The sequence below is a fragment of the Rattus rattus genome, chromosome 1 (assembly GCF_011064425.1).
Source record: "Rattus rattus isolate New Zealand chromosome 1, Rrattus_CSIRO_v1, whole genome shotgun sequence".
Taxonomy (NCBI): domain Eukaryota; kingdom Metazoa; phylum Chordata; class Mammalia; order Rodentia; family Muridae; genus Rattus; species Rattus rattus.
Genome location: NC_046154.1, coordinates 53,230,932 through 53,519,289, shown reverse-complemented (window position 1 = coordinate 53,519,289; position 288,358 = coordinate 53,230,932). Strand labels below are relative to the sequence as shown.

At 44.1% G+C, this 288,358-nt stretch overlaps 2 protein-coding genes, 1 non-coding gene and 2 pseudogenes across 3 annotated transcripts; 3 read left to right on the top strand and 2 right to left on the bottom strand.

Moving 5' to 3' along the window:
* The first annotated feature begins 47,299 nt into the window (after window positions 1-47,299).
* On the top strand, window positions 47,300-127,542 carry Raver2 (ribonucleoprotein, PTB binding 2). Its single transcript, XM_032901774.1, has 12 exons — window positions 47,300-47,592; window positions 78,506-78,572; window positions 83,984-84,453; window positions 88,688-88,879; window positions 103,806-103,932; window positions 109,203-109,285; window positions 111,463-111,567; window positions 111,712-111,823; window positions 113,892-114,152; window positions 115,460-115,564; window positions 117,029-117,165; window positions 127,034-127,542. The coding sequence occupies exons 1-12, from the start codon at window positions 47,377-47,379 to the stop codon at window positions 127,178-127,180; spliced, it is 2,022 nt and encodes a 673-aa protein (XP_032757665.1). The 5' UTR covers window positions 47,300-47,376; the 3' UTR covers window positions 127,181-127,542.
* Window positions 67,762-68,355, bottom strand: LOC116899732 (annotated as a pseudogene).
* A 1,571-nt stretch (window positions 127,543-129,113) lies between the features above and the next one.
* Jak1 (Janus kinase 1) lies at window positions 129,114-235,903 on the bottom strand. Its single transcript, XM_032901765.1, has 25 exons — window positions 235,668-235,903; window positions 171,533-171,614; window positions 170,122-170,320; window positions 167,730-167,853; window positions 162,895-163,048; window positions 160,414-160,577; window positions 157,982-158,321; window positions 156,066-156,254; window positions 152,928-153,085; window positions 150,726-150,849; window positions 148,278-148,464; window positions 143,351-143,457; window positions 141,238-141,381; window positions 140,398-140,485; window positions 139,490-139,617; window positions 138,474-138,609; window positions 136,775-136,926; window positions 135,629-135,779; window positions 135,425-135,519; window positions 134,368-134,560; window positions 133,575-133,699; window positions 133,029-133,201; window positions 131,677-131,794; window positions 131,184-131,294; window positions 129,114-130,342 (listed from the first exon to the last, which is right to left on the bottom strand). The coding sequence occupies exons 2-25, from the start codon at window positions 171,536-171,538 to the stop codon at window positions 130,247-130,249; spliced, it is 3,462 nt and encodes a 1,153-aa protein (XP_032757656.1). The 5' UTR covers window positions 171,539-171,614; window positions 235,668-235,903; the 3' UTR covers window positions 129,114-130,246.
* On the top strand, window positions 165,276-165,382 carry LOC116890376. The gene has a single exon (XR_004386589.1). It is a non-coding gene; the product is annotated as a U6 spliceosomal RNA (small nuclear RNA).
* Window positions 235,904-240,611: 4,708 nt separating the features above from the next.
* On the top strand, window positions 240,612-240,765 carry LOC116890622 (annotated as a pseudogene).
* Window positions 240,766-288,358: the final 47,593 nt, after the last annotated feature.

Sequence of the window (288,358 nt, the reverse complement as noted above, 5' to 3'; positions counted from 1 at the left end):
TCACTGGTGTCCAACTTCCCTTCCCCAGGCCCGCCATCTGCCAGTCTACCCACTGTCGTAACGGACTTAGCTAATTTGGATATTTTATGTAAACAGATATGTGACCATTCATGTTTGGCTTCTGTCCTTCAGCGCAGTTTATGAGATCCGTCCATGCCAAAGGCTGAGTCCCTGCTTCATATTCTGTTTATCCAGACACCAGCTTATGAGCCTTGGGCGTCTCAACCTCACTAAGCAGGGTGAGATGAGCATTCGTGCACAAGTGTTTGCACACTGGTTTCTACCCTTCCCTAGTTCCTCAGCCATCTAGTTATCCTCCGCATAGCATTTGGAGGGACCAACAGACCACTTTCCAGGGTGGCCAGATCACTCCACTTTCCCAGCAGCTCTGTTGAAGATTTCCATTTCCACACTTGTTAGCCAAGACTTGCTTTTTTTTTTTCTTTCTTTCTTTTATTTAAGTTACAGAGCGATATGGTGGTGCCATCCCTTAATCCTAGCACTCATCTGAGGCCAGTTAGAGCTATGTAATGAGTTCTTGTCCAGCCAGAGCTGCATAGTGACACCCTGTCTCAACAACAACAACAACAACAACAACGACAACAAACTCAACCAAAAAAAACTCAAGCAAATCAATTACTACTTACCTATGGGGTATAGTTTTGGTTTTTGAGTTATTGATTCATCTGTGGGCTGAACCCAGGGCCTCATACATGCTAAACATATATTTTTCTACTCATCTGTATCTCACCTCACAGCAATCTCCTCAAAGATGTGAAAACAGAACCTTACTAGGCTAACTCCATTTAATGTTTTGTCATTTTTTTTTCTTGAAATAGAGTCTCTCTCCAATCCTCTCACACCATTCTGTCCATCGGCCCCTTCATTCATGCTACATTCTCATTGTTTAAATGAGTCTGACTCTGATAGACCTCAGGACCTTTACACATCCTATTCACGCGGCCTGGAACACTTCCTCCCCAAGTCCTACCCTCTCCTGGATATAATTCCTTGCTTCGGACTTCAGCGTTGCCCTACTTCTGTTTCTGCCCACACTGCATTTAGCATCCACTGTTTTCCCTCTGTGAGGGGAAGAAAATGCTAAGATGCAAAACTGAATATGGCTGCCAGAGAGAGGGTGACCTCATTCTTACACAGGAAAGATTCTCCGATGCACTGACTCCTCCCACCTACAGAAGTAAAACAGAAGTCCACAGTGTCATTGTCCCCACGCTGTGAAAGATCAAGGAAGTGCTGTTCTGGGAAACTGATCTGTATGACAAGCTGGCAGTCCCCAGGAGACTGAGGATGCAAGAAGCTAGAAGACTTTTGGAGTCTTGAGACAGAAAGGGGATACCAGGCTCAAAGACCCAGGAATACGGAAAGGTGATGGGAAACACTGACAAGTTCTGGTAGCGGTGACTGCAGGAATGCTGTATGTACCCATGTCTGGCTAACACTTAAACACCCTATCTGCCCAAAGCTTCCCTGATGCTTCATAAACAAGACCCTCGAGCGAGCAGAGGGACAGCTGTAAGGCAAGAGCAGACCATGGGCTGAGGAGAGCCAAGCTAGACTAAACATGGCAAAATGTGAGAGTGCAAATTTTGGAAATGTTACTTACTTCCTCCTGGGCCCCGCATGAGAGACCTAAGCCACCAAGGACACTTTGTCCTCAGCTACACCTGGGCACAGGGCAGCCCCTGCGCTCTTGTGTCCTCTCCCACTAGCAAGCTGATGTTTGCTGCTGCCCACCGTGTCTGTCTGCTCACCACGTGTACACACTTACCTGGGTAGGCATGGAGTAAGAACTGACTGAATTGTTTCCTGCCAGCATTTACAGTTAGGTTTCAAAATACAAATGCCCACATGAGATCGTCTCTGCTTATCCAGCCTGCTACACACAAACACTGGGTAAAAGCCATAGCAGAAATTTCAAAATGCCTAAAGCAGCAAGGAGACGTTTTTCTTATTAAAAGGTTGGAAGAAGGTAGAGTTGCATACGTATCAGGATGTCCCAGGAGCACATCACCGTGAACTACAAGAACATCAGAAGGAAATAAATCCCTGTGTTTACAACCTTGGGCTAAAGAAGAATTTCTTTAAAAGGCATAACTTAGACTAGTGTAACAAAACTTCTGCACTGCAAAAATACTTCCCTAAAGTGGGTGGTGGGAGGGGCTGGGTCTGGGTCGGTGTTTACTTACCAAAAAAAAAAAAAAAGATTGACAAGGAGACCCATAAGGAGTTTAGCCAATGTCCGTAGCCTACGACTCAAAGGAGAAATGATCCAATAGGCTAAAAGGTCTCTGCCGAGAGAGACAGACACAAACCGCTGCTAATCACACAGGATGATGTCAACCTTTTAAATCACTGACGTGTACATGAAAATGAGGCAAGGTTGTTCTCTCACACCAGGGGTGGGGCTCATGCCTGAACCCTTGCATTCACAAGACTGATGCAAAGTTGGGAGTTCAAGATCAGCCTGAGGTACGGAGTGTCATGGTGCCTCAAAAAAATTTTTTTTCCTCCAGGAGAGTGAGCACGATTTCAAAGTGTAGCATCAGTGGGAGTCTGGTAACTCATGTGGTTACCTTGGCAACTCAGTGGCGACTTAAATGTATACATTGACTTGGAAATTCCACTTCTCCTCACCTCCAGCAGCACATACGCACAAGGAAGCTTGACCGGTACTTTAGTGCAGCACACTGCAGTTACAGTGGCTGCAAACGTGGATTCACGCAGCAGTGAAAAAGCCAGTGTAGACTGCTGTTCGTAAGCATGGCTACGCCTGCAGGAAATATAATTGAGAAAAAGAAGCAGATTCCAGATGCACTGTTGATAAAAACACGGTAACCCAAATGGCAGTCCTTACCCATAGACCATCGACAAACCAGTAATAGCCAAAGACAACGGAGTCTGCACTGAGCATGTGTGGATTGCTTACGATTATTGCAAAAGCATTTCCATCACCGTGGGCATTACTTATAAAGTAATCAAGAGGTGATTTAATATGGGCGACAAAGCTGGAGTGCGCCTCCATGGTAAAATGCTTACACAGCATGTTCCCGGCTGTGCGGTTCAGCTCCCACCTGTAGAGCCACAACAACAATGATAAACGAGAAAATATCCAGGAGATATTGTATACGTAAATATCATGTTGTCTTATGCAAATGACTTGAGAATCCTTGGGTTTTAGTCCTAGATGCCATCCTCCATAGAAATAGAGAAATTGCTTCCATGTTTGTTTTTAACTTTAAAACGTATATATGTATATGGGTATTTTACTTGGGTATGTTACTTCTTGCACATGGGTATGCTCCCCGTATGCATGAGGCACCCACAGAGCCAGAAGAGAGCATCAGAGTCCTGGACTGCTTTTATACGTAGGCCACTTTAAGCTGCCATGTGAGCCTTAGAATTGAACCCAGGTCCCCTGCAGGAGTAGCCAGTGCTTTTAACCACTGAGCCATTTCTCCAGCCCCGACTCCAGTGTCTTCTAATAGAGCCCATGTGTGTGCGTGCATAGGAAGAAGAATGTAAGGCTCTACCAGCTGGCTCACTGCTGGGTCCGGGGGACAAAGAAGAAGAACGGTCTTGAAAAGATATTAGGACATATTTCAAGTCTTTGCAAGACAAAACATAATCAAATTGTTCTTAAATTATGCAGGCCATGGTGGAACAGGCCTTTAATCCTAGCACTCAGGAGACAGAGACCAAGAGAGCTCTGTGAGTTCGAGGCCAGCCTGGTCTACCTGGGGAGCTCTAGGCCAACCAGGGCTAGATTCAGAGACTGTGTCTCCAAAACCAAAGTGAAATTAGAACTTAAGTTAAATTCATTAGACTAATAAAGCTGAAGACATTTTAAGGCATATTCACATCTTTTGAGAATTCTAGTGAACAGCATTTGCTGCGATGTTGATTTCAGTTATTAGAGTAAAAGTTAGACCCCAGAGTATTTTAGGTGAAGGTAGTTATCCTTTATAAAGAAAGCGTATAATTCTCTGTTTGCATGCAGATTATTTTGACAAGTGTGAAAATGAAAGTCTGGGAAATAGTACGTTCATGTTTATATCTCGACTTCCCCTTTTCCTCCAATGGATGCTTGGTTTTTCTTTAAAACCACTTCCTCTAAATGGGTCATCATTTGTATCACATTAAATAATTTATCATTTTAGTTTTGTCTGCATTCATCCATAGCAAAGAAAGCAGGGAATGAGTTAAAAAAAAAATCCTGCCCAGGCAGTAGTGGTGTGCATTCCTTTAATCCCAGCACTAGAACTGAAGAGGCAGGGGATCTCTGAGTTCAAGACTAGCTGGTCCACAGAGTGAGCTCTAAAATAGCCAAGCTGTACAGAGAAACCCTGTCTCATAAAAGAAAAAGAGGAATGAAGACCACTATTCTATTTAGGCACATACACATATATACATTTAATCCTGTGCTACTTATGAATAGTCATAAGATATAATATTTCCCACAAATGCTAATGTTCAGATTCCCAGCCCTATGATCTTAGCATGTATATATGTTTATGAAACTGAATCACGTGTTTCTTCTCTGGCTTGCTGTACATATCTCATCTAGCAATACGCTGCCCTCCAAAACATCCTCACAGATCTACTAGCCTAATGACTAAGTTTCTTTTTGTATACATTTGTGTACTTTTATATATGCAGTTTTTGTTTCCAGCTTGACATCTTTAACCCAGACATTTAAAAAGAGAACATTTTATATGGAAGGGAGAAAAGACATGCTCAGCATTACACCACACTGTGTACTTCATGGTTTCACTCACATGTGATCTGGACCAATGGATCTCATAGAGGCTGGACTAGAATGGTGCTTCCCAGAGGCAGGGGAGAGTAGTGCAGAGGGAGGCATGGAGACAAGTTGATTGATGGGTACTAATTTATAATCAGCTAGAAATAAAAAGTTCTGGGGCCAGCAAGATGCCTCAACAGATAAAGGTGCTTGCCATATATGGTACATGTACCTATATAGAGCACATGCTTGCACACTGCATGTACACACACACACACACACAGAACAGAGAGAGAGAGAGAGAGAGAGAGAGAGAGAGATAGCTCAGAGGTTAAGAGCACTGACTGCTCTTCCAGAGGTAAGTTCAATTCCCAGCAACCACATGGTGGCTCTCAACAATTGACTGTGTGTAAAGACAGCAGCAGTGTATTCATATGCATAAAAAGAAATATTTGTTTTAAAAACAGAATGAAGCCAGGCATGGTGGCATACATCTTTAATCCCAGCACTAAGGAGGCAGAGACAGGTGGATGAGTTTAAGGCTAGTCTGGTCTGCAGAACAAGTTTCAGGACAGCCAGGGCTACACAGGGAAAATCTGTCTTGAAAAAAAATAGCTAGAAAAATGTTCTAACCAGAAAGAAATGATAAACATTTGAAGAGACAGAAGATAGGTTTAACCTGATTTCAGCATTACACAGTGCATGCTTGTAAGAAACATCATACATATTTATATAATTAGTACAGTTAAATAACACATTAGTGCTCTTACCCACTAAGGGCATTGAAGCAATTTTATTGGTCATTATGTTCGCATTTATGTATCAGTTTAAAAATAAATTGAAATTGAAAATATTAAATATCCCACAATAAGAAGGAATGAGCTTCATATGCACAGGACAATATTATTAAACCTCCAGAGGCTAAGTAACAGAAGCCAGGACCAAAAGTGTGTTTGTGTGTGGGGGGGGTAGTTAAAACGGTTAGAACATATAAGATAAATCTGAAGATTTCTTTGCATCACTTTTCTCTTTCTAAGCCATATTCAGGTGTACATCTAGGGCAGCCTGGCTCCCTCCTGTGGAGATGTAGGTGACTGGATGCACAAATAGGAATTACAGAATGAGCATGGAAAACAGGTTAATTTGGGGAGAAAATCTGTTTTTAAAGCATTTAATCATGACACAACACTAAGCATATAGCTATTCCTCTAGTATCTGTGTAGGAGGGGATGACTGGTGAGGGGCATTGGTGATGTGGGTCGTAGGAGTGAAGCCTTTTGTTAAAATCGTCTCCTTATGGAGCCCGTAGTTGATCCCAGTGATAAAAGTGTTTGCCTAGCATGCAAAAGACTCTAAGTTTACTCCGCAGTACAACAAAAACAAAATGTCTGACTGGGATCTGTCCACTTCCGTGTCACTCACTCAAAACCCTAGGCTATCCCAGAAAATAAAATGAGCACAAAATAAAAATTAAAAAAAAAAAATAGGTAAACTAAGCCTGCTAACACATACCCCTTTTTTAAAGATTTATTTATTTTAGTTATATGAGTACACTATAGCTGTTTTTAGACACACCAGAAGAGGGCATCAGATCCCATTACAGATGGTCGTGAGCCACTATGTGGTGACTAGGATTTGAACTCAGGACTTCTGGAAGAACAGTCTGTGCGCTTAACCACTGAGCCATCTCTCCAGCCCCCCTAACACATACCTTTAATCACAGCACTTGGGAGGCATAAGCAGGTGGATCTCTGAGAACTCAAGGCCAGCCTATCCTACAAAGACAGTCCTGGGCCAGCTAAGTCTGCATTGTAAGACCCTGTATTTAAAAATAATAATAATAATAATAATAATACTAATAATAATAATAATAATAATATAAAGTACTTAATACCATTTCTTTTTTTTTTTTAATCTTTTTTTTTATTTATTTATTTTTTTATTAACTGAGTATTTCTTATGTACATTTTAGGGTGTTTATTCCTTTTCCTGGTTCCGGCAAACATCCTCCCTTCCTCCTTCCCTTATGGGTGTTCCCCTCCCCCCCCTCCCCCCATTGCCGCCTTCCCCCCCACAGTCTAGTTCACTGGGGGTTCAGTCTTAGCAGGACCCAGGGCTTCCCCTTCCACTGGTGCTCTTACTAGGATATTCATTGTTACACCTATGAGGTCAGAGTCCAGGGTCAGTCCATGTGTAGTCTTTAGGTAGGTTTGGTCCCTGGAAGCCTGGTTGGATTGGCATTGTTGTACATATGGGGTCTCAAGCCCTTCAAGCCTTTCTTCCAGTTCTTTTCTCTGATTCCTTCAACGTGGGGTCCCATTCTCAGTTCAGTGGTTTGCTGGCATTAGCCTCTGTATTTGCTGTATTCTGGCTGTGTCTATAAGGTTAGATCTACATCCGGATCCTGTCGGTCTGAACTTCTTTGCTTCATCCATCTTGTCCTAATTGGGTGGCTGTATATGTATGGGCCCACATCTGTGTTCAAAATAATAATAATAATAATAATAATAATAATAATAATAATAATATAAAGTACTTAATACCATTTCATGACACATGTTTTAAAAATCAATTTCACCCCCAAATTAGTTTGGCAGTTCTTAATTAAGCATCTCATCTATAATTCTCATCTCCGCATCTAGTTCTTTTCAATCACTCAGGTCTCCACAGGAGGGTAACCAGATACCCATACACCTGAACATGGTTCTAGGAAAAGAAAAAATATGCAAAACGTGCTCAGCGTGGGCTCTTGGCTGGAGTTTTGTTTGCGGGAGAAGGAGCTGGAATGCCACAAGCTGACCCCACCCACGGGACAGAGCTGCCTAACGTGAGTCACTTGCTTGCTAACCGATGGGCATATGTTGAGCCATCGGGAGTCAGTTTACAGAGACGGGAAGCAGAGCAGATGAACAGGAAAAGGACACCAGCCCAGCCCTTTAATTATGGAAGAGATGGAAAGGGCAGAGAAACAGAGCACATGGCCACGCAGACGGGGAAGAGCATGGTACTGCCATGCAGGCAGAATGCACGGTCTCCACGGCGACTTAGGAAAAGCAGTGGCTTTTTCAGATTAGATCTTTTCTTCTGATCCTATAAGAACTGGGGGGCAGATGTGAGATGTTTGGCAAAGACAGAAGCCAGGCAGGAGGTGGGGGGAGGGACAGGGTAGCAACCCTCATCCCAGGCTGATGACTGGAATTCCAAACAAGGGATAAGAACTTTCAGCCAAGGGAAGTGTAAGCTTGAAATTGTAAACACTTGGCAGTGTGATGAGGACTTCATGAATTCATGCATTAACATTGCCTGGCATAAAACAACCTGCAGTGAGCCACCCTCGAAAGTAGCAGCAGTAGAGGATGAGACAGGAAAGGGACCAAGCTGAGCGGCAGAGCAAGGGCTTTGCAGATCTTTCTTAGTGCTTTCTCAGGGAGCTTTGCAGAGGCTATCCTTCTTCTGCAGGCAAAGCGAGAAAAACAATGTCTTTACAATGTATCGTTGTAGGTAACATTGTTACTATGTATAAATAGGAATTGTAGATGTAACATTTCTTCTTTTGAGTGAGAGATGGATGGTAGGACAGGCTGGGGACTCAGCTGTGCCATCCGTTCTGTGCCAGCAGCTGGAGCAGTCAGGTGTCCCACAGAAGGGCACCTGTATTCCAGCCATTCACAACTTACAGTTACTCTAACCTCCATCCTCTCCAATCCTTCCCATTCTGTAGCCTCATCTGCTTGTGGATGGCTCTGATGTCAGAACAGTGTTCAAACCTCTGTGGGTACTTGAATTTTTTTTTTTTTAAAAAAAACATTGCTATTATGGGTCAATAGCCATACGCCACACAATGATGGCCACACAGATGACTGTGATCCCATTGAATTATATATCCTAGTGATGCCATAGTCTTCTTAGTTTATGTGATTATCCACGCAATGTCAAAAACCATCAAAGGACATCTTCCTCAGAATGTAGTCTCATTGCTAAGCAACTCATGACTATCACATACAATTTTCAACATAAACTTTCTGAGTATGCAGTTAGCCAGCAGTGCTAAAAAGATCTGCGATGCTGTGTGACTACCATTTGTGTCTAAAACTTTCTCTTCATCCAAGTTTGCAGATAATTTTCACCTCCCTGACTTGCAAAATAAATCCCATAATTAAGTGTTAGAGCTAGAGCCAATTTGGAGAGTTCATCCAAATTTGTATAAATAAAGAAACTGAATGACATTCGGGAAGGTTTTGCTCAAGGCCACCTAGCTAGATGGCATAGCTAGGACTCAAAGCCAGGATCCATGATTCTTAATGGAGAATTCAGGCAGCAAGAGAGCTGGTTCTACTGTGCTTCTTCCTCGTGCTGCCTCTACTCTTTCCAGATACCTCGATTAGTAAAATATACAGACCATAAGGTCAATGTCTACCATATAGCCTAATGGCATGGTCAGACACCAGTGTTGCATGATGAGTGGGTTGATACCTAAGCCTCGTATAAACAAGGACAGCCAAGATTCACTTACTACTGTCATATAGTCACAAGTTAAAAAATTAGAACAGTAAGTGAAATGTTACAGTGTTTACTACAGGGAAGGGAGCATGTTTGGAGTCTGCAGTAGTTAATTTTATGTGTCAGCTTACCTGGGCTTTAAGGGTGCCCAGATATTGGCTAAATGTTATATACTGGGTGTGTCTAAGGACATTTTTAATTGAAAACCTGGATAGATCACTCTTGAAGACAGAGTGAATTCTTCTTCATGATGGTATTTAAATAAGATTGTTTTGTTTTGTTTCTGGCTTTGGACTTGAACCAGAACATAGGCTCTTCCAGGGTCTTGAGCTTCTTGGCTTGCCTGGCACTCAGGTCTTCAGGCTTGTACTAGGACTGAACCATTTGTTCCCCTTAGTTCTAGCGTGCTGACTGACTTGTAGATTTAATGAGATGGTCCAATCCTTCTAATAACTCTCTATGAACATGTGTATGTGGAAATCATTGAAAAAGACTAAATTCTTGGCTTCGATCATGGTACTTGGCATATAACAGATAACACATAGAGGTTTATTATACAAACAATTGAACACATCATTAATTACCTGCATTAGATGCAGACTGAAACATTGACACCATTGGAGAAAAGCCTTCAGGAAAAGTACGTGATGAATGAGGGGAAGTTGGGCAATGGGCCATGAAATCATTTATCTGCTTACCCACTCAACAATTTGTCAACTCAATGGTATGTTAATTGTGTACTTGCCTACCAAGCTCTTAACACATGAACAGGAATATAAGGTACAATATTGTTGTAACTGTTCCCAGAAAGATGGTACCCCATGCAGGCAGGGTAGAACTGTACAGTGGGAGCATGGATTCCCCAAAGAAAAGGAGAGAAGGCAGGGGAGAAGCAAGCCACATCTTAGCACACACAGGGGGAAGATGATGTGGTTAGGCAGATGCTGAGTACTGTCCCAGCATTCTACATTCCCCTTGAATATCTTGGGAATGTGGCTGGAGACCTTTTCATTGCTCGATGGATTCAATGGAGCACACAGAAATTTCATATCAAGGAAAAGAACTTGAACTTGGGAGGATTTGGTTTCTGATTACCCATGGTTTTTGTTTATATTGCTACGAAAACACTCATGGCATGGGTTTATCTTAATTTTGTTCTTCAGTGAGGGAGGAGGCAGGGAACTAGTAGAACCTGAGGCAGGGACTAAAGCAGGAGACCACATGGGAGAGTATTGCTGTCTTTGTGGTTTACCCAATGGAGGACCATCTTCCCAAGGTTGCCACTCCTGGGCTTTCAATAATTAATCAAAAATTTGGCTCAACATATGGATAAAAAAATTTGTCCTGATAAAAAAATCAACACACATGTCGCCAGTTCCAAGAAATCCAAAACCTCTCTGGCTCCTAAGGGTGCCAGACACACACATATCCATGGAACCGAAAACAACTGTATATATATATATATATATATATATATGTGTGTATGTGTGTGTGTGTGTGTGTGTGTGTGTGTGTGTGTGTGTGTGTGTGTGTGTCTCACCATACATACTTTGTGTATCACAAAGAGATACACATTGTGTATCTTCCTCAATTCCTCTCTACCCTATATTTTGAGACATGGCCTCTCAATGAACCTGGAGCTCACCATCTTGCCTGGCTGTGGTTTTGTTTGTGGATCTTATTGCAAATGACATATGAGTGCCATTAAGGTGACTTTCTACTGTGTATTATTTCTTTGTTCAGGGACTCAAGGGCAGCCATAACATCCAAGGTACTGTCAGGCTTGTTTTACCTCAGATGTCACCTAGTGTTAGAGGAAAGTGTAGAGTCACTTCCCCCAAGGCCGTGGTACAAAGTATGTATGGTGTATAAATAGGGTCACTTAGAAAAGTTCCGGCTGTTTCTACAGTGCTGAAATCAGGTCAGTGGCTAGGGTTTTCAACAACTCCACGATGAGACCGCGGAGACAGGGAACATATGTTTTAAAGTCGCGAAGCCACTTGTCTTGACAGCACCCTCCACTGCTATATCGGTGTGAAGTCTTCTCGAGAAGTTATCTGACCTACAAAATCTAATTAGGGATTTTAAAGCCTCTTGGGAAATTGTGTCATGGACTGCCTTCAGGTTAGAACGTCAAGCTTTTAACTGATCGATTAGACTACTGATTTAAAACACCTCTCCTGTGCCCCTGTCTTGAGATCCCAGTAAGGCTTCCATAACAAGAAAACAGAGACCTTGCACATCTATCCACCATGTGTTTAAAATGCACAGTTTTAACACTCCAGGACATGGACTTGTAATTTTTGCTCAAACTGAGCTGGGTAAGGTATGAGCTAATCCTCATGCCCTATTCCTCTCTAGAGCCATTCGAATATTTCCAGAGCCTTGGTTGTATGCCAGATGCTATGCTGACCACGGGGAAGGGGACAGGTTCTGCCCACACACAGCTTCTTTAATGGGTGGCCTTCAAATCAGTATATAAAGAGCAAGTGACAGTCACACAGAAAGACAATAGAAAAGGGAGAAAGGTGTTCAGGTAAGGAGAGAACGTATGAACAGGTCCAGATGAAGCAGTCGCCTCAGTTACGGCTTAAACAGGTGCCTGCTCCTCCTGCTTCTATTCTCTAGGGTGGATAATGTTCTGATATCTGGGGTCAAAACAAGTCTCTTGAAGTTGCAAACCATGCTGCACCTGTGAGTAGGCCTTTGCAAGATAGCCCAGCAGATCTGGGAGGATCTCCCTCACCACTTCATTTATCAAGTCTCTGCAATCTGGACTACCATTCTCCTGCTCTACCCATGGTGGCAGGACAAGGAGGGGGGTCAGTCCTATAATAAAAAGTCTGTCAAATTGTTAAAAAAAAAATAACCTGTGGTGGTTTGAATAAGTTTGGCCTCTATAGACTCATGTGTTTGAATGCTTGGCCCCTAGGGAGTGGTGTCATTAGGAGATGTGGCCTTGTGGGAGGAAGCCTGTCCCTGTTGGGGTGGGCTTAGAGGTCTCCTAGTGCTCAAGCTTTGCCTAGTGAAGAAGAGAGCCTCTTCCTGGCTGCCTTCAGATCAAGATGCAGAACTGTCAACTCCTCCAGCATGACGTCTGCTGGTATGCTGCCCTGTTTCCCACCGTGCTGATAACGGACTGAGCTTCTGAAACTGTAAGCCATCCCAATTAAATATTCTTTATAAGAGTTGCCTTGGTCATGGTGTCTCTTCACAGCAATGAAACCCTAACTAAGACAGAACCAGACCCGAATCTGCTTGTCCCACCTTGCTTTTCTTTGTCCACTGTATCCACACCAAAGCCCCCTGCCCATGCTTTGCCTTGACTCCCTACCAGCCCTCTCTCTGGGGCTGACCTGGCAGAGACATGGCTTTCTTTTCAAGCCTGCATTTCCTCAACAGTTAGCCTCAACATAAAAGAAGAGATTTGAGACATGTGTCTCTTCTTTGTTAGTCAACTTTCTTTTCCAAACAGAAATCTCTAGCCAGTCTATGTTAAAATACATGATGGTTCAAAGTTTTCAGTATCTTTAACAAATTAGAGGAATCACAAAATACTGTGGTTTTCAGGATCTTACTTGTAAATTTCTCTCCCCTCATTCTCTCCTTCTCCCCTCCTCCTCCTCCCCTCCTCCTCCTCCTCCTCCTCCTCCTCCTCCTCCTTCAAAATGAGATACATCTTAAAGCAGACCTAGTTCAACCTATTATCATAGATAAATTAAAATAGAAAAAAATGTTATCAGGATAAGTGCTGATGTTTGCAGATATACCATTATTTATTTTTCATATAGACTCTTCAAAAGGCTCTGATAGTAATTGCGCACTCCACAGAGAGTGTGTTGCTTGGTCATTGGTTTAAAAAAGAAATCTGTGTCTCAAGTGCTGTGTTATGTGCTAGAACATAATGCTGAACAAAACATGGGGCTCAAGCTGGTGAGGCTTCTGCCAAAGAAGAAAGGGACCTAGGAAGTCTATAGGATGAAGGTATGGTGGGTACTGCTGGGAAACTGTAGAACAGGGTAGTCGGAGTAGCCTCATTGAGTAGAGAGCTTTGAACAATGCCATTTGGGAACCTTAGGGGGAGGCCTTCTAGGCTGAAGGTGCAGCTAACAGCAGGCCATAATATGGATTCTGAGTTGCTGCTGAAGAAAAGAGCAGTGACTCAATGACATTATATGGCTTCTTTATCATCCATTGTCATATTTATCAAAGGAATAGAAGGCATTGTTTTTTTATCCAGGACACTGTATGAGCATGGAATCTGCCCAAACAGCACTCCTATAATGAGCATCTCAATTATACCTACTAGTCAACACTATTAAGAAAACTGTTAACCTTATTACCCCATGCAGCTAGTGTTCTCACTCATCATTACTGTTTATGGATTATATAAGGAAAGTAAAGCACTATATGTGGCTGGTAGCTCGGCATAAGAAACACCTACAGAGCTTTGAAAATGTCATCCATGGCCTAGAGAGATAGCTTAGTAGTTCAGAGTACTTGCTGTTCTTCCAGAGGACCTGGGTTCTCAGCACCTACATAATGGCTCACAATCATCTATAATTCTAGTTCTGGGGGATCCCCACTCTCTTCTGGCCCCTCAAGCACATAGCACAGTGCTTGAGACACAGATTATTCAACCAGTGACCAAGTGTCACACTTTCTATTAAATGAGAATTAATATCAGAGCTTTTTGAAGAGTCTATATGAAAAATATTTTTTTTCTTTTTTTCAGAGCTGGGGACCGAACCCAGGGCCTTTCGGTTGCTAGGCAAGCGCTCTACCACTGAGCTAAATCCCCAACCCCATGAAAAATATTTTAATGGTGTATTTCTAAACACTTCTCATCAGTATTTATTCTGATAATATTTCTCTGTTTCAATTAATCTATAATAACAGGTGAGCTAAGTCTACTTTAAGATGTGTCTCATTTTTAAAAGGAAGAGGAGGAGGAGGAAGAAGAGGAAGAGGAAGAGGAGGAGGAGGAAGAGGAAGAAGAAGAAGAAGAAGAAGAAGAAGAAGAAGAAGAAGAAGAAATTTTACAATTAAAATCAACAAACTAAACCACAGCATTTTGCATCTTCCCTTAATTTGTTAAAGCATTGCACACATGTGGTACACAGACACACATACAGATATTCATATGCATAAAATAAAAATAAAATCTTTTTTAAAAACCTACAGTCCCAGGGCTTCTGTGGGCCGGGTGGAATGCGGGGTAGCATGTGTTGGAGCCAGTGTTCACAGGCACTCTGCTCTACAGTCTCCTCCTCTAGCCAATTCGGACAATTAACAATGGCGAGCAATCTGAGGAGTGCGGTTTCATATAGCGTATCCCCTTTTCATTGCCCCGCGCAGAAGAGATGGGGAGTTTATCTCCATTGAATTGCTCAGCCCTGAGGCAGTGGGAAAATTTCATTCCGTCTGTGAATGAGCTGACCTCCGGCACAAAGTGGTCTGCTAGATAAATGGGGTGGTTATCCTGAGCCAGATCACCCCTATGGGGAATTTGAACTAGAGAGCCAGACAGACCAAGAGACAGACATTGTCTCATCTACACACAGGCCCCGAGACTCTTCCATGCTGCTTCCGCGCTGGTCATGTGGAGGTGCTATCCATTTAAGATAACTGCAGAGATCAGGCGAGAAAACGCATGCAAAGCTCTTGCCGTACAGAAGGTGCTAACTGTGGAAGTGGTCTGTATGCCGTCTCTATGGTCTTCCACACAGCACTGAAAACCGTGGTTGTGTGGTAAGAATATGAGAAGCCAGTTTCTGAACCACAGACACCCTACCCCAAACCCAGCCAGCCTCTGCATTACCACAAAAATGAGCTGATATGAAACCCTGATTCATTGTCATGGTGACTCTGTGTCGGTCCTTAGTTTTAGAAACTACTACAAGTAAGTGGCAGAGAGCAGACCGTTAGAACACTGTCATACATCTGGTGGCTGGAAACCCTGAGAATGCCACCCTCCCAGAGCTCTGGGCAGGCTCTCTCTGAAGGCTCCAGGACAACCCCTTATTACCTTTCCCAGACTCTGGAGGCAGAGCTGCTCTGTCTGTCTCCACCTTAATATGGCCTCCCCTCCAATCTCACTGTCCCCTGCTCTATAGTACGAGTGATTGGATGTAAGTTTCACTCTAAATCCAGAATGATCCCATCTCTAGAGTCTTGACTAATTACGCATGCAAAGACACTATTTCCAGATTAGGTCAAATTTCAAAGTTTGAGGTAGACACAAATGTGGGACTGGGGAAGGACACAGTATTCAACCGACTACTCTACATAACTATAATTCAGATTGCTAAATATCCCCAAGTATATTCTGTGGCCGTCCCTTAGTAATACCATCTTTGATCTAATTAGATCAAGGCAATGAATTACATGATCATGTGACTTAAATCCTAGCCAAAATACTACATCAGGAGCACGGTGTGACTCCTTAAATAACAGGCACATACTCTCCCTCCTTTCCTCTCATGGTCTCTGGAATTTATGTGTGATGGCTTGACCTAAGCAGCCATTCTGGACCACAGTGGAAAGGCACACACTAAAGTCAGCAAGAGCCTGAGCTATTGGCAACTTTCCAGAGCTGCCCTCTCCTGGCTGATGCCTGTGTAACAGAAGTGAACTTCTACCATTATATGTCATTGTCATTTGGGGTTCTTTCTAACACAGGGAGCAGGGCCTAATCGTAACAAGTATTTTATCTGTCTTCTGTCTCATGGTGGGTCTGAAATATAAAACCTCAGAATTAAATATATACATATATTGAGCATTTTAATAAAAATCGTGGTGGTTCCAAAAACCAAGCCTTCCATATCAAGATTTATTGCTACTATAACTACATCAATTTAGTAAATAACTCCCTGAGAGCTTATATTACACTTAACTATTGTATGTACTTGTAACTTCTTTAGGAGACAAACCAAATAAGGTAAATTTCTAGCAGTTTCCTCAGACTCTGAATGGCTAGGCCATGACGTTACTCATCCAGGATATATTATTCATAGTGTATTCTCTAGGGTGTCACTACAAGAATGGTGCCCCTCCAAGCCCATGGCCCTGCTGCCAGACCACATATATTAAAGTGAAAAGAAAAGAAGATTCACTCATTTAAGGAGTAGTCTTGAAAAGTCGACAGTGGCTAGGTTTTAAACTGTACATCAGAGCTACCTTCCTGGAGATAATCACTCAGGGGCCACTGTTGATAACAGAACTACGCAAGGACCTTAAGCAAGGGACGCTGAAATAAAGCAATGGGTTGCCTGGGCCGGACGCAGCAGCCAGCGAGCCCCACTCCACTCTCATAAACCAGTGAAGGTTGACTTCTCACGCAGGCTCTGTGAGCACATGGGCTGCCTGGGATTCCATCCCGTGACATCCTTACCCACATGAAGGGAACAGCCACTTTCCAGAACTTTGCTGTCAGCCAGAGCGCAGAGACGTGATGTGGTTTTTTGCTGGCTGTTGCAAGACTTGCTTTCTGAAGGCTCCAGGTAGTTTTTTTAGTTCAGTGACTCAAACAAAGCCAACTCCATGGGGGCAGAGCAGAGCCATCCTCTAAGGATGCAGAGCAGAGATCGCTGGACACAGATTTGGTAACTAGGAATTTTCTGGACATTGAGAAGACTAGAGGAGACAGGTCCATGCTGAGTTTCCTGTACCTGCCAGTCTTTTACACTGTTAGGGTATCTTCTTTATGCAGAGTAGTGTGTGTTGGAGGGGGAGGCAGTCCATTATGAGGTTTCCATACCAGTACACTCTGGTCATATTGTCAACTCCCTTCACCCTCTTCTGGCCCCTCCCACTCATCCTCCAATAGATCTCCCTTTACTTTTCTTTCCTTTGTGTGTGTCTGTACATATGCTTGTGTGGGCACACGCATGTGAAGGTCAGAGGTCAATGTTAAGGGACCTTCCTCAATCACTCTCCACCTTATTTTTGAGACGGTCTCTCAGTGAACCTGGAGCTCAATGTTTGGACTGGACAGGTTGGCTAGCAAGCCCCTTGGGTCCTCGGGTTCAGCCTCCTCTGTAATGGGACATACATATGCCCTGCTTATATCTGAACTGAAGAGTTCATGCTTACACAGCAAGCACTCTACCAGCTAAGCCACCTCCCCAATCTCTTGTGTATTTTTTAAACATTGTGTATCTTGCACAAGAGACAAAACATACACTATTTGTGAGTTTGCCTCATTTTCTTTAATATAATGATGTCAAATTCTACCCATTTTTTGGGGTGCAGATACTCACCTTATTCTTCTTTGTGGGTGTGTAATAAATACCCCCATTGTTTCTACAGAATGCATTGTATTTATCCCACTGACAGGCTCTTAGGTTGATTCCATAGCCGGCTTAGTGCTTCAGTAAACATGGATACGCAGGTATCCTGCTGTGTGTTGCTACAGATTTCAGAAGCCGTATATACCCAGGAGCGGTATAGCCCAACCATATAGAAGTCCTACCTTTAGGGTTTTTAAAACACCTCCACGCCAACGTTCACTGTGGTTATAACAGCTCACACTGCCACCAGCAGAAGTATAAGAATCCCTTCCCGTTACCATTCTCCAGCCTCACCAACATTGAGTTATTGGTTTTGTTGCTGTTGGCCATTCTGCCTGCATTGAGCAGAATGGCCTCAGAGCAGGCCCACAGAACTGACTGATTAAGGCTGCTGCTGCCTCCGCAATGACGAGGACTCTGTAGCTGACAGCTGATTCTTGGACCGCACTGCCTCAGCCTTTCTCTTTGAGAAGGGCTTACTTTCTTAGGCATTCAGGACCCACTGGGTTCTCAAGCAAATACCCCCAGAGTTAAGTCCAGGAGCCAGAACCTTGGCTACCAGTGCTACCGGAAAAGAAAATCAATACCCGCCAGAAGGAAGTGGCAGACACAGGCTTCCGGTCTCACAAGTCTCACAAGGCTGCGCATGGCAAGTGAGTAATGGAGAAGCCTGCGATGGGGATCACCTTGGTTGCTCAGTCAGACATGACCTGTGGGTGAGACTGGAACTGAAAAAGACACTTTTACTACCAGATATACCCTCTTCCGTCCACCGTTTCACCTGCTCTCTCACCTGGCACAGAGTGAACTCTCGCCATGTCTAGCTGCTCCCCAATTATAAAGATGGCTGGCAGGAAGAGGCGGAAATGGTGACCTGATTTAAATTATGATGGGCTCCTGTGTTTCTGGATCAGACTTAGTGAGCCACCTGTCTAAATTTGGAAGCAAGTTTGCAGTGGAGGTGTGGAAACACATCTTTTTTACACATACCCCAGGAAGTGGGTTTTTATAAAATCATCCAAATATAAAATAATTTAAAACGTGTAGGAATCAGAAGGTTTGCATATGCAGAAGGGAGACAGGTTGCCCCTGCAGTAGGCCCTCAAGTGGATATGGAGGACACGCAGCACCTAACAACTGGTTCCTTGTGCCCAAGTGCATCCTGGCTTTTGTTATGATGAGCAAGGACGTCTGCCACATTTACCTTAATGAGCTAGGTAAATATCACCAGAGGAAAACTTATAAACCTCTTATTGCCCACCAAGAACACAGAAGTGTTCACTTGAGGGCACAAAGGTGTTTGTAAAATTTCAAAGCCCAGTGATCATGTCTGTTCTGTTGAATGAAAAATCCACAGCTAGGTCTCCATAGGATCCACACTGCCTGTGTTCTGACCCCTCCCTTCTTCTCCTCCTCCCTCCGCACCCCGTTACCCACCCCCACACCAGAACTAGATGCCAGCCAGCATCTCTGCTGTGAATTTTAACATCAGTTGTGTAGGTGTGTTTTCCTTCTGAGATGTAAAAAAAAAAAAAAAAAAAAACTGAAAACCCTCTTCCAATTAATCTCCTTCTCTCCTTTAAGAAAAACTATATTAGCAGTTCTGCATGATTAATTCTTTCATTAAAACAAAACCACACAGAGCAGCCTTCCTCCTCCCCTCGTGACCCATGGCACCTCCTTGAGTCGGCCTTCCCCTCCTAGCCACTGCTCCAAGTGTGTTGCTGTTACCACTGTTCTGGCCTCCTCATCGCTCTTCAGCAGCCGCCCGGCAGTCCTTCCAGATCTTTCCTGATGCTGAAGCCCTCCTTGGCAAGGCCATCACCTTTCCCAAAAGTCAAGGGACACTCTGTCCTTATTTTTATGGCCTCCACCAGATTGTGGAAACATTCCCCTTGGCTCTGAGACATGCATTCACACCAAGCAATTTTCTTCTTCCTCGTTGGTAACCGGTCCAGACCGGTTAAAGATGCAATAAAACGCTAAGTGGAATTTCGCCTGGTATCTCGAAATGAAGATGGAACCCAAAGCTAGAAGTAAGGTATAAGTACCCCCATATTCAGGAAAACTGTGACTTGCTAGAAAAGGACTAGCCTTCTGTACCCCCTTGGTCATATGGGGTATCATGGAGTTATCATGATAGGCAGCTGCTGGCCAAGCAGAAAGGGCGATGGCTTTTCTCCTTATAGATGAGGTCAGAGTTGTGTCCCATTCCCCAGGAGATAACAATAAGCCAGTAATCGGGGACATGAAGGGCTAACACTGATGCTTTCCACAAAGCTCTGGCCACTGACCCAATTGGATGCTCGAGCAATGGGTTTGGCCAGAGACAAACACATGACTTAAGAATGCCTGGCATGTTGTTCTAGGAGCTGAAAAGTCTGTGATGCTAAAAACAGAAGCTGTATGAAGGGGAGAAATAGTGGAACAGCCTAGACCCCAAATTCTAGAATATTCCCTTGAAGCATCTGCAGTCTTTCTGTTGAACTGTTAAAAAAAAGTCAAGTTTTCCCCACTTGATGTGTGGATTGTATACTCTCACCTTTTACAGTAAATTGAATATGGAATCAGCTCTAGGTCTGTGGAGTGTGGACACAAAGAGAGACTCCACTTCAGGTCAAGCGATTGGAGTAGGGCAAGATTCCTTATTTCCCATGTACAGTAGACATCACAGAAGCTAGGCAAGAGACTGATTCTCAGTCAACTCAGTGTTCCGAAAGACCATGCTCACTAACAACACGGGCAAGGAACACAAGCGAGGGAAGACTACTGACATTTAGGAACTGCCGTGGTAAGACCTCATCCAACCCGACTAATATAGGAAGGCAGCATGCTCTTACAAGGATGCTATCCAAGAAGTAGGTATGTCAGGGCTAGTCGTCCCAGCTGAGGAAAAAAAGTGGGGGTTGAGGGTAACTCTGAGAGCTAAATAATAATCTTCTGAGTCACTGTTGCAATTCGTACAGGTGTCCCCAGAGAGCTACCCAAGCCTCCTCTGAAAGGTAAACCATTTTGTTATCTGTCATTCAGGGAGTTTCTGAAAGCCAATTCCTAAATACATGCTGTTTTACTTAGGGTTTCTATTCACTGTGATGAAACACTTTGACCAAAAAAACCAAGCTGGAGAGGGAAGGGTTTATTTGGCTTACACTTCCTCAGCACAATGTTTATCATTAAAGGAAGTCAGGGCAGGAACCCAAACAGGGCAGGAACCCAAACAGGGCAGGAACCCAAACAGGGCAGGAACCCGGAGGCAGGAGCTGCTGCAGAGACCTTGGAGAGCTGCTGCTTACCGGCTTGCTTCTCCTGGAGTGCTCAGACTGCTTTCTTATAGAACCCAGGACCACCAATTCAGGAATGGCTCCATCCACAGTGGGTGGGGCCCTCACCCATCAGTCACTAAGAAAATGAATTACAGCTGGGTATTATGGAGGCATTTTCTCAATTGAGGTTTCCTTCTTTCAGATAACTCTGGTTTGTGTGTCCAGGTGACATCAGAGTAGCCAACACGCATGCTTTGCCTGCGCTGTGTTACTTTTACATTCATATCGTTTCCTGAGTGAACTGGGAACCACACAGGAAATAGATAAAAATATGGAGAGAAAGGAAAAAAAGGTTGACAAATAACCATCTCCCCTCTACTCGATGCTCTAGGGCCTACCAGGCTCAAGGTTCCAGACTTTGGAAGAAGTACCAGACTCCACGTGACATGGAAATGCTAATTTACATTGGTCTGAATGTTTTCTATGTGTGAAAATAGAAGATCCGAATGCCCGTGTTGGGTCAGGAGGTGGGATTTGAATGAGGTGGTGAGACAGTGAAACTGTCTTGTAAGGTTCAACCCTTGTAATAAGCAACTCTGACATCTAAGGAGAAAAGGAAAAGAAAACCAGGGAGGGAGGGAGGGAGGGAGAGAGGGACAGAGGGAGAGAGAGGGAGAGAGGAGAGAGAGAGGGAGAAAGAGAGGGAGAGAATGAGAGACTGGGCTCTGGGCCTTCTCCGAGGCTCCCAGTGCACAGGCTGCAGGCAGCCTCCTGCTTCCGTTTTCTTACACGCTGGCTGCAGGTTTCAGTGTGGTGTTCCTTTCCAAACCTGTTTGTCAGGCATGGCCATTGTCCCCTGCTCTGAGGAGTGGAAGTAACAACTGGGCCCTGATATTTGAGTAGCTCCTGGGACTCCATCATGGGCTGACCTATTCTCTCCTGTCTTTGTGTTCTTCTAAACCTGTCCCTCTTTGGGGCTTGCCTGTTTCTTTCATTATCCAAGGAGGAAACTTTAGCCGTCCGACTCCAAACATTTTAACACCAAGTTCTATCGACCTTGCTTTTTAATTATTGTGTTTGTTTTTCATTTGTTTGTTGTTTTGTATCTATTTGGAATTGCTTATTTGATTGGTTTTGTTTTGTTTTTTGGGACAGGGTCTCCCTATTTAGCTTTGGCTGTCCTGAAACTTACTAGACAGAGATTGCCAGCTTCTGCCTCCAGAGTGCTGGGTACTCTGACGTACCACCATGCCTGGTCCTCTGATTGTATTTTAAAACTACATTTGCTTACTTTGTGTGTGTCTGCATGTGTGGAAATCAAAGGATAATTTGCACAAAACAGTTTTCTCTTTCCACCATACAGAGTCTAAGAATGTATTGATATATTTATCCCTATATTTATCAGGTTTGACAACAAGGACCTCACTTGCCTGAGCCCCCTCAGTGGCCCCTGACTGCTTTCTAGGTACATCTCACATCAGTTCTTCCTTATCCTCAGTGCGTTAGCTCATTGACCAAGGCATCCTTCCCTTCCATTAGAAGAACTACAAGATATAATCTTTTGATTATTTTTGTTGTTGAGATTATTTATTGGCTCTTTTTGTTGAGATCCTTATAAAATAAAAGTTATAAACCAAACTTTCTGCGTGTCAGAGCTTAACACTAAACTCTGGGAATAGGATCCAATGACAAAACTAAATCCTAGGCTAGGGACGTAGGGATGTAGCTTAGTGGTAGGCTCAGGGCTCAATATCCATCATCACTGAAAGAAAGAAAGAAAGAAATCTGAAAGGGAAGAAAAGAAAAAAAAACTTACAGAACAAGGATCTTCCTCGTGGAATTTACATTCAATGATCAGAAAACAGATATCAAGCCAAGAACAGGTTCCATACCAGGAGTTAGAAGAGTCTAAAGCAAGAAGTATTTTGTAAAGACCCATAGAACTTTCTTTTTGCACACTCAAGGTCTTGTCTGTGTTGCATTAGTAGAAATACAGTGTATTCATTCAGTGGGATTAGGGGAATGTGCTTTGGTCAGTTTAAAAAAAAAAAAAAGACAGATGGCTGAAGTAATAACTCAGCGGTGGATGCCTGCTTAGAAGGCTTGAGGCTCTGAGCTTGATCCCTAACACAGAGAATTACAAAGATAAATAGACGGTCATCTGTTTATGCTTCTGCAACACACAGCTGAAATGAGCTAAGGATTTGGGAGGTAAAGGAAGGTCTGTCTAGGCATCTCCATACTACAGGCCTCCTTCCCTCCCTCCACGTTAATGGTGCCCTGAGGAGAAGGGCATGTGCAAATCAAATGAGCTGTGGTAAGGAGTGGAATAACCTCCAGAGCTTTCTTGGGGAATGAAGATCATGTATCTCTCCGTACATCTCCCACAGAAATGTAACTAGTTGTAACTAGTTGTAACTAGTTGTGCCAATAGAGTGACTTTGTTGTTGTTTTGTGGAGCTGGAAATCAAACCGAGGGCCTCAGTGGTGCTAAGCAAGTGTTCTGCCTGGGTTACATCCCCTGCCAAGGTATTTTTTAATCTACTTTTCCCCCCAGCAGATAACTTCTTGGATTATATCACATGAAATCTGGTGGCTTTTTTGAATTAGCTTAAGTAGCAATATAGTATCTTGATGCTGACTTGATGCTCTTCTGCCCTTAGCAGACAATGAAGGATCAAGTTTGGCCATGGTGGATAAGGGAGAAAGGAGGCTGCATTCATTATACAGATGCTGGATTTGCTATTACGATCAGCAATGTCCTCTTCTGGACTCCTGCTTACTTCTATGCCCAATGATTGCAGGTAGGTGGCTAGGTACTGTGCCTCCTGGAGTCCTTCAGAGACCTGCATGGCAGAGATGGCATCATCTGGAATGTTCGTCAGAGAAAGAGAGTGGAAATGGAGTCCTTTGCTGCCTCAACCAAAAAGTGACATATCACGTCTGCTCCATTTGCTAGCTAGCCACACGGCCTACATTACTTAGGGAATGGATGTGGGTGGGAAGCGAGGAGGCACTTTGTTCAGGAAGCCTGCCCCGCCAACACCCCTCGCTCCCCAGCGTAGGTGAGTGTCACTGAGACATGCTTCCTTGGCATGGCCACCTCTTTCGAATCATATTGCACACAGCATTATACTCAACCAATCATTGTGTAACCTCCCTGGGTTTCCTCAGTGCCTAGACTTCCTGTTGCCCTCTACTTCACCTGGATAACTTCTATTTCCCTTATAGAGCTCAAACTACTTTCAGTACTCACAAGGAAGCACTGCTATTGGAAGGGTCTGAAACTCGCTGAAGGGAGAGCCCAGACTCAGATAGTATGCAAAGACAACATGAAGAAACAACCAGCGTGCGGGTGTCACCCATTCTTCCAAATGGTGACCCCAGGCAAAGGCATGCAGGTCTTCTTATAGGAAACTGGAGGAACTCTCTAGAAGGATTAGGTGAACTGACATTTCATTGGTGGGTCCTAGGGGGTCACAGGTGGTCAGTGGTCCACATTCCTATGTCATGACCATTTAACCATAGATAAGATGAGCTAGAGCTGCCCAGCACAGATGGCCCATTCAGAGATAAGGTATCCTCCCATTTTATCCCCAGGTTGTTCTTTGGGAGGAGGTTTTATGACCTTGTTTCTGGATCTTTATTGTCTGTTCCTGGATCTTAATGTCTTATGGCCTCGTTCCTAGGACTTATGATTCGTTCCTGGAGCTGGTACCTTATGGCCTTCTTTTTGAAATCAGACCTGGTCCTTAAATGGAGACAAATGGGGTTTAGGTCATCTTGTCACTATGAGCTCTGATTACACTGGTTTTCTTTATTCAACATTCTTCTGTATGGAGCACTAGAGCTCTATAGGAACTGTGAAGACTGACAGATGTTAAGAAGGATAATTTCAGCAATCTGAATGAGACCCCCACCTCCAGGCCCGTATATTAAAATATCTATTCAGTCGGTGGAACTGTTTGGGAAGGATTAGGAAGTATGTATGGCCTTGTTGGAAAATATGTGTCACTGGAGATGGGCTTTGACATCAAAAGCCCATGCTATTTCCAGTTAGATCTCTTTCAGCCTCTGCCTGAAACTAAACTGAAGAGTTTGGAATTAATTTAATTAGAGAAGTTTCCAAGACAGACTAATATCACTTGGTTATTACTAATCACTCTTATGCAGATCTACAATGAGAAAGAACAAGTGGAACAAAAACAAAGACAAAATGTTTGGTTTGGGGAGAAAAAGAACACCAGGAAATATAATATTGGAGCCTTGGTTTGAGTTGAAAAGGATCAGGAAAAATGGACTAAATGGAGTGGTACCCTTAGTGCAGTACAGCCAATACTGTAACTCGTAAAGGGAAGAAGTTGGTGGATTTCGTAGTCCTAAAAGCATCAACAAGTCAAAGCTTATGCAAATGTAATTCAAGGAGGGGACCTGGTTCCCTCCCAAGCAGGCAGCAGAATTTAGCCCTGGGGTTCTAGCTTTAGAGTATCAGGAGTAAAGGGGGTGTGGAATCTTCCTTTGCAGTTGAGGAAAGCTGCTTTGGCCAGGCATGTATCAGGGGAGTTCCAGCAGGGAGGCTCAGAAAGACCACCGCATAAAGCTGTGAAAGTAAAGCTGGGTAATATTGGAGACCCCAAGATGTTGAGATGCCTGGGCAATCGGATACCAACCGAGGACAGCTGCAGACAGCTGAGGTGCAGAGCCGTCTAAGCCTTTGACACTTGGACATAGAGCTACAAGATTTGGAGTCTGATCTGATGGGTTTTATTGTTCCTTTTGCTCAGTATTTCCTCACTGTGTCTCTATTCCTCTCTTTTGAAATATATATTCTATATGCTGGAAGTATATAATTCGCCTTTTGAGTTTACAGAGGGTTACAATTAAGAGATTGCTTTAAGCCTTAAAAGAGATTTTGGACTTTTAAACTGTGTGGAAACTGTTCCTATGAGGGCTTTTGAAGTTGTGCTATAAATGCATTTCACATTATGATGTGACCACAAGTTTATATGGGCTGGGGAGTGGATTTGTGGTGGTTTAAATGAGAGTGGCTTGCCATAGGCTCATGTATTGAATGTTTGGTTCCCAGTTGGTAGAACTGTTAGGGAAGGAGTCAGAGGTGTGACCTTGTTGAAGAAGGTTTGTCACTGGGGGTGAACTTTGAGGTTTCAATAGCCCATGCTATTCCCAGTTAATCTCTCTCTCTCCTCTCTCTCTCCCTCTCCTCTCCCTCCCCTCTCTCCCTCTTCCTCCCCTCTCCCTCTCTCCCCTCTGTCTCCTCTCTCTCTCCCTCTCTCTCTCTCCCTCTCCCTCTCCCTCTCCCTCTCCTCTCTCTGTCTCCCTCTCCTTTTTCTGTCTCATGCTTGTGGATCAGAGATGAATTCTCAGCTATGCTACATGCTGTGATGGTCATGAATTCTAACCTCCTAGAACTGAGAACCCCCAGATTTAAGCTTCGTTTTGTAAGTTGTCTCAGTCACGGTGCTTTGCCACAGCAGTAGAAAGTAATTAAGACAGCATTGCAGGAAGACCCCAACATGTCTTGTTATTTACAAGAAAACTAAAGGTTTTAGAACACACATGTTAACAGGCAGAATCCAGTCCAGAGAAAACAGAAACTCAAAGTTGGGACGGAGAGATGACCCAGAGGTTTCGAGTGCTTCAAAGTTTTGCAGAGCTCTGGAGTTCAGTTCCCGTTATTCACATGGAAGCCAACAGCCCCTGTAACTCCAGTTCATCGTCACTTGATATCCTCGTCCAGCCTCAGCAGCTCCTGAATATGCGTGATGAACATAAACTCACGTAGGTGCACACACATACACAAAACAAACTCGGTTTTTACAGGAACTGACCGAAGTAATCAGAAGATATTGTCAAAGGAGCTGCGAGTCTGTGGTGACTTCCAAGTGATAGATGATACAAAATTGCTAAGTGCGGCTTTGAGACTGATAAGTGCTGAATAAATCAGTTCTGTTCCAACAAAAATAGAAAATGGTCGTTTGCATGAAATTTTATAAGAAATAAATAGTTGGAACGTATATCTTCACTGGCTGTAGAAAATATACATACTTGGCATTTTTAACTTCTATATCATACTTACTGTAAAATTCACTTGAGCTAATACAACAGAAAGATTGCTATATTTAAAGAAGGAATTCCTGACTACCCATTGTTAAAGTCTAGGCTGAGTTTATCAACTTGTCATCCGGTCTGTCCTGTTTGTGCACATCCTGCCTGAAGGCAGAAGGACCCGGTAGAGCTCTGTCAAGCAGCTAGTGCTTTAAGGTGCTCATAAAGGAGTGATTATAACAGGCTTCTATTGGGTTAGCCTCTTAGACTCAATCCAACAGCAACTTGGTTGGGTTTTGTGAATGAATATGGAGAAAATAGTTATACTGTAACGTGTGTGTGTCTGTCTGAGAGACACAGCTTCCAATGGCACCTGCGAGAGTTTCAACAGGATGCATGGAAGTTACATTACCCTAACTCACTGAAGCCTTCTTTGTCACACTCAGCCTTGAAGTCTTTCTCTGCATTAGAAATATGTTCAGCAGCCTGAAAGTGTATCAAAGAAAGACTTGTGCTCATGTGAAAACTATTCTAGGGTCATCTGACTTCAAAGCTTGGGTTTCTGTTACCAGGTGAATAAAATCAAACCGCTGCCCGTGAAACGGTCAGCTGAGCACAAAAGCAGAAGTAATGAAATATCAAAACCAAAGAAGAAGTGGGAAAAGCTGGCGAGAACACGCGCATGGAAGGATGAAGAAATGCCAAATTAGCTAAAAAAAACAGAGGCAGTTTGGAGGAGAGTGCCTTCTGAGGGAGCAGCTCAGATGGTAATGAGTCTGCAAGACTTAATGGGAGAATCCTAGGATGATGGATCCAGCAATATATTTGGGAAGGGACGGGAGAAATTATGTCGAAAGCTTATCTCCAAGGTGGGTCAGAGAGGACATAAATGTAGAATCTGTGAAAGATATTTGTTGGCTAATTTTAAAGACTTTAATTTTAAACATTATATGTCTCTGTGTAGGTATGGCCACTTCTATGCAGGTATCCATGGAAACCAGAAGGAAGTATCTGAACCTATAGCTAACTCTGAAGACAGTTGTCAGCTGCTCAACATGGGTACTGGGAACCAAACTTGGGTCAAAGCAAGTGCTCTTACCACTAAGCCATCTTTCCAGCCCCATGTGTTAGTAAAACAGGATTTTCCTTTGAGTCAAACTGTTGTCATCTTTAGGAGTTTGCCTGGATCAGCTTGCCAAAGATCATCACAGCTGGGATTTGTTGACTGTTGGCCTTCCCTCTCGAAAGGAGGGGACCAGAAAGGTCATCGGACCTTCATCTGAGTATCCAGCCACCCTTCTCAACCAGCTGTATGAAATTCTTCCCTAATTGCATAGAGCCTAGACTTCTCTGGGAAGGGCTAAAAAGATATAAGTGGGAAAAGATAAAAGAAGAAAACATCTACACAGCCATGGAGGGCTCATCCATCACATATTCCAGGTGCAGTCCTTCTAGTGTGGCTGCTTTAAAGTCACCCACAACCCATCACCCATTGTCCTGTAAATAAGCTTGATAAACTCATTGGTTTCCCAGAGTGAAGTTTGGTGGAGACCACCTTGGTTTGCCACTGGGACTGTAGGAGGAAACAGATGTCATTTGCATCTCCCTAAGAGAAGGAATTATCTATGTCTGCCTCTCTCTCTCTCTCTCTCTCTCTCTCTCTCTCTCTCTCTCTCTCTCTCTCTCTCTGTGAGTGTGTGTGTGTGTGTGTGTGTGTGTGTGTGTGTGTGTGAGAGAGAGAGAGAGAGAGAGAGAGAGAGAGAGAGAGAGACATGTGGAAGTCCTACTATCCAGAGAGTCCTCAGAATGGAACTCAAGTCATTAGACTTGGTATCAAGCACCTTTCCCCATGAACCATCTAACAGGATCTCAGATCGACTTTTAAAATGTGAAATCTGACCACTGTAGGTGTAACTTTGCTAGAAACTTTGCTTGTTTAGTACACGTGAGGCCCTGGGTCCAATCCTCAGTACTTTGTAAACTGGATTGGGATATCGTGGTCTACACCTTCAATCCCAGCACTCAGGATTAGAAGGTAGGAGGATCAGAATTTCAAGTTCATCTTCAGCTGCACAGGGAGTTCCAGGTCAGCCTGAGCCACACAAGAGACCTTGTCTTTAAAAAGAAAACAAAAGAGGATGTGACTGTTAAAGAGACAAAGGCCAAGGAATTTTCTTCAGGAGAACTAGAAAGATACCTCAGAACATCCCAGGGACTGGCTAGACTTCACCCATGGCAGGTTCAAATGTGGGAACCTTCTGTGAAGAGGAAGACAACACTAAGCACTTAGCTTCCCCACATCTGCCTAGGAAGAAGTTGCTTTACCAGGGTTTTCTTTGCCATTCTCAACTCCCAGACATGGAGAAGCCAGTGTGGGCTGTGACCTGGGGGTGTGAGGGGGCTGCTGCCACTGAATGTGACGACAGTTCTTGGGATTATGTAAAACCAGGGACATAGAGGCTTTGTCAGGTTTCAAAAGGGAGGTCCAGAAATGTACCACAGGATGTGGGTCCCTCCAGGCTGTCTCTGAGGGTGACGTATGAAGCTGTGAGGGCATAGCCTTAACTTCAACATAGAGCCAAGGAAATCGGAGATGGAAGATCTTAAGGAGAAAGCTGCAAAGGGACAAGAAAAGCCAGGCCAACAGAAAGATCCAGTGGGGTGCAATCGGCAAGGCTACCCAAGCACCCTAGCAGTAACATTACACCATATGGCTTCAGCGTTGGACATAGAGCTGCAGAAGGTAATGTTTGCTTTGATGGATTTGGGGCTTGCTTTTGTTTAAACCTTCCTTTCTACCATCCTGCCCCGACTGATTCCTCTCTTTTCAAATAAGAGTATTTATTCTACTGCTTTTGGGTGGCATTTAGCTTTTTACTTTACAGGAGCTCACAGCTAATAGTTTGTTTCAGAGGAGACTTTGAGCCAGGACTTTTAAGCAATGTTGGAACTATTAAGGCTTTGGGGACTCAGACTAAACACATCTTCCATCGTAAAAAGGGCATGAGCCTTTTGAGGGCCAACATCAAATGTTATGATTTGGATGTGAGGTGTTCCCAAAGGCTTATGAGGGATTGGCTACAGATGCTGGGGCTACTGTGGGTGATCTGAAAACTTTAGGAGGTGAGGCCTAACTGGAGGACATTGGGGACATGTCCTTGGTGGCAAATATCTTGTCCAGGGTCCTCTCAGTCACCTCTGCTTTCTATGAACCATGAGTTAGGTAGCCTCTGCCACATGCTCTTGCTGTCATGATGTTCTGCCTTACGGTGGGCTGAGAATCACTGGAGATAAGAAGACCTGTGGACTGAAACTGTGAGTCAGGTGACTAACTCTCCCCTTTAGGTTGATTCTTTTAGGTATTTACTCATGGCAATAAGAAAGTCTAACACCGGATGCTTACTTAGTAGGTTTCTTTAATTGCCTATTAGTTTGGATAATTTATGCATTGATGATAGGTGTCAATTGCTAGCTTGCCTTCTATGCTACAGTTGCCCAAAGACTATAATTCACTACCAATTAATGCTGAGACTGCCACTGGGACTCAGCTAACAGATCTAAAATGGATAATCCTCGGCTGCCATACTTCAGCACAGACTCATATAGTCAGGAAATGTGCCAGAGTCTCAGTGCTAACTAAAGGGATAAAGCTGATGGGCGTTGTCTGAGGTGGTAGAACAGGTAAAGAATGAATGAGTGTGGATCAACAACTGCCAAAATGTCAGTGTCAAAATTTGAAAGATGGTTTCCCTCAGGTCAGTCCTTCAGGAAGAAAGAGACCAATTAAAGACTGAGGGCCAAGAACTTCATGGAAAGGAATACCCACAAAAACAAGGGAGAGATAGAAGGAGACACACAGTACAGTCCTGACCCTAGGGAAGGAGAGGAGAAAAGAGGAGGCACCTCGTAGATAGACTTCTAAACAACAGCACAGCAAGGCCAAATGACTTCTGCAGTGGAGGAACTGCCAGGCACTAGGAGGATGAACTGGCTCTAGGATCCTCACTGCTCAAGTCATTGGCTAGGCACAACATGGCTGTGCATGACTTTGATAGCGGGTCAGAGTAAGAAATGGCCAGGCATGCTCAGCCAGCAGGATCTTTGAATGGGAGAGCTCAGAGACACATCCAAAGACCTCTGAGATCTTCTATTGTGTTCCACAGATGCATTTCCCTGGTAGCAACTGTTAGGGAGCAACTCCTCCATGGCTCCTGTGAGCCTCTTTTCCTGAAAGGACACTTTAAAGAGGTCCATAGGACAAAGAGTATCCCTGGATGCTATTGCTGACCTCAGAACCATAGCTGGAAATTATTGTCTCCTCTGCCCCATGAAGATTCCTCTCACTCTCCACTATCACCTCAACTGACCCCAGTAGCCTTCACACTAGTATGATCCCACACTGCATTTCTGAGAGAATCTGATTCCTTAGCAACCATACCTCCCCAAGGCAAGATATCTTCTCATGGACATAACTAGATCGCCATGCACCGAGGTTCCCAGGTTCTCATCATGCATACATAGAACCCTGCTTTTTCCTTCCATTCTGGATATATTGCTGTGGTGTAAATAACAACTCTACCACATATTGAAGAATACAAAATACCAAAACACTCAGGTCCCAGCCATAACTCATAATTAGGTACAACGTCTGTCACCAGACCCAACCATGCTACTTTGGGACTAAGGACCGCAGTCTCCCTGAGCTCAGAGTTTGGGTACAAGAAGCAAAAAACGACCCCTAGAGGGTTCTTGGGAGTTATCATAAGTGAAGTATAGCTGCACTGCCCTTGGCTTCTGTCATCGTGTCTCTTTTCACTTGGAGAAACAGAGCCACATAGAGGTCTCTGATCTCATGTATTTGCGATACCCCTAAATGGTGTCACCCTGTCCTTTGGAGGATTGCTTTTGAGCTGGCATTTCAGTTCAACAATACATCACAATACTTTATTATGCTGGCTTCTACGGGATGGCGAGGAATCAGGGAGAGCTCCAGTCAAGAGCCTTTCACTTTAAATGGGAACTGGCCCCAAGGCCATACCCATGAGCCGAACATTCTATGAACCCTGGAGGAAGGACATGTAGTAAAAAACTTCCTCCTAGAATAAATGTATAAGCCTGTAAGATGAGCCACCAACCTTTCCAGGACAGAATTTATAACAACAGATCACTTTGTGTGCTTTTGAAGAATGTCTTCTTTCAGGTCTCCACATCAGTTTCTAATACTGATAGATTGGCAGAGATGAACCTGAGGTAGGTGCTCATATATACAGAACCCACAAGAAGATGCCATCTCTGTCATCACGGTCATTTGATGACAGAAGGTTAGGTTTCATGACTGTGATTATTTGAAGTTTCTGTGCCTTCCCAAAGTAGAAGGATGGTGGGTATTGGTGTGTAAGACAAACCACCACCACCACCACCACCACCATCATCACCACCACCACCACCACCACCACCACCACCACCACCACCACCATCACCACCATCACCACCACCACCACCACCATCACACCAACACCACCACCACCACCACCACCACCACCACCACCACCACCACCACCACCACCACCCCCACCACCATCACCACCACCACCACCCCCACCACCACCCCCACCACCACCACCACCACCACCCACCACCACCACCACCACCCACCACCATCACCACCACCACCACCACCACCACCATCACCATCACCACCACCAGCACCACCATCACCACCACCACAACAACCACCCACCCAACCAACCAACCAAACAATTCTCACACTTCATATTTATTTCTATGTATGTCTAGCCATGCTTTTATTGCTAATCTCTTTAGGAGGGTTGTCAGGGTTGTAGCGTTGGGGCTGCAGCCTGGCCCCTCAGAGCTCTTGTCCTGTAGTTCCTACTCAGTGCTGACTGTCTACAGGATAAAGTTGCATCTATAGCAATGCTGAGTGTGGTTGGTCAGTGGGGTGTTCCCAAAACAGATGTCCGCTATATCACCTTCTCCTCTACTAGCAGGAACTAGATGAGACAAATTGTCTTTACTTCTGAAGGTATTCTTGCCTGGCCCTAGTCACTGAAATTATAGAAACCTGACTGAGGTGGCAGGTCCTGCATTCCATGCAGGTTTTACCTTCAACTCTCTGGAGCTCATGTGGCTTCCTGCGACATCTGGTATTAAGAAACCCTCTCGAGACCTCCTAAATCAATGCCCTATCACTGTGTGTTGGGTCAGTGGAATGATAGGGATCTTCAAGATATATCATGACTAAGGGTAAAGCATTGCCATGAGGCTGGCAAGACGTCTCAGCAGGTATGGACACGTGGTGCCAAGATTGACAACCTGAGTTCAGTCCCCAGAACCCACGTGGTGGAAGAAGAGAACCAACTCCTGAAAGTTGTCCTCTGACTTCCACACATGCACACTAAATAATAAATAAATAAATAAATAAATAAATAAATAAATAAATATTGAAGAAACCCAACGCTTTTAAAGAATAGTGAAGCCCAGAGTTCAAAACTGTAAGTTTTGTTCTCCATTCTGTGTGATTACAAATTCCTCTCCTCCAAATGAAAAGATAAGGTAATTCCCAAACCAATTACTATATAATGTTACAGGGTGAAGGTATATATTTTCCCATCACTATCATTTCTGGCACAGTTATGACTGGAGCTGCTACTTGGTTGAGTTCATAGAAACCTATGGTCAGTCTCTGGAGTCCATTTGACAAATTGGTGACTTCAACAGAGACAGGACAGGAACTGCCATCCAAACAACCTTAAGATCTCTAATGGTGGTTGTTTTAGTTAGGGTTTCTCAGACAAACCAACCACTGGGGAGGGGTGGAAGGGAGAGGTGGAACAAACACACACACACACACACACACACACAGAGAGAGAGAGAGAGAGAGAGAGAGAGAGAGAGAGAGAGAGAGAGAGAGAGAGAGAGAGGGAGAGGGAGAGGGAGAGAGAAATTTGGCTTTAACTCATAAGACTATGGAAATTTGGTAAGTGTAAAATCTGATGAGAGAGGAAGGCTAGAGACTAGTTCAGGTAAAGATAGTCTGCTGGTAAGCCAGGAGGAACAGACATTTGCAGATGTTGTTAGGAATCTGTGGGCAACATCCTTCCGGCTGGGGAAATGGGCTTCCTGCTCTGTTTAAGCTTCCAGACGATGCCATGAGGCTGCCACACTATGCAGGGCAGTCTGCCTTACTAAAAGGTCCCTGCTTAGATATAAATCATATTAAAGGGCCTTCATAGAAACACCAGAATAATATTTGACTGAGTGTCTGGGCACTGCAGCCCAACAAAGCTAATCATGAACTCATCACAGAAACCACCACAGTGTCTGACATCATTTCTGGGACTGGATACTATTTTTTCAGTCACTGTCTTGGTTCAAGAAGTCACAGTTGCAGATGCTATCTCTTGTCCTTCACAAATGGATTCTTCCTACAGTACTAACTGAGGGTCTACATAGAGAGTCAATCTTTTTCTCCCAAAGGGTGTAATGGCCACCAGCTGGACTCCTGGACAGCAAAGCCTCTGTAAATTGGGCTTTAGCCAAACTGTGCATCTTTTAGGTCCAAATCCCAACCCTAACTGAAGACCAGGAGGACATCTTAGGTCTTCAGGTACCAATATCAGCTCAGACAGTTGTCCAGTGCTCTCCCTCACCATGAGTGGTTCTTCCTGAACACCCTTCTGGTACAAGGACGAGGCTTTTGACCATTAATACTTTCCATGAAGTTTCAGGAGTCTTCATTTTGTGGACATGGTCACTGCTTAGTCACTGCCTCCTGGGTCAGTGTCCTCACACGCAGAAACTGGACAATGAGTCCTTGACTTTTATTGAGGAGCCACCTTTCTCCTCCTGCTTCTCCTGCTTATGTCTGGTTACAGGTGTTAAACGATGAGCTCATTCAGTGCCTGCCCTTCTATTTCCCCCCGGGAACGCTGGATTCTATTTTTTTTTTTTTTTTTTTTTTTGGTGTTGGGGACCTTACTCAGGGCCTTGTGCTTGCTAGGTAAGCGCTCTACCACTGAGCTAAATCCCCAACCCCAAAACCGGATTCTATTTTTTTTTTTTTTTTTTTTTTTATTAACTTGAGTATTTCTTATATACATTTCGAGTGCCATTCCCTTTCCTGGTTTCCGGGCAAACATCCCCCCCCCCCCCTTCCTTATGGGTGTTCCCTCCCACCCCTCCCCCATTGCTGCCCTCTCCCCAACAGTCTAGTTCACTAGGGGTTCAGTCTTAGCAGGACCCAGGGCTTCCCCTTCCACTGGTGCTCTTACTAGGATATTCATTGCTACCTATGAGGTCAGAGTCCAGGGTCAGTCCATGTATAGTCTTTGGGTAGTGGCTTAGTCCCTGGAAACTCTGGTTGGTTGGCATTGCTGTACATATGGGGTCTCGAGCTCCTTCAAGCTCTTCCAGTTCTTTCTCTGATTCCTTCGACAGGGGTCCTGTTCTCAGTTCAGTGGTTTCCTGCTGGCATACGCCTCTGTATTTGCTGTATTCTGGCTGTGTCTCTCATGAGCGATCTGCATTCACATTTTGATCATCCGTCTTGAGTTTCATTTGTTCTAGGCATCTAGGGTAATTCAAGCATTTGGGCTAATAGCCACTTATCAATGAGTACATACCATGTATGTCTTTCTGTGATTGGGTTAGCTCACTCAGGATGATAGTTTCCAGTTCCAACCATTTGCCTCCGAATTTCACAAAGTCATTGTTTTTTGATAGCTGAGTAATATTCCATTGTGTAGATGTACCACATTTTCTGTATCCATTCCTCTGTTGAAGGGCATCTGGGTTCTTTCCAGCTTCTGGCTATTATAAATAAGGCTGCGATGAACATAGTGAGCACGTGTCTTTTTTATATGTTGGGGCATCTTTTGGGTATATGCCCAGGAGAGGTATAGCTGGATCCTCAGGCAGTTCAATGTCCAATTTTCTGAGGAACCTCCAGACTGATTTCCAGAATGGTTGCAGCAGTCTGCAACCCCACCAACAATGGAGGAGTGTTCCCCTTTCTCCACATCCTCGCCAGCATTTGCTGTCACCTGAGTTTTTGATCTTAGCCATTCTCACTGGTGTGAGGTGAAATAAACCGGATTCTATTAACCAACCTACATCTCTTGGTAGTTACAGAAATGTGCCCTGCTTCTGAGTGCTAATCATCGATGCCAGGCTTCTATCATTTGAGGGTTTCGCCATCCCTCTGGCTCTGTGACAATGTCATTCCTGGACCACAAGGAGAGCCACCATTGTGATGTTAGCGCTCCTCTCACCAGCTCTTATTAAATGGCCTTGGAGAATGGCCTATCCCCTGCAAGGACACAAGCTTCCGGAGACTTTCTGACATTGCTTGTGGACTCCATTAGAGCTTTCTTCTTTGCTACCTACCATAACAGCTCCAGGATTTTCCTCCGCCCATCATAGGCCACCGTTCCCCTGGGCACACAGGAGACATAATACAGTTGATATCACCCTGTCCCCAGGGAAAATGCGGTGGTGTCCTTACCACCAGTGGTAAGTCCTGTAATCCCCAAAGATGCTCCAGAACAACTAGGCTGTCTGCCTCTCACGATTTGCTTTTGCTGCCTCGTCATCCCTATTCCTCATCTCTCTGTAGGAATTTGCACCGCAGAACTTTGACGTAAAACTCGGACTGTGACTCAGAGGCAGAGCACATGTCTAACATGGGTTTGGTCCCCAGCACTGAAATAAGGTGGGGGTGGGAGGGTAGAGAGATGATTTAGCAGTTAAGAACACTCGCTGCGGGGTTGGGGATTTAGCTCAGTGGTAGAGCGCTTGCCTAGGAAGCGCAAGGCCCTGGGTTCGGTCCCCAGCTCCGAAAAAAAGAACCAAAAAAATAAAAAAGAACACTTGCTGCTCTTACGGAGGACCTGGTACCCAACATCCACATGGCAGCTCACACGTGACTCAAATTCAGTCTCAAGGAATCCAATGTCCCTTTATGACCCCCATGAAGATCAGTCACAGCATGCATGTATGTGGTATACTTACTCATAATACATACATAAATCTTTAAAAAGTAAACGTAGGGGCTGGGGAGATGTTTCGATAGGCTAAGCGTTGGTCATGTAGGCACAGGGCCATGTAGGGCATGGAGCACTGATCACCAGCACCCCGTGAAAAGCTGGCTATGGTAGCATGTGCCCCTGATTCCAGCTCTGGAGAGGTGGACACATGAGGATTCCTAGATCTCCCTGGCCAGTCAGTCTTGTCAGATCAGTGAGCTCCAGAAACAGTGAGACCCTGTCTCACAACACAAGCTAGAAAGCATGTGAAGAAACTACCCAACATCAACATCTGGGCTCCAACATGCATGTGCTCACATACATGTACACAGTTGAGCATGCATGCATACACAAGACACACACACACACACACACACACACACACACACACACACACACACACACACACCATTTAAAAGCCAACATAGGTATTCTTTTTTTTTTCCCCAGAGCTGAGGACCGAACCCAGGGCCTTGCTCTTGCTAGGCAAGCTCTCTACCACTGAGCTAAATCCCCAACCCTGGTATTCTTTAAAAAAAAAAAAATTTCAAACTTTATTATTTATGTGTATATGTCCATGTGAATGTAGGCCATGTGTGTGGGTTCCCACAGAGGCTAGAAGAGGCATATAGCAGTTCACAGGAACTGGAGTTACAGGTGATTGTGAACTGCATGATGTGGGCGCTAAGAACCAAACTTGGGTCATCTGGAAGAGCAGCAAGAGCATTTAACCACTCAGTCATCTCCTCAACCCCAAAGCTGCATTTATCTTTTTTATTTTTATGTTTATAGGTACACGGTTGTGTGCACTTATGTGCCCTATGTGTGTGCAGGAGCCTACTGAGGCCAGAAGAGGGCATCAGATGTCCTAGAACTAGAGCTACACGTAGTTGTGAGCCACTATGTAGGTGTTAGGATCCAAACCCCAATCCCCTGCAATAGCGATCACACTTTCCAAATACCTTCCAGGTTGTTACAAGTTCCCGGCAGTTAACTGATTCGCAACAGTGTGTCAGCCTCATGCCACAGTTCCCCACTGTGGAATCTAATGAGAAGTTTTCACATCTAGTTTTACTATCTATTTTTATTTTTCCCAATTTGTTGTTTTGTTTGTTTTGGGTTTTTGTTTTGCTTTTGATTTTTTTGTTTTTTTGTTTTTTGTTTTTTTTTTTTTGCTGTACTTTTGTTGTTGTTTTCCCCTAACTGTGTCAGTTTGTAGCCTTTGAGGAGTAGACATCCAAACCCAAATCAGATGTGTAAAAGATGTTATGAAGAAAGCATGGGTGAAGGCAAAGACGAAGACAGCAGGCAGAGGAGGAAGGCACACCACAAACCAGGTCAGAAGCTTTAAGGGGGGAGGGGAGGGGAGGGGAGAGGGAGAGGAGAGGACAGGAAAGGAGAGGGGAGGGGAGGGAAGGGGGGAAGAGGAAGGACAGGGGAGGAGGAGAGGGGAGGAGGGGAGGGGGGAGGAGAGGGGATTCAAGAGTAGGGGAAAGGAAGAGTAGAGTAGAGGAGAGGGAAGGAGGGGAGAGGAGAGGACAGGAAAGGAGAGGGGAGGGGAGGAAAGGGGGAAGAGTAAAGGACTGGAGGAGAGGGGAATAGGAGAGGAGAGGGGGAGAGGAGAGGGGGAGAGGAGAGGAGAGGAGAGGAGGACAGGAGAGGAGGGGGGAGAAGAGAGGGGGAGACAAGAGGGGAGGGAAGAGAATGGGAGGGGAGGGGAGGGGAGGAAGAGCCAAGGCTGCATGGCACTCTGAGAAAGCCGTGGCTGGGCAATTGGCAAAGATTGCCCGTTAGAGGAACATTGCTTCTGGCAGAAATACCCTGTGCACTGTATTCAGACGTTGCTGGGAACAGAGTGGGTGGGGTGGGGAGGGAACAGTCTGAGTATGAATGTGCAGATCTGGAGGACTGCTGCTGGTCAGAGGTTGCTAGCCAACAACACTTCATAGAGCATGCTCTCTTGGACAGAGATCTGAGTAACACTTCCACAAGCGAATGGAAGTACGGAAGCAGAAAGAAAAGAAGCCAAGGTTGCAAGGCCAGATGCGCAATGGAATGGGAGGCTGCCAAGAAGCACGGTGGGTAATAAGCAAGGACACTCAATTGGATAGGATGCATAGATTTCAGTGTTCCGATGCACAGCAGAGTGACCATGTAACAATAATGTACTGCATACCTCCAAAGAGTGTTCTCACCACAAAGAAGCAGTGTGATTTGATTCTTATATAATATTTACAGGTATCGAGTCATTACACTGTACCTCATAAATATAGTTATTGCATGTCAGTAAATATATAATATATTACATATTATATATATGTATAAGGGCTTGCATACATTTCATTTCTAGTTTCGTGTGCATGGGTTTAGTTAACTGGTTTAATGTTACAGTTGGCGTTAGTGAGTCTGAAGGCAGAGATATGACAATTTAAAAGAATGGTCAGAGACAGGCATGGTGGCACATACCATGGGACAAGGTAGTCCCAGCCTTCGGGAGGCTGGGTAAAGAACTGAAAATTCAAGGCCAGCCCATTCTCACACTTTGGGGTGTGTCTCAAGGAATATCATCTCCAAAATATAGAGATAATTTGCTTCGTTGGCTTCTCTAAAGCCACATTTTCATAGTTCATGTCAGGTCTTTTTTCCTTTTCCGAGTATTTATGTTTACTTCTCTATTTTCATAGCTGATATGTCATGGGATGCAGGAGAGCAGCAAGTGCTAATTTTGCAGCGAGGTTTCCCAGGGAGACAATTCACCTCAGAGTGAGGATGAAGGCACACACGACTCTGAAGCCAGTTTGGTGATTGGAGCAGTTTAACTGGTGTTATTTACAGAAGCATGGGTGAAGGGCTACCTACAGGAAGTCAGGCAAACTTCAAGTGCTACACCTCTTTAGAGGCCTCCCTCCCCTAGCAACTGTTAATCAATTATATCTCTTGAGGGAGAAGTGGGGTCTCATAAGCCTGTCCAGCTTTGAGGGGGTTCTGATAGACCATGGTAGCTGCTCTGATTGTGAGCCACAAAGGGACGCATACCAGGAGGACAGAGGTCCACTATGTGAAAGCTGGTTCAGTTGGTGATCCAAGATGGCTACCAATTCTGTAAAGACTCCCGGAAAGGCAAGCAGAACACTGGCTCAAAGCATTGTGAAGTCCAGTTACTTTTGCCTAGTATCTTTCCGTTTCACCTGCTCTGTCTCAGAAGATGGTCTCACAAGGCTCAAACTTGTTCTGTCTCAGAAGACGGTCTCACAGGGTACAAACAGAGCCTGAGCGAAGAGCACAACACTTCCGGGTCTCTATCCTTTCTGGACCTTGGGTTCAACGAAGTTCTGTTTCCTCTTGAACTTCTTTTTCAATGCATGGTGCACGCAGCCTTAGTGATCTTTGGCTATAATTGTTTTAGCTCACACCTTCTAAACTGTCTTCTGCAAGTGCGTGTCCTGTGACCAGTGTTAGCTGAAACTCAGATGCCTAAGTTGAGCTTGGAGTCTTTGCTACCTGAACTGGTTCTTCTTTTCCTTGTAGCACCCTTCCCATCTCAAGTCAGAACAGTAATGACATTCTCTGCCGACAACTGAGTGTGTTGCCATGAGTTTAAAACATAGAGACATTCCTTAGCATTATTAAGATTTATGCGGCCCTTGAGCCCAGCCCTCTGCTAAGTGTATGTGTGCTGATTCCCTCGGCGAATCTTCCCAAAGTCCTTTAGTAACGGACTTCTGTGTATTTAGAGCCAAGTGGCTGAGTTTTAGCACATTTAAATATCCTCTCATGGTCCATGATTGTGTAATGGGTAAAGACGCTTGGTGCCAAGCTTGGCCACCTGAGTTCAGTTCCTGAGTCCTACATAGTAGAAGGAGAGAACTGGCTGCCATAGATTGTCCTCTGACCTCTACATGTATTCTGTGGCACTGAAACACACACACACACACACACACACACACACACACACACACACACACAATGAAATAAATAAATATAGTTTTAAAAAAAAACCTCTCAGCAGCCCAAATGCTGGAATGACAGATGTATTACCACATCTGGCCTTTTCTCATGCTTTAAGTAGCTCTTCCAGTAACACAAAACTGCGCTGAAGTCACTGGACTTGGATCTTGCCTCTCTTGTGTCTGTAGGACTTAACTCTATTGTGCCCATCCCAGGAAACCTTTTCTGTGGCTACAGCTTCTCAATTATATATCTGAGTCCTAAAAGTGGATGACTTTACACTGGAGCCTGGTGGCTCCCAAGCTGTGTCCTTGAAAATGTATCCATCCTTCCCTGTCTGGCATTCCTCATTGGCAAAAAGGTACATTTTAGCTCTCTGACAGGTCAGTTACAGGGTTCAAACACTATACTGTTAAAGAGAGAGAGAATAAAGGCTTGGATAACCTATATAAAGTGTCTAGACCCATGGTTCTCTGGCGTTATTCTCCCCAGTAGGAACTTCAGTGAAATCTTTTCACTCGGTCTCACAAGAATCCTAGCACATCATACACTAATTCCCACCGTTGCATTCTGAATTGATTTTCAACAAGCTAAACTTATTGGGCCATTTCTCTGCCGGAAAGTCCCCATATTCCTGTTTTCTTTGAACTCCTTGAGCTGTTCACTTAAAACAGAATCAGTTTTACAGTTGGAACCTTAAATGCCTCAGCTTGGTGCTACTGATGATACCTTTAGTGCTCTGTATGTCCTGTCCCGGGACTAACCTCAACTCACACACAAAACCCCTTGGGTGAGAAGACCTGACTCCTTAGGATGATCTCCCCAAGTCAAAACCAAGCCATAGCCTGAGCCACTGAGCACTTTATTAAAAGCATTAACCAAGCAAAGCTGGGAATTCCCGAGATGTAATTACTTACTCTAGGGAGAAATCCGCTTTGGAATAAAAATCAAATCCAGTGCCCTGTCCAGTGCTATGTCTGGTACATTGTAGACAGCCAATATGTAGTGTGGAATCGTCAAATGTAATGCTATTATAATTAAAACACTTAACTTTCCCCCTTTTCTCTCTCCCCCTCACCCCCCCTCTTTTTATCTTTCCCACCATCACCCAGCAGCATTGTGTTCCCACAATGGCCTCAAACTCACAGTGCAGTCAAGGATAATCTTCAACTTTTATTCTCCTCCTGAGTGGTGTGGTTATGGCTGTGCATCTTGACACCTGGTTTATACAGTACTGGTGATTGTACCCAAGGCTTTCTGCAGCTAGATAAGCCCTCTACCAACTAAGCTACTTCCCCAGTGCTACTTAACTTATTTTAATCTATATTATCATATATAGGATTATAATGTTTGGACACAAGAGATTGTTTTTTATTAGAAGTAGTAAGGTTTATTACACCTCTTTGAGAATTTCTCCAGTTGCAAAGCTTTAAAAACAAACAATTCAACCACTCATTAAAAAAAAAAAAAAAAAAGGCTGAATGAATAGCCTCTATTTTAAGCCCAAGGTAATTATGTAGATTGTGATAATGACCCCTGGATATTGGTAATCCGTTGCAGCTTGATAATTACACTCCATGAAGAGTTCAGATTAGCATGCTCCTTATTTTTCTGTAGAAGCTACAATTTAGAGACAGCTTTAAACCCTGTGGTGAAAGGGCCTCTTCGGAATCTTAAAGGCTGGAGTTCCCAAGTCTCTGTAGCTTCTGTCCCCGTTCTCTCTCTGTCTCTCTGTCTCTATTTCTCTCTCTCTCTCTCTCTCTCTCTCTCTCTCTCTCTCTCTCTGTCAATTCTGTTTTGAAATGTATAATCAGCGGACGGTTACTTTTTCCAAATTCTCTGAAAACAATTGAACAAAAGTAACAGGAAAGGATTGTTGATCTGAAACCCGAATAATATGAAACCTGAATAACTGTTGTCGTCACAGCAGGGAGGGAGGGAGGGAGGGAGGGAGAGAGAGAGAAAGTGTGTGTGTGTGTGTGTGTGTGTGTGTGTGTGTGTGTGTGTGTGTGTGTGTGAGAGAGAGAGAGAGAGAGAGAGAGAGAGAGAGAGAGAGAGAGAGAGAGAGAGATGATTTATTCACCAGACTTGGCTTCAAACAACAGGTTCATTTAGAATAATTTGCTGTGGATTTTGAAGTCAATAGGGAACCAGCCGCCGGGAAAAGCAAATGTAGCATTGTTGGTGTCACTGAGATGGCTGCTTCCCAGGGCTGCCCTGGAGTCCTGTTTGCACACTCGTTAATGGCACTTAATTATAATCATTATATGATTCTCTCCCAGTGAGGCCTGACCCTTATCAGTCAGGACACTTATTGCGTTATTCCTGTACCCGGTGTCTTTATATATCTATTGTGTAGAACTTAGCAGACCTTTAATAGACGTTTGTCAAGGAGACAGTACTCGTTTGGGTAAATATATGTTCCGAACCTTAATGAGTGAGTCTGGGCATAGCACTTGAGGCTATTCTTGGTTCTTGCCCACTTTGAAGACTAACCCTTTCAAAGTCCTTCAGCTCTCTAAAACCATGCATCATTTAGGTTTAAGATGCAAGTAATTCTAAATCAAAAGAATAAAGTTTAAAATAAAAATGAGGTGGTTTTCACATCAGAATATTGTGGCTGTGAATCGGAAAAGAAGCGCTTTCTTGCAGTGATCCTGGTGGGAGAAACTCAGGAAGATACATCAGCGAGCGTTACACTTCCAAATCTTTAAGGTGACGTTTACTGCTAGGGCAAAAGTCACACCTATCCTTTGTTCTCTGGAAAAGCAAAGGTCTCCAAATATAGACACAAAGATGTTAAACCCAGAGCAGATTGCAGAGCTTAAAAAGTCTGCTATATCAAAATTAGTGAAGCATATATAGTAACTCTTATTATAGCACAATATACAGCCCCAAATGATAATTTCAAAATACTGGCAAAGAAAAGCTTTCTTATGATAGACTGTGGTTGTGTTAATTGTTAGCTTGGAGGGATCTAGAATAACCTAAAAGGCAAGCCTCCAAGCATACCTACAAGGGACTATCTAAATTAGGTCAGCCTATAGGCATCTGTCTTAGTTAGGGTTTAATTGCTTAGAAGAGACACCGTGACCACAGCAACTCTTATAAAGGAAAACATTTAAGTGGGATGGCTTACAGTTCAGAGGTTTAATGGCAGGAAGAAAGGCAGCATGTAGGCAGACACGGGGGCTGGAGCGATAGCAGAGAGTTCTACATCACAATCAACAGGCAGTAGGGAGAGTCACTAGGCCTGGTTTGAACATCTGACACTTCAAAGCCGACTCATAGAAACACACTTTCTCTAACAAGGCCACACCGTGTCCTTTTTTTTCTTAGATTTATTTTATTTATATGAGTGTCCTGTCATCTTCAGACACATCAGAAGAGAGCATTGGATCCCATTACAGATGGTTGTGAGCCGCCATTGTCTGCTGAGAATTGAACTCAGGACCTCTGGAAGAGCAGTCAGTGTTCTTTAACTGCTGAGCCATCTCTCTAGCCCTTGGCCACATCTCTTAATAGTGCCACTCCCTATGAGCCTATGGAGGTCATTTTCATTCAAAACAACACAGCATATCTGTGGGGCTTATCCTGATTCTACTAATGAAGGTGGGAAGACCCATGTGTTAGTTTGCTTTCTGTTGCTGTGATAGATGTCTTGAGCAGAGCACCACAGAGAGGAAAGAGCTTGTCTTATCTTATTGTTTACAGTCTATGGTTGTGGTGGTTTGTATATGCTTGGTCTAGGGAGTGGCACTATTAGAAGGTGTGGCCTTTTTGGAGTAGGTGTGGCCTTGTGTGAGGAAATGTGTCACTGTGGGGATGGGCTTTGAGACCCTCCACCTTGCCACATGGAAGCCAGTCTTCTAGTGGCCTTCAGATCAAGAAGATGTAGAACTCTCAGTTTCTCCTGTACCATGCCTATCTGCATGCTGCCATGCTCCTGCCTTAATGATGATGGACTGAACCTCTGAATCTGTAAGCCAGCCCCAATTAAGTGTTGTCCTTTCAGAGTTGCCTTGGTCATGGTGTCTCTTCACAGCAGTTAAACCCTAACTAAGACAGTGGCGATAGGAAGTCAGGGCAGGAACCTGAAGACAGGAACTAAAGCAGCACCACAAAGAACTACTGTTTATTGGCTTGCTCCCCATGGCTTGCTCCGCCCACCTGCCCAGGAGTGGCATTGCCGACAGAATGTTGGGTCTTTCACATCAATCATTCATCCAAAAAACAGTGTTCCACAGACTTGCTTACGGGTGGATCTTATGGTGGCAATTTCTAAATCAAGGTTCACTGTTTCCAGTGACTCTAGCTTATGTCAAGTCAACAGAAAGACTAACCAGGCACCCTGCCCCTGCGGTGTTCCCACTCCCTGGCTGGGATCCTGAAGTGAAGAGAGAGAGCTCAGAGCATGCACTCACTGTTCTCTGCCCCTGCTTGTGGATATCTAATGAGCATCTGCTTCCAGCTTCTGTCACATTGACCTCTCTGCTAGGCTGACCCTGTCCTTGAATGGTAGAATGAAATAAGCGTCTTCTCCCTTAACTTTCTTTGCTTGGAAGGTTTCTCCTTTTTTTTTTTTTTTTTGTTATCATAGTAACAGGAAAAGAAATAAACTGACATGTTTATAAGGTGCACTTCATGCTATTAACCAGTTCAAAAAGGTACAGAGGCAATACTGGGTGCATTTACAGCATTTGCCAACTGCCACCTCTCTCTAGTCCCAGAACATTTGAGCCAGTGGGGCCATTGTGCTTCATGGCCTGCTCTTCTCAGCCCCTGCCTGGCTCTTGGTTTTGCTCTGTGGATTTACCTGATGAGAAGAATCATACAGTGTGTGGCCGTCGTCTCTGTCTCCTTTCATCTAACGATCTGGAGGTTTCCCTACCCTTTGGCAACCGTTGCCTTCCTTTTGTAGCTGAACAATATTCCACTGTGTGGACAGACTGTAATGGCGTATTGGATCTTCCCTCTGTGTCTATGGGAATAGGGCTGTAATACTGGGGTACTGCCCTGACTCATTTTAATGACGTGAGTATTCCAGAACACTTTGAGGACTATTAACCATAATTTGGGGGTGGGGTGATTACAGATGACTTATTTTATAATATTTTGAACATTGGGCCTAATCATGCCAGATTCCATTTCTTCCTGTGTAGTGTGAAGAAAATAAGCTTTGCCTAATTGGAATTTTTTTTTTTCTTTTTTTTTTTTCTTTTTTTTTTTTTTTTCAGAGCTGGGGACCGAACCCAGGGCCTTGCGCTTGCTAGGCAAGCGCTCTCAACCACTGAGCTAAATCCCCAACCCCCTAATTGGAATTTTTGAAGGGAAACATTGTAACATACTTAGAAATATGTGGGTTGTACGTGCTCGGTACTGAATTCATGATTTTATTTATTTATTTATTTGTTTATTTAATGTGTGTGTGTGTGTCTGTGTGTCTCTGTGTGTGTGTGTGTCTGTGTGTCTGTGTCTGTGTTTCCTTGGAAGTCAGAAAAGTACATTGGATCCCCTGGTGGTAGAGTTACAGGTGGTTGTGAGCCATGTGACTTGGGTACTGGCTTAGTACTGTGGCCCTCTGCAAGAGCAAGAAGTGTCCTAAATGGATGCACTGTCTCTCCAACCCCTTCCTGATTTTAAAACTCCTTTATTTATATACTTCTGCTATGTTTAAAGTATTTTCTTCTAACAGATCACTGGCTGATGTTATACAGGCTTTTATTTTAGTGCACTTTCATGAGGCAGACTTGAGGTACGTATTTTGTGTTTGCTAATGGTCATTACAGCTGGTGCTAGTCAACGGACGTTATATTTTGTAGATCTCACGTTGACTAGGTATATCTTTACACAGTATGTCTCTTTCCAAGTTTCAATTCAAATAATCAAGGAACTTTTTCTCCTGCCTCCTGCCTTCTGTTTTAGCTCCGATTTGTGTTGCAAATACACCTAGCCAGGTTGTCCATCTTAGGCAGCATAGGGACTGATGAAAGACACTGATTTCTTATTCACAACCCGGAAAATTTGTTATGCTCAGGTCTTACTAAATATACCAAACCTTCCTCCAGAATCTTTTCTTGTTAGATAAACCTCATATGTTATGTTTCATCGAAAACTTAAACTTTGCCAAATATGCACTTCTTGATGTATCAGAATTGAGGCCAGGGGTTCTCCAGGTGGCGCAGTGGCGCCTGGTGCCCCCGGGTTTGAGAGGCCAGGAGGAGCGCGGCGAGCTAGGGGAAGTGTTGGTACGGGTTCAAGTCCCACCACCTCACCGAGTCCTAGATTCCGCAGGTGTCCTGCGGGGAGGGGGCGGAGCATCGGGGGCGTGGCTGTGCAGGGCGTGTCTCCGAGCTCCGCCCCTCCCGCGTCGGTGGCTGCGGCGCCTCCCCCGCCCGCGCGCCCTTGCTCCGCGTCCGGCCCGCCTCGCCCCCGCGCGGCCTCTCCGCTTTCTCTCCCGCTTCGCTCCGGCCTCTCGGAGTCTGCAGCGGGGCGCCGGGAAGATGGCGGCGCGGGGAGGCGGCGCGGGGGGCCCGGGCTCGGGATCCGGACCCTCTGCTGGGACGGCGGGGGAGGCTGTGGAGCCCGCGCTGCGCCCGGGGGAGGTGGCTGCGCTGCACCCCCAGGAGGTGGCTGCACGGCTGCAGCGGATGCGACGGGAGCTGAGCAATCGGAGGAAAATCCTGGTGAAAAACCTGCCCCAGGACAGCAGCTCCCAGGTATGGGCACCGGGCCGGGGTGACCGGGCCGGGATTGGGGACACCGCAACCCGGAGGAATCCGGGCTGGTCCCGGCGCCTAGGAGAGGAGGAAGATATGCACGCTGAGCCCTTAGCCTCGACGAAGCAAAGTCTCACTGGTCTGCAGCCAGTGAGAGCAGCATGTTGGGAAACTGAGGCTGGGCAAGGCGGAGCGGCTCGTGCAAGGTCTGGGGGTTCTGGGGCGGCTGCTGCCACGTCTGGTCTGTACTTTGTGCTCCCTCCAGTCCAAGGCGGTGTTGCAGGTGAAGGCGCAAGGAGGGCAGCTGAGGAGCTCAGATTTAGGGGACTAGCTTCCGGAGCCCCTCGAGAAGGGAAGGGGTCCCGCGTAGGGTGTTGGGGACTTGGAGTGCCACGGGGGCGGGGTCACGCGAAAGCAGGGAGAGTTCTGCAGCAGAAGCACTTGACCAAGTTTGTATGAAACAACTTTGCTCCGCTTGTTAAGGCCGCAGAGAGCAGAGGCTGATACTGCGCCGGCAGAGTCTTGCAGCCTTCTGCCAAACCAAGTATGGCAGGATTTGTTTCTCAGTGCTTGAGCGGAGTTTAAAAGTTAAGCAGCTCGCCGTCTTTAATCCAGATTAACGATTGCTCTTGGATTAGAAAGCCTGAGTCGATTTAACTTTTTTTCCCCTGATTGCGAAAGTTAAAAACTTATTGTAGGAGCGCTAGAGAATTCGGAGGATTTTCCTGAGATTCATATTCATTCATTCTCATTCATAGTCCTCCTTCCCATTTTTTTCTCTCTGCCTTTCCCTCATTTCCGCCCCTTTCTTTCGAGACAACATGTCAAGTATTGCCAGGCAGGCTTTGAATTCCTGATCCTCCTTTCTCCACCTACCATGTACTGGGATTTACCACAGGCTGGACAAAACAGTCCACCGTGGTGTGTGTGTGTGTGTGTGTGTGTGTGTGTGTGTGTGTGTGTGTGTGTGTTAGATTTCATGAATACCTGCAACACTATACCAATTGAACTATTGCACCCCCCATGTTGTCTTTCTCCATTTTCTTGTACATAAGTATGCACATGCACTTGTTTTTTAACAAAAAAATGAAACAGTGTATCATTTTTTAGGTTTCCTACATGTGCAGATGCTTGTACATTTCACATATTGGTATTTGAATATGTAAACTAAATGCAATGATCTCTGCCCTGATAGGCAGGACCCTATTTGGTGAATTTGTAAAATTCCTTTTGTGGTTCATACAGAGTTGCAAGAGGACTGGCTAGTAACAGTTACATGTTCTGTGACTCATAGAATATGACAATGCCTACCTCATTACGGTTTGTAGACTTTGTGTAGATACAATAAACATGAGCCTACAATCTCAAGGGATTTAGGTGGTGTTATCTCATCATTGAACTTAAGATGTGCCACAGTGCCTACTTCCCCTTGTCAGGTGGTGTTTCTGTGTTGCCACCCGAAGGTCCTCTACGTAGGAAAAATAGCCTTCCTGCTCATGAATGGTAAAGGTCTCCATGGAGCTCAGGGAGAGGGGGGCTTGGGAGAAGCAGATGGCATTGCTACAAAACAAATTAAAGAAGTATGGACTCTGTGATAGACAATCTAGAAGAAGATGGAGAAGTGTCTGGATTTCCTCTGCAGAATGTCAGCTATTTCTGTTGTAACATTTCCCTGCATGAAGTCTAAAAACACTTAATGCAAATTCAAGGCAGTTCTGTATGTTCTTGCTTTGCTGTTATCTTTTGCATTTCTGTTCCCAAAAGAGGCGGAAAAGAAACCCAAGGGTCTTAGGAACTATTTCAGTCCTACCTCATCTATATGCTGACAGAAGGCTTTCAGACACTTACATCTGTGATTGTTTGGGGGTAGGGACATATTTTTTTCTCTGTTTTAAACTTACAATTAGGGCTGGGGATTTAGCTCAGCGGTAGAGTGCTTATCTAGGAAGCGCAAGGCCCTGGGTTCGGTCCCCAGCTCCGGGGGAAAAAAAATAAATAAATAAACTTACAATTACTCTAAAACTCAGGATTTTTCTGTAAAAGCAGCTAGTTTGTTTGCATAAACTAGCAAATAAAATTGGTTTAAGCTGTCTCAGTGAAGTCATTTAAATTTTGCACCAAGCTCAATTCTTATGCCCTACCCACCCCCTTTAAAAAAGAACTGGAGAGATTCACCCAAAAGTCAAAACAGAGCTGCCAGTCAGTGGTTAAGCAAAGGTCTCCTGGCTGGTCCTGCTGTTGATCTTTTTCTCTAGTAATGGGTAGAATAAAATATTAGGATAGTTCTGATACACAGTTTTGAAACTGTAACAGATTAGTCTTAGATTCCACGTGAAGTATGTTGGAATATGTTCTTTGTTCCTCCTACAAGCCCCCTCTTCCTCAGTACTTGAATTAGATTTGCCAGTTTTCTGTTGGTGTTCATAACTAAAAATGGCAGTGTTATGTAAGTAAGTAAATTAGCCTTAAATATGTTAACTTCCAAAAGATAACAAAAAGAAAGTCTAATAGATTATTTTTATGTGAAAATGGATGTTTTTACTTGTCTAGTAAAATTCATTTTCTATGTCGTATTTTTATGAACATAGTCAGTATGACCTCTTTTTTTCTTTTGGGTTGTATCTTTAACTTCCCTTCACAATGTCTGATTTTTCCTTACTGACTGTATTTTATTTTCAACCTACTAATCAAAGTTTAACTTTATTTTATATCTTTTTGTCAGGAAGGATTATATTATATTGCCTGAACTGAAACTGCATACTTAACTGTTATAAAAATACTGTGTTTAATAATTAATCAGATATTTGAAATACTCTGTTTCTAGACGAGTTTGTATATTCACTTATTTATTTTAAAAGATCACATTAAGGGCTGTCCTAGTTAGCTTTCTGTTACTGTGATAAAAACCACAACCAAAACAAACAAACAAGCAAACAAACCAGGGTTTATTTTGGTTTACAAGTTATTATCCATCATCAAGGGCAGCCAGGGCAGGAACGTAAGGCAGGAACCTGGAGGCAGGAACTGAAGCAGAGGCCACAGGAACATGGCTTACTGGCTTGCTCCCTATGGCTTACTCAGCCTGCTTTCTTCTATAACTCAGGACCACCTGTCCTGTGGCACCACCCACAGTGATCCTGGCTTTCCTGTATGGATCATTAATCAAGACTTGCCCCCAGGCCAATGGAGGCGGTTCATCAATTGATGTTCCCTCCTCCTAGATGAGCCTAGCTTGTGTCAAGTTGACAAAAAGCTAATCAGCGTCAGGACTAGTTCTCAAATTGTCAAGTGTAAAGAAGCCACTGTTTGGTATTTGGTTAATAGTAACCTGATAATTTGTTCTTTTTTTTCTTTTTTTCTTTTTTTCGGAGCTGAGGACCAAACCCAGGGCCTTGTGCTTGGTAGGCAAGCGCTCTACCACTGAGCTAAATCCCCAACCCCGATAATTTGTTCTTAACATTTCAAAAACATGGTTATTTTATTTTAAAAAGGTGTGTGCATATGTATGTATGTTCATGTATGTGTGTGTGCACGTGTACTCACAGATGAATATGAGCATGTTTACTTATGTATGTGGAGGCCGGAGGCCAGTTTCAGATATCTTCAGGAACGCATGTGATATGAGTGCTCTCTCTCTCCCCTCTCCCCTCTCCTCCCCTCTTCTCCCTCTCCCCTCTCCCCTCTCCCCTCTCCCTTCTCTCCTCTCTCTCACTGTTTTTTGTGAGACAGGTTCTCTATGTAGCTCTGACTGTCCTGGAACTTGCTATGTAGGTAGAACTGGCCTTGATCAGAGATCTGTCTGCCTCTGCCTCTTGAGTACTGGGATTAAAAGCTTGCACCAACACATTCAGCTTTAATTTTCAACCTTGTTTTTTTTTTTTAATTTAATTATTTTTGTATTTTATGTGTATGGGAGTTTGCCTGCATCTATGTATGTATATCATGTGTATGCCTAATGCCCACAAAGATCTGAGGAGGGCATCAGGTTGCCCTGAAACTGGATGTAGTTATAAATGATGATTAGCCTCTGTGTGGGTGCTGGAAACTGAACCCCAGTCCTCTACAAGAGCAACAAGTGCTCTTACTCACTTAGCTATCTTTCCAGCCCCTCTTCCACATCCATCTCTTCTGAGGTAGAGTCTCTCACTGGTCAGGAGCTCACCCATTTGTTTGGGCTGCCTGGCTAGCAAACCTCGGGGTCCCCCTGTCTCCACCTCCCCAACACTGGGGTTGCAAGAATGTGTGTGACATTTTGGGACTGACGCAGCAAGCACTTTTCTGACTGGGCTAGTTCCCCCAGCCTCTGGGGAATTTCTTCTTAAACATAGCTCTTTAAAATAGAATTTTAATTTCTTTCACATATTCGTGTAACATTTACAATGACAGCCTACAGATCCACAGTTTCTGTGACTTAAATATTTATAGAAAGTATTTTTAAAGTGAAACCTTTAAAGTACATGCATGGAATACCTTATAAAAATATAATCTATAAAGTCTTGCTGGACCTGATGGCACAAGCCTGTGATGCCAGCTCCTTGGGAGGCTGAGGCAGGGGCACTGTAAGTATAAGACCTTCCTAGGTTACAGAACAAGTTCCAGCCTGGGCAACTTAGTGAGATCCTGTCTCCCAATTAAAAAATAAACACAGGTAGAGCTGGGATTATACCTCAGTGGGAGTGTGCTTGCCTAACAAATGTCTGGGTTTGATCCCCAGTACTGAGGAAAATAAGAAATAAATAGTATACACAAGCACACACACATATGTGCATATTAAAGTCTTTATGTTAATATTACTGTACAGCCTGTCAGACCCTCTCTGGTCTACCTCTGTAACTTTCTGCAATCCTCTTGGCTCTTTTGTTTACCTGGTCCCAGCTTTGGATCAGATCTCTTTACCTTTCGAAGAGATTGTTATAACTTTTCAGTTCGTCACTTCCTGTGGTCCTTCCCATGTCTTACGTCTTAGCCTGTCCTTTGTACAGTCACTGTGCCACTTGCGATAATTCCCAACTCTCTTTCTTGTTTAAAAAGATAAAAAGTAAAAAATCCTGGGCTGGGGAGATGGTTTGTTGGATAACGTGCCTGTTGTGTAAGCGTGAGGACTGCAGTTCGAATCCTTAGAACCCAAAGCCATACATAGCTTAGCACTCGGGACAGAAACACGGGGTCCCCAAGGCAAGCTGGCTAACTAGATTGAGCTCCTGGTCCAGCCAAAGACCCTGCCTTAGTAAATAGAGTGACAAACACTTACGGAAGACATTCAGTGTCAGCTCTAAGCCTCCACAAGCATGCCCAAGCACACATTTCACATGTACCTGCATACACATATGCACACGAAAGAGAAATAAAAGATGATCCTACAGAAAATCATTGGCATCATCTTCCCAGGACCCGTGCCTAAACCATTCCTGTTTTTATTTTTATTTTTTACTTTTTTTATTTTATGTATCTGAGTACACTGTGGCTGTGTTCAGACACACCAGAAGAGGGCATCAGATCCCATTACAGATGGTTGTGCGCCACCATGTGGTTGCTGGGAATTGAACTCAGGACCTCTGGAAGAGCAGTCGGGTGCTCTTAACCGCTGAGCCATCTCTCCAGCCCTAAACCATTCCTTATAGCAACAAATGGTGGCTCTCATTTAGACAGTTGTGAGAGGGGAGCTGGGTAAAGTTTTGTGTTCTGTCTGAAACTTTCCTATTTTATGTTCTACCAGGACCACTGAATTTAAAAGTGATTTAGAGTAACTTCTTCACAAAATGTTCTCTTTTTTCCCTGAAATTTGACACTTACAGAGAGTGCACATTTTTTACCTTATGGCTTTCCACCATTCCTGTTCTTTTGTTTTATTACTTTTAGTTTAGTGTATGTTTGCTTGCATGTATCTATGAGCACTGTCTGCATGCCTGGTGCCCTTGGAGGCCAGAAAGAGGTGTTGGAATGCCCGGAACTGAAGTTACAGGCAGTTAGTTGTAAGCTGCCGAGAGGGTGCCAAAAATCAAACCCAAGTTCTCTGGGAGAGCAACAAGTGTTTTTTGCTGAGCCGTCCCTCCAGCCTCATAGGCGTGACCTCTGAATAATTTGACATGATAGGATGGAAATCTAAGATTTATGACTCGCCCCCTACCCAGACAACATTTGTAGATCCATCCATTCCCATTACTCTTGCCTGGATTGTAGACAACCATTCATAACTCCAATCCCTTATGCCCTCTTTTGGCCTTGTCAGGCGTGTACATGTGTGTGTGCACACACACACACAAACACACACACACACACACACACACGAAAAAACTTAAGTATTTAAAAGAATATTGCACTTCTCTAAGTTACATAAAGATTGTTTGTTATCTGAAAATTCTGCTACATTTCCTTTTCTAATGTGACTGTGCAGAGTTAACATGTCAGCTCCGGCTGCTTGGTGCTCATTACTCCATTCCGTGTGACAAGGCCACTGACATCTGTCATAGAGACACTCTTCTGGATTTCTGGGACACCTCAGGCTCCTCACGTTCTGAGTGTTGGCAGAAATTCTCGAAAAGTGTTTCAGAAACTCTATTCTGTGCTGTTGAAGCTGAATTCTAGAAGAGTATTTTGGGGCCTGTATCACAGTGCTCTGTTAAGAGCATGTACCAAAAGCCTCACATAATCAAGAGAGCATGCTCCAGGTGACCTAGAGAGCATGGCCCAGGTGATCTAGAGAGGATGGCCCAGTAATCTAGAGAGCATGCTCCAGGTGATCTAGAGAGCATGCTCCAGGTGATCTAGAGAGCATAGCCCAGGTGAGCTAGAGAGCACTGCCCAGGTGATCTAGAGAACATGCTCCAGGTGATCTAGAGAGCATGGCCCAGGTGATCTAGAGAGCATGGCCCAGGTGAGCTAGAGAGCATGCTCCAGGTGATCTAGAGAGCATGGCCCAGGTGATCTAGAGAGCATGCTCCAGGTGACCTAGAGAGCATGGCCCAGGTGATCTAGAGAGGATGGCCCAGTAATCTAGAGAGCATGCTCCAGGTGATCTAGAGAGCATGCTCCAGGTGAGCTAGAAAGCATGGCCCAGGTGATCTAGAGAGCATGCTCCAGGTGAGCTAGAAAGCATGGCCCAGGTGATCTAGAGAGCATGCTCCAGGTGATCTAGAGAGCATGCTCCTGTTACCAAATAGGTTAATTCTTATACATGGCTCTTCACAGTTGTGTCCCATTTTTTTTCCGTAGAAGGAATATGTTGGGAGATATTTCGTTTTGCAGGTCTGAGTTTTAACATCTGTTTTAATTTGCTTGCTCTTGGTGGGCAGGATTACACCAGTTGCACAATACCATCTAAGCAGCTTGTGCAGCAGCCGGCCTTCAGCCGCCAATCACAGATGTGCCTGTGTCTGAGGGCAGACCTCTAGAAGGGTAATGAATTACATGGAGTGGTCTCTAAAACGAGACTTAGAAAATAGGGGAAGCTAAATAAATTCAACCCTGCTTGGGGTGATGGTGTACAAAGGGGGCCCTGCTGCTAACCCACTAGGACCCCCTTCTTCTCTGTAGCCATGTTTAGCTCTCTTTAGCCTGGTGGAAAGAGGCCAGCCAGAGAGTGCTAAACTCTTAAAATAAAGAAAGGAAGGAAGAAAATACAGTGCATACGTTTGGTTGCTTTTGTTGCCTACGCACAGTGGCCTTACTTGGAAGGGGTAGTGTGTACCAGGAGGGGAGGTAGGAGGTAAGTGGGGAGATCAGCCTTCTAGAACACTTAGTGCTCTCCTCCTCTAGGTGTTGATTAATGGTTACCTGCAGGGTTGCCCCGAGGGGCTGGGCACTTGTTCTTCAGATCTGTTCTCCACCTTTCTTACCACTCTCAGGGGCTAGCCTGTGCTCAGGACTGTTGATTGAATTTACAGGCTTCCCTGGAGTCATCAGGAGATATGCTCACCTGGCTGTATGGGGGGGCAGGGGGCTGACTGTATTAGCCGTTTCCTACCCAGTGGCTCTCCAGTATACTAACACACCTGGGACACCAGACCATTCCCTCTGTCACCTTAGGCTCAGGGGTGGGGAGCCATGGCTAGCCACAGGATCTCTTTAATCCTCTGTAGGTTGTTTCTTTAAAAAAGTAATCTCTGCCGTTCTTTCCTTTCTGTTTTTATCAGTATATATTCATTGAGCCAAATAATTGCCCGTTATCCTTCCCCGATGGCCCCGCCCACTGGCTCCTTCCTCTTCCCAATGGGCCCCCATCTTCCGTGTCTTATACAGTCACTCGCTTTTCCATGCCCTGTTTTGTTTTGGTTTTTGGCTGAGAAGTGGATGCTATTGCCCATAATGAGATGAGACCCCCCTCTTTCTTGCCTTTCTAAGCGGCATCCAGATGTCCCTCTCACTATGGTGTGGATGGGCTTCCTCTCTGTTTGCCTTAGGGAAGTGACAAAAGCCCAAGGACTTGATCCTTCCCCTCTGCTCAAGTAACTGGTTAAAACCAGGCAGTTACTGGATCTCAGCCCACCTCTGTCCAGTAGTGCCATCCCCAGAGTGACTGTTCAGCAAGGTGACAACAGAAGCCAAGCAGCCGAGGTGGCTCAGTGGGCAAAGCTGTTTGCTCCTAAGCCTCACATCCACATGGTGGAAGGAACGAACTGATTCCTGTAAGTTGTGCATGTATGCACACGTGTATATGAACACACACACACAACACAAATGTAATAAAAATTTCAAAAATAAAGAAGCCATGGGAATTGTTTATTAAGGAAATAATCTTTTTTCTTCCCCCTAACCCCCCGGGCACAAGTTGCAGAAATGTCTGTGAAGGACAGAGCAGATGTCAGGAAGACTGGCAGGACACTGAGAGGCTGGGTCCTTTAAGGACCCTGCAGTGGATCTCCATCCATGTATCATCTGAGTCTGGTTCCCATTGCTGTTTCACTCCTTGGTTCTTAAAAAGGTGTGTGTGTGTGTGTGTGTGTGTGTGTGTGTGTGTGTGTGTGTGTGTGTGTGTGTGTGTGTGTGTGCACGTGTACACAGACACACATGGACATGAATATGTGTTTGTGTGGGCATAGGAGGACAACTTCAAAAGTATCTACCTTCTCTAACTGCCTCTTGAGACAGAGTTTCTCATTGGCTTACCAACTGGGCCGGTGAGCCCCAGGGAATCCACCTGTATCCACTTCCCTAGTGCTGGGATTACAAACACAGGCCGCCACACCTGGCTTCTTTATGTGCATTCGAGGGATTAAGTTTAGGTCTTTGTGCTTGCAAGCCAAGTGTTTTATTGACTGAGCCCCTGCCCTGCACCTCCTCATCGAATTGGTTCTCACCAAGTAGTAACCTAACCAAGAAGTTTAATAAAATATAAAGTCTCAGAATTTGCATCCTTCGCTGTTGTAGAAGACATTGGGGATTCTAGCACACCTTTTAAAAGTTTATTTTTCATTATGTGTAGGGGTGTGTGTTTGCATGTACCTATGTTTGTGTGACTGCAGGTGCTGGAGGCCAAAGGCATCAGATTCCCTGGAGCTAGAGTTACATACAAAACGTTGTAAGTTGCTTCATTTGGGTCCTGAGAACTGAACTCTGGTCCTCTGGAAGAGCAGAAAGTGTTTTTCATTGCTGCGTCATCCCATTAGCGATAACAAAAAAGATTAATTATTATTGTATATGTGCATGTGGAGGTCAGAGGACGGCTTTTGTGGAGTCAGCTCTCTCCTTCTGCCTGTACCAGCATTGGGCAGTTAAGGACCTTGCCCCACTAAGCCATCTTGTCCTGATTCTAGTACATTTTCAACACCTTTTGTTTCACAGGAGCCACGAAGAGGAGTCCTACTCGACCCCAGACAGTTTCCTTTGTTATAAATGTCTTAGCGATGTTAAAGTGTATAAAATTTGTTTCCTTTGAATAGTGACCATCGATCCCTTTTTGACTAATAACTTAACCATCCTTCCGATCACTGGTCATTAGGACAGGATTCCCTGTTTCCCGACCATCTTAGTTATTTTCCCTGAATGCACATACAGCATCATCTCTTTGCCATGATGTCTTTTAAAATATGACTCCCCAGCCTGAATCTAGTAGAAGGGTTGAGAAGTCCCGTGGAGATCTCTTTCCTCTGGGTATCTATGATAACAATAGGTTGGATTCTTTTGTGTGTGCTTACTGTCACCTGGATCATAGACGATGTACATAGTCTATAATGTCATTTCAAGGCTATACAGTCAACATCTTACTCCCATTTTATTGATAGGAAAACAAACATAAAAGTAACCTTGAGTTGCCAGAGACCACTGAGCTAGTTGGGGGCAGGGTGGAGAGCTAACGTCTCGTTTGATTCCAAAGCTCATGTTCTTATTTCACCCAGTGCCACACCCCTACCCTCTCCCACACACTCTATTGTCCATGTCTCAAAGGACGGGGATCAAACATATCATGTTTACCTCTCTGTCAGCACTGTTCATCCCAGAAGCCAACGAGAGATGGCAGAGAGAGCAGAGAGGGAGAGCCTACTTGCTTTGCTCTGAAGTGCTGCATGCTGTTATGGTTCTTGACAAGCTCACACAGGGCTGGATGAAGACATGCTGCAGGGGGTGACTGGATTAGCTCCCAGCAGTGAAATTATCCTGTTCACTTAAAGTTATTCAATTACGAGTCTGTCGAAAGCTGTGTCTCCTCTCCAGAAAGTGCAATTATTCATAGCCACGGAAACCCACATATAATTTCAAGGGGTTACAGGTTTCTTGTGGCTTATTCCTGATCCCACTATCGGACTGTAGATCAGGTTGAAACAGGCTGTTGGTGGGTCAGTGCTATTCTGCTGATGGCTTGTGGCACCACTCGAGTCTAGACTGAGCTCTGGCTTGGTCGTAGGACACCTCCCATGGGCTCATGTGTTTGGACACTTGGTCCTCTGAGCTCATGGAATCTTTTAGGAGAAGGAGTCTCTCTAGAGAAGTGGACCACTAGGAGTGGACTTTACAGTTTATAGTTATAGATATTAGACTCCTTCTTGCTTAGTATCTGTCACTGCTTTTCCTTCATCAGGATGATCTGTACCCCCACATCATGAGCCACGGTAAGCACTATTTCCCTTAAGTTGTGGCTTGTTCACAGCAATGGGGAAAGTGACCATGTGGTGACCTAAAGCCACTGGGCTTCCTTTCTCCTCTTTTACTTTTGTTGTTGATGTTGTTTTCAAGGTAAGATTTCTCTATGTAGCCCTGGCTGTCCTGGAACTCACTCTGTAAACCAGGCTGGCCTCAAACTCAGGATCCACCTGCCTCTGCTTCCCAGGTGCTGGATTAAAGGGGTGTGCCACCACTGCCCGGCACTCTTTCTTACTTTAAAAAACAAAAATGGTTTCAGTGAGTAGCTCAGGCTGGCCTCAGCTTTCCAGCCTGCCTGCTTCAGCCTCCAGAGCCTGTGCCATGGCGCCTGGCTCGGAGCTCCCCTGCAGTTCCTGGAGAAGAGCTCTCACTATGGAGCTCTGTGAACCACATCTGTGTGTGTGGAGATGGTGTTTCATCTGGGCGATAGTGTAACTCGGACTCCTCGATAGTCTTTTTGAGAATGTCGGTCAAGAAGCACTTCATACTTGCTGTTACAGCTTATCACTCTCGGGGACTGCAGCCGGCAAGGAGTAAACGTTTGCTAAATTTTTAAGAGCATGTTTTTGGTCTGTGTGTAATGGCACACACGGGTAAGCCCAGGACTCAGAAGGCCGAGGAGGAGGAGGCTGGCCTGGGGCTACACACATGAGAACATAAGATGAAGTAAGGAAGTGAGGCTAGGGGGACGAGAGATGGTGCACACGGTGTACTTCTTGCTGTGTCACCGTGAGGACCCAAGGCTCAGAGCTCAGTACCCACATATAAAGATGGATGTGGTGTGCACCTCTTGTCCTAGTGCTGGGGAGAGACTGGAGGATCCCTGGAGTCTAGCTGAAGTGAACTCCAGGTTTCCTGGGAGACACTGCCAAAATAAAATAAGATAAAATAAAATAATAAAATAAAATGGAGAGCAACTGAGGACTCGTAGATGAACTGTGGTCATCCCTCTGGCCTCCACGGGCTTACATATGCACAATGCATGCACACCTGCCCACACTTGCCTACACACATTGATACCCGAATTCTCATGTATCCCTGCATACATATATTCATACATTCATACATATGTTCATACCAGCACACACTCATGCACACATTCAGACCTGCACACACACCCACACACATATACATTCACACCTGCACACACATACACCCATTCACACATACACAGATTGACTAAAGTTAGTTTCTTTCAGTGTGTTAAGAACCTTATCTTGGTATTTCTTGATTTTAAAAAATTTTCTTTCTTTCTTCCTTCCTTTCTTCCTTCCTTTCTTCCTTCCTTTCTTTCTTTCTTTCTTTCTTTCTTTCTTTCTTTCTTTCTTTCTTTCTTTCATTGGTGGATTTGAGGACTGCAACTCTCTTGAGCCCTTGAACATCTTTTCTAGGTACTGTTCTGTCCTCTTGTACGTGGTTATTATAGATTGTGAACTGTTCCCTCTCCAACCTTATTTGTCATTTTCTTTGTTAAACATTTGTTAACACCAAAATATTCTACGAGCCCAGTAAGTCGTCTGAGGCTGTATTTGTGCCTGCATTCACTCTTTCCCCCTCCCCTGCCTCCCCCCACCCCCCTCACCCCTGCACTGGGCCTTCAGCCTTTCTGTCTCTCTCCAGCCAGCTACTGCCATTGTCTGCTCTCAGTTCCTAACTTGCTTTTATTTCCTGGACCTTGGATCTTCTAGCATCCTGCCTGTTTAAACTACTCAACAACAACAACAACGACAGAAAAATCCAAATTAGCCTCTGCTCCCGACTTTGGGAGTTTTTGCAGCTTGAGCTAGAGAGAAAGTGCTGGGTCTGACAAGAGTGTGTGACGCTTGAGTGCTTTAGATTTTGAAATAAACTTTCAGACGTGCAGAAAAGTTGTTAAGTACAGCACAGAGAGTTTTTCCTTCCCCCTGGGCTGCTGGAATGCACACGGCCCAGTGCACACCCAACCCAGCTAACAGTCATCTATCGCCTAATGAGGGGTGTGCACTGAGAGATCCGCTTCAGCAGTCTGCCATTGTGTAGGTTTCGTAGTGTGGGCTCACACAGGCCTGCATGACGGAGGCCAGTCGCTGCAGATGCGCCTCCCCACCCCTGCAACCCCTGCAGTGGGGAGTCAACTCATGAGACTACTGCTGGCACGAGATGACGTGTTGCGCTGTGGCAAGCTGTTTTATAAGCAGGGTGATCTGTATAATGCTTGAAAGAATGCAGTAGTGAACACGAAGACCAGTAAAGGTGCCGTTGACTCTTAGCTGCGAGTGTCTGTATAGTCTGTTACTGTACAGTCTGCACTTCAGTATGGCTGGCAGTGCTGTAGGTCTGTGTACGCCAGCGTCGCCATGGATGTATGAGCGTTGCTGTGTGACTCCACCTTACCTCTGCTCTCACGCTGGCAGGTAATAGGAACGCTCACCCCTCCTTGCAGCCTTAAGGGACCATGGTTGTTACATACTATGTTTGCTTACATAGATATATGATCACGACTGTACTTTACCCTGGATTCCCTATAAGCTGGTGTATCACCGACATACCCGCGCCACCATCAGGATCCAGGCGGCCCTGCTGCTGCCTAACCTCAGGTTGTGTCTGGGTCTGGCCAGCTGTCCTTCATGCCCTTTGCAGTGAAAGGTCATTCAGTTCAGTCACTTCGTGTGCTTAATCACTCTGTCTCCTGGGCCTCCTTCAGACCGAGACGACTGCTCAAGGCTGTCCATGGGCCCTTTGGAAGATTACAGGCCGGATACTTTAGAATGTTCTTCATTTTGGGTGTGTGTGGCGTTCACTCTTGTTTAGAGATCTACGTCCTTGGTAGCTGTGTGTCGCTGGAGGCAATAAGGTGCTGGTACAAATTTTAAAATTTGCTCCCCTGTTGATAACGTTGAGTTTGATTGACTTTGATTAAAGTAGAGTCTGCCAGGTCATGAAAGCATCCCTTTAACAGTGATGAAGATATTCAGAGAGATATTTATAAAGGGAACCATCCTGTTCCTTTTGAAACATTCCAATGTATTTGGTTACTGATTCACATTAGTACAGACTCTTGGTTTACTGTTCTGTTCTGGCTTATATTTTACTTATATATTACTTTGATGTCTCTGTTGTCTTAGATTTGGGTAGTAGGAGTTTCAAATGGCTCCTCTTTTGTTTTGGAAAAGTTGTAGTTTGGTTTTTTTTTTTTAGATTTATTTATTTTATGTATGTGACTACACTGGTACTGTCCTCAGACACACCAGAAAAGGACATCAGATCCCATAACAGATGGCTGTGAGCCACCATGTGGTTATTAGGAATTGAACTCAGGACCTCTGGAAGAGCAGTCAGTGCTCTTAACCACTCAGCCATCTCTCCTGCCCAAGTTGTAGATTTATAGTGAAGAATTGCAGGGATAAAGGAAAGTGAGTGTGCTGTTCTGCAAGCATGAGTTCAAATCCCCAGCACCCATGTGGAAAGTTGGCCATGGCTGTAGCATTAACACGGGGGAGTGGGCACAGGTGAATTCCCAGTGCTCCCTGCCCAACCAGCCTTGCTGAAACAGCAAACTTCTGGTTCAGTGAGGGACCATGTCTGCAGCCAATAAGGCAGAGAGTGGGAGAGGAGGACTCTTAATGCCCTTCTCTGGTCTTCACATACATGCACACGAGTATGCACACCCGCACATTCACAAGCTTGCACACTCACATACCATTACTACCACCCCCCATCCAAAGAAAAAGTTAAAAAAAAAAAAAAAAAAAAAGAACACACATATCTGAATCTACCATGGCGTTCCCTAAAGCCAAGGAAAAACTGCCACCTTTGGTCCACTGTGGCCAAGGCATAGAGTTTGAGATGGGTAATAACAAAATGCCAGGCCGAGACCTTTCGTAGGCATGGCTAACTGATGAAGAGTTTGTCGGCCAAATTAAGCTGTGGGTGTTTATTTTAAGGGAATGACAAGACCAGGCATTTAGCTGCCAGAACCAAGTGACTTTGTTTTAGTTTTGCCTCCAAGGAATTTGCCTGGTGGACATCCTGACCCTGTTCCTACCCTGATCTCTGTCGTAAGGCTAGCAGGTCAGTGATGCGGCGGGCTCTGGGAATGTGACAGGGGTACGTGTTTCCTGATTTTATGGGTCTGTCGTTCAACTTTGAGCAAGTTGTTTACCATCTAGGCCTGATGTAAAGATAGGTCCCTATCTTTAAAGTCTAAATTTGAAAATCCAGCTGCTGTGGTTGTGAGGATTCATTAAACACTGTTCAGACAGTATTTGGGCTACAGTAAACAAACAGCCATTCCCATGAGCTTACTGCTAAGGCAAAGGCCGGAACTATGAGTTTCTTTAGGCAAAGTCAGAAAGTTTGCTTACCCCAAACCTGGAATCCCATGCTTGGAAGATAGCTCTGTTGCTGTGAAGGTGTGAAATCCTGAGCTCAATCCCCAGCACGCATGTCTTATAAAAATTATATGTGTACATATGTGTGTATACACGTGTGTTTATATGTATACATGAGACGTCAGACTCGGGAGCATTTGCTTATAATCCTAGCATTGAGGAGGCTGAGACAGGAAGATCCCTGAGACTCACTGACTAGCCAGGGTAGTCCATCACTGAGCACCAGGTTCCAGAGAGAGAGTCTGCCTCAAATTGGAACAAGTTGCGGGCCAGTGAGATGTTTTAGTGGGGATATGGAGGCACTTGCCTGATGACCTGAATCCTAGCTCCAGCATCCACGTGATGCGAGAGAACGAACTCCCACAGGTTGTCCTCTGACCTCCCCACCCATGCTGTGGCACCCCACACATACATAAATAAATACATAAATAAACACATAAAACAAATAACGAATAAAACGTTTAAGAAACAAAGCAAACAGAAAACCAAGGTGGACAGCTCTCAAGTACTGCACCCACATACCTCGAAATTTTACTCCGTCTAACCGTAAGACGTTTAGTATTTTCCAGCATCGTTTCTTAGCGTCCAAAGTGTCAGATTAGTAGATCTGGGGGCTGTGCTGTATTAGATCGTTTAATTTTCAGGATTGCTGATGGAGGACCGTGAAGATGTTACGTCAGGAAAGCGCTTGCTGCAGAAGCATTAGGACCTGAGCTTGGATCCTCAGCACTCAAGTAAAAAGCTAGATGCAGTAACATGTAGCTGTAATCCCAGCAGGGGCTGGGGGAGCTGAGACAGGATGCCTGTGACTTGCTGGTCTACTAGTCTAGCCAGTTAGTGAGCACCACATTGAGTGAGAACCCCTGTTTAACAACAACAACAACAACAACAACAATAAAATAATAATGTGGGTTTTCAAGATGGCTCTTAAAGTGAAGAAGGAATTCCCTGCCTCTCTCAAAGCTAATGCAAAAGACTTGAAATCCAAGAAGGCAGTGCTGAGAGCTGTCTACAGCCACTGAATGAAGATCTGCATGTCACCTACCTCTGACAGCCCGCGACCTTGCTGCTCCAGAGGCAGCACAAACACTCTTATAAGAGCATGCCCAGGAGAAACAAGCTGACAGCTACATCATCGTCAATTTTCCTCTGACCACTGACTCAGCCCCAGAGAAGATAGGAGAAACAACACACTTGATTGACTCCATCGTGGATGGCAAAGCCAACAGGCATCAGGTCAAACAGGCCGTGAAGAAACTATGTAGTTGATGTGGCTGAAGTCAATACCCTGATAAGGCCTGATGGAGAGAAGAAGAAGGCATATGTTTGGCTGCCTCCTGACTATCGTGCTCTTTGTTGCCAACAAAGTTGGGATCAACTAAACAGAGTCCAGCAGATAGTTCTGAATACACATTTCCCCTACTATTGTTATTGTCAGAATAAGTATGGCCTCCATATCAACATGTAGAAGAATGCAGATCGATCCATGCTTATCACCCTGTACAAAGCTTAAGTCCAAGTGGATCAAGGACCTCCACATCAAACCAGACACACTCAAACTAATAGAAGAAAAACTAGGAAGCATCTGGAACACATGGGCACTGGAAAAAATTTCCTGAACAAAACACCAATGGCTTATGCTCTAAGATCAAGAATCGACAAATGGGATCTCATAAAACTGCAAAAGCTTCTGTAAGGCAAAGGACACTGTGGTTAGGACAAACGGCAACCAACAGATTGGGAAAAGATCTTTACCAATCCTACAACAGATAGAGGCCTTATATCCAAAATATACAAAGAACTCAAAAAGTTAGACCCGCGAGACAAATAACCCTATTAAAAATGGGGTTCAGAGCTAAACAAAGAATTCACAGCTGAGGAATGCCGAATGGCTGAGAAACACCTAAAGAAATGTTCAACATCTTTAGTCATCAGGAAATGCAAATCAAAACAACCCTGAGATTTCACCTCACACCAGTGAGAATGGCTAAGATCAAAAACTCAGGTGACAGCAAATGCTGGCGAGGATGTGGAGAAAGAGGAACACTCCTCCATTGTTGGTGGGATTGCAGACTGGTACAACCATTCTGGAAATCAGTCTGGAGGTTCCTCAGAAAATTGGACATTAAACTGCCTGAGGATCCAGCTATCCCTCTCTTGGGCATATACCCAAAAGATGCCCCAACATATAAAAAAGACACGTGCTCCACTATGTTCATCGCAGCCTTATTTATAATAGCCAGAAGCTGGAAAGAACCCAGATGCCCTTCAACAGAGGAATGGATACAGAAAATGTGGTACATCTACACAATGGAATATTACTCAGCTATCAAAAACAACGACTTTATGAAATTAAGAGGCAAATGGTTGGAACTGGAAAATATCATCCTGAGTGAGCTAACCCAATCACAGAAAGACATACATGGTATGCACTCATTGATAAGTGGCTATTAGCCCAAATGCTTGAATTACCCTAGATGCCTAGAACAAATGAAACTCAAGACGGATGATCAAAATGTGAAGGCTTCACTCCTTCTTTAAAAGGGGAACAAGAATACCCTTGGCAGGGAAGAGAGGCAAAGATTAAAACAGAGACTGAAGGAACATCCATTCAGAGCCTGCCCCACATGTGGCCCATATATATACAGCCACCCAATTAGACAAGATGGATGAAGCAAAGAAGTGCAGAAGTGTAGATCGCTCCTGAGAGACACAGCCAGAATACAGCAAATACAGAGGCGAATGTGAGCAGCAAACCTCTGAACTGAGAATAGGACCCCCGTTGAAGGAATCAGAGAAAGAACTGGAAGAGCTTGAAGGGGCTCGAGACCCTATATGTACAACAATGCCAAGCCACCAGAGCTTCCAGGGACTAAGCCACTACCTAAAGACTATACATGGACTGACCCTGGACTCTGACCTCATAGGTAGCAATGAATATCCTAGTAAGAGCACCAGTGGAAGGGGAAGCCCTGGGTCCTGCTAAGAATGAACCCCCAGTGAACTAGACTGTCGGGGGGAGGGCGGCAATGGGGGGAGGGTGGGGAGGGGAACACCCATAAGGAAGGGGGGGAGGGAAGGGGATGTTTGCCCGGAAACCGGGAAAGGGAATAACACTCGAAATGTGTATAAGAAATATTAAAGTTAATAAAAAAAAAAAATAATAAAAAAAAAAAAAAAAAAAAAGTATGGCCTCCATAGACTCATGTGTTTGAATGCTTGGCTATAGGGAGCAACACTATTCGGAGGTGTGGCCTTATTGGAGGAGGTGTGGCCTTGTTAGAGGAGGTGTGGCCTTATTAGAGGAGGTGTGGCCTTGTTAGAGGAGGTGTGGCCTTATTGGAGGAGGTGTGGCCTTGTTAGAGGAGGTGTGGCCTTGTTAGAGGAGATGTGGCCTTATTGGAGGAGGTGTGGCCTTGTTAGAGGAGGTGTGGCCTTGTTAGAGGAGGTGTGTCACTGTGGAAGAGGTGCTTGGATATCTCTTGTATGCTCAAGTTCAGCCCAGGCAGAACACAGTGTCCTGGCTGCCTTCCGATCAAGATGTAGAAGTCTCAGTTCCTTCTCCAACACCAGGTCTGCCTGCACACCACCATGCTTCTCCACATGATGATAATGGACTAAACATCTGACACTGGAAGCCAGCCCCAGTTAAATGTTTTTCTTTATAAGAGTTGAGGTGGGGGCTGGAGAGATGGCTCAGAGGTTAAGAGCACTGACTGCTCTTCCAGAGGTCCTGAGTTCAATTCCCAGCAACCCCATGGTGGCTCACGACCACCTATAATCAGGTCTGGTGCCCTCTTCTGTCCTGTAGTTGCATACATGCAGGCAGAAAGCTGTATGATGTATACATAATAAATAAATAAATGTTTAAAAAAGAGTTGAGTTGCCTGGGTCATGGTGTCTCTCCACAGCAATAAAGCCCTGACTTAGGCAACCATTAAAAAAAAGGTGGAGGGGGCTGGAGAGTTAGCTCAGCGGACTGCTTAGTGCTCTTGCAGAGGACCTGGGTTCCTTTCTCAGCATCTGCGAAGCAGCTCACTCCTGTCTGTAACTCCAGTTCTAGGGGATCTGACACCTCTTCTGGTCACCTTAGGCTGCACACTTGACACACATAGACTCATGCAGGCACACACGTATGAACATAAAAAAAGTGGTTGAGGAAGATGCTTGACGTCAGCCTCTGACCTCTATACATGCACCGCCATGTACATCCACATGCCTGTGAACACACACAAAGAATTGTGGTTCGATTTGCCTCTGAGTTCAGTAAAAAACATTGCCATGGATTTTGGTTTGGAATCAGGACAGAATGTCTAACAGTTTCTAAGATAGCCCTAAACACCCACCACGTTGTACTGTGTCCCCATGCAAATCAGCATCTTTAACACTGACAGTAAGGTCAGAGCATCGCTGAACTCTGAGGGTTAACGACCATGTCCTGTAGCATGGGGTATTCAGCCAAGACTTAATTCTGTATGTGAAAATGAGCACACACGCCCAGCACATTAGTGTGCGTCTTTTCTTTTGTCTTTAATAAGGAGTAAAATTACATGTACACCAAAGAATGGTGAAAGATATAAGTTTTCATTATTTGTTATCAGAAACTGACTTGGGTTCCTATTTTATATAGCAGCAAATCCAGTATAACATACACATTTCTTTTTTTTTTTTTTTTTTTTTATCAGATAGTTTAGTTTTTATTTAAGTATTTTTTTGTTGCCTCTTAACTAGCTGGGCACTCCACACTTTTCCGCTGTTGATGTCATCTATGATATCATGACGGTGGCGGCCGTCCACGTTGCAGCCCACAGACTGTGCAGTACCCAGGATCTCCTTGATAGTTCCAGAAAGTTCTCTGGCCAAAGACTGGTGTCTCATCTGCCAGGCAATGTTGACAATCTCATCAAAAGTGATGTTTCCACTGTGTTTAATGTTTTTCTGCTTCTTCCTGTCTCTTGGTGGCTCCTTGAGGGCTTTGATGATCAGGGCAGAGGCAGAGGGCACCACCTCAGTCTGGGCCTGTCTGTTCTGGATGGTCAGTTTCACTGTCATCCTGAGGCCTTTCCAGTCACCGGTAACCTTGGCGATGTCATCACCAACTTTTTTGGGAGACAGACCCAGAGGACCGATCTTAGGGGCCAAGGCGGATGTGGCGCCGACCTCGCCTCCGGTGCACCTCAAGTACACGACTTTGATCTCGTTGGGGTCGAACTTGGGCGGCATGGTGGAGGTGGCTGGTGTCGGATGAACCCGGATTCGGGACGACCGAAGAAAGTTGCACCGTTGCCTCCTCCGAACCGAAAGCCGAAAAGCAACATACACATTTCTTGAGTGAAAAGCTTGAAGCCTGATTTATACATGAGTCCTTCCCAGAGTGTCCCCAGTGTGACTTTGTGTGTACTAGTCAGGCTTTCTGTTGTTGTGACAGGACACAAGTTGAGAAAACCAGCTCAAGACTGGTGGGGGTTGGGAGAGTGGGGAGGTGGGGAGGTGGGGGTAGGGGGATAGGGGCGCTGGCTTAGTTCCACCCTCTTTCAGAGGGTTCTGCCTGGTTTTGGCTGTTCTGTTATTTCTGGGCCCAGGGTGAGTCATGGTGGAAGAGGTCACTCACCTTAAGGCAACTAAGAAGCAGGGACCGGAGGGGATTAGGGACAAGATACACATTCCAAAGGCTTATCCCCAGCAAGCTCTCCCAGTGAGGAGGCCCCATCTCCAAGCCTCACCAGCTGCAGACAGCAGCACCAGCTAGGAACCAAGACTCCAACACCCATGAAGCCTTTGAAGCAACCCCACTTAAAGCCCTAGCTGGTCTTGTTCTTGGACGTTGATGTTCTGACCCAAAATTTGTACAGAAACACAGAGAGCTTAGACTATCCGAGGAAATTGTAAAGTGTTCATAGACCACTAGTACTACTTAAAGACTTACTATAAATCTGTGTAGTTTAGTAGTGTAATACTGATTTTAATAAAAGAACAAGATAAATGGATGAATGGGACAGACAAGAGCACAGGTGATCCCGGAGCCCTGGGAGGCCAAGAATCACAGTTTCCTACACAGACTATTGGAGATTCTTCTGCCCAAAGTTGGTCCCTGCCTAACACCACACAGAGCAACTCTTTAAAGGTGAATCATAAGCTGGGTTGAATGTTAGGATATAGTGATGTCTCTGTGGCCTGAGGTAGGTAGAGACACAAACAGGACATAAAGTGTCCTCCAGAGAAGAAAATGTGGTAGATTGAACTTGGTGAAAATTAATGCCTTCTCATCAGAAAGACATAATTAAAAAAAAAAAAACAGGTATATCAGAGTCTAGAAGAAAATCCTACATATTGGACAAAGGACTAGCATCCAGAATTTATGAAGAAATTCTAAGTTGGGCATGGAAGCTCACCCCTGTAATTCTAGCATTTGAGAAGTTGAGACAGAAGGAAGTATGGGTTTGAGACCAGCCTCAGTTATGTAGTGAGATTACCCAGGCTACACAGTGATTCTCTTCCTTCCTTCGTTTCTTCCTTCCTTCCTTTTTTGACAATGTGTTGGTTTTTGAGAAAGGGTCTCTCTATTGTGTAATGTTGGCTGTCTTTGAACCCATTATGTAGCCCAGGCTATCTGTCTGTCTGTCTGTCTGTCTGTCTGTCTGTCTGTCTATCTATCTATCTATCTATCTATCTATCTATCTATCTATCTATCTATCATCTAACTCAGAGATCCCCCTGCCTCTTCCTCCCAGAGTGCTTGGATTAAAAGACACATGCTACCAAGCTCTTCTTAGAGAAAAGAAAAGAAAGAAAGGCATGTGTGTGTGTGTGTGTGTGTGTGTGTGTGTGTGTGTGTGTGTGTGTGTGTGTGTGTGTGTGTAAGAGACACATGCAGGCAGACAAGTGGCTCTGTGGATAAAGGCATTGTTGCCAAGCCTGATGACCTGAGTTCGGTTCCCAGATTCCACATTGTAGAAGGAGAGAACTGATTCCCACAAGTCATCCTCTGACTTCCCCATGTACACCGTGGCATGGCTCCTCTCCCTCCTACAAAATATACACATGTTAATAAAATTAGAAAAACTAAACTATCCAGTTGAAAAAATCAGCTAGAACAGATACTTCTGTTTGGGAAATGCTCACAGCCATTGAACAGGAGGGTCTGTCTGTGATTTCATTATGCATGATGGAGAACCCGAGGAAGACCACAGTTGACTACCTGTGGGCCTACCAGAATGGGTAAAGATAAAATGGCAGGCGACTCCCCTGTTGGCTCGGGTGTGGAACACTTGACAGTCATGGTCTCCTAGTGAATGTGTCAAGGGCTTCAAAGGTCTCAGAAACTGGCAGATTTTACTGAGGACAAACGTAAGCTATATATAATCCTTTTTTAAAGAAAGAAAGGCAGAGTCTGGCCAAGCTATAAAGTTACATGTTTCACAGTTCTGGTTCGAGGTCAAGGATCTGTGCTTTGGCTGTGTTGGCAAAGGTTCACAGGAGCACACAGCATCACGTGGGGACAACAGACATTCTTGCACATCCTCTGCGTCTTGGTTGCCCTCCTACAAATCCAGCAGTGTTTAAAGACTGGGGCTCCACCTCGGTGACCTTATATAACCCTTGTCAACCTCCAAACACAATCAGATTAAGTTTCTGTCTTCTTTTTTTTTTTTTTCTTTTTTTTTTTTTTTTTTTTTTTTCAGAGCTGGGGACCCGAACCCAGGGCCTTGCGCTTCCCTAGGCAAGCGCTCTACCACTGAGCTAAATCCCCAACCCCAGTTTCTGTCTTCTTAATACCTCAGTGGGAATTAGACTCCAGCAAGAGATGTTGAGGGGACAAACCTTCAAATTATAGAATGCCCGTGCATATCATTCAGCAGTTTTAGTCTCATGTATAGTCACTCAGAATTTTTATTCCCAGTTTTATTCTTAAGATCCCCAAACTAGAAATAACAATAATAAGGGGAATTTTTTCTACTAAATTACAGACTTAGCAAGTTACATATTTTGGATAGTACACAGTTAGCAGAGGCTGGATAAGATGTCCAATGGGATGGAGACCTAGGATTACACACTGATTTCTGTGTGTCTGGAGGCTTGTTGTCTGAGAGAGAGTGCCATGGTTTGCATCTGAAAGGTCCCCACAGATGCATGTTTTTAACACTTGGTTCCCAGTTCGTGGCACAATTTTGAGAGGTTCTGGACACTGGAAGTTGAGAGATAGTGTCACTGACAGAAATTGATCATGAAGGGTCGGCCTCAAAGTTTACATCCAGCTGTGCTTCCTGTGTGTGCTATTTCCTGTCCTCCCACAGTGGGACACCTTCAACCACACATTGCCTGTAGACTGAGCTGTCTCAGCAAGCCTTCCCCACCATGACTGAGGGGACCCCTCTGAAACCATGAGCCAAAGGAAAGAATTCCTCTCTTGGGCTTTCCCTGTTGGGTGTTGTCTCAGTGGTGTGAGCGCAAACTAGTACCATCGGTCAGTGGGGTCCAGACAGCGGCTTATCCAGCTGGGAAGAAAAGGAAATTAATCTCCCAAGTAAGATAAGCCAAATTCCTGCTTCACATTATGTGAACACTGCACGGTCATGCTTGACATCCCATTTAGGAAATTGAGGCAGGAGATCAGGAGTTCAAGACCAGCCTCAGCTGTGAGATCTCCCACCTCAACTACAACCAAATGAAATTAAAAAAAAAAAAGACAAAAAGCAAAACAAACAAAAAAACCAACACCAGCAAAAACAACCCCTCCCCCACCAAAACACCCCTTACTCTAAAGTGACTAGAAATTAAAGTGTAAGAAGAAGAAAACTAGTGGAAAACAAAATACTTTATATATTTGGTTAGGACAGATCCTACTGTCCCCTCCCTTTCCTCCTTTCATTCCTCCCCTCCTCCTTTTTTTTTTTTAAAAGACAGGGTTGTATGTAGCCCAGGCTAGTTTTGAATGACTCACTATGTAGCCAAGGATGACCAGTCCCTCTGTTTCAACCTCCCGAGTGCTTGGCATTGTGGGGAGCACCCCCATTCCCGCTCAGAAAAGGACATTGTAAGACTCAGACTCCACAAGGGGGAAGAGTAGACTTTGAACTGACTTTGTCCAAAGGAAAAGCCTCTCTCCACTGAAAATCTCAACTGAACAGAACAGCAGACCATGTACTAAATTAAGACACTTGTAATGTTATTAATGACAAAGGTTAATATTCACAGTGTTTTAAAAGCCACCTAAAGGGAAAAAATAGAAAAATGAAACAGTAGGGATAAGTCAATGTTTTTCTGAAGAAGAAATAAATGTCAGGGAAATGTAACAAGATGTCTGTGCCAACCAGAGTTGTACAGAGAACAAGTCCAGTAGACACACAGATACCTGTATATGATGTGTTCATGTCAAATTGACTGATTGCTAATATGGGAAGGGACAGCTAAAACTAAGGGCCATTTGAGAGATTATGTAGAATATTATCCAATAGAAGCTTCCTAAATTATATACATCTACAAAGGCGAATCTAAGTGAAATCACCAAATAATGGGGCAGACAGCCCCAACTGGACATCTCCCCACACCAAATGAAGCTTCTGGTATTGGGAATGAGGTACATCTAGTTGAGTTCTTGTCCAGGAGGGCTCCATGGGAACCTCTAATCAACCCAGGAGATTGCCAAGGCCGGGTGGTCCTCCAGGATTTGACAGTACGAGCTGAAGACAGTGCCTATACAGTTCATCTGGCAAGGAGAGGTTGAACTGGTGCCTGCCTAGAGTCTTCATCCATACGGACTGGTGTTCATGGTACAAGAATGTCTTCTGCATGCTACCAAAGGAGAAAGGTAGACAGCACCCTGGCTGCAAACACTTCTATCTACCGTGGTTATCTGCTTGCAAGATACACTGGTGCAGTAGTGGGACAAAGCCTGTGGGAGTAACCAACCAATATCTGGTTTGAATTAAGGCCCACTCCATGAGCTGGAACTCATACCTAACACTCCTTGGGTGACGGTGACCAAGAAACTATATAGGCCGAGGACCTAGGGGGCACCAAATACTTCTGTTCTGCTAAAGGAACACAGCAATGAAATGCCTCCTAATGACATTCTGCTGTACCCATAGCCCCTTGCCTTGCACAGCCATCATCGGAGAAGCTTCCTCCTGCAGCAGATGGGAGCAAATACTGAGACCCACAAACGGTTAATAGGCAGAGTAAGAGACCTTGATCCCCCGGCTCTAAAAGGGATGTCTCCACCAGATCCCCCACCCCCTCAAAGACTCAGAGAACTCTGAGGAAGAGGAGGCAGAAAGAGTGTAAGGGCCAGGAGGGATGTCGGAAACCAAGGAACCAAGGCCCTCTAGACTCAGCAGGGCGGGCACACGTGAGCCCACAGAGACAAGAAGCACGCACAGGGCCTGCACAGAACTGCACCAGATGAGGTCGTAGAGCTGAAAGGAAAATGAAAGAGGTGAGCAACCTCCCCACCCGTCACCCAGAGGCTCTCTTCACCAGATAGCCTCTTGCAAATGAAAGATTAGTTTTCTCCAAGGGAGCCTCACTGGGCAAGCAGACCTCTTAAGGGTAGGGCCCAGCGGTAGATGCCCATACGAACCAGACTCAGCGGCACCTTTGGAGGTGCCTTGTCTTACCGTGTTAAGTCAGAGAATTTTTTTGTTTTCCAACCTAACAGGTCCTTTGTATATGTAGTGTAACTTCCAGCTTTACGTCTGCATGGGACCCTGTGTACGCGAATATGTGTGTCTGCATCTATATGGCGTTTCTTGTGCTTTTTCTTTGGGACTTTCTTTCTTGTTTGGTAGCTTTGTCCTATTCTGATTTGTTTATTTTTGTTTTGTTTTATTGTTCCTCAGATGCCCATTTGTTTTATTACGAGACAGAAAGGGTGTGGGTGCCAATGGGAGGGGAGGTGGGGAGGAAAGGGAGGAGCACAGGGAAGGGGAAGCCATAATCATACTATATTGTAAGGAAAAAAAATCAATTTTCAAGAAAAGAAAACAGTGATTAATAAAAAAAAAAAAAAAAGATTTGACTAATTGACTCCATGGTTGCCTGCTGCCACATCCAGAGGTCATGCCTGCAGGCTAAGAGCCCAGGCAAGGCTGGATGCTACAGTCATCAGGAAGCCCTAGGTTTGCCTGTTGATGCCTTAACTACTGGGATGAGGCTCACACTGCATGGAAGGTCTCTTTTTCTGAAGTAGCTGGTGATGGATACCAACCATATATGTAAAATATTTCTTAGCAACGTTGGGTTCATATTTGCTTAAGTCACTGCATGCTGTAGTTAAACCGACACCTGACGTCATCAGTCTCAGTGCCACACTGAATTAAGACCACCGCAGAGAGGCACAGTTTTGTGTCCACAAATTGAGGACGGCACCTGAGTCTCAGCTAACACTGAGCATAGAGTGAATTTGACTCAGCAGGACCTGTATACGCTGTGGATGAGGCTGTAACGCACCTCCTTCTTCCACACAGGTTTTCAGTTTCTTGTGAAAGAAACTTGCAGCTGGCCATGGTGTTATAAGCCTGGAATCCCAGCACTTGGGAGGCAGAGTCGGGAGGATAACTGCAGGCTAGTAGCCAGCCTAGTCTATGTAGCAAGTCTCAGGTCAGCTGGGGGTATATAGTGGAATTCAATGTGTGCATATATATGCACGCGCACGCGCGCGCGCGCGCGCGCGCGCACACACACACACACACACACACACACACACACACACACACGAGTTTCTCCTGTAGGATCTCTGGTGTATAAATGCCAGTGGATGTGAGGTATTTATAAGCATATAATAGTTTATAAATAGCAAAATAACATTGGCCAGCCAAGCATTAGAAATGTAATACCAAGTTTCAGCATCAGGGCCCAGGTGATTTTAGAAAGCATAACTGATTGTGACTTGTAAATGTCCAACAACCTCTTGTCTGGACCTGCCCAGCTACCCAGAGAGACACCTGTAGAGAGGAGAAGAGGACTAACTAGAGCCACTTCGTAGGTCATATTTTCCAGTTGCTTACAATTTGAAGCAACACATTTGTTCTCTTCTTTAAGTTTCCTTTTACATCTGCCTGCCTGTCCGTCTGTCTGCGTCTGCATGTGTAGGTCAGAAGATAACCTGACAGGGTCTGTTCTCTCCTTCCATTGTCTGAGTCCGAGGGATTGAACTCAGGCTTGGGATTGACAGCAAGTGCTCTTGCCCATTGAGCCATCTCAAAGGCCCCATGTTCTCTTCTTTTAATCCAAATTAGTGAGAGTTAAAAATAGTGTACTTTATTAGAGCGTTCTTTGATCTGTGAAAGCTTTTTTTTTTAAAAATTAACTACTACATTTGTGTGTGTGTGTGTGTGTATGTGTGTGTGTGTGAGACAGACAGAGAGACAGAGAGAGAGACAGAGAGAGACAGACAGACAGAAAGACATGGTATGGAGGTATCTCCACACTTAATGGTCTCACACACTGACCCCAGGTCTCAGGCTTGGTGGCGGACATCTTTACTCATTCAGCTATCTTGCTGGACCCAAAGCTTTTCGTAAAACAATTTGAGTCAAACAAACAAAATCGAACCTGCAAGCTTAGGAGACCTGTGCTTTAGGTCCGCATCTTTCACATGGGAAGGGGTGCAGAACAGCTGTGGTGGGTGGGTGGGCTCCGTCACAGCTGTAATCAAAGCTGTTTGTCCTCTACTAGAGACCTTTTCTGAGGCTCTCTATCATAAAGCTTCAGCGGATGTTGAAGAATCTGGCCTGGACACACTGATGTCAGCCAGAAATGTCAGTTTGACATACTCCTGTACCCTAAGGAATTTGTAAATGAAGTTGCTGCACAGAGTGCTTTCAAAGTGTATGTGAGGGGGGGAAATCACACAGCGGTGTCAGCTCCTGGGAGCTGTAAGATCAGTTCTCTCAGGACTGTGTGGCAGAGCTTAGGGAAATTTTGGCAAATGCTTCCTAGGATTCCGTCAGCTCTGAAATTTCTACCCTGGGTCTCCTCGCTGAGGCACAGAAGGAGGGATGACCTTGAGGGCAGAGAAAGGTCATCGTTTCCTTCTCTCTTGGAAGCTTTGTATGGCTTCCCCATCAGCAGACAGTACCCTCCACACCCGATGAACAGGAGCGCCGTCACCAAAAGTACAGATGTTGTGAAAATAAGATTTCTAAGTTGCAAAGTGCATCTCTGGCCCTGAAGATTTCCCTGAGGTAATTCCCTCGGCTAGAGGAACTGTACAGCGTGCCGTTTGTTTACAGATACTCGATAACGTGATGAGTGGTATCGGCCTTCTTTATCTAGCACTCGACAGCTGCTCACCAGCCAAATGAAAGATTAGAGCCTGCACCACCAGAAGAACACACTTGATCCCTCGTATAAAGGCTCCTCTGGGCAGCGCTAGCTTAGCCGGCTGGCAAGGTGTGCGTTACGTAAGGAGAGGTTATGCTTTTCTTAGGACCCACAATTGACATTTTCCTAAGTCTGAGAAAATGTTTCACATCCAAGATAAACGACTCTAATATCTAAACTGCAGTATTCAGCAAACCATTTCACAGAACCGACGTGTGTTTTTAGGAATTTGTAGCAAAAGCTTATTAGTAAGCTGTGCAAGATGCTCAGCTTCACCTGCCCGTCCTGTGTGACAGATGACTGTCATGATCTCACCTGGCTGATGGTTTTACAGTTTACTTATTATGGCTATATTGCTCTTTCTCTTTTGCACGGATATCAAGGGTACACTTAGATGTCTTTGGGTGTTTTGCCTGCCTGTATATATGTCTGCCTATGGACCTTGTATGTGTCTGGTGCCCACAGAGGCCAGAAGAGGGTGTCTGAATCCCTGGAACTGGAGTTACCAATGGTTAGGAGCCACCACGTAGGTGATGGAAATTGGTCCTGGGACCTCTGGAAGAGCTGAGTCATTTCTACAGCCCCAGAGAAACTTCTTGTGTGTGGCAGCCCTGTTGTTTATGTTCCTTTCCTAGGTCACTCTTCACTATGGAACTATCACTGTGATCATGTTTTAACTGTTAATGCTTATGTCGGAATGAGGGTGTGTTTTCTGGAACCTTCCAAAATCCACACTCAGAAGTGGCTAATGTCACTGATTATACTTGAGTTTCTTCTACTCAAGTTTCCTGACTTTAAAAAGTGTGTGTGTGTCTTGTGCACAAATACATGTGCGGAGGACCAAAGTTGGTATCAGGTGTCTTCCTTGATCCCTTCACACTCTGTCAAGACAGGGTCTTTCATGCCTCACTGAACCCAGAGTTTGCCAGGCTAGCCAGCCAGTTTGCCCCAGTGATTCTGTCTCTGCCTCCGGAGTGCTAGAATTATAGGAGGCTGCCACGTGCCATCTTTCATGTGGGCTCTGGGGATCTACACTGGTCCTCACAGTTCTCTGACAAGCGCTGTGTCCATAGAGTCACCTACCTGCTTAGTCCCCTGTTTTCTGATTTTTTGTATAAGTCAGTCCAGTTTCTTCATTAAAAGCTGGAAGAAAACTAATCGAGGTAATTGCAGTAGTAAGAACTCATTGATTAAATCCTGATACCAGCCTTTTCCTCACATGCATTTGTTACCTAGAATGGGTTGCTTGTCACTCTGTGTGGGGTCAAAACATCCGCCTATAGAAGCTTAAGTCCTTTGTGTCTCTTAAGAATTATGTGATTTGTGCCCAGCCAGGAAACACCAGCCCCTGGTCAGAGTTACATAGTGAAACCTCGTCTCAAAGAAAGCATGCAGAAAAATTTCAGTGCAAGCCAATTCCAAACACATTCTTTCCCCTTTGATGCGTATTCTTAATGCCAACATCATGTAAAGCGATGCAGTCAAAACCTAAATGTATAAAGAATGTTCGTCCATTGTATGCTATCAGGAGCCAAGAAGAGACGACTGCAACCCATTTCTTTTACTTTGTTTTTCATAAAAAACATTTCATTTAAGTTTAATTCATTATTATTAAAAATTCACAGTTTACTTATCACAGTATATAAAACCCACATTTGTTTATTCTCCATGTTCGTTACATGCATTTACAGGGGTATTTCTTGCCTAACCCACGGCATGTGCAGTGATTTAATATGTATTTATTTCCACAAGAGGCATAAATCAGGACATTGATGGTGATGGTCGAATGAGGGCACTTTCTGTGGGAAGTTGTCGGGCACAGCTTCCCGGAAGAGCATTGGAGGTGGGATTTCAGTGTGACCTCGGGTGGCCTGGGCAGCCTTTATGACTAGTTCACTAGTGCTAGAAGTGCAAGCTGGAGTGCAGAACAAGGCTCAGGTTCACATGGGTCGTAAGTGCTCTGTTTGAGGGGCATATGGGGCATGTCTAGAGGGTGGGCATATGTGACAGGAGATAGCAGTGTGCGTGTGCATGTGTCTATGTGTGTGGGTGGGTGGCGGAGGGTGGCAGTCAAGCTGGGTCATGCACCAACCACTAACCAAATTGTGGTACTTACTGAGTTTTCACGGCTTTATGTCTTTCAGGAGGTTCATGAGTTATTACAGGACTATGAGCTAAAGTATTGCTATGTGGACAGGAATAAACGAACAGGTGAGAGTTCCCTTCCAAGACCCTGATCTCGCTTACTTTTTGCATGTGTTATCGAGCAGGAAAGCTCGATGTCTTTTCATGTTGAACTGTCTTCCGGTGCTGGGGATTGAACTCAGGGCCTTCACAGGTGCTGCCAAGCATTTCGACTCTGAGCTCTGTGTTTGGTCAGCTATGGGGTTCCTATGTATAAAAGCCCATCAGTGTGACCCACTGGTTACTTTCTGACTGTCCCGAACTTTAACCAGTAAACAAATTCAGTGTAACTGGAGCTCTGTGACTTTTAACCATGAATGTTGAATGCTACGCTCTAACAAGTGTTCTTCAGGGCCGTGACATGCTTCCATCTAATGTTACTGGCTTCTGCAGACCCACTGTGTGTACGTAGCTTGACCTTTAGCCGGCCAAAGTAGGAAACGTGCTTAGTTTTTCTGAGTATTGGTTTCATATTTGTGAGATCAGAACTCAGTTCTTTTATGGGCATATGATATATAATTGTTCATGAGCAGTGTTTGAGATGGTAAAACATAGCATGGAAGACATTAAGGCCACTGTGTACACGTGTACTCCAATGCAAATGGTACCTGGGTGCTGGGACTACAGCTCCGCGTGGAGCACTTGTACAGGAGATGGACTTGATCCAAGCATTGCCCCCACCAAGGAGTATAGCTAGAGTCCCAGTGTTTATTACCAAGTTAAAAACAACTCAACCTGCAGGGAGTGTGCCTCTGAGGGAGTGTCTGTTAGTTTAACTGAGGTAGCACATTGCTTTAGCCTGGGCTTTATAAAATGGAGAAAGTGAGCTGAGCCCCAGCCTTGGTTACTCTCTGCTTCCTGACTCTGGGTGTTGTGGACCAGCTGCCTCAAGTTCCTGCCACCAGAACTTCCCCACCATGACGAGCTGTACCCCAACACTGTAAGCCAAAATAAAACTTCCTTTCTTTAGGTTGCATGCTGGGTAGTTTATGTGAACTTGACACGAGGTATAGTCATCTGAAAGGAGATAACCTCAATCAAGAAAATTCCTCCATAAGATTGTGCTGTAGGCAAACCTGTAGGGCCTTTTAAAAAATCAGTGGTTGATGGAACACAGTGGACCAGCCCATTGTGGATGGTACCACCTATGCAGGTGGATCTGGGTTCTATAAGAAAGCAGGCTGAGCAAGCCAGTATGATCAAGCCAGTATGTAGTAGCCTTCTGGGTCAGCTCCTGTCTTCAGGTTCCTGTCCTAACTTCCTTCAGTGATGGACTCCAGTATGGAAGTGTAAGCTGAATAAACCCTTTCTTCCCCATCTTTATTTTTGTCATCATAGCAATAGAAACCCTTAAGACAGAAATTGGTACCAGGGTAGTGGGGTATCACTCTGACAGACATGACCATGGTGTTTTAGGTAAGATTGTGAAAGGACTTTGGAACTTTGGACAAGAGAAGCCACTGAGATTCAAAGCTTGATGAGCTGTTCTGTGGAACCTTAGAAGCTAAGAATGTTGAGAGCAATGCAGATGAGGGAGGCCTGTCTTGGGAAGTTCCAGAGGGAAGTTTGAGAATTACAGATTATCTGGGATGTTGTGTTTTTGGTGTTTTGAATTAATATTCTGTGGTTCGGGAAGCTGGGGCTGAAGAATCAGCAGTGATTGACCAGAGACCAGAGTCATTGAAGTAAACTTTTGCTCTCCTGGGACAATTGATGTTGGTAGGCTGGGGCTGAGAAGTTAGCAGTGATTAAGGAGACCATATCACTGAGATGAAATCTTCTGAGAAGTGTCTCCTGAGAGTTAGCATGTAGAAGCTGGGTTGGATCTTTGCTGGCAGCCAAGCTTGGTAGTGTACTTGGTAGTGTTTAAGAGTCTCACGGGTGGAAATGGTTTTGAAGGCATGAAGGGATCATGAAGAACAGCTGAGGCTTGGCACTCTGAGAGACCAGAAGAGGCCATTGGTGAAGGTGCAGCCTCAGTAGCAATTGAAGGTCTAGGATTAAAGGGGTCATAGAGAAAAGTTGAAGCTGGTCACCATGAATAGACCCCAGGAGAGGCTGTTGGTGAAAATGCTCAGTTGCACTAAGACCCCAGCATTTGGCCCTGGTATGACCACCAAGAACAGCAGTAGTGGTGGACTGGAGCCTGCCCAGCCTTAGAAGACAAGCTCTGTGCCCCAGAGGGCAGAGCTGTGGAAGTGACCCAAGCCTCTTGGAGGAGCCCAGAAGATCGTGAGTGAATCCCAGATGTTGAACACTGAGTTATTTACACGGTTGGAGTTTGGTTTTTGCCTTGTTCAGATTGTGACTGTGCCCTGCTTCTTCCCTCTTGAAATATGAAAGCATTTAATTTATTTTCGGATTTTGCAGGAGACACTAGTTGAGAGACTTTAAACTTTAAAAAAAGAGAATTTAGAGTTTTACAAAGACTTTGGTTTTCAAAAGTCTTTTTGATACTTTTGGATACTTTTTTTTAAAAAAAGATTTATTTTATGTATGTGAGTACACTGTGTCTGTCTTCAGTGGATACTTTTTGAAAGACAGCTTTTAAAGTGTTTGAATTTGTAAGGCTTTGGGACTTTTTAAGTTGTTAAAGTGTTTTTTGTTTGTGATGTCTTTTTGTTTGTTTTTGGTTTTTGATACAGAGTTTCTCTCTGTAGCCCCAGCTGTTCTGGAACTTGCTCAGTCTACCAGGTGGCCCGGAACTCAGAGATCCATTTGCCTCTGCCTCCAGAGTGTTGGGGTTACCATCACCACATGTGATGCTGGTAATGAACAACAACAAAAAGGCTGTGACTTAACAGTGACGTGTGTGTGTGTGTGTGTGTGTGTGTGTGTGTGTGTGTGTGTGTGTGTGTGTGTGTGTGTGTGTGTGTGAAGTTGAGAAGGGGTCAGTTTTGCTGGGTAGTTTTATGTTAACTTGACACACACTAAAGTCACCTGAGAGGAGGGAATTTCAATTGAGAAAATGCCTCTCAGACCAGCCTGTAGAACATTTTCTTAATTAGCGATGAATGGGGAAGGGCCAGCCCATTGTGGTGGTAGCCTGACTTACTTCAATGTAAGCCTGGCTAAGACAGGTGGATTTGTCAGGTTATTTTGTCACAAACAAAATAGCTAGTAAAACCCATAGCAAACCAGCTTTAAAAACAAATGGTATTGGAAATTGAAAATTAATTCTCACAATGAGAATGGCAGGGCTGTTCTTGCTCCCCTGTTGGAAGACTTAGATGTAGAGTTGTCCTTGGCATTTGGAGAGGTTGCACAATGAAAACTGTGTTGTTTTAAGTGATAGCAGCACTCGGAGAGGTACGATGCTCACAGTCTGAGAGCTACATGGTCACCAAGACCAACTAAGGGAGGACGGAATTATCCATCCTGTGGGATTCTCCCTTTCTTACCTCCTTGTGCATTTGCTCTGAACCACATAGGATTCTGCTTTGTTTGAACCCGGGTGGATTAAATGCTTACAAGCTGTCCCACTGTGCTCCCTAAGGAGAAGAGGCACTTTGGAGAGTAGCTCCCTTGTGATTTGTGGATCGCTCTGCGGTATTTTAATTGGAGGCTTTCTTACCAAAGTTCTTAAAATATTTATGTTCATTAGTGAAAACATAAATTGATATAACTAAAATTTAATTCTAACAAATATGATCATTATATTTCATTGATTTGCACCTCACATGTTTGTTTTTGGCTTTTGGTTTTTATGGGTTTTTTTTTGTTGTTGTTGTTGTTGTTGTTTTGTTTTGTTTTGTTTTTTGAGGCAGGGTTTCCCTGTCTCAACTATGCAGCCCAGGGTGGCCCTGAATGTATGGTCCACCTGTCTCTGTCTCATATGTGCTGAGATTCTAGGCATGTGCCCAGCTAGCTATGTCATAGTTTTTTATTTCAAACATTTTATTGTTTGATGCTTAAATAGCTTAGGTAGGTAGCTTTTAAAATTGTTTGATCTAGATTGAAGGTTAAAATACTTATCCAAGCTCAGAATCGTGTTATCTTTTCATTTGATATTATCTATCAAAATTGTATATGGCATTATATACATTCATGGGTTCTTTGAAGCTAGCCAATGATTTTATTATCTCCTTTTTTAAAAATTATACCGATTTAGTGTGTGTGTGCGTGTGTGTGCGCGCGCGCGCGCGCGCGCGCATGTGACCGAAGGACAGTTGTGGCAGTTAGTCACAGTTGTCTCTTCTCCTGCCATCCAGGTCCTGGGATGAACTCACTCAGCTGGGTTGGCATTGCAGAGCCACGTCACTGTCTTAATTGACCAGAGTGATATGAAAAGGATGTGGAAAGCTGGTTTCCTTCAGGCACTTTGGCATCTTTTACTGTACTTTCAGTTTTTCAGGTCTTTGAGATCTTTCTGGGGGGAAAGGTCTCGTAACCTCGTTTTAACTTCATTGAGGATTTTCATAAAACTTTACAATTGTTTTTGAGGGGGTTCAAATTTGTGCGTTAGAAAGTGCTACCGCAAACAAAATCCCTCAGAATAGGGTGGAGCTTACAGTGGAATTCCTAATATAATTGCCAAACTTTTTATTTGAGCAACTAGCCATGAAATTGGTTCAGTGGAGCATCAGCATTTAAAAAAAAATTAATTAGAGTTGAAAACTCAGAGTGGAGGGATGGCTCAGTGGTTAAGAATGTGTTCTGAACAATCACAAGGACCTGAGTTTGAATCCCAGCACCCACATACCAAGCTAGGCATGTCTCGCATGCTCTGGTAAGGGCAGCTCTGAGTAGGACTAACCTGGAGTAGAGGGATACAGTAGCCTTGCTGGCTGCAGCCTCGCTGAGAGAATGAGCTCTGGGTTGAGGGCATGGAGTCCACCTCAAAGGGATTAGGCAGAGACTGGTGGAGGATGCTGCCGCCGTCCTCTGGCCACTGTGTGCACTTACATGCCTGCCTACCTACACACACACACACACACACACACACACACACACACACAGAGAGAGACAGAGACAGACAGAGACACACAGAGAGAGAGACAGAGACAGAGAGAGACAGAGAGAGAGAAAGAGAGACAGAGACACACACACACACACAGAGAGAGAGAGAGAGAGAGAGAGAGAGAGAGAGAGAGAGAGAGAGAGAGAGTAGTTTCTGAACAATAATCAAAGGGGTCAGGTTTGGTGGTGCACTCTGGAGGCAGAGACAACTGGATCTCTGAGTTTGAAGTCAGCTTGGTCTGTATAGTGAGTTCCAGGCCAACAGTAGCTAGATGGTGAGACTCTGTCTCAAAAAGTGGAGTGGGGTAGGAGGGGGGGTTACACATAATAGGGTATATTTTGTGATGACTTTGCCTCAGAAGAAGATCGCACATTTGTATAGACTTAGGCATAAGGTGTGTATTCCTTACCCTTGGGTCACAGCAGAGATGGTGAAAGCATTGACCTCAGACCTTGCTGGTCCCTCTGTTGTCTTTCAGCCTTTGTTACCTTGTTGAATGGGGAGCAAGCACAGAGTGCAATTCAGAGGTTCCATCAGTTTTCTTTCCGAGGCAGAGAGCTGACAGTGCAGCTGCAGCCCACAGACGCTCTGTTGTGCATCACCAACCTGCCCGTCTCGTTCACGTTAGAAGAGTTTGAAGAACTCGTCCGTGCCTATGGCAACATCGAGAGGTGTTTTTTGGTCTACAGTGAAGTGACTGGCCACTCCAAAGGCTACGGGTTTGTGGAGTACATGAAGAAGGACTTTGCTGCCAAGGCCAGACTGGAGCTACTGGGCAGGCAGATGGGAGCCTCAGCCCTCTTCGCACAGTGGATGGATGTTAATCTCTTGGCCTCGGAGCTCATCCATTCTAAGTGCCTTTGTATAGATAAACTCCCCAGTGACTACAGCGATTCAGAAGAGCTCTTGCAACTTTTTTCCGGTATCCATAAACCTGTGTTTTGCCAGGTATGTATTTTTTAAGAGCTGATTCGAGATACTTAAAAATAGCTGTATTCATATCTGATCGATGCCTATATCTGTATCCTGTTAATCTGTTGCACCCATTGGAACATTACTGTGGCAGTTTTGATTCTGCCTTGGTCTATGATGAGGACTCTAAGGAGGTTTTAAGTTGTTCCCTTCTGTCCATGGGCAAACTCCGTTGCTTTGGTTTACAATATCATAGCAAATCCATTGCTTACTCCCTCTCTCATTCCCCCAGTCGTTCAGTCACTCATCCATCAACCCATTCTTTTCTCCAAGTCATGTTCACCACTATCTCTGGGCAGGGCCAGTGCTAGGTTACATCAGAGATGTGGAGAGTAGAGTGCTGTATGTCAGTGCTTCACTGCCAGGGGCCAGCCTCGGCTTGGGTGGGGGTCCTGAGGAAGGGGTGCTTGGGAGCAGTGAAAGAATGACTCAGAATCAGTCGTGGGGACCAAAGTCAGAAATCCTGCTAGAGAAATTCTAAAAGCTGTGTTCACTCTCTAAGCTGTTCTGTCTGGGTTCCTCTCTCTTGCAGACAAAAGCCTACTTCAGGTTCCCTTTTGATTATCCCTTGAAATCAGTATTTTATGACCTTAGCCCCTTGACTCTTAAAGATACCAAGTAAAAAAAATTAACGTGGCCAGTGAATTCAGAGATCTGCCTGACTTTGTAAGCACAAACAGTACGCTAGCTGGGTAGGATCTCACTCTAAGATCAACATTCCCACCACACCTGGGCCTAAACTCATTCTGTTCCAGGCTGACCTTGAACTTGGGAATCTGTCTGCCTTTGTAAGCACAAACAATAAACTTAGCTGGGTGGGATCTTGCCTTGAGATCGCTACTCCCCAAATCTCTTCTCCTTCCTTAATATCTTTTGACAAGCTGGCTCATAGTGCAGCTGCCTTTGTTTGTTTGTTTGTTTGTTTGTTTGTTTGTTTTTAGACCTGTGAAACCCCTCATGTAATTCATATTGCATCCTTATATTTTACATAGTTGAGAAATCCTGTTTATATACCTTTGAACTCATGTTTTTAGAGTTCTTTCCCACAGCCTTAAGGGCTGTCCTGAAGGTCACAGTATTAACTATTTTGCTAAGGTCATTAGATACACCTTCATCACCCAGACTTGAGCTGTCTCTGATTATCATAGAGTCATTAACCTTGGCACAGAGGTCATTCCCCAGTAACCTTAGCAGGGAGAATATTTCCTAAAGGAGGAACATAAAGTAAATTATGTTCATTATTATATAAACAAGTCTTATGCCTAGCAACCATCAGCACTTGTGGAGGCCCATGACCAGCTGGACCTCTGCTCCAGGGGTGAGAACAGTGTTACCTGTACCTTCTGTATGGCTATGCAGGACTCAGCACTCCAGTTTTGTAAGTGAGAGTGACAAGTGAACAAATGTTTGCCAGTCCTCTATGAAGAGTGACTTACTGGAGAATATTGAACTGGGATAAAGGTTAAGATGAACGCCCATTTCTGTCTGGATGGGATTGTGATGGAGGAGGCATGCAGAGAAGATCCTGGCTGTACGGGTGAGGATTTCCAAGCACCTTATCACAGTCAATGCATTCTAATAACTGCACAGAGACCTGCTGTGTGACACCTCACCTTGCAGCTCTCTGACAGCAACAGACCAGTTCTGTTTCCTTCATGTCCTCCTTTTTACCCCCTCCCTTCACGTCCATGCTTCCTGTCTTAACTCCCTCCCTTTTCTCCTTCTCTCCCAGCAGTTGTCAAATTCTCATATTGCAGTGAAATTTTGGAGTTGGATTGTGCATGTGTATGTATATAATGCACAAGTGTATGTTTAAATGGATAAATACAATTATATGCATTTGTTATACCTAGCATGATGCTGTGCAATGTGCACACATAGAAGGGAGCCTAAAGCCAGCCAACTGACCAAGCATTATCTCACAGAGCCATCTTCTGTGATGGGAACACTCCCTATCCACACTCAGAGTGCCTTAGGAACATAGTGTATTGTTAATTGTGATGGAGCATATTTTGTGTTAGATCTCCCGAACTTAGGTTTTCCTATCAACCTTAAATTTTATACCTTGTAACAAACCTTTCTACTGGTGACTCCATTGTCCACTGCTGAACGCCATCTGCTCCCTACTTTCTAGAAGATTGTCCTTTCCAGATTCTGCACATGCGAGTGAGATTGGGTGGCTGTATGCATATTTTAGAGTTTAGTATGAATGGCTCCATCTTGCTTTTTCTCACATCGTTGTTCTTCCCATCCCAGTAGTGAAGCATTAAAGACTTTTATTAAATTACAATATTCTGTGACAAACCTTTGACCCACCCTTCTCAGTTACTGGAAGCAGATTGGTCTAGTGATGTCCCGATATTATTGAATACCAAGATTTACATAGTGCTGTCATCCTGTGTCTATCCTTAAATCTCCATGGCGTATCAGAACACACGTGAGGGGCAGAGCCATGATCTGAGCTGAGAGCCCAAGAGTCAGTGGGAACCTTACACATCACTTTGTCAAGCTATACAGTGGTAAACTCTGTTTCTACTATTCTGATGAGTGACCCTTAGCTCCTGCTAAAATGCTTCAAAAGAATGGAAACTACTTTGTGTAGTTCTGGTATTGAGCTGAGTGTCCACTCCAACCCTGCTGATGTAGTTTTAAAGAGATTTGTTTAGGAGGCCTTCGGGTGGAATGCTTTAGGTAAGAGTGAATGTCATCTCACTGAAACAACTTCAGGAGTGATTTTAAAGCTTTAGACATATATTAAAGTGGCATCTCCATGGCTCCTTACCCATGGGTCTGTCACGTTCAAGCTCTTGTCCCTGGTAAGCTATCAGAGGGTGCCCTGGCTGGAGACACACTCTCTTGCAGTCAAGGGACCAGAGGGACAGCTGGCTTCAGCAGCTCTGATCTGAAGATCTGGTTTCAATTATAGGAGGAATTGAGTTCTTAAAGGAATACTTGGAAGAGGTAGGTATTTTTCCTTTGCCCTACACATTTGGAAAAAGCTTTTTGGAGAAAAATACAATTTAGGAGAGTTTAAAGGAGTAAAGATCTTGAAGGGGAGAGAAATGGAAACTTGGCCTAAGTAAAACAGTGAAGTAAAAGTTACACTGTTTGTGTGTTTGTTTGAGACAGGGTTTTCTCTGTGTAGCCCTGGATGTCCTGGGACTCACAGATGTGCATCTGCCTCTGCCTCCCAAGTGCTGAGATTAAAGGTGTGCACCACCACCACCCAACAAAAGTTAAGCTTTTAAGGTAGACAAACAAAAAACTATGAAGGACTCAGAAAGCATTCATTTGTAATGTTAACATGAGCTATAAAACCCACATAATAGGGTTGTGTGTTTGTGACTTCTTAAAGATGCAAGCTGATTTTTGTCACCACTGTCACCTTGGAGTGTGTATTAAGATCCATCAGATGTGTTTGAATCTTGGAACCGTGTGGTAGTGATGTATTCCTTCTTCCCTCTGCTCTTCATGCAAGCCTGTAGAGCCAGGACTTTACTGTCATCCTGCACACTCCTGCCTGCAGGTGGGTGACAGAAGGAGGCCCAGGTCCATGTGTGGCAGCTCGTTAGCCCATACTCTAAAGGGAAGGCTGTGTGCTGCCAGTGATAGAGCGTCAAACCGAAGCATGGCTTTCATAAATAAGACTTATTTTAGGGGGTTGGGGATTTAGCTCAGTGGTAGAGCGCTTGCTTAGCAAGCGCAAGGCCCTGGGTTCGGTCCCCAGCTCTGAAAAAAAAAAGAAAAAAAAAAAAAAAAAAGACTTATTTTTTGGTTTGACCGGATTCCTGGGATTTGCTTAATGTGTTGAACTAGAAGTTGACCGTGGCTCCGCCCACCTCTCTTCATTTGCTGGCACCATTTGTCATTGGTGTATAAATAATCAGTGTTTCATTACTCACGAATCTGGTGTCATGCTTTGGAGAAAGCTTTAATATAATTATTTACCTGTTTACCTTTTTCTGTTAATTGATAATTGCGTATGTTTCTTAACTAGGAGATTATTGACTGTTAAATTAGAAGAAGAAAATAATTGGATCGAAATCCTTATCTTCGAGAACAACTGTGTCTAAGCCCGTTGGAGAAGAAATTTAATATTGTCGCCGGTACAGGCTGAGGGCCTAGCTGTTGAAGTTGGAAACGATTACTGTAAACAAATGATCATAAATTAATTTCCAAATCTCCTTTTTAATGTGCTGTGTGGTATCAGCTTGCGCAGGATGAAGGAAGTCACGGTGGTGGCTTTGCAGTGGTTGAATATAGCACAGCGGAGCACGCTGAGGAGGTCCAGCAGGTGGCAGATGGCATCACCATCAAGGGGAGCCAAGTTCAACTGTCCTTCTGTGCCCCAGGAGCACCAGGGCGAAGCACTCTCGCAGCCCTCATAGCGGCTCAGCGCGCGGTGAGTGGCTGCTTAGACAATCGGAAGACTATCGTGGCCTTCCAAGTCTAGATACAGTTAGTAGTCATTCCCTGGGCTATTGTAGTTTCCATACGCTGAAGACATTCATGTTTTTAAACCATAAGTGTATTGTTTAAAAAGCTGGCCAAGCGGTATAAGTCAAACCAAGCCAGAAGTTGAGAGAGCGAGAGAGGATTTATGAAAATGTAGTCATCTCGGGTAATTTTTGTGTGTGAGGTTTATGTGCAGATGTGCAAGTAATGTATGTGTTTACATGTGGAAGCCCAAGGCTGTGCCAGGGTTTTCTTGATCTCTCTCCACTTTATTTATGGAGGCAAGGCTTTCACTGAATCCAGAGCTCACCCATTCCAGCAAGTCTAGCAGCCTGCCCTGGGGCTCCCTGGGTGCTTCCCAAGTGCTGGGAGTACTGTCGGCAATCACAGCTGCCTAGCTTTTACAGCCTCCCAGAAGTGGGACCCAGGCTTTGGTCTTTATACCCTAGGTACTTTACCTCCCCAGCCACTATCCACAGTCATTTTTGAAAGAATTTCATTCAGCAAACATTTTAGTCTTAGAGCTTTAAGTCTCAAGTGCCATGCTGGTTATCCCTAGACGTTTTCAGAACATAGATTCCTACAGTGTAGTATTCAGCTTCCAAGCAGAGGAAGATGTCCGCCTCTTTTCTGTTCACCTGGCGACAGACACTTGCCCCTTTCCTGTGACTTGTTCTAGCTGGAAGGCCCCTTAGATAGGGACTATGCCTTCACCGTTTTCATGTCAGCCCAGTACGTATTTGATGGTTCAGTGAAGGAAGCGGGGAGGCATACGCTTTCGAGAGGACCAGGACAAACTTCATGATGAAGATGACATTTGAGTGTGGCATTAAGGAACGGGTGAGGCGCTGACATGTGTTGATGGGGGTGGAGGATAGGATTGCCAAGGGAACACAGTTTTCGTGTGAGACGGAATCCTATTAAAATTATTCATTGTTTATCTGAACTCCGGGTTTCACTGAACATCCTGTGTTCTTCATTAAATCTGGTGACCCAAAGGAGGCAGGCTGAGTAGTCACTGGAAGCCGAGCTGGGTTAAATGTTTGGAGAGCGAGCTAAGTGGTCAGGTTGAACCATGAGTGGAGAGCTATGGCCAGGTGGTAGGTTGATGCTAAAGTTAAGGCTGTGGCGCGTAGTCAGAGGACTTAGGTTGAATTTGGCATAGGGAACTCACAAGGTGTATAAACGACAGAGCTACAGGTGACAGTCAGGCCATGGGAAAGCCAGCCCTAAGTAGATGAGCAGGAAAGCAGAGGAGGTGGTCTGGGCCTGGGTGGGGGTGGGGGCAGCTGTTGCCCTCCACCCCTATTATTACTCTGAGTTCACCTCTGACCCTGGATCCTTTGTCTCTCTGTTTCCAGAGTTAGCATCCTTGGCTGCTTACTCTCAAAGGTCACTACTTTAGCCATTTCTTCGCTGTCGTCAGTTTCGTTTCCTCTGCTCACCTTGTAACCCAATTGGAATTGCAGAGTTTACAATTCTCAACCAGTCTAGTCCCTGACGGCTAAGGTCGGGGCACTGCTTCTTCTTAGATGTGTCTTGGTGCCCCTGAAAGTGAGTAGCATATGGCGTCCCTGACCCCCACAGGCCTTAGCTTGCCTGTCATCCTTTGTTTCCTGCTTTCTCCTGCAGCCATTAAAACTTGTCCTTGTGCCTTGTGCCTGCTCTTGTCTCTGTGAGATGGTCGTGGTGCCTGTGAAGATCAGGTATCACAGTCAGGCATCCATCTTTTTTCCCTTCACTACTAACTTCCTTTTCAGCATGCACAAGCTCTTACTCAGTGCCCAGGATGTATGCGTAAAGAATGTCCCTTTCCTGTTCAGAGGAGGAGCCATGCCTCCTCTCGGTCATGCCGGGCTCCTGGCAGTGTCCCCAGCTGGGGGCTCCTGACCCTCTGTCTCTCCCTAGCTTTGCCTGTTAAACTAGTCCCTTCCCAGCTGCCATAAGTATCTTGTGTTTCTCTTGGGGGAGAACATTAGATAGTGGCTTTACAACCACTGTGACGTTAACAGGGCCCCTTGGCCCAGTTCCTAATCTTCCATCTGCTCTCCACCGCATGCACATAGTGTCCACCTCCTCCTTCAAGTAAGTTGCTCTCACGAAGAGATTTCTGTGTGAGTATATGTGTTCATATTTGTCCACATGTGTGCATGTGTGTAGAGGCCAAAGGTCAACATTAGCTGTCTTCCTCAATCCTCAGTCACTCTCTACCTTATTTTTGAGACAGGATCTCTCACTGAACCTGGACCCTGCCTATTGAGCTAGACTGCCTGGCCAGCAAGCCCCTGTGGGTGACGCTGGCTGGCTTCCTCCTTCCCAGCACTGGGGTTACAGGTGTATGCCATCGTTCCTAGTCTTTTCTGGTCCTCATGCTTACATGACAGGCACTTTCTTGCCCAGGCCACCTTCCCAGCCCCAACAGCCATTTCTACTATGCAGATCTGTTAAGTGATCTGCAGTGTTGGACTGTGAGATCTGTAATATTTAAAACCTCTTCGACCGTGAATCCTGCCAGGCCTGAGTTTTCCTGTCTGTTCTTGCCTGAGTTGGTCGTGCCCTTGAAGGTTGATATCAGTGGGTTCTGAACTCAGTTCGTGTTCTCTCTCTCTCTCTCTCTCTCTCTCTCTCTCTCTCTCTCTCTCTCTCTCTCTCTCTCTCTCTCTTCCCCTCATGGACTCCCATTTCCTCAGTTACTACTCACTAATGGTAAATTCTGTGCCTGTGTTGGTGGATCAGTAAACCTGTGTCTCCAGGGACAGGAACGAACTGAGACAGCTTCTGCCACTATATTAAGTCAACAGCCCAGCCTTAGCATATTTTTTTTTTTTTTTTTGAGCTGGGGACCGAACCCAGGGCCTTACGCTTGCTAGGCAAGCACTCTACCACTGAGCTAAATCCCCAACTCCAGCCTTAGCATTTCTAAAGGAAGTCGCTTTCCTCTTAATGCTCACTTTTCAGTGCTGTCATAACCAGATATGGTTATTATGGTGCACCACAGACCCGGCTATTCGTCTCTGGCCTCCCTCCTCACCTCCAGTACAGCTGTCCCTATTCACCCGCGAGATCAGGGTGATACCCCCCACAGTTCCTATGCCATTAACTTCCTGTCTTCTAGCCCATGGGGCACACATGTGATCCCTTTTTCCTTAGCCTGGGTCACATCACTCTCCCTTCTTGTCCATGAGTGGTGAATCTTGGAGTGGTGCATGAGACCTTCATAAGCAGGTAGCAAGGACAGCGAGGAAGCTTTGATTTTTGTTTTTTTTTAAACTTTAAAAGCAAGTTGTTAAGAAAAGTGCATTTTATGGGCTCTTGGTATGTTTTTTTTTTTTAAATCAAGTTTCTGAAATTAGAAATTTGAAGAAAAAAACACAAGCAGGCAAAGTTTTTCTGCAACAATTCAGATAACCGTGTGACTTATCCTCGAGTTGACTGACACGATGTCTTATTTTGCTTTCTGTTGCTGTGATAAACTCCGTGACTTGAAGAAGAAAGGGCGTCTTTGGTATAGCCTTCGTCTGTCACTGAGGAAGTGGGCAGGGACTCGAGCAGGACCCCGGAGGCAGGCTCTGAAGTCGAGGCATACATCGTGCTGCTTGCTGACTTGCTGTCTGTGGCTTACTCAGCCCGCTTTCTTATCCACTCAGGACCCGCAGCCCAGAGGTGGTTACTGCCCACAGTGGGCCGGACCATCCCTCATAAATCACTAATCGAGAAAATGCCCTACACACTTGCCCACGGGCCCAAGAGAAGGAGGTGTTTTCTTAACTGAGGCTCCTCCTCTCAGAAGATTCCACATTGTATCAAGCCGAAGGAAAAAGCACACAGGTGGTAAATTACAATTGATAGATTTGTTTCATGGAAGGCATCCTTTTAGTTAAAAAAATTTTAGTGTAAAAAAATAATTGGTTTCACTATGACATTTCACACACACATGCCGTTGTGCCTTGATCACCTTCAATACCTGTCCATGTCCTCTCCATGTGTCCCCACACAGTTCTCTCTGCCTTCATCTCATTCCATCATGTGTGTTTAAATCTAGGTCTCCGTATTTGGAGTATTCCAAATACTCCAACGTGCAGTGTTCTTTCTTTGTCCCCTCTGCCCCTCCTCTCTTCCTTCAGTGTACCCCTCCCATGGTCCACCTCTACTCACTCCATGTTTTCGATATAACCATCATTGGTCACCCCCACCCCCGGCACAGACATTGTTCAATTTGATTTATTAATATTTTTATAGGACATGGCTTTGGAGATGTGCTCAGAAGAGGCAGGCACTTAATTTTGAAAACATGATCACTACTTAATTTTGGAATTGAGACAAGACTAACCTCACTGTCATTCGATGGCTTCCGCATCTTCTCTCTAGTTCAGGATCAGCCTGTATAATGCAGGACTGTCTACTTGGAGAAGCTGAGTGTGTCTCTGCGAGGCCCACTGCAGAGGGCTCCTGGATGACCTCTGAGTGCTGTCTGTGGAGATTCTGTTTCCATGTTTGTTTCTGTGGTGCCAGTGACTGCTACATGAGACCATCTCTCCTGGTTACGTGTGATATGTTCAGACCATGACGTCTTAGCACTTTAAGATGTTGCGTACCTTCTTCATTTTCACTCTGTGTAGTTCGTGTTTTCTGTTTTCTCTTCAGCAGCCTCAGGAAAGAGTTTTCTATTTTGTCCTTTTCGAAATACCAGCTTTTGTTTTCTCGTTGTTCCTCAGATTTTCCTCTTTTGCTCATTTCTGCCTTTATATTTTTCTCATTTCTGCTTTGCATTTTTACTCTCCCCTTTTTGTTGATGGTGGGGGTGGTGAGGCTAATTTCTTTCCATCCTTCTTGATGTCAACACTTAATTCTTATTTTCTGGGTTTGTTTGGTGCTGGGACTTGACCTCAGGGTCTAATGTTTGGTAGGTAGGTACTCTGCCACTGAGTTACATCTCAAGCCCCTAGTCTTTTCTCTTTTTAACGATTTATTTATATGAGTACACTGTAGCTGTCTTCAGACATGCCAAAAAAGAGCATCAGATCCCATTACAGATGGTTGTGAGGCACCATGTGGTTGCTGGGAATTGAACTCAGGACCTCTGGAAAAGCAATCAGTGCTCTTAACTGCTGAGTCATCTCTCCACCCCTCCTCCCTTTTAAAATCTTATTTTATGTTAAGTACATTTATAGGCCAGCATTGGGGAGGCTAAAACAAAAGAATTGTCATGAGTGAGGGCCAACCTGGACTACATAGTGAGCTCCTAACAAGCTAGGGCTGTAGAACAAAGCTGTCTCAAAAAAACAAAACAAAACAAAACAAAACAAAAATCCACCCCAAAAAAACCCCACAATAAATAAATAATACATTATGGGTTTACTTCTAACAAATATTATATTTATGTGTCACAAATTTTGAGGTATGGATTTTCAATTTTTGTAGTTTTTTAAATTAAAACATTAATTTACTTTATCACATGACAGTTTTGTCCTCTTGTATGTATGTGCCCCACGTCCATTGCCTGGTCCCCGAGGATGCCAGAAGAGGGAGTCACCATCTGGGTGGGAATCAAACCTCATCCTCTGGGAGAGCAGCCAGTGCTCTTAACCACTAAACCATACCTCCCTATTTGAGTTTTTAATTAGCAAGAAGAAACTGTTTGTGACAAATATTTTCAAGTGTGTGTACCATCATACTTTGTTCTTATTTGCCCCTGTGAGCCCTCTTCTTTTCTGACTGACTCTGCTTCCTCCCCCAAATTGTCACTCGTGTGTGTGTGTGTGTGTGTGTGTGTGTGTGTGTGTGTGTGATGTGTGTGTGTGGTGTGATGTGTGTGTGTGGCATGTGTGATGTGTGTGTGTGGTGTGTGCTGTGTGTGTGTGTGCTGTGTGTGTGTGTGCTGTGTGTGTGTGTGCTGTGTGTGTGTGTGACATGTGTGATGTGATGTGTGTGTGGCATGTGTGATGTGTGTGGTATGTGTGTATGGTTTTTGTAGTTCTTTATGGATTATAGATATCACTTGTCTAATATGTTAAAAGCACTCCCTGTTCTGAGAAACATCTAATCATTTTCGTGGCTGTTTCCTTAATCTTGCAGGAGCTTTTGAACTCAGTGCAATCTTATCTTACGTGTCCATTCTGGGAGCTCTGTTAATTCCTTTCCAGAAACTTCTTTCCTATGTCTATTTTGTATTTTCTCTTTTTTCCCCTAGCAGTTTCAGGTCTTACATTAAGGCTTTCCGTCCATTTTGAGTTGTTTTTGTGCTTACTGAGAGAGAAGGGCCCAGCTTCATTCTTTTGCACGTTGATACCCAGTTTTCCCAACACCATTTGTAAGGAACTGTCTTTTTCTCCGTATGTTTTCAAAAGCCTTCTTGGAGATAAGGGCTGTAACCCCTGGGCTGGTTTCTGGATTGTCTACTCCGTTCTCTTGGTTTGTGGCCTGTTAGATGCCAGTGCTGAGATGTGTAGCTTTGGTTACTGAGATGAGCCATTGTGATGCTTCCAGCACTGCGGCTTCTGCTTCTGGCCACTTTGTCATTTTGCATCTTTTCTACTTCCTTATGAATTTTATGGTGATTTTTCTTCTCTAATTCCGTGAAGAATGCCATCAGGATTTCGATGGGGTTAGCCCTGAGTGTGTAGGTTGTTTCTAGTAACATGCTTACTTTCACATAAGTAATTCCTCCAGTCCACGAGCATGGAAGGTCTGTATCTCCTAGTGTCTTCAGTTTCTTTCTCTGTTGTCTTACAGTTTCAACTTGAGGTTCATTCCTGGGTGTTTTTAAAGGTATTTTTAACAGCATTTATTTCCTGATTTCTTTCTTGGCAAGTTCGTTACTGATACATTAAGGTACAGATTTATATGTGTTGCACTTGGCTAAAGGCACATATAGTTCTTTGCTAAGTATCTGGAGGCTCCTAAAGAATAGAAACTGTACATACAAATAAGAATACCTTAGCTCCATCCTTTCGTATTTGAATCACTTTCATTTCTTGTTGCTTTAGCTAAGACTTTGCACACTCTGCTTAAGAGAGAGTGGACAGCCTATTCTCCTGGTTTCAGAGGAAATGCTTGTGGATGGTTTTCCATGGTTAGTGTAGAGGCTATGGGTTTCTCATATAGCCCCTTACTATGGCATAGCACATCCCTACTGTTTCCCTAGTGTCTTTGGGGCTTTCTTTTATCATTGGGATGCAGACCTGTGACTGAGGCCTTTCCTGGGTCAATTGAATAGTGATGAGATTTCTGTCCTAAGGCATAGTTATGCAGGCTGTATTATATTTCTGGATTTGCATATGTTGAACCATCCATGCATCCCTGGAGTGAAGCCATCTCTGTCACGGTGTATGATATTCTTAATGTGTTCTTGAATTTGGATTGAAGATATTTTTATTGAGTTTTTATACCTGTGTTCTTTCAGGAAATGAGTCAGGACTTGTGTTGTTTTTCCCTTCCTTGGTTTTGGTATCAGGTTAATGCTGACCTTAGGAGAGTTAGGTAGTGGTCTCGCTCACTCTGCTTCATGGGACATTGAGGAACACTGGTGTCAGCTGGCTTGGTGGGCTTGAGCAGTCACTCTAGTGGTAGGTTTTTCTTTGTTAGGAGACTTTATATTACTACTTGAGCCTTATTGTTTCATTATCTTTCTCTGCTATTCATATCTTACTGGTTTTCCTATTGATCATAGGTGTCTAGGAATTTATGTTTCCTACAATTGCCATTTTTAAAAATATAAAATTCAGGGGTTGGGGATTTGGCTCAGTGGTAGAGTGCTTGCCTAGGAAGCGCAAGGCCCTGGGTTCGGTCCCCAGCTCCGAAAAAAAGAATTAAAAAAAATATATATAAAATTCAAAAATATTCTTTTATGATGCTCTGTATTTCCTTGTACTCATTTACAATGAAATTGTAAATCTTTACCTCCAGGTGTATTAATTGGGCCTTTTCCCTCTCATTAATTCAGGTTAATTCGGGTTAATTATTTCAGGTAATCATACTTTTTCAAAGAACCTACTCTTTGGTACCTGTCATTCCTTCAGCTCCTAATTAATGAAGTTCATTCATTAATTTCTGCCCTGATCACATTCCTGTGATCTACTGCTTTGGGGTTTGCCTTGTTTGGTTTTTTCTAAGACATTGAGGCACATAATCCTACCAACTGATTGGGACACAAGATCCTGTCTGATCTGTTATTTTTCAGTGTAAAGACTTGTAACTACACATTTTTCTAGCTGTAGCCCAAGAGCTCTGGTAAATCATGTTTTTATTTTTATTATTATTATTTTTAGAAACTTAAAATTTCCTTTCTGGTTTTTGTCATTGACCAGGCTCCTTTATTCAAGATGTCCAGTCTCCAGGTGTTGGTGTAGTCTCTTACTACTGATGTCTTGCTTCATTTTACTATGATTTAAGATACAAGAGGTTGTTCCAGTTCATTTGTATTTGTCAACAATGGCCTTATGGCCCAGAATGTGATCAGTTTTGGAGAACACTTTATGGACTCCTGAGAAGATAGCAGCTTTGGCCACTCTGTAGTTTCGTTAAGTCTATTTGGTCTGTGGTGTAGTTTAACTCTGGAATTTCTTCTTTGTTGACTTTTCAGTTTGAATGCCCTATCTAAAGAGTAGGATACTAAATAACACAGTTATTCTACCAGGCCCTATCTGACCTTTAATGAAATTGGGGGCCCCAGGGTATGATGCATGGGTATTTGCAATTGTCTTCATGAATTGTTGATTTTATTAGTACGTAATGACCTTCTTTTTTTTTTTTTTTTGGTTCTTTTTTCGGAGCTGGGGACCCGAACCCAGGGCCTTCGCTTCCCTAGGCAAGTGCTCTACCACTGAGCTAAATCCCCAACCCCGTAATGACCTTCTTTATCTATTTTTATTTGGTTTCCAGTGTATTTATCAGACAATCCAATAACTGCTGGTTCATTTTCTACTTGTTTTGCTTCAGCCTTTGACTCCTAGTCTGTTGGTGTCTTTGCCAGGGAGGTGTGTTTCTTGGTGATGACAGCTAGTTGAATTTTGTTTTTCTTCCGGTCAGCTAATCTGTATGTCTTTAAGATGAGTTGAGGGCATTTACTTACACTCTAGGTTAGTGTTGAGGATGTAATTGTGTTGGTTGGGTTATTGTTCATTTCTTTCTCCCTGTGAATATTACAGTTTGCTTAGCTTACTTGTGTTGGGATGAGACCTTCCTTCCTAACTCTGTACATCTTCTCTCATGAAATTTATCTTTTCCTGAACTCTCATGATTGAGGCTTTCTCTTCAATGTTATAGGGTTCCTTTAAATACCCTCCACAGGGCTAGCTGGATGACATCCCTCGATCTTGACAAACTCGAATTTTTTTTCTCTTTGGAGTAGTCTTCCCCCCCCCTTCATTTTATTTATATGATTACACTGTTGCTGTCTTCAGACACACCAGAAGAGGGCATCAGATCTCATTACAGATGGTTGTGAGCCACCATGTGGTTGCTGGGAATTGAACTCAGGACCTTTGGATGAACAATCGGTGCTCTTAACCACTGAGCCATCTCCCAGCCCCCAGAGTCTGTCTTTTTTTTAATCTTGACATTTCTTCTTCACATGGTCAGCTTTGAACCTGCCATACGGCTGTAGTTTGCGCTTGTCTTGGGTTGTCCTTATTTGTCAGTTTTTAAAAGGTGCCAGTTGTTGCACTATTGGTTGACAGTTTGTTCTCTATGTTCAGTCCGTGAAATTGCTTATTCCGTGCTTTCCTGTCAGCCTTCTGCTCTCCACAGCTGTCTTCCAGGGCTCTTCCCCATCTGGGAACTGTGGCAGGAGGGCTTCAGGCTCCCTTACTTGCACTCTTCCAGGCCCCAGGGCCGCTCGGTTTTAAACAGTAGATTAGCTCTCACGGTGGCACTTGGGGAACTTCATGGCAAAGTCACTGTGTCAGCATGACAGGCAGCTGGAATTTAAGGCTTCGATACCATCGGGGCCTGTCCTGTGGGTAGGACTGCGGCTCTCTTTTCACTTGGGCCTCCTGTCTTACCTGTTGATGAGGTTTCTGCTTCGCCTCTGCTGCTGGGAGCCATGGGGCTGAAGCTGTACTGAGCGTGGCTGTCTTTCTTCCCTTTTTGCCCTGTCCTGTCTCTCTGCACTCTTCAAAAGAGCCTGTCTTTTTCTTACCTTGGCATTTCTTCTTCACATGGTCAGCTTCTAGCCTACCATATTGCCATAGATTTTCAAGTTAATTTTCTCTTGGTGATTTTTGATTGTTCATGATTGGGAAACAACCTGTGTATTGACGTGGAGATAAGGTAACGTTGCGAGCTTTGTGTATTGTTATGTGGCCAATTTCTCTCGCATGTGCCATTCATGCTTGGAAATGGCTCAGACACTGTGCCCGATGGCTATAAAGTCGTGTGTGCACACACGTGTGTGGGAATACACTACTTCTCTACCTTTTTTCTTTTCCTCATTTCTTTATCATTGTCATCTGTTAGTGTCCTAGAATCTTTTCTCTGTAATGGACAGTTTTTCTATTTCTACCTATTCTGTAGTTGCTGCTCCAGATTTTGCAGTGTGTTCTTGATAGCCATCTGTTGGAGGCACACTGGTCGCTTTATCAGTACATGTGCCTTTGAAAGGACCCCTTTCTGATGTTACCCTGGCTTCAGCTTTCTTTGGCTTATGTTTGCCGTCCCTTCATCTCAGCCTTTCTGTGTATTTTTTTTTTAATGTGTGTGTCTGATAGCTAACATTTAAAAAAATCATATATGGAAGTCCATGTCTTTTTATGGGTAAATTTAAAGCATCTTTTAATGTGTGCTCTGACTTTTGTCCAGTTGGTGTTCTACGTATCTTATTTCCTTATGCTTTTTTTTTGACTAACCATTTTGCCTTTTTCCCATATTTCTAACTATTGGAACTGTCTTCTGCTGTGCGTTTTGTCTTCTCATTTTTCTTTTTCTTTTCTTCGTTGTGTTTGTTTCAAGATGGTCTCACCAGGTAGCCTTCATTGTCCAGGAGCTCACTATTTAGACCAGGCTGACCAGAAACGTAGAGACCCACCTGCTTCTGACTCCTTGGTGCTGGGATTGAAGGTGTGCACCTAACACCTGACAGTTTTTTTCATTTTTAAAAATTATGTGTACCATGGGTGTTTTGTCTGATTTACGGCTGTGCACCACATGCATGCAGTGCTCATGGAGGCCAGAAGACGGGGTCAAGTCCTCTGGAACTAGAGTTGCAGACTGTTGTGAGCTGTCACGTAGGTGCTAGGGCTTGAAGCCCGGTCTTCTGGAAGAGTAGCAGCTAATGTTAACTGCAGTCATCTCTCCAGCCCCTTATCTTTTAAGAGTGGGGTTGGGGAAGCAAGCACACCCTTGTGCCACAGTGTGCAGTGGAGGTCATAGGTCAACTTTTTCCAAGGTCATTTCTCTTTCCACCTTGCTTGAGGCAAAGCCTCCTTTACTGTGCTGTGCATTCTGGGCTGGGCGGCCTATACATTCTGGCTGATTCTCCTGTCCCTACCTCTCACCTCTGCTGGGTGTGCCTTACAGATGCATACATGCCTCTGCATTTGGAGTTTTATGTAGGCTCTGGGGTTTAAACTCAGATCTTCAGGGGTTGTGGCAAGTGTGTTTACTGGGGAAACCGTCCTCCTAGGCTGCGTTTTATCTCTTTCCTACTGGTAATTGTTCCTAACTCATCAATACCCTTTCCATTCTTAGCACCCTGTCTTTGCACTTAGCTCACCCCCCCCCACACACACCTTTCTGTTTCCTCCTTCCTACCCACTCCATGGGAGTTAGTCCCAGTCCCTTACTTTAGAATTGCCCTGAATCATCTGTTTCCTGGGCCTGCCTATTACAAAGTTATGATAGGATACTTTAACTTCTGTACGTCACACAATGCTGTCTTGCATTTACCTCTTTTCTGACTGCAACATTTCCTCCCAGGGAGATTTGAGTGAAGCCATTCATGTGGTAAAAGCTGTTCAGAGTGTGGGCAGTTGGGAACAGTTTTCGCCTTTCTCACACTTGATCACTGCCCCCCGCCCCCTGAATATATAGATCTAACTTGGGACGTTTTTCCCTTAGCTCTTGGTTAGTGTTGGTTTGTCGTCTCCCTAGTCTAGTGTTTCTAGGAAGAAGCTGTTTGTGGTTGGCTCCTTGTTCCTTAGGAGATGTGTTCTTCCTGGAAGCTTTTCATAGCATTTCCTTTTTCATTTCTTTTTCACCTTTTGCTTTGGTGTTTATAACCTTTATGACCACTGTGTGCTCTTTAGCCGCATACGTGGGACCCCAGTGGCTGATGGTTGTTTCTGCGCTCCTTAGGCCCTCTTTAATAAGGTGCATCTCTCAGCTAATTTCCAAAGATACCTCTCACCTTTTCTCCTGCAGGGGCCCCTGTTGAACAAGTCCTGACCCCTGGCCCCTGGCCTCTGGCCTCTGGTCCCTGGTCCCTGGTCCTTGGCCTCTATCCCCTGTCACCTTGCTGCTGCTACTGCTGCTGTTACTCTCACCTCCCCCTTACTAATTTTTTTTTTTTTTTGGTTTTTTGGTTCTTTTTTTCGGAGCTGGGGACCGAACCCAGGGCCTTGCGCTTCCTAGGTAAGCGCTCTACCACTGAGCTAAATCCCCAGCCCCACTAATTTTGCTCTTGTTGATTTTGTTTGCATCTTTTGTTTCTTTAACCTCTTTTAGATCACTGATTTCTTTTGAATCATGTCTGTTTCACCATTTAACACGCACAGGCTCCAGGGTCAGTGGAGTGCTCTGGGAGTTTCTGAAGCCTTTATCTACAGGATAGGGGCCCCCGTGCTGGTTTATGGGCTTGCTTTTGAGGATTCAGGATCTTCTAGTCCGTGTGACACATTTGGAGCAATACTATTTATAGTGACCGAAGGCTGATTTTTCTCTTTATATGTTCGTTTTTCATGCTAGTGCTTCCCACTGGGCCTTTATAACTGAGTGCCCCTGCTCATGTTACTAGTTTAAAAAAAATCCCCCACCCTTTATAAGGCTACTTAGCTATCTTTGGGACATCTGTCATGTTTGGCGGGCGATCTTAGTTTCCTGTCCATTACCTCTGCTTTCTCTGTCACAAACAGTCCCGCCTCCTGCCTTTGTTTGAGTGGCTCTAGTCCCCAGATATCAAGTTTTCTTTTCTTTGGATACTTATGTTTTGGGGGAGGGTGCAGCGAGCTTCCTTGTATGCCAGTGTTTACGGGTTGGTGAAAGGGTCATTGTAGATCTCAGTGTAGAGCAGTGCGCTGCTCCATAGCCTCCGTACATACACACACATACATCTACTCTACGAATTTGGTAGAAAAAGGGATGATGGGAAGCCTAGAGGGGAAGCCTGAGTTTGTTAGGATTTAAGGATGACAGACGGGGAGAGCTCTGGCCCACTGTCCTCCGGGCTTTCCCCACCACACTGGGCACTGCCTCACAGCGCAGCTGTACCTTGCTCCCAGCCCTATGTTTTCTAGGCATCACGTTCCTCAGTGAACCTCACTGTGGCTGTGGGTGTGAGGAGCTCAGGATGCCGCTAGTCAGAAAGGAGACGGTCTGTGGGCAGCGTCAGCCCACACCAGCGCTGTCTGTCTGGTCTTCGTCCTCTGCTTACATACCACCTGCTGCTCCTCTTTGTTTCTGAGGCATCAGTAGGCCCATGCTGCTCTTTTTCTGGGCAGCCTTTGCTGCCCGGAGAGCCCAGCTCCCCTGAGGGAATGGTGGAGAAAGCTGTGCAGTGCCACCTGCCAAAGCTGTCCCCGAGCTCTCTGTGGACCTAGGCTTTCTTGCTCTCTATACATGTGTGCCTGCACACTTCCTATCCAAACAGGGCTTCTTGCCGGTGCCATGTCTGTGTCTTGAGTCTGTATTTCTTTTCCTCTCAGTTTTATAGATGCTGGGTTAGGAGAGAGACCTAACTGTCCTTGTCAGTTCTCCCTTTCTTGAGGGTAGATGTGTGTGTATACATATGTATATATGTCTCTGTCTGTGTGTATTCATATAGAGTCTCTGCCTGTGTGTATACATATGGATGTATATATGTCTCTGTCTGTGTGTATTCATATATATATAATCTCTGTCTGTGTGTATACATATGTATATATGTGTGCATGTATAAAGATATGCATATATACAGAGAGAGTCTATGTATGCACATGCTACAGTGCATATTAGAGAGGTTAGAGGACAATTTTGATGAGCCGTCCTGTCCTACCGTGTGGGTCCTGGGAACCAAACTCGGGTTGTTAGGCTTGGCTGCAAGCACTGTTACCTGCTAAGGTATCGCTCTGCTCTACGCCCAGCTTTTCTTCTGCAGGTTCTGGGGGTCTGAGCCCCAGTCGTCACTTGTGTGACAAGTGCTTCATCCAATGAACTATCTCACCAACTCTCATGCCTTTTAAAACTAAAAGGTGATTCACACTTTTAGGTAGCCATGCAGCTTAGTTCATCTCCATTTCACCACAGAGTGATGAAATAAACTTTCAGGAGAGGAAAATTTTGTTTGAAGTCAAGATAAGCTCTCCCACGTTGGATCCACCAACAGTCTAGGAAGCCTGCTTGTAGTGCGGGGTTCTAGTGCTGGGCCGGTGAGATAACGCTTTGCTAGGAAATCCATCTCCTTAGCATTGTCTTGCTTGTGTTTTGTAATGGAACTTGTAGTATTAAAGTGTTAGTTTTATCGGAAGCCGGTTGGCGTTGGACAGGCGTCAGATGAGGACCGCCCGTCGTGAGTAGTATGGGACATGTGTCATTGTTGTTGGGAGCTGTAGTAGAAAGCACTCAGTAAGTGCATGGTGTAAACAAGCTGTATTCATCAAGAAACAAATCAGGTGAACGGCTTGTAGGAGGAGCGCCTTTGGACTTTACTTATGCTTCCGTTGTTGTTTCTGTTCACACTGAAGATGCAGAGTAATCAAAAGGGATTACTGCCAGAACCCAATCCAGTACAGATTATGAAAAGTTTAAACAATCCTGCCATGCTACAAGTTCTTCTGCAGCCCCAGCTCTGTGGACGGGCCGTGAAGCCAGGTAAGCAGCACACATCCCCCTCCAGCACAGACTGTCACATGTGTCACTCATGCTGCATGGCATGCGAGATGTAAAAACATGCATTGCGTGTCCAAATGCACCCTTAGGCTTGTTTATCTCCTTTCTAGAACTGTTAATGATCATTAGTCAGCTGTGCGAGATGGTACATCTTGGCCGTTTGGTGGGTACAATCTAGTTTTGTGGTTCTGTTCTCTGTACTGTTAGTAAGTGTTAAATGTTAAACCTTCAGTTTGGCTCTTTGCCGCTTCTAAACCCAGGAATAATGGCACACACCACTCTACTGGAGCCTGGGTGAACCAAGAGCCGGGGCCTTTCCCTGTAATTGTTCTGGTGGGCCTGTCTTGTTGAAAATGCAGATTTGTTTCGTCCCCACCTTTCTCTGACCTAGAGAACAAAGTTCCTTTGTAGCAGCTGACAGAAGCACACGTCTTCTGACTACTCGGAACTTTGGTATCACGGTATACTGACGACCAAGCTCTTTGCTTTTCTCTTTCCGGGATTTCCTTCTGAAACAAACAGCTTTATATACACAGGACTTCTGTGTTAGTGTTACGAGGAGATGATGCCAGATGATGCTGAAGTCCAGGATAAATATATTTAGCGTAAGCATGCTCAGAGAGTTTATTCCAGTTCAGCCCCAACTGGCCCGACGTCAACTCCCGTGCTCAGCGACACATAACCCACACATTAAGTCATTTGGGTGGCTGCTCCACTATAGACTCTGGCTACACGTTAAGGATCCTCCAGGCTACCTGAACTTCTGACCAGCCAGGTATACAGACTTGGGAGATGCCAGGACCCTTCAGTTTGGTAATCTTCTGAAATGTCTTATAGAATTCAGGAAAACATCATATTTATGATTATAATTTTACCAGAGAGGATCTAACAGGAGTAGGCAAATGAAAGGCACTAGTGTAAGGATTCCTCATGCAGTTAGGCCGTGACATGCTAACATGCCATTGGTGTGGGAATTTTTAAAATATGTTACTGACAGTTTCACACGTGTGTATAGAGTATCCTGGTTACTCTTTGCTTCCTTTAACATCCTTCCCATCCCTGTCACTCACCCCCAGCAGTCCCCTTCCCAAGCTCATGGCTTCTTCTTTATGACCCGTTTAGTCGGGCCACCTGTGAGACCACTGGATGGAGACTGTCCATTCGAGGGGTAACCAGTAAGTCCATAGCTGAGGACAGCGAATCTCCTTCCTGAGATCAGTGGCAAACAGTCCAGCAATGAGGGCGGCTTAGTTACGGTTTAACTGCTGTGAACAGACACCATGACCCAAGGCAGCTCTTATAAATAACATTTAATGAGGACTGGTCTACAGGTTCAGAGGTTCAGTCCTTATCATCAAGGCAGGAGCATGGCAGCATCCAGGCAGATGTGGGCTGGAGTTGCTGAGAGTTCTATCTCTTCCTCCAAAGACAGACAGACTGTCCTCAGACTGCTAGGAGGAGGGTCTCAAAGCCCACCTCCACACTGACACACTTCCTCCAACAAGGCCACTTCCTGATAGGGCCGCTGTCTGGGTCAAGCATATTCAGACCAGCACAGAGGGGCAGGGCGGTCCTCCTGAGCAGGTCTTCCACCTATGCCTGACTGTCGGTGGGCCCATTCTTGTGCTGGCCCCGTGCAGGCATCTACAGCCGCTGTGAGATTGTGATTGTTATGGCTGCGTCTTACCCGGGGGACGACGACGTGTTGCAGTTCTTTTCTGTCTTCCCAATGTTCCCTGAGCCTTAGAGGGGTGGCATAAAGGCCATTTTTAGGGCTGAGCATTCATTAGTTATAAACTCTCAACACTTTGTGGGGCCATGAGTCCCCTCACTGCATTCACCACTGTTCCCGTGAAAGAGGGGGCTCTTACATGGTGGCTGAGAGCAGCACATTTCTGTGGACACAGACATATTTGCTCAAAAACTATCCTTAGCTCCCATACTAGGGCTCCTCGTCTCCCTGGCTGGGTTTTGACCAGGTCTGTAGTATCAGGCATGGGGTCCCTCCTGTGCATCAGGTCTCAGATCTAATCAGAGAACCGTTGGTTACCCCCAGAACAGTGCCGCTCCTGCTCAACTGGACTCCCCTTGCAGGACTGTGAAAACCTAAGCAACAGGGGCACAGCTTCAGTTCTGCTCCATCTTGGTTTTCCTTTTTATATCGTGCATCCAGGCTCTGTAGTGTTCATTGTGTGCTTTCTATTGTTAGGCTAAAAACAGTGGCCCAAAGCAACTTGGGGAGGAAAGGGTTCCAGGTCACTCACAGTTCATTATAGAGGAAGACAGGGCAGGAACTCAAGCAGGAGCTGAGGTGTGGACCGCAGAGGAGAGGTCTTACTGGTTTGCTCTTCACTGCCTTCTCAGCTTGCTTGTTCATACAACCCAGGAGCACCTGCCCAGGGGTGGCATCACCCACACTGGGCTGGGCCTGCCCACGTCAATCATGGATCAAGAAAATGCCCCACTGGCTTGCCCATAAGATAGTCTATGGAAGCATTTTCTCAGTTGAGATTCTGTCTTCCCAGATGATGGTAGTTTGGGTCTAGATGACAAGACACTCATCATCATCATCATCATCATCATCATCATCATCACAACAACAACTGTCCCACTCACTGATTTCCTCCGGAAGAAGCATCGCGAGACATAGAAATTTTGCTATGAGTGATACTTTTTTCTATCTCATGGAGTAGTTTCATTTGCCAGGCGCTACTTATTTAACCCTCGCACGCATCTCCACACCTGATTGGTTGCTTACTCAAGACCTCATCAGGCACGCCCCGAATGGGCAAAGACCTGGCACGAAGGCACTTTGCACATGCACACAGTTGATCTCCGGGGGCAGTCGGCTTGGCGAGCAAAGGCCAGCGCCATCTTGTCTAGCTCGGCCTTCCACGTGGGGCACAGTGGAAGCCAGCGCCATCTAGTGGTGGCGAATGTTATTGCGGCCCTCTACAAACAACAACAACAACAACAACAAAATACCAAAATACCAAAATCCCTACCTAGCACAAAGGGGCGCCTTACCCTTGGCATTGAGGCTTTTGTTAATAACTCACAGCTTCTGGCAACCCCTTTTCCCAGCCGTGCAGGGTCTTTTTAGAGGTTGGAACTTTTTATTTATTTATTTATTTATTTATTTTTAATGGTTATTTTATTTATTTACATTTCAAATGTTGTCCCCTTTAGGTGTTAGAACTTTAATGGGAGTTCTTCTATATGGGAATTAATCCCCCCAAAATGTATTAAGTATGGATTTTCTGGATTGTCCTCAAACATGGTGTCCCTAGACTTGACACTGTCCCGTTGGCTGGTTTCCTTGGCACAGTGCAGTAGTCCTTCATTCCTGTGATGGACACATCATTTCTCATGATGCAGTCCAAGATTGCTCTCATGTTTAAAGATGCTGTGCTCTCGGGAAATGTCATCCACACCTTTGGATTGTGGGTGTCTTTAGTAATTCTGCCCCACCATTGTTTCTACCTCTTTATCCAGCAGTATATATTTCCCCTCCAGTTTTCTGTTTGCATTGGTTTGTGGTCATTAGGAATATGGTTTTTTTTTTTTAGGTTTTATTTTTTAATTTTAAAATTATTTGCATGAGGATGGGTATGTATACACATGAATGCAGATCTTTAGAGTGGTGTTATAGGCAGCTGTGAGCGACATGACGTGGGTGCTGGGAACCAAACTCTGGTCCTCCGAGAAAGCAGTATGTGTCCTTCATCATCGAGCTATTTCTCTAGTCCCAGGAGGATGTTTATGTTTAATGTCACTGTCTCTATTTTAAGATGTTTAATATTTACCCGGATGGAGAAATTATTTCCTGGCTTTGTTTGGGTTGGTAAGGGAAGAAGAATACATCTGTACCTCAGCGAGCACATGCCAAGCTAGAGAAGGCACGCAGCTTCCACTTTAGTGTTTTCTTGGACGGTCCGTGGTTGCTGGGGCATTACATCCTTTCCAGGTTGAGGTGAAATCGCAATGAAGCTTTGTCTTTATTTGGATCTACACCTTCGTTACGGGCTGTAGACTTGAGTCGTGAGGTTGATGTACAGGCTATATCCTATGGTACTTTTTAACTGAACCCTTCAGTAGAGTGAGCAGGTATGTGTTAACTTGGTGTCCTTTTGTTTTTGAGATAGGGACTCACTACCTAACTGGGAATATAGGCATACCCTAGTGTTTGTTCTGGTCCATGTACATTATGAAAAGGTTTCAGTTTGCTTTTTTTTTTAACCTATTTAATGTATATGAGTACTCTATATGGATGTATACCTGCACACCAGAAGAGGGCATCAGACCTTATTATAGATGGTTGTGAGTCACCATGTGGTTGCTGATAATTGAACTCTTTGTAAGAGCAGCTGGTGCTTTTACCTGCTGAGCCCTCTCTCCAGCCCTACACTGACCTTTTCTAAATGCTAACCTGTGATATATTTCTGTTGGGAATGATGCCCTTAAAACCATGAAATAGTAGATATCATCTTTCCATAACAATAATTAGGTGAAATTAATCCCGTGTTTTCTATTTCATGGTTCCTTATTCTCTGTATATTATCTCTTCTGAAATGTACGTGGTACTTGGACTCAGACTTGAGTTACCATTCATTCCTCTTATCTCTGAGTTTGTTTCTTTGGAAACGAGGTCTTTTTGTGTTATTCCTGGCTGGCCTGGAACTTGCTGAGTAGACAAGGCTGGCCTCGAACTCACAGATACCTGCCTGGCTCTGCCTCCCAATGCTGGAATTAATGACACAGGCCACTCTGCCCTGTCGTATGTAGTCACGTTGCATCTTTTTAGCCTTATGATGTAAGAATTTCTGTGCAAATACTATCTTCTCTAAAGGATTTTCCATAAAGGATGAGGGTTGCATCTTAACCCTTGCCCTTCCTTCCAACAAATATCTCCCAAATGTGTGACAAAAAGAAGGCTGAAGAAATGGCTCACTGATTAAGAGCACTTTTACTCTCCATGAGGACCAAGGTTCAGTTCCCAACACCCACATGGTGGTAACGCCATGTCTCAGGGACCCCACACCCTCTTCTGATCTTCTGGGCATCACTCACTCACATGGTGCACTTACATATGTGCAGGCAAAACACCAAGCCTGCCCCTCTCAGCCAGGAGACAATGAAACTTCCCGTGCCGGTTAAAGGTGTAAAAGAAACATTTTTGGAACGTGTCGTAGCTTGAGTTTCTTGTCACATGGGTATGGTTTTCTGCTGACTGACTCTGGTCTTCCCTACAGTTCTCGGAGTCGCACCCAGCCTATCGCATCTGCTGAGTCTGCCCCTCCCCTCCGCGCTCTTGCACTTCAGTAAAGCACAGCAGGTGTGTACGGAGCACCGGGTCCTGAAGCACTGGCGGTCTGGAGTGCGGACTTCCAGCTCGCCCAGCCTCTCAAGACAGAGTTTTATGTAGCTCAGGATGACCTTGAATTTCTATTTCTTCTGCATCCATTCCCCAAGGACTGGAATTTACCGGTGTGCCAGGCCTTACCAAGAAGTTAACTGAGCATTTTGCTTTTTAAAAAATATCCTGCCTGCCTTCCGCCCTTTGTGGTCTAGGGACCGTTCTAGAATTTTCTGATGCTAGTAGGTGCTCTAGTGCTGACATACATCTCCAGCTTTCTTTTAACTTTTGATGTTGGTAGAGAACCTTGCTATAGTTGCCAATGCTGGCCTTGAACTCATATTGTAGGCAGATAGACCATTGAGGCATCCTCCTGCCTCAGCCTCCTGAACAGCTGGAATTTAGACCTGTACAGGTAGGGCTGGCAGAGAACATCCTTATAATGGCTGCATAAAGTCACAAGAGGGGTGTGCATAGTCCTGCTAAGGATAGCAGCACAGACAGATAGACCTACCAACTCCTGCTTGGAGAGGATTAGGACAGAACACTTATTTTGTGATATATTTTTGCTAGATAATGAATAGGTTTTCCTCTCTCTTTGTGTGTAGAGGGGGCGGGCCCAGACAGGCAGAATGTGTGCCATGGTGTCTATGTGGAGGTCAGAGGGCAGCTTTGGGTGTCAGTCCTTGCCTTCTACCTTGTTTGAGGCAGGGTATGTTTGCTGCCGCACATACCTGGCTAGCAGGCTTTCAGGTTGCTGGGGATGCCCTCTTCTCTACCCCCATCCTCCCCGTCATTTTCAAAGAGTATGAATGCTTGAGTCAGATATGCTGGCTTGTTCCTGTAATCCCAACACTGGGGAGGCCAAGGCTGGAGGATTACTCCATTTAAGACTAGCCAGGGCTACATAGTAAATTCCAGGCCAGCCTGGGCTCCAGAGTGAGATTCTATCTCAAAACAACAGTAAAAACCCAACAACAAAACAGCAGGAACAGCAAACATTAATTATAATCCAATAAGTGGTCTTAGCAAAGAGATTCAGATGATTGGCTCTATTCCGTTACGACAGTAATTCTCAGCCTGGAGGTTGCAACCTCTTTGAGGATCACATGACCCTTTCACAGGAGTTGCATATTCAAAAACCCTACCTATCAGATATGTACATCGTGATTCATGATGGTCAGATTATGTACATTATGATTCATAGCAATCAGATAAGTACACTGTGATTCATAATAGTAAAATTACAGTTATGAAGTAGCAGTGAAATAGTTTCATGGTCGGAGGTCAACAGCATGAGTAACTGTATTAAAGGGTCGCAGCATTAGGAAGGGTGAGAGCCACCATGGTAGGAGATAGAACAGAGATATGCAGTGTTAGCTTTTATGGCCTGCAAGTCACTCTCTCCGGAGCTTATTGTGTCTCCCCATCCCAAAAGGACCTGGTCCCTCCTCCAGGGTTGTCTCCTTGACCAGGATGTCCTTTCACCACACTGACCCAGACTTCCCCTAAATAGCCGTCAGACCTCAGAACACATGCTAGGTCCCCAAGAGAGCCTCCCTTGACTCTCTAGTCTAAACGAGGTCTCCCCATGTGTGTTCATGTATCTGTGTGTAGTTTTCCTCAGAGAACTGCCACTAGAATCTTACTTGTTTTTCATTTAAAGTCTCCAAGAACATGGTAACACGGGGTCAAATGGTATTACATTTCTTACACTATCCTACTTGTAAAAAGAGCTCAACAAGTCTTGTCACGTGATTAAATCAATCAATAAATTCCTATTTCCCCATCATTAAAACCAGGAGCAAAGGGTAACAAAGGACGTGGAATGGGTCTCTTAACTGTTATTGGAGGATGCTCCCTGTGGGGGAAAGTAGACTAATACAAGTTCAGAAGGGTTTTTTTTCTTCTCAAGACAGTGTTTTCTCTGTAGTCCTGGCTGTTCTAGAACTCATTCTGTGGACCAGGCTGGCCTTGAACTCAGAGATCCACCTGCCTCTGCCTCTGGAGTGCTGGGATTTAAGGCATGTTCTGACCATCAGGCTAAGAAGTGCTTTCTTCATTTTCAGACTAACTTCTGATTGAACTTTAAGATGAGTTGATTCTAGAGCAAATAACTCTTCTGACTATAACTTGATGTCTCATTAATTCCACAGAGTTCAGCTGTGGGTAACACATCGTCCTTACTCCTTCAGAATCTTTCTCCCTTACCCTTGATACAGCAACAGTTGATGAAGTTTGACAATGCCCACACTAATAATGTAAGTAGTTCATCCCTCAGCCTGGTGATGAAATGGTGACATTTCACACATGTGACCATCTTCACTAGGATCTGTTTGTTTGGTTTTTGTTTTTGTTTTTGTTTTTTTCACCGTGGGAAACTGTCTTCCTCTCCCCTTTTGTAGAAGCCTGGCTTGCTGGGAGAGCCTCCCACCATGGTGCTGCAGCCTGCTCTGGCAATAGGGCCACCACTTCCACTGAAAACGGACCTGGGACACCATGGAGAAGCACACAAAAGTAAATAGCCCATTTACCAAGAAGTCCTTATGCAATCGGCTTTGAGGCTTGAAGATAGTTTACCTCTATTCCTCTCTTACTTATAGGATAATTAAATTTGGTCATTTAAAATTTAAAGAGCCCCATTGCCTCGTCTGGTTTTGATATTGATATATTGTTAATGGGTTTTTCTCCATGCCAAGATGAGACGGTCCCTGGTGGATGGGCTTTAATATTTTATGCAGGTTCACAGCAGCGCCAGGAGAAGACACAGCTCCATCTGACGCTGACATACTGCCTGTTGGGCTCATGGCACATTACCTTTGTCTGCATTTCAATTTCACTGAAGAAGGAGCCCCTGGCTCTTATAAAAGGAGTAGCTAGCATTTGTAAATATAAGTCCCGTTGACTTGAATTATTTTGAAATTAATTTTAAGTTGGTATTTGGAAAAAACAGACATATATGCTCTGAGCACATGATAGGCAGAACAGTTTTACTTTAGAAAAATAGACATATACCAGGGTTTTTTCTTTTATTTTATTCTAATTTAGAATAACACCTCCAGTTTGAAGTTTATTGAAGGCTTGATGTAAACAACTCCACTGATGAGCTCAGTTCTGTCAGCAAATGTTGCACATTTAGTCTCTCACATCTAAAACGGGCTAATCCAGTAACTCATTCAGACCAAATAACTCAGCCAGTTCTGACTGTTGAAGTTGACCAGGCAGTGGTTAAATTGCCGAAAAACTTTCTCGGTATGATGGGAGTCTGCCATTTCGAAAAGCTTTGACTTTCTATGACTGAAAATGTTTGTTCCTCATATTGATGTTCGATCAGATGCCGTTTGCTACCTCACGTGCTGTTTTAAGAACACTGACGATTCGCTGTCTAAAATAAATATATCCTAAAAGATAGAGGGGTCAGAGCAAGTACTCAACCAGCGAGCAAACCTGCTTAGTGAATTCGTAAGATGGAAATTTTACAGCAAAATTAACTGTTTTAATTTCTTTTTGGTCTCTTGTTTTATAAACTTGTTTTGTTTTAATTTTTGTTTGTTTTTCGAGATAGGGTTTTATGTTGCCCAGGTTGATCTTGAACTTGTGAGTTCAAGTTATCTTCTTGCCTTTGCCCCAGCATAGCTCTGAGTGCATGCTGCCATGCCTGTGTGTGTGTGTGTGTGTGTGTGTATTTTTTTTTTAAATTAAATTGATTGATTGGTTGAGGGAGGACAGGACACACTTGTGCTATGGTATGCAATTGGTACATAGAAGACAACTTGTGGGAAGGAGTTGTTCTTTCCTACCCTGTGGGTCTCAGGATTTAAACCCAGGCTGGGGCCAATCACCTCTCTCTGCTAAGCCATCTCAGCATCCCTGACTTAAAGATTTTTAAAATAAGAATCATACCTAATTTTCCGATGGAAATTTTTAATCATTTCAGGATTTTTCTTCCTATAAATAAAAACATAACTTCCTATAAATAAAAACATAACTTTTATTGATTTTGTATTTATTCCTGAGTGTTGACTTCAAGGGCAATGCTAGTATTTAAATACCAGATTCCCCACTTCGTAATAGCATTGATTTATATCATTTGTGGATTTCTGGGCTTAATCCTCAAACCACTGCCAAGGGCACGTTGCCAGTGCGAAGACACTGCACTCAAGTTTAGAAGAGATGGGTGTGGCCAGCGCCCGACAGCTGATGAAGTCTCACTCTCAGGCTTGCCGCTGAGTCCAAATTAACCTTAGAACTCTTTAAACAGGAGACTCAGTTACTCTCTCCAAATTTGGAAACATCCAAGTTGCAATAATTGGACATTTTTAAGTACTGGTGTAATTGAAATGTCAAAAAGAGATATAAGATCCTAAAGTAATAATTAAAATGTATCATTAAGGTATACTGTCTAGGTTATCATAGAAATTATTGAAAATTTAAAAAATATTTTTACTGTCAGTTTTTGCTTTCTCGTGGCTTTCTAACCCCTGACCTCACCTGTTGGATTTCATAGACCTCTAATAGGTCCTCTAATAGGTCTAATAGGTGTCTTGTGTAACCAGGGTTCTTTTGCCTCTGTGGTTCACTACAGCGTCTAATCTGATTGCAAGTCAGACGACACTGGCAGCTGGACTGGGCGTGTTGCCGTTCTTCCCACACCAGCTCACTGCTGGGCAAGCCGGGCCGGGGCGTGGGACCACTCAGGAGAAGCAGTCAGCCCCGGTGAGCAGCAGCGAAGCTAGTTTCTCAGGGTCACAGCATTATCTGCAGACCTTCCCAGGCCTTCCTGGTGGAGGTCCACTGACAGGCAACCAGAAGACCCTGCAAAGCCAGCCAAAAGGCACGGAGGTAGGTTGGAAGGCCAGGGACACACAGAGAGGAATGGATTCCCCCATGGCTGCCTTTCTGTTCCTTTTAGTCCCTGAATTGTGACATTGTCCTGTCTTACCCAATTACTTGTGTTTGGTGACTGTCCTTCAAAGCTGTGGCTCCAGCTGGGACTTCTCTTGAGCTCCTGTGAATTTGCTAAGGGTTGAGTTTCTTACTCAGTGAATGTTTCCAGCCCCTGGAGCATAGCAGGCAGTCAGTACACACAGACTGAATGAACGAGTGCCTCGCCATGCGATAAACACATCACAAGCCAAGCTGGATTTCTTCAGGGCCTACAAAGATGTCTAAGACAGGTTCTGTTGTCCACACACAGCAGTATTGGCCAGGAAAGCATCAGGAACTAAAGGAGCTGTGGCTCTCAAATACAGAAATGAACTCAGGAATACACTTTTTGTACTGTGCTTTTTTTTTTTTTTTTTTTTTTTTTCTTCATCAGATCAAAAGGAAAACTAAGCCACTTAGCTTTACTCTTACCTGTACAACCAGGACTGTGGTTTAAAAGTCTTTGGTCAGAGAGTAAAGAGGAAGAAGTCTTTCAGGAGAGTATGGACCGTAATGAAGGCTCAGAGCTCCATCCCCTCTTTTCTGTTAGACGTATTAGAGGCTGCTCCTAGGTAGCTGAAGATACGACAGTGTCTGTATTTCCAGTGTCCTGTCTAACACTGTCATCTAAGTCAGCGCATGAGCTCTTTCTTGGCATTACTTTCAGGACTAGAGATGATTAGTAAACCTCACTCCTGTCATTTGGGTTTGGCCATGTGACGGGAAATTTAAATTTTATAGTAATTGATAAAACTATTTCTAGAGCTACGATGTAGAATTAGGTGTTTGCTTTTCTTGGAAAGATGAATTCTCTTAAGATCAAGTGAGACGGTACAAGATGCTTTGAGTTTTTCTTCCCTTGTGGGATTCTGTGCTTTATTAAAGGGCTTGTGGAGATGGGCTCCCTCTATCTAGTGTTGCTTGTCCTGGAGCTTGCTGTGTTAGCCTTTGAGGCTGGCCTCAAACTGAGAGATCTGCCTGCCTCTGTCTCCTGAGAGCTGGGATCAAAGGCGTGGGCCACCGCACCCAGCAGAGCCCACAGATGATCACACCATACGAGATACAGTGAAAAAATACATCTTTCTGCATTTTTAATTGATGTAAATAAGTAAACATATATTGATTGTATGAAATGAGAAATTCCATTGCCACACGTTTATGTGACGTACCCTGACCCCTCCCCATTCCTTTCTCTTACCCACTCTTTTGTTTTTGGCAAATAGGCAGCCTCTAAGAATCAGACTTCACTCTTGGGAGAACCACCAAAAGAAATCCGGCTCAGTAAAAATCCATATTTGAATTTGGCAAGCGTGTTGCCCAGTGTTTGCCTATGTAAGTGAGGACCGCGCTCCAGCCGTGAGATTCCCCTGAAGACGCTCTGTAATGACTTTTACTTTCATCCTAACCTAGTTGAAGGTCATGATGCCTAGTGACAAAACTAAGCCCTAAATTATGGTCCTTATTATTCTTTAATAATAAGTCCATTATTTGAAAAAATGAAAATTAAAAGACTTTAAAAACCTTTACACTATTTTTGTTGAGGGCAAAATAATTTTTTCAGTTATTAAGGCACGATTGAAAATCATGAAGACAGTGAATTGTTTGAAGTACTGTCGTCATTTACAGTGTGGGTAGATCATTCTAGATTAGAGATTAAAGCCTCTCGGCGAGCTAGCCAGTGCATCCAGATATCCGAGCTACGACCACCAGTCAGCAGAAGTGGAATCTACTGGGTCTTCAGTTAGCAAGAGTCAACTCACTCAAAAACAGTAACAAAATCTGAAGACCACGTTAACGCTGTTCAGTAAGGGAGAGACTGGATACACAAGATGGAACACTGTGATGTAGAAAAGAGAGAGAGACAGAGACAGAGAGAGACACACACACAGAGAGAAGTCCACACCACTCATTTATGAAGTTGTCTCTAAAACTGAGTTTTAAGTGGAAAAAGTAAAAATGAGCATCACGTGACTGCAGTTGTTATTAAAGCTCTGATCTTCACACATTTGTGTAAATGCATAATGTCAAACCAGGGGACGTTGTACATGCATAGAGATGAGTGTAATTTTTAATATGCAATTTTGGCATTTTACAAAGTATCCCCTTGAGTATTGATTTATAAGTTTTCTAAGGCTAAGAAAAAGTTGCGTAGTCTAGAATATCTGGAGTATACTGATCTCACCTAAAAATTGACGTTGTCAACAATTGCCTTGATAAGAGTGTTTAATTTGCATTTTGTATGACTTCATATAGAACAATGGCTCTCAGCCTGTGGGTCATAACCTATTTGGGGGCTGCATATCAGATGTCCTGCATATCAGATATTTATACTGCACTCCCTAACTAGCAAAATTTACGTTAGGAAGTAGCAATGAAATAACTTTATGGCCGTGGGTCACCATGACATGTCCTGAAGGGTCACAGCATTAGGAAGGTTGAGAACCGCAGCTGTAGAGAATCTATGGGGTTGGGTATATAGTGGAATGGTGGAATTCTTGAGGCCCTGGTTTCAGTTCTCAGTACAGAAAAAGAATAGAATATCTGTGCTACATATTTATATTCTTTCATTTATAATAAGTGCATATATAAATTTTAGAGGCTTCTATCATAATTATTTTACCTATATGGCAGGCTTCCATTTTCAGTTGCTGAAATAAATGAAATAATATATAATTCCTCCCACAGAAAATAAATAAAAATAGCACGTTGGTAATGCATTTGAAACAGGCTGGGTTAATGTGTTTTGTCCCGCTTGTAATTTAACAAATCACTGAGGGGTCTTGCTTTCACCTTTAGCCACTGCAGGCAAAGGCACGCCACCAAAGACTGGAATTGCGAGCAACATTCTGGATGTGATCTCTCAGGGAAGTGAGTCCCAGCATGCACTGGAGAAGTGCATTGCCTATTCCCCATCTTTCGAGGATTTTGCCCAGGTAAATAATGTGTGGGTCAGGACCGTATGGGGAGAAACTGGTCCAGCTCTACACTGAGACCACTGATCACGTCAGATCGTAGCGGCTTTAGCTGTGAGAACACTCAGAATGATATCTCTCATCACTTATAATTTGGGAGTAGGTTCAGGAAATTGTTTTAATATTTTCTTTTACATCAGTTACTTACCTCTTACAGTTTTACTAGTGGCCCTCAAACGACATCCATCCTACCATCTTTTTGGTCGCACAAAGCCACGTGTGCATATATTCCATCGTGCCGTCACACCCAGTGCAGTAGGCCTACCTGGCTTACAGGGTTAAGTGTTTGCTATCTGACTCTTTGCTGAGAATTCTGCTGCCGTCTGTTTTACGTGAGTGCAAACCTTAGGAAACCAAGGGAGAAAACCTCCATTCCTGATCATTGCTTAAGAGATACAGAAAATGTTCACATTTACAAGCATTCCTATGCTAATTTTAGTGGGATGTTTGATTTGGGGAGGGGGGGCAGAGTCTCACTAGATAAACCAGGCTAGCCTTAAACTCACAGCGCCTCATGCCAGCGCCCAGCTGTACACCAGTGTCAGAGCATGAGGAGGAGCCAGCCCTCAGCATCTCTAGGGTTTGCTCTGGGGTTCCAGATGCTCAGGTCTCACCTGCATGGTGTCATGTGTGCAGTCTTTCTGGGGAAATTGTCTTCGTTCTTCGAACCTGTTGAGATGACTTGTAATAGCTGATGTGATGGCAACGCTCTGTAATCACACTGTGCTGTTTAGGGGATAATAACAAAAGGGCTCCATGTGTTTGGTAGAGGTCTTCAAATATTCCCATCATGCAGCTGCTTTAACGTATGGTTCTAGAACCCATGAACATGGAGTGTTATTCTAAATTATGTTGAAAAGATGCATCGATGTGGTTAATTTAGAGATTGGGGGTCAGAGCTGACGTCACGATGAAGCCACTTTCCTTCCTAAGGTTCCAGCTTTGTTAATGTATTCAGTAGTGTAGATGAGCACACTGTTCATTGAGTGTATCTAAGGGACAAAAGTTACATTACTGGAGGTAAACAAAGTCATTTATGAGTAATACATAGTTGTTACGAAGATTAGAAACAACAGAAGTGTTCAATTAAGACAGTGCAAGCAAATTGTCATCTTTACCAGGAAATACAACTTGGATCTTTGAAGTGATATAAAATAATGTATAAAGCCATGATGTAATCTTCATAATCCACTGTGAAAATAATGTTCACAAGATATAGTCCTATACAGTTCCACTTTTCTTTCTTTATGGAGAGCAAAGTTTACTTTTAAAAGCAGGAGAAACATTTATTTTTAAGATTTAGCGAATGGTGTATTTTAAGCCTCAAAAAAAGTTCCTTTTTGTCCCAAATGTTTCATTTTGAGTCTGACTTTTGAAGTTGGCCTCCCTTGACGCTGCAGACCCGGTTCTTAGATCATGGTGAATACACGGACACTTGCAGGGCCTGTGGCCAGGTTCTGAGGTAGAGCCTCGCCTCGCATCTCTGTGCTTTGAACACTTGCCACTTCCTTTGCCATGTGTTCTAGTTCGCTTGGCTGTTACTGTGATAACCACCATGACCAACAGCAGCTTGGGAAAGAAAGGGTCTTTCTGCCTCAGATTTCCAGATCAGAATCCATCATTGAGGGAAGTCAGAGCAGAGGAAGCTGGTGGCAGAAACCATGGAGGAATGGTGCTCACTCTGGCTTGCTCGTCTATATATGTCTGTCTGTCTGTCTGTCTTTCTTTCTTTCTGTTTATATATGTATGTGTGTGTGTGTATCTATATCTATATCTATATCTATATCTATATCTATATCTATATATATATATTATTGTATACCATCTATAGGATACTGGGCCCTCCTACATTAGTCAAGATGATCAGTCTTACAGACCAGTCTGATCTATTCATCTCCCTTGAGGTTCCTTCTTCCTAGGTAACTGAGGTTGTGTCAGGTTGACAATAAAACTAACCAGCACACAGTTTAAGCATTTATTGTTGTTGTCGTCATCATCATCATCATAATCATCATTACCACCACCACCACCATCATCACCACCACCACCACCACCACCATCGCTGAGGGACTGAGCCAAAAGCTCTTGCATGTCAGGCAAGCATGCTACTTTTGAGCTATATCCCTACTCAATTCGTAAAACATTTTTTTTTTTAAGAACAGCGCTGAGATTGCCCTTAGGATCTTGCCTATGTTAGATAATGTGTTATGTTAGACATCTTACTACCACACCTGCGAGTTTTAAACCGTCTGTGGTGCGGGTGGAAGAGCCAAAGACGTAAAAATCCCCTCCCCATCTCCATGGTTTGTCAGTGACTTCTCAGACTGCAGGGTCCACGTTGCTGCAGTAGGAGCTCCTGGAAACTCCGTTTAGGTTCTTGTGCATAAGGATTGGGGCAGATGGTTGTGTCAGATAGGAGATGGCATGGTTTCTCTTTGAAGTAAAGCTGTCCATTTAAAGGTTCAACATCTGGTGTTTCCAATGAACATGAAGTTATTTGCGGAAATCGCTGATTACATTTTGAGTAGATTTTTAAAAAAGTAGCTGCTGTTTGAAAGCACCAGGGAGTACTTCAGTAAAAACTGGAGGGTGTCAGGTCCTGACCAGGGGCATCCCCCTGAGTGACAGTCGTGTTTCTGGGGCTGTTTGCTTGACTCTATGGAAAATCTGCCATCTTGATGGCCTGGCCTAAGGACAGTTTGTGGCGTTGTAAAGGGAAAGGTCCTGGAACACAGGGAACCACGTGGGCAGGAGCCCCAGAGTCACCATGAAACTGGAGCCTAACACAGCTGGCTGATCAGTGAACCGCTGCGGTGAGGGGGATGCCAGGAGAACGTCAGCCTGAGAGGCAGTGAAGCCTGGTGTAGAGGAGAGACCAGGAGTTTGAACTTTTTCAACCTGTGGGTCACGACAGCCCTTTCACAGAAAACACAGATAATTATATTACAATTCATAACAGTAGCAAAATTACACTTATGAATTAGCAACAAAAATGATTTCATGGTTGGGGTCACCACAGCACGAGGAACTGCATTAAAGGGTTGCAGCACTGGGAAGGTTGACAGCCATTGCTCCAGAACAAATTATCCTCGTCAGAGGGATATAATGTACCTTTTCTACTTCTCATTCTCGGCGCCCAGTAATTAAAAATTAACTATGAAGTCGGGACCAAAGCGATGGCTCAGTGGTTCTGAGCACTGGCTGTTCTTCCAGAGGACCCGGGTTTGATTCTCAGGACCCACATGGCACCCCACATAACTGTCTATTCACTCCAGTGCCTGGGATCCAACGCCCTTTTCTGGCCTCCATGGACTCCAAGCACACACATGTGGTGCATGGACATCCATGTAGACAAAATGCCAGTAGACATGAAACATTACACAAGGGAGATAGAGCCGCAGCGCCCAGGTGTTGGTATCAGTAAACAGTGATATTAAACCATGAATGGGCAAACAACATAAAGACATCATGGACACATAGGGGATCTCAGAGAGATACATTTTAAAAGAACGGAATAATTCTAGAACTGACAGGAATTGTTTGTGTTTTCTTTCCTTTATCTTTCTTTTTGGTTGGTTGATTGTTTTGTTCAAGACAGGGTTTCTCTGTGTAGCCCTGGCTGTCTTGGAACTCACTCTGTAGATCTGGCTGGCTTCGAACTCCTATCTGCCTGGCTCTGCCTCTTGAGTGCTGGGAATGCACCACCACCACCTGGCAGTTGTTTTGTGATATTAAAGATCACATTAGATGGGCACAGGCTGGGACTGGAAAAATGGAAGAAAAGGTTCACAGCTAATAAAGCAGCAGTCAAAGGAGAGATTGGAAGCCAGTGAGTCTTTTCCGAGCCCCAGGAACAGACCACATAGCTAGGAAGTGCGTATCAGTAGAGGAGATATAAAGTCAACGGAGTATAAAATACTTGAAAAACTAATGATCAGAACTTTCTTCAAAAACACTTAACAGATCTCATGAGCAGAGTCCCCTCCTGTAAGTCAGGAACTCATGATCACACATAGGAGTTGTACTCACAAAGAGACGCCCTAGAAAGTAACCGGGCAACCACAGTGCATTCTGTCACAAAGAGACTTCAGCCTTGGCACCACTGATGTCTGGGGTTGAGTCATTGTTAGGCCCTCCCTGTTTAGCAGCCTCTTTATCTTGTATGTATTCGACGCTCCAGCAGTGAGAGGCACGGTTAGGACTGATAAAATGTGCAGAAGAAAAGACTGTTCTCCCCTTTGAGTTAATACGAAACCAGTACGGCGGCACGGTTGACTTCGTAATGCATGCAGTTATTTCACAGTCCTAATGCCAGGGCCAGCATGGAGCAAGCACAGTGTGAACAGAAGGTTCTTACATGGTACACGAATGTGCTTCACAATCCAGAGGGAGCGGTAACAGATATCAGCAGTTCAAACAGCAAGGAGGACTGACTTTTCACATGTTCAAAAATGGTACTGAACAATAACGAACTGGAGGGGTTTGTAGATTCATTTCCAGTCACCACATCATTTTGTTTAAGTGATCTCCAGTTTTCAACAACAACAACAACAACAATAAATGGGGAAAAGAAAAAATCAGACAGATCAGGAAATGTAGTGGTGCTTTGAATAGGAATGACCCCGATAGGTTCATAGATTTGAATGCTTTATCCTTACGGAGTGGAAGTGCTTGACAGTGATTAGGAGGTGTGGCCTTTTGGAGTAGGCGTGGCCTTGTTGGAGGAAGTGGTGAGGCTTTGGGTTTTCAGTTGTTGAAGACAGGTCCTGTGTCTCTCTTCCTTCTGCCTGTCAAACCAGATGTAGATCTCTCAGCTACTCTCAAGCAGCATCTCTGCCATGCTTCCTGCCTGAGCGTTCCCGTGGCCATGATGTCAGCAATAGAACATTCACTAAGACATCGTGCACAGGGGAAGCGGGTAATACAAAATGCTCATAAGGTCACCTGGGGCTTGGATTTAGGAGATAGAGGTAATAAGGAATTAAAGTGAATCAAATGGAAAGAAAGACCTTGGGCAGTGTGGGAGCTAGGTCACAACAAGCAGGCTGTCAACAAAGTAAAAACTTCATTAGGGAACAGCAGCAGATGTCAGCAGGGACAAGAGCGACAAGCATGGAGATGACCCATACCGAGAACCAGGAAGGAAGAAGAGCCACAGCTGTACTGGGCAAGGGCTTGGTGAACAGTCAGTAAAAATTCGCATTCCTCACAAATCTCAGGTTACCATGTGACGAAGAGTTTTACTCGTAGATACATGCTCAAGAGAATTTGAATGTCTACATACCAGTTTATACACTAACATTTATGGTAGATTATCTGTAAAGGGAAAAGCCCAGTTTTTTACCAGTTAGCAAGCAAATGAGCAGTACAATATTGTTCAGCAGACGAACCACGAAAGCACGTGAGTGAAGTAAGCCAGAGGCCACGTGTATGATTCTGTTTGTGTGCAATGTTCAGAGTAAGTAAATCTGTAGAAAAGTCAGATTAGTGCTCCGGGAGTGCACAGGAAGTGTCAGAGTGGTTATCGATGGCAGAGGGAGGGGCTGCTCTAGAATCAGATGTCTGAGAGTCTTACAGCTCTGTGAATAGAAGCAAACACTGGACTCTGGATAAGTTGTGTTTAACTTTTAATTATATGCATGTGTGTCCGTGTCGGGGTTCATGCCCTTGAGTAGGTGCCTGCAGAGGGCAGAAGGGTGTGACAGATCTCCCAGAGCTGGAGTTGACCAATGTGGGTGCCAGGAACTGGACTTATATTCTCTGTAAGAGCAGTATACACACCTTAACTGTTGACCCACCTCACCAGCCCCTGGACTGTGGTATTTTAGAAACAAACTTTAACTACACTAAATGGGGGAAGCATATTTACTTAGTGTTTCTGAAGTTTCAAAGTATGTACCAGTAACCACGTTAATCCGGCGTTTTCCAATCTAGAGCTACTAAGAAGTCAGTTTTCAGTAGGCTCCCTCCCCGTGTCCCTGGTTATAGTTACTGTGCTCACCGCTCAGATGCAGCCGATTTTCCCCCAAGCTACATGTCCTAAATATTTGAAGTGGACTGTGAGAAATGAAGCCAGAAACAAATGGAGTTATTTTAAAGTCTAATAGCGTTATAATCTGAAAGATCTTAATTTAGACACATACAGTTTGAAATTTCAGAGTTTGAGGTAAAGAAGAACAGGTCTGTCTGCATCAGATGGCTGTTAGAAGTCCATGTTACAGGGGCCTATGAGCCAGCTTATTAAATATTGATTTAATACCTGAGTATAACCTCTAACTACAGTCTGACAAAACAATAGAACGTTCCTTCCTGCTCCCTTTTAATAAAGTAGAAAAAAGGTCAACACTTATCAGGGTCTTTTTGGCGTGACAATCATTAGTTTCAGTAATAGGAAGGATAATTTAGAAATTCCTTCATCGTTTTCTGTGGCCATTAAACTGTGACTTGGGTTTTTCTTTCCACACTTGGCTTGGGGCAGCCGCCTGGCTCACCGTCAGGAGTCCTTTGCATTGCCAAGCTGTAGTCTTGTGTTTCCCTAGTAACAGGGATCTTTCCTACTGGGAAGCTGGCCACCCAACCCAAGGAATCAGCTGCAGAATGTGTGATGAGGTGGGGTGGGCACAAACCCAAAACTGAACTAAAAAGCAGTGGAATCTGGATCCTGAGAGAGCCTAATGCTGCCACCTAGTGGGAAAATAGTGCAAAAGCTCATCATGTTGTATGACATCGGATAAGAGTGGAAATTTTTGCTGTCATAACTTCAGCACTCAGGAAGCCTCAGCCTTACATTGTGGTTCCAAAGGTCAGAAACCTGGGAAGACTCATGATAGGCAGTTTTACATCATCCTGAGGAGAGCAGGTTATACTGTGTGTGTGTGTGGCGGGGGGGATGGACAGATGGATGGATGGACGGACACAGACAGACTGCTTGTGTTTATACTGTAGATGCAGGTGACTGTGGAGGCCAGAAGAAGGACCCCTTCAATCTGAACCTAGAGAAGGTGGTGAGCTCACTAGCGTGGTCCTCTGCAAGAGCAGCAAGTGCTTTGTTAGCCATGGGGCTATCTGTCCAGCCCACAGTTTTTAAATTGTTTTGTTTTGTTGAGACATGATCTTACCATGTACCCTGGCAGGCCGTAAATTCAGATATTCCCCCCTCCCCCGCCTCCTGAAGGCTGGGATCCTTACAGGGCTGGGACTGAAGGTATCTGTCACCACACTCTGCTAGTAGCAGGTTGCACTCTAAACTCCCTGCTGTCCTGGGACAGGGTTTAAAATGAGCTTACGTGCAGAAAGTACCTGGATGTGCTGCATCTGCCGGGTGAGCTACTGGCTCCCAAAGCTGCAAGCTGGGTAGCATCACTGGGCCGGAGTGAGCTCGGTTTCAAGTACATTTGAAAATTTTAAAAATGCTTATTTTGTGTGCAGGGCTGAGGGGCACATGTCCTGGCCTGCTTGTGGAGGCCACTGTGTGGCCCCCTAGAAGTAGGTCCCAGGTCACGACTCTTGATACCAAGTGCCTTTTCCCACTGACTCCTCTCTAGTGTTTGAGGAAAGCCCTCAGATATAAGTTTGGGGAGAGCCAAGTACACATTTCATGCTAGGTAAAGCCTAGGGCCCAAGACCTCAAGGGAAGGGTGTGAAGGAATTAAGCCTGCACGCCGACAGACAACAGGAAGTTGCTCCGTGTGCTTTGTTTCTGTTTGTGGCTATTTTTTTTTAATTTTTCTTATTCATTTTTAGTTCTGAGTTTGTTTTTCTCAGAGTACTATGGTTGCTTCAAAAATCCCAGCTGTTCCCCACTCGCCAATCCCTACAAGCCAGCCATCTTTGATGTACTGAATCAGAATTATCCTTCTCCCACTGCTATGGCATTTTTCATTTTCCTCATGTTTTTCTGTGACATTCAAGCTCACCTCTTCTATCTCAGTTGGCTTTCACCTCTTTGATTTCTGTTGGTAGGCTCTGAACGATGTAAACAATTTGAATAAAAAGTGTCCAGTGTCTATCTGGTTTGGGAGTATAAAGATGATCTAGAAGGGAACAGTTCAAGCTCTTGCTTTAGGAAAAGGATGAAGCATGGATTACCATGCAGCATGGAGAGAGGGAGGTAGAGGGCAGTTTTGCCCGCTGTGAGAGGTATTTGCATCTTGCTCCTTGTGGTTTGAATATGCTTGGCCCAGGGAGTTACACTACTAGGAGGTGTGGCCTTGTTGGAGGGAGTGTGTCACTGTGGGGGTGGGCTTTGTGACCCTCCTAGCCATGTGGGAGACAGACTTCTCCTGTCAGCTTTGGATGGAGATGTAGAACTCCTGTCTACAGCAGTCTTATGTCTGCCTGGATGCTGCCATGCTCCTTCCTTGATGATACTGGACTGAACCTCTGAACCTATTTAAGTCAGCCCCAATTAAATGCTGTCCTTCATAAGAATTGCCTTGGCTGTGGTGTCTGTTCACAGAAGTAAAACTCTTAAGACACCCCTCATGTTTGGGAAAATCTCATTTACAGAATGGGCTGCTGGTTGGCTGTGTTGGTGGCTAAGGTCTTTTAAATGAAGGTGCTGACAGAGATGTCTGGGCTCTGCAGTGGGAGTCAGCCAGGGAAGAGCTGCACACCCTGGCAAGTGTCAGCCTAAGTTTCACCCATGTTCCTCCCTGCCCCCACCTCCACGATTTCCAAGCCAATATTTACGAGTTGTTCACCTCGGTGAATAATACCTTGGGGCAGTAGTTCTCACCCTTCTTAATGCTATGACTCTTTGATACAGCTCCTCGTGTTCTGGTGATCCGCAACCATAAAACTTTGATGCTAATTCCTAACTGATTTTGCTACTGATATGAAGTGTAATACAGAATATCTGACCCAGGGGTTGAGGGCCACTGCCTTAGACCAAGGTTGTAGGAGTGAGTACCAGTCGAGCGGGGGAGCTTAGGTTTTCAGGGTTCTGTCATTCTGGCTTTTAAAAAATGCTCAGAATGAAACCAATGCAATGGCTACTATGTCACTGAACAACCCATGAGCTCTCGTGTCTTGTGACAGGATGATGGAGGGACAAAGGCTGACCCTATGATGCAGTCTTTTTAAGGTTTTAAAAGTGACAATTGTGGACTCAAAAGACACCGTATGTGAGAACTCTCCAGTGATGTTAGCAAGCTGACCACATTGTGTATCTGGGCTGCATAATGGCCTCAGCAAGCATCTCGCACCTTTGTAGGGAAAGGTCACAGGCTGTGCTGTACCAGAACCACCTCGCTGTACCAATTAATGTGGCCTGTTACGGGAAACATTAGGCCGCTTCCAGACTGGACTCTCAGGAAGGGAGTCTGGACATCTGATTATTTGTGGCCTCCAGGTTCTGAGACCCCATTACTCTTGATAGTCATATCATTTTCCCCGACACCGCTCAACAAGTTCTCTGCACCCAGTTGCAAGGCAGACTGAACATGCTTCCTCACACGGGCCTGCTTGTTAGCCTACCTCCTCCATCAGAAACAGGTAATTGGTGTTGCCCTGCTGACTCAGCTGTATACAGGAGCAGTTTTCCTCCTCCCACATCCCAGAACTGAGGTCTGGCTTGTGGTTCGTAAAGGTTCTTGATGGGACTGTGGTGCTGGGATGGAGCATAGGGCCTCCTGCGTGCCAGAAGGCTGCTCTTCAACTGAACCGCACCAGGCTCTCCACAGGTGACTCCTGTAGAGACTTGAAAGTCTAATCCCCATGGCAAAGGTGGTTTTCTATTTCTGCAGTTTCGGTATCCCATGCTTCTGCAGTCACAGCAACTCAGGGTAGCATGCTTTTCTCACGGACATCTTCACTGACTTCCTCACAGGTGTCCTCTTTGAGGAATGAGAAGCGAGGCTCCTCCTATCTCATCTCTGCCCCAGAAGGAGGCCCGGTAGAACTCGCTGGCCAGCACCCTCAGGACACGGGAGTGAGCTACACAGAGACCTACTTGAAGAAGAAGCGTGTGTACTAAGCCCGGTGTCTCCTGCCCGCTGCTGCGGTCCCCTGCAGCGCCTGCTGCTCCTCGCTGCCTTAACTCCATTCACACTAGCCATATCCTTTCGATACGGGTGTCTGACTTCCCAGGAGGAACTGACTGTCATGCAGCAGGCAGATCAGCCAAATACCCAACTAGCAATAAGAAACATCACCGGTCGAGGGCATTTCCCACTAGCATTAGACGTGTCTTAATCCATGTGGTAAGGACTCCTCCGCTCACTGGAGAATCAGCATTCCAACAGTCCTTGTTTCGGGCCTGGGAACAATTTTGACATCATATATAAAGTCTGAAGCAATAAACGGGAAACCGTTTCGTTTCCTTAGCCTTAGAATGAATTTCTTATAAGCCAATGTGCATTTACCTTCCTCTCCCCCCTAAAAATCGTCTCCTCTGCAGCCTTTTCTCAGACTGCAAGGGTGGCTGTACCACCCAATGGCCACAGTAGACTCTCATCTTGCAGACTCCATTAGCTCCACAAAGCCACGCCATACCAACCCAGTGGCAGAGGGGCAGTGATGTCACTTCAGATGCTTCACTTCTGAGGCAGCATCTACCACATATACCTTTTGTGGAAAACAGAGTATTTCAGGAAAAGTAACTTTTGTATATAATACAAGGGTTAGCAGAGTACACACTAGGGCCACACGTAGTCCACCACCTAGCTTTGTGCTGCCTGTGAATCGGTGAGGACACTTCTAAACGTCCGGGGGTAGGGGACGACTTACAACATGAAACTGCAATTTCAGTGTCCCCAAGATGTCATTTGGAACCCAGTGAGGCTTGCTCATTTATACATTATGTAGTTGCTTTTGTGTCACAATCGGAACTAAGTAGCCCCAGGAGAAAATCACAGAGCCTGCAAAGGCAGGGACATTTACTCTTTTCCTTCATGTGTAAGATTTGCTAGCCTGTCTCCCGATTCCTTTTATCTTACGCAAGACATGAGCATGGAGAGGAGCCAAGGTTTCTCTGCCGTGTCACGGCATACAGCAATGAAGTTCTCGTCAGCAGACAAGGCCGAGCCCCGGCAGAGCAGTGCACACAGCCGTTCCTAGGGAGGCTGTGGACAGCGTGGGGGCAGTTCTGAGCTAACAGGCTCTACCTCACTCTGGTTTATTACTCATTCTTTGGTAGTTGTTAGGCTGAAAGGTAATGGCCATTTTAATCCAATTCGCTTCTGAAAGAACGTTTGTCTTTATTAATGTGACTTTTGCTGAAGATCTTGGCATTAATACCAAGTGAGAAACCTTTTTCCACCTAGAAATTTCTATTTGTTCACTGTTAAGAGACTATACCTGATGAAGTGTGGGATCTCAATGATCCTAGTTTATAGGATCGGATCATTAAAATACATTATTTGGAGGACTTATCATTTTTGACTGATATAGCTCTCCAGCATTAATTATAAAGACTAAAACTGGTACATATGTTATATGCTTTATAAAGAATTTTACCTGGTCTAATTTATTGCATATACCAGCTTTCATTGAAAAATGACAGCCAAAAAATTTAACTAGGACAGTCCTAGGCAAGGGCCCCAGCAGACGACTAATGGCGTTCCTCCTCCTGTACCTCCCTCCCCGCCTCTCGCTGCAGCCTTTAGCCAGTGTAGCACTTAGTCAGTTTCACTTCAGGCAGACGGAACACAGGGAGGCTGGAGCCTGCTGTCTGGGAGCTGCAGCCTGAGGAAGCAGTGGAGAGAGCTTAGAGACCTTTGCATTACCTGTGGGTCCTCCACCGTGCCAGCCCACGCCCACTGTTATTAGGCAGAAGTGCAAGTCAAGTGGTGTTAGTACGAGGTCACTACAACCAACCCCCACAAGTCTATGCTGTTATTTTTCTGTGTCAGCTAATGGTTTCAAATGCTTCTCAAGATGCAAGCTTAATATTAAAAGGCATATGCATGTGAAGTCTTTAGTACGTTTATTGTATAAAGAATAAACAAAGTGCATATAGAGCGGGCCACAGGTTTGAAGTAAACAGGGACTATGGTAATGTACAGCAACTAAACAAATTTAAACCGCAAGAGCACTGTCGGTACTAACTTGATCCTGAATTCTTTAGGGGGTGGGGCTCAAAAGGTGAAAAAAATATCAAACAAGTATTAAACAGCATTATTAATAATAAGTTTGCCAGACTCTTGGTCATGAATAACTTTGTGGTTCGCACTGAATCCTGAACTGAACATTGTTGACTACCTAGCTACCTCCAAGTAAACCGAGAACTACCTAGGAAACTCTGAACAGTCCGGTGGGCCAAGCTGGGTCTTCCTTTTTGTAGTTTTGCAGTATAGGGTGGTAATGTCTCCTGTTTGCAAAACTGTTGGCAGCTTGCCCCCAGGGGATCGTTAGGAAGGAGTAAGCACGGACATTCTCAAAGGCAGAAGTGACAGCATCCAGAGGAGTCTGTCTGCTGGAAGGCAGGCTGTGCAGGAGAACACAGGCACGGTCTGGTTCTCGTGAAGTAGCATGCAGAGTGTATGTGCCAGGCTCCTCCTGCTGCACAGGTCTGTCCGACAGTGGGGACCAGTGCTTAACCAAGAGAACAGCAGCTGTGCCACTGCACGCACAGCTTAAAACTGCGGTCCTACTAGGTAGCGGGGATAGATTTTCTTTACTAGAAACAACAGTAGACTAAGTGACATCTGCTTGTACTATCACTGTATAGACATTGAGATTTCAGGGCAAGAGAGAGTTTCAGCCAAGTCCACACGTTTTCTCTCTAAGATCACATCCCAGCAGCACGGCGCCAGACGTCCTTTGCTACACAACTGATAGTTCCAACTGTCCCAAAACGAGTGGCTTCGGCACATTCTAGTATTTTGGTGGTCGTTATTCATCACTAAATTTAAGATGTTACAACTTTAAAGAGAAAGTTTCACACACTGAGTGACCGTGTGACATATACATGTATATATGTAACTTGAGTATTTGTTGAGCAACTTTAGAGGCAAAATACAAACTTTTTCACTTAAAAAACGTTTTTAAATGGCTTGGGAGAGAAGGACTTGATAAATGAGAATTTAAACATTCATGCTTCTTATTTTAAAAGTGCTTCAAATCCTTCAATAAGGTTCTGAAAGGTTGTCCGATTAGATGGTTGGAATTCCCAGCATTTTCTCATAAGCTGATAAACCTATGAAAAATAAAAGAACAGTATGAATAATGTCAGATTTGTGAGATTCTAAAACATGAGAGGCCGCAAAGCTGGCTGTGTGGATGAAGTACTTGCCCCACAAGAGTAACTGAAGTTCAGAGCCATGACACACATTTCAAACATACGTGTGCAGCAGCTGCAAGGCAAACTGGCCAGACTAGCAGAGTCAGGAGGGCTAACTTCAAGAACAAAACCAGACCAACCAAGGAGACACTACATCAACCTCTGGCATCCAGAAGCATCCACACCTTCAAAACCACGGAATTATCAACAATAAGTTGGAAACTGTCTTTCCTTAATAGGAAGAACATAAAATACAGAAATAATAGTTCATAAATGGTATTAACATTTGTTTAACTCACAGGTTAATCAAGGTCACTACCCCTTCACCACCACGGCACCTCACTCTGACCAGACAATTCTGAACATCTAAAGAGCCCAGTACTGAAAGGCTTGATCCAGTTTAGAATCTAGAACACTGAAAACGCTAGTGAGTGGGATAAATTATCTGAGCAATGGCATGCATGAGCCCTTCTGGGAAGGCAACCAGGCATGGTATAGAGGCCTCAGCTCCCTGAGAGGAGCCTTGCTTGAGCATCAGTATCAGCCCCAACAAGGGGGATGGACGTCTTCTCCAGTGTGGATGCTGTAAACTGAGCCTAGGTCCTCTGAAAGCATTTCACGTACTCTTCACCAGGGGCCAACTCTAGCCAGTGCAGGGTCTTTTGTCCTCTTTCTTCCCTCCCCTCCCCTGCAGGATAAGTCAGGCTGTAAAAACATTAGAAAGGAAGTTTCCTTCCCAGGAAGGGGACACAGCTACCTCATCGGGACAGTTGGGTGGACAGGACAGGCGCTTTCCTTCTTTCAGAGTATTCACAAGCCGTGTTACTGTCATCTGGCCATGAGTTGGGCCTATCATTTTCAGGAACAACTATATAAAATAAAACCAAAGACAAAGTTAAGGTGAAGCTTTCACGTGTAAGTAGAACTTAAAGCAACAAAGCCTTTTTCTTTCATAACTACAAGTGAAAATCTAAAACCCTTATTTGCACTCTCAAGGACTGATCCATAAAATCAACATCTGAGGGGACCAACCACAGCTGCCAGTCATATGGAAACAAACCCCCACCCAATGCTCAGAGCTCATCATCCTCTCTTGAGATGGCCCTCACCCTAAAAACCTGGGTCATCTTATTGAATTCTTCACTTGTGAAGGCAAACTTTGCCAGACAATGCCAAGTAGCACGCTGTAACCCTCTCCACATGGCACACTGACCAGATTCCATTTAAGAGGTAGCAGTTAAAACACTTACGGCCATGGGACTAAAATCTGAGTCACAGTACGTGAGCAACTCGTGCAGTGTCACTCCAAAAGACCAGACATCAGAGGCGATATAAAATTTACACTGGATTAAACACTCCGGAGCGTACCTGAAAGGAAAACAAGGAGTGAGCCTTTATTTCCTCCAAAAAATTAGAGCACCTCAGGAAAGCCACTTCTCTGTTCTTCAGAATGTGAGTCACATGTGCTTCTGAGGGAAATGTGGCCTGCCAGTCTGTTCATGCTGCCACAGTGCATAGCTTGCATATGAAGCAGCAGCCCAGCAGCTCAGAGTAGCATGTCACTTGCCCTCAAATGAGATTTGTGTTCCTGATGTCCCAGGGACATTCTTTTAGGGAGGGAACATTCACCTGCAGATGAGCCCCATGTTATGTCCCTGTAAGCTAAGAGTCAGCGTCCTCCCTGGCATCACCATTTTGGTGAATGATGCCCGGATGCCCATACCAGGGATCAAGGCATCCCAGAACTGGTTTCCTGATTATTCCTCAGAAAAATCCACTCCCTACTGTTTTAACCTGTCCTACCTGGACTACTGAAGCGGCCGACCCAGATTCCCTTGTTCCTTTCTTGTTCCCCTGCATGGTGACCTTCAGTACAAACTTGTATCCTTCAACTCTGGTCAAGTCCTGGCTCTGACTCAGCCACCCACTACAAAGCTGCCCAGTGAGACTCACTTGGTTTCAGATCCTCTCTGATTTCTGTCAGCAGAACAGCACAGTTCCAGCCACTCCCCTTTTCTTTCAGCTTTTACCCAATCACACAGGGCCTTTTAAAAACCTAGGTCTGAAGCCTGCACCACTGCTCCACCAAGTGGCTATCTCACCCATAATTCAGGATTCACTTGCACAATCATGAGCCTCAAAAACACTTTGTTTTTAAATGAGAAAGGAAGAGTACGGATATGCTTTGCAGGTGGAGGGCTCTGTGTCTGCATGAGAAGCATCAGGGTCAACAGGCAGCCTTCCTCAGGAAAGTGTTCCAGGTTGAAAGATGGTGGTGGTCAGCGTGTGGCTCTCTAACTAGGTAACACCTAGCCACGTATCCCTCTTGCAGGTTCTCCATGATTGGCCAATGTGCACCTTGTGGCCCTGTCATTCCTCCAGGCCTTCTACACCTGCTCACAGCTCTGAGAACTGTGGCGGATGCCGCCTGCTCACATGAGACTACAGAGGCCGAACTGATGATGGCCAGAGCTCTCCCACTCTTCAAAAGCTGGTGCTAAATCTCAACTGTCAGCAGAGCAGCTGAGAGGCACCCAAGCACGGCTCAAGGGCCTTCAAGACAAAGCTAAGCGTCAAAGCACTGATGAGATGGTTTACATACCAAAACACTGGGCTGTCCCGGTCATCCTTGACTGTGTAGTACTCCTTATCGGTTTCAATTGCTTTGGTTAAACCAAAGTCTCCGATCTTCACTTGGTGTTCACTCTCAACAAGGACATTTCTTGCCGCTAAGTCCCGGTGAACATATTGCCGAGAGCCCAGATAGTCCATCCCCTAGGAGGAAAGTGTGGCTCAGGCCCATTGCAAAGGGAAACATACTGTTAAGACCCAAACAGGCCATCCCTAGGAGAGCAGTGGGTCCCACCCACTGAAGTCCCTTCAGCTTGTGTTTTTATCTTCCACTGCACAATTAGAAAGAAGGCATTTCATTCCTAGATCACTAACAATTTTGTTACAAGGTTAAACACTACAGAAGTCCAAGTAAAGCTGTTGACTTAAGAAGCCCACGCACCTGCAGAGTGGAGGCTCATGTTTCATGCGAATGGTGCAGAATTAAAAGCAGTTCACTTAGAGTGCCCACTGAGGTCTAATGACTGACCATTTACCCAGTACAAAATGCCTGCTTTTCCTGTTGGTGTGTTTTTACCTTACAAATCTGGATGGCGTATTTTAGCTGCTGTTTGAGGTTGATTTTGTTCTTATTCTTTGGCAGATATTCCTTTAGGCTTCCCGAAGGGAGAAACTCCATGATGAGCTTGATACCATTCCCTCCTATTTAGGAGAAACTGGCATCAGATGGGGTTGCAAGGAGGAAGGAGCATGGGGCTTGGCAGAAAGGGCCTGGGGGTGGGGCTTGTCAGCTTAGCCCCTGAAGCATGGGGAAGAGCCCACCTGCAGAGGCACAGACACTCAGCAGCAAACAGGAGTCATAGCCCCAGGTCCTGTCTCATTTAGGTAATGCAGCCCTAGTGCTCTGTGCATCACTAGACAAGCGATCAGTTGTGAAATCATAGCCCACACCCTTTTACTACCAGTTTTAAGGCACACGCATGAGTAGTAGGCCACCTTGCAGATATGTTACAGTATTAGTAAATACTACTATTTAGTATTTTATGTTGTTCCCTTGGCATCAATAAGGACAGAGCAAATTGCCCTAAGTAGTACTAGATCAGAATAGGAAAGGGGTGAGTACGTTTAACTTCCTTATAGCATCAGTGCGGCTATCTGGGATGGTTCCCAGCATTTTGCACAGGTTTTAAAGACAAAGTTCACATCCTGTAACTGGGAGAGAGTCTAGGAAGCCTCCCATGAGGTCTGCAGTTGGTGTGAGACCTGAAAGCCTGACAGCCCACAGGAGCTGGTGAAGATGAAGCTGAGGACTGCCTGCCAGCTAATGCCCTGAGGACCCAGAGAGCCACCGTTCAGTGTGCACAACATACCATCTTCCATGCAGATTCCTTTATACTTCACAATGTTCTCATGGTAGAGGTTCCGTAAGATCTCTATCTCCTTCTTCAGATCAGCTATGTGGTTACCTCCACTCTCAGGCTTCAGGGACTTGACAGCTACCTGTTCCCCTGTGTTGTCTCCCTCAGGATCATATCTGCAGAGCTCAACCTTCCCAAAGTGACCCTGGAAGGAACACGTCCATTCTATCAGAGAGGCCCAGATGGGTGAGATGCACTGAGGAAATATCTCTCAAGCCATGTCTCTCCAGGCCACGAGAATCACCTCAGTCTGACCTCAATAGGTGCAACTTCTCTCCTGATTCTCCTTAGCTCAGCTCATCTTCATTTGACTCACTGACCTCTGCGACTGAGCAAAGACTAAGAAAGCGGCCACTGACTAAGGGACCACTATCAATCCCAGTTCTCAAGACAGTATACTCCACAAGCAACTAGGCTACCTCTGCATCCAGAGGACAACTGAGATATTCTTTCAATCACAGGTCCATGCCATAGGACAGGGCTAGTGGGGCTGAAAAAAGCATTTGCACAGGGGATCTTCACATCCCAAATATGCCACTCAACAGTTATGAGGATGGAGGACCACGAGTGTGAAAATGTCCAGTACAGATGCTGCTAACCCAGGACAGTCACGATGTTAAGTGAACTACTGAGGGTCTGTCTATAAGAAACACCAAGGAACTGCCATGCTCACACTAGCCGTTACTCAAAGGAAAATCTGTGACTCATATCTTGGCACGCCTCATTTAAGGAGTGACAGTATAATCTTGGAAGAGTCAGAGTTAGAGATTCTCCTATTTAAACTACTTGGCGCACTCCTACACTACAGAGAAAAGTCAGGGTTCTTGAGGAAGCTGTCCTGGGTCCTGGGTATGTGCAAGAGCACATAACTTGGCATGGTCAAATGTCTCCAACAAAGTACATTAAGGTGCTTCTTTTAAAAACCCTGATGAAGGACAAAGGGGAATACTACAGCTTTCCATGCAGAAAAGTAATACGAACAGAAGGCCAGAGCCCAAGTAAAACTTGCCTCTCCCAAGTCACGAATCCTCTTCAGGAAACGCTTTTCAAAATGAGTGGGATCCACCTCTGTTATTGGCTGCTTTTCTGAAACAATGTCTGGATCTAAGTGAAGAGACAAGGAAACAGATTAGTCTCCAAGCAGTAACCAGGACTGCCACTCTCCCTGCCCCAGCAATCTCAGAGGCCGGGACTGATCCTGGTCCAGACTCACTCTGCTCTTCCAGCTTGTTAATGTCCCTCATGATGGCTCGGAAGAAAGGTCTCTGGTTGGGATCATAGTTCATGCAGCGAGTCATGAGGTCAGCTAGCTCCTTGCAAGATGGCGTCACTGGCCTGCAGCGGCTTTCATAAAACCTCTCTTTCTGTAAAAGAGACCAAATACCCCCGCTCAGACCTTGCCCTCCACAGAAACAACTGCCAATCCCCACTTCAATCCCTAATATCTCTGCCAAAAGGCAAATCTCCTCAATGTGGGGTTTCAGTGGCCATTTCTCAGCATGAGGAAACCACAGTCCTGATAGTGACATATCCCAAATTCAAGGAGATAGGGTAGCACCTCCCACTTCCAAGATGCTGTGTTCTAGGGAAGCCCAGCAGCTTCTCTGAAATTGTGTGGCAACAAGCATCAGCCCTCCGGATCCCTCACACTCACCCACTAGTTCCAATTACCACACTGCTCAGAAATAAATCACGCAAGCCATGCTTACCCTACAAAGGTATTCCCTGCAGAGGTGGACAGAGCAGACAGTGTAAATACCAAAAGTAAGGTGAGCTAAGGAAGTCAGAGCTGACAAGACAATTAACTCATTAAGTTCCCACGAGGAAGTGCTCACACAGCATTAAATTTACAGACTATGTGTACACCATGCCAAAGTTAATAGCAGTCAGGAATGGTGCAGTTACGATCTTTTATTATTTTAAAGTCAGAAATAATATCGCTTTTAAGAACTAGCTGGAGTCCCTGTCTTTCGTGTCCGTGCTGGAGCTGGACATCACAGGCACTGTAAGCAGGTTCATTATCACCTGCGTGGCACTACCTCCCCTGTGACCGCAAGGCCCAAGGGCCAGTCCTGTCTAGGACAGTACACACCAAGAGCTCCACATCATCTAAAACCTATAAAACTCCAGCCACTCAATGCCTCTCTATCTTCCTAAGAACTCAACAAAAGAGTTGTTTTTATAGACGATGGAGCTGAGGCTGAAGAAGGTTACTTACATTTGTAACCTCAGGTTACAGGTCTGGGGACGTGGGGGGGAGGGGTGTGGGTGTAGGGGATTCATGTCTGCTTCTTTCCACTGTACAAGGCCCATGAGCATCTGAGATCTTACCCACCTCACTCTGGAAACAACTGCTCACCTCAATGAGGGTCTTGTCCTTGAGAGGGATCTCGCCATTGTAGCAGATTTCCCAGAGTGTGGTTCCAAAGCTCCACTTGTCAGCAGCCACACTCAGGTTCTTGGAGTCTTCAACACACTCAGGAGCGATCCAGGGAATTCGCTCTATGCACTCTGGAGAAAGACAACAGACCTACCTACAGACCAGCTCCTGGGACCATCTAATATGCAAAACACAGCCACTGCAGCTGGAAGGCTGTGCCTGCGGCCTGCATAATTCCTGGCTACAGAAGTCCTGTGGTGAGCCCATCAGACAGCAACTTAGGTGTTCTGATCAGGGCCAGCACAAAGCTTCCCACAAGCTTCCCATAAAGGGCCATCTGTGTCTACAGGACAGAGCCACCATGGGAGAGCAGGTGCCTGAACAAAGGCTAGGGAAGGAGAAAGGAGGAGTCTGGCATGCAGAGGTAGGTGGCTGCACACATGTCCTCTATGGCTCCACACTGCTAATGTTAATTTTAAGTGCATTTCCTTCTTTTCAAGATGACAGAACATATTAAAAATTAAAATTAAAAAAACAGCAAAAAGCTCTCTTTCTTCTGATAGCCTCTGAAGCTTCTTTTTCTGGCTTCTAACCAAGGCCAGAGCCAGTAATCTCAAAGATACTTCTGCCATGTCCCCTGGAAATGTCCTTGACTAATGCAGTGGCCTCCACCGAGCAGCCTCCGAGCTGTCAAGGAAAGTGGAGCAGCAGTGTGGCTCCTGAGCCTAGCATTGGACTCAAGCCCACCCAACCTTTCCAAACCTCTTACTCTGTCCTTCTGCGCAGCATATGCATCAGTGCCCAGCCATAGTACTCAGAGACCTTACAACAGCCACACAAAGCACAAACAACTTCCTGAATAGGTCTCTCCCCCAAATTCATTCTTTATTGTGGGCATCACTGGATTCCAGGCCTCTCAGCTTTTATTAGAGTCATCAATGACTCACCAAGGACAAGACCCTTGACAGGGATGTCTGCCCAAGGACTACTGAATGACTGTCACGTGATACCCACAAATCAAGCTCTAAGAACAATGATCCCTGCTATTTAGGACTATTTAGTGGCTATTTAGGGCCATTTCGGGCCTTATTTCTCTTCATAGTTTCTACTCTCTTACTCCATGATTTTGTAGAATCCACTGTGCTAAGCTGACTAAATCTCAATGCTGAAGGTAGCAGAGGTTTTAATAGACAGGTCCTGCGGCTGAGCACAGGCTGGGCAGCACCAGCTTCAGGTCTTGGCTCCTGGGGCTGCTGTTCCTTCTAGGAATAACTTAGTCCACTTGAAGGGTGCCGAGCTCGGCAGTCTCTTGATTAAAGGTAAGGTGTTGCCTTCCAAACTGCCCAAGCACAGCAGGGCTCCAGAACATAGCAGTGGAAGATCCAGGACATCTGGTTTCTTCCCCAGCACCAATCTGACCATTTCTCATGGACGCTGTGCTATGCTGGCACCATTGAACACAGCCCCTTTACCACAAGGACTAGAAAAGATTGACTGGGCTGCTGGGTTCTGTCCTCCCTCAGTACCTGTCCCTCCCACTGTGTACCTGTCTGCTGGCTCCCTTTCTAAAGGGAGGCCCAGCACGGTGCAGCACTTCTTGTTGCTGGTGATCACTGTCTGGTGGATAAGGAGGCAGTGGAGATGACTGGGGGACGGAAAGTGGGGGCAAGACACACACCTTGCCTGGTCAGCACAGAGACTGGGATGCCAGGGTCACTAAGCTTGATGAACGGGCCAATGTCACTGTCAATGCCCTCACGGGCCAGGAGGAGGTTTTTAGTGCACACATTTCCATGAACGAGGTCTTTATCTTCCTGTAGAATAAAAAGAGTCTATGTGGTAAGGCAGCCTTGTCTTCTCTGCCCACAGCCCTGGCCTCACAGATCAGTTCTCTCTACTCTAGTCACAGCAGACCCCACAGCCTGGTCCACTCATGAGTTCTGTTTGAGAGAGCTCCTGTAATGTCCCTTGGCTCCAGGCCCTTGGTCAACAAAATAGAGATAATGGCAGGGCATGCCTCACAGACTTTGTCCACATGGGAATGTGTAAAGCCTGGTGCACAGTATGTGCCTACAATGTCAGTTCTAATGGACCCAGAGAGCTTCCCTAGTCACTCAGTGTACTCTATAATAGCTTATCTTGATTGTCACAGCAGGGGAGAACCTCGCCTGAGGACTGCTTCCACCAGGCTGGCCTGTGGGCATGTCCATGGGGGCATTTCCTTAATTGCTGATTGATGGTGCCACTGTGTACCAACACGAGCCACGTATTAGAAAAAGCCGCAACCCCAAGGGAGCAAGCCAGTAGGCAGCTGTCCTCTGTAGTGTGTGTTTCCATCCCTGCTTTGGCTTCCCTTAGACCTGTAGGCCAACTAAACCCCTTCCGTCCTTGAGTTTCCAGAGTCAGAAAAGCAAACTAAAGCAATCCTGTTCCTCTTCTTGCTGTATAACACAGTCACCCCAACATGATGGCATTTTCCTCTAGGCAAGAATCATAGGAAAATCTATGGAATGGTGTCCAATTAATGTTTGTCTGAAGCACCCGGGGAAAAGGAACTCTTTCCTTCTGCACCTGGAACCTGGTACAACCTCCTTTACCTGCTTACCACACCCCTCACACACACACCCTTCCCATACCCATACCCCAAGAGAACACTCTAGGCCCTGATGGACATCAACACAAAAACATTCTTACCAAGTAACTCAGGGCGCTGGCCAGCTGTTTGGCAACTTTGAACTTCCAAGGGGTAGTAAGTGCATCACTTTTCCGGTGCATGAAGAGATCCAATGGTCCCCCCTCCACAAACTCTTCCACCATGATATCTGCAGACATGGAAACAACCACCTCTGAACTTACCGTCTGTCTAGAGGGAATTCTCTCTCACCCTTAAAAGACACAGCTCAGAAACTGGCCTAACCCCACTTCTAGTCTAGATGACCTCAGCAGGGGACAACGCCTCCTGAGCCTCAGCCTGCATCTGTATATGCACAAACAGCAATACTTACCTGTCGCAGGGACCTGGGACACGGATGATCTGCTAAACAAGGCACAGAAGTCCTTGGCTAAGTGCCCAGTACACAGGACAGAGGCTCAGAACACTGACAATCACCAGTGCTACTTTCCAGCACCATACACTGCAGCTCAAAGTGTAGACTGCCCATAGGACAGAACTTCCCTCCAACAAGTCTCCCATGTGAACACAGGAGTAGCCAGCACTACAGAGTTTAGAGAGCAAAGAGCTTGGGTTTAAAAAAAAATAAACCTCCTTTTCCTGGACATTCCTACAAGGATTCAGAGCAGAGGTTCTGAGCAGGTGAACTGGCATGAGTCTCTTCAGCAGGCCAGCCCCAGCTCAGGATTCCCGTCAATACCTTCCTCAAGCCCTGCCATTCCTCACTAGACTGCCTCAAGTCTATACACTTGGGCCCTGAGTGGCAAGAAAGAAATGTTAAAGAAACGAGTGTAACTGAATCAGGGCCACCAATGACCTTCACAAATGACCTTGATTTCTCCTATAGACAGAAGACCCAAGAAGTCTTCATAGTACCCACCCACCACCCCAGCAAGGGTCAGCTGTCCTCTTCAAGGAAGAACAAACTTACTTTCCACATCTCGGACACAGACACCGTAGAGGTACACGATGTGTTTGTGGGAAACCTGTCGCATCATGCTGGCCGCCTCAAAGAAGGCCTGTGGGGAAAGAAGAGAGGGATGTGTAGGTTCACACCTAAACTGCTAAGGCAACACCTATCAGTGGATCCCAGAAAAAGGGGGACTGTCGCCTCTCAGACTTGAATACTGCTCTCTTGGCTGTCTCTTGACCTCTGGGCCACTCTAACTAAGATGTGGGATTTATTTAGAAAATCCAACAATGCAGAGTAAGGCTGGTGGGATGAAATTCCTACCAATGTTCCTACGGCCACTAAACCCACTTTACTCTCATCTAAACATCTAAATGCCATGAAAAACAAGGTTTGCCACTATGTTAGAATAAGCAGGCAGCCACACTTCCTGCTCCACACTTAGCGTTGGTCCTCTCCAACAGTCTGACAGTTCCTGGTCAAGTCATTTGACTCCTTTGGGCCTTCATGTTGCCAAATATGTGGGAGCCTGGGAAACCCCTTCAGAGTTCTGAGACCACTATGCTTATTCCAGAGAACCACTGCATCACACAAGGGCTTTTGGTTGTAGGAAAGGGGGGCAGAATAGGACAGGACAGGACAGGACAGGACAGGACAGGACAGGACAGGACAGAACATGTACATGAGGCTGTTTCCTCCTCACAATCAGTCTTCCCTAACTACTCTCACTTAGATAGTCTGTCTAAGACAGCACTGAAAGGAGGACCTCTCAAAGACAAGGCTGGGAACCATGTGGCCAAAAAGCCCAGAGCTTTTCCCAGCCATCCCACTCCCCCAGCTCCAGAGAAGGGGTACACTTGCCAGAGAAATGTCCCGGTGGCTAGGGTCTAGGACTTTGAGAATCACTTTTATCTTCTTTTCTTCAGCAATTCCTTCATCGTCCTTGTAATCCAGCAGGGTCCCAGAATAGATATGTGTTCTTGTGCCTCTGCCAAGGTGCTCACCCTGAGGAAGGAAGCAGAAAGTTGTCTCTTCCATCATGCCTTCATGATGGTTCAGGTCAGAGCTGAGTCCTCAATGGGAGATTGAACACAGTGGGACGGGGCCAAGGCTAACATCATCTAGAGTCCTCATCAGGTCTCTAGACACAGAACCCCTAGACATGCACAGCACTGACATTTCCTTGACCCGGTAACAGCCCTACTCCTGAAAAGCAGCTCATTCTCCATCACCCTGTAGCCCAGCTGCAGTCTATCACAAACCTGTATGTGGTAACAACCAGTCAAAGCAATCTCACCCAGGTCTCCAGAGCTGACTTAGAGAGTACTCTGCCAGAGGGCATCTCTACTGTGAGGCTGGGGGACAAAGGAAAGGGACCTTTATCCTCTCACTCTGATGCTTGCTGGCCTTTAACTGAGATTATCCCTTCATGGCGCTTGATCTCAGCCTAGTCTCTGTAAATGCACCTGCTGTGTGGTGTAGTGAAGCGAGTAAGGAACTAAGGTGTAACGGCTCCTGGTGTAGGTGTACACAGTGAGCAGAAACTGGACTGCTGAGGCCATGTGTTCTGTTTTAGAGCCTTTCAGTCCATGCTCTTTTCTACATTGAACCTCCATTTCCCCACTCCCTACCCCACCACTTTGTAACACCCACCAGGACATGTACAAGGAGCTTGAGAAGCATAAATCATGTCAGAATCACCCAAACTGAGGACGAGGCTGGTGTTTTCCTCACAGAAAGGAAGGTGACCACACCACCAGATGAATGAGACCCACCCATGCACAGAATGACCTGTCTGTCACTAAGGATCCTTGCAGACTGAGCTTCAATACTTCTGATTTTTAATTCTTAATATTTGGAAATCAAAATGTGACTCATAAAATGTAATATTGAGCTGCTAATATTAGCTCCACAAAGCTTGTAAACAGGAGCTCTTCTGGAAGCTCTTGTAAATACAGAAAATGAATTGTGGTCAATGTCTAGGAAGCCTGTTCCCTACAGAAAGACACACCACTGTTAATCGGGTATATTAATTTACACAAATAGCACCATTTGTCATCTGTCACAGCAGAGTGGCTATTTATCCTCCCTGTCTGCTGACTCTGGCAAAGTCCTCCAACTATTCATTAGAGCTGCGTCTATCATGAGGTGATCCATCAGCATTATGGGACGCTGCCTTCCCAGAACATTCCATGAAAGGCATATGCTTTTAAGACAATTACTCTTCCCTAGAAGAAGACTTAATTCCAAGGGCTAGGTAACAGAACCCACAAAGACCAATGTCTACTCCAGCGTCCTTCAATACAGTTCTTTGTCTGAGCAGAGCCTTGGTGACTCATCTGCTGGGGTCCTGGCTTTAGTGTCCTTACCTAGGAAGCCATCTCTGCACTTCTAAGACCTGATTTTGCATAATCACACATGCCACTGAGGGTGGCAACTACCGCCCCCCCCCCAGCTGTGTAAGTGCCTCTGTGAGATTAGTCTGGAGATTCTAGGTAGCAAAGGCTATCCCAAGGAAGGTTGGGGCAATGGTCTGAGCCCCTAAGGGTCCCCTTTCTGAAGCCAGTTTTTGTCTTGCCCTGCCCTGTAGTCTTTGTTCTCTTTTCTCTATTCCTTTTGGAAGTCCCTTCTGAAAAGCAGGACTGAGCCCCAGAGGAACTATTACACAGCAGTCTGTGGGGTAGGGACCATCAACCCGGACTATCTCCACCCTCTACTGTCATGTCAGTGATCCCATACCTCTACCCCAGGTAGCCCACACCTACTTACCCACATCCATCAAGGATTATCTTTCAGGTGAAGGCCATTAGCAAGACAGGGCAAAATGAAAGATGGGGCCAAGTGGCCTTACCTCACTGTTGTTTTCCACTAGAATTTTCCCAAAGCAGACTTTATCCCCCCACTTAAATCTCCAGGAGTTCCCCTATAGGGTTTTAGGACCAAAGCTGGATGAAGACCCTTCGTGGAGACTTACTTGTATAATATCTTTCTTAAGGATCCGATCGAAACTCAGCTGGCTCATAGAGTAGACAGGCTGCCACTCCTGGGCTTTCTTAGTGGCTACTAGTAGGTTGGAGATTTCTGTGAAAAGATCAGAGAATTCTGAGCACCATTCTGCACTGAAATGCAGCCATGTGTGCTGAGCCATGGGGCTTACCGAACACCCATGTTTGCTAGTTACACATCGCTGACCAAGTCTGTGTCAGGTAAATGCTTATTCATACCCTCCAGGAGCTCACAGGTTAAGGACAGAGTCAGCATGAGTCAGAAAGCACATGGGGAGCTACAATTTATCCAAGGTTCACACAGCATGATCTGAGGTGAGGGAAGGTTCCTTTGAGAAATGAACATTTAAATCTAAGAATGGCAAAGTGAGGTGGCACGTGCCTGCCTATAATCTTAGCACGTGAGAGCAACTAGTGAGTTGGAGCACAGCTGAATAGGCAGACTCAAAAAGAATAGAAAGCAAAACGAATGACAAAAGTCAGTCTCAGGAAGCAGGGACCATGTCTGTCTCATTTTCTGCTCTGTCTACAGCCTAGAACATGAGTGCTCAACACGTTACCTGGTTTTGTGTTTACTTCGAGGGAATCAAAACCAGGGCCTTGGGCATGCTAGGCAAGCACTCTATTTCCAGGTCCCAACAAGACTTTGTTACATGTAGGAAGCACCAGGGGTGAACTGAATGAGGAAAGACAGATGTTTTGAGGCCGATAAACCCTGTGAAGAGGAAGTACGAGCTATATGCAGATGAAAGGAAAGGCAACACAGAATGAGGGTCCTAGAAATCCTGCTAGATGAGGCTACAACCTGTAAGCATGTGGCTTGGGAGTAGGCCATTTCCCAAGCTCCAAGTTAACAGCAGATGCAATGCATGAGCAGCTCTGCCAGGCCAAGGTTACATGGACTATAAGGAACTGACCCTCTAAGATGCCTTCCAAATTCAGACACAGTACAGAATCCTCTGGGAATCAGGTAGGCCTGACGTAATCCCTGAACATATCGTGTACTTCCTTTAGCTGGACCAGTACCCCTGGGGAAGTGACAACTGACAGAGAGTCTCCCTGTTTCACTTTCTTGCACTGGAAGACAGTAAGTTTAGAGAGAAATATTCTCTCATGGGAGTTCAAATTCTTGGATTCTGAAAAAAAAGTTCCCAAAATTCCAAAGCACGGTTCACAGAAGCCAAACATGGATTTAATGTGACTAAACTGCTAAGCAATAGGTTACAACACTGTAACCTATCACACATTAACATGAAGCATATTACGTGACTACAGTAAGGCCCTCAAACCTTGTTAGAGTAGGGCTATCTGCTCTTTTCTGCTTACATTCATACGTTCTGTTTTCTCTATGCTGGATACAGTTCTACAAGAAACTGTTGGCCCTTGTGCCCAAGCTTAAGAGACAGGAATTGTCAGCATCCTTATCTGTACTCCACATCAGAACCAAGGCTCAAAGAGACTCGGCAACCTAACCACAGAGCTTGCTAACCCAGAGAAGGCTTCACAAAGCACTCAGGAAAGTTCTACTCTGCCTTTCCTGGGGTACAAATCTAAGTACCAGAAACTGGCTTCAGTCATCTTTTGGGTGCTCCTTTTTCTGAGCCCATTCCTTGCATGGTTCTCTTGTGACTCGAGCCTATTCCCTGGGAAAATACAATTTAAACAGGCTCTGTACAGCCACCTTGAGGAAGGAAAGGAGACAAACACAATGAGGCTATTTGACTGGTGACATGAGGGCAGACAGAGGCTGGAGGCAGACCTTCTGGGAATTAGAGAGAAGGATGGGTCTAGAGTAGCTCATGGCTTGATTTCTGTGTGTGTGACTCAGGGTACCTACGCTACGCTTGACCTGTGAGATGGGGAGCCATTTAACCGCCTTAAGTATGTTTTGTACAAGAAAGCGGTGCCCCCCTCAGGTTGCTAAGGGAACAGCTGTAATCATGCCCAGAAGAGCTTACTTTAGTATGCAGTAAAGGCTCCACCCACCACTGGCAGCCACTGTCTACATAATCAGCCACCACCCTGGTCTTCCACCAGAATTCTCCAGCCTTGTGTATCTGAATGCAGACATCTTCCACAAGGAACTAAGTGGAAATCAGCAGCACACCTGCCTGTACTGAGGAGGACCCAGAAGACAGGTACTGACACGTTCAATGGTAATGTGGGCCGGAGTCCTGGGCCTGAGCAAGGGCTCACTTGTCTATCATACACTCTGGTTGGCCTCCTGTCTTTTCTCTGGCTTGGTTTATTCCACAAAGAGATGTATATTCCAGTGTGAAGTCTAGGTCAGGGTGTCTGGCTCTGGGAACCCTGCAGTTGGAAGTGCAGACACCAAGCAACCTGAAATGACGCCTGCGACACGGTTCCTGATTTCAGCACTTCTCTAATTTGCAGGTTCTGAGAACTAACACGAGGAAGCTCCACACCGGGCTCCTCAGCTTTCTCTCCCTCCCGTCAGAGACGCCCTGGATCCCAGAGCTGGCTGAACGCAGTACCTATCGCTCTGCAAAGCATATGTAGATGGAATGGAGAGAAGTATCAGTGTATTCAGGTGAGACAGGGTGTTCAAATCTCCAGTCTTTGTCCACTTAGAGTCTTGGCCAAGTAGAATGCGACAATAGCTTTCTGAATTCTTCTGAGAATTAAATGGTGTACAACATGTAAGACCTTCCAACTGGCAGGCCAAACACTTACTAAGATGTCAGTAGCCACTGTTATAACTCACTGTTGCTACTACGCTGCTGCTGATGCCATCAGCTGGGAAGCCTTGGGAAGTCACTGACTATCCCTAAAAACAACTTCCTATGGGGAAAAAACCCAATAAAATAGTCACTAAACTACTTTGAACATAGTAGGTCCTGCTACAGTGGAAGCTACTCCAACATTATCACCTGATGGGATGGTCCTGCACTAGATTTGGTGTGTGTTCTAGGCTCCCCCAGAATCACAGAGCAGTGAGTGAAACCCAGACCTTTTAAGCAAGTGAGAAAAGGACACAAAACGCACTCAGTGCTCCGTTCCAGATGAGTCTCAGGAAAAGCTGCACAAGAGGTATTCACCTCTGTTCCTACACTCTTCCCTCCAAAGCCACTGGCTTCCAGATCTATGCAGTTAGAGGCAATAGCTACACCAGAACTCTGTAGAGGCACCCTTCAAGGAAAGCACATCCTAGGCACCCGCCTTCTCCATTCCATGGATGCTGTCTTCTCCCAGGGACCATCATCCCTAGGAAAGTAAGATCTTCTTTTAACACCAGAAGGAAGGTTCTGTGAGTAAATAAAGCCCTAAGGAGCTCTGATGTCACATGGCCAAGAGGCAGATGTGTTTTTGCCCTTTGTGGCACATAGGCTTGCATGAAAACAAAGGCTGCAGTTACTCTAAGGCTGGCAGGGAACCCTATCTATCAACAAGAACACAAGACCTTCCTCTTTCACCAAACTGAGGAAGTTGCCTCTGCTGAGACTAAAACATAATTCACACATTAGGAACTCAAAGCCCTGGGCTAGAAGTGCAGCTCAGCTGAAGGGCAGGCACTTTACTTGTGTGCATGAGGCCCTGGGTTTAATCTCTAGCACTTCTAGAAATTCCAGACCCTTTCTACCCATTCCTTAGGTAGACCCAAAGGTAATTCCCTCAAAGAACAACAATATAGTCTCAAAGAGCCTGCTCCAAGGTTCCAAGGCTAGTGTCAAGGGCCTGTGTGCTATCTCCTCTTCAGAACCTTAAGACTTCCAAGGACAGACCAAGCAAGGGCAAGGCAGCATGTTGGGGTGGAGAAACAAAAACTCCAGGAGTTGGGGATTTAGTTCAGTGGTAGAGCGCAAGGCCCTGGGTTCGGTCCTCAGCTCCGGGGGGCGGGGGGGGGGGGGCGGACAAAATAACAAAAACTCCAATATATGAGAATCTAGTGTTTGGGGTTAGACCTGACCCCAAGTTACCAGGACTTTCCATGAGATTCATTGCATTCTGTAAGATGAGGCGCTTGGTCAGGTAACCCCCAAAGCATTCCTTCACACTCACATTCTGGGGCAAGGAGTCTACCTCAAGGACATTAGCCATGCTTCTCTCAGAGTTTAACCAAAAACAAGTGAGCCCCTGGCCCCTTGCCTGGGTTTTAGTTCCTGCTTCTTCTACAGGGCCCTCTGACTGCAGGAGAAGGCCACAGTCTCTTGGTAAGGTGGCCAAGTTCTCCTATAACCCCTTATCTGTTCTCCTCAGGTCCATTTCTCCTTTTCTTCTCTACTTCACAATGATCCTCTAGAGGCTCCCTGAAGCTCCTGCCCTAGCCTGCCACATTGGTTCCTGCATACTCCTTAGCTCTACTGGGCAGGCCTTTGCCTAACTGGCACCTCCTTCTCATCACCCAACATTCAGCTCAAGATCTGCCTCATGACTCAGAGATTTTGACTATTTCTTTCTTTTCACCCCAGGGTATGTTATCTATCACCCATCAAATATTGACGTGATATCAGTGATCTGTAACATTATCTGCACAGGACTACCCACTCTCAGAGAACAGGTCCTGGGTCTTCTCACCTAATACAGTTTCTTAGCCCTCAGATATGCCAGAAACATTAGTCTGATACATAAACCAAAGTGAGCTGTCAAGCCACTCTACTCAAAGAACAAAATCTCTACTCACTAATCCTAAACAGTCTCTTCTGCAGTCTCACTGGGGTGATGAGCAGAGGTGTCTGTATGTTATACAGACAATACTGGCACTAGAGAGGTGAGTTGTGACATGGGGACAGACCTGAAACAGCTTAAAGAAAACCGCTAGGGCTACAGTGTCTTTAAGTCAGACAGCACCCTTTGGCCCACATGGTCTTTTGAAGCATCACAAGTGGCAAAGGACAACCCAGAGGGACACAGCTTGGCTCTAACACAGAGACGAACCTCGAGGCTTAGGCTGACAGCAGCGTTTCAGCACAAAGCTTATATTGTCCGTGCGCAGGATCTGCTTCTTGAGGTGGTTCATGAGGTCTCTCAGGCTGGGAAAGTGGTCAACAGAGCCATGCAGGCTGTAGCGGCCCTTCTGCACCTCAATCTGAAAGTTCTTGAACTGCTTCTGATTACCCAATACCTGCCATCCACAAAAACAACCATGTTTTAGAATGGGATCAGGCAATGTAATATAACATCAGGATATGGAGAGCTTACAGCTACACAAATGTCACTTGGGTTTTGACCTGTAAGATGAAAGTCATGAAACAATGTCATAGGATTATTGCAAAATAAAAAAAAATTCACACTTTTTAGAACGACAATTATTGAAAACTGAACCCTAAATGTGTTTATCACCTCCTCTTGGGCTTGCAGAACAAGGTGGAAGAAGGGGCAAAAAGAATGTTCAGAGGAGGAATGGGTGAAGTAGTGGAGAACTTTCTTCCTGGCACACCACAGTGTTACGTCCTGAACTCAGTGGTTGTGATGATCAGGATGAGACTGGGTGGGTTAACATTTTATCATGGAGGGGATTAGGAGGTTTTCCATCCTTCCTGATGATACAAATACAGTTAACAGCTGCTGGGGAAGGAAGAGACGTTTTCTTTAGTGGTCTAACTGCTTGTATGGATCCTGGGTTCCTATGAGCAATCCTAATTAAACTCAGTTGGTCGTCAAAAAAAAAAAAGACATGACAGTGGAAGAAGGACTTTCTGAGAAAAGAGACTGGCAAGAGTTGGAGAGGCAAGGATTATGGGGTAAATATGGATTATATATAATGTATATGAAATATAATATACCCATTATTATGTATAATTATATGCTAATTTTATAAGAAGAGACATTAGTACTTTATAAAGACTAACCGGTACTATGCATGAAGTAAGAAATGTGAAGGCTAAATTCACCCAGAACTCTTTCAAAGTGGGCCCTTGCACACTGGGAGCTGGTATCTGGCTGTCCATCCAGGCCATAATTCTAGCACCACAAAAAACAGTCTGAGCAGCTTTCTTCCATGGCTCTTCTTATACAAAGAAAAAAAAATAAAGACTGAGAGCTAGGAAGATCTCCTTATGGTATAAACTGGGACATGACATTTAAAATATCAGTGTCCATAAGGTTACTTCATCCTACAAACCTATACAATGGAATAGCACCCCCCAATCATAGCCTCTGTAAGTTTTAATTAACTGCATGTATACAAAATGAAATAAACAATCCTTTCTGTGACTGTTCCTTCCCAGGTAACTTGACCAAATAGGATGTTGTTCTGATTCTGCCTCAGGAGGCGGGGCCACCTTACACAGCCATCCATACTATTAAACTTCCTTCAAAGACTGGTGAGTAAGTGAAGGCAGGAAGCCACTGACCGACTGAGCCCAGGGCAACTCTGAGGTCTGGCTGTCAGGAACACTCCTGGAACTTTACCCAGTACATCTGGCAGCACTGGGTTCCTTATGTGACTTCCTCCTTCCACCGTGACAGAGTCAAACCCCTGGGGCTCTTATACTTGTCTTGTCTCCTGTGTCTGATACCTTGCCTCCACCTAATAGGATCTTTCAACTAATTCTTCCAGTCTGGGTGAGCCTCACTATGCTGGTCATTTAATGTAGACTAAAACTGTAAACTCACCATCTTCACTGGACATGGTGTTACAGTCCTTCAACCCTCACAGTCAAGAGGCAGAGGCCTCTGCTACATTATGAGTTCCAGGACAGCCAGAGCTCCATAAAGAAATACTGTCTCAAAAAACCAAGAAAACAAGAAAAGCCCTACAAGAAACAAAACCTCGAAATCCTCTAAAACTTCTTAAACACTCTAAAAGGTTGCATGACTAGCAAAGGTATTTGAGAGATCCTGAATCAGTAACCCATCTGAAGCTGCATCTGCATGTTTATGCAGCAGATACCCTGGGAAGGTAACTTATGTTAGAAAGCCCAAAGCTGTTGCTGGGAGAAACAGGCCAGTTGATGAGGTGGCTCTCTGACGTTAGTCTACAGCAGAGAATGCCACAGGCAAACAGTTCTGGGCCTGATGACTCTGCCACTGGCTGTAAAGTAAGTCACTCTAGATAAGTAAGCTAAAGTTCACGTGTGCCTGACGGAGGCAGCTTTCCGGCCATGTTCTACCTTCCAAGGCTACAGTCCTTCTCCCAAGAGAAAAGATGAGAGAAGGGAAGGAGGAAGGACAGACGGAAGGAGGAAGGGAGGGAGGGAGGACCAGATATCAGGAAGAATACAGTCTGGCCATTGAGTATCCTACGAGGTAGGATATTCTTTCCAGACTACCAGAGACTTGCTCAGGACCCAGGTGTCCCTTTTAGGCACAGCTCCCGGGCTTGCTGGTAGTGAACAGATACGTCGTGGCTACATGCCCTGGCCCACACGTGTCCCGACTGACCTCGGACTTTTCGAAGCAGGTGACAGTCATAAGAATGTTGTCGAAGTCGGTGCAGCTCCACCTCAGCACGTACATCCCCTCCTCACTCCCCTCCTGCCGCAGCTTATTGATGGCATATTCTGTGCTGGAGAGAGAAGCAGGCAAGGGACAAGGCTCATACCACAGTGCACAAGCTGCCAGGGACACCCAATGCCCTGCACTAGCTCAAGACACATCCTGTTACCTGCCTGGCCCTAGAGTCCTCTCAGGCATGGTATGAAGTATGTGGTGAGAAGGAGCCTGAGACACCCAGAGTTTCCAATTTCTAGGGAAAAACTCACCTACTGCCCCCTCAACACACAGAGGCTTATTTAACTGTCATAAATGCTACAGAGACATGTCTCCACATCTTACTAGAAGAGTGTACCCCAACACTAGTAAGTAAGAGCTGCGAAGGATTAAGAGGAGGAGTCCCACGCTTAGCCTTTTCCAGCCCTTCCCTCTAACTGCTGAGGAGGGCAGCTAGGTCCACTTCCTTTACTGCTGTGTCCTCAGTGACCACACTGGCCGGGCTCACAGTAAGAGCTTAACTGGTGACACGTTGACTAAGCACCTCGGTGGTGAGTAGAAGAGTGTTACAGGAGAACACACCTTGTGCTCCTTTGGATTACCCAGCGCAGTGCGTCTGCTGTGCTAAGGGCACGGAACACTAAATGGTTACTGGTACCTGGTAGGTATTAGTATATTAATCACAAGTATTAGGGAAAGAGGACTGATGGAGTCAGTGTACTTTAGAAAAACAGAGATTGCGGATATTGGTGACTATCCTCTTTAATCCTAGCACTTGTGAGGCAGAAGCAGGCAAATCTCTGAGTTCAAGGCCAGCCTGGTCTACAGAATGAGTTCTAGGACAGCCAGGGCTACACAGAGAAACCCCGTCTTGGCAAAGGAAAGCCCCTCCCTCAAGAAAGAAAGCAGAGACTTCAAGTACTTTCTACCTGTTCCCAACGGTCACTGATACCTCTAAACCCTCACTCACAGTGATTCCTCACACCCTGTCCCTTCTTTGAGAGCCAGCAAGACACTGACTTTTCAATGTTTAATCCACTTTTGAATGTAGATGTCAGCCTCCTACAGACATGCAACGTTCATTCCTTCATGCTCACTCACTGTCTTTGCTGTGCGTTCCAACACAGCGGTAAGCGATGCAGACAGGGCCCTGCCTTTAGGAGGCGCATTCTCCGGGGAAAGACGGAAGTCAAACAGGAAGCACAGGGGCATAAAACTAAATGTTGGTGGTGAGAGGGTAGTGAACACCACTGAAGGAATGCAAAACAGAGTGCAAGATCCAGGGGGGAGAGACAGACTGTTGTCACTCTACTAAGGTGACTAGGAGCTCTCAGAGACGGCAACAGCTGACACCTGAAGGGAGGAGGTGCTGCAGAGACACCAGAGCAGCAGCTCTCAGCCTGTGTGTCGTGACCCACTGGGGAGGGGACGCACATCAGATATCCTGTGTATTAAATATGCACAGTACGATCCATAGCAGCAGCAAAATTACAGGTATGAAGTAGCAACAAAAATAACTTTATGGTTGGGGGTCACCACAACATGAGAAACTGTATTAAAGGGCTGCAGCAATAGGAAGGTTGAGAACCACTGCCCTCAAGGAAGGGTATTCCAGACATCGTGAAAAGGCAGTCCAAGAGTCTGGAGGCTCAACTGAAGCTAGAACACTAGAGGATGACGTGTTTCTGGTGGCCAGTTTCTTGTTCTGCAATTGTTCTTAAGCTAATAAAGCCTTGAGCCTCCCCCAGCCAGTGACCACACACACCACCAAACGATTTGTCTCTCAGGTAACCAAGCCTGTCACTTGGAATACAGATGAAGACAATTTCTAAGATTTAAAGATCTGCATCCTGTCTCCCTTGAAGTGCTCAGTATTGGACAGGGTCAGAACTGACTATGGAGAAGTGAAGGGGTTAAGCTATGAGAAGCAGAGATCAAATTAAGGGAGTAGTTGGGGCATGCTCTAAGGGCCATGGCAGGAAATTGCAGGAAATGACAGGAAGGGCTGGTGGACGCTCAATTAGCATGGTGCACAAAGAGGGCAGCCTCCAAGTGTACGGCCAACCACCCCACCCTCAACAACTGGCCGCATGTGAGCCAAGGGGACTTTCTACCTCTAAAATGAAAGAAACTTGAGAGTATTCTGAAACCAACCAGATTGGACCGTGACAGCCATTCTGTATGTTGTGGACAATCAGCGGGGGAGCCACATCAGTACAGAGGTAATGGTGAGCATCTGCAGTGAGCCGGAAGTAGCCATCTACCAGGGACACGAAGGACAAGGCTTCCTCATGAGAAGAGAGCTTTAGTTCCTGGTGAAAGAAAACACACATCGGTTACATCGTTCCATTCTGGTGTGGCGGATCTACCTTGAGATACCTTTGAAAAGCAAATTTCAAATGCTCTAGAGCAGGGGGGCTGCTGGCTGAAGCAGATCCCTCCTGGCATACAAGCGCCTTAGTTTCCTGACAGTCGAAGCCTGAGAAGTGTGTGAGAGATGCAGAGATCAAAGCAGGACTTGGCAGCATGCTGGCATCCGCTTTCATGAAAGACTAGTAGCCACGTACTGCCTGCTCACAGGGTGGAGGTCTGGAGAGCACAGCTGTGAATCACAGGCTCTGGGACCAGCCTCTTCACGTTCACAGCATCCCCACCTGCTACTACGTTCAACATATTCAACTCGCTGTTTTTATAGGTCCAAATGGTCAACTACTGGCAATTTCAAATTGTTTAACAGGGATCTGTGTGTCTTTAGCAGGCTACTTAACCTCTGTGCCTCTGTAAAGTAGGATGACTACCACCACAGAGTTAACATGGTAATTAAAACCTCCAATCATAAACTTATTTTCATTGCTACTTCATCACCAATATTTTCCTACTGATATGAATCCCAATATAAAATCTTATAAGCAGATGGTCTTGGGTAACCTCTGTGAAAGAATTCTTTGACACCACTCCCACAGAGCGGTCCCAGCTCACAGACTGAGAACTGTTGTTCTCAAGACTCACCAATGCAGAATTTCACCACCAATAACATGCTTCTCCCTCCTCTTCCTATTTTTCTACCGACAGCTCTCAACATTCTATTTCTCTCTTTACTTTTTAAACTTTTTGTTATACTTATTTGTGTTTGCATAAACATATGCCTGCCACAGTATACATGTGGAGGTGAGAGGACAACTTTCTGGAATGAGGTCACTCCTTCCACCTATACGTAGCTCCTGGGAATTGAACTCAGGTCTTCAGGCTTGGTGGCCAAGTGTCTATACCTGTCACCCGTGAGCCAGCTCACCAGCCCTTCACTTTACATTTTTTTCCTGATAAAGTTATCTGTTTTAATGTTTGGAAAGAGGAAAGGCAGACTAAGAAAATGAAAGCCATCCACAATCTTACCACCACCAAGTGGCTGTGAAGATGGAACAGTTGCTCTAAAACTCAGTAAAAAAAGTCAATGTCAGCTTATAGATCAATATTTACATTCTGTTTTTATTCTATTTACAGATATTTCTTTTTTGTTTTAACAGTTTGGTTATATAATATCCCACTACTCAGGTAAACTGAGACCATTTTCCCAGCCTTTTATTTACTACCTAGGTTGTTTGTAGTGCTTTGACACTGCAAATAACTGCTGAAATGAACCCTTTTTGCTTGGTTGTTTTTTGTTTTTTTAAGACAGGGTTTCTTTGTGCAGCCCTGGCTATCCTTGAACTTACTCTGTAACCCAGGCTGGCCTTGAACTTGGAGACCTGACATGAACACTCTTAATCATAAACCACTGTCTGCATCTCATTGTTTCTGGAAACATGTTCCCTGGATTCCTAAACAGAACCCATAGAAGTATTTTCAAGATTTTTGCCATATGCTGTCAAACTGCTTTCTAGAAGGTTGTCAGAAGTGCAGTCTCTCCAAAGGAGAGTGTGGCCCTGTATCTTGTGCTACTTCACTAGGCTCTTCCCTTGCATTGTGCATCATCTTTCTGACATCATTTTTAGCACAGCAAGATTTCCCTGGTGCTGACACCCTTCACTTTGCAAGCATGCCTGTCACACAAGCCTGGCCTCAATACACGTTATCAGGGGTGACTTCCCTCCACAAAAACATGTTTACTGGGCAGAGTTACCACTTTCCCTGCCAAACTGACCTGCTTGTCAAGGTTGTGTCCTCAAATGATACCAGAAAAGACAAAGTGAGGTAACACTCTCTCTGCTGTCCTACAGCCTACTCAGGCACCCAGTGCGGCTTCCCACCATCTCATCTCAGATGACCCACCCATCTCAGCAGACACACCTCTGGCAGGCTCTGTTTTTTGCTTTTAAAGTCAGAGGTTAAGTTATGGTTAACAGTTTGAGTCAGCCTGGGGACAGACAGTCTATAGTAATAAACTTCATGAAAAGACCTACAGTACCCAAGAGTGGCCCAAACATCAGAAAGACAGAAGGAACAGAAAAGAAGAAAAAAAAATAACCAGGGCAAAGAGGCTAGGTGTTGGACCCAGCTGTTCTGGGGTCCTAGTGCATGCACAGGGCTTTCTGGGACCTTGGTCCTGGTAGAGCCCTATCTCCTCTCCGACTACTGCTCCTTGACAAGTGTGCTAAGAAGGTGGGCAGCTGGTATTTTCTGGGATTGAGTGTGTGGGTCTGGTTATATAGTGATCAATGCTCTTAAGAGACTCGAGAGAGGTAGAGACTCCCTAGGAAGGTGGAGTCTGGGAGGTTTTAGATCAGTAGAAGCAACTGAAGGGAAGAAATAAGGTACCAGTACAGGGGAAGGCCACCAAACAGCAGGCGCTTATCCAGGACAGGCCTCTATCTATCACATCAACATGGCACAAAAAATAAAGAATTGATTTAACTCTTTTTCCTTCTTGTCCACGTTTTAATGTGCAAGTGCCCACAGTGGCCAAAAGAAGGCACCATATTTCCTAGAGCTGGAGTTACAGAAGGGTTTGAGTCACAGGGCATGTATGCTGGCTGTAAACTGGAGTATTCTGAAGGAACAGCAATTGCCCTTAACTGCTGGATCATCTCTCTGGCCTACCATTCACTTATTTTTATAGTCTAAATATTGACATTGAAATGTCTCTGGTCAACAAACCCTAAAGCAGATGGATGTTTGCAAACACCAAGAACCTGGGATGTGCCAGCATAACTCTGGAGCAGACACTGAAAGGGCCTGGCAATGAGACATCTGGCTTAAAAGGGACCATCGAAGTAGGGGACAGGAAACTGGAAATGATGTGCCACAGAGTCTCTCACCCGCACATCAGTCTGGGTGGCCCCTGAACAGGCTTACCATGTTCTTGTTGTCCTGTTTGTTAATGCTGACCACAGACTCCTTGATAACAATGTGGGTAATCTCGGGGAAATAGGAAAAACTGTTCCACTCTTCCCGGAGTTTGTTTCTGTCATCCTCCTTCTTGTGTTTATTATAATCCAGTTTTTTCCGCTTCAGTTTATTTTTTTCCTTTTCAACAGGAAGAACCTGATAAGATAACAAAAGCGACAGGATTTGGTTAGCCTTCTCACTTTCTGTTGGTAAAAGGTCTGTGCTTCTAGACATTTCATACAGGGCCAAACCCCAGGGAAAAGAAGCCAGCATGGCTGAAGTAGAGAAAAGCAGGGAATCATGGGCTTGGAAACAAACAATAGACAGAGCCCTACCAGAGATTCCTGGGATTCGCTCTCCCAGAGTCCCTGAGGAGCACTGTACATGATTTATACTGTGCATGCTAAGCTGGAGAGGACATAACAGACATGTACCACCTCAGGCCTCCTCAATTCTAGACTGGCAGTGTGCCCAGCCTGACAGCAGATCTTCCCAAATACAAATGTTCAAAACCCAAGTTCCTCCTGCTACCCATGTCTTGACTTTATACTAGTGCTGAAGTGAAGCTTCGAGAGATGGTATGAATTCATGTGTCAACAACTGACACGCTGAAGAATACATGCCTGCACAAAGTTATCTAGCTGAGTAGCATGAGCTCTGCATGACAGAGTCCACATCAACTTCCTGACATCTCTGAGCCATCATTCCCCAGCCAAAAAATATCAACCTTAATATCAATCTTCATGAGATTAGGAGCACGCCTATCTATATGTTAATTCCTATGCAGAAAGCATTTGGTAATTTGGTATTGTTATTTTAGCATGAGAATAAGGCAGGAGAAGAAAATTAATCTTACATTTAATGTTACTAGCAGTAATAACTATGCAGCTACAGTAACTCAGTCAAGTTATTATTAGCCAGGTCCAGTGTCGACGCACCATCTAGTGCTCTCAACGACTATATAAATCAGATATAGTAACTGCTATCAGCCAATTGATTTCTTGGGTTCTATGTCCACCAAGTCTGTGTGCACAGATTCTACAGCTAATGAGCAAAATGTCAGGCCTGTAATACTGTGTATGTACCACAGACTCTTTTATTGTCATTATTCCCCAGAGTAGAGTATAACTATTTATGTAGCATTTACATAATATTAGGTATTATAAGGCAATCTAGAGATAACAAATGTATTCAGAAGGCTACGTATAGGATGCATAAAAATACTGTATTGTTGTATCTGGGAGACCTGAGCATCGACAGATTTTGGTACCTACACAGAATCCTGACCAATACCTGCCTCCAAGTACTAAGAGACAATGGTATCTCCAGTTGACAGATGAGTCCTGTGCACCTACTTGGGTAGAATAACCCTCCTAAGGCCATTTAAATAGAAGGAGTGGAGCTGAAATTTGAACATGTCTCAGATTTCAACTCAGGTTATTACCTCATTTGGCAGAGACAAAGGGCTGCAGACGTCACTGAGCAGCAGAGCACTTGCCTAAACATGCCAGCGCCCAGATTCGACTCCAGTACTATAATCACCACTGAAAGTGAAGGACGGCGTGCAGCACACTCAAGGCCCTTGATTCAACCCCCAGTACAACGACACAAACACTCACTAAAGCTTCATAACACAGAGGCAGTTTTCTGTTTCATGCCGCCAGAGCCTGCCTAGGTCCAGTTTCTGCCTCAACTGTGCTACAGCTGTGCTGTGAGCGATGAGTAATATGTGACCTCCAGCTGAGCTGACTTAATGTGGCCTGCAGGAGACGGGGGGGGGGGGGGTATGAAAACAGGTGACTCTTCTGACAGGCTCAACGTCACGTCCCTGTGACAGCATGGGATAGTCTCTTCTTTTTCATCAGACACCCACACCCACTTACATTCGGTTTCTGCCGCCACTGGATCCCGAGATTTCCTGTCACCATGACTTCATAGAGAACATTGCCACTGTCGTTGGAATGGCACCGACTCAGCTCATTTTCTGATGAAATCAGGAGCATAGAAGTCTCAAATATCTCGGCTCCATAATGCTTGGTTAAGGTTTCCAAGGTAGCCAGGTACTTCACCTTCAGGTCGTGTGTGGACACACTGCTGTCACAGATGGTCTTGTTGTTAAATTCCTTCAAGAAATCCTTGAAAACATTATTTATTCGCATCCTGGTAAGAAGATTCCTCTGTCTGATGGATTTATTCAATGTTTCTGGAATATATCGCTTGTAGCTAGAAGAAAATAATTTTTTTATATATAGGTTAGGAGGAAATGATTAGAAATCTGCCTCTATGACTTTCTTTGTATCTTCAGGCAAATGAGAAAACAGCATCTACTACTCCCAGAGGACCATGGATGTAAATGACTTTGAACAAACAGACACAAATCTGACAGAGAGCGTGCACGGCATCACGAGTTCCACAGATGTCAGTAGAACTGGAGCCCCTCACAGGTGCTGTCTGGTTATCTGAGTCACAATGCAAGCAGAAAAGCTGAGTCACCAGGATTTTTGCTTGCTAGTTTTCATGCTCTGTGCACATTACAACATTCATACACATTGGTAAAATTGAGCATTGTTCACATCTGTAATCCTAGCACTCTGGAGCTGGAGGCAGAGGTAAGAGAATCAGGAGTTCAAGGCTATCCTCAAACATATAGTGAATTGCTTGAGAGTGAGTTAGAAGGTTCTAAAAGGCATCACACTATGCCATAATCTCCTATTGAGATTAAGACACTCTATGCAGCCTGCCTATTGCATACTGTCCTATAAAGATTACATAATTTCTTAAAAAATGATTAAAAATCACAAATGTTAAATACAAAACAGTGTCTACCATGTGACTGTGTCCCAGTTTGTTAAGGAGATCCACAAGTTCCCTAAGCTCTGTTAATTATCCAAGGCTCTCTAGCAATCAGACCTCAATGCATGGCCATGCTAAGCAAGCAGGAGGTAGTCTGAAAAAGATCATGGCTAACACCCCTGAAAGAGCAGGTCCCCTAGGGACAAGCAAACTGGCCCAAAGAATCCCTGTAACAGTAGGGATTTCATGGCAGTGGCATACTGTGAATTCTCAGACCAATCTTCAGCAAATAGTATAATTTTCTCTTAAAAGGGATGTAATAGAATTACAGAACCGTTGTCAGTTTACTTATGCCTCCTGAAATACACACACACACACACACACACACACACACACACACACACACACACACACACACACAGAGTGACGGTCACAGGAAAGAGCAAAAGCAGCGACGTAGAAAGTATCTAACCGGCCCTGCACGAGGAGTGACTGGACACGGGACAACACAAGGAGAAATGGCAATCACCTCGTGACACGTAGACACCCCTCTCAAAGCAATAAAGACACAAATAACTCTCCTTTCACACTGGAGCGGCGGACCTGGAGGTGAGTCCCGTTTCTGTGGTACTTGGGATGCAAGACAAGAGCTCCAGCATTGTGCTGTATCCTTTGTAAATAAGCTCTTTAAAATGGGATTGTCTTTTCTCTTCAGGCCTTTTTAAGTATTTAAATATTCATTCATTCATTCATTCATTCATTTATTTATTTATTTATTTTTATTTGAGACAAGGTCTCATGTAATCCTGACTGTCTTAGAACTTTCTGTGTGGACCATGTTGGCCTCAAACTCAAGAGAGCTGCCTGTCTCCACCTCTCTGCCTCTCTGCCTCTGCCTCCACCTCTGCCTCCCATCCTGGCTGGTATTATCTTTTATGGTGACTGTGGTATTATCATTGGTGAGTGGAAGAGTGATTCAATTTCAGAGATGGGCTGAAATTACATAGGCCAAATATTAATCTCAAACTGCACTTTAATACAATTTTCTATAACGAACAACTAACCATCCCTCGTGTCAGAAGTACCAGCTACCAGGCCACTGAGTGCGGATTAAAGAAGGCAGTTCCAAAAGACAGCAGTGTCACTGTAGGGAAGACAGGAAGTATGGAGGGCATGCAGGTCACTCGTCTGCCCGGACATTTCACTCTAGTTCACATGTCTGAGACTATTAGTTAACCTAAAACATATCGGCTACAATTTTAATGTGCTACTCAGTACAAATATTCAAAAATTTGATTCGTGCAGACATATGTGAGAAAAGCAGTGCAGCAGTCATATGAAAGCACATAACATAACATGACAGGCCGGTGAGACGGAGCATGCCTATGTCTCAGGACCTGAGGTAGGACGAACACGAGTTTGAGGCCAGCCTGGACAACACACAGCAAGCCCCTGCTTCAAAACTAATGTCCCAAATCAGAAACGGGTCCCCACACACGCCCAGGCTGTCAGGAAGGCATACCTGATGTCCTTGGGAAGCTCTGGCAACTGCATCTTCTTCATCATGGCATAGTGGGAGATGGCCAGGACGGCCATGCCCAGGCACTCATTCTCAATATCATGTCCATCTTGCTCTGTCTTGGGGTCCCGAATGGGAGCCAGGCATTTGATCAAGTCATACTGTCCCTTGGGAGCAGAGAAGAGAAAACTGAGTCACCCCCTAAGCTTCAGGAGCCACCATGTTGATCTTGAGGGGAAGGCTGGCCAAAATGCCACACAGCAAAGAGAGAAATCGATGTCTCCAGAATCAAGGCTGTTTCCACTAAAATGGAGCACAAGGCAGCTAAGAATATGCTCTCCCTAGACTGCTTCACTCATTCATTCAGTGTGGATTTATTGAGTACCTGTCAAGATGCTGGTGAAGAGCACAAAGCCACAAACCCCCTTCATGGGCCTTCTAAATAAACAATGCCCACACACTGTGAATATTAGGCCTCTGCATCAGAGCAAGACAAGTGACACTGGGCCCACAGCATTAATTTCATAAACATGTACTATTATGGGCTTGGGGATGGGGAAGGAGTGACATTCCACAGTGAATCATTACCACAAACCATTAGTTTGTTCCACAGGTGTTATTTATGCTTCTGGTACAGAAGGATGTCATGAGAGTATACTATCTCACAGATGAAGGGAGGAACACAGCATTCCACAAACCAATGGGGACTTTAAAAACAAACAAAAATAATAAAATGTATAAAACTAGACTGAAACCAGTACCCACAGCCAGCCTTGTTCAGAGCAATGATGACCAGTGCTGGCTCACACTCACTAACCCCTAACCTCCCTGCTAGACACATGAGTTGTTCCTATACTTCATCCTAGTCTTCACTACAGCCCTGTCAGAGTCCTACTAGGGTGGGAATCTAACTCTGAGCGTGACATCCGGTCCGTCTGAAGAAGAGAAACAGGAAGCACTGATGTTAGATGCTTACAAAAAAGGAGAGTCAAAAGAGCAGCACCTTCCCTCAGCACTACAGCAGCTGCACCAACTCTCCGCTGGACATTCCTACCCCGAGGAGGCTGCACTGTCTAGCTCCTCTCTAGGCAAGGGGTGGCCTGGAAGAATGGTCTCACTCACTCACTTTCCTTGGAAGCACTTCCGTTTCATATGATTGGTTTGCTGTGTTTTGTTGGGATCAAGATAGCTACAGTTCTTTCTGACCACAGTAGGGGTTTTTTCTTTCAGGTAAAGCAAAGCCACTGGCCATTTCCACAAAGTTTTGAGTAAGAACAAGAATTTATGCCAACAGTACTTGAGGAGCAGAAAAATCTGATGCTGAGATCTTGGAAGAGGAGGAAGAGCCTGACTGTGAGCATCTTAACCACTAATTCAAGTAACTAACACTGAGCCTCCTGAAGGTGAGTTCTAACCCCAGGAGGAAGCCAGCCATGGTTAGCAGAGCACTCTCCTCCTTTCCTCAGTGAGTTCTCCCAGTTCAGGCCGCTCCACTCTCCACTCCAGCACTACAGTCTGCCCTTTCTGCTCTTATGTTTTTACATCAGTTTCACTGTGTAGCCTGGGCTGACCTCACACTCACAGGAGTCTTTAAAGTGCAGGCATTACAGCACTTCACAGGCGTGAGACACCATGCCTGACCCTCATGATCTCTTATGCACTATCTATGCGTCATTTACAGACTCACTGTTTCTTGCTGTCTAACTTGAGTATACGACAGGTGCACACAGAAACCACACTGTTTCATCCAAGCACCCAGTGTCTTAGCAAATACAACTGCATAAAGCAAACAAGACACAGACACCCAGTAAATAATGTTACATCAATGAACTGATATGAAGTCATTAAAGAAGAGCCTTTCTGAGACAAGGTTTCACTATAACCAAGGAAGGGTGTGTGTGTGTGTGTGTGTGTGTGTGTGTGTGTGTGTGTGTGTGTGTGTGTACAAACAAGGCTGGCCTCCACTTTGCTATAGTTCTGCCTTTGCTTATAGAATGCTATGATTGCAGGTGTGTATCACCATGTCCAGCCAAATCAGTATTTGTAATGGATATCTGAAAAATGAGAAGGAAGATGAAAATAAGTGAATAAAGAAGCAGTTTATAAATAACATGGGCAATATGGTATTTCCAAATGCAGTATGCATGGTGTAATAGAAAATTGACATTGAAATCAGGAAGCACTGCATCAAACATGGTAGCTATCCCGGAGCAATGCAATTCCAGGCACCTCTAGCTTCTCTTGGCCTGGCTGCTACCTCACTTCCCTTTGACGGCGACTCTGTGTCCTCTCATGTAGAATACAGCTGACAAGCAAAGTGGTAGGAAACAGGGGAAAGAAAAGTGACTGGTCTGCAAGACGGATAGCTGGGAGCCTATGGCCTTCCCCAGCCACCTGGGCATCAACGTCTCAGAACAGGCTGTAAAGTGCCACCAGGCCTCACACTCTCCACAAACATTAGAGCTCCTGGATCAAGCTTCCTACCTGCGCAAACAGATACTCCAGTGAACTGGCATCAAGGAGTGGGGTTGCTTCTGGAACCCTTTTCTTCTCATAGCCATTTTTCTGCTTCTTTGGAGAATGTCGCCATACAGATTGTTCATTGTCATTGGTTCCATGCCAGTTGGTAAAGTAGAACCTGAAAGACAGTATAATAATGCTAACTATGGTGGGTGAGGCCCTGGACTGCTCGTTTGGGAGAGGGTCTATTTAGAGTGGCCCTTGCTGAAGCTGATCTGCCCTGAGGAAACTGAAGAGACACAAGCCTTGCATCCACAACTCTCATCACCCTAAGCTAGCATCCCTTCTCGCTTTTCCAAGTGTGCTGTCACTGCCCTGGCGATCACGGTCCACTCTTCTGACCTCTGTCACACCTCGAACACCTTCCCGGTAGGAACAGCACCTGCTGCCTACAGCTCACTGCTACTTCTCAGCTCCAGCTCTGCGTGGCTCTCCTGCCCGACGTCTCTCCCTTTTGGTCCTGCCATTTCTGAAATCAGGTCCTGTCCTAGAACACTAATGGTAGTGTTTCTTGGGTCTCAGATGACTGTTATTGAATCGGTGATGTATTTTAAAATGAGCAAAGCTTCAAAGGAGAAGCGCAAAACCATCAGGTGTGGCAACATGCTGAAAATAACAGCATTTTACCCCCCTATGCCACCTAACTCCTAACAGCAAACCTGCAGGTAGATCTCACTGTTTCCTCTGTGCAGATGAGAAAAACTCAAGTTCACTGAGGTGAGGGGACCTAACCCTCCAACTCTGACTCACTACCACTTTGGCCTGCCACCTGTTGGGGAAGCAGAATGGGTTCTAAGCTGTCTGAGAGTGGCTGAGCGACTTGGCCCAGCTATCTTCAGGCTACAGACTCGGCTCTATCTGGGGCTCTCTCCCAAATCTGGCAATAAGTTGACAGAAAAACAACCATTTCACTAAAAAGTAACGAACAACTCCCACCCTAAAGAGCTGCTATTAAAATCAGACAATAGAGCCAGCACAGGACACAGAGGGCTCTCGGGCATAGCCTCTGCCCTCTGTGAGTTCCCTGCCCCACAATAATACAAAATAACAGGAAGTGGGACACATGTCATAAACAGAACTACACTGCAGCATTCACAGGCCCCACATACTTCTCTTTTCCTCTATAAATATCTGTCAAGAGTTACATTTTACAGCTTGAGTTAAGCTCAATTCAATGTGATTAAAAATAAAACATACACATTTCATGGACGCCTGATGATACTGCGAGCCTGTAACACCGTGTTTAATAGGTAACAAATGCCACACTAGAGCTCCAACTTTTTGATGTTGCAATATGACATTATCATCTACAAATGTGTCAAACTATCTTCATAATTATCCTGGGATGCACACAACCTGCAGGCTATAGGCTGAACATGCCTGGCTCTAGAACACAGACAGCAAACAGGCACATGGACGAGGCAAGATGCTTCTGCGAGAACAGGATGATGGGCTGAATTGGCCAGGAAACAACAGGTACATTTTGAAACAGTGTGGGCAAAGTGAGAGTTCCCTGACAGCAGAGGCCACAGCTGTCTTGTTCAGCACCAAATCCCCAGAGCCACATAGCAGGTGTGTGCTTCACAGATAAACAACAAATGATGAACAAACTCAAGGAGTAGCAGTCAACATCGGGAGGACAGGATGGAACTTTAGAGGTAAAAAACAGTATGTCGTAGCTTTCAGTGGTTGTGTTCAGCCTGTCTTCTCTAGCTCATGAAAGGAACTGGGAAACTGACTATAGGCTTCAGGATTGCATGCAGAAACAACCACGAGCTGCACAAACTACACAAGATCTCCAAAGCACATAGTAGACTGTCTCCTTAATGTCTACATATGTTCTAGGAGACCAGATTCCAATTGGCAGGACCCAAGGGGACTCACCAATGCACAATGTTTATGTTTATGTGGCTCCAGCCCCTATAAGACTTCTCAGAAGAATGGAGCAGAGCAGAAAGGAATCAGTGAGGCTCCACTCTTCCCATAAGCAGGAAGGCCAGCTACAAAGGTTCAACCACGGCCCTGACTGAAGAGCACATAGGCCAGGTAAATTCTAGTAGATAAAACCCATGTCAGGACCACAAGCATTATATTCAGCATGGTAAGGTCCCTGCATGCAACCTTGTTGAGAGAAGCACCGAGGACAGGTACTCTCTAAACCAATTCAACCCACGCACGCTCCTTCCGTATTCATCTAGGACCAAATACCTTTAAACTGGTAAGTCAGGCTCAGTGGCGGTGCTTACGATTCCACTGTTTGGAAGGCTTCTGCAGGAAGTTTGCAAGTTCAAGGCTAGCCTAGGCAACTTGGCAAGATATGTTTGAGGAAGAAAAACAAAAAGGTGGTGCTTGCTTTGTCAGCACAAATACTAAAATCAGAACAATACACAGATTATTAGCATGGACCCAGTGCAAGGGTGACACGCATATTTGTGAAGTGTTCCAGACTTAAAAATAAGGGTTGGGGATTTAGCTCAGCGGTAGAGCGCTTGCCTAGTAAGCACAAGGCCCTGGGTTCGGTCCCCAGCTCCAAAAAAAAGAAAAAAAAAAAAAAAGATGATTGCCAATATTAAAAATGTCTTAATTGTTAATAAAGCAAAACCAGAAAAGTAATATGCCACCATGCCTGGCTTTGCATGTTGGATCTGAGTGGGATCGAAACTCAGGCCATCACAAGCACTTTACTGACTAGGCCAGCTCCCACATAACATAAAATTCTCAAAACTATCAATTTACTGTAAAATAAAAAAAAAAAAGGTACCAAGCTGCCTACTGAACTTTGTGTACATGAGTCCTGATTGTACAGTAACAGTTACAATAGAATGGGAGTGAGTGCAGTGTTCGTACAGCGCACGCAACTTTGCAGAATGACGGGGAAGGAGAGAGCAACACAGCAGCCATACAGAGCTTGAGAGTTCCAGAGAGACACTACAGATGGCTACACATTCTAAGTTTGCATTTAAAGTCTGAACCTAATGAAAAGGTTTTTAAGTTCCTACCGAATTTAACTCAAGTTGGTGATTTTCACTTACGTTTCTTTCCCTTGAGAACAAGTGAAGAATATGGCTGTGTTACATTAACACACATCACAAATAACCATCCATATCATTAAGTAAAAACAGAAAGGCATGATTAAAGCGCAAGGACATGTCCTAAACTAGAGCTGGATGGTCCTGCAACAGCCACTAGACTTGTTTTCTGACTGCAGCTTCCTCAGTGGTTAGGGTACCAGCTGCCAAGCTCTTTGTAGACGGTTCTACCGCAGATGTCTGCACTTAGGGTGGTATCTTTTTCCAACTTCAAAGAGACTGTGACAACAAAGCAATATCCTGTTAAAGCACAGTGGCAGGTATAAAGTCCAGGTGACAGAACTGAGTCTCTGTACTTCCTGGCAGCTAACCGAACGGGGAGCAGCTGAACACCACGTGCAGCCATGAAGACAAGCAGCTGCCGCACTACATGGTTTACTAGGTGTGGGGCTTCACCAACTCCGTTCTCTCTGCAGTCCGCGAGCTTTTCCACTGGAAAAATGGGGGAGCTGAGTCAGGCAAGTTCACGTCTTTTGTAAATGCTAAATGCTGCCATACTGGACTGTGGTCTATGTGTAAAAGCCCATTGGGAAAGAATGCGACCTCAAGGGCATGACCCTGTCTGAACTTCCAGCTACAAGTCTATCTCACAGTTCTGATCACAGAACCAGCTCCCAGGCCGTGAGAAGTAAGATCAAAGTGAGAAAAACAACCAAAATATGGTGAGGAGGCTCAGCTGGGAGGGGTAAAAGGTCCCCTGTAGGGGTAAGAGTCGCACAGGGCCCACAGCTTTCTCTCCTCACAAGGTGAGAATTAGTTGAGCAGCAGAAGAGGAGAAATTCAGTAGCATGGTGCTATGCAATCCAAATGCAACAAAGGTGACAGATGGGGAACTACAGCGATCACAGAGATTCTAAAGTTGTTTCTAGAGTGACTGGCACCTTCTTAGCATCTGATCTGATCTACTGACTTAACCATATTTACACAAATCTAGGTTCTTTTCAGAAAGGGCCTAACCTACTTGTAAGCTCCATGGCTAAGCATACATGAACTCAGGCTTCACTGCCATCTAAAATAGTTTCATTCCCACATACATGTCCTCAATACCCTTACAAAGTCAGAGGTGTACGCCAATCAGAGCACCAACTATCTATGCGACCTTGGGATACTTAACAAAATCTCTGACATGGGAGAAAAGTGAAGTGCTCAACAGAACCAAAAGCATAAAAACAATGAGAGCCCAATGTTGTCAGGAGTAACAACACTCAAAGCAACACTCCTTGAGAGCAGGGCTGAGCATTTATATTGTAACTTAATATATATTATATATATAAAACTTTATATATATTATATATATAAAATATATAAATAAAAAATATATAAAAACATACCTCAAACATTTTTAAATGCAATGACCTTAGAATATTAGGGAGGTGTGTGTGTGTGTGTATTTCTTGTTTCTCTCCTTCTATTTTTTTTCAAGTGCAGATTACAACCCATTATGTTAAACCTACAACCATGACTCACCATGTGGAAAACTTTGCTTAAAAGGCTTGGATTCTATCTAAAACAATCTTTGTATCATGATTATAAAATGTGAGGTGATCAAATTCACTCTGAATCACACGGCAACACGGAAGATGTCCCTTCTTATATGAGAAGCAAGCCAATAAAATGACTATCGTATTTCTTCCTCAGTGACTTGGGCCCTGACCAAACACTGCCCCGGGCAACATGAGTAAGCCCTCTGGCACCAGCTGTGTGAGATACCTCATGCGGTAGTGCAGCCGGAGAGACATTTTGTCATCCACAGTGATGATGTGGTTTGGAGCGTACCAGAGCTTGGTGCTCTCATCATACAAGGCGAAGAGGTTGTGGCAGAGAGGAGAGATACCTGAGAAGAGAGCACACAGCTAAGTTACAGGCAGATGCACTTGACCATCTGTTTCCAAAGAACAACACACAGAAAGACAAGGAATTCTCTCATCCAGAAACAATCTTGGTCACCTGCATCCTCTCAGGGCAGATGCAACTCTCAGCTATGTTCACTCAGGGAGTTTCAATCATGTTAATCAAGAACCACAGCTCCCCAGGAGTATGTGTTGTGGCTCCTGGCAAACCAAGTTAAAGCCATTTAAAAATAAAATGATACAGTTCTCATTACAGGAGTCTTAAAATTTGGATTTAAAGGGAAAAAAGGGGCTATCTCAGGGGCCCACAGATCCCCCTGGTAATTGCAGTAAGTGCTCCTTTTAAATCACAGCAAGGGAAAAAACATCTGAGGAAGGTAGGCATTCCTCAATCTGTTTCCTATAATTTGTTTAAACAATTCTGACACTGTCTGTGATTATACATTATATATGCCAAGTTGTTTCTGGCCACCACACAAACTGCATACTAGAATAAACAATAAACAAAGTGACTTTGTCAGTGATTAAAATGTATTATAATTAATAATTAAATACACATAAGTGCTCTCTCCACTATAATAAATGTATTTATTCACATTAACTAACAGGAAGATCTCTTAACAAAGCTGGCCCGGTAGTGCTCTGCCTTCCCACTCCACTCTCTGCTCCTTTAATAATAGCCAGCATGGTGGGAGAACCAGATTAGGAAATGCCTTGCTTCTGGGCCTATCAGACGACAGGATGAAAGCTCAAAGACAAACTTTACTACAGTCAGTGAAAATGTAGAGGAAAGCACACTGCCCCAACTCCACTTACTGCAGTTACCAATGAGAGCTTTAAAAATCTACAGCACTCAGTGTTTACGTATTTTCAAATTAACAGAAGAGATGTCATCTATTCTCTACACAGCGGGCTAGGAACTGTCAGACCCGAACAAACTACTGTCTATCCAGAGTTACTTCAAAACACGACCTCCTTCTCCCATGTTCCACAGAGCTCAGCCCATTGCATCCCACGTAGTATTAGGTTAGTAAGAGCCTACCATCCTCTTCCCGGGTAACATAAATCTCCCCCCTTTTGTCAGTGTTCTGGTATGTAAAGCAATTTTGGCAGAATGATGTGTATTGGGAAGTAAATGGGGCCTCCAGACATGCTATATTACTAGCAAGGTCCTAAACCGTGTACAATATTCCCACAATGTTGCTCTCCAAGCTAAAGGCACAGGTAGAGCATGGACTAGGCTCCCCAACATAATAGCAAGTTACATCATCACCATAAGTAGATTAACTACGATCCTTTCCAAACAGCTTTATTGGAATACATTTTACAACTATAAACTCACATGTTTTAAGTATATATCTCAATGAACTTCAGTAAATTAATGTATGAGACTGTAGCTGTTTTTATGATTTTATGGCTTGGCTTTCCTTTCCATACAATAGGTAGGTAAACACCATGTACCTCCATGCTGGAGGATGAGGAAAGCAGGTTCATTTTGTTAGGTGCTTTGGCTTCTCACATTAGCAAGGGAATGGGCTAACTTTAAGTCTCACTTTTTTGTTTGTTTGTTTTTTTTTTTAATTAATTTTCAGGTTGCATGGAAAGGCTTCATTATGGTATTTTCAAACATATGCATTTTTATAAATGCATATCTCACTATTAAAAAGGAATGTGTCCTTCTCACAATCTAGCATGACCAAGCCACAGGGCAACCCTGAAATTCTCACTTCAAAGTGGCAGAATGGACCAAGTAAGAGAAGATGGGCCAAACTCAAAGAATCAGAACACTCAGCAATCCACTGGGACACAGAACTACTGACTAGAACCTCGGCTAGTGTGATGCCATTCCAATCTCAGAGCTGTGAGAGAACTGAGGCCTGAGCTTTGGCTGGATGTGACAGTAAACACTTGTCATCCCAGTACCCAGTGGGTGTCAGGAGGAATACATCTTTGAGGCCAGCCTGGGCTACGTACTGAGTTCTAGAACATCCTGAACTATAACATGAGTCTGTCTCCCAAGAGTGAGCCTTACAGAAGGCAAAGGTCATTCCTCAGCATCCGATAGCTGTCTCACTAATGATGGAGAAATACAGCTGTTTCAGTGAGAAGTGAAGGTCCAGGATTAGGAAACAAGGCAGAACCCTGGTTTCCAGAACTCACTCCTCGTTCTCAGCGGGAACAGAAAGAGGGGGCCTCCACATGTGCTTCTACAGTGTCCCCCTGCAGCCCCGCAGCCCGGCAGCCATACTCACTGCACTCCTGTGCGGCCCTGATGCACAGCTCCTCCGCGGTGTACTCTCCGCTGCCCAGGCGGAGGGGCTCCCTGTCCAACAGATAGAAAGTCACTTCGACTCCTGGCTCAGGTGCCACCTGCTTCACCTCCGTCTTCTTGAAGCTCCTCATTTTAGCACAGAAAGCCATGGCATTGCAGTCCTCTTTTATATTTAGATACTGTCGGGAAGGAAGAGCAGACGATGTGGTCATGGCATGTACTGTTTGCTACGGTGGAGAGCAAGCAGGCATCTGTGAGACTGGATGGGAACTTCTACCCTTTTCCCTTCTGAGTACCAGCAAGGCCAGGACTTACAAGAGATGAGACCATCAAATAATTAATTAATATATGCACAGTAACAAAGCAGTCAGGCAGAGACTTGCCTACAATGGGCACTTGGGAGAGGATACAAGGAATTCTCTAAACACGAGGAGTCCTATACAGCATATTGTGCCATAACTCTTAGCACCAAATTCATTTGCTTAGTCTACTGGCTGTCATGGTGATAGAAAGTGAGATAATTTAAAAGGGACACCATCCAGCTATTCAATTTTAATTTATAATATCCCAAATAATCGAAAAACCAGAATCTACTTGAAATCGGGCTGAAGACTAAGCTAATGGCTTACCCTACAGTTCAGATAAGCAGAGGAAAAAAGCCCAGCATGTAGGTCTTAACTTGATCACACCGAAAATCAAGTGTTTTAAGCCTGCTTCCCAGTGTAAGACAAAGGAAACCTCTGTCTTAGAGAGTCTCTGTAGACACAACAGAGGAAGAATCAAAGACTATACTGTAACTCCAAAGAAATAATCAGATATCCACATAAAACTTTACATGTACAAAGAACAGTGCTATTAGCAACAGTAAGAAAATGTCCACTGATAACTTCTGACAGGAGAGGGTCCACTCTTCAAGTGTCTCTACAGTTGCTGAAAATGTGGACACAAAGCTACATGACCAACACTGGATGACACAAGTGAAAGAACATAACAGGTGTATTAGGGGCCTGTGAGTAACAATATGCATTGAAACAGAACAGATGATACACTGGTCACGGTGTAGCTCTTCAGGAGAGGTTACAAGACAACTTTACTTCCTGGAGGTTTTGCGGTGAAGGAATTGTTTAAACCAGCATATCCAACACTGAAAATAACATACAGATTAGATAGACAGACGAACGGATGACAGGCAGACAGACAGACAGACAGGCAGACCAGAGCACAGACAGTCCAACAGGCTGTGTGTCACGGTTTAAGGCCAGGTGCAATAGTATAGCCATAATCTCGACACTGGGTAGGCTGAGGTGGGAGGACCTCAAGTTCATACAGTATGGCCTTCAAAGTAAGGCCCTGCCTCAAAAGAACAAAACAAAGAAGGCAAATGTGCATACCTGCATTTATTCGGTTGTCCAGTGTCCCTGAAAAGCAGACTGGATTTTCTTCTTTACATTCCAAAGCCCATTCAGAGCTGATCTAGAGAAAAAAATAAATCAGGTCAGAGGTAATTAGATTTGAAAATAAGAAGGTATTTTCACGAGGAAACAGAGACTACACGTGTAGGAAACTGCATTTAGAAGAAAGGGGTAGGCAATGGCGGAGAGAGACACTATGAAGATAGCAACAAGAAAGGAAGGCAGAATCTTCCTTCCAGGTACCAATCCCTTCAGGTACCAAGTGCCCTGTCCTACGAACCATGCCTCACTCCTGACCCTGGAAGTGACGGTGCAGATACCAAAGGAGCTCGTCCCTACAAAGTGTCTTTGCCAACAAACAGCCATCAATGTACAGACTCAACGTTGGCTTCTATTTATAACTCAGCACATTTTTATCAGAATGTGCTTGAAGAAAAGTACAGCCCTGGCCAGTGCATGGCAGAGAAGGATGAGGAAGCAAGAGATGAAGGTGGGTTGGCAGCAGCCCCCATCATTTTACATCATCACCATGGAAACAACATGAACAAAACCCCCAAAGCAAGAGAGTACCACAGATCCTCTTGTGTCCCCTTCACCCATTTGGTGGCAGGCTAGAGATATTAGAAGAATCCTTCTTGCAATGGCTGAGGCCTTAGTAAAATTAATGATGGTGGGTGCTACAGAGATGGTTGAGTGAGTAAGAACATTTGTTCTTGCAGAGGAACGCAGTACACAGCAGCACCCACATGTGTCCTATAAACATCCATAACTCCAGTTCCTGGGGATCTGATACCCTTTTCTGAAACTCAAGGGAAACTCACATTGCTTAAACATATACTCAAGCCACTCAATATTTATTCTAGCCACAAAAATAAAATAAATTTTTAAAAAGTAATGCCCAAAAGCCAGGCGGGAAATTTTGTGTGTGAATTTTGATGTGACAACTTTGGTTTGGCAACTTGGACATAAATACCTTCAAAAATACTGAAATAACAAATAATTTTCCCTTTAGCTTTAAAAAAATAACAACATATGACAAGTGCTTGAACGCTATGTCTCATATGACATTAGAAAATAACTAAATGTCAATTCTGTGCTTTGTACAGAAACAAGGCTTCAAAAGTTCCATTTAGAAGTTGTCCATTCACTTTGCATGACTTTCCATATCAGAAAATAAATGAACTAACTAGGAAAAGAACAAGTTGGTCCCTGCCCATGTGGAGCCTATCAACTGCAGGAACAGTAGAACCAGAAAGAGAGACACAGACAGACAGCATACACAGTGCGATAGAGCCTGGGGCTCAGGGAAGCAGTAACACTGAACTGAAATGTGATGGTTGTGAAGGGAGTGAGAGAAGAAAGGCAAATGCACCAGCAGGTGAAGGCAGTGTGAGCAGAAGCTTCGGCATGTGCAAAGGTGTGGAGTGAAAGCATTGGGGGAAGCCTACACTATTCCTCCTCACAGCAGGCATGGGCAAAGGCTTGCTAAGGACATGGCTGCTGGCCTTCACCAAGGCATGGGACTCTGCTTTCAAACACAAAGTAGCTTCCCCTACATCAGGAAAAGCTCAGAGATGCAGAGTCCTCTAGAGCACAAGAGAGTTTACCAGTCCCACTAGGCCAAGGCTCCTTCCACGGGGGCTACGACTGCACAAACCTTTATAGTACTTAACATTTTAAATATGTACCATGAGTCCATGTAGTACTTAATCTGAAGAGTCAGAATGTCTCTGGGCTTCTTCACACAGGCTTTAAGGGCCGGACTAAAGTCACTAATCTGCTCCTACAACCAGGATGCCATGGCCACCAATAACCATGGCGAGTGTGTTCCCATTCCTCGTCATCTGCTGCAAACAGCACTCTACGGAATCACAGTGTACCTCATCTTCAAACCAACCTCCACCGCTGCAGCTCAGATCTGAGAGAGTCTGAACTCTGAGAAAGAAGCTTGGCTGCAGGACTCTCAGACAGCACACAGTTTGCTCTGACATTGTGCATGCTGAATTAATACAATGAACTCTCAGAGAACTGGCATTCTAAGAGTAAAAAGTAAGTCACACAGCATTTAAAACACAAGCTCAGACCTGCACTAAGCTCGTCAAGCATAGCACTGTGGATCTGCTTTCAAGAAAGGATGGCTGCCCCACTCACGATGACAAATAATTGTTGTGTTACATTTGTACAGCGGCTTCATCCAAGAAACATGTCAAAATAATCCAGACTGTGATTTACCTGATCTCTAGGAGAGAAAGCAAAAAAGAACCAAAATCATCTACTGGTTTAGAAACCAAGTGGAGTTTCTCACTACGAGGGAAAGTATGCAGTGCCAGAAACAAACCAGCAGGAATCCTAAAATACCATTTAAAAGACACACTTCACTGGGAATTTCAAATGAACATCAAATAGCTTAGAAAATTGGACCAATAAAGATGAGCAGCCCATTGTGTCTGGGTGAGAGCAGTGCTCTCACCTCCCTATTATACAAGCAAAGATTTAAAAGAAAAATAACCTTCATTCCGTGAGTTACCATGAGGCCCAAGTCTGCAGGTGCTGCTTTACACAGGAGAGAAATCAGAGTTCTATAGACTTCGCGAATTCTTTGTCGCAGTCTTGTGTAAGTGGCACTATCTCTGATAGTTTGACTGATGGGCAAGTAAAACAGACAAAACAGTTTTGTGAGTCCGAGCACGGCCGACTCAGAACCACTCCCAAACAGGCAAAGTTCCAGTGCCTCCCTATGACAGACAGTCCAGATAGCTCCTGAATTTAATATTTGTGTAAGAGATAGAGAGATGGCTGAATTTTAGATGGAGGGCAAAACCGACAGTTCTAATGCTTCAGAATGCTATCATCAAGTGTATCTGAGTCAAAGGCCACTGCCAGGTTTGTTTAGCAAAAAGACTGAGTCATAACTAAAATCAATGATAAAAATCTAAATAAAACATTGCATGTCCTAGATTATTTCCACTAAAGATACTATCTTTCCAGGTGCCATGGTAGAAGCAGATGCAGGAGTCTCTCTTTGAGTTAAGAGCCTAGTCTGTTCTAAATACTGAGTTTCAAAAAGATACTATCTTACCTACAGTAAATTATTTTAAGGAATCAAAAACCTCTCTAAAGCAGAAAATACCAATACAATGTTGACATATTTAGAGAAAATGAAAAAAAATACAATTTTGAATACTCTGGGCTGGGAGCCTGCTGAGAAGAATGCAGACTAAACAGACTCCTGGTCCATGCTGAAGTATAGTCTGCTGAAGGTTAAGGACAAAGGCTGGAGTTCCAGTGACCTCAATGACTTGAATGTGGCTTCCCAGGCAAGTTACTTAACATCCTTGAACCTCAATACTCAGTACAAGTGAGGAGATAAAAATAGGATTTATCTCACAGGACTGGCAGGAGCTAAATATCACACGACAGAATTCGACTCTCAGGAAACCCTTGATCTGGACCATAATTTCTGTTCGTTTGATTGTGGCTATGGATACCGTCCTAGTCAAGGAGGAGCCCCAGCATACACAAAGCAACTTCACAGTTTATGACAGAGCAAACCACTAGAACTTCAATCTGTAGAAAGGCTGAGCTGTATTGGTCTAATCAGTAGAGTGACAGCAGTTCTAATGTACAGCTCCTGATTCAAGGACCTTGCCCTTTCTACTGGGCAAGAAATCACCCTACAATCACACCACCCTGTCTTCTCTGGTTGTCTAGTACTTTTCAGTCTAACATCCACCCAGGACACTGACCTCATTACAAGTCTTCTAAAAGTACTGTCAAAGAGAAAGCCATCAAGCTGGGTGTGGTGGCACAGGCCTATAATCTAGCTCCCAGGAGGCTTGGAAGATTACAAATTCTAGACTAGCATAGGCTACAAAGTAAGATTGAGGTCAACCTGGTCTGCACAGCAAAACCCTGTCTCAAAGAGCAGCAGCAAAGTCATTAAGTGCCCCACCCTGACTATTCTCCAGCCCACAACTCCAGCACTGCCACCACCCTAGAGGAATAGCAGCAGTGTTCTGCTTACTCAACACAGGCCTACCTTACCTGGACACGGAACTTTCTTAAGGTCCTCACACACACGGGCCAGGAAAACCATCTGCTGTCTTAACAGTCACACCACCAGTGCCTCCTCCCCACAAGCATTACAGAAAGACTTTCTCTGTCTCTCCAGAGACCCCACACTTTGTTTAGACCTGGGTAATATTTTACCGAGAGCACAGCAAGATACTGTAAAGCCGCTGGATTCTAGCCAAAAGAATGACATAATATAAATACAAAACTTGCATTTTTCCCTGTCAACGAGTCAGAATTATAGCTTTTCTCTATGCCTTTCCTGTCACGCAGAATCACATACTTCTAACTATAGCAGCGATTCCAGGAATATCGCACAACAGTAAATGCCGCTTCATTTACAATAAACTTCTAGGGATGAGCAAATGATCAAGGCCAAGTCGATGGGTCAGGCTCTGCCTTGTTCCCAAAGAACCTGCTCTAGCCAAGGAGGAGGTCTCTGACAGAGCAAACAGTACTTTGTTTAATTAAAGTCAGTAAGTGTGTCTTCCTAAAACCCACACTGCATCAAGATCAGTGCAGCTCGATTTTGCTTTACTTTCTCTTCTTTTAAACTAATTACCATTAATGTATCTATAATGTTATTAAAGAGGCCAGGATAAGATTCAGAGAAGCCATCTCCACAGCCTTCCTTGGGTTAACTATATGGTGGCAGAAGTGGATACTCAGAAAGGGGAAGCAGGGCAAGACTTTGCAGAACAGCCTATCATCCCAGCACTTAGGAAGAAGAGGAGTAAGAATGAGGTTGAAGGCAGCCAGAGCTACAAGGCAAGCTCCAAGCTAGCCTGGGCTAAACACTGAGGCCTGGTCTCTGAAATGCTAGCTTGGACTACATAATAAAGCCTTGTTTCTAAATGATGGTGGGGGCAGGGGTGGAAGGGAGATGATGGACAGACACCTGTCTTTCAGTCAGCACTTCTTAGACACTTGTTTAAAGTACTTATGAAGCACCTGCCCCATAATAATAAAACCTAGCATTTATTTACACATTTTGTCCCTAAAAGAGGCTTTCAAATCTTTGACAATATTGAGGATTCACAGTTCCTTCCACAGATGAAAAGAGCCAGCTTAGGGCATTCCCATGATTAACTGCCAGTGCGTAGCACAATTCCTTGTACAGTGCCCTTGCCGGTCCTTTCTGGAAAAGACGCAGGCTGCAAGAGATCCAAAGACAAAAGAAGGAACTGAGCGTGTACACCAAACCTGGAGGCCTACTTCAGCTGCTCAGACAAACAGAGCCTTCGCATCTGGAGAAGCACTTGGTAGGATGCCAAGAGCTGGCAGCAGGGAGTGTGCAGTCAAGAAGGCACAGTGAGTGTGAGGTTGGGCTTGGAAGCCATCTGGGAGAGAAGCAGCTCCCAGTTTGGAGAAATCAAAACTGAAAAGCGGGGATAGGTGTACAACTGTTCTAGAAAAGAGCCTGAAGAAAGGAAAGGAAAGGATACCCAGCGTGGTATCAGCTTGTGCTTGGACCAGAAGGGGATAGGGGCCCATAGGAAAACACTGGAAAGAGGGGATATTATGGAAAAATAGGGAAGGGTGCAAAAGACTCTGTACCAGTCCGTCTCAGTAAGACAGATAGCCAGGTCTTGCCTAGTCTTGAGCATATTTCAACCACATTTCCATTGGAAAAGGGAGACAAGTCTAGTCTGTGGCTGTCAACAGAAACTATGGGTGGGTTTTGATTGCTGAATGGCAAGTGGTATCATTAGAAATCGTTAATTATTTCTTAGCAACTAACTAGAAAAGGTACCCAGAGGCATCTGTCCTTTAGCAAGAACAACACATTCCACTCTGTATATAAGAAGGTAAACCTAACTCAATGAGACACTTTGAGACCTTGTGATGAGGTCCTACACAGGGCTACATCCATTACTCCTGTCAAAAACCTTGTCTAACGGACAACCCTTTAATTGACTGGCCATTTTATTTACTTTTTCTGCTTTGTGGTTGAGGGTGAAGGACAGGGCAGGAAAATGATACAAACCTCAGCCCCGGGGTGTCTGGTCTGTACTTTCTATGGAATGAAAGTGTAAAAAGGAGACGGTGGATAGTTTGCTAAGAGCATTCAGTAATTAGTGGAAGAAAACATTATGGCAGGGCGTATGGTTGGGTTAATATAGCAGGAGAAATAACTCACTGCCTCTTGCACCACGCAGCTTAGTGGGAAGAACAGAACATAGTAAGTCAGTCATCAAAGCCACGCCCCCGAATGAGGCAAGGTGACTGACTGCAAGTGCAGAACACATCTGACCTAGACAAAGAGCATGCTGCCAGTGAGCAGACATGGTGCTAACCGTCCAACCTGAAAGATTTGGAGGGGAATCAGCATGGCGAATTTAGTCAGGACAAGAAAAACCTTAACAGCTAAGTTCAAGCAGCTTTCAATTTTCTGCAACTGAACTCTTCACCTGCAAGTAAGGATAATCCTAAGTATTTAGTTTCTTTTTATAAAGAAGTTCTGTAGAAGATAAATACAGATGGTAGACAGGTAAGTGATAGACAAATAACATATATATGCTACACACACACACACACACACACACACACACACACACACACACACACACAGAGGAGACAGATATGTCTGGCAAAACCTGGCTCACAGAAAGAATGCAATACTCTGAGCACTGCAAAGGAAGTGGATTGAACATGAATGGGGGCTTTAGGGATGGGAACATATAAGAATTGTGAGAATACAAGCTGATTATGGGAAATACTCCAAACAAGAAAAATAGGAAGAGAGCAAGAAGACAGAATGGTAAGGTACAATAGAGAGCAGACAGAACTAAGGGAGACGGCTGGCTAGGCTCCATGGGAAACCAAGTGCCCACTAATGAAATTGGTCTTTCCCCTATGGATCCATCTCTTAAGAACACACGACTCCCTTCAGCACAAGCAAATCCCACATGTATACATGTGCAGTGTGAAGGCAGGGACTCAGAAGGTAACAGGAAGTACATGTACAGGATGCTTGAAGACTGACTGTTAAAATGGCATGCTTCTTTCCAAGTATCACTTCACCAACAGATGCATGGTCGACTACCATGGCTGAGAACCCCACCCACCCCTGGCACAGCCCCAGAGAAATATCCAGAGACAACAAAGGTAAGCTCAGCAAATAACTACAAATATCATTTGTATATGTCACTCACACTGTGCACATGCATACACACATGCACGCAGGCACACACGCAGGCACACACAAAACTTTTGGTTGGATAAAATGAGAAGCTAGAGGTTTTCTGTGAGTCAAGTGTAAGTGTAAATGAGTCAGAACGTTCCCACGGCTTTGGTACTGACTGAAGAGCAGGGCTGGGGCTGACAGTCTAAGGAATCAGCATTCCACAGCTGGTGACTCAGCCTCCACGGATCCTGCAGCCCAGACATGCTCAGGAGGCTGCTCCGAGGAGCATTACTTTTACAACAAGCTCTCCTAACAGAGTTAGAAGTCAGAGGACAGGAGGACATTTACTACTCAACAGTGCTGCTCACCCAGACCTAACCTTCTTACCCAGAATTCAATGCTCTGATAACAAACAGATATGCAATCTTTCAGATCTCTGAATATGGCTGTGTGTATAAAACTTATGTTGAGTGAAATTTTATCTACCTTTGATGACTCAGAATCCCACTCAGGCTTCTCAGGTCTTAACCTTGGAATTTGACCCATTTCATTTGGGCAGAACTGGAGAGAGTGGAGTTGCAATTAATACAGCTTTCATTCCCTACCCTATTGTTCAGTCTCCAGGAGCCTGCTAAGAGGTTTCATCACCTTACCAGGCTCTCTGATGAGTGCCCAGCCAGGTGTGACGATTTCTGAATCCTTGAAGCAGTGTTCCACAGCTGTGTACAGAGGTGGTAAGTGTGTGTTGCAAACCCAGGCGCCTAAATGAAATCTCAGAACTTCCAAGATGCCACCAGAATAAATCCTAATAAAGGCACGTCGACTTCTGAGAGTTTCTCCAAGAGAATATCAAAGAGCAAAGTCAGCTCAACTGTTTGTGTCGACAGACAAACACAAAAATCAATAAATGCAATCAGATGCATTATACATAGCAATATTGAGTACTGAACATAGGGCCTCAGAAATACCAGACAAGTACTCTAACACTGAGCTACATCATCAGTCCTCCCCCCCCTTAAATGAGTTTCTGTCTCGACAGGATCTCACTAAGTTGCCAGGCTCTGAAGAGGTAGAAACAGTCAGTGTCTGTCAGCAGATAACCAGGAGATGAATGGATACACAGAATGATATGCATATAGTTGAATATTAACCCACATAACATAATAAAATTCAGATATTATGTGACAAAATCATGGAGGCCATGTGAAGTAAGTCCAACATTAGACAACTCTATTTGAATTGATTATCTAGAGGAGTCAAATTCAGAGCCAAGTTTTGGGGTACTCATAGGATTTGGGCAGTGGGGAATGAAGGTTGACCAATTGATGATGAAATAATTCTAGAAGGGTTAATGGTTTAATCTCAATGAATTAGACACCTAAATGTACGGCCTCCAGTGTTTAAATTGAAACCTTTATTTTCATTTTGGCACACACAAAAACACTAAAGGAATGGTCCCCCACTGATGTGGGACCTATTCCAAAAAGGCCAGCTCTTTGTTCAAACATGATGCATCCACTGGGCTCACCCTTTGGCTATGGTCTTCCGTCTCACCAGTTGGCAGCACCCCTGGTCCAGGCTACAGATCTCAGAAGAGATTCAGAAATAGGCAAAAGGCAACAGATAGCCTCCAGGAAAGAAGTTGCCACCCAGCATTTCTTTTGTATCATGTTGGCCACAACTTACCCGCATGGCCTCATGGTGAGGCCATCATTATCAAGAACATCCTTGTTGTAGAGCTAAAGGTTCTGTTGAAGAAGAGGGATCTTAGCAGTGGCAGAACAGTCTCTGTGACTCCGCCTAGCTGGAACGGTAAGCTCAGCAGTCTTCCTTCTCTCAGACTGTCACGCCCTTCTTCCCATCTTCATTTCAATGTTCTTAACATCTCTCTCACCTTAATATGATATACCATAACAAAACAAAAGAAAAAAAGCTATCTAGGTTTAATGACTCATGCCTATAATCCCAGTCCAGGAGGCTGAAGCAAGTGGATCATGAGTTTGAGGTCAGCTTTTCACATGAATGGGATGAGGAAAGGAATAAGGCATGATGGTGGCCAGAAAGCCTCATACTTTAGAATCACACGCGTGGGTTCTAATTGTGGCTTTTCATTCAAAAGTTACGTCAACTTGGACACATTCCCTAAGTCTTCAAGCCTCCACTCTTTTGTCTATAAAACAAAAACAATATTAACTTGTTCCTTTGTCTGTATGGTGACCCTAACTGACACTTCTTGTATAAGTTATTTAACACGGCCCACTTTTGTTCTAACTGCACACCTGACTTGGAGCAAAGCTCTTGTCCAGTAGCTATCCCACAGATGATTAGGGTTCAAAATCTCATCTGTGTTTTCTTTACGACATGTCCAGTTTCCTGGGGAAGCTCCTTGACAGCACAGAAGATCATTTTTACTTTACCACCTGCGAGCACAGCTGACTGGTCCCATGTCCGGAACCCTTGAGGTATGTACTTATTCAACATTTACTGAAATGACTTTACATGGTGAGCACCAAACTAGATACAAAAGGAGTAAGAAAGTTAAAGCCTTTCACATAGAAACAGACTTTTTAACAGTTGGTTTAGTGACTCGGCCAGAAAATGTCATAGGTATTGGTGACATTAGTGACTAATTCATTCTACCTACTCATACTACAAATGACGACAAGGACCATAAAAAATAAAATATCAGGCTTAATTTACATGTAATGACTTAACCAAAGAATCATCCCAAACCACGTTTTCTGGAAGTTTCTTTGCACTTCAATGCAGTGGTGATTGTCCCAGGGCACAGTGCTCAACAACAACAACAACAACAACAGAGACTAGAAATCCATAGTGAAAGAAATAAATAAAAATAAATAAATAAAATGATGGGTTAAACAGAGTTGAATAGTTCTTAACAGCACATGGATGTGAACATTCAACTTCTGCCAAATCCGTTCTCTGGAGACCTCTTTTCTGAAGATGGGACCTGAGACAAGAGTCTCATTCTCTAACATAGACAGTCTTCACACTTCCGACCCTGATGCCCCAGTCTCAGCTTCCCGAGTACTGGGACCACAGGTGTGTGCCGCAATGCTAGGCACCTTTTTTTTTTTTTTTTTTGGCACAATATGTAGTTGAAAGCCTCTCCATCAGATGATCTCTATATGCTCTTGCATTTAAATTCCTAAAGTTCATCAGAGAGGGCCTTATTTCCTGGGTAGATGACAAAATGCAGATTTCCAGAGGTGACTTCATCATCTCTTTCCTCTCCCCTAGCCTGTGCTTGTCCACACAACACACCCTAAAATGATACAGCAGAAGCAGGAGGCCAGATCTAATATTTCAATACTATCAGAGCAGACTTCAAAAGCAGGCAAAATGAAAGTTTTTATATTGCTACTTCAAGTAAATGTCCTAGAATCAAATGCCTGGGGAAGGTTACATTTATCTGTTACTCAGTAATCCAACTCCTTAGGACAAATCTTTGAAGTTATGCCAAGAGCAGGTGGGCATAAAGGCAGAAGCTCAAGGGAAGGGACACTAAGTGCCTAGGGAATGGGTACCTTCCAGAAGCCCCTCCCAAATGATCTCGGCTTCCATTAGCATAGACCTTAGTTTTCTCCTTCGACCTACTTGATTTTCCTGTCTCTACCCCTATCTTTCTGCAGGTCTTGTCTTTTCGCCGTGGGACTGGCTGAGTTCTATGGCAACTGGCAGGGAGCCACAGCGTCTTCCCAGAACAGAGCCCACTTTTCAGGAAACCCCGCCTGGTTTCCAGAGCTGGAGGATGGTAGAGAGGGGAAGAGCAGAGTGGGCAAATGGCAGGTTCTAACAGCTTATGGGGATCCGGGAGCCTCAGAATGCATCTGTTCACAGAAACATGAACCAACTACATGCAGTTCATAATTAGCACACATATATTTTGTAAATGTATTTATCTTCATACACATTTTCTTGAGTACAACAATCTTGCTCATAGTGATAAAGTCCACAGATCCTTCTACGTTACATTTTCCTAGACTGAAATACAATCATATTGAAAAGATACAGCACGGTATAGTATGACAGTTACATTTCCCAAACTTTCCCATTCCCCATCCACTTTCCTCAGTGTACATACTAAAAACTTCTGCTACATACCAACACTACAAGTCTCACACAGTATCACAAAACAGAAGAAGTTACAACTTGAAAAAATAATTTCTATACACAGCACTCTGTCTTTAGAGATACAATTCAGCAAGAAACAGGTCATGTGGGTACTCAAGTGTAACCTCCCCTTTGACAACTGTTACAAGTTGAAGGGGAGAAAAGTCAGGTTCTGGTGTCTCCTGTTCAGTCAATTATTGTTCAAGTGGGAGCCTCCCCTTTTCCCATTCCCAGACACTGGTGGCCTAAGGCTCAGACCACTGGCTCCTTCCCCCTTTCTCTAACTGCACTGACAACCAAAGCCATTATATCCTGCTTGATGGTGTAAAGACTAGTTTTCTCAACACTCCGACCTCAAATGTCCAACCACCTTTTCAGCATCTCTGCTTAGCATTCACACCAACACCGCTTCCTGGTCACCATCTCAGACGCCAGTGTTCACTGCATTGTTTGGTCAGTCTTAACACAGCTATGCCATCACATCCCATGTATGAACTATTATTAATTCTATCAGTATTAGCTTCAAATATATCCTATAGTCAACAATTCTTACCACCACACAGACTACGTATCCTCAGTCACCACAGTCCTAGCAAAAGCGCCAAAATGGCAGGAGCTGTGCTGGTTGTATTTGCTGCATCTGCCATGTCTGGCACAGTGCCTGACAAATTATGAATGAATGGGGATAACTCTGTGAATACTGACTCAGAATAGACAACAGAAAATTCTGGTCCTGAACCCAGACCTCTGCTTCCACAGCGCACGCTGCCTCTTGAACTTTGAAAGAGAGGGATATAGGTTGCTCTTTTTTTTTCATTCTTGTGCTTGTGTTTTCCTTGACCACCCTGTCAAGTAAAATGCTTTCTTCTACTAAGTCTTCTGCTCTGGCCAAGAGGAAATGCTGCAAAGGAGTGGGACATCCATGGGACAAGTACATCCGCCTCCTCAGTAAGTAACCAACCTTTACAACCAGGTCGGTTTGGGGAAAATTTTCTTTTCAAAAGCAATCTAATTCTTAGGTTTATTTATTTTTATTTTGTGTGTGTAAGTATTTACACGAACCAGATGAGTGCCTGGTGCTGGAGATCAGAAGAAGTTGTTATATCTTCTGGAACTAGAATCACAGATGGTTTTGAGACTCCAAGTGGGTGCTGGGAACCAAACTTGGGTTCTCTGCATGAGCTGCAAATGCTCTTAATTTTTGAGTCATATCTCCAGCTCTGGGGAAAATCTTATTTTAGAGAAAGAAAGGCTGGAAGGCTGAAGAGGTAGTTCAATAGCACACTTGCCTTGTAATCATCAGTACCAGGCTTCAGGTTCCAGCATACCCATAACAAGCCTATGCCTATAACCCCAGCTCCAAGGAAGTCAGAGACACAAAGACTTCTGGGGCTTGCTTGCTACCAGATTATCCCAGCAAAATGGGAGCCCCAGGTTCAGGGAAAGATCCTGCCTCAATAAAACAGGCAGAGAGTGATAGAGGGGGATAACTGACCCTCTCTTCTGGTTCCACACATGTGGACATATACACAGACACAGAGAGATAACTAAATCTTGGGGAGTAAGGAGGGTTAGATTAACTATAGTGACCAATGGCTGTAGCTGCAGCACTTGAGAGGCAAAAAACAAGAGGATTTTAATTCCAGTATGGGTAATACATAAGTTCCAGGCCAGCCTACTGCATAAAACCAAAGAGACAAACTAGAGAAAGGCCTAGCACTGATTGGAGCATAGGGGCCAGTGCATCCTACCCAATCCAGAACAGAAAAAATCATGATGTAGGGCTAGGAGCAGGTGTTTTAGAGGCAGGGACACATGTGTCTGTTGTATAAAAATACCATCATACATTCCTGCTGGTGTTCTCTAAGAAGGAACAACCACCAGAAAGTGAAAAGGCTATGTTCTGTAGGAAAGAATCATACTGCTGTAGTGTTAGGAACCTGTTAGGTTTTATCAGATTTGGAGCAGAAAAGGATTTGGGAAATATCTGGGGTGATAAAATTACAGATCTATCACAGTGCAGTATGAACATACATGTAAAGTATGTTAGGAAACACTCCTAGCCCTGTCATGTTGAGAACTTCTTGATTTTAGAGAATGGAGCTCATGTAAAGACAATTTCCTTTAAGTGAAGTCAAATATAAAAGTGACACACATACATGATCCTTTATTAAAAGATGCTTTTAATAAAGAACCATGCCAGGGGGAGGAACTAGAAAAGAAGCTAACAAGATTCAATCACACCAACATCCTATTTGCTGATTTATATAGAATTAAGACGCTTACTTCACTAATCTCATTAGCCTATATCCTTCTAGATCAGACTTTCCTCAGTTGGAACCTGAAACCTGCTCAGAAGAATCTGGCATTTATCATCTATCCTCAGGTGAAGTAGGTAAAGAAAGGATAGTGGTAATGGAGTTTATTGATCCCCTAACCGAAAGAGCAATGCAGACACTTCAAACACACCCATCTTCTCTAAGGAGTGTTGGAATGTGGAAGAGTCAGTAAGTACTGGTCAGGCCAAAACACCAATTCTCTGACTGTAAAACCATCACAAGGACAAATAGAGGGCTCGTGTCTTGTATCCACAATCTCATGTCACTGACCCTCTCAAAAGGGCACTTGCATTTGGCTATAACCTTATTAATCTCAACATGATAAAGGTTGTTCTACTAAATTACTATTTCTAGACACACTCTTTCCATCTATATATCCCATTGCTCACGCTTTGAATACAGTTAAGTTTCTATTCCATTAGTCAAAGTGTCACTCTGCAGATGTAGCAAAAAGCATCGTCAACTATATTGTGCTTGAATTTGTACATTTGAATAAAATGGTTAGGAGTCCTGTCTTACCTAGTCTCCATACTAGAAAAATGCTATTTGAATAATTTTTTTTTTTTTGGTTCTTTTTTTCGGAGCTGGGGACCGAACCCAGGGCCTTGCGCTTCCTAGGCAAGCGCTCTACCACTGAGCTAAATCCCCAACCCCTATTTGAATAATTTTAATTGGGCAAATTCTAAGTCTATTAAAAATGGAAGGATACATGCCAAGTCTTGTGCATATGTTCATAGCAAACATACACACATATATACATATGCATGCTTTGTTAAAGTCAGCATTAAGTACACACTATCTATAAATATGAACTCTATCCAGAGAGGTTGTGTGATGAGATGTTTGTCTAGCCCAAAGGCAAACATGTACTGAATTCCCAGACAAAATTCCCAGACAAGATCACAGGACTCAGGAAACCCTACCATCAAAAGCCTCACTGGAAAGTGGTCATGCATATTATATTCTTCATTAATTCTGAGGTCCCTAAAGCTTCTATTTTTTATACTTCAAATAATTATATCAAAATGTCAAAACCACAATGCTCTCTTTATATCACATTTATAATTTAATACCTATCTTAACCTGTAAGATTCTTTTTAAAAATCTATTAATTAAACTTATTTATTTATGGAAGGATGCATGCTCCAGCGTGTATACAGAGATCAGCAGATCACTTGCTGGATTCAGTAATCTTTTTCCATGTAAATATTGGAGATAAAACTCAAGCTTGGTGCCAAGATCCTTTATCTGCTGAAGAATCGCTGGGGCCTATTAAGATTGTACATTAATTTATTAAAGTGACTTTAATAAAACAAGAACAATTTGTTTTTTTCTTTTTGAAACAGGGTTTCTCTGTGCAGCCTTGACTATCCTTGAACTCACTCTGTAGACCAAGCTGGTCTTAAACTCAGAGATCACCATGTCTGTCTCCTGAGTGCTGGGATTAAAGGGGTGCCAAACCACCCAGCTAAGAATATACTACTATAAAAAGCATCTAAGAATGACAAATTTATAAGATCAAAAGTCAAGACTGGGGGAAAGTTAAATGTAGGTTACAGCTTTCCTGAGACAGTAAAGATGGACCATGAATTTGGTTGAATTTCCCAAGGGTTGAAAAAAGAAGGGGAGGGTGCACTTCATGCTCACATGCAATGAACTGGTCGGCCGGCTGTCTGTCTGTCTATCTATCTACCTACCTACCTATCTATCTATCTACATATCCATCCATCCATCTGGTATGAGGTGCTGTTCCTTGAAGAATGTAAAATTTTTCTGGTCTTGGTTCTGAAAAATATTTGTAAGAAGGAGAGCACCTGAAATCTGACCTCCCGGAGCTTCTGCTGACGTCTTCACCGCTTGGAGATTTATAGAGCACTCAGAAATATCAATATTGGGCATTCAGTAGTCAGGGCATCGGCCTGAGATGAAAACTGTCTCCCTGTTCTTAGCTATCCTACACAAAGCATTCATTCCCCAGAACTCGCTCGTGTAAGCTGGTAGCTCACAATCATGCTCCCCTTACCAGCGCCTTTGCCCTCTCATCTCTTCCTCTAGGCCTCTGTGCTGTCCCTCTCTTCTGCCCTTGGCACTTACTTTCTCTGAGACGCACCAGCCAAAATGGGCAATTAAATGATCGATGGACCTGAGTCAGATTAAATCAAGAAAATTATTCAGGAGCCCAGAAACAACTCCCATCCACTCATCAATTTAGTTGGGGAGATGAGACATACATAAAATTGAAGAAAATTGTAAGAAACCATCTAAGAAATACTGTCATATTTGATGAGTGATTTGAGACTAAAATAATGAGGGTAGAAAAATCTTCCTTTTGTGGCCATAATTATGAGCAGATAAAAGTTTTCATTCACACTGAGATAGGACAGTTAAAAGAGGTGCTGTCAGTGACACCAGACCACAGGCATAGCCCAGGCAAACAGGAAGATATGGGCACACAGCTGTCATCACCATTTATACCCTTACCTCAAGTGTCTCTTCACAGTTCCAACACATAGCCACACAGGACAGAGGCTAACAGCACCATCTCTATTACACGTAAGAAAGTGTGTGCCAACGACTGAGGGTGCCTCGTACATGCTTGCACGTCCAAGGCCTTACATTCAACTCACAATACAGCAAAAAGAATAGCAAATGCATGCCAAGAGATGAGTCAAGAGACCCAACCAACTTTACAAAAAATTATTAGTACTGCAGCTGAGACGCTAGCTGGAGACTCGCTGGCTCCCTTGCCAAATGCCCTGCTATTGACTAATCTAATAATCTAATGACCCAGATCAGCTCAACAGCAATGACAACAGACAGAATTTTTTTTCTCTTTTCAATAAAATCAATCAGCTTTTAAATTTCTGGAAAAAAATACTTTCCTAAAGGCTTCAAATGAAAATAAATCTAAATTTATAAAGTAATTTCTGTGGTCTACTTCGAGGATTTTTGTTGGATGACGTGAGTGAGAGAGTGAGAGGAAGAGAGCAGAGAGGGAGAGGGAGAGAGGGAGAGAGTGAGTTATGTTATTCTCAGACAGGGTCTACCAATGTAGCCCTGGCTAACTTAGAAATCATGTAGATCAGGCTAGTCTCAAACTCATGGGTGATCTTCCTGCCCCATCCTTCCACTTTGTACCAGGTTTATAGTCATGTGCCACCAAAGCAGCCACTTCTAAACATATGTTTTGACTGCTTTTTTCATAATTTTCTTTATTTTTCCTTCTAAATAATCTAAACATAGGAAAGTCTTGAAAAGCAAAACAATGAACCAGCTTAAAATTATAACTAATTAAATTTAGGTAATTTAGGCTCTCCATTTTAGTGAATTTAGAATAATGTACCTCTGTCTTCTGACTTCTAAAATAAGGATTACAACACTGCCAAATTTCCTTACATTAAATAGTAAATGATTAGCAATGTTTTGGAGAATGGCTGACAATGGATGATCACCAAATCTAACAAACCATCAGACTCTCTGAGGAACATTTTTAAAAATCTGTAGGAGAGATTTACTTTTATTTCATGTGCACTGCTGTTTTGCCTGCATGTAAGCCTATGTGAGAGTGTTGGACCCTTCAAGGCACAGACGGTTGTGAGCTGCCATGTGGATGCTGGAAACTGAATCCAGATCCGCGGGAAGAGCAGCAAGTATTCTTAACCACTGAGCTACCTCTCCAGTCCCGTCTTAGGAACTTTTTATTTATAAACATGTATTCCAATCCTTATTGATTACCCTATACCCACTAAATAAGGGTCTCTAAGAGTAGAAATTGGAGGATACTTTATTAGCTCTCTAGGTAATTCTGAGGTTTGGCCCTTACTCCTGAAACAAATCTAAGCAGTTCAAACCTGTGAAGGCAGATACACAGTAACAGCTGTATAGCAGGCACAGTTACACGACCCTTTCTTCTGTGGACTCTATGATTTCTTACTATTGATTTCCCTCTCCATCTTCTGAAAAGTAGAAGCATCAAGCATTGATAAGAAGCTAGGAACGAGGGGTTGGGGACTTAGCTCAGTGGTAGAGCGCTTGCCTAGGAAGCGCAAGGCCCTGGGTTCGGTCCCCAGCTCTGAAAAAAAGAACCAAAAAAAAAAAGAAGCTAGGAACGTGCTCTCTGCAGCTCCAAAGCAAGGCAGAACCTGTTCAACATTCAACCCTGCATCTTCTGAACTAAGTCTATATCTAAAGCCAAAAACAGTAATTAAAACCTTATAGACTTGGGACTAGAAAGATGACTCAGAGCTTGTAAGAGCTCTTGTTGCTTTTGTAGAGGACCTGGGTTCAATTCCCAAAATCTACATAGTGGTTGATGACCACCCATAACTCCAGTTCCAGGGGATCTGAACTGTCTTCTGATCTCCATGGGCACCAGGGAAGCACTTGGTGCACATACATGCATACAGGCAAAAAGACAAACAAAAAGACCACCATTGAACGGCTGGGTAATACCGGTGTAGCACTTACTAGACTGATCACTCTGCATGAAAGAGTTAGAGCACAGCATTAGCACTGTGAGTGTTCACCCCATCCACATTTTATGTTTTAAGAAAGTTCATACTGTGAGGAAGTGGCAGACAAAGGAGATGTGCCTGTCTCTCAAGCTCTTCTCTAAACATCTACCAAGTGACCTGCAGTACCCTGAGTCCTTCTGCTTTCAGGAGGCCGGCTTCCACTCCAGCTGCACACGGCAGCCAAAGAGGCTACTGGAGTCTCAATGGAAGAAGAACCAGAACACTCCTGGATTTTCTTTAGACTGGTACAAAGCATAAGCATCAGGAAAAGGCAGCAGAGTTGGTTCCTGGAATGGAAACAGCTCTTTGTAAGCAATGGACGGTCCTTCTGAAAAGTGAAATCTTCAGCCTTTGAAGATATATAAAAAGTGACTATTCCTGCATGTAGTTTGGGACTTTCCTAACTTACCGATTGGTGAGAAACGGTTTCAAAATAACCCTTCATCGCAAGTGTTTCCTACTTTTTAGCTATTCCACTGCGTAAGGTAAAACCAGACTTCCTCTCAGATATCCTGGATTAGTGCACTGGCCATATAATGGAATACTTCAAAGTGAAGATGGATGATAATATTGTTGTGCTGGGAAATTAGGCTTAAAGTGGAATACCTGCCCATGACAGACTTCAAAGAAAACAAAAAGGAAGTCAGTTGCCATGAACTCACTTAACATTGGAGCTCGGTTTCATTCAAGTAATTTTTATGTGCCTACCACACATGGATAGGTGATACTTTGTCTTGAAGTGCTACAGAAGCAGAATCAATCTTGTAATTCTAGATAAGGGTAAATTAGCCAAGGTTCACAGAGGAAAATATCATGGAGCTGATATGAACAGAAAAATAATAAATATTAGACAGGAAAAAGAGATCAGACTGGAGATGGCATATTTCAGGCAAAAGTTAATTCTGGCATGTAGAAGCAGAATTAGACTTCACTTTCTGTAATCTGCTGAGTGAACTATGTTTACCTTTGAATCTCTAGTGCCTGCCTCACTGTCTGAGGATTCGTAATGCTAGGTTCTGGAACACAGAAAGTCCATCTATAAAGTACAGAGCAATGCACATGGGGATGGTGGCCAGAAATAGCGCTAAAGCAATAATGAAGAGGCAGGCCAGGGCTGACCCTCAATCATGGTGAAGAGATAGAATGTTATAATGACGGGATGAAGGAGGCCACTGAATAATGCACTTAAGAAACCTCCATTTTCATGGGTCATTTCGGAAGAGCAGCAGATGGAAGGCAGAAAGCAAACATAATGATCCAAATAAGAAAGGCTGCTGATCTAGTTGGCCAACAGAACGAGATGGTTATTGCTGTCTTCTGCACATGCCCATAACTGTTGACAACACGAACTTATAGCAACTTAGATTTCCTGCAGAAAATCAAGACAGTCAGCATTCAAGCATAAATGGGGGAGGGGATCATAAGGCCCCATCCTTGCTGAAGAGCAATATTGGTAGTTAATGGCTGCTGATGAAGAAAGTCAATTTTCTTTGGCTTTTATAGTTCTTATCAGGTTACAGATAGCCCTGCACCCAAGCACATTCAGATAGCACTAAGTGGACTCAGTAAGTTGTAAAAAAAAAAAAAAAGTGGGCAGGGGAGACACAGGGAAATGTGATGAGGAGGGATGCAGGGGAAGAGGGAGAAGATAGAGGAGTATGGATATGATCAAGATATACTCTGTGTGTGTGTGTGTGTGTGTGTGTGTGTGTGTGTGTGTGTGTGTGTGTGTATGAAACTATCAAAGAATAAGCAAAAATCTTTTTAAAGAAATTATGAGGCTGGAGAGATGGCTCAGTAGTTAAGAGCACACACTGTTCTTACAGAGGACCTACGTTCTGTTCCCAGCTTTCACATGGTGGCTCACAACCATCTGTTACTCCAGTTCTAGGAGATTCAATGCCCTCTTCTGACCTCTGTAAGCATCAGACATGCACGTGGTACATATCCACACATAAAGGCAAAATATTCATACACATAAATAAATCTGTTTTACAAAATTTTAAGTAAAGTTGAACCTAGTGTGTATGAATCTTCAGACACTGACGCAGGCACTGGCGATTCAAAGGTAAACATAATTCACTCAACGCTTTACAAACAGTGAGTCTAACTAACGACAAGTAGACAACAGTTAACCAGAGCACGGTAACCAGAAGTAGGAGTAAAGGCTTAAGCTAAACAATGGAATGCTTCTGCTGTTAGACACTTCATCTGTGAGGGAGAACACTAACATAACTTTAGAAATCATAGAGTTCCTGGACTGATGTAGAGATAAACAGTCGGGAGAGAATAGACATTCTGAGACACAGCCGCTAAAGCTGTAACAAAGGAAAAATATCTGCATGGACATCTTTAAAACACAACTATAGTAAGTAAGTGGTCTTCTCTGAACACAAGATACTAAAGACTATAATCCCCTCTAGACTTTGAAGAAGCGAGCTAGATTCTATTAAAGACTAGCCTAGGCTACAAACAAACAAACAAATTCTCATGTAAGTCTGTATCCCACTTAGCAGTAGTTGGCGTGATTTAGTGAGGCAGTTCTCTCAGTGAAAACTGAAAATGACACATCGCTACCTTATTTGTAGAGCTGTGAGTAAACGAGTCAAGATCCCGGGTTAAACTCTAGTCTCCAGTATTAGTCCCTGAAATCCCACTAAAATACAAGTATTCAGTCAAAGTATTTATGTAAAATAGAGTAAGGATTTTTAAATTATTATTTAAGTATCAAATTCACAAATTGGTGATAGTAAGAGGACAGGAGAAACCTCAGCTAACATGAGCACTGGAAGTGGGGCTACTGGCCCAAAGAACCGACTTAATAAAAATTAATCCCTTCAAAATGAGAGGAGGGTTGGAGGTGTCACTCAGTGGTAAAGCATATATTTAGCATGAACAAAGCCTTGAGTTTAACCATTAATAACAAAACAAACAAAGCTGAATGATTACTATGTGGCCGGTAGCTGTGGCTAGAGAATGGGTCTAGACATTTCTAGAAAATATTTCTGGGAAGGATATGGAGAGCAGAGATGCCAGGCAAGCCCAGAGAGACCTCTAGCACATCAAACACCTGTATATAAACTCTGGGTTCTGCCAATTCCACCCTCATTACAGTCACAGAGATGTGACAACTCTAGAAACTGGAGTAATGGCACCATCTCACCAGAAGAGACCTCAGGATACTAACAGCTAATTAATTATTCAATCCTGTAACTCCAATGAAGTTCAAAGTTCAGAAGCCACAGCCACAAGCTCAACACCCACCTGCCCCTAGCAAACAGCTAAAGTAAACAGCTACCTGCAGAAAGCAAGCAGTGCAAACACAGAGAAAGGCAACTCGCTGGAAAGGCTCCACAGAGAGCATGAAACTCTTCAAATAGATAAAAGGAAAACTGCCAAGAAGGGAAAAGCAGTTTCTTAAGTCACATTTCAGAAAACAAAACAGCCACTTTAAAAAAACTGGAAATGAAGAAGGCAGACTAAAAGGGAGCCTTTGGGAACTTTTTAAATTGATGTAATGTTCTGTTTTGTATACAACTCTCAAAACAGTGCAATCACTTGGGTTTGTATACTCTGGTGCACACAGGTTATACCATAATTTTTGCAAATTTAACTGAAAAAGTTTGGTCAAGGTTTAGCCTTGAACACTTTGAAAAGAGACAAGAAAGGAATACAAAGAGGATCAATCCAGATGGTGACAAATCTGAGCTCCTAAAGGAAAGACAAGAGAAGAAAGAAGAAAATCATCAGCAGAAACTAGCAAGGACAACTTCCCAGAACAGAAGTCCAAAAGTGGCTGGCAGGAAAGGGCTGACACAAGAAAGGAAGACAGCCCTGTTCTGGACTTTCCTGAGACTCACAGAACACTAGGAAAGCGTCTGTGATCTCCTAATGAAGAATAAAGCAGGCCAAAGGCTGAAGACCAAGACGCTAAAATACTTAGAAGCCTTAAAACAGCTGCACTGCAGAGATGATGATGACAGACAGCACTGTCCAGGGCTCTCAAAATTCTCAAGATAAAAATTCCCAACATGAAAGCTCATAATCACCAGTTTTGGATAAAAGGGGGAGTCAAGTAGTATTTATAAAATATCTCAAAACATTTTCCAATAAGCTAATAAGCAATCAGAGTCCACACAAGAAATGACCAAGCAAGAAGGGCCACAGGAATTTCAGGGTTAGACTAGAGAGCTCAGAATGGGGACTGTGGTAGCCATCTGCCATATTAAAACAGTGGTGTTCAAGAGAGAGAGAGATGAAGATGGGGTCTGTGTTAGCCACAGCCCACCATAACTGTCCACACTTCAGACAGTGGTGTTTAAGAGACAGATGAAGCCAAGCATGATGGTACACGTGTATTCCCAGCACTTGGGAGGCTGAGGCAGAGGACCAAGAATCCGTGACCAGCCTGGGCTAAACAAGACCCTGTAAAAGAATGGGGGAAGGAGAATGTTTTCTTGAAAGCTGTCATCAACAAGATCCTTACAGACATGTATCAGAGGCCCAAAGGTCTGGGTGGCTCTGAGCCACATTCTTAACTAAATAAGGCCTTTCCTTATTAGTTTAGAGTATCAGGACTCTAGTTCTCTCTCCATGTCTACTGATTCTATAAAGAGCATCTTACAGAAGTACTCTGCTCTACCCTATGATGGAGAGTTAGACACAAGCTAAGAAGACCAGCCACTCTCCTTGACACCTTCTTCCACTCCAAACAGCTGTTTCAGTCCTCCAGGCACTCAAACTCTGAAAAGCCCTGTTCCCATAGCTACCTCATTTAAAGGTTTCTAATCAGATACAGGAGCATGAAGCCGTTCTAGGAGTCTCTATCGAGCAGGGCACACAGCCCATGCTTACATCCCCTGGGGCTTGCACTACTTAAGAAGGGAAGTGACTAATGAAAAAGATAGGTATGGCTGCTATCCTGGGGAAATGTGGTAGAGAAGGATACCTGGTGACTTCCTAAGATACTAAAATCCTTTTTCCAAATCTGAACATATGGGTAGTTTTAATTGTAGAGTTATATTTCAAATAATCTTCTGTATGTTCACATAGTTTTCAAGCTTTTAAAAACCCCTCCCAACTGACCATAGTAGACCAACTTGCAATTCTAGCATTGGGAAGGTCGAAGTGGGAAAACTATGAATCCAAGGCCAGTTTGGGCTACATAGTGAGGGCCTGTCTCAAACAAAATAGCATAAAAACAAAGCCCTCTCCCAAAGACATTAGCAACATGATACAGTTAAAGCCCTGACGCAATGGTAAGTACACATACATCAACATCAATTACCTAGTCCTCTCAGCTACAGAATACTGTGTGCCCTTAAAGGTGGTTTCAAAACCTTCTAAATTCTGACAAAGCAAGAATCCCCATTTGCCAGCTTGTCCTTATTCACTGCCAGTGTGTGCTTCCTGGGACAAGTTGAGGACAGAAAAACAAAAACAAAAACAAACAAGAAAAAAAACAAAAAAATATTTCTTTTCCTAATGATGTTCCTCTTCCAAACTTCAACTGACTCCTAAGAAAATGAGGACAGGGTCTGATTAACATACTGTCTCAGAAGAGTTCTTACTGGGGTGCCCTTCCAGAGATGGGGAGCACAGGGGGAAAGGGTGCCAAAATTAACAGATGATTAACAGAAAAGTTGCCCCAATGATATCAGGAAGTCTTTCTATATATATGAACCTGCAGTCTTCCACTTGCAGCCACCATGAAACATTTCACCAGCATCCAGGCCTCCACCTCTGTCCTCATCCCCTCCAATAGGTGGCTACCAGCAGTAGCATCCAAATGAAGAACAATAACAGTATCTTTAAAGAATCTCTATCATATGTGTTGGAGAGGCTGGAGGCACTGTACAGTTTGCAGATGATGGCCTGGAAAATGTGCCGTTGTAGGAGACACAGAATGCATATGAACCGTCCGCTGTAGCAGCAGATGAATCACAAGTTGAAACCTGGCTGGCTGCCTTTGGAGCTGGACTTTGTAATCATGTGAACCTTCTCCCAGCTAGCTATGATGAGCACAAAAGGCCAGTGCTTTACTACATGGGTTACGTGACAAGCCTTGGCCAAGGCTCCCTTGAAAACTAGGCTGCTATGCCTTCCTGACTTTCAGTGCCCCTGACTGATACTACACACTAACCATCTCATGTGAGTGGGCAGTGGGGCCTCTGAGGAAATGTCTGGAGGAGCTCCCAAAGTGTCTCCTCTTTGTCACTGACAACATGGCATCCACAGCATGGAGAACATTCTCTTCTCTGAGCATGGTCCAGTCCCCCCATCCATTTGCCAGGGAATGCTTTTTAAGGGCTCTTTTCATTTGTTTTCTTTTCTTTTTTTCTTTTTTTTTCATTTGTTTTCTAAGTTCTTGGTGAGCATTCTTGACAGTTAATTCAAAATAAAGGTGAATAGAGATAAACTGAAAGAAAAAAAATCAAAGTAGTGGGCTCCATATGAAGAACTCATTGTGCTGTTTCTAGACTAACTGAGCCAAGCAAAACTCTTCAGCAAGAGGTGTGCTATCAAGGATAATCCTTGAGAAGTATTTCCAAGGTTGAAAAGGCCAAGCAGGTTGTAGATAAAGTGTATTTTAAGTGTAACAGTGACTGGGGGTAGGAGTGCTTCTTGTCCAGCACTGAATCTTGGTGAGCCTGTCCCCTGGGCAAGGTGGATGTGCCCAGGGAGTTCTGACTTTGTTTATGTCTGTTGTCTCTGGCTCTGGGTAGGTCAGACAAGCCCCCTGATCCCAGTTTTCCCCACTGGGAAACTAGTGGGCAGAAGAAACAACAGTGGCGTTCCCTGAAGGTCAGCAGACACGTATTAGGACACATTCTGATTTCTGAGGAACTGCCAGAGCAGCATACAGACCTGTCTCCTAACTTCCTGCTGGTAAGGAAATTAAGAGCCATGACTTCAAATCAGACACAGTTTTAGTTGTAAAAGCTTTTATATTAATGTTATGCTTTAAAACAGTTAAACATGCCCAGTAACCTTTAACCTAAAGACTTCTAAAGCCAAGGAAAATAATGTAAGCTGAACCTATGCCCACTTCTACTACGATTCCAATGGTTAAAAGTAACTCATCAATGTATGTGACTCACACATCTGAATACAATGAGGCACTCCTTTATCATTTCATCTGCTGCTGCCAGGAATCCCCCTTACGGAGTGCCAAAGCTCCTCGTAAGTATAGCTCTCTTCTGGCTATCCTCCAAGAAACCAGACCAGGACCGCAGCAGTAAGGAAAGCTGCCTTCGGACTATAGGGCCCCAAGATGAAAATGTGCCTCCTTCACATCTCCATAAGCAGGTGCCTTGGACTCCAGACACCCAAAAATACATTCACTGCCCTTCCAGCTTGTAGGACCCTTTGATACTTGTGAAGTACCTACACATCCATTAACTAAGTTGACTCCCAGCAGCCTGTTACAGTGCTGAGGAAGATGCTACTGTAGTGATACTACACTATCACACGGGGAGAATCAAGGTTCTAAAACTTTAGATGACTTGCAGGCAAATGGTGAGACGTGTCCACTTCTGATGAATTTGGTTTGTGATGTGAAAGTAAGTTATGGCTTGGGGGCAGAATGATTAAAACCTAACTAACCTTTTGGCTTTTTTTTTTTTTTTTTGGTTATTTTACTAAGTTAAGCTTTCAAAAGAACATTGACTTCTCTGCCCCTTTCTTATTTGTACCCTGGACTGCTGGAGGGGGTTCCTTCTAAGAAAGCATCAGCTAAACCAAGTCAACACAGTTGAGTAGAGTACCTCACCAGTATAATCCCAGCACTTGACAGACTGAGGTGGAGGAATTACAAACCAGCATAGCTACACCATAAATTCAAAGCTAATCTAGCCTATACAGTGAGACCCTGCCTCAAAAAACAATCAAGGGCTGGGGGGATGAGTTAATGGAAAAAGTGGTTACTATGCAAGAATGGAGGCCTGAGTTAAACCTCCAGTGCCCCCATTAGAAAGTCAGGCTTGGCTGTAGTTCAGAAATAGGATATGGAGACAGACAGATCACAAGGCTCTCAGGCCAGCCAGTGTAGCCAAAACAGCGTGTTCAAGGCCAGTGAGAGTCTGTTTCTCAAAAACTAAGGTGGAGAAGTGACTGGAAAAGAGAGACTAATATTTTCTGACTTCCACACATGCATGCCCTTCTTCCTACACAGGCACCAAAGACAGGGGGCAGGAAGGGAAGAAGAGAAAGACTAGGAGAAAAGAAAAGAGCAAACTAGGGAAAGGGAAAGCCAGCACGTTAAAAAGTCACCACTCCTTGCTCCCATTTCACACAAATCTAGTGAGTAAATCCTCTCTGTTTCCAAAAGGAAGAATGAGAGTCAGTTTGACCAAGGTGCAGGGACAGCTCTGTGCCTAAATCCAATGCAGCCCTCTTATCATTTTTCTCAGCCTCAGTAGTCGGAACAGAAGCCTAAAAAGAGATGATCAAGACAGAAAACCAGGAGTAACAGAGGTGTCAGACAAAATATGAGACAGCCTACTCATCTGTACTCAACACCAACTGCAGCCCCTCTTTCCATGCTTAAGAAGGCAATTCTTGACATCTGCCCTCAAACAGAAATCCTTGGCTCCAGCCTAACAAACCAGTGCAGCCAAGAAAATCACATAATTTAGACTGAACAGTCAGCAAAGGGTAGCACCACTCCAGCCTTCTCTCCAGAGGTAATCCCTGAGAGAGTCCACAGTCTTCTGGAGAGACACAGCTGGCTGCAGCCCCTCCACACACAAAAATTCCCTAGGCATCAAAAGGTGGTACGGGGTTCCTCATTTGGTTGGTTCTAAGAAAACACAATATAAAAACAAAACCTTACCATAAAATATTCTCCCTGCTTAGGTACTCAAGAACAACTAACAAGATGCTCCTCTACAGCTGTATCGTTAACCTTCCCGATGATGCGACTTTTCAACTGTTTCTCATGCTGTGGTGACCCCCAACCATAAAATTATTTTGTTGCTAATTCATAACTGTAATTTTGCTACTGTTATGAATGTAAATATCTGATATGCAGACGGTCTTTGGCATCCCCTGTGAAAGGGCCTTTCAACCCCCAAAGGACCTCAACCCACAGGTTGAGAACCACTAATGTACAGGATCAAGGTATTTCTTACTGAATTGACTAGCTCATTAGCAGCTACAACTCACAGTAGCTGGAGATATGGAAATTTACTATTTCCTTAGCCTTAATTATACCTAAAGATCTGGAATCCCCTGTCAGTTTATCCAGCCAAGTTTACAAGAAATCACAATGGGGGGATTTCCAAAGCCTCAGACAGAAGCATAAAGGCCACCTATCTATTAATCTCAGTTTACAAACAATTTCACAGCTAACGAGGAACAAAGCTTAGAGATAGGAAGATCTCCCCTCCCTCCACTCTTTAAACACTCAGTATGAGTTGGATTTTCAGTAGCCAAGCTTGTCAAACCCTGTGAGTACCTAAATTCCTATCGGATCTAGAACTTTCTAGCTACAGTCACTAAAACACAATCAGAAATCACTTATCAACCTTTAAAAACAAATCTGTCAGTCCCGGATCCAATGAGGTCTACCTTGTGATTTTCGTAGAAAATTGTGGGTGAACAAGACAATCGAGAACATCATATCTAAGGGACAAAAGTTCACAAGTGGCAGTTGGCATCACTCAAACCTGGATTAAAACTTACTCTGGGGCTGGAGAAATGGTTCAGTGGTTAGAGGCACTGACTGCTCTTCCAGAGGTCCTGAGTTCAATTCCCAGCAACCACATGGTGGCTCACAACCATCTGTAAAGGAATCGGATTGCTTCTTCTGGTGTGTCTGAAGACAGCGACAGTGTACTCACATACATAAAATAAATAATTCTTTAAGAAAAAAAAGAACTTACTCTGCTTCTTCTGGGGAGTGTGGCCAAGGGCACTTGAGTTCTGTGGACTCACATTTCCATCTCTCTAACACCAATTCCCTCTCATCTTACTCTCATCTTACTATTGCCAAAGGCCAAGCAGAGAGGAAACGGCCATCAGGTACTAAATTAAAGATACTATTATCTACTATAAGTGTAAATTTGGAATGCAAAACATTGCTTGGGCAATGGAAGCGTGGACATTCATGCTACACAGGCAACAACTCTTTTACACTATTCTACAGTGCTCCCCCTAGGCCCACCTCAACCCACCAACTCCTCCACCTACTCCTAGCAACTGCAGCCTTTGATAGCACATAGCATAATCAGCATTCTTTGAACACTCCCATGTCAAGATCACCTGCGGTGGTTTAAAGCCTTGTGGGGGAAAGTTTCTTTTTGATTCTCTCAATTCTAAACTCGTTAGCAAGGAGAGCTTACCTAGTATGTGCAAGGCACTGGGTTCTACCCTTACCATCACCAAGAAAGAAAGAGTTTAATTACACCAAGACTACAAATGGTTTTGGAATGTCACTTGAGTGGAACTGCAGAGGTCTGAAAAGGAAAAAATGATGACTGGAGAAATAACACAAACTTTTAACTTAACAGACCATACACGAGCACTCCAATCCTTTCCAAAGCAGCTCAGCTCAGCCACAACACAACCTATGCCACAAAGGAGAGTCTCTGGCTTGAAATACAGTGATTAAACCATTGTAAGCACTTCACATCCATTCAGGTAGTCCTTGTTTCTAAACCTTTAAAACCATCAGCTAAGAACAACTCTTCATTCATTCAAATAAGTTTAGAGGCAAGTTCACAAAGGTCATGACTTAAACTCTTCCCACATACTTCTTAGCACTTGGCCAGGTCTAAACTAATACAATCGTTAAATTAGACTGATGATTCCCAACGTTCCCTCAACTCCTGTTTCTATTTTCTAATTCCCTCCCCTTGACTTCCCTGAGATGACAATTAAATTTATGCAATATACATATTGCATATAATTTCAAAGAAATCAATAAAACTAAGTATCCAGGAGAACTTAACAAATTAAGAATATGTATTCCAATCTGCCCTGCCATGAGTATACTAGAAGGCATAATGAGTGTCTGCAGCACTCAAAGAATAACCATGAGTATAATAGCAATAAAGCAGACATTCTGGCATGGTCTTTTTGGTGACAAAAATACAATTATTGGCAAAAATATTCAAGCAAAATAACACAAAATCATATACAAGTATATTCACTCACATCTAGTCACAATCCTGGAATATTTAAGTAAATCAAAATGGTGCAAAAATTGCTTTATATAAAATAAAATTAGACTCTGAAAATGTAAACTGGAATTTTTCCTTGCAAGAATGTTTGAAGAGATATCGGACAGCCATGTAAGCTAACAGAAAGGCCTCCCTTCACAGGACGCTCCATGTACATTCTACGATATGGAGGCATGCTCTCCCAGCATTCACAGAGTCTGGATCCTATCATCCATAGAACAAGGCTTTGCAGAACAGTCACTGTGCCATCTGTGCACTTCGAGAAGGCCAAACAGAATCTTGTTTCCAGAAAACTTCTTGCTGTAACCTTAGAACACTTGGTCCCTAAGTAGGTTTTCAGTAGATCTGAGAAACTAAGTAGTTCTTGCGAAGTCAGTACTCTCAAGCAAAAGGCAGGTGGCTTTTCTCAGATTAGGAACTAGAAGTGTTGACCTCTCACACTCAGAGACATTCTACAGTCTGCTAATATTCCTGCCCAATGTTGAGCACCCAAGACCACGTCAGCAAATGCACATGGGAGAAGGAGATGGACAGGAGAACACAAAGTCTGTGAAAGCAACATAAATTCTCTGTACAAAACGATCACAGTGGATATGATAAGGATATAATACGTGTCACCACAGCAGAGTCCAAGCACATGACTGTACAGCCAGAGTGAACTAGCACCAACAGGGGACTTTGAAAGATAACTGCATAATGAAACAAACAAAGGCATACTCTGTGACACAGTTCCTCTGAGCTTGGGAATGACTCTAATGAGTCCTGCCAACTGACTAGGCTTCCTAACCTCAATAAGGGAGAAGACAACCAGTAAATTCAAAAACGTCTGATGGGGACGCAGAACTCTTTGTCCTGGCATCCAGGAGTCCCCACACCACTACCTGAGGATCTACTCTGCCTTGAGGCACACATTGCTACACAGGAGTCTCAAAAGGACACTAATTCCTGCTTAGCAGGTTACTAAATGAGATCTAAATTCAAGGCTCCTAGTCAAGAGCTAGAAAAAGCGAGCCCAGGTCTAGCTCCAAGCCCATACTACATGTTTGTAAGCACCTATAAAAATGCCTGTGTGATGGAGTCATTACAAAGGCTCCTTCTCTAGTACACTTTGCCTGTGTGTAAACCCCAGAGGTGGGCAGACATACAGAAAGCACATCAATTTAAAAATTTTATTAATAATTTTTAAAAACCTGTTTTTCCTCGGCCAGAAGCACAGGGGCTTGAAAGAGCTCACAAATTAGGTCTTTACATTAAGCTGTGTATAACATGCCCAGGCATACGGGATATTGGCCACAGCCTATCACTTTGCCGATGCTGCCTTTGTTCCTGCCACCTTGATATTGCCAGTCGCTTGGTCCTCCATCCCTGTGTTCCAGATTCTAAGCAGGCTGACATTTGTCCACCTATGGCCTGGTTCAGAAGTCCCTTTTATCAATCTTCCCCTGTCCACTCAAGCTGTTCCTAAATGTTCACGTGAAAGAGAGAGAGAGAGAGAGAGAGAGAGAGAGAGAGAGAGAGAGAGAGAGAGAGAGAGAGGCGCCACCTACCTACTTCGGGAGCCTTCATAGCACTCTTGGTTCACTTTCCTCAGGCCCCTTCTCCACCTTTCACACCACATCATTCTGTACATGTGGCCCTTCTAAGACATCACGAGGTCCTTAGTTACCCAACATCCTGTACCGGCTGCCTATTAAGAATACAACCTCACCTTTAAAGCTCCCAATACCCCTAAAATATCCATTTGAGAGAAGAGCATTCTACGCCAGAGAAACTAATGATATACTAAATCAGGGAGGAGTAGCCAGTCAGTTCACTGCATTCATTAATCCAGCTTATCAGATAAGGTGCTATTACCTGTCAAAGCAGAGAAACCTGAAAGTTCAGACCTGGATATATTTCCAAGCACCAAAAGTGATGAAAAAACCTTCAGATCAAGGAATACCACCGGAAGTGTAGGCTCAGGCCATTTACCCTAAAGCCAGCATCTTGGTATCTAGAGTAGGTCATACAACAATGCCCTAAACATGAGCACACAAAAAAAGAGCAGGCCATTACCCGAGTGCCCTTGTTTCTACCTCCCCAAGGAGTCCTAAATGTTCTGCAAAGGAAAAAAAAAAAAGTCTTAGAGAAGCTTAGGTATGTGGCACATGAGTCCCACACATGCACACGCTTACACACACACTGCAGTAATATGATTTTGTATTCTGTATTCTGAGGAGCTAAAGAATTCTAGGTGCTATAGCAGTCTCCATATGTATTTAAATTTCATTCTGAAGTACATATACTTCAAATTTTTCAAATTAAATATGCCTCTACAAAATTAAGTTTTATAGGGAAAAATATCTTACATACAACCTTTGTGTTTGCCCCAAAACAAAGCTATTCTCAACAATTCTAAGCTTGTATCTGAATACTGAATTAATATATCACTAATTCTAGAGGAGGCTGTGTCTCTATGTTTTCCAGTTTAGCCTGTACCATTCCTTTGAAATTGTTTCAGCAAGTATTTCATATACTTGTAGCACGGTCAATCAAATGTCAGGCCAAGCAGACACATCTGCTGGTTTGTGCAGTTATCCCAGAGAACAGCCAGTTATACAACAGCAGATGAACTTTTAGCAGGCTGTGCTATAAAAGGAGTGAGCGTGCACAAACATCCACTTTGCATTTTGTGACACAAAAGAGAAGCATTTGTTAGATAACAAGATCTTTCTTTGCAACCAAAGACTTCCCCTATTCATCTTGCAGGCTTCTGGGCCAATTTAAATTAAAGAGCATCCTTTAAAAATCAAATGATAAATTATCAAACTATTCTTATAGGCAATTACTTATACATCCAAACCAGCCTCTTATAGACTGTGACCAAAACTAAACTCACAACATATCCTCAGAATTCAACCCAACATTCTGTGTTTATTACCAAAATTTTCCTGTCTGCACCTCCACGCCTACTGCTTTGGTACAGGCCCCTGCACTGTTCTCTTGACTGTTTTCAGTAGGCATAATTCTTAATTTAAGACTGAACACCAACTTAATCTCACGAGCTCATTACGTTCTAAGTGGATGAAAATGGGGATATGACCACTCCTAAGTATGGTTGAGGAGAAGGTATTTAGTGTAGATATGAGGGAGCAAACAGCCAGAGGCATGTGGAAGAGTCCAGACTGAACATAGCCAGAAACAGGGGAGGGAGCAGGGCAGTGAAAGAGAAAGAGGAGAAGGACAAGAGAGGGGATGAGGAGCCAAGAGATCATGTGGCCAAAATAGCCAGGTTATACAGGGGAAAAGCTGGGCAAAGGGAAGCAAACCTCAAGGGGCTGGAGAGGTTTAGGGTATGGGGGAGATGGGCACAGGTGGAGAAGCACTGGAAGGAGCCACATCTCTGTAGAAGGTACTATGGATGCTGAGGTCTCGGTGGCTAGTATCCACGCTGATATATTAATGGGCACCTCAGTTAGCCATCGGTCCTGAGCTTCCTTGAGACCTAACAGTAGGTTCCACTGGGTTTGAAAAAGGCTCTTCTTGGTCTCTAGAACAAACTCAGCTGATGTCCAGGTTCTCTGCAGTTGCTACCATTCCTAGAGGAAGGCATTTCCAGATGGCTTGGATTAGCTGCCCGCCCCATTCACTTGAACTCCTCAAAGAATACATTTCCCGGTGAAAGACTGTCTAACCAAGAACAACACAAATAAATAAACCTGCTGAGATGGCTCACCAGGTAAAGGCACTTCTGCAAGCTGAGTTCAGAAACCAGAACCCATGGTAGATGGGAGAACCAACACTAGAAAGCTATCTTCTGATCTCATGTATATGCTGTGCATGCGTGCGTGTGTACACACACACACACACACACACACACACACACACACACACAAATTAAATTAATTTTTCTGCTTGTCAACAGTGACGTTCATATACCTGTAACAGGCACCTACACCTATAACTCACTTTGACTGAGCCTAGTCCTTACCCCTTCTACACCCACAAGGCAGAAACAAGAATCCACCTCACACAGTCAATATGGCACAAGGTTGACTGGCTATGTCCTAGGCCATTATGTCTGGGAGCCCAGCCAGTGGTTAGGGAGCCTTTGTTCCTTAGCTTACCAGGTGGCAGGAAGTCCACATTCTCCTCACCCTCCCACAGCTGCCTATTCCCACCGCTGTGTTACCTGGAGACAATCTGAATCTGATAGTGGAATAAAGGGCTAAAACCAGGCACTTCTGCTACTCCCAGAAATGTACACACATTTCTAAGAACACACAGAGATCGGGCTGCCTGAGTATTAATCGTGTTGTTCATAATGGGGTAGTAAAAAGAATCCCTGTAAACATGGCCCTGAGAAATAACTTCGTAGTAAAGAGCACTTGCTACTCTTGCTGAGGACCTGAGTTCACTTCCCAGCTCCCACATCAGGTGATTCACAACTGCCTGTAACTCAGCTTCTGGGGATGTCCTCCCTCTCCCTCTTTCTCTCTCCCTCTCCCCCTCCTCCTCCCCCCTCCTCCTCCCCCCTCCTCCCCCTCCCCCTCCCCTTTTCCTCTCAATCCTATGAGCCTGCTTTCTCTCTCACCCTCCCCCTTGCCTTAAAAAGAAAGAACAGAAGGAAGGCAGGCAGGCAGGTTAAAAGCAACCTAAATACTTTCTAAATGGATATTGACTTTGAAGGGCAACACCCAGATAGTACACTTACACTGTATTATGAATATAGCCACATTGTGGATCCACTGATAAGTTTTTTTGTTTGGGGAAGTTTTTTGTTTGTTTTTGGCTTTTCAAAGCAGGGCTTCTTTGTATAGCCTTTGCTGTCCTAGAACTAGTTCTGTAGACCAGGCTGGCCTCAAACTTACAGAGATCCAACTGCCTCTGCTTGCCAAGTGTGATAGATTCTTTACATCTTATCTACTACTCACACTAACACTACTCTGAGGTAACCATCATCACATCACTTTATAAACAATAAAATCAAGATTCATAGACAATTTAATCCGACTATTTACTTAGCTCAGTAAGTTCAGCTTTACTCAATCATTGTGCAGCTAACAAGAGCTAATTAACCTGGACATGCCACTACAGAAGGCAGCTTGGTTGCTAAGCTTTTTTCCAGCGTTTATTCTGAAGGCTTGCAAAAGATGCAAAGGCAGTACAAGCTGGTCAGCTGTTTCCAATATTAATTAATGCTTTTTGCTTTTTAAATGTACACAATGGTGAAATCATCTGTCCATCATCAAACAATCTCCAAGACACCCCTGATGACCTCTGACTACTCTGTCCTCCTTCTGTAACATCCTGAGGGTAAAGCAAAGGAAATAAGGGAAAAATGACAAGCACCTTAGTCAGGGTTACTAATGCTATGATGAAACACCATGGTCAAAAGTAACTTGAGGAGAAAAAGGTTTATTTCATTTGCAGCTCCACATAACAACTCATCATCAAAAGCAATGAGATGAGGCCAGGAACTCAAGCAGCATAGGAACCAGGAGGCAGAAGCTGATGCAGAGGCCATGGAGGAGTGCTGCTTACATGGCTTGCTCAGCCTGCTTGCTTATAACACCCAGAATCACCAACTCACAATGTGTTGGGAATTGATCTCTCATTAAGAAATGCCCAACAGCTGGATCTTATGGAGACATTTTCTCAATTAAGGTCCCCTCTTTCAGATATCTCTAGCTTGTGTGAAGTTTTCTCTCTCTCTCTCTCTCTCTCTCTCTCTCACACACACACACACACACAAACACACACACACACATATCACACATATATGCAGGACACCATCTTGGGGGGACTTGACTTTTTGCAATGCTATTATTGAACCCAGGACTTCACTCATGCTAATCAAGAATTATTACTTATGACTTCTAAATAACTACAGAACATCAGAAAAATCAAAAGCAAGGATAAATAATGACAAAAATAATTATGATTAGAATTACATTGTTAGTCATGCCAAACATTGTACACATTTACCCAGTGACACATAAAGTGGCTACCACTGTTGCTTTAATTCTACAAATAAGCAAACCCAGATACAAAAACTGCCAAGCTTCCTGAAATTCCCATAGCTAAGAAAATGCCTCGCCCCCTTTCCTGATGTAGCAGAACACAGAGCTTCCCTCCTAAGTGTGGCTTTGAACTTCTAGATTCTTAAGATTCCAGGAAGCTATCTAGAGCAACAGCAGTCACCATCAAGTAAGTATCAGATGTGAACAGTCTACAGCTCAGGAAAACCATTCCTGAACACAACAGTTCTCAGCCCTAAGCACTCTTTGCCTTAACACGATGCACTGTTCTCTGGGTAGGGCTCCAGGGAAGTGAGCCTTCTGAGGAAGTGCACACTGCTGGAGACACCACATCTCTACCTGGAGCCCACCTCTACTCTTAGCCTCCCTCAATGATATGAGCAGTATGATGATGCTGGCACCTCCACAGGAGCTTGAACACAGGCCCTCAGGATTAACTCTAGCTCAGAGGACCTTCATGTCACTGATGCCACAACAGGATGGAGTTAGCATAAAACAGGAATAGTGTATTTCTGGCCCTGCAAAATGCAATCTATTTCCTTCCTTAGGGATGCTGCTGGAAGCTGAGCACGGTAGGTAGGACATGCCTATAATCAGGAGGGTGAAACAAGAAGGTTGTGAGTTCAAAGCCAACCTGAGACTACAGAGCAAATTCCAGTCTACTGATGAATAACACAGTTCTCATACTAATGCTGTAAGTGAAAGTTGACTTTGAAGTCATAGTGCACAGATTTCAGTTACCCAAATTACATGTTCCAACAAGGTAATAATTTCATTCAGTTTTTGTAGTAACAAAACAAAGTCATAAATAAAGTTGACAAATTTATAAATAAATACATTGGTGCGCACACCAAGAAGACTGGTTGTATCCAAGAGAAATCTCTGCTATAGGCCTCAGAAACTATCTGAGGACATTTTAACTTTTTGGTTGGTAGAAGTTTGTGTTCTGTTAATATATCCCAAAAGGTTTCACATGATAGTCACAAGGATGTTGGGTCAGATATAACACAGAGGTGAACAATAAATGCTGATCAAGAGGGCTACAGACAAACTGTAGGCTCTGGACCTGCAACATTCCAACCTCTCCCTAATCATCAATGTTATAAACAGCGCAATCAATTCAGTGTGAAGTATAGCTTCTCTTCAGGAATTTGAACTCAGAATCTAATCTGGACTACATGAAGACACTGGAGAGAGAGAGAGAGAGAGAGAGAGAGAGAGAGAGAGAGAGAGAGAGAGAGAGAGAGAATGAGAATGAATATGAACAAAAGGTTCACATACCACACTCCTCTAGAGATTGTCTGAATATAGTATAAATATATATATATATTCTAAAGAATTGTAAATTAGAGTGGAACTAGGACATGTGTAGAATGTAATCTAAACACCATGAAGAAAGGTAAATGCTGACCAAAACCCAGGAACGGATACAGGGAATGGAGGGGCTGGGGCATCCTAGAAAGCAGAAAACACATGGAGAAGAGTGGGAGGAACAAAAGCAGCCCGTTCCTGATCACCAGCTCTGAAGAGGTTACTGGATCCTCAGAGACCCCCTCCCAAATCTCCTCCAGCTTGGGGACTTCAAAACTTGCTTGACAAACAGCACAACAAATGGCACAATGTGTGAAGCTCTTAAAGTGCCACTGCTCTTTGAGGAGGGAAGCAAGGGCCTGCCAGGGAGCCACAGAGAGCAGCCAAGCAGCAAAGCGCAGAGTGTATTCACACTGGGAACGTCTGGCAGGCATCCTGCAAACAGTGGCTGTGATGACTCATCATAATGAGGCCACAGAACAGCAAGGAAAAACCACTAGCAGAGAAGGGTTGGCATTTTCATTTCAAAACAAGATGGGATGGATCTCAGGTCAAGGATGTAGCTATCAAGGATCACACCCTCAACTGATAGGCAGGCTCTGTTTTTTTAAGTTTTCTCAGAAAATATTCCCAGATACTGGAACTCAGAATTCTGGCTTACTCCAACAGTCTATGTCAAACATCTCACCTTCCTGGTGAAGTCTCCAGTCTTACCCATTAAACATGGTCTTTACTCTCTTCTCTGTGTCCCCACAGAAGTGTGGCAGACACATTCATGTCACCACCACCCTACTTAATGCTGAGGCTGCACCCTATTTGCTTTCTTTCCTCAAAGTGGGTAACTCAGACTGTCCTGTCAACAGATGAGTGAAGACTCGACTCACTAGTATAAACTCCAGGGTTCCCAGCGCTATAGTAGCCGGCAGGAGTTTCAGGATCCATTTATAACAGTGGCTTAATCCTAGGCACGGGTTACACTGCTTGTCCCCTCTTCTCCATCTGACATGGGAGTGAACTCTCTCCCGTCTGGCAATGAAAATGAGAAGATGCACCTGACATCCTTCATCCTGGTCCACAAAAAATGAACTGGTTTCCACTCTCCTGCTCCCCATGACCGAAACCTAAACAACAGACTAGGACTGCTGAAAAGACTTATCGTAAGTCCTTTCTGACCTCTTCCTTTCTCTGCCTATCAGAAGATGAAACCAGGAAAGCAAGCTGTAACCCATTCTAAGTCCCCAACAGACTATCGTTCCAGCTCAGCTGAGTGGCAGTCAGACTGCCCAGCATTTCCTGATCTGACAATACCTGAGGTATCTTTGAGGCTGAGGTGAGAGAGTTGGGGGTAGAGTAGAAGTGATGTTTGAATGAACCTGCCAGGACCCTGAGGGATGACTTTAGCACATGAAGATGTGTCTGGATATTAACACCTGTCCCAGAAAAGGTAGCCCAAGGACATCTTTACCCTGTCCAATTCTCCAAGACCCCTCTAGGCCTGGTATTTACAAGTATCTAAAGAGGACTCAACAAGCAAGAGGGCGATGAGAGCCATCTAAGCAAGATTTCCTCATGAAGTGATTCAGTTCCCTTCTCTCTATCCTGGACATGACAGGATTCAACCACATAGTGAACAGAATGAGAGAGAAAGCAGCAATCTTCCTCTTCTAAGGCAAGAACACCCATTTTTACCAGTAGGCTCCATAAATCACTATCCCTACTCTTAACTACACATTTCCAAAAATTACAGGCGCATATATACTATGCTAGATATTTAAGATAAAAAAATTAGGGACTGGAAGGTGACACATGAGATGGTGCTTGCTCTGCAAACATAAGAACATAACTTTGAATCCCCAGAACCCATGTTAAAAAAAAAACAAACCGACATGGGTGTGCACATAAGTACAACACTAGGGGACAGACAGAGACAGGCAGAGCCAAAGAGCCCACAGACAGCTGGGCTAGCCTAATTGAAAGAGTTCTGTCAAAGATCCCATCTTAAAGCACTAACACCGAGAGCAATAGGGGAGGGTACCCAGTATCTTCCCCTGGCTTCCCATAGGCATAAACATAGATACTTAAAATTTTTATGTAAGTTCATATTTCCATCCAGTCAAATGAGGTACCTTATGTCACTATCAGGACCCCTATGACTTCTCAAAAGTGTAACTAGACAAGGAACTTAACAAAAAGGCTGGGAACATCACAGATTGAAGACTAGACTGGGGGTAAGAAGCAGTTCTGTGATCTTTGAGAAGGAGAAAGCCAGGTATGGTGGTACATACTTGTAATCCCAGCACTTGGGAGGGATTCAAGTTCAAGGTCAGCCTGAACTATATCATGAGTGGTCTGGGGACAGCCTGGGTTACAGGGTCTCAAAAGAAAATAAGTATTTGAATAAGTGAGAAATGCCCAAAGGTCCATTAAGATATTAGGTTACTTAGTCACTTAGCACATGTGAGCGCCATCTCCTATGTAAATGAAGAGGTACAGCCAGGTTCCTTAGAAAATTCTACTCTCTACCTTTTAAGAAATCTTAACATGACAACACTAAATGTATGAAATTGCTGATACTTGACATTTTATGAAAGAAAATGGAAGTTTCACAAGAATAAACCTAATTGGTATGAACAACCATATAAAGCAGCACATTCTAAATCGGAACCCTAGAGAGACTCACACCATCCACACTTCAGAAAAAGAAGGACAGGTGTCAATCTGGAGCTGACACTCCCATCCCAGGCTGGACTCAAAGCCCTCCGAAGCCTGAGTAACCTTGGCTATTTTGGGGAGCTGATCAAATGCAATGCTGGCTCCTTGCCACCACCTGTTACCCTGACACCACCAAGCCTACATTACAGCCCACAGGAGGCTCACAGGCATTCAAAGGACGAACCATACTATGGGGAAATGCCATAGGAACCTCCCAGTGGCATCTCTGGATTCTAGGAAAATTCCTTCTACAAAATGTCACCTCACAGTCTACCGTCTAGATTTTAGCCATTACTGCATTTATGTCTGAAGCCTTTCCTTTCAGAAACTAGTTCCAAAGGATTCAGACACTACCTTGAGTATCTTAAGTTGTTTTTTTATAAGCCTAAAAAGCCCTTAAAACTTCAGAGATTTTTGCTTATGTTCAAGTTTAGTTCTAGAACAGACTTTCTCTATACCTTAACAACTTTCTGCCAACCTAAAATTATTACTGCAAAGGTGACTTTAAACTTTCATTTGCACATGTGTTTGATGTGCTCCTGTATGCACACTTATGTGTGTGAATGTGGGTACACATGTATCATTGGTGCATGTGCAGAAGTCAGAGACAACCTCAGATGTTCAACCTTCACTTTCCACCTTGTTTCAGACAGGCTTGTTTTAGAGTTTATGTCTTAACTCTTCTTGGTTTTAGGATTTAAGGTTCATCCCCTACCTATTACGCATACCAGGTAGTAGACCACAAGCTTCCAGGAATCCTCCTGTCTCCACAACCCGGCTTCCCACAGGGGCTATGAGCCTACAGACACACATGTGGACTCAGGCCCTCAAATGCACAGCAAGTTACTTTATTCAATGAGTCATTGCCCCAGCCCAAAACAAAGTTTCCTTCGTGATTCTCTCTCGGGAAGCCTGCACTTATCCTAGGCATGTACTGCTGCCCTCCCTGTACATGTTGCCCTCTGTCACTTAATGCCAGTGATTAATTCTACAATAAAAGATTCTCCTAGTAAACTCCTACTTGGCTTTTAAAAAGATAAAATTTATGTTACAGGCAACAATAGAATATCATTAGATAACAAATCACCCATGGTACAATCTGTTCTTCCATGAAAAAAAGCAAATCCTGAAAAACGTTCTCTGTTGTATTATTTCATTACTAGGTCAGATCCTTCAGGTTGAAGCAGGCTGACCTAGCTACAATCCACTGGAACCCTGGTATTCTCTGGGTGAGGTGGTCCATCTGCCCATGTCAGTATACACTAGATTATTTTCCTTGATAAAAAACCACAAAGTACAATTTTTTTGTGTATAGATTTAAGTCAGCTTCATTAAGTATCCCAACTCACAGTCTTCCTGCATCAGCCTCCCAAGTCTGGGATTCAGGCACATGCCATCATGCCCAGCCTACTAACATTGTTATATTCAAAAAGAAGGCTGTTTCACAGTTGAGAAGTCCTGGGTTCTTTCATGTTCAATTAGATATATGAAAATGCAGGAAATGACTTTTTAAGTCAAGAACATCTTTAGTGGACTCTGAGATGCATATTTGGTTATCTTTAATCCATTAGGAATAAAACTGATTGGTTTGGGTTTGCAGGGGCTGTTCCTACTTGATCTTACTCTTCCTGTTCCTCTAACACTAGAGCTATTTATCTCCTTTATTTCCCATCTCCAGAACTATCTATAAAGCCCTAAACCACTGCAGATCTAAATGATACCAATGGGGGGAAAAACTAACACAAAACTGCATATTTGTAAGGTTTTCAACTGAAAGTTGAGTTCATTGCCAAAAAATAAATTTAAATTTTTTGTAAAACCTGGGAAGCAAATGTTTCCTGAAGTCTGTCTTCTCACAATTGTATATCCACTCAGGATGTGACATGGGTAGAGGGAGATAACAGTATCTGTCTTAGGATAGGCTTCCTAGAACCCCCAGAACAGAACTGTAAGCCTCTGCACACACAATCTTTTCTTAACTTTTTTATTATTTGTGAATTTCACATCATGCTCCCCAGTCCCACTCATCTCCCTGTCCCCTTGTATCCACGCTCTGCCCTTTTGGCCTCCTAAAATAAAATGCACACAGGCAAACAACTGCTTAGAAAACACCTCATTGTGGAAGCTGTAGTACTTCACAGTGTGCCCCACAGAATATCCCTCTGTCCACATATCTTCACTTGCAGACATTTATTGGAATGAGTCATTGGTCTGGTTTGAGATCTTTGGCTTGCTTCTGTGACACCATCAACATTGGATCCTTATCAGGACTCCTCCTGGTTATCCTGTTGTTGCCCTGTGTAATGGAGATCCTGCAGCTTTGGATCAGCAGGACCAGCCCTTCCATGCACCCCAACCATTTGCAGATGATATAGATTTGGAGTGGGCCAACTCGGAGCTGTAGATCTGGGACTGGGTGGTAGCCGAGCAGGTTACCACACCAGGGCAAGCTCTCTAGCACTGCTCCAGCTAAGTCACCCAACGCTGCCATCCACCTGCAGGAGGCAGAGTCATCTCTCCTGTTCTCATGCCATTGGGGCTGGCTCACCTACAACCATGCCTCCAGGTCCAGCCCCATTGTGCTGCCCAGTCAAGGTGTGAGAGGTCATTCCCCTAAGTGCTGCAGACTGTGAGGGGCTGGGCCAGCTCTCCTGCTCTCACACCCTCTACACTGGCTCACCGTACCTTCGCCATCAGGGCCAGCTCCATTGTGTTGCCCAGGCAACGCAATGTGCGGTGCCTACTCTCTTGAGGGTTATAACCAGTGAGGGGGCAGGGCTAGGTCTCCCATTCTCATGACCCCAGGGCCAGATCTGCTGGCTACTGCAGGTGGCAAGAGGGGGAGGGCATCACCCCTGTTCCCATGCCGCCTCATGCCAGACAGTGGCATGATAGATTCAGCTCTCCCACATTCTCACCTTGGAGAGAGGGGGACAGTTCACCTGTACCCACCTCCACCAGGACAAACTCTATTGTGCTGCCCAGAAGAAATGCAGGGCCCACTCTCCTGAGTGCTGCAGCCAGCGATGGACAGGGTCAGCTCATCTTCTCTCAAGATTCTAGGACCAGATCTCCTGATTGCCACAGGTGGTGGTTAGGGGACATCTCCCCTGCACCCACACCAACTTACAGCAGATGAGTAGCATTGCAGGGCCAGCTCTCCCTCACCCTCATCCTCAGGCTGGCTCATCTGTGCCCCCCTTGATCAGGGCCAGCACTACTGTGCTGCTGAGGAGGGTTACAGGGCCCTCTCTCCTGAGTGTGTAGCTGGTAAGGGCTATAGGGTTGCAGGTCTAGCTCTCCCAAGCTCATGACACTGTAGGCAGCTTTCCTGACTGCCTGAGTTGGGGGGATGAAAGGGTGTACCAATGTCACCCCATGGCAGGTGAGTGGCAGGTCAGCACTTACACGCACCACCACCACCACCACCACCACCACCACCACCACCACCACCACCACCACCACCAGAGCCAGCTCCACTGTGCTTCTGGGGTGAGGCACAGAGGCCCACTTCCGAGTTCTGTAGCCGGTGAGAGATAGGGCCAGCTCTCCAACATGCTGCATCTAGAGATGGGCAAGGCAAGCTATGAACAGCCTCTGAACATCTATGTGGTTCCCAAAAGCTGCCTGGACTACAGACATCCCCATGCTCTCTACTGCTAATATGAGCCATGGACATTGACACCGACCCCTGCCACTGCACAGACTTCACCACGGCCCAAGGTGGCAGGGCTGGCCACTCACAACAGTCCACTCATCTCCACCTGGGGACTCCAGTTCATCTCTCTTCATATGGCCCACCTGTGCTGCTATGGGCAGGTCTGTGGGTGGCTTGTCAGTCTATAGGTCTCTGTCTGTCTTCCTTCTCCTGAATTGTGCTGCCTGGATTTGATTTGATTTGACTTGACTTGATTTGATGAGTCCTAGGCATAAGACAGCTTTGGCCACTAAGCCAGGCATCAAGCTAGGATGAGCAAAGGACTGCCATCTGCTCTGCCCGACTCATAAAAGAACACCGCCACAACCACCATAGTGTCTTTACCAGGGAATACATTCTTAACATTATAATTAATCTAGTGTTAAATAGATTGCTCAACTAAAAGTCTATCTACCATCCCTTTTCTAGAAATTCTACTGACTCATGAGTTTGGAGAACTTACCTGAAAGTCGATAATATACTTTACCCTAAAGACATCTAGTACCCGTGACACACTATTCAAGCTGCAGTCAGCCCTCGAGTCAGATGGTTCATGAATAAAAACATAAGCACACAGAGTGAGTGCACAGCTGGGAAGAGCCACATGAAGCAAGGAGAATGGCATCCCAATCCCACTCTTCCGTCCAAGTTTCCAGAAGCTTTGCTGTCTGCAGAAGGTTAGCATCACCAGTTTGACGCTAGTAGGTACTGTGTGCGTGAGTTTTAACATTTACAAAATGAATGAGGTGCTTAAGTTCTCCAAACATTGATTCCCTTTTCTTTAAATGGAGATATCATCCAACGCACAAAGGTTTGCAGATTAAACCAACCCTAACAGGATCTGGGCACAAAGTAGATGTTGTTATTCACAAGGTCACGGTTATAAATATAATTCCTATATAGGGCTTTAAATGAATGCACAGAAACCACTGGGTTCTAAGTTGTACTCTAAATCCAGATAGCTCTATAGCTTTGACATACATGTGTCACCAATCAGTAAAAGCTCAACCTAGAGAGTCCTCCCCACCACCACCAAACAGGTGACTTAATAACACTCCTTTACATAAAGGCTGGCATGCAAGTACACAATTTGGAGCACACATAGAATATTCACCAAAGTAAGGGCTTCAGAGACTACATATACATAGTCACAACTGCCTCATACCACCATCAGTCCTTCTCTCTGGGGCCACAAGGCAAGCCTTGGAGTCCTCAGCAATGAGTCCCACACATGGACATAATACCAGCCCTGAGAAAACATGGAATTAACAGAAAACTACAGAAAGCACAAGAATTCTGTGCTACAGCTCATCACAGTGGAATAAATATTCTGCAATGTATGTGTGCAGGTACATGTGTAGATGGACGTGTGTATGCTGTCAGCCACATATGCACTTGAGTATGAAAGCAGGAACATATGCACGTAAATAAAGAACTCATATAATTCTGGAAAGAATTTCTATTATATAAGTAGTCTCTCAATCTCAACTTCCTGAAAAACAAAGTACAGTGTGAAGGGATTTGCTGTTTCCTGCTCAGCAGTCATGGGTGGTCTTCCTGTTGTGGCTATGCTGTGTCCCCATGAGCACAGAGCTCAGCATGGTAATGTTCATAACTGAACCTGAAGGATAAAGCATGAGCTGCAAGAAAAAGCAAATACACTAACTTTCTCAAAGTTTTTAAAATATGCTTATTATAAGAACAAATTCTCAACATCCAGAAAACTTAAGTTTTCCCAAAATAATTCATCCCTAAGGGCTTAAGGGAGCCAAGAATTTGCTGTAACTTGTATCTAAATCTGAAGAAATGTATCTCTTACCTCCAGGGAAGCACTTTAGATAAGCAATGCCACAGCACCCCTAGAAACCCTTTCCTCTCACGCTCGTTAAAATATCAGAAGTGAAAAGTCAAAATGGTGATGTTTCATCTTGACCAGCCAAATTCTTTAGGAATCTGTAAACATGGTGAATATTTTCAAAGCTTTCCTTACCTCATTTTTTTTTAAAAATGAGATGAGAAAGGAAGAAAAGTATTTGGTGGTACAATTCTTGGCTGGCCTGGAGCTCCCTACGTAGAAGAGGTCAGCCTCAAACTCAGAGATCCACCTGCCTCAGCCTCTCAAACACTGGAATTAAAGGCATCTGCCATTACTCAGGCTAGCCATGAACTTCCTATACAGCACATAATAACTAGAACTTTTGATCTTCCTGCCTTTATCTCTTAAATTCTGAGATTCTTGAAATAAGCCACTATGCCCATGAAGTCTTCGTGTATGCTAGGTAAGCTTTCTACTAAGTGCATCCCTAACTACATCCCTAGTCCTAGAAGAGCAGTTGCTTCTCAGAAGAAAAACTTAAGAACTCTTAAGGAAACTGGCATAGCTCTTGTTCCTACTGAACAAGGACATGCTGCTCTGAGGCATAACTTCCAAGAGCTGGGCAAGGAAGAAAGCAATGGTTCTGTGCATTTCTGCCTCTAGACGGCCTCTGGAACCCAACCACAGCCCAGTTTGGCAGTTAGGATAATGATCATGGGAACCCTCCTAAAGTACGTCAGGAGGGGCATGAGCCTGCTAAAAGCCTTTTTGTGACACTCAGGGTAAGAGCTAAAGAAGGGATTTGTTGCCAAACACTGAGTTTTAACAGAGCTGCTGTCTTGAGGTTACCACCCAAATTTACCCATTAGTAGCAGTCTGCTACACTGAGAAAGAATTATAGTCATACTAAAACAAAACAAAACAGATGCTGGAAGGATGGGTCAGTGGTTAAGAACACTGGCTGTTCTTGCAGAGAAAGGACCTGGGTTCAGCTCTCAGCACATACCTGGTAACTCACAACCATCCTTAATTCTAGATCCAGGGTATCCAACACCCTTTCCACCTTCATGGACACCAGATATAGACAAAACATTCATACACATAAGATAAATCTAAAGAAAAACACAGAGAGAGAGAGAGAGAGAGAGAGAGAGAGAGAGAGAGAGAGAGAGAGAGAGAGAGAACACAAACCAGCTGCTGAGCAAGTGACCACACAGGGATCCTCTTCTCCCCTGGAAGGCCTTTACTGCCTACCTGCCAACAGGCTGGGTCGTGCATGTTATCTCATTTAGCATTCCAACTAGACCCAGCAAGTATAACCAGCTCCACTTTTACAAATAAGCAAGTGGTGGTTGGCAAGACATTACAGTAACTTGTCCCGAGTCCTGTACTATGGCTGAAACTCTCACTCTCAACTGCTGAAACTTTCTGGAGTAAAGACTCAATAAAAATTAAAAGCTTCTCAGTCAGCCAGGCACCTGTAACCATTCTTCCTGCCAGTGTTTCCTCTAGTGCTTTTTGTTTTCTAGTCTTTGACAATTCGCACTTAAGAAATAAAGCAAATGTTCTGTTTTCTGTATTTTCCTCTTTCAGAACACCAAAAACATTAATTAGAGGAAATGTTGTTGGGAGGAGGAATGGGGGTGCACATACACACATACCAGACACTGCTTTAAACACAAGGACTCACAACAAATCTAGAAGGTGGATTTTCCTGTTTCCTCCCATTTTGCGGGTGAGTAAACTGAGATAAGTCGAAGATCCTGCTCCCCAAAGTGTCTGAAGGCTCAAGCCATTTCCTACATCACAATACTGTCTCTGAACTTGACACTGCTAGTCAGAAACACAAGATCAAACTTCTTCCGGGAGTAATGGGTGATTAAAACCATACAGGTTTCATTTTGTCTTCCAAATGCTATTACCCAACTGACTGCCAAAGAGAAGAGGAAATGGAAAAAGACTGAAAATCCCTGATTTCAGGTTTGCACACCAAAGCTCTACAGGGGAAAGCGTAAGGGAAGGCAGAAGTGCAGAAAGGTGGCTGGGATGCGGTTCGTGGGTAGAAAGCTCACAGGAGGCTACAGGCTCCATCCCCAGCATCATCAATCAATAGAAAGAAATAAAGCGAACTAAGAACGAAGGAAGTAAAGGTAGAAAGGAGCGCCTCAAGCTGCCCTTTTAACCTTCATATATTAGTGTGTGCCTGACAGATCTGAAAATGGCTGAATCAATAAGCTTCTTCTCTACAGGACCTCAGCAGCTGTGAACCCAGCAGGACACATTCTGGATTGTAAGAGGTTAAACGGAGCCACCTCACAGCAATCGACACTCATGCAACGCTTGACTCACAGGGACCTCAGAGAAAACATACTCATGAACTGACAGGATGATTAGGAACTGCACGTCAAAATCTGGTGACCGGCATCCACGGCAGGACACGGCAAAAGGAACATCACTGTGTGTTCAGGAGAAAGGACGGTTCTGAAGAGAGAAGATGAACACAGTTTTGGACTTGTCTGAGTTAGAATTGTCTAAAAGACTGTCAATTCACAAAACAGTTGAAAACAAGTCTCGTGTATTTGACCCCATGTTCATAGAAACATCATTCACAACAGCTTTAAGGCGGAAGCAACCCAGAGGCCTGTCTACAGACAAGCAGACGAACGATGACAACAAAGGCCCACGTGCACAGCAGAATACTATTCATTATGAAAAGTGAAGGAAATGCTCACATGTAAAACTATGGTTTGAGAACACATTTCACATTTAAATGAAATACAGCACTTACACAATGGCTAACATATACTCCTGGTGTTATTTACGTGAGGTGCAGGAAAGGCCGAATGGAATGCTGGGTGGGGAAGAAAACTGTGCAGTTACTGTTTAGTTAGTACAGAGTTTCCACTTCCAAGACAAGAGTTCTGGAGACCTCCTGCACCACAAACACTGTTCGAAGGTGAGCATGCCAATTTTTATGTTATGTTTTACCAGAGTTTCTTTTTAAAAAAGAAAAAAAAAAGTTAAAGTAGCAGGTCAAGATATGATACACATTTATAGAGTTTGCCTGACTAGAAACCTCTTGGGTCACGTTATTCCATTAACAAAATGATCACAGAGTCTTGTTTGACTCCGATGCATGACTCAGGTCTAACCTACCACTGTCAAGCAAGAATCCTCAGGCACTTCTGACCACCGAGGGCCAGAAACTCATCATCCTGGGGCAGCTCTTTACTAGGGCATTTTGAAAAAAGTCTCACTGTGGCAGGAAATAAGGGAAAGAGGAAAGAAATATGTCACCAAGATCTCCAACAATGCCCTCACGCCTGGAAGCTACAAGTCCTAATCATCCCTTTAAGAGGCTCTGACTTCACAAAATAAACACCAAAGGAGAACAAAAAAGCAAGCTGGGCATCAAACTAAAAAATCAGTTTCACTGAGCAACAGGTCCCTATACAAGAATTTTCTCACCACAGCACCGTTTATAAACTTATCTGCCAAACAATAATATACAATTCCATCATTTACGGAGCACAATTTAACGTAATCTTTCTTTCCATTAGGCAAACACCATTACATTAGTTTATAATATTATTTTGTTCCTAAAGAGAAAAAAAACCTTCATCGGCATTAATGAAGAGCTAAATGTGCACTTTATAGTTAAGAAATGTGTCATGAATAAAACATTTAAATAGGTAACATTTGAAATATAAATAACCAATGAAAATGAAAAAAAATAGAAACAACTAGAAATACCAGTTTTTGCAAGTTACAGGGAGCATTCTAACAATGAAGCCACAGAACAACAGCAAAGCACGAGGATAAGACCCTGTGTCCCTGCCATTTAATAAAGTGCTTTGCAATTTTCCAGCTCTCCAGCACAAGGATCCACTTCTGGTGTATTCCTTAGGTTAGATTTTCAATGTACATGAAGTTTAATCTTACGAAGCCCCAAAGCAACTAGTAAACATTTACTGACTGTCTGGGTATACTGACTCTCATGGGAACTCAGAGGCACACAGAGAGGCAAGTAAGAGAATGCGGGGTAGGTTCAGCTGGCTGTGGCAATGCAGAGGAGAGCTCTGAAAGCTATCCTGCTATAAATTAATGTCAAGCCACTTTCACATCTAGAATCTGAAAGGCTCAAAGCATCAAGCCATGCAAAAGTTCCTGAGGCAAAATACTACAAGTAAACTGCACACCCCAGAGACTGTGGCTATAAACTTGTTATCGCAAGCCTTTAGGAAGATAAGATAGTTTCCATTTCTCTGAAGCAGACCTGAGCAATCAAATAACACCAAACTAGGAATGTGCCTGATACTGCAGCCATGGCTAGTGAGGTCACAGATCTTAAAGGAGGATTAAGCCACTTCCTAAACCAGTATAAATCCCTAACTGCAAGTTAAACACGCAGTGATTACATGAATGACCTAGAATTAATCTAAAATAACATTTTAAGAATAGTGTCAGGTTAGTTGAGATCCAAAATACCTGTATCAGTGAAGAGTGACTAAAATATGCATTTTTCTTATACAATAAATTTATAGTCTATAGATTTTAAAGATTAAGCAGAAGAAAAGACTATCAGAAGGAAAGAGGAAACAGAAACTGTGCCCAGGTCCAAGTCTTAGTCAACGCAATTCCGCCTCAGGGTTTCAGCCATAAATAACCTCACTGCACAGTCTGCTCGGCTGCACCCACCTTGAGAACTTGCTGACAACAAAACTCTCCACAAGGGCAGGGATGGGTGGATAAATTCTGACTTAAATGTGGCTGGAAATAACAATGACTGAAGGTAAAACAGAAGACAGGTGAGCTATGGTGGCCCCCAAGGGACTTCAACAGCTTTTACAGGCCTGACTCCACAGAGTGGTGTGTCGTCCCTAAACCAACACACAATGGGAGAACATGGAGTCTGGAATCGGAAGTGTGAAACTGTTTCACCTCCTAAACCCAAATTTCCTTAGGTCTAACGTGAAATGAAACCAAATCACGTATCATTCAGGAGCTTTCAAACCCTGGAGGAGTGGAAGTTTGGGAGAAAAAGAGTGCATATGTGTACATGGAACCCAAGGGTCAAATCTGAAGTATCAACTTTGGTGGTGGTGAAGTATATGTGTGTTTTGAGACAGGCTCTCTCAGTGGAACCTGAGGCTTGCCAGCTAGATCAGGCTGTCTGGCCAGTGAGCCCCAGGAATCCTCCTGTCCACATCCCCAACACAGGATTACAAAGCATATACTAGCAGGCCAAGTTTTTGACATAGATGCTGAGGACTGGTCCCACGTTTCCAGAGTGAGCACTTTATCAACTGGGCCATCTCTCCAGCACATCACCCTTCCTTATCTGGGTCCTCTGCAGGAATAACCAGTGCTCTTTAAGCACCCACCTAGCCTTTCCTCCAGCCCCCGGGGCAAGGTTTCTTAAAAGTCTTTCCATGTATGACTCTTCTCACATAGAAGTGTATACAATCTAATACATATAGTGATTTAAGTCAGATACATAAATCAAACACTGACAAATAATAAAACATAAAGAATTTTTTTTCTTTTTAAGATAAGGTCTCACTATGTAGTCCTGGCTATCCTGGAAGACACTACGTATACCAGGGTGGCCTTGAACTCAACGAAGATGTGCTAATTTCTGCCTCCCAAAGGACTAAAGGACATAAAGCACAGAAAGCAATTTTAAAAATAACTCCTTAATACACATTTATCACTTACTAAAGACCAAAGCAAATTTTTTTTCTTGGTTATTCTTCATCAATAATTAAGTCCTGGCGGAAGATTTGATACCACAGGACACAGTATCTTCAATGTTTTTCAAAGTTGATTGATATTTTGATTTTTTTTTTTTTCTTTTCTTTTTTTCGGAGCTGGGGACCGAAACCAGGGCCTTGCACTTGCTAGGCAAGCGCTCTACCATTAAGCTAAATCCCCAACCCAGATATTTTGATTTTTTTTAATCATCAGTACTGAGACTGCCACATCACATAAACACATAGTTCAAAATAGCAGGAACAGCTTATATATATTACATAATAGGTAATTTTGTCTAAGCAAAATACCTACCCCATTACAGATACTTACAATGACTTTTGTGAAGACTGTATTGCAACAGAACTTTTAAAACGCTTTTCAAAAGATTACATATTGCTCCCCAAAAAAACCTAACATAATATATACTTATATTCCTTAGTGACAAAGCCTTAGATAGAATTTTTATTGTAATATTACTTACATAAATTTTTTTCATTTATTCTAACAATAGTACCAATGTACAAGTAAATGTCAACATTAAAGGGGACTTTTTTTTATTAAAGATTTAGTCAGTGTTAGAATGTTTAAAACAGCTTTAAAAGAAAAGAAAAGAAAAAACTAATCATTCCTAGACGTAACTTGGAACTGGTTTGGGCTCCACACTGCCCAACCAGCCTGTCCTTTATACTGTGTACCCAGGAGAGCTTCCCAAAGCCAACAGCCCCATCATTCCTCTTTTATAGAACACCACTGTTATTAATATCCAAATTAACAGACAAGGCCTAAAGAATCCTAACATCTCCTAAATCACCTCAAAGTCTTCTGTCCATAAACTACCTCAGCCTCAGTGCTAAAGAAACGACTTAGCAGTTAAGAGCGCTTGCTGCTTTCCAGAGAACCCAGTGCTCCCAACAGCCATCTGTAACTCCAGCTCCAAGGGTCCTCTTCTCAGTGCATAACCCCCATACACATATACACATAATTAAAAATTTAAAAATCTTATCCTCTTTGGAACTACTCCAATAAACAAATTTAATAAATTTTAAAATAATGTAATAATTCGATAATAATAATTTAATAAATTTCACATGTGGCTATTTTATGAGCTGCAAGTATCAATCAATGACAAATCAAACATGATATAAGACACAGCTATAATCCCAGCACTTGGGATGCTAAGGCAGGAGAATCACAAGTTCAAGGCCAACCTGGGTCAACAGCAGCAACAACCTACTAAAGCCCTCACCACATCCGTCCTAGCCAGTCACTTCCTTGCTACCCTCTTTTTACCCTCCACTGTCAAAATAGAAAATGAGCCATTTCCTGAGACACTGTGATGCCTTCCAGTTCTTCTATCATGTGTGCTAACAACTTAAAGTGTACTTATTAAACAGTCCTATAACTCAGAACTAAATGTGCTTGGGTTGGCTGTCTTCATGATCTCTTAAAACCATGAGCGCTCTAGCTCTAACCTGCGGAAAGTAAACATGATTCACAGCCAAAAAGGAAGTAGTTCAACAGCCTTCCCTGCCTCTCTGACTGTCTGGGGAGGCTCTTTAAATGTCCCTTTTTCACCCAGCAGAAGCCGTATTTCCCTCTGAGTGGCAATTCTGCAGTAATCGTTCTCCTTTGGTGTTGCCTGGTTCCTATTCCATTGGTTTTTGTCTTTGCTATTTCTGCAGTTGAAAGATACCAGAGCTGGTGAGATAGCTCAGGTGGTAAGACTTGCTGTACAATGAAGAGAATCTAAGCTCATCTTTAGAGAGCATGGTGGTACTTGTGTGTAATGTAATGTCAGGGAGGTGAAGCCTGCCAGCCTAGCCTGTCAGTGAGACCCTGTCTCAAATTTAGAAAATAAAAAAAAAGCTAATGGCCTTGAAGACACCTGAACGTTTACCTCTAACCTATATACACATGAGCGTGCACACACACACACACACACACACACACACACACACACACACACACACACTTGCAGTCTTTAGCTTAAAGAGACCATTGCTCTTTAGAAACATCCCAAGGTGGTTGCTAGAAAGTTGGAAAACATTTTGCCCCAACACACATTGCTGTATCCATTGTGAAGTTTCCAAGTCAACACACAAAAGACCAAGTTAACATACAATATACTAGATCTCTCTGCTCTGCCAAAACTGAAAAATAAGTTTCTGCCAGAAAACTAGGAATAATTTTGTTATCTCAAAGGCCAGTAGAGCATAAGCTGGAGGGGTCTGTGGAACCTCAAGGGAGGCACTTGGAAACTGACAGGCCTTCACATGGTCAAAACAAACAGAAATACAGATTTCAGTGTCCACATAGAATGTGAAGCACTGGACCTTCACACAGGCTGGTTTATATGCTGCCCCACTGTCTGCTGGAATGGCACAAAGACAAAAGCCAGCAGTTATAACACATACAGTGTGGCTCCCTGGTGCTGAGGAAAGAAAAGCAGAGAAACTGTCCATCAGTATGACACTGGGTCAGAAAGAGCTGGCATCAGATTTGGTGCACTTGAATGTGAGGTGTCAACAAGTCACTGGGCCAGGAGACCCAGCATGAAGCAGGACAGCTGAATTATCCTGAATTGGGGGTCAGGTGCTACTTCTGCACCTCCCGACTCCTGTTCCTGTCAGCTTCCTCCAGGTCTCTGCAAGGCCAGGCTTCTCATACTCACTTTCTAGGCCCTGGACCAAATGTCACCACTTCCTCTGAGATATGGCCCACTTCCCACCCCAACACATTCTCTATTTCCTCACTACTCTGCTTTCCAACATGAAACCACACTGAAATTATTTATTGACATGTCTAACATCTAAGTATGTTTCTTTTGTCAGGGCAGGGACTGAGCCGTCTTCCCCAAGCCTTTTTCTCTCTTTCCTACTCCTCTTGTCTCCAAAGACTTGAACAGAAGTGAAATAGCTCAACCTGTGTTGGGGAAGTAAAGAGCAGAGAGGGAAAAGAAAGAAAAATAATTGGCAAAATAGGACATCTACACAGTTTACCAAGCACATGAGCCTTGAGGAGAAGCTCACTGGGAAGGAGAAGCAGTCAGAAGAGGAAAACATGTCTACCCTAAAAGCAAACAGACACAAGAGAAGAGTATTTACTGTGCCACAGACACCAGAAGACAGCAGGCTGGGGGCATCTGCCAACAAAGAGCTTTTACATAAGTGGGGCAGAAAAAAAGTTGTCATACATGACCGAACGGTGGCTGATGATCTCACAGGAGCAATCTGGAGTGCAAAGATAGCGGTCTGTTTGCAAAGGGTTAAACCATGAGTGGGTGGAAGGAAATGAAAGATTTCAAGACATTTGGCAGCAGACTGAGGAAGTGGAGAAAGGAGGCCCCCCTGGAGCAGTAGTAAGAAGTGGGATCCTAAGTTCTTTTTCTTTTTTCAAGAGAGGATAAGCAGTCCGAGTTTAAAATCTTCAACTTCCTTTGTTACCATTCTAGAAAATCCAAAGTAATACAGACCATACCTAATGCCCATCTACCTCACAACCCAGCTTCTTTTTCCTCTCTGTATATTGTACAGGATATCCGTCCTACCTCAGAGGCTTTGCATATGCCGTTTCTTCTAGCCAGAAGTCCTTACGTGTGCCTGCATGTGTGTGTACATGTCTGTCAGTGTGTATGGCGGCCAGAAGCTGACATCTGATGTCTTCCTCATTCAATTCCCACTTTTTTTTAAACACACACACACACACACACACACACACACACACACACACACACACACACACAGGACAATACATAAGAAAGTCAGAAGACAATTTGCAGGAGTCAGTTTTCTTCTTCCACCATGTGGATTCCAGGTATCAAGCTCAGCTTTCTCAGGCAGCAAGAACCATGTCTACAGATGACACATGCTTCACACACTGAACCCTCCTCACAGATAAACTTTCCTAAACTCTTAGCATAGCCTCTTTCATCTTTCAGATCTTGGCGTACAAAAAACTCACTACCCAGATCCCACTCTCTTCTTACAGCTCCATCTCTGTCTTAAAGCCAACTATATACATCTCTCCTGGCACTCAGCAAAAACACCACAAGCACTTGTGTAACTGCTCAATTGCCGGAACCTAAAGGACAGAGTCAGGCCGACTTTGTTTTCACATATCATTATTTACACACACACACACACACACACACACACACACACACACACACACACACCCCTAAGAGCATTTCTACGGTGCTTGTACATCAGAAGTGGCCTACTTCCTAAAGCCACATCAAGAGGACTTACCATCTATGTTCAGGCCAATTGAACCTATGACCCTTCCCTTCTATGTCCAAACAGAGTAGAAGGTCTCTGTAAACAAGCAGTTGACAAGCTGTGTATATATTAGTGCCATCAGACATCAGTTGAGTTTCCCAATGAGGTAACACAGGCACAGTGGTCAGCAAGACAGTCAGAATTTTAGAGTAGCCCCAGCTGAACAAAATCAAGCAATATACAAATTTAGGCAATGCATATCTTTCTTTAGGCTAAGTTATGCAAATTAATCTTAAACGTCCTAAAAAATTATCTTTATAATGCAAATTGCATCTGCCTGCCTTCCTGGGTGGGGCCAAAAATCAGCTTAAAAAACAAGACTTTCCACAGGAAGATACATATTTAGCAGGCTCGCTTTCTCTCTCTTGCACTCTCGCCCTTGCGCTCTCTTCTCTCTCTCTCTCTCTCTCTCTCTCTCTCTCTCTCTGTCTCTGTGTGTGTGTGTGTGTGTGTGTGTGTGTGTGTGTGTGTGTGTGTGTGTGTCAGACATACCACCAGCACAAACTCTGAAGACATCATTTGACAAACAGGTCTGCCTGTGCCTCTCTGCCAGCAACCTACCAACACAAAAGATTATTTTAAATTCAACTAATTAAAAAATTGCTATAAATTATAGCCCCTCCATGGTCAGAGAAAATTATATTAGCAAGCAAGCCCACAGATATAATCATGGTTAATTGGTGAACTGTCAGTTCTAATAGCCTTAAGCCCTTTACAATGCTATTAAAAACAAATGACAGTTGCATTCATTACAAATTATTCTTATTTCTACTTTATGTAGTCAGACCAGCCTTTGGTTATCCAACATACCTGAAAATGTTACATTTAAAGTTTACTCTTTAAGTCTCTCCAGGTAGTCTTTCCACGGGTACAGGTTGCCACTCTTGCCCACTGCCCTCCAGACTTGAGGTTTTCTTTCTCAATCTTAAATGGGAAGACAAGAAAGGACTCAGCTACATGTACTGTGCTGTCAAAGCACAAGAATAGGGCTGGAGAGCTGGACCAGCAAACTAAAAGCACTGGCTGCCCTTCAGAGTACCTGGGTTCGATTCTAAGTGCCAACAGGGTGACTCACCGCAGCATGCAACGGGATCTGACCTCTGCAAGCTCCTGCACGCACACAATGCACATAAAATCACGAAGCAAAACACACATGACATACATAGTAATAAATAAATCTCCTTTATCAAGATGGCTGTTCCTACCACACATTCTTTTATTCTTTTCTTTCTCTCACTAAGGAGAGAGGAGGTTGTTTTTGTGTGCTTTCTTGCTGTTTTCCAGTCAGTCTCAGGCAACCTGGGCCTGCTCAAACTCTCTGTAGCTGAGAATGGCCTTGACCTCTTCTCTCCTGCCTCCATTTGCCAAGTGCTATGATTATAGGCGTACGACGCTACTGTGCCCAACTCATCTTAAATTCAATACACTTGTCCAACGAAAATATCACTAAGAATGAAATACACTTAAAGTATACATATATCTATGTGTGCACACACACAATTAGGAAAAAAGACTGTCTATAATTTTTTGGTTTGGGGTAGATCTTGCTTCAGGAGAGTATGATAGAAAACACAGAGCAGTAACTGTAGAAAGGGAAACAACAAATTAAATTCCTATCATTCTTTAAGCACCAAGGCTCCCTGGAGCATTATCTCCCTTATAAAATGTTTAATTTTGACATGATTTTACAAACAGGTCTGCCTGTGTCTCTACACTATTGGCTACAAACATGGACTCAAAAGTTAAACAGCACCTTTATGTTGGTCTTCCAAGACGCCCAGAACATTCCTCCCAAATTATATCTTGGCCAACTCCTACAGAAGTTACAGAAAAGCACCTTTCTAATTTTTCATTAAAAAAAAAAAAAAACAATTTATCCAGCATCTTGCATGCTGTCTACATAACATTCTGCATCAAAGGAAACTGTCTTGGTTAAGCACCAATACAATAAAATAATAGTAATAATAATAATAATAATAATATTATTATTATTATTATTATTATTTTACCCACTGTTAACAGAAATCTTTCAAAATACAATATATCAGAATATATCAGGCACTCTCTGGCATCTTCTGGGGACATGCCACACCATCTTTAAACATTATGAATATAGCTTGAGCTTTTAAAAAACTGACCCAAGCATATATTCTAATCATTTTGAAAAGTTAAAAAAATAAAACAATCAGAACAGTGTTACCTCAAAGTCTGTGCCTGCCGCTATATCCAAAATGCTTAGTAGTTCCTCAATCCTCAAATAGTCATAGAGGTTGATAGTGTCTCACCCCACTCTGTGGATAAGCAACAGTCATAACTTCTTGGGTTGGAGAGATGGCTCACTAGTTAAGAGTACTCCCAGAAGACTGGAGTTCAGTTCCCAGCACCCACAGCAGGTAGTTCAAACCCCCTGTAACTCCAGTTCCAGGAGATCCTCTTCTAGTTCAGTGCCATACATTCACATAGATATGCACATCCACATCAATAAAAATAAATCTTTACAGAAACAAAGAAAGGAAGAGGAGCAAGACTAAAATGCAACCAATAGATCTATTTTCTACTGGAGATTTAATAAACTGCCTGTCAGTCTCCTTCAGTTTGGGTTCCAGGCATGAGGGTCTTCCATAACAGTTGTTCTCAACCCATTCCCTCAGTAAAGAAAAGATCCCTCACTGAATTTCCATTCTAAGGATATACTTCTTTGAATTTGTCTTGAGAAATTCTGCAAACAGCTTCCCATCTTGTCTCTGCCCGCTACACACACAGCAGCCAGCCCCTAAACAAGGTGTATGGAACAGCCCCTTCAACTGCAGTTCCTTCATTTCCCTCATGCTCTACAACGCAAGCCTTCTGGCTGCCTTCCTTTACTAGTACCAGCTGCCACACTGTAGGGTGACAACTTCAAACTATAACACTGTTCACCCCAGGTCCCCTCCAGTGTCTCAGACCATTTACTCTGGTTGTGGTCTCACAGTGCTTTATCCTACTATTCCTCAATCACCAAGACAAAAATTAGCCTGGGCCTCCAAGAATATACCTCCTTGCCCATATTCCCTAACTATGTCTGTCTCTCGGGTTTTCAATCATTGTATTTAATCATGTATTTAATCATTAATTGACTTTAGAACCAGTTACATCATCAGAGAACTTGCTAACTTTAAGACAATTTAAAATGGGTTCTGCTGCACTTTAGGAAAAGCTTACATGAACTTCTTGCCACCTAACTTGACTCTAGGCATTTCCTGTTTCCTGGTAGAGTCAAGAACTGATAAATGATGGATAAATAAAGCATTTTTTTTTTGGGTGCTGGGTGAAGGAAAGTGTGGCCCAAGGTAAAAGCTGATCCTGTACAGAATTCAAGTGCCTCACAGTTCTTCCATCTGCTCGTTTCACCCAGAAACCTCAAATGTTCCCATCTTCCCCACTCATCCACTAGCCACAGTCCCTGACCTCTTCCTGTTCACAGACTCAAGAGTCTCTGCTTACAAGCTCACCCCAAACTGCCTCACCTCCTCTTGCTCTCTCCCAAGAAGTCTAGGCTCTAATCAGTGCATATGAACAAATCCATCACCCATCTTTTGTACATGCCCACCTCTGCTTCATGCCTTTGCTCATTCTCTATGTCTTCTCCACATCCCAGCCTGTATCAGAACACGGGAACTCACACTTTGAAGACTCTTCAAAACCACTGGATGCCAGAAGCAGTGGTGTTTGCCCTGAAGAGCAGCTATTGGAAGGCTAAAGCAAGAGTATTCCTTGAGCCCAGGAGCAAGAGCCCACTCCCGTCTTTCTGTGTAGAATGTACACACATTTTCATATCATAGGTCAATCTCAGGTGTTTTCTTAGGAGCCACCCACCTTGTATTTTAGGGCAGTTATCACAAAAACAAACCAAAAGCAATTCTAAGAGCCACAAGTGGTGGCATATACCTTTAATCCCAGCAGTTAATCCCGAGACAGACAGATTTCTGTGAGTTCAAGGCCAGCCAGAACTACATAGAGACCCTGTTTCAAGAAGGAAAAAAAAGACAGACGGACGGATGGACAGACAGACATATAGGACCCTTACTCAGACCTAGAGCTCACCTATTTGGCTAGCTTAGCTGGTCAGCAAGCATCAGCACTGGGATTACAAGCAGGCACACTACATCCAGTCTTTTATGGGTGCTGGGGATCAGACTCCGGTCCTTATGCTTGAACTGCAAGCACTTAACCTACTCAGCCACCTACCAACTCCACCCCATCACTTTTTTAAAAGCATCTGAGAAAGGCTCTGAGCAGGTCTAGCTCTCCCCAGAGGCCCCAATAGTCTTACATTTCACATCTGCTGCAGCACCAGTCGAACTGTAAAAGCTATGTATAGCAAGTTTATTTCCATATGGGCTGTGCTTTGGTCACCTGACAAGCACTTAGCAGGCACCAAGAGATGTTTGGGTATCAAGGGTATAAAAAAAGAATGAATTGATTTGTAATATACTAATAAATAAATAAATAAAGCAAGCTATTCTCTAATCTGCAGATTACAAAGGAGTCCTCTGAAAGTTTGTAGGAACATTCTACAACAACAAAATGAGACATTCATTCTACATGCATAACCACACCACCAAACCTGGGAACACACTCAAAGTTTTTCTACAAGTCTGCACATTCTATGAAGACAGGATTCCTATGTATTTTACTCCATTTATTCACACTCTATGACTGTTATTAGTAAGAGATCAATAAACACTTTAATAAATGGATTAACAAGCACACTAAGTAAACCAGTTATGTAGATTTAAAAAATCTCAACAAGTGTCAGCTGTCTTCTGACCAGAGTATACTTAAAAGAATTTTCCTGTTAGCTCCTATCTCTAATCCCAGCACTTGGGAGGCTTAAGGCAGGAGGATCACAAGTTTGAGGCCGCATGGTGAGTTCGAGACCACCGTGGACTAGAGGAAGACTCAGTCTCAAAACGACAATTAATGTTTCTTCCTTTTGTTCCTAATGCACATCTTGCTTTGGGACTAAGGGATCTACTCAGAGCACTGAAGAATGACCAGCTGTGAAGAACCACACATCGTAAAACAAATTAGAGGCATCACAAAAGGGAACTTAAGATTTTATCCTTTCCGACTGCCTCAAATGGCTAAAAGTGTGAGTGTACTTCAAAGGCAAAAGTATACACAGAAATCCTTTTCCTACCCTTGAAACCCCAGCATTATCAACACGACAGCTGTTTCAAACCAGGTTACCAGAAAGTCTTTGAGACCGGAAGCTACAGTGGCATACCTCGCTGAGGACAAGAAGAGTAAAGCAGAGGAAGTGACAATTGAAAGACTGAAGACAAAGCTTAGCACCAGCATATTAACACCAATGAGTCAATGTCCTTGTACCTTGCATTGCATAGGAAAAAAATCTCTCACGATCTCTCCCAGAGGTTGATGCCAAGCTCCTGAATCCAAAGGCTTGTCCTACCCCAGCCTCCCGAGCACGGAGATGACAGGGATGTCCCACACACACCTGGCATGGTCAGAGGTCTTTTAAAAGGTAGAGGGCTTCGTAGAATCGAGCAGCACTGCCCTCACCCACTCAGACACCAACAGCTCTGCCCCCTTCTGCAATAAGCTGCCTTCCAATTCTAGCCATGCCCGAAGGAAGCATGGTACGGCTGACTGCCTTTAAGTGGGAAAGGCACTAGAGAGCGTAGAGGATTTTTTTTTTCTCCTCTACTTACTACTTTATTCCATTTTCCCATTGTTCTACAGTGAGTTTCCTCCTTGTGAAAATAAAAAATAAGCTTTGTGATTAAAAGAGAAAGGGGGAACTGTATTAAAAAAAATTCTACCCAGAGAACTAAACATATTAAATAATCCCTTACTCGTCCCCCCACACAAAAACCCCTAACATTAAATCTGCCCTGCTGCTCCACACTCGGCAGACGCGCTTAGCCTCTTCTGCCCTGGCTTCCACTGTGTCTAACAATCCGTCTATGAAGTTTCTTCACTGCAGCTCTAGTTTACACGTCCTTGGGTTTTCACACGCTATGCTTACATTCCTTGCCTGACTTCTCCACAAAGGCTGCAAAATAACTAACCTAGGTGCTCTCGTTTCTCTCCAGAACAGGAAAGCTGGTGACAGGAATGAACCCCGATATCTCTTTTCTCACTTGGCACCCCTAAGCATGATCTCTCCATTTGAGCACTCCTGGCATTTTGACCCAGGTCAGACTTGGTTATAGGAAGGGCTGTCCTGGGCATTACTGAGTGTTCAAAAGTACATCTAGCTTCTACCCACTAGATACCACCTTCCGCAACAAGATGTACCTTCCAAAACTCCTCAGAAAACAGCAGTATCTCCCTCAGCATGAAACCAAGCTCTTAACCACTAGTCTGAAGGATTCATCGAGATTCCTTCAAGCACCTCTATCCTAGGGCAGGGCTCCAGGTGCCATTAAGCCACGGTACATTAGAGAACAGCAGAAGTCGCTTGCTCAACTAGATTCTGCTTAAATAATCCATTCCCTGTCTGCCTGAGACTTCCTGTGTGATTGCTTTTCAAATGATTTATTTTTATTTTTGTGTGCACTGGTGTTTTATTTTGTTTTGCCTGCTCGTATGTCTATGCGAGGGTGTCGGATCCCCTGGAACTGGGGGGGGGGGGGGTTACAGACAGGCGTGACCACCTGTTGGGAATTGAATCCAGGTCCTCTGGAAGAGTTGTCAGTGCTATTGACCACTCAACCATCTCTCCGGCCTCGTGAAAAGTATTTCTTAAAAATTTCTTTGTACAAATAACGCCTATCTAAGACAACGAATCTAGCAGCATATCGTCATCTCACTGAATTATACAGAATGTGTGTCCTCAGTGGGGAAAAAGAAAGCACAGAGAATCTGACAGAAAACACAGATCCTGCCTGGCCTTTGCTAAGCTGTAAATTGTTTCCAATTAGTGCAGTTATCTATAGTGTTCTCTGTATAAAAATCAGTTTAAATCTACATACATTCTAAGTAGTTGCTTCATTTATATTTCTCTCCAAATATGTATTTGCTACTTCAAGTTATTCAGAATGGTGTCTTTTGGACAGTATCAAAATCTGTAGCTGGAAATGTGCTGTTGAAATCAGTGCGTCTTCTTTAGAATCACTTCTGTTCATCAAGTCAAATCTCTTTAAACTGGTAGCCCTTACAGTTCTCTTTAAAAGCCCTGAGGTTAAGTTCCCTCATGTAATTTAAGGCAAGCACATTCCCGTAAAAGCAACCCTATCCTCAAAACTCTGTATTTTTCACTAGCTTTTTATAGCAGGTGCCCGAATTAAAGTATTTTTACAGCCTAACTCCTCCTAGCACCCTAAGTCTGTAAAGGGTGGATACCAAGTGGCCAGAAAGATAATGATCTTCCAGGTGAGACAAACTGATACTAACACCTGCTAAATTACAACAAAATGGAATATGGTTATATGTCAGGAAATGTATTAGCTATTGTACCAATATCTAACTTATTTTTGATTTCTAGCATCTTTTTCCAAAGCCAGTAAATGGTGTACAGTGAAATGGTATTGAAACAGAACTAGCTATATTCAACATAAAAGATAACAGAGAAATCTGAGCAACACCCCCCAAAAAACATTACAGCAGTGTAGACAAACTGAAATACAGTCTAAGTGCTTAGTTAATAGGATACACAGAAATAAGTTATGATTACTATTCGTAATGGTCACACTCCCTCTAGTATGATGTATCTGTTTCTTTCTACATTATCTAGATCCATACAGAAGAGGCATTTATTCCATTTTATAAAGCATGTTATACCAGAACTATCTAATTATCTATAATGCTGGCTGGAAGTCTCCATTCACCTTCACCACAAAGCACAAAAGAACAAACCGATCCTTCAATTAATATATATATATATGTATATATATATATATATATATATATATATATATATATGATGTTGAAAAACTGGAGCCAGGAATGAAATTACTTTCCACACAAGGCCCCAAATCTAATTTTTTACCTGGTACCCCCATATGATCTCTCAACTTGGGCACTACTGACTGACATTTTTGAACCAGCTCATAGTTGCTTCACACAGCCTCAAATTCCAGTACTTGGAAAACATCAGTCTCCACAATCAAAAGCAATAGGCAACAAAATGTGGTTTTTGGAAAGGAAAGGACAAAAATTTAATCAATGCAAAATGTTCATCTTTTTCTTTTTTTAAAAAAAATGTTTTTTACACCACACATGCCCACACATAACTCAAATATTTTCTCTTTAAACGGGGAAGGCAACACCCAAAGACTAGATAATTGTATCTAATTGTCTCAGCATTCTACTCATTTAACGACCCAAGTTTTTATGCCTCCTTCCCTGAAAGAAGTAATGGTAATTTTATACTACCGTAAATACCTGCGACTGAGCTCTATGTCTGGGGAGGAATTTTAATAGTACGGATACTGATGTATCCAAGCAGAAGCAGAAGACAAGTCACAGTCAGGAATTAAGACTATCAATTAGGCACAGTCTTGTCCCCGGGAAATCACAGAGAATACACTTCAGAAGGGGGCACACAGGCACCTGGCGATAACCACACCTCTGATTTAGTCTCTTTAAAGAACTCCCTTCGTAAACACGCATCCCAGGAGCTTGGGAGTGTCTCCAGAGGGGTGTCTACAGCTTCTGGACGACGGAGGCGGTCGCACAGAAGCGGAGCCAGGAGTTGAGGAGCCACAGACACCAGTCGCAGTTTCGATGAATCCGGTCCCTTCGAGCAGGACCTACAGTCGCCTCTCCCCAGTCCCTTCACCCATGGCCCTCCATCACGCTACGTTCCGGCAAGCTGAGGTTCGGAGTTCCCGGGCGCGCCCCCGCAGTCCCAAACCCCAGAAAGTCCCCCCCCCCAAGAGCCGACCAGGGGTGGACGCTGGCCACGACCCTCGGCGAGCCCTGCGGTCGGGCTGTTGCGGCGCCAGAGGCCATCGGCGCGCAGGCCGCGGGGCCATAAACAGGATGTCGGTGGCGCGGGCCGCTGTTAGCAGAGCGGCCCTCCCCTCATCTCCCGGCAGCCCCGCCGCCTGGAAATCCCCGCCCTGGCGGCCCCGCTGCCCGGTTCCGCGCCCCTCTCACGGTCCCCCGAGCTGGCCACGGCCGTCTCCACCTCCCCACCGTGATACTCACCACTTCCGTGTGCGCCGGGCCGCGCGGCTCCTTGGCGCAGTGTCTGTCTGGGTCCGGCGTCTGGCTGGCAACTCGGCTAGCCGTGCGGGGCCCGGTGTGGACACCCGCGGCTAAGGAGAGGCACGGAGAGGACGAGCAAGGCTGGGCGCGGACCCCGCTGCGCGTCAGCAGCTGCCGGCTACTCCGCGGCGGCGGCGGCCTGCGCTCCTGGACGCACCGGCGTCCCGCCCCTCCACCTCACGCCCCGCCCCCGACGGGCCCGCCCCTATTGACTACGCCTCCTTGTCTGGCCCACCTCCCGTGACGTCAGAAGCTGCTCCCACTGTGGGGCAGAGTCAAGACCCAAGCTTGAGGACCCTGGAGTCACCGCCTTCCCGCCACGCCCCCATCCGGGCTCGCTCTCCCGCAAGTGTCCCAGCTCGTTTCCTCTTACCAACTATCTTGTAAGAGCTGAACTCAAACTGGACTTACTGGCACAATTCTTTAATCCCAACACTCCGGGAGGCTAGAGGCAGGTGGATCTCTGTGAGATGTCCTGTCTCCCCACTCCCACCTCTACCCCTACCCCCCCAAAAAAAGAAAAGATGAAAAGAAAAAGAAAGTGTGAACTCACAAAGGGAATAAGAATTTGCTCGCTGAAGCGACCTGTGCCCTTGAAGGCATTAGCTCCTGCCCTCTTGTGTTTACCTCTGCTTCATCCCAACCACTCCACAGGAGGGTTCCAGAAAGACTTGCCTAGCAAGAACGAAAGTCACTTTGCCAGTTGCTGTGATAAAATATTTCAAAAGCAATTAAAGGAAGAAAAGGTTTGTTACACCATACAGTTGGAGAGAATACAGACCATCATGATGAGAAGTCTGATGACAGAAACTTGAAGTGGAGAGTCACATTGCCTGCATGCTCAGGAAGAAGAGAGGATGGATTCCCGTGTTAGCTTCTTCCTAGATATTAAATCCAGGACCGCAGTTGATGGAATGGTTCTGCCCACAGATGAAGTAGATCTTATCTCCGTTAGTTACCCTAATCTAGATAATTCTCAAGGGCATAGCCAAGGCGATAGACTAGTCTACAGAATCCCTCACAGGACTGTGCAAAGCAAGTCTTCTAGGAGATCCTAATCTAGATAATTCTCAAGGGCATAGCCAAGGGATAACCTAATCTATACAACAACTCACAGGAATGGCTGGTCTTCTAGGCGATTCTAATTATTGAATTGACAATTCTATCGTAAGGACTTAACCAGAAACGAAACCTCGGGCTTCCACAAGTTTCTTCAGGCCCAGGCTGCATTCTGTGTAAGAGTAAAGGAGCAGGAGAGAAAAGCTATGGGAAAGAGTAATAAGAATTAACATCCACTGATACCTAATCTGTGTCCAGGGCTTTTGATTTTTCATTAATCATCTTTCACAGTAGGTTTGTTTAGTCTTATCCTACCCACAAAAAAAGAAAGAAAGGAAGGAAGGAAGGGAGAAGAAGAAGAAGAAGAAGAAGAAGAAGAAGAAGAAGAAGAAGAAGAAGAAGAAGAAGAAGAAGAAGAAGAAGAAAGTGTAGCTCTCAAGTGTCTTTGATTCTGGCTTCTTAAACTTGTAGGGTACTCACCAGAGAAGACTGAACAGACGTGGGTTTAAGCCTATAGAAGGACATTCTTAACTGACCAGCAACTACACTAGGTGTTCAGGATCCCAGTGTAGGCCCAAGCCTTTCTCAAGGTGAGCTATTAAGCACAAAAACCATGTTCTGTGATGATACACTTCAATTAACAAGAATAGCCAGAAGCAGAACTACAGATGCAAGGTTAGTACACTCAGAGACTTTCCCAGAACTATGGCCTTTGATGGTCTTTGTTTTCATGTTGGGCAGATGGTAGTGTCTCTGTGGTGAGTTTTACAGATTGAATAGCACTTCCATCATGGAGTCAGTTGTGCTAAGGTCTAGCACCCTGTTACAAACCTATGGTTCTTCTCATGATTTAGTGTGAGGGTGCTCACAAAATTGTCATTAAGTAAAAGGTTTCTAAAGTGTGTGACAGCCCAAAGTTGATTTAGAAATCAAGCATAATGAATCTGAGGTATTTCTAGCCATGCCTACCCATCGTGTCCAAATATGTCACTGCAGCCTTGCTTCTGAACACACAAGAGCACTTCTACCTGTAAGTATGGTCACAGCACACACTGCCAGCAAACAATGCCTGAAGCACTGTGTCCCAGGTCCATCTCTTATGAATTGTACTATCTATTTATCTATCTATTACTATATATGCATATATATACATATATAGAGAAAGTTTGCCGTTCTTCTAGAAACATTTGTTATGACAAACACTTTGAGTAGTATTTCTCCTCTTGTTCCACACCATGCATCCGACTGTATATGTTTGGACTGAATTCTGTTAAAATAATTTTTTTAATTGGCTGATTAGAGGCTGAGGAGATGGCAAGATTGTCACCAGTCCTGACAATCTGATTTAATCCCCAGAACCCACATCATGAAACAAAAGATCTGACCACCAAAGTTGTCTTTAAACCTCCATGAGTATGACATCACACATGACTCCCCACCACCACAAATAAATAAAAGTTAAAATTAAAGTCCTATTTCACACACACACACACACACACACACATGTTTATTGTGTTTTGACTTTCAATTAGGACAGAACTTCCAGCAATTTCTGAAATGACATAAACATACTTCTGTGATTTCGTGTTATTTGTGCAAAGTGGCATTCTTAGCATCGATGGTGATACAGACAAGTGTCCATCAGCTCTGAAAGACATCGAAGGTGCTTGAGTTTACAGCATCGACTATTCAGCCAAGAGTCAATTCACATTAACAAGACAAAACAAAACAGCAAGCAAGCACGTATGTTTTGATTAGTCTTCATCAATTTGATTGAAACTACAGTAATCTAGGAAGAAGGGACGTCAGTTGAGAACCTGCCTCCCCCAGATTAGCCTGTAGGCAAGTGTGTGAAGCATTTTCTTGGTTAATGATTGATGAGAGAGGACCAGCCCTATGTAGGCAAGACCCCTATGCGGGTGACCCCGGGTGGAATAAGAAAGCAGACTAAGGAAGCCATAAAAAGCAAACCAGTGAACAGTGCTCCTCAAGGCTCTCTGCTTGTTTCTTGCCTCTAGGTTTCTGCCTTGACTCTCCTCGTACTGGACTCTAATAGGTAAGCTAACATAACCCTTTCCTCCCTCATGTTGTCTTGAGTCAAGTTTTTTATCATAGCAAAGAAAACATCAGTCTGATTAGTGAGAAAACTCACTTTTTTTCATTGATAAATGATAAAATTTTATATATATAATATCAAAAATATTTTTAAAATGCAAGTCTTTATTGTCTGTGACCAGTAAATATTTGAAATAGCTAAATACATAGATTCATAGATCCTTAGATCGATATGGTTGCATGGAAATTTTCTCAGGCAAAAGGAGTTTACTTGGGGGCTGGAGAGATGGCTCAGAAGTTAGGAGCACTGATTGCTCTTCCAGAGGTCCTGAGTTCAATCCCCAGCAACCACATGGTGGCTCACAACCATCTGTAATGGGATCCGATGCCCTTTTCTGGTGTGTTTTGGGACAGACAACTACAATGTACTCATATCCATAAAATAAATTAATTCTTTAAAAAAATTAGTTTCCTTGTGGGGAAAAAAAGTTTGAGAAACCCTCCCTAAAACAAAATTATTCAGGGCAGAAGAGGTGGGTCAGTGGTTAAAAGCACACTGGCTGATCTTCCAGAAGTCCCAGGTTCAATTCCAAGCACCCATATGGCAGCTCACAACTGTTTGTAACTCCAGCTCCAGGGGATACAACACTCTCACACAGAACTCTCACAGAGACATACATGCAGAAAAAAAAAAAAACACCAATTCACATAAAACAAGTAAATCATTAAAACAAACAAAACCAAAACAAACAAACAAGATTATCCTGGAGTTAAAAGTCATCCTGACTGGACAGTGGTAGTGGCCTTTAATCCTAATACTTGAGAGGGAAAGACAGGTGGATCTTCATGAGTTCAAGGTCAGCCAAGTCTACAGAACAAGATCCAAGACACCCAAAGTTACACAGAGAAACCCTGTCTCAAAACAAAACAGAACAAAACAAAATGAGTCATACTCATGTCTGTCTACAGGCAAATCTTCATCATTTTCTGTGCTGCGTATCTATCTAGTCAGCTCAGTTCTCTGCATCCCCACTATGTGGTCCAAGTCACCACCCTTGTTCTCTTGAAAAACCACAATCCATTGGTGTGATTTCACTCTAGCCCCTCAATTATTTCTCCAATGCATACTTTTAAATGTTTGTATCCTTCTACTCTTGTGTTCAAGCCACTCCAGCACTTCTACCTAAAATCCTCCCCGGCCATGTGTGTTCAGAGTTCTACACCTTCACATTACTGCTGACAAGGACTGCACCTCTAACCCTGTTAGATCCTCCTTGATGTCTTAGGGGTTCTGAGAAAGGTATAGTGTGGAGGAGAAAAGAGCATTATAAGCTAAAGTTATTGGCTTTTAGGTTCAACCTCCACCCTTAACCTCCTGTGCTTCTCTAAATGATTTGTGGCTTACCAATAAAAGGTGAGCGGCAGACTAAATGACTTCCCATGTGCCTCTAGAAGGAGACGAGCTGTCAAAAATCTGGGTGGATCAAACAGGAAGGCATTAGGCCTTGGCACCTGTACTGTAAGTGCTGATGTTCAAGTCTTATCTTGCCCGCCATACTGTGAACACCTTAAGGCTGTTTGCAAAACTTTCCTTGCCTGTTAAACAGGGATAATGCCTTCCTTGTACTGGTTTTGCTAGAGAATTAAAGTAATATGTGCCCGGCATGTGGCATGGGTAGAGGAAATTGCAGTGACTTGATTTTATCTGTGCCATAAGGAACAGATAGACACGACATGAACTCAGACACACGCATAGGAATGAGCTGGCCTTGACTTAGCTGGCATCATGATTATGAAGGTAGTTCTCCCAGGATGAGGTTTAGCCATTGCAGCCTAAATGTGCTGATGTCTTCGAGTTCCCCAAATTCAGGAAACTCAACATAATTTTGTGGTAGTTGGGGAAGCGTGTTTGCTCTCTCCTCCGAATAGCAGAAAAAAATAGATGAACTTGGCCTTTTGTTTTGCTCTGTCTGTCTGTCTGTCTGGTCTGTTTCTTGAGACAGAATTTCATTATATAATCCTGGCTGGCCAGGAACTCACTTTGTAGACCAGACTTGGACTCTGCTTCCTGAGTGCCAGGACTTACCATGTGAGCACTTGGCTCGGTCTCCTATTCTTTTGTGTCTTATTATTTTGTTTTTTCATTGTGGCCCACTGAGCTTAATTCCCGTCGTAGGAACCTAGGTTGGGAGTCATTAATTGAAGCCTGGGTACTTTAGCAGTGGCTACTGCACTGAAGAAAAAGACTCATTCTCCTCAACAAACCTGTTAAGAGTTATAAAGCTGCTCATGAAGTGGACTCCAAAGAGGGCTTCCCTAAAACGATATCCATTCTTCTGTCCCAGACAGGATTCAAAGAAAAACAGACTTTCTGACCTCTAAGTGCTCTCAGGAAAAGTCTGCTCTAGTTCTTTTTCTCTTTGCTGGGACAAAATCCCTGACAAAGGCTACTTAAAGAAGGACAGATTTGTTTTGCCTCACAGTTTGAGAGTATGGCTCGCTGGGTTAGGCGGCAAGCCTGTGAGGTGGCTGGTCACATTGTATCTACCGACAGGAAGCAGAGCCAGTGAGAGGATTAGTCTCATTGTATCCACAATCAGGAAGCAGAGACCAGGAATGCAGGTGCTCAGCTTACTGCATCCCTTCTGTGTAGCTTGAGACTGGAATGGTGCAGCTCACAGAATGGGTCTTACCGGGTAAACTAGAGATTCTCAATGTGTGGGTTGCATTCGACCCCTTTGGTGGTTAAATCACCTTTTCACAGAGATAGCCCAAAACCATCAAGAAACACAGATATTTACTTTCCAATTCATAAGATTAATAAAATTGCAGTTATGAAGTAGCAACAAAAATAATCTTATGAATAGGGGTCACCACATGAGAAACTATATTAAAGGATCCAAGCATTTGGAAGGGTGAGAATCACTGAGCTAATCTAGAAATTCTCACACTCCCAGAGGTTTATCTCCTAGGTGGTTTTAGATCCTGTCCAGTTGACTGTCAAGGAGCAATTCAGTGAACATAGAGAAGTCAGAGACCACATCTTCCACCAGCCATAGGACCTAAGAGAACACAGTATAGTGGTGCTGTGTGGCTGAAAACCGTGAAAAGATAAGTCTTATGCAAAAACTTTTATCCCCTCCCCCAAAAAGTGATTTAGACAGCTATAAACAGATTTATTTTTAAGCGATCTCTTTTTTTCTTTGAAGAATCAGCCCAGGGCAGGTTTCTCAACCTTAGTATATGTTGGGCCTGGGAATGCCTCTCAGGAAAGGACTATTTTATGCATCAGTAGATACTTACCAGCATCTCGGATATCTGCTTTCTAGTTACCAGAAATGAAACCCGCCCTCACTCTCTCTACCCTCTAGCTCTGACTCTCCTCCTGCTCCAGCTGTGGCAACCAAATACATCTCCAGAAATCACCTAATGTTCTATGTGGGTCAAAATTGTCTCCTCTTCTACTTGAGAAGCACTAAAATGGGGATAATATGGACAATGGATTAGAAGGCATGACCAATTTCACTAGGAAATCATCAAAAACAGTAGTAATAACCATCCAAACATACATACACAATTCCACACACAGTTTCACTCCAAATAGCATTTGCTCATTAATCTATTATCATGTCAAAATCATTATCAAGGTAACAATGGCAAACAATGATGTTTTCTATTAAAAGGTTGTACAGAAAAAAGAAAAACACTCAACAACGGAGACTCTGTTGTGCAAATCATAAAAACTAAGCGCTGGAGAGATGGCTCAGCAAACAAGAGCCTGCTCTTCCACAGGACCCAGGTACAGTTCCTAGCCACCATGTGGTGGCTCACGGTCATCTGTAACTAGAGCTCTAGGGGATCTGACACCTTCTTCTGACCTCCACCAGCACCAGGTGTACACATGGCACACAGGCATATGGCATACATGTAGGTGAAACCCTCAAACAAATGAAAATAAATTTAAAATATTTTTGTTTAGTTATAAAGAGTTAGAAGCTGAAGAAAAATAAAGCTACCCACATACTCACAATTCAACATAAATATGGCCTCTCCTCATTATCAGTCCATTAAGCACATTTTACATCTATGTATACTCACGGATACATATAATTCTACATTTTCTTAAACTTCAATTTACAAGCATATGGTCATGCTTCTGTGTATCATCACAACTAATGCACCACCGTAGGCAAGTAGCTTTTAAACACCAATTATGAAATGTAATATGTAAATAGTCACTTTCAGAGAGATTCACAGAAAAAAAGTTATTGGGTTAAATGGGTTACACCGTTTTAGATTTTCCCGATCATAGGTTAATACTGACAAATTATGCAGTTTTCACAAATGTGCCATGCTCTCAAATACACAGTGTCAAGTTCAGCAATAGTGAGCATCCTGACTTGTAAATGGCTTGCATCTTTATCATTTTAAAAAGAACTTTTTTGTTTGATTTTGGAGTTTCCCTGATTATTAAAGAGATCGATAATTATGTATTTTCTCACTAATGGCCCACTTTCTAAAGAGTTTACTTTATCCAAGTCTACACATGTGAGGACACTGGTCACATATCATCTGCCTCTTTTCTTATCCCACAGTCTTTTGGGATGTAGCATGCCATGTCAACTTATAGTGAGTAAAGAGACTGGGACATTTAGGCATTCAGTTTTTTCAGCATACTGTTTGTTCCCTAAGACATTGTTTTTGTGGCTGGTCCCCTTTCCTTACTGTCAAGTATGGTAGAGTGCTATAGGCTGTCAGACATTCTTTGGGGTTTGCTGGTCTTTGGTTAGCTCTGTGGTTTCTGCTGAGATTCTTTAGAAAAACGATCTCGTCGACTTAGATGAGATCATTGGATATAGCAGATACTAAGTATCGACGATGTGCTACCTGTTGTTCTGGACTACAAACACTGAAGTTCGATAGGACAAAAGGTGTTCCTTAGGGCTGGAGAGATGACTTGTGATCCATTAAGAACACTAGCTCTGCTCTTGGATCCAGGTTCAGGTCCTAGCATCCACATGGCTATTCACAACCTTCAGTAACTCAGTTCCAGGGAATTTGACACCCTCTTTTGGCCTCTATGGGGACCAAGCATATATACAGTGCAAGCATATATACAGTACAAGCATATATACAGTGCAAGCATATATACAGTGCAAGCATATATACACATGTAGGCAAACACTCATAGACATAGAAAAACGTCTTTTAAACGTTTATTTATAGAAAGTGTATTAGATACCAAAGAAAGTCTACAGAATGTTTTATGTCAGCTTGACACAAGCTAAAGTCATCTGAAAGGAGGGAATTGTTAAGAAAATGCCACAAATCAGGCTATAGGCAAGCCTATAGGGCATTTTTGGGGAGGGGGGTTCTTTTTTCCGGAGCTGGGGACCGAACCCAGGGCCTTGCGCTTCCTAGGCAAGCGCTCTAACCACTGAGCTAAATCCCCAACCCCTGGCATTTTCTTGATTACTGATTGATGGGAAAGGGCCTAGCCTATTTGTGGACAAGGCCATCCCTGGGCTGGTGGTCCTGGGTTATATAAGAAAGTAGGTTAATGAGAAAGCCATGAGGAGCAAACCGGTAAGCAGCCCCCTCCATAGCCTCTGCATCAGCTTCTGCTTCCAGGTTCCTGCCCTGCTTGAGTTCTTGCCCTGACTTCTTTCGATGATGGACTAAGATATGGAACTGTAAGCCAAATGAACCCTCTCCTCCCCAATGTGCTTTTGACGATGGTGTTTCAACACAGCAATAGAAACCCAAAGAAGGCAAGTGACCTTTGTCAAAGAAAATCATTGAAACAACTAAGTGCCCTAACGAGCTGCAACATGTTGTCTCCCACCTTGGCCTAGGAACCCTGGGATTATAGATGCCCGCCATTGTCGTTCAGATTCACATGAGTTCTAGGGATTCGACTCAGTTCCACACACTTTCAGGGCAAATACTCCATCCGCTCACTGAGCTATCTCCCAAACCCTCATCAGGTTTTTTCTTTGTATGTTTGTATGCTTAAATTAACAGCCTCTTTCTCTCATCTCACCATTAAAACACAAAGGAAAGTAAAATCAAATGCTATTTTTTTAACCACCTAACTAACCTTAGCTGGTTACTAGTCGTGTCTTTTCATCGTACTTACTGAACCATTATGTCAACTTCATCTGTGCTACAGAAATGATTAGACTGAGAATTCTTCCATTGCTTAGTACCATACAAACAGTGGGCCATTTAAGTGTTTGATAGCAGATTGAAAGTAAGAGTCAAAGGGTTGTGGGTGCCCCTTCCTCTCAGTAAATGTTTGCTGGGCGAGCATGAGTTCAGAGTTCATAACTCATTAGTAAATCCAGCTTTGGTATGTGCGTGTGTTGGAGACACATACACTTATATACATAAATATTGTATGGGTCGTGTCTAACTAAGTAAGTAAACCTAACGAATGTTAATAAAAACTTACCTTAAAGGCACCATGCACAGCAAGTAATAAAAGTTCTAAAGATATTCACTGAGTAAATCATTGAAAGAGAAAGATGAAAAGCCAGTGAGTCAGATGTATGCGTGACTGTGAATACTCATGCTAAAACTTTCTGGACCAAAAAAGGGCATGCCATCATTACCGTGAATTTGGCATGTGGCTAAACCATCAAACTTCTGCTTGAGAAAAGCTTGAATAGGAATTAAGGAGAACTTTCTCAGCCCATCTCTGTAAGACGGGAGGTTCATTCTTCTCTGCTTGACACTCCATTGGCTCACCCTCAGCCTAACTGCCACAGGCTGAGCAATCGTGGTGACATTGTAGCAATCTGACTAGAACATGAACTTCAGCTCAACCCTGGGACAGCCTTGCACCCCTGCAGTTTCCCCCACTCCTCTTCAGTGTCACAAGTCAGATTCTATTCAGCCTGTTTGTCCCATGAGACTATTAGGAAACCAGGCTAGGGACCAAGTAAAGTGACTGCCACACAAGCCAGAGGACCAGAGTTCAGTACCCAGAACTCATAGAGTAGTATGTGTCTGTCATCCCAGAACTACTGTAGCAAGATAGGAAGCAAAGATAAAAAAAAAAATCCCAGAAGCTTGGGGGTCAGCTAGCTCCTGTAGCCAGCAGAAAACATGAGACCCTGTCTTGAGGAAAATGGAAGGTAAGGACCAGTTGGGAGAGAGGGTGGTAGAGCAGCACACCCAACATCCTCTTCTGCTGCTACTCATGCACCCACATCCACACATATATACATACATACATGCACATACCAGAAAAAAGAAAAGAAAAAATTCCAGCATTCTGCAGAGCCAGTTTCTCTGTAAAGTGTTGTATTTAAAATGCGGGCTGGAGAGATGGCTCAGGCGGTTAAGAGCACTGACTGCTCTTCCAGAGGTCCTGAGTTCAATTCCCAGCAACCACATGGTGGCTCACAACCATCTGTAATGGGATCTGATGCCCTCTTCTGGTGTTGTCTGAAGACAGCTACAGTATACTCACATACATGAAATAAATAAATAAATCTTTAAAAAAATAAAAATAAAATAAAATGCATAGCCATCGATTCCATGTTCTTGTACTGACCTAGTCCTTTATAGATACTTTGTCCCCTCCATCCCAAATGCCAGTGATGGAGCCTCCAAGCTTCTAGGAATTCTGTCTCCATTTTCTATCTTGTTATAGGTGTGCTGGGATTACTGATGAATACTACTCTATGGGTCCTGGGGAACTGAACTCGGGCCTTCTGGCTTGTGTAGCAATCACTTTACCCACAGAGTCGGATGCTGGGTGAGCATTCTATCCCTGAATCATACATCCAGTCCTTTAGGTAGCACCTTTGTTGGCTGCATATTGCCCCTATGAACATGGCGCTCTATTAACCACTCGAGGATTTCCTGTTGACCAGGCCCCCTTGGTTGCTTCCCTCATCTTTCTGCTTATCATTAGGTACTTGTAAGCTCTGAACTTGTGGTCGTTCACCATTGCAACTGGTCCTTATGATAAGCCCCTTCATCCTCTAGAGCCTAGCTTCGGTATCATGCTCTTGCCTGGAGCTGTAGTCTGAAGAGGAAGGAAGCTGCCATCTAACCTCTTGGTGATGCTAGCACCCTCTTTGGCAGTGTGTTCTTACTGGTTTTGGTGAATAGTGTAATGTTTGGGTCTTCCTTGGAACACCGACTTCTGGTCTTGCATGATGCTGCCACCTAGCACCTGCTGTTCCTAACCTCATTTCTTCACCTTGATTAAGGCCTTTCTGTCACTTTTTCCACACTCCTAAGAACTCCCATGGTAATGTTGCCTCATCCTCTGGAGTCCTTGTGTCTTGAAGAATTGTCCCTACCCTGGTACTCTACAAGTAAATATATTTCTCTGGGGCCAGGTCAGGTGACTTACTATTTATATAGCTGACCAAAGTTCTCCCCTTAATCTGACTACTGGCAGCTCAAATTTTGATCAAACATCTATCACATATGTGAGAATGCGTGGCCTGCACCGTGTGTGTTTCACATATGTGACAATGCTTGATTTGTACTTTATGTGTTAAGTTTACCCCTGTTCCATCTCATTAAATTTAGTTTCCCTTCACTTTCCTGACTCGCATTTACTCAATACACTGTCTACCCAGTCCTCTAATAAAGACTGTGTGCTCATCATCCCATGCAATTCTGGTTTCTCTATGATGGGTTCTTGAGCAAGATACCACATTTCTTCTGTAAGGGGTGGGGGGAGATACTGATAATGTCTATTGATAATAGTTAACACCAATACTTATTAAAGTCCACTTGGCCTCTTGGCCCCAAACAATAAGTCTAGTATAGTTATTTCTCATGACTACAATGTACTAAAGTTTAGAACAAACCATCAGTTTATTCTAAAAACACTCAGCATAGAGAGTGAAGTATTGCTAATCATTCTTATTGTGGCCTTAATCAAATCGAAAGCTTTTGCGGTTCCTGTAATTAGCAGCAGTGTAACTGAATGAATCAAGCTGTGATACAATGAATCTCCACACAAAGAGTTCATTTATTTGTCTTTACAGATAAATGATGGCTGCATCTGAGGTCCAAGAACGCTTGACGTTAAAATGTATTGTTTTACAGGAAGTTAAGATTACTTTGCACTGACTATTAACAAGGAGGCTTATTCTACCCTTGGGACTTAGCATATTGCATTAATAATTCAAACACTGTGGTACTCTGAGGACTAAGTTTGGCACCCTCAACACTGGTGAGCTCGCCAGTAGGCAAAAACTTAGGTTAATCCCTTGAGCCTTTCTCGTCCCACTGGATTACATTTTGTGATGCCTGTCAGCATAAAAATGATGTGTCTTTGCTTTTGAACTGGGCAGCATCTATGCCTATTTCCTGGCCTAGATATCATGCCTGCATCTGACAGATGGAGATATCTGGAGTGGAAAGTCCAAGTTGCACGCCTGTAAGCAGCAGAAAAACAAAACTGAGGGATAAGAATTAGGCGTGACTGCTTTGAATGCTCTAAAATTTTGTTATCCGACTAGGAAAGTGACATATAGAAATCGTATTTGCTCTAAGGTCTATGGCACTAGACAATTCAACTCATGCCAGTCAGTCGGCCTTTTCTGTACTAGCATGTGCACGGGCTCTACTCATTTCTGAGATGACAATACGAGAAATACGACCAGTATCAACCAAACAACTGCATGTGTAGAGGGTAATATGGACCCCTGGAGAGGAGGTCACCCTTCCTGCCCTTGAAGATTGTGTGTACACTGGTGAAAGATGATGATGAGATGTCTATCCGGAAAATAAGTGATAAAGTGTCACCCTGCTGAAACAGATTAAAAAGTGCCGTAAGATTGCAGAGGCAGGAAACATCATTGAAAATTCAAGTAGACTTCACGGAAGATATATGAGCTGAACCTTGGGATGAGGGACAACTGGAAAATGATCTGTAGCCTTCTGCAGTCATTTTGAATGGCTGTGAGCAGAAACCTGACAGAAACAATTAAAGGAGGTGATGCCTGCAGTGTCAGGATGACTTCAGACCACTGAGGCTGTAGGATGTGTGGCAGCTGTAGGATATAGTACACTTCTCGAGTTACGGAGAGTCAAGAATTGGAACTGGAACAGGGGTGTGGTGTAACCTTGAAAGGCCTGTCCCTGGTGACCTGTTTGTGCCAGCTGGTCTTCACCTCCCAAAGGTTCTACAGTCTCCCAGAATAGCATTGCCAGCTGGGGACCAAGTGTTTATAGCGTGAACCTGGGGAAGATGTTTCAGGCTCCCATCATAACAGGCCTATTAAATAAATAGCACTTAGTCCTTCTGAAAACTGCTAAGATTAGATTTTTGTTTTGTGTACAAAGTATGTAGGTATTGTCTTCACCGAATTGAAAGCATGATGTTTATCCATTTTTATTTTATTTGTGTTTTGGCTGCATGTATATCTGTGCACCACATGCATACTCACGGGTGCCTGTGAAGGTCAAAAGAAGGCATCAGCTCCCATGGAACTGGAGTTGTGGATATTGTGACCACCACATAGGCCCTGGGAACTGAAACCAGGTCCTCTGCAAGAGCAGGAAGCACTCTTAACCACTGAGCCATCTCTCTAGCCCCGCCACTCAGTTTTAAATGCCATGGTTGCAGAGACAATCATCTCTCAGGCTTGGGAAGGGTGTTGTTCTTCGTACCCTCTGTGGGACACCAAATTCTAACAATGCTTATGTCCCCGTAAATAATGACATAGTATTTGCATGAAATTTAGGTACATTCTCCATATACTTCAAATAACCTCTAGATAACTTATAACACCTAGTACAATATAAATATTATGCAAATGGTTGTTATAGTATAAATATAAAGATATATAGAATACACACATATCTGTGAAGACATACACATGGACTGTATTTCAGCTCAGTTATTAGGGAACTATGACAAGGGAAGAAGTCTACCTAGGTTTAGTATAGAGATAATTTAGTGTGTACGTATTTGCGTGTGTGTGTGTGTGTGTGTGTGTGTGTGTGTGTGTGTGTGTGTGCTCGTAAGTGCGAGTGTGTGTTGCATGCACATGAGTTCACATGCCCAGCACCCATGTTATAAACTGAGCATGACAGCATATACATTCACCTTCGAATGTGTGCATGGAGCCCAAGCAGGATGCTCAGTGTCTTCCACTATCATTCTCCATCACATTGCCTGGAGACAGGGTCTCTCACTGAACAGTCTGGGCTAGGCTGACTGCCCAGTGGGCTTTCAGACTTGCCTTTCTCCTCCCCACCCTGCACTGCCCCCTTGCCAAGAGGGGTTACAAACAAAACCAACAAAACAAAAGAGAACACCCAGGGCTACAGAGAAACCCTGACTTGTAACAAAACAAACAAAACCATAAAGATGTTCCAAGATTTTCAAAATCTAGAAGCTTCTGTCTGGCCTTACGGGGAATTCTAGGAGATGCTAGCCCCAAACTTGTTCCAGAGAAAGATGTACCAAAGACTCTTAGAGAAACCCAGCGGGTAGTGGGTAAGAGGTGGAAGGAAAGCATGAAGGGGGTCATCCGCTGCCCATACTATTCCTTGAGCACACATCCTTGGCTGTCTTTCTCTCTCTGCATGTGTGTTTTATCTCCAGGTTTTTTTGCTCAACTGCTATATGACAGACTTCTCATGCCCCCCCCCCGCAACTCTTACTGTGCCTCTCGCTAAGTAATGAACTTCAGTGACTGTCCTTTTGTGTAGGGATTGCCTAGCTTCATAATACTTAAACCTCCATAAACATTTCATGCAACGGTATTTGTTTGAATTAAAATAAATGACAATATCTCTAGCAATGTACTGAGTCTTTAACGAACTCACTTAAGACAGCTGGAAATGTCTGTTCACAATCTACTAGGAGAGAGCAAGAAAGGATAGACATGTATTTAAGTCCTTCCAGGTATCTACCATCTGCTTTAATTCCCACCACTACCTTTTGAGGAGAGATTAGGTATTTGTCAAAGGTCACACCATGATAGAGCGGGGATACCAAACATCAAAGCTCTGGTTCTTCTCAATGTACCACACTGCCATAAAACCCCTAGTAAGGCCCTTTCAGATATAGTTAAATCCTTACCACTAATCACTTGGGCATCTGTTCACTAAGGTACAAATTAAATAGATTAATAGAGTAGCTGAAAGAAAATCAACTCCGAACTAGAGCAAATGCCTTCACTTCCCTGAACTTCCAAGGTCTTATTTGCACACATGATTGAACAGTTATGTCAACACTAAAGTAAATAACACCCAAGCAATGCCTATCAAGTAGCCTAGCCACTAGCTGTCTTTACAAAGACAGACAAAAGTTCTTTCTGTGGAGTTTCTGTGGGTTAAGTGGAAATCCTTCCTTGTTTTTACAACATGTCAAGTGAAAGTCAGCACTCGGGCCTGACATTCCATTTGTTGAGAGGATGCTTCCAATTCAGCTAACATATTACATCTGGGAGTGGCATTTGCTGACTCATAAAAGCAGATTAACCAACATCAGATTGATCAAAATCAGATTGATCCAACATCACCCAGCAGCAACCACCATCATGGAAAGTAAATTGGTATCATTGTCAATATCCTTTGAAGCTTTTCTCCATTGCAACTACTGTTATTTGGGAAGAGATTAGGGTGGGAAAAGTCCTCTCTTCCAAGTCCCTCACTATACCAAGTACTGCCTTGTCTGTCCTTCCTCCCTTCCTCCCTTCCTTCCTTCCTCCCTTCCTCCCTTCCTCCCTTCCTCCCTTCCTCCCTTCCTCCCTTCCTCCCTTCCTTCCTTCCTTCCTTCCTTCCTTCCTTCTTCTTTGCAACCATGGGGTGGATGAGTGGGTAGACAGAAGGATGGATTCAAAGCAGGAGGCAACCCAACCACTTCAGAGAGTCGGGTCCGAATACTCACATTGCTAGGCACTTGCCTAAGCCTGAATCTGAATAGACAGGTTAAAGACATGCCATTCACGGAAACGTGAGCCTGTCAAGGATGGCTAAGAAACCTGTGTAAACTTTCCAGGGAAATGCATGATTAGTGGTGATATCAGGCATGACCAACATTGGATAAAGCAGCTTGTTAATCAGGGAGCCAAGGCAAGATGATACACTTGAGTTTCCCTGCAGCTCACAAGGTTAACAGATCCACAAGTCTTTTCAGGCCTGATCTGCTCCCTGTAGGGTGGTAGCTTAATGTGAGGGAGCCGTGCTCCCTGCGGTTGTTTTCATGGAAGCCAGTGATGTAAGATCTAAAGACAGAATGCAGCTTTGGAGATCGATCATCTGTAGGCAGCCCTTCAGGGTACCTGCACAGCATCCTACAACACAAGGGAGTGAAGATCTTGACTTGTCAAGAAACACCAACCCCCACTTTATTCTTTTTCCTAAAGACAACTGAAGATGGTAATGCTTATTACTTGGTGGATTGTATCTTCCACTTTCTTGAAGGTACTAGATTTGTTTCCCATGAACCCATGGGCTCCCCCAAAAGTAGAAGATGTCTTCTCAACTCCATATTAGATGCTAATATTATTATTCACATAAGTATCCAAAACCACTCACTTCAGGAGGATTTCCACCATAGAAACTGCCAATCGGAGTATTGAGGTTTCCCACACCATCCCTTCCTGAAGCGGGCTGGTAAACATTTGTTAGCACACTACGGATTTTACAGTGGAAGACCCAAAATGGAACAGTTTCCTCGATTAAAGGATGAATCAAGAAAAAGTGATGTTAGGGAGCAAGGCAAGGTTTAGGGCACGTTTGATTGCCTTTGTCCCCACAGAATTCTCAAAGACAGTGGCTCCCACTGCCACTGTGGGAGCACGGTCCCCGCCGGGTTCTGGGAATTTGATTTGTGGATGACTGTAAAGTCTGCTGTGGACTGTCAGGGGCTGCTGAAGGGACAGGCACAAAATTATCTGGTTCACTCTAAAGTAGCCAGTGTCTACAGATACTGCTAGAAGCTTTGAAAAATAGAAGACGCTAGAGGCCAGAGGCCACGGGTAAGCTGTGCTATAAACCTCCACAGGCCTTCGAGGAGAGAGTTTCTTTGGGAAGTTGTGGCAATCAAAAAAGGCGTGTGTGTCACAGAGTCACTCGGAGCCTCCACATCCTTGTTCCCGCCTCACCTAGGCCCACAGTCATCCACCTAGCCAGCCATGGGCTAAAACTTCCGAGACCATCAACCAAAACAAACATTTCTTAAGGGAAGAAAGGCTCCATAGGAAGCCAGCTGTGCCGAAGCTTTGTTTATCCAGAAGGATAAGAAAATAAATTTCTGCTATTTAAGCTGCTCAGGCTTAAACAACAAAACAAAGGCTTAAATAAACCAAAACCAACAAAACCAGCAGGACTCTGACTCTCCATCTCACAGACTCGGTCTCAGTTTTGGCTCCTTTTAAGACTCAGCCAGATTTACATTGAACTCAATCACCCTACAAGAAAAACAGCATTTAAAATTTTTCCAGGACTTTTCTCACCCAGTACCTTGCCTTGACCATCTGTCTGCATGACTTTCTGGGTTTCCCCATTGGCAAAGGTGCTTTAAAAGTAGTAACAAATAAGTAAATGGTAGACCCTGGGAAACTTAGGTTTGGAGGCAGTACTTTGTTATGGCTGCCCTATGAGAGCAATACAGAACCTGCCATATTTTATTTCAGGCATTGTGGTTTATAGCCCAAGAGATTCTGTTCAGTGCCTTTTCATATTTTCATCTCTTACTAAGCTATTCTATTTTTTTCACAATTTGACTCCTTTTTTCAGGTTTTTTAGCCCTTTAATTGACTTTTCTCTCTCTCTCCTCTTTCTCTCTCTCTCTCTCCCCCCCACTTTTCCTCTCTCTCTCTCTCTCTCTCTCCTCCTCTCTCTCTCTCTCTCTCTCTCTCTCTCTCTCTCTCTCTCTCTCTCTCTTTCCTCTCTCTCTTCCTGATGTCTTCCTGGTGTCTTTTGAGCCAGAGTTGTCCTGTGTAGCTCAGGCAGGCCTTGGACTCACCCCTCACCCTCCTACGGCCACCCAAGGGTGTTATGATTAAGAGCGCCTAACTCTAGAATATTCTGCAAAAGTTACTGTTCCCTTCCCAGCATCCTTGTAACTCCAGCTCCATGGGATCCAGTGCCTCTGGCCTCTACAGGTACCTTCATCAACATGCACACCCCACCCCCACATACACGTAACTTCAAAACTAAATAAAATCTGCAGGGTGCTGGGGACATACGCCTTTAATCCCAGCACTCAGAAGCAGAGGCAGGAGGATCTCTGAGTTCAAGGCCAGCCTGGTCTAGACAGCCTGGGCTACAAAGAGAAGCCCTGTCTCAAAAATCAAACAAACAAATAAAAATAAAAAAAAATAATAAGAAAAAATAAAAATAAGTAAATAAAATATTTTTAAAAGGTTATTGCTTAGATCAATTTCCTGTCAAGTAAATCAAATGTCTTCAGAGACAATCTCTGCCCATTTAGTTTGTTCCTTTGAGCCGTGCCTTTCTGATTCTCCATGGTTTGTAGATTGCTGCACTCAGATGTTTCCTCATGTGTTTGTATATCTCTGCACACCCCCTCTCTGGATTGTTCTAATGAAGACAACGGTCACGTAGGATAAGACTCCCTGCTACAACCATCTTAATTTATCATTTTAATTAATTTAATTGCCAGGGACAATAAAGCTTACTTTTAGCAGGGCTATCAACACCACAATGAAAGTTCTAGTCAGAACGACTAGTAGCAAAAGGTACCCAAATTGGGAGGAAAAAGCAGCACTATTTTTATGTTATTAAATCCAAATAATCTACAAGATATCTGCTACTGCTAACAGGTATTTCAGGAATATTGAAGGTTTCAGGATGAACAAACATAAATCAGTTGTTTCTAAACCTTAGAACCCAAGAAATGTATACCTAGTACTCAAAGGTAAATAAAGAAAAACAAATCCATTTATATTACAGTGGCATAAGAAACACAACATACCTAGAAATGTATTTCATCCAGGAGGTGAAATATTGCACACCAAAAGCTGTGCATTCTTGGTAACGAGGATCACAGAAGCAGATGTGCATTCACCGATCGGAGGACACGTGACAATCCCTATCCAACTTCCAGTAATGGGGAAAGTCTATCCCCCAATCCACGTAGGATTGAAGGAGGTCTGGAATAGTCAAAACAATTTTGGGGAAAAAAATGAAAGTTAAAGGAATTATTACTCCGGGTGTCAAACTAATTCTGCAGCTAGACTTATCAAAGAGTAAAATACTGGCTAAGGATGAACTGACATATAGGTCATGAGGTTGAATTGAGAGTCAAAACAATTCATGTTTTTATGAGTCCTGGGGAGAACGTATAGTCTCTTCCACAGGTCTTATTGGCACAACTAAATTTCCCAAGCAAAGAACAAAACTGGGGCCTGTGAGATACTTGCTTCCCAGTCTGATGACCTGAACTGAACCCCAGAACCCACGTGGTGGAAGGAAAGAACTGACTCCAGCAAACTGTCTTCCGCTTTCCACATTCACACCCTGGCATGTCCCCATCCTCAATATGTAAACGGGCGTAATTCAAGAAAAATTTGAACTGTTACTTTAAATAATGAAGTTAGGCCTTTCCCTCACCACATGCAAAAATGAATTAAAATGAATCAACATTTAGAACAGTTAGAACTTTGAATCCATTGGGAAAAATAATCAGGCAAACAAAACAAAACAAACCAAACCAAAACTCCCACCTCTCCACCTTTGCAGATTACTCTGTTTGGGGGCTCTCTTTAACATTTAGCCAGACTTACACTGAACTTAATAATCAGCCTGTGAGAAAAACTTAGGGTTTCAATCTCTTACCTAGTACCTTGCCCTGGCCATGTGCATAGTTTTTTAGATTTCCTCTAAGACAAAGGTGCTTTAAGATAGTAAAATAGAAAAAAAAAAAAAAAAAAAAAAAGAAAGAAAGAAAATTACATACATACATACATACACAGGGTAAATCTTGGAAAACATAGTTTGGTAACACGTTCTTGTTTGTTGTATTTGTCTCCTGTGTCTTCTCATCTGTGTTTGTGTACAGTATATGCATATGTGAGAATGTGGATGCACGCCTATGTGCAGAGCCCAGAAGAGGCTATTGGGTTCACTGATCTGCTACTGTCTGCCTTATTCCTTTGAGGCAGGGCCTCTCACTGTGCCGGCAGCCATTATTGTTCAGCTAGGCTGGTGGCTAGCAAGTCCCAGTGATCCTCCTGTAAGCCAGTCACAGGCAGGGGTTATAAGAGTGCACGAAACCACTCCAGCCCTTTTCTGTGGGCTTCGTGACTTTGGAAGTAGGTCCTCAAGCTTGCGCAGCAAGTGGTTTACCTCACGAGCCTCTTCCCAGACCTTTGGCAATGCATTCATACATATGACCCCAAAGCACAACATAAAATAAACTGAACCCCAGCGAATTAAACGCTTTCGTTCTTCAAACAACATTATTAATAAAGTTTAAAACACAGAAGATGGGAGGAAATGCTAGCGAATCCTACATCTGCTAAGGATCAAATATCTAAACTATGTGAGTGTCTCCATGGAAATATCTCCGACACACAGCCCTCACTGTCCTCTTTCCATTCCTGAAATACATGAAAATGTCGGTCACACTGTAGTCATAGTGTCAATACTCTAACTTTCATCAAATGAAGTCCAGTTCCTTCAAGAATGGTGGCAACATTGAAGACCCTTGACACATTCTGAGCCCGGTGGGTTGCACATAAGGGGCTCTAGAAGAGCACTAGTTAAACTGAAAGCCTCAAAAGCAATTCGAAGTGGAGACCACAGCACTACCCTTGTGCTGATTTGCATTCTCGTGCTGGGTTCATGTGTGAGCTTTGTGTCATGGGCAGGAGGAAAACGGAGCTCTGACAGTCTCCATATTGGAATAATAGGCCAGCCCTGCCTACGCTCAGGAACAATGGCAGTGAGATTGAAAGGTGACAGTGTACACACTGAAAGTGCTCCTGGATTCCAAAGTGCTAAACAAACAAGACTGGTGTGCCTGCCTTGAATCTACAAAAGCAACTGCCGCTCTGCGTATCCTGGAAACTTTGTCCTAGGCTGTTGATAATCAACCGCTTCACTCTTCTGATGCAGTAGGGGTAGAATAGGAGGACGTCAAACCTGCTGATGCTAGCCTTTTCTGACCAGATCATCCAGCTGAACCATCTAAGCAATCACAGCTCAAGCTAAATACCGTTTGCAACCCACTGCAGAGGCTGGGGGTGATGGATTGGTAAACTGAGAAGAGGCCAGAGGTTTGGGCTCCAAACTCCCATTTGTGATAAGGGAGCGGTATCTGCCAGGCCTGCTGGGAGGAAGAGGTGAAGGTGATCCGTAATCTATCTTATTTAGTGTTGCCGGCTTCCCTGTAGCCCCTTCAAACAAGCAGACACCATCGAAGGGCCGTAAATGGAACTGCAGACACAGGTTAAGAGAATGTTGACAGCTACATCAATGAAGCTTCCCCAGCTGAGAGACCGTTACATATTTTAAAACCTAGTGTTCTCTGTGCTTATTTCTTTGCTAAAGAGGAAGGTAATCCATTAGTGACGAGAAGACACTTGAAAAGGATAGCAAACGTGATTGTAGCAGCCAAATTAGCTCCGTGAGTGCGTGCGTGCGTGCGTGCGCGCGTAGGATAGAATAATTGGTTGCATTTGTGGAGTCTTACACATTAGGAAATGTACTGTCTTTGATTTATTAAAAAAAAAAATGTATGTACCAGTGGCCAGAAAGATGGCTCATAGGGTAAAAGTGTTTGCCACCAAGCCTGATGATCTGAACCCCATCCCCAAAACCCAAATAATAGGAGAGAACTGACTCCCATAAGTTGTCCTTTAATCTTACCATGCATACAGAAGCAGGGTCTCACACATGCGCGCGCGCACACACACACGCACAAACACACATACACACAAGTAAACAAACAAAATTTAATTCTTAAAACTTAAAAAAAAAAAAAAAACGAATCAGAGGCTGGAGATGGCTCAGCCGGTAACTGTGCATGGCCCTTCCAGCGGACCCACGTTTCATTCCCTGAACATCCATTGGGTAGCTCTGGAGGGAATTTAGAGGCTGATGCTTCAAGCCTCTGAGAGCACCAGCAATCTCAAACACACAATGTTTATAATTCATTTGTTAGTTTGTTTTTCGAGACAGGGCTTCTCTGTGTAGCTGTCCTAGAATTCACTCTGTAGACCAGGCTGGTCTTGAACTCAGAGACTCTGCCTGCCTCTGCCTCTCAAATAATTAAATAATTTTTTAAAGGTAGGAAAAAAAAAAGACATTTACTAATGTGACATACACTGAATACTGTCTATGTGTTATGGGCATGGTAGCTGGCGCCAGTGAAATCGGTTGATTCGCTGTACTTCTCAGAACTCTTAGGAAATTTCCTTTTAAGTCGAAGATCTTTGGTGGACTAAGTGATGGGATCCAGCTTCACTGTCATCTTTAAATCACTCTTTTTAGTTGCTGTGAATAAAATGTAAATTTAATTCGGAGGCTAGGATTGGACTCAAGACCTCACACACAAACATCTTTTCTGTTCTTTTTATTTCATCCTCCTCCTTTCTCTTTCTCTTCTTTCTTCCCTCTTCAGCATAATAAACTGTGTCTTTTTCTTAACCTCTTTCCTAGTTTATTCTCAGGACAAGAAGTTACATAAGACAACGCACCATTCCCCGAGTCAAGGAACACATACCAGGCACGCAGGGCACTATGCTCCTTCACCAGAATGCCCACTGTGCCCTCCTCATTTGTCTGTAGTGTTACCAACCAACGACCCTCTGCTCACCTGAAACCTGGCTATCTGAACAAGTGACTTCTCAAACTCGGGACCCAGCTACGCAAGGCTTTTAACATTAGTGACACTATTGACAGCAACGTTTATTGATTTCTCTGCTGTAATGCACTTTGTCTCCTGGAATATTTGCTGTGTGATGAGTGCTCAAGAGATTCTTGGTGAATAAACGGTATGGAAAATCTGGGCAAACTGGTGGAACGGGCGTGGAAAGCAATAAAGATTGACAGGCCTGGGCAGGACAATGCTTTTTTGGTGACAGTTCTTTTACTTTTTTTAATGTTTAATTTTTATTGGTTATTTTATTTATTGACATTTCAAATGTTATCCCCCTTCCCAGTTTCCCCTCCACAAATTCCCTATCCCCTCCCCCTCCCTCTTTGAGGGTGTTCACCCACCCACCCACACCTACCTCAGTGCCCTAGCATTCCCCTACACTGGATTATTGGGCCTCCACAGAACCAAGGGGCTCCCCTCCCAGTGATGCCCAATAAGGCCATCCTCTGCTACGTATCCAGCTGGAGCCATGGGTCGCCCCATGTCTTCGGTTGGTGGTTTAGTACCTGGGAGCCTTGGTGGGGGAGGGTCTGGTTAGTTAGGACAATGCTTGTCGGCCCTCAGTCAATGCATGTTGTAGGAAATTTATCTATGTAAATAGTCGAGAATGCCTTCTAAGACTGAGCTGCAAGGCTGCACACTAAAGTCCTATTTAAACAGCATCATTCAATATGCAACCTCAGTCCTTCAATAGGGCATTGGTTAAGTAAATGCAGAATACATCATCATCATTAAAATATGCATATTTTATATAATATTTGAACTGAAGAAAATGTTAGCGTTTTGGTTCTCGGGAGTTCATGTAATACAGTTACTAATCAGACTCAGTGGGTCTGAGTGGTACTATTTCAATTTTTTTTTCATTCTGACTTTGAAAAAAATAACCTGACTTTTTAAAGACTAGTCATCATTTTATAATTTTTTTTTTTTTTTTTTAGGGAAGGGTTTTAGTTGTAAAGGAGAGAACCTTTCCTTCTTCCTCATAGTCCCTCTGGCTCCAGCCTTGTGAACAGGATATTCAGATCTACAACATTCCAGAATGAACCAGGAGCCAGCCTGGGCTGCACAGGTATTTTAGTCTTAATACCCTGAACAAACACGTGGGAGGTGAAAATAGCAGTTGGCGTGAGCAGTGAGGACTATTATCCAAACAGCTGGGATAATTTTCAAGGTTTCATGATTAAAACAAACAAATCCTCCCATTAGCCTATTTTGCTTTCTTGATAAATGCCTCTCCAAACTTCGTGTGCACCCCGAAACTGCTACAGGAGGGTGTCTCAGAGGAAGCGTGCTGGCACTCAGCTCAATTTACTGGATTTTCTCACAGCTGGAAGCAGCTGTCCTGGGCTGCAGCAGTTCAGGGAGTTTGCCAGAGGCGCAGACAGGCCAGCTCCGAGCGCCACCGCCCCACGCGGTGTCCTCGAGGCTCACGTTGGCAGGCGGCCTGCGCGTTGACTCCACTTCCTCCGCTCGCTTTCCCGGAGGTGCCCGCCCACGCCACCGCTACCCCGCCGCTGAGAAGTCATGCTCCAGCCTCGGAGCTGCTCGGAAGCTGAAGCTGCCGGGAGGGGAGGCCGTGGCGCGGTGGACCGGCGAAGTGAACAGAATGGCCCTAGAATGGGACCAAGAGACGGCTGTGGCTGTCGTTTGTTAGATGACACAGGGGCTACGTTGAAGTTCCTGTGGTCTGAATTCGACCTTCCGCCGGCAAGAGCCAGTGTTGATCTATGCTAACTCAGGTCTCTCTGCCCGCTGTCACTATCAGGAAACCCAGGCCCAGATGTTTCTGAGAGCGCTGCACAAAGGAGGGCGAAATAAATCCTGAGATGGGCAAACTCGCTGTAATCTCAACTCCCACTTCCCTTTTCTCTCCACCTCTCTCCGCTCTCCTCTCTCCTCAGTCTCTCAGTTTCACTGTGCACCCCAAGATGGTCAGTATGTCTATCTCGCTGCAATCCTCCTGCCTCAGCCTACTGCTGGGATAACTGGCACCCCAGATCCCAGCATCTTATTGAAAATACCGACCAGATCTGTGGAAGGCTAGCCAGCTCTTCCTACAAATCCCATGGCAGCACTCTAAGGGCCCCCCAAAGCACAGGAACAGCCACCGGAAGCAGAACTCAGTTTCAGGTCTGGGCCAACGCCCCGTGTATTTGCATCCCAGCCACCCTTCTCACATCTAGCCTGTCCTCGAACTTCGAAGAGAAGCTATTAATAGTATGTACGTCACAGGGAATACGGGCGGAGGAGCGCCCAGGAGCCCTCGGGCGTGTGTCACGGAGCCTGCACCGGACGCTGGGCAGCCCTGGGTCCCTGGCCAGGCAAGCGTTGGCGGTGGGGAGGCGGATCTTTTGATTCACCTCCGGGTCGTGGTGGCGCCGCTACTCCGTGCAGCGTCCCCGGGGGCGGGCGGGAGGCCCTAGGTTCGGCTGCGCTCTACTGGAGCGGCCGGGAAGTTAGAAGGAAAGAGTTGGCGCGGTGGCAGCCTCCCCCACTTCCTGCGGGGTCCCCCGCCGCGGCCCCATTGCACAATCCCTGTCGTGCAATCGCCGCGTGACTCGCACCCAGCCTGAAATGGTTCCCAGGTTCCCCAGCCTAGCAGAGAGCCGCGGCGTCCGCACTTGTCGAAAACAGGCAAGTTCACGCAGCAGCCTCCAGCTCCAGGCTGGCGCCGGGTGGCGCAGCTGACTGGGCCCTTCTCCGTGGTACACTCTCAGGCAGCACATGTTTGGGGGTCGGGGAGAAGCAGGCGTCTGTCATAGAGGAAGGAGGGGAAGCTGTGCTGGAGATCTGGCCTGGAGCTCTTCAGGAATCAGCCCCCTCTCGGTCTGTGGACACAGGAAGCAGAGATAGCAGACAGAAGACTGTGTCCGTCCGTAGACCATGCCGTTTTAAATGGTGTGCCTGAAGTCACCTAGCTAATGTGGACTGCAGGCGTTCAATGTCTCGGTAGTAGTTGTTAGGAGGAGGTGGAGGATGGTTTCCTTTTTCAGTAAATGCTGTACCTTCCGTAGTAATCGCTCAAATCTTGACGCCACATATATAATACATCAAAGTACAAAAGGAAGCAATGAGTCTAGCCCTTTAAAGGGCTAAATGTGGCAATGTCCTGGTAAGGTATCAGCAACTCATTTCTGTTATTTTCACTGAAAATACCTAGTGAAAAAGAGAGGGACCACGGACGCCTCTCCAAGATCAGATCTGGAATGCCAAATTCCCACTAAGCTTACTGTGACGATTAAGAAGTTCAGTGTTCCGCCAATGTGCTAGCCGGTTCGGGAGTGAATTGTTAAGGTTGCTCTACGCTGGACTTCATCATTCAGGCTTGGAATAGATTCGCTGCACATCTTTCAGAATATTCAGTCTGTGAAAATATAGGGGACTTCAAGGACAGATTTGCAGGCTAGTTTGTTGTCTTCGGCATTTCTAGGGTGACCATCTATAACAAATGTTCAATTTAGGCACCAGACGCCAAAAAATAGATGTGAGGATCAAAGGAACCCAAATTAAAAGTGGTAATCAGGGGCTGGAGAGATGGCTCAGCGGTTAAGAGCACTGACTGCTCTTCCAGAGGTCCTGTGTTCAATTTCCAGCCACCACATGATGGCTCACAACCATCTGTAGTGGGATCTGATGCCCTCTTCTGGTGTTGTCTGAAGAGAGTGACAGTACTCACTTATAGAAAATAAATAAATAAATAAATAAATAAATAAATAAATAAATAAACTTTAAAAAAGTGATAATCATGAATAAAGCAATTCTTTTGTGGTTTGTAAAAAATCTTTCTACAATGATGGCTATAATTCAGTTGTTATAATGCGACCTGAACACACACACTTACCTGTGAAGGAATTATGAGATGGCATCTCACCGTTATCTTAACTCCAGCTCCCAGGGATTTGTCATCCTTCTGGTATCCGGATGCACATAGGCAAACTCCCCATATACATAAATAAATAATAAAGTAAATATGAAAAGAATTTATAAAGTTGACCAAGGCATCGTGGCACAACGCCTATCATCCCAGCACTGGGCAAGCAGAGGCCAAAGGATTTTGAGTTCATCATACTAGGCTACATCGCAAGTTCCAGGTCAGCATGAGGTATAAATAGCAAGACCCCATCCAAAAACAATTAATAAAATAAATACGGTTTATAAAGTAATAACTAGATAATATTTATTGGTACAGGATAAAAACTGAGTCAGTGAATCTGAAGAGACAAGGCCTAGATCCACACATACGTAAATGGGGCCTGAAGAATAAAGAAAGGAAGGGCCCTTCAGTAAGTAGTGCTGGAGTAGTATAACTTTTAAACATTTTCATGTTCTTAAATGAGCATAAACGATGAATCAGCAACTGGAATACACTAAAGCTCAGACATTCATTCACCAGAAGATTTCACACAATGCCTGTCCTTAAAGAAGATAGAGGTAGGGATGTGGAACGTATAATGAAAAATAATAAAGTCTAAAAGGGTTTCTTTGCAAAGGAGAAAACTCAAATTATCACTGAACCTATGAAGAGACAGTCAATCCTAGAAGCATGGATGGAAGCTCAAAGTGCAACCTCCCCAGGCCATTTGTGCATAGCTAACAGACAATTCCAAATGAGGAGAAGTGGTGTGTGACAATGGGAACTCTTGCACACTGCTAGTGAACATGTGACTTTGTGCACGAACACTGAAGCACAGCTTGGGGTTGCCTACTGCAAACAGCATGTAAGTAGTCTGCCCCTGGTCACCTACGGCAGAGCAACTCTCTCACGAAGAACAGGTACAGGAGGCTGAGGGCAAGGCTTTGAGGCTTCATGGAGTTCTTGCCTAGCATGAACAAGGCCTTGGGTTACATTTCTAGAACCAACAAAAATGAGAAGAGGAGGAGGAGGAGGAGGAGGAGGAGGAGGAGGAGGAGGAGGAGGAGGAAGAGGAGGAAGAAGAGGAGGAAGAGGAGGAGGAGGAGAAAAGCGTGCAGATTAATTTTCATAGCACCACTGTCCTTAATAATAAAAAAGAATCGAAAGCAATCTAAATATCTGTCTAGAGTAGAATATACGATGTGTCTTCTTCAGAGAGGATGCTAGAGTATGAAGGTAGTGGACTAACATCTACATGCATTAGTATCCATGAAGAAACAGTGCTGGAAGATGTGAGTCGGAACAAAATATGAGCTGGTTTATACTGAAGTTCAAAACAGGCAAAACCAAACATTGTTTGGCAGCAGGATACACGCAGGTGACGGTTATCCTAAGAGGGAGTGATTATTCCAAGCTTTGGACACTGATCACTAGAAAGTGTTGGAACCCCCCACCACTGAAGGGACTCAGCAAGGGACCAGAGTCTACACGGGACACACCAAGACTAAGTTCTCCACACAGAGGAGGGTTATTTGCTCTAGAGGGACAAAGGGCAGGGATGGGGGTGGGGAGCAAACCCTGCCAGGGCTGTGTTTGCCATGCTCAGACCTACTAGAACCCTCCAATTACCTCATTGGGGGATGGGGTGGGGGCAGTTGAGGTCTCTGAAATGACTTGTGACTTGGATGATGTTCTAGGAAAATGCTAGACAAGTGTCCACTTTCATTTTAACTCTTTAAATTATATATATATATTTATGCCTTATATATTCTCTATGAAAAAACTTATCTATATTTATTTATTTTGTGTGGGGGCACAATGTTGGAGGACAACTTGTCATTGCTGGTTCTCTCCTTCTGCCATCTCTGTCCTGGAAATCAATGGCAACAAAGCACCTTTATCCACTGAGCCATTTCACCAGTCATTTTTTAAAACTTACAGTTGGCTAAAAATAAACAATAACTTCCTCTGGAAGTTTTGGTCTTAGAAACTGGAAGTTTCATTCTTAACCAATCCAAACAGACTACAAGCATTGTGTACGTTTACCAGTAGGTGAGCTCGTATTGCCAATGATTGGCAGCCACAGTCATGCTAAGATATCCCATAATTAAGTTTATTTCACTAACCTTTATGACCACACAATCATAAAATGGAACAGTAGACATTCTCTTTCTAGCAAGAGAGATCATCTTTTATCTTCCCAAACATTTCATAGAACAACAAAACTGTCCTATTCCCCATGACATACATTGACTGTTATTTGGTAAAATAAACTCCCAATTGGTAAGTGACTATCAGTCTGCTAAGTGGTTCCCTGAATCATGAACGTGGCTTTCCCATCTACACAGTCTAAAAAGTTTTGCACGACAAGCCACAGTATACCGTTAGACGTTTTTTGGTTTGTTTTTTTCTCTTTGGAGTCCCAATAAATGCAGCTCAATTACACAATATAAGGCTGACCAATACAACAGAAAATTCTTCATCATGTATCTTTTCACGTTCTTGCTTCAGCAGAACATCCTCTCTCCTATGTCTGCTTTGGCAAATTGTTCCTTCGCGACTCTGCCTTAGTCTTTCACCTGTGTCCACTTCAGCTAAATGATCCTTCATGTGTTTGGCCCAGCAAAACACCATCCAACCGACTTTCCAAAGAACCCATAAGTTTCTACTTCACATTCATTGGCCAACTGTTTATAAGCCCTGGAACTTAAACTTACTGTCAACATTCGCATCCAGACCAGAAGAAGGCTTCGCCATTTCTCTGAGCCTCAGCCCAGGGGAAAGCTCTGATACAGTTGTGATCAGGTCAGCAGCATGAACTCATTCAAGGCTTATTCCACTCCACAAGGCGCTCGTTCTATTAGCTAAAACTGTGCACTCACTGAATTATACTTTATGCATAAAGTGTTTGATCTTCGTAAATTGTTCAGAAGTGACCAAATTATAGTGCAGCCAATTTAATTCACTAAGTAATATTTTGTCTCTGCCCCAAAGAGATCCATCCAAAATGATTAAAGTTTCTAAAAAGAAAAAATATTGGACATTATTTTTTTTAATGGGCATGCTTCTTTGCCTGGTAATGTTAGAGAACCGTTATTTTGAAACAAGGGAACAAATATGGGTGCCCAAAGTTCCAACTGAGTAGACTTGATAGCTAATGCTATGCCTGCTGGGAGCTATCCTGGAAACCTTCATGAACCTGTGGGGTACAGCCTGAAGGGAAGATACAATGGGATCCACCATGGTGAATGAAAATAGGAAAAATCAGCGTAAGCAAGTCTGGCATCAGGAAGAACCCAAGCTGGGAGGGAAACTTGGTCCTAGGAAGAACACAGGTCAGTGTGGTACTGAACACTCAGCCTCTTGTCTCCCCTCTGTATTTCTGCCAGCTCAGAGGGTCTCTGTCAAACAGCGTTGGTCTATTTCTGGGCCCCTGATGGATCAGTCTCCAAATCATCCCAGGGATGGCTTCTTGGTGAGATGAGCCTTGTTCTAGTCCTGTCTCTAAGTTCCCAGGGGAGAGCCTGTGCTTGGGTTATGGTAGCCTCAGTTTGGTGACAACTAGTCGTCTGAACCCAGGATGGGGGGAAGGTTAAGGAGAGCGTAAAATCTTCTCTCACCGAGAAGCTGGACAAAACCACAGAAAAGCCTCTGCCCTGTCTAGTAATGCGGAGTGGAAGCATTGGGCTAGAAACAGACTCGTATAAAAGGATTGTATGATTCAACTGGAGGGTTAGTGGCCGAGGTGTTGGTTCAGTTACTAAAGTGCTTCCTTGTCATCCTCCTGCCTCAGTTTTCAAGTAGCTTAGATTACAGGCTTGGGTCACCAAGCTTTAAAATAGTAGAAATGTGGGGCTGGAGAGCTGGTTCCGTTGTTAAGAGGTGGCTCAGTGGTTCCAGAGGAGCTGGGCTGGGCTCCCAGTACTCACGTCTCACAGCCGTCTGTACCCGAAGATCCGGGGAATTCTCTTCTGACTTCTGTGGGCGCCGTCCACATAGCATACATGCGTACATGTGGGCAAAGCACCCATCCATGAAGAATAAACTAGACAAAAGTAGAATCATGTCTGAGAGGACACTCAGGAAACTGTTAAAGTGGTTTCCTCTGGGGAAGGAAGTGGCATTAGTGGAAAGAAGGGAGATAGAGTGAGGCTTGCATTTTATATGTTTATGCCCTTTAAAGGGAAAATGAAAGCACAGTGCATCGTTAAACATTAAATTACAAAGCAATGCAGATCCATCCTCAGTTAGACTGGAGAGGGATGCCGAGCCTCGAGCCTCGGATTAGTAGCCCTCCCGCCACTCTGCTAGTGAAGTTTACATTCAACAACTGACACTCGCTGTGCTTCAGGCGCTGGATAAATTGCTACATTTACTAATTGCTCCAACACACACAGGGCCCCATACACTGGGCGCTATAGCTCTTCAATCTCACCGGCCAGGGAACTGAGGCCCAGAGAGGATGTTAACATCACCCTACAGCTAAGTGGCAGAGCTCAGATCCTGGCTCCAGAGCTCTGCTTTTTGCTGTTTGGGTTGTTTTTGTTTGTTTATTTGTTTGTTTGTTTTTTAACTTGGTATTTTTTTGTAACCCAGGTTGGCCTTAAACGTGGTGTCAGTGAAGATGGCCTTGAACACTCTGCCTCTTGTCTCCCCTCTGTATTTCTGCCAGCTCAGAGAGGGTCTCTGTCAAACAGTGTTGGTCTATTTGGTGTTTGTCTATGTGGTGATTTAAAGTTGTCTACGTGTGTTTTTGTTTTGTTTTGGTTTTGGTTTTTGTTTTGACAGAGTTAAATTCTCCTCTCTTGGAGTGTTCATTGGATTTGGTGATTCACTTCTTTTAAATTTTTAAAAATATTTTTATTTTTAATTTATGTACATCCATGTTTTGCCTACATGTATGTATGGGTGAGGATGTCAGGTTCCTGGAACTGGCATTACAGACAGTTGTGAGCTGCCATGCAAGAGCTGGGAATTGAACCCACGTCCTGTGGAAAAGCAGCCAGTACTTTTTTTTTTTTTTTTTTTTTTTTTTTTTTTTCGGGTTGGGGACCAACCCAGGGCCTTGCGCTTGCTAGGCAAGTGCTCTACCACTGAGCTAAATCCCCAACCCCAGCCAGTACTCTTAACCCTTGAGTCATCTCTTCAACTGGTGACTCACTTCCAATAAAGAGAGTACAATGAAGGAGACAGCATTCGAGTTTAGGAAGAAGGATGTGACAGTCACAATGGCACAGATTTGTGGCTGTCAACCTTTCTAATGCTGTGACCCTTTAACACAGTTCCTCATGTTTTGGTAACCCCCAACCATAAAATTATTTCATTGCTACTTCATAGCTGTAATTTTGCTACTGTTATGAACCATAATGTAATATCTGATATGAACAGAGGATATCTGATATGTGTTCCTCAAAGGGGTTGTGACCCACAGGTTGAGAACTACTGACACAGACAGCATATTCTATCTTCTCCGTCTCCCTCTCCCTCTCCCTCTCTCTCCACCTCATTTCCTCGACTCCCTCTGACACTCTCAAGGAGAGCAGATGTCAGCTCATGAGGAAAGAAAGATTTATGTGGCAGGACACTTAGGCCTCCAGCAAACACCTGGACAGAACCCGAGGCTTCCTGCTAATGACCTGTGAGTGTGAGTTGGAAGCTGATTCTCCAGGCTCAGAGAGACTTTCACATGACAGTCACCAGCACTCTTCAGGACTGTGACATCCAATACCCTGAGCAGAGCCGTCCAGCTCAGCTTCTTCCACATCTGTGACTTACAGCTCTAACTCCAGCTCCAGGGGACATGGTACCTTCTTCTGGACTCTGTACGAACCTTCATGCTCCCTCCGCCCTCCCCCCCCATACACACACACACACACACACACACACACACTCATACGCACTCACACACTCAGAGTGGGAGGGAGGAAGAGGGAAAGAGATAGGGAGAGGAAGAAATTGGTCTGTCTTGTTGAAAACAGGACTTCTGCCAGAATCCCTAAATCTCTTTCACAGTGTGAGACTCTTCTGACCTTTTTGACCTTTGATGGGAGTCATTGCCCTGATGTCCCAGGCTGGATCTCTTCCTGTTCTGATGATGGACTTAGGAAAGTGAGGCAAAGAGAAGGATTCTTGGTTCCAGGACTAGCTCCCGGGCAGGGAAGGTGTGTTATGTAGAGAACAGGAAGGCCGAGCGGGGAGGGGGGAAGGGGTGGGGGTGGGGAACACATACAGTTACAAAAGAAACTGTTAACGTTAGTCCGCAGCACCTAGGGTGGGCCCACAAGAGGAAAGAAAACAAAACAGGACACTCAAAAAGGGGGCCCAACTTGAGGCTTCCGCAGCTCCAGGGACCATGGGAGGACCCTGCATTTTTCTGTAGCAGACACAAAAGATGAATCAATGGAGGAAAAACAGGCTAAAGTGATCCCAATAACAGAGAGGTGAAGTGCAGCATATGAGGATGATTCAAAGTGATCCACAGAACTGGTGAGAGGCGGTGGGCCTGAGGCAGCTGAGGCAGACCACCATTTCCTGACCAAAAGGGAAAAATATCCCCCCACACAATGCCTCAGACTGAACAACAGAGGCTAGCATCGGACCACAAACAGCACTTGGGGGACTTCAAAGGACTCTGGCTGTGGAGCCAGGGGGACAGAGAGCTCAGAGCAGACACCTGAATGTTTTTGGAAGAGAGAGTATTTCACATATTCTTAAAGCAATTTTATGTTAAAGGTTTCAAAGTACAGGGAACCGTGGAGATAGCTCAGTGGGTAAGAGCACTTGCTCTCAAGCCAACAGGACCTGAGTTCAAATCCCCACACTCAGGTAAAAAGCAGGGCATGGCTTCAGAAGCCTATAACCCCAGTATGAGAGATAGGAACAGAGCTGCAGAGCTGCTCACTTGACAACCTAAATTGTGAGCTTCCAGTTCAGGGAGAGACCCATCCTTAAGGTAATGAGAAGAAAATTGATATAAGAAGACACTGAACACCCTGCTCTGGCCTTTTCATGTTCACGCATGGGAACATAGACACACACACACACACACACACACACACACACACACACACACACACACACACACACACCTTCAAAGTACAAACAGAGCAGTAAAGATTTACGTGGCTAGGTCTAAAACCACATGGAAAGCTGAAGGATTTTTGCCGGTTGGAACCTGGCAAGAGAAGTGAACTGACAATTCTGACTGTGCATCCTGCGAGCTGCCGAACAGTACAGAGCGCCGACAACTCCGTCCTTGACCATCTGCCTTTGCTTGTTGACAGAACTGCAGCACAACCAGTTGGATCCAAAACGATTTAGGCCCTCAACTCCAGTCGGTGCCACCCTGGGGATGCCCCTGGGGACTGAGAGTAGCAAACCCATTTAAAGAAGTCAAGTTTCTCTTGGACGGCCACGTGTTTACACAAATATATTTTCAAGGTCAGTGGCAGAACAGAGCACATAGCTAGACACGCAGCAGCAAGCCCTGACGAGGGAAGGTATGAAGAGACAGAGGGCAATGGAAACAGAAACAGAAAGGACGCAGACACTGGTGCTGCTGGGTAAATTACAAAATCATCACGATCTTTATAACTACAGAGAGAAGAGAGACGCAGTAGGTGGCCAAAACATTTTTGTAGAAATCAAATAAAATACCTAGAAATGGAGATTACTGCCCTAGCGATGAAAGCAAATACACCTGTGTGGTGTCTGCCCACAAACAAACCACAGCTAGGGAACAAGAATCAGGTCACGGGATTTGACAGGACACAACATACACATTCAGAGATTCAGAATAGACGGAAGGTTATCAGGCCTCAGGAGAGTGGGCTGGTGAGATGGCTCAGCTGGTGAAGGCTCTCACCCAGCAAACATGGCAACCCATGGAGGGAGGAGAGGGTGGACTCCTGAAGCCGTCCTCCGACGTCCACGAGTGCACCTGCGCTCACACACACACTTCACACCCACACGCACAAAAGTAGGTAAGTAATTCTTTATAAAGAGTATTCCATGTTAGAGGACACATAGATATAACTAAGGGTCTAGAAGACAAAGGTTGTATGGCAGAGGTCTTCATTTTTATTTTGCCTTTAACCCAGATCTGGAGTTGAGAAAACCCACCCTTAGTCTGGGCCACACCTCCTGCCGGAAGCCAATATAAGGACACGGAAGAAGGGACATTTGCTCTTCTTTGACAGCTTGCTGTCACCTTGCCAGCACATCCATTTTTTGCTGGCATTGGGGCCTACTTCTTTGGGATTTAAGTTTATACAGAAAACCAGCCAGGACATCCAGCCTCTTGGGACTGAGCAACTACTAGACTTTTAGACTTTTCCTTCATAGGGAGTCATCGTTGGATTAGTTGGACTGCAGCCTGTACGTCATTCTAATAATTTCCCAACCATGTATAGCTCCAGTCCCAGGGGATGATTCATCACTCTCTTCTGGCCTCCATAGCACTAGGCACCGACATGGTATACAGACATACATGTGAACGAAACATCTATACATACACAGGGCAACACACAGTGCCAGTCTTTGGTATGTGTGTGTTAGGGGTGGGCATAGATAAGTGGGTCCTGAAAGCTCATTGGCCACAGAGCTGTGTAGAATCAATGAAATTCAGGTTCAGCGAGAGATCTTGTCTCAAAACATAAAATAAAATAAAATAAAATAAAATAAAATAAAATAATAAAATAAAGGTGGAGGGCCAGGGAGATGGCTCAGCTCTTAAAGGGCTGGCTGAGCAAATGTAAGGATTGGGAGTTCAGGTCCCTCGAAATCCACTTAAAAACTCTTCTGTAGCTGCAGTCTCAGTGGACAGAGATAGGGTATCCTAGAGCAACTGGTGAGCCAGATGAATTCTTCCTGTGAGCTCTGGGTTTCACTGAGAAAACCTGCCTCAAGGAATAGGGTGGAAGAGAGATGGAGGATGACTCTAGATATCGACCTCCACGTGCATCCGCACACACATGCACTCTCATGCATGCTGTCATACACACATGTACACCAGAAGCACACGTGAAAATGGGGGAAAAGAAGAGAGCAATTGAGGAAAGACACCCGTCATCCACCTTCGGCTTTCACACCTGTATCCATGCCACACACAGAAAGAGAGAACACCACATACTCACACCCACGCCCTGAGGGAGTACTGATACCAACATGTTAGAGGGCTCCGTCCTGGAGAACGTTGCAGACCTCCAGATAAGCACAGGACTCCTAGTGACATTTCCCCCAAATAGCTGAAACCATAAAGCAATACGAACACACCCCAAACAGTGGAAGAGACACAGCACAACTGAATGCTATTACATAGGAAGCATGCACGGCAATGATAATAAGAAAGGACACCACAACCGCTTAGAGTACACACTAGAACCTAGCATGACGTCAACAAGAATAGAAGCACAAGAGGATACATTACATGATTTGAAAGATGCTTGTGTCTCAGATAAAACAGCCATGGGGGACTACAGAGAAGCAATAATCATTGTTGCAAATGTCAAAAATAAAGGAGACTTTAAAGAGAAGGTGGGGGGGGGGATAGAAGGCAATTTTTCTGAGTAGTCAGAAACATTCCGAGCCCGAATAACACAGCATATGTGGGGGATCGTTTTATAAATATTCCTTAAACTGCACATACATTTTGGTGCTTTTCTATATGCATTAAGCGTGACTCATCTTACTAATTTGACAATTTGCATAAGGCTGGGTGTGGTAACTCACATCTGTGTTCTCAGCACTCACAAGGCTGAGGTAGGAAGAGCACAGCAAATCCGAGGGTAGCCTGGTCCACAGGTGACCTCTCAGGTAGCCAAGTTTATGCAGCAAGATCCTCGTCGCAAAACCATAGCAACGACAGAAAAGGTAATTTGTCAAAGTACGGTTTTGGTTTGAGAAACTTGTATATTAATCAGGGCGCCAACAGAAATTATTTATGAAACTTGGGGAGCTTGAGACTTTTATACAGGAACTATTTATGAAGGTGCGGGCATGATATAAGAAATTCAAAGGCGAGAATGAAATAGCCTAGCTTCTGTAAGCTATTCCAACCCACAGGCTGGAATTAGTAAGGGAAGAAAGATCATTATTAGAACCAGGAGGTTTGCCATAGTGAGGGAGAGTTTAGTTAAGAGCTACGGTGACTAGCGACAGGGTGGAGCCAACCAATGTCACAGAAGAAGGATGAATTTGATTTCCCCCTCCCTCTCTCATTCCCTCCCTCCTCCCTTCATCCCTTCCTCCCTTCCTCTGATTATCTGTCCATGTTTTCTTTTGTTGGAGCCAGCTAAAGTTAGAAAGCCAGGGATGGCCACTAATGTGGCTTCCTGAGGTCATACACCGAATGCAGCAGGGTGCAGAACAGAATTAGAGCGTTGAGCAGCCGGTAACATGCTTACCTGATCCCCCCAAAGTAGCTATCTGCAGGGTTTCTCTTCTAACAAAGGAGGGAGGGGTAGAGGAAAAGATGGCCAACTATCACAGGGCCAAGCCAGGACCGCCCTGCTTCTGATGCTCACCACAAGGTCAAGCTGACATTCCTGTGCCTTCTTCCCCTCTCTCCCACTTCTGTCAACATTTTTGGTGGATGCGGCATCTCCCCCATCCTTGTGGCAGGATGGAGGACTGAATATGCTTCTGCTGCACTTTTCTTAAGCGCACTTAGAGAGCTCCAAACTCCATTGTGTATCCATGAATAGTCTTGCTTTACTTAGCGGCTACACTTGTCCATTGACCAGTCCACAGTGCCAAGAAGTTGACACATACCCACCCTGACCCATTCCCACATGTAGCTGAAAGCTAATCTAGTAAGGATCTGGCAACGCTTCTCTAAATTAGTCATACGGCTCAAGGGAAAGAGCAGAGGGCGCTTAGCTTTCATTTCTTTGAAACCATGTCAATTATACTTCATATTTTTAGATGAGGACACCAAAAGCAAATGGATTTGAGATGTTTGCCCAAGTTTGCATCATTGGTACATCAACTGGGACTAGACACTCAGCCTCTGACTATTAGACACCCTGGAGAAAGACATCTGCTTCTTTCTTTAACATTTATTCATGTACTATGTGTACCTGTAGGTATGCACGCACATTCTTGTGTTTGTGTGTGCATGTGTGTGCATACACACATGTGTGTGCATATGTTTGTGTGTGCATAAGTGTGTGCATATGTATGTGCATGTGTGCACACAATTGTGTTTGTGGGTTCCTGCATGCATGTCATATATATATATATGCGTGTGAGTACCTTTATGTGTGCGTGCCCCTGTGTGTGTGTGCCTCTGTGTGTACTTCTGTGTGTGTGTGTGTGTGTGCGTGCCCCTGTGTGTGTGTGCCTCTGTGTGTACTTCTGTGTGTGTGTGTGTGTGTGTGTGTGTGTCCCTGTGTGTGTGTGTTTGTTGAGAGCACAGTGTTCATGAAGAAGTCAGAGGACAACTTGTGGGAGTTAGTGCTCTCCTTCTACAGTGTGGGTTCTGGGGATTGAACTTAGTTGTCAGGCTTGGCAGAAGGCGCCTTACCCACCCAGACATTTCTTGATCTGACATTCGAGCCCCATCACCGTAACAAGCAGACCTAAGAAACAATAATAACATAGATGGTGATAAAGATGACTCGAAGGAAGGCGAGTACCAGATGTCCTGTAAATACTAAGGCACTGTGGGGAATAATAAGACATTTGTCATCCTGCTGACTAACTGGCAAGCTACAGACATGGACTGTTTCTGTTCTGTGCTTTACCAAAGCCAAGCCTTCTCCAAAACAGTTCCTCAGCATGATGACTACTCAAATGCACGGCAGTGTGTTTGCTAATAAATTTCCTCAGCACTGAAAAATAACTCTGTTTTTCTTTTATAACATTTCCTGTCCATTTCCCCAAAAGAGCTCTCACTGTGGCTTTTATTTTTGGTCACAGCGAATTCAACGTTAGGGAACAATTAAGGGCTCATTTCAATTTACAACACACCATCAAAATGGACCTGCTGCACCAGAGGGATTTCAGGAGCTGTAGGAGGACATTTGGAGGTGACTCGGCATTTCAGGATCACCACAGTTTTTCCACAGCCCATTAAGCTGATCCCTAAGTGGTGAGTGATGAGGCAGAGGGGGAGGTGGGATGAGGCAAAAATGAACTGAAGAAATGAGAATGAGTCAGCTAAAGGGAGAGCAGTTTGTGAAGGTTAAGAGTACTCCAACTTTTGTAACCACTTGAATGCATCACTTATAATTTGTTATCTCTTGTATTATCCTTTACATTTCTAAACATTTAGAAGTTACCAGCTATCCTGAGCTAGGATCAATGAGATAAAGAATTGTCATAAAGCTTTCTGAAAGTTTTGCATTAACTTTCTCTCCTTAGTGAATAGTTGGTTAAGGTATCTTGGTAAGGGGTCGACCAACTTTGAGTATTAGGGCTTCATTGAGATGGTCAATGAAGAAAATTAACAGAACATTTTCTTTAGGTTTTCAATGCTGTATATCAAAAAGGAAATGGGGGGGATCCATCCAGTTTATTCTTAAACTGGCAGGAAAGGGTATTTTGTGACAGGAGACCATTTGACACCAGGGTCATACAAACTGACTGGGTGGTTTCATCTAAAATGAAAACATGGTACGCATTTAAAGTATAATGTAGGGGTGATGCTGATGCTAAGGTCCTCTTCCCCAATTGGCTCTTGATCTGTCAGTAAATTAAGCCAATTGCTGGGTGGAAGGTACAGGCCAGACTTCCGGGTCCCTGAAAGAAAGGGAGATGGATGCAAGGGAGGAAAAGGAAGTTCACTATGCTTTGGAGAGAGAAGAACCAGGCAGCCATGTGAGGTCTCGGGAGGAGTGGTGTACTGTGGCCGCTCCTATAGGCAGGTGATCAGAGATGTTTAGCAGGGACTAGTTTCAATTAAACTCAACTAAAGTTAGGGCAGGTGGGAAGAGTGGAGCTAAGAGTAACGATAAGGGCACATTTTCCAGGCAGGAGATAGTAGTCCTAGCAATTGTGCCAGGAAGGCAAGTTGAAAATGAACAAGTGTGTGTGTGTGTGTGTGTGTGTGTGTGTGTGTGTGTGTGTGTGTGTGTGTGTGTTGTGTTTTATCCATGGATTCAAGGAAGCTGGATGGGGAGCTGATAGCATGGCCCATTCCTGGAGCATAGGTGGGGTACAAAAAGCTACATGCAACAGTATAATGTTCAGTATTTTAAATGTGAGGCATGCCAATGTTACGACCCAGGAAGCCTTAATGGTAGTACATACCCATATAACTACCATTTAAATTTCTAGAAAGTACCTTCACCACTTTGTCTTCTTCTATTCAAACTCCTAGTCTTCTGCCTCCGCCACTTAGCTCTTACAGCGAGACAAACACTTTCTAATTTCTGTCTCCATGGCAAGCTTGCCTGCTGTTGAAACTGATGTAAGTGAGGTGCTACCATGGGTATTGTGTCTGTTTTCTTTACCCTCAGCACACATCCAGATTTGTCCACAACTTTGCCTATTAGTAGTTTTCCTTTTCTCATCGTGTGCACTTTGTCCAAAAGTATGTCACAATGTGTTGATCTGTCCTATTGATGAACATTCATTTTTAGGTATTAGTAATGTAACTGCTGTGAGCATTCTATTTGTTTTGGTTTTAGACATGCTCGCACTAGCCCAGACTAGCCTGAAACTTACTAAGTAGCCAAGTAGCTTGGAGTAGTAGTTTTCCTGTTTCAGCCTACTGAATGCTGGGATTACCTAGCATCACCTCCACAGTCAGTTTATGAACGATCTCCTGCAATTTCTTCTGTGGATGTGCATTTGCCTGCCCTCTGGGCTTGCACCTAGGAGTTACATGGTGGCTCTTTCCTCTTCATCTCCACCAGTGATGTACAAGGCTTTTAATTTCTCTACAATCTTGCCAGCACTTGTTATTGACCAAACCTCTTAAATTAAACCCAGTGAAATTCTATGCGCTGTGCTTTTGATTTGCATTCTCCAAATGATCAAGTATGTTGAACATCTTTATGGGAATTTATTGGCAATCTGTCCGTCTTCTTTGGATGAATGGCTATTCAAATCCTTTGGCTATTTTTTGATTTGAGGGGGTACTTTTTAGTAAAACAGAGCTGGGCCGTTGTAATTATCTTAACCCCTTTCAGGCAAATGAAGCCACAAAAATCCAACACACTAGCTTAAGCATACATGGACTTTGTTATATCATAGTACCGAACGATCTTGGGAGTGGTTCTGGCTTGACGCAGAGTGGAGTGTATGCCACCAGAATCTAATTTTTTTCTGCCTACTCATCACTTGGCTGTGCTCTTGCTGTGTGTGCACCTTTTTTTGGCTGAGCTCTAACAGCTCCAGTCACCCCAGCCTTGAGTTCTCTCAGGTTCAGCCCAAAGAGGAAAGAGAAGTTGTCTCTGCCAGTGGTGTTGGCAAATATTGGTTCTGACTGTTTACAATGAAATTCCAACTACTGTGCCCAAGAGGAGTAGGATTTATAGGCCAGGACTGAAACTCACTTTTAAAAAAAAAGTAGGGGGCTGGAGAGATGGCTCAGCCGTTAAAGGCTAGGCTCACAACTAAAAAAATATATATATAAAAAAGTAGGGTAGAAGAAATTCTCTAGGGAGAAAATAGGTTTGCAAAAAGAAAGTGTATGCTGGGGTATTGAAAACTAGCAAATATCTACCATGGGCTTTCTTGGGTTCTGGTAACAAACAGCTACCTCTGGTTCTCTCAAGGCCAGGTGTCATTAACATGCAGTGAACCAGGCTCAGAAAGTGTCCTTCAAACAGTCTGAGCAGAAGACAGGGGGCTTATCAGTAAGGCTCCCAGAATGTCAGCAGAGACATCCAAGTGTGGGACTGGTATCACCCTTCACCCCAAGAATAGCAATTTCATATCTACATAGAGGGTCTTTTATTCCCTAGAACTTGCTGAAGAGTGGAAACTAGGCCCTTGTAGCCCAGAATTTCACTGTTAGAAATTCTTAGGGTAGCAATCTGGCTAAGAGGTTCACAGGGGGGCACTTTTGAAATGGGCTACATCTTCACTAAATAGCTTTCGATGAGATTGGTGCTATTTGAAATGGTTCAGATGGGGACTGCCTGGAAGCTTTAGTTTTCCCCTGGCAGGACCTGGATTGGCCTCTCTACATCTCCATGGCCTGAAGCCTGCTTTCATAGGCAGTAGAATTCAAGAACAATTTGATCATGCGCATTTCTACTCTACCTTCTTGTTGGTTACTTGGGAAGCAGGATAGAGTTGGAAATCCAAGAAATGCAGTGAATATTTAGCAAATCAGTAATACCTGTGAATAGTGCTAGCAAGAGCATACAAGCCTTAGGAGCTTGTGGTCATGGCAAGCAAAGAGGAAGAAAGGTTGCTGAGGAGAGGGGCAAAACTTTAGGCTGAACAATAGCCATAGAAACATCAAGACAACCTAACAAAGAGCTCTAATAAAGATAGCCTTAAAGGAGTCTTGTGCTAGACAATAGTGTATATTTTCTAGCACCCTGTCATACTTAGTCACTGAGGTACTTGGGCGAAAATATTGCACTCCAGAACTAGGTATAGACCAGATTGGTCCTGACTCCATTATTTAGATAACAGGAGCCTGCCCAACCTGGAATGGGCTTGAAGTGGGACATAGCATTAGACATTGCTTTAAAGACTGATGGTCTTCTAGCTCTCCAATTATACTGAATGCTTGCTGATAACTTCTAAAAGATTCTAAAAAAAAAAAAAATACTTGCTCATTCTATGGTTAAAAAACACTGGCTTCTTTTCTCTTTAAATCTGTGCTTTATTAAACATTACAACTATCTGGGCTTTATTTAACTCTTCATGCTTTAATAAGTGGTAGGGAAATTTAACTCCTTCTTACTGATCTATGCTAAAAACCTAACATTTTCTTATTGTTCTGTGCTTCATTAAGCACCCTAATATCTGGCAAGTAACACATGCTGTTTAGCAGCAGGTAATTAAATAAAAAGATTTATTGCTAGTGCTTTTTTTTTTTTTTGGGTGAGTCAGCCAGAAACTTCTCTGGTTTAGCTGGTTAACTCTTTGGGAACAAGAGAGGAAGGAAAGGAAAAGAATTAAGTGCTTTGTACAGGCAAATATGCACAGACACATACATTCAAATATTTATACACCTATACTCTGGCCAGGCCCAACCATCTGTCAAAATCAACTCCACAATTATTCATGCATGCTTACATACATACACATACCCTACACAAGAACATATAGACAAACATATATACACATTTGGATGGATGGATGGATGGATGGATGGATGGGGCAGAGCTCTTCAAGCCAAACCATTCAACCACTTTATTTCTTTTCTCTGGTCTTTTATACCTTCCCAGACAAAAGTTCTTTAGAAAATTACTTCAGAGATAGAATGTTACATAAAATGAAAGTTACATGGGGTTGGGGACTTAGCTCAGTGGTAGAGCGCTTGCCTAGCAAGCGCAAGGCCCTGGGTTCGGTCCCCAGCTCCGAAAAAAAGAAAAAAAGAAAAAAAAAATGAAAGTTACAGAAGGATGTTAATATTAAGTTCAAAGCAGTGTTTCATTATAACATACTCACTAAAAGTTCAAAGCAACAGTTTTTACATGGCCTTGCCTTATCATAGTGCACACTTGTGACTTTATCCTTGGACCTATGTTTTTCCTTGAACACAAAATTGCCCCAAGTCTATTTCTCCTTATAGCTTGATTATGAAAGCTCATTGTATTTCTTATTATGCAACCTTTACTTACTATTCTGAAGAGTGGGCATATTCTATTCTTCTTCTTTTCTTTTCTTTTTTTTTTTTCGGAGCTGGGGACCAAACCCAGGGCCTTGGGCTTGCTAGGCAAGCGCTCTACCACTGAGCTAAATCCCCAACCCCGGCATATTCTATTCTTGATTCTAACTTTATTCCATCTTTCTATCCACCAAGGCCATCTCTAAAAATGTTCTTCCTAAAGTTATTTGAATCAAATCAGGAATTCTATAGAATTATTATCTATTTGTCTATAATAGCATCACTACAAGATACTACATCTTTGTAGGTCTGCAGAGATCTGCTCAAAAGAGTGGGCTAATCCTTAGTGATTATTACGGATGTTTATTAATAACAGGAAAAATAATAGCAGAAATCTTTTCTAAAATGGATTTTTCCTGGACCTTGCCTATCAGAGCAAATCAGCTGTAGACTTTAATCCACGGTGGACCCATCTCAGGAAGATCACCTAGTAGTTTTTAGCTTCTCCTATGATGACTCCTGACAATGTACCCCAGACTAGCTTTGAACTCATGATCCTCTTGCCTCAGTCTTTCTAGTGATTATGATGTGAACTACCTTGGTCAATAGCATGTTTTCTAGAAAAGAGGTGTTCACTGCACAACTCTATGGTGGTCCAATCCTACAATCACCCAAAATTCGGCTCTCACCTATAATGAAGCTCTCAGAGGAAAGCTGAAGGTTGCTGCGCTCCACAGAACTGCCTGCCTGCTTCTATCAATCTTTCTTCCTGTGAACTCTCAGTCCTGCGCCATTCTGAACTATTTCCTCTGCTTAGTTGTTTTTTCTTCTTCTCAGACTCCTGTCATAGTTTCATTTATATTGCTGTAATCAAAGGTTCTGGCAAAAAGCAACTTAGGGTAGAAAGACTTGACTTTAGCCCATGGATCTAGTTTGCAGTTCACTAGAGCTGGGAAGTCGAGAGGCTGGGAACAGGTAGCTAGTCCATCACAGCCACAGTCAAGATTGGAGAGGAATGAATGCACGCATGCTTGCTGTTCAGCTCATTTTCTCCACGCTTACCTAGTTCTGGATGTAAACCTAGGAAATGGTGCCACCCGCAGTGGGCTGGGTCTTCCCTTGCCAAGTAACATAATCTAGACAGTTCCTCACAGATGTGCCCCCAGACCAACCTGACCAATACAGTCCCAGAAACTCTCTTCTCAGGCGATCTTGATTGTGGCAACTTAATTGAAGCTAAAAATCATACAACCCCTCCTTTGTGTCTCTGCTCAAATCCTCATTCCCTCCTGTTGCTATTTTTCTGTTTGCTATCCTATCTGTTTTTAGAAACATGGTTCTGTATTTATTGTGTGTCTCCTTCGGTTAGAATTGACTTCAAATCTGTCTGTTCCTCTACCTATACAGACCAGGAGAGGAGAAGATGGCATTCAATATGTGTCCAGTGGAAGAAAGGAAGAAAAAGGGAGAGAGCAGGAGAAGGGAGAGGAGGAGGGAGGTGAGGAAGAAGGGATAAAGGAAAGGAGGAGGAAGAACTGTTCTAGTCACATAAATCATGCACAAGTCAGCAGGCTTCACTAATTCTTTCGCTTTCTGATTGATGCGAACCCTGTTTCTAAAATCACTCAGTTCCTGAAGGAAGTTGTACATCTCAAAACTGGAATTGTAAGTTAGAAATGAAATCAACTCTTCTGGCTGCTTTCACTTACCTAGATTGTCACATACACTCTCCTCCCAACACTTCACAGCATCCTGGGACATCCTATTTTATGGCACAGAGGTAGGCCTGAAGGTACCTGATGTCACATGCACAATATCGAGCACAGAATTCATTGCCAAATTTGCTCAATATCAACAAATAAAAATATGACTTTAATGTTCCACGAGGAGGGAATGATCAAATCCACTCAGCATTTGAGAATAAGGGAGTCTACAATTAAGAGTCACTTACACGGAACCGGGCATGGCGATGCTCCTTGTTGGTCCCACGCATGTGTTGTGTGCAAAGGCCAGATGTGGAGGTCAAGCATCTTTGTCTATTGCTTACGTTTTTGGACAGAGGATCTCACTTAACACGAAGCTCATCAATTGGCTACACGGGCTGGCACTTTATTCACGGCGCCACCTCGGCAGCCCCCAAGATCCCATTCCTTAAAAAAACAAACAAAAAAAGGTACAACCGAAGTATATTTGAACTATCAGGTAAAGTCACAAAAGCTAAACCAGAGAACATTCTCGAAAATGACTCTTCTTAAAAGATGCTGACTTGGAGAGAGTTTGAAAAGGGCGGAGGAATAGTTTCAGATTAAAGACGATGAAAGAGACAAAGTAACAAAGGGCAGCGCCTGGTCTGAACTAATTCCACTGGTAAAAGAAGACATTGCTGGAGCAATCATTGGGGCATTCAGGTAGTGGTATCTGATTCAGTCTGTAATTCTTTGTTTTAGATCTTTTCCTTTGGTTATATAACAGAGTCTTCTTTTTCCCAATAAATATTCTGAAATGTTTAAGGGGTCCCTAACCCATGTAGTCTCCAATATTTTCAAAAAAATAAAATAGAAGACAAGAGAGGACGTGAATGATGAGCCGGAGTTAGAACAGTTCCAGGCAAGGGGCACGGAGACCTGAAATTTGTATCAAAATGAAAGTTCTAGGAATGTGTTTTTCATCTCAAAGGCCCTCTCTTGATGTTAATCTTGGGGCTGGGGACATGTTTTAGGTAATTGTCAAAGCTTTTATTTTTCCTTCAAGCTTTGGAATTCTTTTTCAAATCAAAATAAAATCAGGAGAGTGCCAGCAAAGCAGTCATCTCTGTTGGAAATGTGAGCACTCTGCTCTAAGAGCCCAGTCATGCTGCCAGAGGGGGTTGTTTACGGCTGTGTCTTCCCTTGCAAAAGAGAACATTTTATGATACCAATTTTGCAAATGGAAACAAAATGTATGCAAAGAACAAAGACAGAAGGAAACACAATAAATGGACTTCAAATAATTTCCAATGGCCTGGCCGCACTTCCCTAATGTCCATGTTAATTTTATGAGCAGCCTGTGATGTAGTCCTAGTTGCAGGCGGTGCAGGGAGAAACCAGCTAGGGTCTGTTTTTCTTCAGGAAAGCACTTATAAATTAGAAACCACCATCTTTTTAATGTCTTCATTATCAATGTTCGAAATCTCATTTCCTCCCTCTCTATTTCTCTGCCTCGCTGTCTACCAGGACTACAGAGAACTCACTGGGTGCTGTAAAAATATAAAAGTCGAAGGATGGGGTTGGGGATTTAGCTCAGTGGTAGAGCGCTTGCCTAGGAAGCGCAAGGCCCTGGGTTCGGTCCCCAGCTCCGAAAAAAAAGAACCAAAAAAAAAAGTCGAAGGATGGATCTCGGTGACAGATATCACTATTCCACTGTTATCCTTCTTGGAAACAAAATAAGACTTGGGTCAGTGAGCATACTCAGGAGTAAACTCTCTCCTGATAAATGTTGTGGCCAATAAGAAATACTCGGAGTTTGCACTCCCTCCAGCAATGGAGGAATGTTCCCCTTGCTCTGCATCCTTGCCTACATGTGCTGCCCCTTGAGTTTTTGATCCTAGCCATTCTGGGAATGGAAGGTGGAATCTCAGAATCATTTTTGTTTGTATTTCCCTGATGACTAAGAACGTTGATCATTTCTGGTTTTTGTCCATTAGAGATTCTTCTGTCGAGAATTCTCTGTATATAGGTCTGTATGCCACTTTTCTTTTTTTTTTTTCAGAGCTGGCGCTCTACCACTGAGCTAAATCCCCAACCCCGTATGCCACTTTTTAAATTGGGTTATTTGGGGTGTTGGGGTCTAACTTCTTGAGTCCTTTATATATTTTGGATATTATTGTAGGGTTGGTGAGGATCTTCTCCTAATCTGTAGGCTGCAGTTTTGTCCTATTGGCAATGACCTTTGCCTTATTGAAGCTTTCCCATTTCATAAGGTCTCGTTTATTAATTTGTTGATCTTAGTACCTGAGCCACTGGTGTTCTGTTCAGGAAGTTGTCTCCTGTACCAATGAGTTCAAGGTTATTCCGCACTTTTAATCACATTCTATTAGATTTAGTGTGCCTGGTTTTACGTTGAAGTCTTTGATCCCCTTGGACTTGGGTTTTATGCAGGGTGGTAGTGTGGACATTTGCATTCTTCCACCTGCAGAAATCCAGTCAGAGCAGCATCATCTGCTGAAGATGCTCTCCCTTTTCCATGGTTTGATTTTGGCTTCTTTGTCAAAAGTTTTAGGATGAGGCTTCTGGAAAGGGTCTTTCAAATGCGGTGGGAAGACCTAAACTTTTTCCTTAATCCTTTGCTCCATCTTACCTGGAACACAAATATGGTGGCTGGCCTTCTAGCAGCCACAGGCAAAATATACAAATAAGACCATCACCCTGGAAAGAAAAAGCTCTAAAGAGGCTAGGGTTGTAATGTTCTCTTAAAGTTGACCTTAACAGTCTGTAATAGTTAGGTTTCTACTACTGTGACAAACGCCATGGCCAAAAGCAACTCAGGGAGGAAAGAATTTATTTTAGCTTACACGTCCTGACCACAGTTCATCATAAAAGGGAAGCCAAGGCAGGGATTCAAGGCACAGTCTGGAGTCAGGAACTGAAGCAGAAGCCGCGGAGAAATGCCGCTTACTGGCTTTCCCCATGTTTTGAGAACCTGCTTAGAGGTTCTCAACCTGTGGGTCTTGACCTCTTTGGCAAATCTCTATCTACAAAATATTTACATTATGATTCATAGCAAAATTATAGTTGTGAAGTAGCATCAGGTTGATGGGCAAAGAGAAGACACATAATTCAATGTGGAAGAACACAAAAGACGGTGTGAGCCTTATGTAAAAAGAACCGTCAGATATAAAGGCCATCCCGAGAACTCCTGCAGCTACCCTGAGTAGCTTCCTTTTCAAATAAGTGTTGTCAGGAAATGGCTCTGAGTGACAAATGGAAGGTGAGTGTCTAATCCACTGTATAGCCATTAATTTAATGGAAAGATCGTCCTTTAGCAAACACCATTGGAGCTGTTAGGAAGGCCAGGGGCAGCTTCAGCCCATAAGAGCTTTCTTCCTGTGATTTTTGTTTAAAATGGAGTCTTTGGCAAAGGTATTTTTCACTTAGAAAAAAAAAGCAATCAAGGCGATTAGGCACAGTATGTTTCTTTGAACAAGCCATGAAATACCAGCAAAAGTGCACATGTTTCCTCTTAATGGTTTCTCCATCATTTAAAAAAAAATTGCCTTAGTAATACCAGCAAATATTTTAGGACTTTTACAGTAAAAGTGAAGGAGTCGCTAACCCATTCTCCACCCTGGTGTTTACAAAATCACCACATGGTACATTACGCTATTACTGTAAATCCTGTGTGTCGACGTGGGAGTTAGTAGATTGACCCAGCCATCAGACGTCTTGTGGGCTTACGCTTATAGAGCCCAGCCACCGACGTCAAATTTGGAATCCTTCTTTCCAATTCTACAGCCTGAAAGAGTAAGAAATGGGCTCTCGGAATCATGAAGTCTGACTGCACAGTACATCTCTGAGATGTCATGGAAGAGGAACATCCTTGGAAGGAGAAGACGCCATCTCGAGCGGACCCTGTCAGTAACACGGGAGAGGATGAGCAGATCTGACTCCCTCCGCACGCACGCTTCAGTCCTGTGAGGATGTAGCTCAGTGGTAAAGCACACACTGGTGTGCATGAGAGCTTGACTCGGTCAACACTGAAAAACAATTACACCCAAGCAAGCAAAAGTCTATGGCTAGACAAGGGCACATAAAACAATGCACACCAGTGTTCTGTGCCACCAAAGATCTTGACACTGGGGGGGGGGATTGGTGAGTAGCTCAGTGGTTATAAGTGCTTGCTGCCCTTGCAAAGGACCTGAGTTCAGTTGTCATCATCACCCACATCAGGCGGCTCACAATTAATTATCTACATAACTTCAGCTCCCAGGGGTCCAATGCCCTCTCCTGGCTTTGTGGGCACCAGCATGCAGACGTACACATTTACAAAACAGAGAAATAGTGATTTCTTTAAAAAATGGTATTTTCAGTAGATACTTGGAACCATCATGTTCTTCCCCCGCCTTCTTTGGGAAGTGGGTATCTCATATTTCTCTAAACGATGGACTCAGGGGCTATATCTAAAGGAATTGTGAAAATGGTAAGTAAAAGACTACAGTTTGGAAGGGTGATGAAATTCTGCAGATGGGCAGGGGTGACATTTATAGAACGGTAGATATGTTCTGAATGCTACTGAATTGTACACATAGAATGATTAAGTTAGTAAATTCTATGTGTGTCTGTCTGTCTGTCTGTCTACAATAAGAGGAAAATCAAATCCCTAAGATCTAACACATACAAGGAATTTTTGGCTTATTCAGTAGATCTGGGTGTTAGACTCACAGAAGGTCAGAGGAGCCCTGTCTTGGTGATGTGGCTGTGTGGAGTAGAGTATGGCAGACACTTAGTAATCCATTCTCACCACTGAACAGAAGGTCCCACCCAGATCACAAGGGCAGGGAATCTGCCCTTGTCAGAAGTCTGATAGCAGAGATTAAAAAGCAACGTGGTCAGGCAATGTTGCCTCCCAACTCTAGTGTAAACCTGGGTGGCCAGCTCCAAAGCAGACTGGAGCCTCTCAGGGGCCAAAGTTGTGAGAGAGAAGAAACTGGGAGTGAGTGGAGACTGCTCGTCTGGGGAAAGTCAGACCAGGGAGGGAACTGAGGTGGCGTCTTTCTGGGGCTTCTATGCTTGCCTGTCATAACTTATCAATCACCCTCCTCCAGTGACCCCAGTGAGCGTTGAACTTTGGAATTTGTGAGCTCTAAATGTGTGTGTGTGTGTGTGTGTGTGTGTGTGTGTGTGCAAACAGTACTTTTTAAGAGCAAGATGGAGCTGCTGTGAGTAAAAAAAAAAAAAAAAATCTAGGACACTGCTCTTTGTAATGACTAAACACTGAAGAGAACTGAGTCACCAAGTACCTAGGGAGTAATAAATTGCATTATGTCCACTCAATGGAATGTTAGGTAGTCATGAAAACGCGCAAACATTAGAAAGTGTTCTTAAGCAATTACAATAGTCATAAAAACTAGCATATGCTTAAAGATTGAGAAAAGAACAGAGATGTCTTGGTGGGGCCGACAAGAAAGCTGAGGAGGTAAGGGTGCTTGCTGCCAAGCCAGACCTGCTGAGTTCAATCCCCGGGACTGTGTGGTAGAAGGAAAGAGTCAACTCCTGTAAGTTGTCCTCTGACCTCTCTACATGTGTCCTGTGGTGCCCGTGCAAACATACACACACCGATAAATACTTTTATTAGAACAATCTCATAGGAAAACCCATTATTTTGCGTGCTAACTTAAATAATTAGTAAAAGAAAGGAAGAAAAAAGGAGAGAGAGGAGAGAGAGAGAGAGAGAGAGAGAGAGAGAGAGAGAGAGAGAGAGAAGAGATTGAAAAAGAGGCTATGATGGGATAGATGGGTCTCTGTGAGTTCAAGACCAGCCTAGTCTACATGGCAAATTCCAGGCCAGTCTATACATAGTGAGACCCTGTCTCTAAATAAATAAATAAATAAATAAATCAGATAGATAGATGGATAGATAGATGGATAGATAGATGGATAGATAGATAGATAGATAGATAGATAGATAGATAGATAGATAGATAGATAGATAGATAGATGAAAAAGACATAAACTATACTGGGCTGGAGAGATAACTAGGGGTGGGGCTTAGAGCACTGGCTGCTCTTCCAGAGGAAATGTGTTTGAGTCCCATCACCCATGAGATAGCTCACAACTTTTTGTTAAGTACAGGCCCAAGGGGTCTAACACCCTCTTCTGGCTTACTAAGGCACTGCATGCATGGGTTGCACAGATCTATATGCAGACAAAATACCTGTACACACAAAAATAAATAAGCAAAGGTTTTAAAAAGGGAGCAAGCAGCCGGGGTGAGTTATCTCAGTGGGTAGCTCCTGTTGATAAGCCTATCATCCTGAATTTGGTACTGGGGACCCAGAGGGTGAGAGGACAGAATGGACTTTGCAAACTGTCCTCTGGCTTCCATATGCGTGCTACAGCATGTGTGCGTGCTGGTGCGTGCTGGTGTGCACGCATATACGCCCCCCCACTCTTTAAAAAAATAAATATAAATAAAATGTAATTAAAACTGGAAATATTTATCTACCAAAACACGGTTGTCAGGAAAGAGGCAGGTGCATGTATATCCTGAGTATGAGCTCTACATTGCTCGAAGTTCCACTAATTTTTTTCACAGAAGCTTGAGGACTCTGAATCCTTCCCCTAAAATACTTGATAGAATAATTGTGTCTAGAATAATTGTGATAGAATAATTGTAACTAGAAATATTTCTAGAGATCACTCAATGTATTTCTTCACTTCTTTAGTCAGAGTGTAAAGTGGCCTCCCACACTTGGGGAAACATGGGGGACCCAAGAGACCACACTACTTTTGACTGGCTAATCACTGCGTTCTTTCTTACATCATTTCCCTGGTTCTTCTCTTCTAGTTCTTGCTGTTGAGTTATCTGTCTCTGCTTGTGCTTCCCTCCTTCTCTCCCTCCCTCCCTCCATCTCTCCCTCCCTCCCTCCCTCCCTCCCTCCCTCTCTCCCTCCCTCCCTGTCTTAGTTAGGGTATACTGCAGTAGATAGACACATGACCAAGGCACCTCTCATAAGGACAATTGGGCTGGCTTACAGGTTCAGAGGTTCAGCCCAGTATCATCAAGGCAGGAGCATGGCTGCATCCAGGCAGGCATGGTGCAGGAGGAGCTGAAAGTTCTACATCATCTGAAGGCTGCTAGGAGAAGGTCATCCAGGGAGCTAGGATGAGGGTCTTAAAGCCCACACCCACAATGACACACTTCCTTCAACAAGACCACACCTACTTCAACAAGGCCACACCTCCTAGTAGTGTCACTCTCCCTCCCTCCTTCTCTCCTATCTCAGGAGAAGGGTCTGCTTCTTCCCTGGCTGACTGGCTGCATGGACAGCCTATGCAACTGGGCACTGAACTCAGAAGGCCCAAGCTTGAGTAATAGTAATAGCTCTTTCA

Coding starts and splice junctions, on each gene's coding strand:
- Raver2 (XM_032901774.1), top strand. CDS start 47,377: ATGGCGGCGCGGGGAGGCGGCGCGGGGGGCCCGGGCTCGGGATCCGGA. Junction 78,573..83,983: donor GGACAGGAATAAACGAACAG/GTGAGAGTTCCC, acceptor GTTGTCTTTCAG/CCTTTGTTACCTTGTTGAAT. Junction 111,824..113,891: donor CCATGGAGAAGCACACAAAA/GTAAATAGCCCA, acceptor GGTTCACTACAG/CGTCTAATCTGATTGCAAGT.
- Jak1 (XM_032901765.1), bottom strand. Junction 156,255..157,981: donor AGTGGCGGCAGAAACCGAAT/GTAAGTGGGTGT, acceptor TTATCTTATCAG/GTTCTTCCTGTTGAAAAGGA. Junction 138,610..139,489: donor CCAGCGCCCTGAGTTACTTG/GTAAGAATGTTT, acceptor TTTATTCTACAG/GAAGATAAAGACCTCGTTCA.